At 45.6% G+C, this 288,358-nt stretch overlaps 3 protein-coding genes across 5 annotated transcripts; 1 reads left to right on the top strand and 2 right to left on the bottom strand.

The window, feature by feature from the left end:
* Positions 1-14,290: 14,290 nt before the first annotated feature.
* On the bottom strand, positions 14,291-38,926 carry LOC140719190 (dual specificity protein phosphatase 8-like). 2 transcript variants are annotated; one of them, XM_073033628.1, is made up of 7 exons: positions 38,772-38,926; positions 32,639-32,954; positions 31,145-31,265; positions 29,634-29,800; positions 27,945-28,104; positions 20,982-21,105; positions 14,291-17,790 (listed from the first exon to the last, which is right to left on the bottom strand). In XM_073033628.1, the coding sequence occupies exons 2-7, from the start codon at positions 32,885-32,887 to the stop codon at positions 16,887-16,889; spliced, it is 1,725 nt and encodes a 574-aa protein (XP_072889729.1). In that variant the 5' UTR covers positions 32,888-32,954; positions 38,772-38,926; the 3' UTR covers positions 14,291-16,886. The 2 variants fall into 2 exon arrangements, with proteins under 2 accessions (XP_072889729.1, XP_072889730.1); XM_073033629.1 differs by having other exon boundaries at positions 32,639-32,854.
* A 54,566-nt stretch (positions 38,927-93,492) lies between these two features.
* On the bottom strand, positions 93,493-123,675 carry LOC140719189 (uncharacterized). 2 transcript variants are annotated; one of them, XM_073033627.1, is made up of 7 exons: positions 122,731-123,675; positions 122,582-122,700; positions 102,456-102,526; positions 100,833-100,901; positions 97,103-97,157; positions 96,965-97,001; positions 93,493-94,691 (listed from the first exon to the last, which is right to left on the bottom strand). In XM_073033627.1, exons 1-7 carry the CDS (start codon positions 123,672-123,674, stop codon positions 94,655-94,657), a joined length of 1,332 nt encoding a protein of 443 aa, XP_072889728.1. In that variant the 5' UTR covers position 123,675; the 3' UTR covers positions 93,493-94,654. The 2 variants fall into 2 exon arrangements, with proteins under 2 accessions (XP_072889728.1, XP_072889727.1); XM_073033626.1 differs by having other exon boundaries at positions 122,582-123,675.
* A 21,983-nt stretch (positions 123,676-145,658) lies between these two features.
* Positions 145,659-269,999, top strand: LOC140719218 (transient receptor potential cation channel subfamily M member 4-like). The gene is made up of 26 exons (XM_073033660.1): positions 145,659-145,814; positions 154,154-154,221; positions 156,449-156,626; positions 171,403-171,583; positions 177,754-177,920; positions 180,105-180,282; positions 183,618-183,682; positions 184,020-184,202; positions 187,185-187,287; positions 191,344-191,462; positions 194,644-195,009; positions 196,834-196,953; positions 201,043-201,172; positions 204,153-204,298; positions 220,460-220,572; positions 220,885-220,977; positions 227,787-228,027; positions 235,890-236,008; positions 236,533-236,665; positions 243,823-243,997; positions 246,114-246,282; positions 252,248-252,429; positions 256,320-256,452; positions 258,512-258,584; positions 265,439-265,532; positions 268,867-269,999. The coding sequence occupies exons 1-26, from the start codon at positions 145,788-145,790 to the stop codon at positions 268,896-268,898; spliced, it is 3,588 nt and encodes a 1,195-aa protein (XP_072889761.1). The 5' UTR covers positions 145,659-145,787; the 3' UTR covers positions 268,899-269,999.
* The last annotated feature ends 18,359 nt before the right edge of the window (positions 270,000-288,358 follow it).

Here is a 288,358-nt window from a genome sequence, read left to right as displayed (position 1 = left end):
TGGATGTGCTCACCAGTGGGGAGGGCTTTACCCGTGATGAACTGGGCTATATCCACCACTTTTTGTAGGATTTTCCATTCAAGGGCATTGGTGTTTTCATACCAGGCAGTGATCCAATCAGTCAATATACTCTCCACTACACATCATGGAAGTTTTGTCAAATCTTCACAAACTCTAAAGGGAGTAAAAGTTCTGCCGTGCTTTTTTTGTAACAGTGCTTTTGTGCTGAGCCCAGGACAAGTCCTCTGAAATAATAACACAGAGGAATTTAAAGTTGATGACCGTCTTCATCTCTGATCCTCCAATGAGGACTGGCTCATGGACCTTTGGTTTCCTCCTTCTGAAGACTTACCTCAATGCACGGTTGTAATAAACTGTTCTATTGGACTGTATGAATGGTACTCAAGCTTTCCACTGTACCTAAGTGTTACAATAATAAACCAATTGACATGCATTTCTATGGTACCCGCCACTGCTCTCTAAATGCGCCAACACACTTTACGTTCAGCTGTCAGCTGTAATTGACAGGGATCAGGACTAGAGTCATTGCCACGGACAGCTTTTGAGGCCAAGTCATTGGGTATATTTAAAGAGGAAGTTGATAGTCTCTTAATTAGTAGGGCATTAAAGTTTACGGGAATGGAGTTGAGAGGGATAATAAATCAGCCATGATGGAATGTGGATATTCAATGTGCCAAATTTTTCTCCCATGTCCTGCTGAAGAGTTTTGGCCTGAAACATCGACTGTACTCTTTTCCGTGGATGCTGCCTGACCTGCTGAGTTCCTCCGGCATTTTGTGTGCGTTGCTCAGATTTCCAGCACCTGCAGATTTTCTCTTGTTTGTCCCATGTCTTATGGTCTTTTGGTCTTGTGTATATCCTTCTGAGTAAGCAGGAAGAGTTGTGACAGAAGTAAAAATAAAATTCTATTTACACACTTCACTGGATCTTCAAAAGGGCTTGAAGTGCCTTAATTCTGAATAGTTACCCCCTTTTTTTCTGAACTCAGGACAACCAAGACTGTGTTCCCTAACCACCAGCAAAGGATTGTTTGAATTGTAGGGGTGTAACCTGTGTAAATGGAGTATACTGTGTTTATATATCTTTTTGTGTTTTTGCTGTTTTAAATTCAGTGACTTTCAGAGTAAAGGCTGCATTGTAATGACACATTCTCACCAGAGGGTGAGCTATTTCCCAACTGGAGGGTATGACTCTGGAGGCTGTAATGAGGTGGGTAATGACACCCTGGGTACAATGGGCAACCAGAAATAAAGGGAAGATTGTACAAGCCACTGTGCTCAAAACTATACTATGATATTAGAAAAATTGAGGGCTATATAATAGAGGATTGTTGATTTTAGACGGTCTCAGCCTGAGCACACACACCTCAGCATCAGCGGCTCCACAGCGGAGAGAGTGGAAAACATCAAGTTCCTTGGGGTGCATATCTCGGACAATCTCACCTGGTCCAGGAACACCACTGGGATTGTGAAACGAGCCCAGCAGAGACTGCACTTTTTGAGGAAGCTTAAACAAGCATCACTCCCCACTAACATCTTAACTACATTCTACACAGGCGTGGTTGAGAGTGTGCTGACCTTTTGCATCACAACCTGGTACTCCAGCTGCAGTGCTGCCGACAAAAAAGCCTTGCAGAGGGTGGTTAGGGGAGCAGAGAGGTTATTGGGGTCTCCCTACCTTCTGTCCAAGACCTCTTTCAGAGTCGATGCCTCCAGAAGACACGGTACATCATTAAAGACCCCTCACATCCTCTCCATAAACTGTTTGTTCTTCTGCCATCAGGAACGTTACAGGAGCATCAAAACTAAACCCACAAGGCTACTAAACAGCTTCCTCCCACAGGCAGTCAGACTGCTAAATAGCTGCTCGACCTGACTCTGCTTTGGACACTTTTAACTTGCACTGGACACTTATAACTTGATTTTAACCGACATGTGGCTGTTGTGTTTTACTATTTATTGTTGTGTTTACTATTTGTTGCGTTTGTTATGTTATGACTGCACTTGCCCCTGGGAAACGGTGTCTCATTCTACCCTGCAGAGCTGATGTATGGTTGGAATGACAATAAAGTTTTTGAATCTTGAATCTTAAATCTATAGGTAAGCCTAGTAATTTCTAGGGTAGGAACATGTTTGGCTCAACCTTGTGGGCCGAAGGGCCTGTGTTGTGCTGTAGGTTTTCTATGTTTCTATATTGTATGTTTTTGCAAATAAAACAAAGTGAGAAGTTTTATGTTAAATGAAACCCATTATACACATCATTGAACTCCAAAGCCTAAACACAAAAATGCACTAAAAATCTTTATATGACTCGTCCTCATGTCAGACCAACCTCTCAAAGTTAATGACCCAACTTAATGTCAGTGGTTGTGAATTATGGACTGTACATTTCTCCCAATTACGTAACCCTAGACAGAGTTCAGTAAAACCTGCATTGTGAGCCTGCCTGGCCCACGTCCTCTGCTCCATGGGTGGAGAGACAGCCGGCTCGTCCCGAGGTGTGGTGACACACTCATGGTCATGTTGTGACACCAAAGGGTGATTTACCAAAATATGTTCGAGTTTACCCCTCCTATCTATGACAGAAGTCTTTTCTCCCCGTTCCAAAGTGTGGAACGGGCCATCGTAAGGGGTCCTAAGGGGATGCTGATGTGCATCGTGGCAGACAAAAACAAACGAGGCAGAACCCAAGAGTGCTGTACGCCATGATGGGAGGTGGGAATAGGTGAAAAGGAATTGAATTCACTGAGGAGGGTGGAACATTGTTGAGAGATCAAGCAGGCGGTTGTGGATTTCATCAGGAATGAAATCATCTAGCACTGTAATGGCTGCCTCTACATCAACTCTGCCAGGTCCTCTTTTGGAGCAGATCTAAGCCTCAGCGAGATCCATAGGAGACAATAATGCCAACACTGATCAGCCCTCAGAGCAGTGAAACCTCTCACATAGGTCGTTGGACTGCAGGTGATGCGCCGTGGTGTGGTATAGCTTAATGCCAAGGTTCTGGGCCAGTGCAGCCCAGAGGTATAAACTGAATTGGGGACTGCGGTCAGAGGCACTACACACAGGCTGAAACCAATTACGCATGTCCTTTCTGAGGCCGTGCTAAGCAAACTTTAATGCAACCAGTTTCTGTGAGGCCCTCCTGTCTGGATATAAGAGGCCATGTATGGAATCAAAAACAGTCTGTCACCAGTTTCTGGGCACGATGGGGTGAGGGTGACCGGCTAAGACGTCGTACAGGAGGGAACTCCTGACTTTCCCGAACTTAACGTCAGTAACTTGGTCAGCTGCTGTGCCGGCACGGTCTACCGACACACACACACACACACACACACACACACACACACACACACACACACACACACACACACACACACACACACACACACACACTCACACACACACACACACACACACACACACACACACACACACTCACACACACACACACACACACACACACACACACACACACCACACTCACACTCACACTCACACTCACACTCACACACACACACACACACACACACACACACACACACACACACACCACACTCACACACACACACACACACACACACACACACACACACACACACACACACACACACACACACACACACACACACACACACACACACACACACACACACACACACACACCATTATTTTTCCCCAATATCTTGAGTATCAGTTGTGAATTCTGATGTGTAGGCCAGATGGCATTGCTGCCTTACAGCTAAGGATCTGAAATTTTGGCCATAGGTTGCACGAGGGGTTTGTGGTCAACAAATGCTGTGAAATGGTGACACTCTAGAAGAAAAGAAAAATGGCAGACAGCCAGATAGAGACCAAGAAGCTCACAGTCAAACGTGCTGTACCTCCTTTTGGGGATGGAGCTGCTGGCTGAAGAAGGTGAGCAGCTGCCACACGCCTCCGACCAACTGTTCGTACTGACCACCCACAGTCTGAAGTGTCAGTAGTAATGGCTATGGTTAGGTAGGGCGTGTGCCAGTGTGGTCGCATTAGAAAGGGCTCATCTGGTATCATCAAAAGCCCTGCTCACATTCGCTGACCGTTAAGCACTTTATTAGGGGTATTGTCTTTAAGAGTAGCCTGCAGAATGAAGTGGTGATAGAAGTTTACCATACCTAAAAACTCTTGTAGTTTTCTGTAGTACTGGCATTTAGCAGAGTTAATAATCAACTCGTTATGGTTTAAGTGTGAGTAGATGAGATGTGTGTTTGGATATGGATGCACTGGTGACAAGTATATCATCCCAGTAAACAGAAAGAAATGTCATCTTTGAAATGTCTTCTGAGCTCACAGGCACCTGATGGTAGCCATTAACTGGATTGACTTTGGGAAAAAATTAACTTACCAGCTGAATGTGCCAAAAAGTCTTGAAATGTGTGTGACTAGGCAACAATTGATTACTGGCCTCATTAAGGCATCAGTAATCACCCATGGGCGGCAACCACCATCAGACTTTACAAGATCACAAGAACAAAGGAGCAGAAGTAGGCCATTTGGCCCATCGAGTCTGCTCCACCACTCCACCATGAGCTAAACTATTCTCCTGTCTAGTTCCAATTTCTGGCTTTTTCCCCATATCCCTTGATACCCTGACTAATTTGATACCTGTCAATCTCCTCCTTAAAAACCCTCAGTGATTGGGCCTCCACAGCTGTATGTGGCAATGAATTCCATAAATTCATGACCCTTTGGCTAAAAAAAAAAATTCTCCTCATTTCTGTTTTAAATGGGTACCCTCTAATTCTAAGACTGTGACCTCTTGTCCTGGACTCACCCACCAAGGGAAACAGCCTTTCCACATCTACTCTGTCCAACCCTTTCAACATTCAAAATGTTTCTATGAGATCCCCTTAGGGATAATACAGAGGTGAAGCCCAGAGGCTATTCAACTAGTGTACAATGTCAAGTCTTTCCATGTTGGGAAACTTAACCTTCACAGTTGCCAGCTTTTCTGAGTCCAGTCTACGTGTGCAGGGATGGACTGACAGGTCAGTTATGAGAACGTGGTATTCAACCCCATGTTTTGCAAATCGTTGTGGGGAACTTACTGGGGGAGCAGGGTAATGACATCCTCAAGCCGGCAGTTCTTAGGATCGATCGGCAGTCCCTGGGCCCACAGGAAATATGCAGAAAGCAGAGGTCTAGCCAGTTTAGCCAGGACGAAGTCCTATGTGTAGTGCCGCCCACTGAAGCAGGGTGTCACCCATCACATCTTGGATCCTGCTGCTATTGGCGACCTCCTGTAAGTTTCTATCACTCTTTGCCTTCAGATCAGTAGGCGATGCTGGCAGCACACTCACTTGAGCACCCGTGTCACACAGGAAGTGTCACCCTGAACAGTAGACAACCCTGGCAGCTGGAACCCACGGTGTTCACAGACCTCAGGTGTCCCAATGTGCTGGCACTGTCAAAGCTGCTAGGTGGTCAGTACTTCCTAGCACTCGTACCAAAGTGAGCATGGTAAAAACACAGGCCTAGCATTGTCTGTTTTGCAAATATGCTCATGTATGTATTGGGGGCCTTGCTGACCAGGCTTATTGAGGTAGAGAAAGGAGGTGGAGGAGACTATCAGCCACTTCAGCAAGTTCCCTATAGTTCTTCACAGGTGTAGTAATGAGGGCGATGTGAACTTGATCAGGGCTGTGTGAAGAGTTCTTTAAAAATTAAACAAGGGTGGTGATTTCCCAGGAGAGACAGTATGCGGTCCATTAGCTCCGAAGGCCTAGCATCACTGAGGCTGGGCAAGGAGAGCAACTGTTTGGCACACTCAGACTCTGTAAAAAGTGAATTTTCAGTGATCAGTATTTATTTCTTCAAGCAGGTGTTCAAGCAGACTCACCATTCTTGCAGCTGTGGCATTGCTGAGCGACACTAACACATAGTAGAATTTGGTGTCGTTGGCAGTGATTTCTCGCAGTGTGAATTGGGCCCCAGCTTGTACAAATCAAGCAATGGCATTTTGCTCCCAAAACTTGGGCAGTTTGAAAGTGACTGTGTTGTCTGACATATTCAATAACTCTGGAATCGTCCTAGAGCATTGGGATCACAAATAAAACAAAGTGAGGCATTTTATGTTTAATGAAACCTGCAACACATTTTAGTGAACTCCAAAACCTAAATGCAAAAAAGCACTAAAAAGTTGGGGGTTATATGGGAGGCAGGGTTTGAGGGTCGGCACAACATTGTGGGCCGAAGGGCCTGTAATGTGCTGTACTATTCTATGTTCTAAATCTTAATGTAATAATGTCATCACGTCAGATCTGCTCCTTAGATCAAAGCCCCAATTCAGTGTCAGTGGTTGTGAATTACGTACATTTCTCCCAATTACGTGACCATACACTCAATGTATTGAAGGTCTTTTATATGACTGTAGACCATCAGACATAGGAGCAGAGTTAGGCCATTTGGTCCATTGAGTCTTCTCTGCCATTTGATCATAACTGATGTGAGAGAATTCAAATCTCCACTCTCCTGCCCTATTAGTTTCAACACCTTTACTAATCAATAATGTCCACTTTGAATATACCCAATGACTTGGTCTCCAATGCTGTCCGTGGCAATGAATTCCACAGATTCACCACCCACTGGCTAAAAAAAAAAGTTCCTCCTCTTCTCTGTTCTGAAGAGACGTCCTTCTGTTCTGAGTCTGTGCCCTCTGGTCCTAGACTGGAAATACCCTCTCCACATTCTATTTAGGCCTTTCACTTTTCAACCCCTAGACCCCACAATTATTTTAAACCTCCTCTGTGTTATCCACTCTATCTAGGCCAACCCCTCAGATTAAATCACCTTCTACTTTACTGAACCGGAGAGGCTGCAGGTGGTCTACTTCTGTGAATCTCTGCGGGGCTGCTGGGAAAGTTGGGGCACAGTGCCTGCGGATCCTCAGGTCTGCTGGGAAAGTTGGGGCACAGTGCCTGCGGATCCTCAGGTCTGCTGGGAAAGTTGGGGCACAGTGCCTGCGGATCCTCAGGTCTGCTGGGAAAGTTGGGGCACAGTGCCTGCGGATCCTCAGGTCTGCTGGGAAAGTTGGGGCACAGTGCCTGCGGATCCTCAGGTCTGCTGGGAAAGTTGGGGCACAGTGCCTGCAGATCCTCAGGTCTGCTGGGAAAGTTGGGGCACAGTGCCTGCGGATCCTCAGGTCTGCTGGGAAAGTTGGGGCACAGTGCCTGCGGATCCTCAGGTCTGCTGGAGACTGGAGGTTGAAGGTGGCAGGCCGTTGGACTAGAGGATGTGTAGGGGTGGGTGGGTATGTGTGCAGGATGTCAGGGAGGAACTGGGTTTGTTTTGTTGTTCCTTTGTCACTTGTTGAACTCTGTTTTGTTGTTTTCTGTGTCGTTCTGCTAAGCATTGTGGACATGCAATGTTGGTGCTGGAATGTGTGGTGACACTTGTAGGGGTATTACTTGTTAAATACAAATGGCACATTTCACTGATTGTCTCGCTGTGCACGTGATCAATAAATCTGAATCCCGCGGGAGTGAAGGAGCTTTGAGAGAATCTAAGCAAAGGCAAGTTCAACTCGATGGAACTGCCATCACACCTCCCACGCTGTCACAGGTGGACAGCAGGGGGGTGAAGAAGGCCTTTGGCACAGTGGCACAGTGGCACTGTGGCACTGAACGTAACCTTCAGGAGGCCATGGTACAGATCGTTGGTGAGGCGGTTCAGTTTTGGTCACCCTGCTATAGGAAAGATGCTAATAAACTGGGAAGATTTACAAGGATACTGCCAGGACTTGAGGGAGGTTCGATAGACTAAGACTTTTTTCCTTAGAGTGTAGGAGACTGAGAAGTGACCTTTTAGAGGTGTGTATTATCATGAGGAGGCATAGACAGAATGAAGGCACTCTGTCTTTTCCCAGAGTTGGGAAATCAAGAACTAGAGAGCTTTGGTTTAAGGTGAGATGAAGAGATTTGATAGCAACTTGGGGGGGAAATTGTTTTTGCATGAAGTGTGGTACATATATGGAACGCGAGGAAGAGGCTGAGGCAGGTACAATGACAGCGTTTACCAGACAGTTCAGAATCAAGTTTATTATCATTGACACGCTGTATGTTGTGAACTGGCAGAAGTACAGTGTAAGACAAAAAAATCTGCTATTAATCAGAATAAAATAAATAAATAAATAAGGGTACAAAGGCAAGCTAGTGCTCATGGGTTCATGGTCTGTTCAAAAATCTGATGGCTGTTCCTAAAACGATGAGAGAGCATCTTCAAGCTCCTGTAGCTCCTTGCTGATGGTAATAATGAGAGGAAAGCACTCCTGGATGGTCAGGGTCCTTAACGATGAATGCTGCCTTCCTGAAGCACGGCCTCTTCAAGATGTCCATGATGATGGGCAGGTTTGTGCCCATGATAGAGCTGGCTGAGCCCACAACTCTCTGCAGTGATCCTGGGCAGAGAAGCCTCCAGACAAGGCAAGTACTGGGGTTGTGAAGGCTTAGAAGATGCTTACAAATGGGACTACCTTGGATAGGGCATCTTGGTTAGCATGGACCAGTTGGGCTGAAGAGCCTGGTGTCCATGCATGTGATTCTATACTGAATTTCATCTTGCAGATTATTGCAAATAGGAAAGTGAACACAGTTATTGTGAACAGGAGGAAATCTGCAGATGCTGGAAATTCAAACAACACACACAAAATGCTGGTGGAATGCAGCAGGCCAGGCAGCATCTATAGGGAGAAGCGCTGTCAACGTTTCAGGCCGAGACCCTTCGTCAGGACTAACTGAAAGGAAAGATAGTTAGAGATTTGAAAGTAGGAGGGGGAGGGGAAAATGCAAAATGATAGGAGAAGCCCGGAGGGGGTGGAGTGAAGCTAAGAGCTGGAAAGGTGATTGGCAAAAGGGATACAGAGCTGGAGAAGGGAAAGGATCATGGGATGGGAGGCCTAGGGAGAAAGAAAGGGGGAGGGGAGAACCAGAGGGAGATGGAGAACAGGCAGAGTGTTGGGCAGAGAAAGAGAAAAAAAAGGAGGGGGGAAAAATTAAATATATTAGGGATGGGGTAAGAAAGGGAGGAGGGGTATTAATGGAAGTTAGAGAAGTCAATGTTCATACCATCAGGTTGGAGGCTACCCAGCTGGTATATAAGGTGTTCCTCCAACCTGAGTGTGGCTTCATCTTGACAGTAGAGGAGGCCATGGATATTATTATTGTGAGTAGTGAGTGAACACAGTTATTGTGAGTAGGGGGTGTACACAGTTACTGTGAATAGAGAGTGAACACAGTTATTGTGAGTAGGGGGTGAACACAGTTACTGTGAATAGAGAGTGAACACAGTTATTGTGAGTAGGGAAGTGAACACAGTTACTGTGAATAGAGAGTGAACACAGTTATTGTGAGTAGGGAAGTGAACACAGTTACTGTGAATAGAGAGTGAACACAGTTATTGTGAGTAGGGGGTGAACACAGTTACTGTGAATAGAGGGTGAACACAGTTATTGTGAGTAGGGGGTGAACACAGTTATTGTGAGTAGGAGTGAACAGTTACTGTGAGTAGGGAAGTGAACACAGTTACTGTGAATAGAGGGTGAACACAGTTATTGTGAGTAGGGAAGTGAACACAGTTATTGTGAGTAGGGGGTGAACACAGTTACTGTGAATAGAAAGTGAACACAGTTATTGTGAGTAGGGGGTGAACACAGTTACTGTGAATAGAGGGTGAACACAGTTATTGTGAGTAGGGAAGTGAACACAATTGTGAGTAGGGGTGAACACAGTTATTGTGAGTAGGAGTGAACAGTTACTGTGAGTAGGGAAGTGAACACAGTTATTGTGAGTAGGGAAGTGAACACAGTTACTGTGAATAGAGGGTGAACACAGTTATTGTGAGTAGGGAAGTGAACACAATTGTGAGTAGGGGTGAACACAGTTATTGTGAGTAGGAGTGAACAGTTATTGTGAGTAGGGAAGTGAACACAGTTATTGTGAGTAGGGAGTGAACACAGTTACTGTGAATAGAGAGTGAACACAGTTATTGTGAGTAGGGGTGAACACAGTTATTGTGAGTAGGAGTGAACAGTTATTGTGAGTAGGGAAGTGAACACAGTTATTGTGAGTAGGGAAGTGAACACAGTTATTGTGAGTAGGAGTGAACACAGTTACTGTGAATAGAGAGTGAACACAGTTATTGTGAGTAGGGAGGTGAATCAGTTATTGGTTGGATTACATTTATCTTCCATTTTCTATCGTGAGAGGACAGAAAAAAATCAAGAACGTAAGAGATTCTGCAGATGCTGTAAATCTAGAGGAAGCAACATAAAATAATAGAGGAACCCTGCAGGGCCAGCATCATTTATGGAGAGGACGGTCTTGGTTTTTATAGCAACATTGATTTCCATTTCAGAAGGCTTTAAAGCCAATGTCAGCCTTTGTAGTTGTAGCCTCGAGCAACCATATCGGGGGAAATATTGTTAGGGGGATAACAATCAGAGCTGTCCAACCCCTTTTTTTTCATCATGATGTAAGGATGCCTGTAACCCAGATGTGTTTGACATTAAAAAGGAAAATTACACAACTTCAGACAAGTTCACTTTATTTGAATACTTAAATAGAAGTTAAAAAAATACTGGAGACCTTCAATACCAAATACAAAATATCAATAAGAAATCCATTCTTTGCTGACGGAATGCACCTTAATGCACTGTCAAAACCGATCACTATAGAGACAGTCTGTTAATAGTGTTTTCAATTCTTCTAGGAAAATTATTAACACGTTACTTGAAACAGGAGTTTTTCCAGATGCCTTCAAAATTGCAACTGTCAAACCGCTCACCAAACCTTAAAAGTGAGATACTACCTAACTACAGGGCTGTAGTTCCTGGGCAAGGTTCTTGAGGAAGTCATTTTCTACCAACTCAACAACTTTCTGAATGAGAACAATTTTCTAGAGAAGTTTCAGTCACAATTTTGAGCAAACCACAGCACGGAGATGGACTTTACCAAAATTGTCAGCGACCTTAGGCTCAGTGCTGATGTCAATAGAGCCTCAGTTCTAATTCTTCTAGATCTACAGTGTAAGTGCTGCCTTCAACACAATTGACCACGACTTTCTCTTAGATTGCCTTGAGAACTGAGTTGGCCTCTCTGGAAGCGCCCTTAATTGGTTTCAGTCATATGTCTTAGAGAGAATTTTCTAAGAGATACAATGTACCTTTGGTGTTGCTCAGGGAAACTGTCTTGGTCCCCATGTCTTATATATGCTTCCCTGAGGAGACATCATTACAGAGCATAAACTTATTTCCAGTTATGCAGATGACACACAATTGTACATCTCGGCTGAGCCTGATGATGATAACACCCTGTCTTCCCTGACTCTGGTGTGGCTGCAGTGAGCAAATGGATGAGCAATAATTTCCTAAAACTAAAAGAAGATAAAACTGAAATACTTCTGGTTGGTCCTAATACCAAAAGAGATAAATTTCTTGATAAATTTGGGAACTTGGCATCTCTTGTAAAGTCAGAACTAGCCTGGGTGTCATCCATGATTCCGATTTGAATTTTAAGGAAGTGACTAGAGCAGCATTTCTACACGTAAGAAATATTGCCAAGGTACATTTGTTTCTGGAACATAATGATGCTGAAAAAATGAAGTCATGTCTCTATATTCAATAGATTAGATTACTGCAATTCACTTACTGGCCTTCCAAAGCAATCTATTGACAAATTTCAACTCATTCCGCACGCCACTGCTAGACTTTTAACCAAAACCCAGATGAATGAACATATCACTCCCATTCTAGCTACTCTGATCATTTTACTCAGATCCTGTATCTTTTAGAATTGATTTTAAAGTTGTCTTACTTGTTTTTTAAAGCTCTCAGTGTTGTGGGACCAGAACTCAAGCTCTCAGGTCTTCTTCAGCTAGTCTCTTAAATTTAAACACTCTCCCTCAGAAGGCAGGTCAACTTTTTGAAACTATGCTCAAAACAGGTACTAAACCTTATAATTTTAGGTACTGTGGAATCAATCCTAAAGCTGTGAGGGATGCAGACTCAGTTGAGGCTTTTAAACACCAACTATTTATTTAACCTTGCTTTTAACTAACATCTTTTTATCTTTTATTTTCATGTTTGCACTTTATCCCACCATTGAACCACTGTGAACCACATCATCTGTATGAAAAGCACATTATAAATATGTTTATTATAGTTATTATTATTATCGGTGAAGTTTTCCTGTAGCCTTTGTCTGGAGTGAGATGCACCAAGCTTTGGACCGATTCCAAGAGAAGTCAGGAAAGAGCAGGAACTAGACAATGATGGCTTGGCAAATGCCTATAGAATCTAAAAGGGCAGTTTCATGAGAGGCAAAGCATTTCATATTTAGTACACTTGTTAAATTATTAGATCATGATACCAGTTCAAATCCTACCCTGGGGAATTCAAGTAGTTAAATATGCTGTGGTGAGAATATTAAAATGCCTGGATAATCTGTCTGGTTCACTAAGATCTCTCAGGAGAAAATGTCTACCATCCATAGTCAGACTGGTTTACATGTGATTCCAGACCCAGCAACAGAATTGTCCTGCTGAAGGGTCTCAGCCCGATATAGCGACTGTGCTTATTTTCATAGATGCTGCCTGACCTGCTGAGATCCTCCAGCATTTTGTGTGTGTTGCTTGGATTTCCAGCATCTGCAGATTTTTTTCTTGTTTGTAATAGAATTGTCCTTCAGTTGTCATCTAAAATGATCCAGCAGTTTGGGCATTAATAAGACCATAATACATAGGAGCAGAATTTAACCCATTGAGTCTGCTCCACCATTTGAATATGGCTGATTTATTATCCTTCTCAACCCCATTCTCCTCTTCTCCCGATGACCTTTGACCCCTTTAACTAATCAAGAGCTATTAACTCTGCTTTAAATAAACCCAGTGACTCGGCTTCCACAGCCATCCGTGGCAATGAATTCCACAGATTTAACATCCTCTGGCTAAAGAATCAGTTGAACTGTTGGTTTAGCAAGCAGCACTCCCTCCCGTGGATTAATATTATCACAAAATCAAGTTACCATCTGCTATGGAGGGAGCACTGCACAGGATTTGGAAAAGCTGCAGAAAGTGGCAAAATCAACTACCTCCGATATGGGCACGAGCGCCTCCCCAGGATCGAGGACATCCCTCGTAAAGGCAGCATCCATCATTAATGGAGCCCTGTCACTCTGTTCTCATCACTACCATCAGGGAGGAGGTACAGGAGCCTGAAGATATGCACAAAACATTTTAGAAACAAATACTTCCCCACCACCATCAGATTTCTGAAGGGACAATGATCCTCAGCTTTTGCTTTCTTTTTGCACTAATTTAATTATTTTATGTTAATTTATCATTTTTTTTGTTATTTTGTATAGCAATGTACTGCTGCTGCAAAGCAGCAAATATCATGAATTATGTGATTGATGTTTAACCTGAATCTGATTCTGAATTTAAACTTGGAGAGAGGTTACTCAGACAGCTCCTGGTGTTGACCTAATGAAGATAGGGAGAGCAGGTTGGATTCAGAGACTAGACAACTAGATAAGCAAAGTTGGCCGAAAAATCCCACAGGTCATAAAAAACACCACCTTTGCAGAGGGGAAACATTGAAGGATTAATTCCACAAATTACGTTGAGGAAATACAGTCAGTGGCCACTTTATTAGGTACAGGAGTGGAACCCGGTGTGTCTTTCTGCTGCTGTAGCCCATCCGCTTTAAGATTCGATGTGTTGTGCATTTAGAGATGCACTTCTGCACACCACTGTTGTAATGTGTGGTTATTTGAGTTCATGTTGCCTTCCTGTCAGCTTAAACCAGCCTGGCCATTCTCCTCTGATCTTTCTCAATAACCAGGCATTTTCACTCACAGAACTACCGCTCACTGGATGATCTTATTTTTGATTTTTGAACCATTCTCTGTAGACTCTAGAGACTGTTGTGTGTGAAAATCTCAGGAGATTTGCAGTTTCTGAGATATTCAAACCACCCTGTCAGGCAGTGACAATCAAAGTCATTCAGTTCGTATATCTTGTTCATTCTGATGTTCGGTCTGAACAACAACTGAACCTCTTGACCATGTCTGCATGCTTTTATGCATCGAGTTGCTGCCACATGATTGGCTGAGTAGATATTCGTATTAATGAGCAGGTGTACAGGTGTAGCTAGTGAAGTGGCCACTGAATGTATGTTCAGGTCCTGTTCTTCATCCCCAGAATGAAATCAAAAACAGAAAAATAAACTGACCAATACAAAACAAGAACATCTTTAATCAACATTTAAGTACAAAACCATGACAACAATCATCATGCACAAAATCTCACACAGGCTGCTCCAATGCATTGTTGGTCATTTAAATGCAGGGTAAACCTCACTCTATACTGTCCCAAAAGCGATGTCAGGGTGAAGACAACAAGACTGGATGCAAAATAAATCTCCCTCTGCACTTGCCTTGAGAATGTGCTTTCTCCTCTGTAAGAATGATAGTATATTCTTTCCAATTCCAATGTCAGACCGTTCCAGGAGCAAGGGGAGTCATTTTATTTAGAGGTACAGCTGGTAATGGGTCCTTCCAGCCTAATGTGTCTGTGCTGCCCAATTACACTCATGAGACCAATTAATTTACTAACCTGTATATCTTTGGAGTGTGGGAGGAAACCACAGCTCTTGCAGGACACCCACATGGTCATGGGGAGCGCATACAAGCCCCTTTTAAGCAGTGGCAGAAAATGGACCTGGGTTGCTGATGCTTAATTCTTTGAGGTCACCCTAATAATCTGCATCTTACTTTCTTTTCACCTCACTGAAGATAGTTTTGGCCTTTGTCTCTGTTGAGTTGAATTTTAGTTACACAAGATTTTAGCCACCCTGGTCTTCAGTTCACACCAAGCTAAAATGCTAAAAGTTAGACTCGAGATGTTACAGATGCTGGAGTACTTGACCACTGTGCACAAAATGCTCTCAACAAGTCAGGCAGCATCTGTGGAAGGGAATAAACAGTCAACATTCCAGGCTGCAGGAAAGTAGAGAAAAGTGATCATAACATTAAAATTCCAGATACCCTTCGAGACTAAAACAAGTTTCTTAAAATTAAATGCTCGGACTGTTTAACGGAGATGGTTTAAGAGACTTGCTCAGAAATGGATACAAAAGGTATTGTAAATGAAAGCTATTTCTCATAATGAAAAGGATTTATGGCGCCTGGGTCTCCCAACTTCTAGGGGTGGCATGGTAGTGTAATACTATTATATCAGCAGCAGCAGCAGCCTGGGTTCAATTCCTGCCACTACCTGCGGGGAGATTGTATCTTCTCCCTGTGAGGGCATGCGTTTCCTCCAGGTGCTCTGGTTTTCTATCACAGTCCACCTGATCTTGAGATTGGCCACTTAAGGTAGCAAGACGTCAAAATAAGTGTATATCTCCTTGATATCGTTGGACACCACAAGAAAACTCTTGTCATAGAAATCCAGCCCAACGTTGACATATTGGGCTTTTCGGTAAGTGGTGCGTTCTAGTACATGTCTTGATCCCATGGGCCACAATTCACCATTCACTCAAGGTGCAGACAAACGGGAGAGATACTGACACAGATGTGGGTAGAACTTTGTCCACAGGGTAAATCTTAGAGGAGTGTCCTTCTGCTGTCCTTCTGTGCTCTGGCCTGTGTGTGACTCTAGACCTGCCAACAGAATCGGATCTTAACTGTACCTCTGAAATAGCCCAGCAAGCCACAGGGATGCATAGCAAATGTTGGCTTTGACAGTCACTTCCACATCCCATGAACCAATACAGATAAATCAACAGGCCTCACCATAAATATTTCAGATTTGGACCTTGTCCTACCACCAGAAGAATTTGGCTGCTTAAACCTCCCCCATCAACTTTCATTTGGGAGTCGGTAAGAAAAATATGAACCCTCTTCAGACAGAGATCTATTTAACCCTTTGAGAACATGGAGCAAGAAATCTAACCTAACACTCAATCAAATAACACAACCACTCTGAACTAACACATACTGTTCATGGCTTCCTCTCGATACACAGCCCTCCACCCACCCACTTCCCCTGTATAAAGACAAAAGAATCCTACAGAGGCCATTCACCCCTTCAAAAACATGTACAAAGTAGCATTTCAGTCTCTTCACTTAGCTTCCAGAGAGAGTGCAGTGCAAATCGTGCTTCACTGTGCAATACATAATTCCACTCAATACACACACAGAGTATTGTCTAAAACTCAAAGTTTCTATCCATTTCAGTGATCCACTGCTGTCCATTTTAGTTCCAAAAATAACATCCCGTCACCTCAGCAGTGAGGGCATTGCTGCCTTTCATGCAGTATAACTAAAGTCCAGAACCCTTCACTATTAACGGCCACCAACACTGGAGGCCTGAATAGAATTGGATTACTGCGATCCAGTATCAGCATATACCCGGAAATAGTTTTAGCCTTAAGCTCTTTTTCAAAAGAGCTTTCAGCCCATTTTTTTCCCCAAGAATTTTTGACCCTAATTCCAAAAATTCTCAAATTTCAAGTTTTAAATTTGACCAACAAAAGAAATGAGGATCTCCAGCCTTCAGGCATGTTCACCGAGTTCCTGCATGTTATGGAGGTGCACACCAGCTTCTTCATGTAACTGTGCTCCAGCATAACGTTGCTTCCAGTGAGATTTGACTGAGAGTCAACTCAGAGTGGTCTGGGGAGCCTGTAACCAACAGCAAAGTCAACAAAGTGAGGCAGGTGAAAGGTCAGACGACAGCTCTTTGACCTCTTCGATCTTCCTCTTAAGAGGAGCGCACTCAGTTTGGATGGATTTCAGTATGAGTTGAATTTGTCCATTTTGTTAGGTGGCATTATGATTTCACCATGTTTTCAGTGTAGAGGGCTGCATTCCCCGTGACGTGGCCAGATTTAATGGGATCGCTGTAAGGGTGATCGAACAACGATAACTCTGTCCTCTTTGTGTGCACAGTAATTAGGCATGAGCTGCAGTTGAGAAGGGGCGAGCTTGCCTGCTTGGGAATGGGCAAGGTCAGAGGCAGTCGCCTTCTGGAAGTATCTGAACCACCATCTTTCTTGTGTACCAGGCAAGATGGCTGAGTCAGTCCTTGGTCAAGGCTGGTGGGCAGAGGAGGTGCTTGGAGACTGCCACATTTCTGCTGAGGCTTGAGCGTCTGCGTGGCTCCTTTGGGTGCGGTGACTTCTTTTCCACGGGCTTTCCTGACATTCCCGAACAGCAGAGTGAAGGGGTTGAAGGCGCCGGCCGCCAGCTTGCTCCCTAGACCGAGCAGTTTCGGGACGGTGCCTCTCTCTGGGGTCTGGAAGCAGCTGACAGGTGGGCTTGGAGGGTAGGCAGACTTCACATCCAACGAGAAGGACCGCTTCATGCAGGTCGCTTGTGCTGCGCGCTCTGGTGAGAGTCGGAGGTTGGTAAGCCCTAGGTGCAAAGCTGCCATCTTGGGGGTGCCCTCCCCAGATTTCTCGGAATGGTTGCTTGTGTCATTGTCTGGGTGAGCTGTGCCTTGGTCTGGAGCGTTTTGGGTGGAAAGCTGAGAGGCAACCATTGGACTTTCATCAGTTGGCTCCTCGCTGGTGTCAGGCTTAGGGGTTCCAATGTTTCCCGAGGCATCGCCAGGAAGGAGGACACCATTATCCACATAGGCAGAACCTTGAAGTTGGATGGTTTTCTCATACTCCACCAGCTGCCCCAAGAAGTTGAAGTTTGGAGAGATGGTGGGCCTTCGGTCCTTCACATACCTATAAGAGGCAGAATACTATCAATCTACGCAAGGCAATTATTTTATATTTTCTATTTCTTTTTCAAGGCCAATCAACCAATTAAGCTCATAGAACATGGAACATAGGACATTACAGTATAGGCCCTTTGGCCCAAAAATATTGTGCTGACCTTTTAACCTACTCTAAGATCTTAACCTAATCCTTCCCTCCTATTTTGCCCTCCACTTTCCTTTCATCCATGTGCCTATCTAAGAATTTCTTAAATGGTTCTAATGTGTCGACCTCTACCACCACTCCTGGCAGAGTGCCCGTGCACTCATCAACCTCTGTGTAAATAATTTATTTCTGACATCCCCCTTATAAGCTCCTCTAATCACTTTAAAATGATGCTCCCTTGTATTAGCCATTTACGCCCTGGAAAAAAGTCACACAAAATGCTGGTGGAACACAGCAGGCCAAGCAGCATCTATAAGGAGAAGCACTGTCGACGTTTCAGGCCGAGACCCTTCGTCAGGACTGAAACGTCAACAGTGCTTCTCCTTATAGATGCTGCCTGGCCTGCTGTGTTCCACCAGCATTTTGTGTGTGTTGTTTGAATTTCCAGAATCTGCAGATTTCCTCATGTTTGCTCTGGAAAAAGTCCCTGGGTATCCAGTTATAGGGTATAGACTTATCATCTTGTGCACCTTTACCGTCACCTCTGAAAGTTGCCTCACAGGTAGATAGGGTAGTTAAGAAAGCTTAAGTTAGCTTTCATAAGTCGAGGGATAGAGTTTAAGAGACGCGATGTAATGATGCAGCTCTATAAAACTCTAGTTAGGCCACACTTGGAGTACTGTGTCCAGTTCTAGTTGCCTCAGTATAGGAAGGATGTGGAAGCATTGGAAAGGGTACAGAGGAGATTTACCAGGATGCTGCCTGGTTTAGAGAGTATGGATTATGATCAGAGATTAAGGGAGCGAGGGCTTTACTCTTTGGAGAGGAGGAGGATGAGAGGAGACACGATAGAGGTGTACAAGATATTAAGAGGAATAGACAGAGTGGACAGCCAGCACCTCTTCCCCAGGGCACCACTGCTCAATACAAGAGGACATGGCTTTAAGGTAAGGGGAGGGAAGTTCAAGGGGGATATTAGAGGAAGGTTTTTTACTCAGAGAGCAGTTGGTGTGTGGAATGCACTGCCTGAGTCAGTGGTGGAGGCAGATACACTAGTGAAATTTAGCAGACTACTAGACAGGTATATGGAGGAATTTAAGGTGGGGGGGGGGTTATATGGCAGGCAGGGTTTAAGGGTTGGCACAACATTGTGGGCCCGAGGGCCTGTAATGTGCTGTACTATTCTATGTTCTATGTTCTATCCTTCAATCCGAAGAGAAAAGTTCTAGCTCGGTCATGCCAACCCATTGCCCCTCTTACCCATGCATGCCAATAAACATCTCCTGAATTTCCCCACCCCCCCACACCAGGGGCCAATTTACAACTGAGGAGAGCCCCATCATGATTATCCTCATCCCTGGTGCCCTGCAAGGCTGCATTCTCACCCCTCTGCTCTACCCACTGCACACCCATGAATGTGTGGCTAAATTCTGCCCAAACTCCCTCTATAAGTTGACAGATGACACCACCATAGTGGACCACTTCTCAAATAGCACCGAGATAGAGTACAGGATGGAGATAGAGAACCGAATGTCAGAAAAACTAAAGAGCTGGTTATTGACTCCCATAAGGGGTGGGGCAAATCACATGCCCCTGCCTACATCAGCTGAGGATGAGAGGGTTGAGAACTTCTCATCCCTGTGAGTGAACATCACCAGTAGCTTGTTCTGGTCCAATCATGTAGATGTCATGGCCAAAAAAGTTTACCAACCCCTCTATTTCTTCAGGACACTGAAGAAATTTGGCATCTTACCAACTTTTATGGAGGCAACATAAAAGGCAGATTATGGCTTAGTATATGTTGAGACTTATCCTAGGTCCAACATATTGATGCCATTACAAACAAGGCAAAACAGCAGCTGTATTTTATTAGGAGCCATAGAGCCATGGAAAAATACAGCACAGAAACAGAAACAGGCCCTTTGGTCCATCTAGTCCATGCTGAATCATTTAAACTGCTTGGTCGCATCGACTTGCTCCAGGATTATAGCCCTCCAAACCCCTACCTCCATGTACCTATCCAAACTGCTTAAATGTTGAAGTAGAACTGGCATGCAGCAATTATGCTGGTAGCTTGTTCCACACTCTCACCACCCTCTGAGTGAAGAAGGTTCTCCTTATGTTCCCTATAAACTTTTCAACTTTCACCCTTAACCCATGACCTCTAATTGTAGTCGCACACAACCTCAGTGGAAAAAGCCTGCTTGCATTTACCCTATCTTTCCCCTTGATGATTTGTCAAATCTCACCTCAATCTTCTACATTCCAAAATTCCTGACCTATTCAATCTTTCCTTAAAACTCAGGTCCTCCAGTCCCAGCATCATCCTTGTAAATCTTCTCTGTACTCTTTCAACCTTGTTTACATTTTCCCTGTATGTAGGTGACCAAAACTGCACACAAAACTCTAAGTTAGGCCTCACCAATGTCTTATACAGCTTCAACATAACATCCCATCTCCTGTACTCAGTACTTTGATTTATAAAGGCCAATGTACCAAAAGCTTTCTTTATGATCCTATCTACTTGTGCCACCACTTTTGATGCATTATGGACGTGTATTCCCAAATCCCTTTGTTCTACCACACTCCTCAGTTCCCTGCCACTCACCATGTAAGACCAACCATGGTCGGTCCTACTGAAATGCAACACCTCACACTTGTCTGCATTAAGTGCCATTTTTCAGCCCATTTTTCCAGCTGGCCAACTTCACCCTCAATCTTGGTGTCATCTATAAATTTGCTGATCCAGTTGACCACATTATCATCCAGATTGTTGATATAGACGACAAACAACAAGACTCAGCATGAATCCTTGTGGGACTCCAATAGTCACAGACCTCCAGTCAGACTACCAGGCAGCATCACTCTCGGGATCTCCATCCACAAGCCCCTCCACCACGACAAGGTGACGATTGTCAGAGAAGATGTGATATATGCAATCTCCTCTCTATTCCCCAGCTCTGCAGGAAGAACCTGATGCAGAATGGATTGTGTTCCTCAAGCCTGTTGGCCAATTCCCATGACCCACATAAGATGTTTCACCCTGTTCATACCTGTAGGCATCATCCAGGGAGAGGTCCATTGTCCTCATGACATAAGCGATTGCGATCGCTGCAGACCTTGAGATCCCAGCCAGGCAGTGAACCAAGACTCGGCACTGCATGGAGCGCACTGTGTCTGTGTAAAGTAAATAACACACAACAGGTCAGCAGTGAAAAATGAGGAGAAACCACAGCACCCAGAGGGAACTGTACAAACTCCTAACAGAGCACAGGAATTGAACCCCAATCATACAGCCAGTAAAGTGAGGTGATACCCACTATGCTACAGTGCATGGCAGTGGCTCCATATCATACATACCCTGGCACTTTGACTTAACAGCTGAAGGTCTGGACTATTAGTCTAGAGACGTGAGTTCAAATCCCAGAACTGTATACTCTGGCTACTTTATTATGAACCTCCTGTACCTAATAAGGTGACGACTGAGTGTATGTTTGCAGTCTTCTGCTGCTGTAATCACCTCAAGGTTTGACGTGTTGTGAGTTCAGATGCTCTTCTGTACTGTGTGTTTATTTGAGTTACTGTCGCCTTCCAGTCAGGCCATTCTCCTGCGGCCTCTGTCATTAACACGGCATTTTTGCCCACAGAACTTTCAGTGTGGTTGAATCTCAGCTGCCTCCTCGGTTCAAGGAAATTTAAGGATGGACAATGTCCATGAACAGACAAATAAAGAGCATACTTTTAGTGAGCAACACACGCAAAATGCTGGAGGATCTCAGCGGGTCAGGTTACACCCAAACCTGAAGGGGACAAATATCCTTGAGGACAGGTTCACTAGAGCTGTTGGTGTGGTGAACTACATATACCTGTCTGGACACGCCCCCCCTCTGACTGCTCCTGTGGCTCCTCCCACTGACTGTGGCTCCTCCCACGGACTCCGGTATAAAGGCGATTGGGGCCTGAGCCCCGGTCTCAGTCTCCAGGATGTAGTATGGTGGTCAATTGCTGCTTGTTCTTTCTTCCAGCCAATAAGAGCCTTTATCTCACCTCACGTCTCGGAGAGTTATTGATGGTGCATCAGTTAGGGAGGGTTTCAACTAATTTGGCAGGACTATGGGAACCAGAGTAATAGGGCTGAGGATCGAGCAGTTGGTGTACACATAGATACAGTGATTAGTAAGACTGTCAGGAAGAACAGACAGGTGATAGGGCAAAATTGTCGTTGCAGTTTAACATGGAGACAGAATTGAAAAGAGTGACAAATACAGGGCTGAAGGTGTTATAGCTGGATGCATGCAGTACACAGAATAATGTAGATGATCTTGTAGCACTGTTAGAGATTGGCAGGTACGACGTTGTTTGCATCACCGAGTTGTGGCTGAAAGAAGATCATAGTTGGAAGCTTAACATCTAAGGATACACATTGTATTGAAAAGACAGGTAGAGGGGGTAGGATGGTTCAGTTAGTAAAAAATTAAATCTATTTCTTAGAGAGAGGTGACATAGGTTTGGAAGATGTAGAATACCTACTAGATGGCTTTTTGTAAAGGAACACTTGGGAAAGAATCAGTGATATAATATAACCATATACCAACTACAGCACAGAAACAGGCCATCTCGGCCCTTCTAGTCCGTGCTGACGCTTACACTCACCTAGTCCCAGTGGCCCGCACTCAGCCCATAACCCTCCATTCCTTTCCTGTCCATATACCTATCCAATTCTGCTTTAAATGACAATACCGAACCTGCCTCTACCACTTCTACTGGAAGTTCATTCCACAAGACTTCAACCCACAATTTGAGAGGCAGAAGCTAAAGTCAGATGAATCAGTGTTACAGTGGAATAAGGGGAATTACAGAGGCACGAGAGAGGAACTGACTAAAGTTGATTGGAAGGGGACACTAGCAGGGATGACAGCAGAGCAGCAATGGTTGGAATTTCTGGGAGGGATTTGGAAGGTGCAGGACAGGGACATCTCAAAGAAAAAGGATTCTAAAGACAGGATGACATAACCAAGGCTGACAAGGGAAATCAAAGCCAACATAAAGCAAAAGAGAGGAAATACAATAGAGCAAAAATGAATGGGAAGTTAGATTGGGAAGCTTTTGAAAACCAACAAAAGCCACTAAAAAGTTATCACAAATAAAAGATATTAAACCTTTACACAATGGATTAATAGAAAGAAACAAGTCCATAGCATTGTTCTCGGGCATCTCAGGGAAGTTGGGTAATAAAGGATTAATGAATATCTTTTATTCGTGATAAATTAGTATCCTTACTAGCCCCTTTGGATACAATCAGAATGGCTTGGGAGCATGACTTAAATATCTCTTTATCTGATGAGGTTTGGGACTCGATTCTCAAGTCGGTTAACTCAACTTCTCTTTGTGCTCGCCACTGTCTTTTACAGTTTAAGATTGTTCATAGGGCTCATATGTCCAAATCTAAATTATCTCGATTTTATCCTAATATTAGTCCTCTTTGTGATAAATGCAAAAGTGGCGAGGCTTCTCTCATTCATATGTACTGGACCTGTCCTAGTCTAGAGAAATTTTGGAGGGATGTTTTCTTAACTTTATCCTGTATTCTGAATCACTACTTAGAACCTAACCCTTTAATTGCTCTTTTTGGTTTCTTGGCTGAGACAGATATACGTTTGAGTTTGACTAAACGTCGAATATTATCTTTTGCTTCTCTCCTGGCTAGACGTCTAATTCTTCTTAGATGGAGAGATGTTGCCCCACCCACGCACGCTCAATGGCTTAACGATATTATGTCCTGTTTAGATCTCGAAAAAATTCATTAATCAATTCTTAATTCGGACATAAAGTTTCATAAGGTCTGGGACCTTTTATTGAGTATTTTCATAACTTTCCTTTTGACTAAATTTCTTTTTCAGTCTCTTGCTTTCAGCTTTTTTTTGGTAGTAGGCATTATTATCTTCTGTTTTTAATTGTATTTACAGTTTTGGGGGTTTGAATGTTCTGATTTATATTTCCTACATTTTGCTCTGGTTGGTCTGGAGTTTTTTTTCTTGCGGGGGTGAGGGTGGATACTAACTTTACACGACTTCAATTTGGGTGCTTTTTCAATTATTATATTCTGTATTATATTACCATTGTATGTTTACAATGCTGCACAAATCACTCTCTCACCTAGAGGGGGTCAGTTGTGCTGTGAGGATTACATTCCTTGACTTCTCTAGTGCCTTTAACACCATCCAGCCCAAGATCTTAAGGCACAAACTAACGGAGATGGGAGTAGACTCTCACATGGTGGATTGGATAGTGGACTACTTGACAGATAGACCTCAGTATGTGCGGTTGGGAGACTGTAGGTCTGACACGGTGGTCAGCAGCACAGGGGCGCCGCAGGGAACCGTACTCTCTCCGGTCCTGTTCACCCTGTACACATCAGACTTCCAATATAACTCGGAGTCCTGCCATGTGCAGAAGTTCGCTGATGACACAGCCATAGTGGGGTGTGTCAGGAATGGACAGGAGGAGGAGTATAGGAAACTGATACAGGACTTTGTGATATGGTGCAACTCAAACTACCTGCGTCTCAATATCACCAAGACCAAGGAGATGGTGGTGGACTTTAGGAGATCTAGGCCTCATATGGAGCCAGTGATCATTAATGGAGAATGTGTGGAGCAGGTTAAGACCTACAAGTATCTGGGAGTACAGTTAGACGAGAAGCTAGACTGGACTGCCAACACAGATGCCTTGTGCAGGAAGGCACAGAGTCGACTGTACTACCTAAGAAGGTTGGCGTCATTCAATGTCTGTAGTGAGATGCTGAAGATGTTCTATAGGTCAGTTGTGGAGAGCGCCCTCTTCTTTGTGGTGGCGTGTTGGGGAGGAAGCATTAAGAAGAGGGACGCCTCACATCTTAATAAGCTGGTAAGGAAGGCGGGCTCTGTCGTGGGCAAAGTACTGGAGAGTTTAACATCGGTAGCTGAGCGAAGGGCGCTGAGTAGGCTACGGTCAATTATGGATAACTCTGAACATCCTCTACATAGCACCATCCAGAGACAGAGAAGCAGTTTCAGCGACAGGTTACTATCGACGCAATGCTCCTCAGACAGGATGAAGAGGTCAATATTCCCCAATGCCATTAGGCTTTACAATTCTACCACCAGGACTTAAGAACTTTTTAAAAGCTATTATTAATGCTTTTTGAGATAGTGATTTAGATGCATATCATATTTTTTACTGAGTTAAGTATTGTATGTAATTAGTTTTGCTACAACAAGTGTATGGGACATTGGAAAAAAAGTTGAATTTCCCCATGGGGATGAATAAAGTATCTATCTATCTATCTATCTATCTATCTATCTATCTATCTATCTATCTATCTATCTATCTTATCTTGCACTGTATTAATTTCCTATTTCGTTCTTGGGTTTTTTTTTGTAGTGTTGTAGAAAATGCATTAAAAAATCAATTAAAATTTTTTTAAAAAAAAAGTTATAAGGAGGGAAAAGATGAAATATAAAGGTCAGCTAGCCAATAATATCAAAGAGATAACCAAATGTTTTAAAAGATATATACAGAGTAAAAGAGTGGCGACAGTAGATATTGAACCAGTGGGAAATCATGCTGGAGCAGTAGTAATAAGGAACAAAGGTGAACTAAATAAATATTTTGCATCTATCTTCACCGTGCAATTACTATTACTAGGCACAAGGTGCTTGGAAGGTAGATAAGTCACCTGCACCAGATGGTGTACACCCCAGCATTCTGAAAAAGGTAGGTAAAGAGATTGCAGAGGCAGTTGTGGTGATCTTTCTAGAATCACTAGATTCTGGCATAGTTCCGAAAGAATGGAAGATTGAAAATGTCTCTCCACTCTTCATGAAGGGAGGGAGGCAGAAGAAAGGAAATTATAGGCCAGTTAGCCTGACCTCAGTGACTGGGAAGATGTTGGAGTAGATAGTTAAGAATGAGGTCTCAGGGTACTTGGAGGCTCATGATAAAATAAGCCAAAATCAGCATGGTTTCCTTAAGTGGAAGTCTTGCCTGACAAATCTGTTGGAATTCTTTGATGAAATAACAAGCAGGACAGACAAAGGAGAATCAGTGGATGTTGTGTACTTGGGTTTTCAGAAGGTCTTTGACAGGGTGCCACACATGGCGCTGCTCAACAAGCTACAAGCCCATGGAATTACAGGAAAGATACTAGTACGGATAAAGCCGAGGCTGATTGGCAGGAGGCAAAGAGTGGGAATGAAGGGAGCCTTTTCTGGTTGGCCACCAGTGACTAGTGATGTTCTACAGGGCTTGTTGTGATTGCTTTTTTTTACGTTACATGTCAATGATTTGGATGATGAAATTGATGAATTTGTGGCCATGTTTGCAGATGATATGAAGATAGGTGGAGGGGCATGGAGTGTTGAGGAAGCAGAGACACTCAGACAGATTAGGAGAATGAGCAAAAAGCTTAGATAGAATACAGTGCTGGGAAATTAATGGTCATGCACTTTGGTAGGAGGAACAAAAGCATAGCCTATTTGCTAAAAGGGCAAAGAAATTCAAAAATCTGGGGTGCAAAAGGACTTGGGAGTCCTCATGCAGAATTCCCTAAAGGTTAGCTTGCAGGTTGAGTCAGTGGTGAGGAAGGCAAATACAACATTAGCATTCATTTTGTGAGGACTAGAACAGAAAAGCAAGGACGTGATGCCTGAAGCTTTTAAGGCACTGGTGAGGTCCCACTTGGACTATTGTCAGCAGTTTTTGGCCCCTTACCTTGGAGATGCTGACATTGGAAAGGGTTCAGAGAAGGTTCACAAGAGGGAATCCAGAAATGAAAGGCTTATCGTATGAGGAACATTTGATGGCTCTGGATCTGTATTCACTGAAATTTATAAGAATGAGGGGGATCTCATTGAAACCTATCGATGTTGAAAGGCCTAGATAGAGTGAATGTGGAGAGGATGTTTCCTGTAGTGGGGGAGTCTAGGACCAGAGGACACAGATAGAGTGGATGTGGAGAGGATGCTTCCTGTAGTGGAGGAGTCTAGGACCAGAGGACACAGATAGAGTGGATGTGGAGAGGATGTTTCCTACAGTGGGGGAGTCTAGGACCAGAGGACACAGATAGAGTGGATGTGGAGAGGATGCTTCCTATAGTGGGGGAGTCCAGGACCAGAGGACACAGTCTCAGAATAGTAGGACTTCCCTTTAGAGATGCCCACCTAGAACAGAGATGAGAAGGAACTTCTGTAGCCAGAGGGTTGTGAATCTGTGGAATTTGTTGCCACAGATGGTTGTGCAGGCCAGGTCATTGGGTGTACTTAAGGCAGAGGTTGATGGGTTTTTATTAGTCAGGGCGTGAAAGGTTATTGGAAGAAGGCAGGAGAATGGAAAATGGATCAGCCATGATGAAATGGTGTAGCGGACTTGATGGGCCGCAATGCCTAACTCTGCTCCTATCTTTTATGGTCAGGCAGTGCCTATGGAGAGGAATAAACAGTCGATGTTTTGGGCTGAGATCTTTCATCAGGATTGGAAATGAAGGGGGTATAAGGCAGAATAAGAAGGCGAGGGGGAGGTGAAAGAGCACAAACTGGCAGGTAGTAGATAAGACCAGGTGAGGGAGAAGGTGGGTAAGTGAGGGAGATGGGATGAAGTAAGAAGCTGGGAGGTGACGGGTGGAGACTGAAGAAGAAGGAATCATTAGGAAAGGACTGTAGACCATGGGAGAAAGGAAAGGAGGAGGGGGACCAGAGGAAGGTGATTGGCAGCTCTTGAGGAGAAGAGAAGGGGTATGAGGGGAGCCAGAATGGGAAATGGAAAAAGAGAGAAAGAGTAGGGGGAATTACTGGAAGTTAGAGAAATGGATGTTGATGGTATCAGTTTGGAGGCTACCCAGATGGTATACTTTCTGTGAGGGAGCTCGTGAGGGTCCAGCATTTAGCAAGAATGGGAGTGACAATTCATGGTGCCATTTGCTGATGTCCTTGCTCACACACCAGTTTAACTCCCTGTGCTGATTGATGTCTTCAACCTACCTATGAACTCCACAGACTTGTTGAGCCAGGGGAGGAGGCTGTCACAGTAGCTGTCATTGACAGGGATCCTCAGGAAGTGGCTGTCAGGGATGAAGGCTGGCTTCGGGCAATTGCTGCTCACGTTCAGGATGTGAGTGATCCTGTTCTGAACCATTAAATCCTGGAAGAAAACAGTGCCACTCTAATCAAATGCCACTCACCCATTTCCTCCTCCTCCCACCTCCTCCCATAACTCCACAGAGCTGCCGCTCTATTGTAGGAGGCCTGACAGATTTCAATAACCTTCTGATCTACCTTCCGAACACATCTGCAGTTTAGAAATTCTGCTATCCTTTCCAAATTTGCCCAATACAATGGCTGTTAAATATCATCTGAAATGGCCCATCAGCCAACAGTTCAAAGGGTTGTTGGGATGGCCGATAGTATATGCCCCATATCTGTCAGTGACAGAGCACCACACACAAGATGCTGGAGGAACTGCCTGGGTAGCCTTCAACTTGATGGCTTGAGTATCGATTGTTTATTCACATCTGTAGATGCTGCCTGAATTACTGAGATTCTCCAGCATTTTGTGTGCGTTCCAGCAACTGCAGAATTTCTCGTGTTAATGAACAGTGCATTGTGGTCTCCGGAACAGTTAACTCCACTGTTGCCTTAAAGCCCAAAAAATTGCCCTTCCAAGGATCCTATACAACATAGATACATAATTCCAAAGGTTAATGAAATAAAGCAGATTCCATTCACTCCCAGGAAATCCATATTTCAAGTTTCATCCCATCCCAACTGTTCATAGCCCCCCTCCTAGATTCATTGAGAGATCTCCAATGATCAGCAGATTCCTAGTCCCCGAGTCAGAGAGTAATCCAGCAAGTAATCAGGCCTGTCAACACAATTCTCCATGCCACTCATCTAAAATAATCCCATTGCCTACATTTAAGATTAAGGTGAATTAAGATCAGCTTTGTTTGTTGGATAAGCCTTGAAATATATATAGCATGACCACAACCTCTGGCCCATATCCCTCTAAACCTTTCCTATTCATATACCTGTCCAATTGTCTTTTCAATGTTATAATTGTACTTGCCTGATTCACTTCCTCTGGCAGCTTTTTTCCATGTGTGCACCACCTTTTAAATCTTTCCCCTTTCACCTTAATCTTATATCCTCTAATTTCTGATTCACTTTCCCTGGGGAAAAGACTGTGTGCATTCACCCTATCTATGCCCCTCGTAATTTTATACTTTTTTGTCAGGTCACCCTTCCGTCTCTTAAGCTCCAAATAATAAGGTCTCAACCTCTCTTTATAACTCAGGCCTTCAAGTCCCAGCACGTAAATCTTTGCACTCCTTCTGCTTGAAGACTTTTTTTCTATAACAGTGTAAACATAACTGTACATAGTACTCCAGGTTTGGTCACACCCACATCTTGTACAACTGCAGCATAATGTCCCAATTCCTATACTCATTGCCCTGACTGATGAAGGCCATTGTTCACATGTCTTCTTCACTGCCCTGTCTACCTGAGACACCAAGATGTCCAAGGCCCCTGGACTATATTCGCCTCTTTCAAAGAATTTCACCAATCTCTTGCCAAGGTTTCAGAAGAATCCCCCAGATGCTCCAGTTTCCATTTTCATTTTCTCTCAGCTCCTGGGCCGTGGTTCTGATGTGATTTCTGTGACGTACTAACCTTGTTAAGGACGTCACTCTGTGAGCCCAGGTAGAAACACGGGAGGATCTGAGTGGGTCCCACGTCGCATGTGGACAGGCAAGGCTGCGAGAGGCTTGAACTGAGGAAGCCAGGACACCTCCCTTCACATAAGCTTGGGAAGCATGAGGAAAATTCCACAAAGCCTCCTGTGAAGGTAATCATAGTACAGAGTTACAGGCAGGGTGGTGGAAGGGGTGTCTGTGACTTTATTACAACAAAACAAGAAAATCTTTGTAAATTTTGCCTGTACTTCTTCAATCTTATTGATATCTCTCCCGTAGTTAGGTGACCAGAACTGCGCACAATACCCCAAATTTGGATTCACCAATGTCTTATACAACTTCAACACAACATCCCAATTCCTGTACTCAATACTCTGATTTACAAAGGCCAATGTGCCTCAATGCTCTCTATCTACCTATGATGCCGCTTTCCAGGTATTGTCCTCAACTACAAAGAGGAAAACCAGTGCAACAATTGTGCACAGAGCTGATCACCAAGCAGAGGTCTCCACTGGAAAATAAGTATGCCTCCTTGCTCAGATACTTCAGGCACTAAACCCTGAGCATGAAGCACACAGAGCTCAATAGCCAGCTGACCCATGCCTTCTGGAGAATGACCTTTGGACTTGTACCCAAGCTCATGTCAGATGAGAACAAGTTTAGTGGAGGCAAGTGTGAGGTGCTGCACTTTGGGAGGACAAACCAGGGTAGGAGAAAGAGTAGTGTGGTAGAACAGAGGGATCTATGAATACAGGTCCATAATTCCTTGGAAGTGGCATCACACTAGATAAGGTTGTAAAGAGAGCTTTTGGCACGTTGGCCTTCATAAATCAGAGTATTGAGTGCAGGAGTTGGGATGTTATGTTGATGTTGTATAAGACATTGGTGAGGCCAGATTTGGAGTACTGTGTGCAGTTCAGATCCCCTACCTACTGGAAAATATCAATAAGATTGAAAGATTGCAGAGAAAATTTATAAGGATGTTGCCAGGACTTGAGGACCTGAATTATAGGGAAAGGTTCAATAAGTTAGGACAGGAGCTTGGGAGAATGAGGGGAGATTTGCCTGAGGTATACAAAATTATGAAGAGTAGAGACAGGGTAAATGCAGGCAGACTTTTTCCACTGAGAACTGAGTTGTTTGGTTAAGGGTGAAAAGTGAAATGTTTAAGGGGAACATGAGGGGGAAATTCTTCACTCAGAGGGTGGTGAGAGTGTGGAATGAGCTGCCAGTGGAAATGATGAATGTGGGTTCAATTTCAAAATTTAAAAGAAATTTGGATAAATACATAGATGGGAGGGGTATGGAGGGCTGTATGATGGGACCAAGCAGAGTAATAGTTTGGCACAGACTAGATGGACCGAAGGGCCTGTTTCTCTGCTGTAGTGCTCTATGACTATACCTTTAAGTGATGAGGGGGAAATGCAGAAGATATTTCTGATAGCTTGCTTAGCAGGTAAGACCTTCCCTTGAAACCATAGCCTGTACCTTTTAGGAAATATACATTGCTGAAGTGGTCCTCCACTTCTCTGAGAAGGGTGGTGATGGACACTGGAGTCTGGGCACCTTCTGCTTCTTGGTCGTACAGCACCAGTTCCTGTCCCTCCATCTGCAGAATGGTCAATCACATGATAAAGTAAGTCTTGATTAACTTGCCCTTAATGTCTTGTTCTCAGTAGACAACCCCCACCTCTTATTTCTATATTTCAAAGTTCTAAGTATGTGTATGTCCCCATTTCATAAACAAGAGAATATTTGCAGATGCTGGAAATCGAAGCAACACACACAAAATGCTGGAGGAGCTCAGCAGCATCAGGAATGAAGAAAGGTCTCAGCCTGAAATGTCAACTGTTTATTCATTTCCATAGATGCTGCCTGACCTGCTGAGTTCCTCCAGCATTTTTGTGTGTGTTGCTCTGGATCTCCAGCTTCTGCAGAACTTCCTGTGTTTATGATTGTGGAATCAACAGGTGAATGGAAGTTATTCATGCTGTTTCATAATAGTCCTTTTGGTCTGTTGGATCTATTTTGGCTCCAGAATTATTGCCTCAATCCCTTGCCCCTCCTTAGCTCCCTTCAACTGATTGCCTCTTACTGCTTATTAATACCCCACGGACTCTCGGGCCACTCACCTACTCTATAGACCAGGCAGCCAGTTAACCTACACCTGTCTTCTGGATTGGAGAGGAAACCAGAACACACCTGCTGTCCTGGGACAAACGTGCAGACTCCACGCAGATGGGTGAGGATCAAATTGGAGCTGTGAGCTAGCAGTACTAATCATAGATAAAGTATCTATCTATCTACCACTGGGCAGATTCATGGAGGTTGGATCATATGACCTTCCCGTCTCAAATAATTGGTCCCATGTCCTCACAACTAATCAGAAAGGAGAAAGATTGTCCACTACTTTTGATTGGATTGCTCCTAACAGCAAGACGTGCATCTCCAGTTCCTTAAAACAAAGAGAACTAGCCAAGGCAAGTGGAAGAGTGTATTTTTGTGAAAATAATTTCCGCAAGTGACACTCCATGGATTATTTCTCGAGTCTTGGCACAGTGGCACAACCTCAGAGTGCCAGAGACCCGGGTTTTATGCTGACCTTGGGTGCTGTCTGAGTGGAGTTTTCATGTCCTCCCTGTGATCATGTCAGTTTCCTCCCACATCTGAGAAGTGTGTGGGTCGATGGATTAATTGGCTGCTGGAAATTGCCCCTAGTATGTGGAGAGGGGTTGAACCTTGGTGGGGGGAAGGTTTGATGAGAAAGTGGGGAAAATAGAAAAGTAGGTTAATGTGGGATTGGTCTAAATGGTGGGTGCAGACTCATTAGGCTGTCCCATTTCCCTGGCGTATTCGGTCTGACTCCAGAGTGGTTAACAACCCAGTAATCCCTTTACTCTGACCTCTCTCCTCCAGTGAGAAGGTAGCCCCTGCAGGAAGTGAGGAGAACGAGAAACGAGTTCAGCAAGAGCACATTATTACCAGTGAGTGAGGCTGCAGAAGGTCGATGAGCCACTCTCTGCCCTCTGCCATCATCGACATGCAGATATTGACGGCATTGAGCACGTGTAGGATGCTGTAGTCGGCTACAGGACGACAGTCGATGACCAGCACCTTCTCCGTCTTGCCCTCCAGCAAGGCCGCCAGCTCATCAGCTTTGATGGCCTTCACTGGCTGCTTGTCTCCTGCCATCGGATCCTGGCAAGGTACAAAGAACTCAGTTACCTTCATGTTTGTTGGCCCCTCATTTCTCCATTACCCATTCCTGAGTTGGGCTGTGGATCCATCCTAAATGGTACTGGGACACATAAACAGGGACAATGAAAAGCTTTAGCTTGTACGCCATCCACACAAAAGGACATTGAGATGGTCTAAAAGAAAAACAATAAAGGAATGCAGAAATAGAGTGTTACATTTACAGAGCAAGTGCAACACAAGGATCATGACAAGGTAGATTGCGAGATTAAGAGTTCATCTTTATTGTATAAAAGATCCATTCAAGGGGTTGATAACAGTGGGATAGAAACTGTCCTCCAGCCTGGTGGGACATGTTCTCAGGCTGATAACAGTGGGATAGAAACTGTCCTCGACCCTGGTGGGACATGTTCTCAGGCTGATAACAGTGGGATAGAAACTGTCCTCGACCCTGGTGGGACATGTTCTCAGGCTGATAACAGTGGGATAGAAACTGTCCTCGACCCTGGTGGGACATGTTCTCAGGCTGATAACAGTGGGATAGAAACTGTCCTCCAGCCTGGTGGGACATGTTCTCAGGCTGATAACAGTGGGATAGAAACTGTCCTCGACCCTGGTGGGACATGTTCTCAGGCTGATAACAGTGGGATAGAAACTGTCCTCGACCCTGGTGGGATATGTTCTCAGGCTGATAACAGTGAGATAGAAACTGTCCTCAACCCTGGTGGGACATGTTCTCAGGCTGTAGTATCTTCTGTTCAATGGGAGAGGAGAGAAGAGAGTATAACAGGGGGCACCTTTGTTTATGTTGACTGCTTTCCTAAGGCAGCAGGAAGTGTCGACAGACAGATGGCGAGGATGCTGGTTTGGGCTGTGTTCAGACCTCTCTGCAATTCCTTGCAGTCTTAGGCAGTGCGGTTACCATATTGATGTGAATATAGGTGCGAATCTAGCCAATGGATAGCCATATATTGTTAAACATTAAACTTCTGGGCCAATGAAATGACTCAAGTCTCAAGTGGGAAAAGAAAACTGAATGATTGGCACCTATAATCCCACCTCCCTGGCTCAGAGATGACCATGACCCTCAAAGAAGATCTTCTCAAGGGTAACCAACTCTGTCCCTGACTGAAAAAGAAAAGTGAAGACTATTTGACTAAGTGAAACATTGTCAGTCTTCAGTCCATAGATGTCAAGGATAGGATGGTGTAAGGTACGTTGAGTTTTGCTCATGCCTCTCTCTTCTTGTCTGCTTTCTGAACATGGAGAACCATGCCCCTGTATTTTCTGAAAGGCTACATTTGTCCCTGAAGGGGACACAGTAAAAAGTTAGTTGCTGACAATGTAGCCCGGGTACAAGAGAATCTGCAGATATGAGCAACACACACAGAATGCTGGTGGAACTCAGCATCAATGAAGAGGAATAAACAGTCCATGTTTCGGGCCAAGACCCTTCATCAGGACTGGAAAAAAAAGGGGAAGAAGCCAGAATAAAATTACTGGCCATCTTGTGCTCCTGTCCCCCATCCCCCAACCCCTTCTTATTCTGGCGAAATTAAGCACTGGGAAACTGTCGATGTGAGAGGAACAAGAAAGATTGTGGTCCAGGGTAGGATACATGAACTTCTCAACCAAGCTCTCCTTCTAGAAAAGTTAGTAAATATCTTTTAAGTAGATAGCGCTTTAAACAAACAGATGAGTATGCAGATATCATTACACCAATATGTGTTGTAATATATTCAACCTATATATTACTGTGGGCTAAAATATACCAGCCAGTGTATTATTCTGCATTATTCTACACCAGCCTGGGAATGAGGGGCCTAATATACACTCAGCTGTGTAAATCGCTTTTGAATGTACGTACTCTAGCTTTTGTGCTATGTGTGATATATAATTTGCATAGAAAATTCTGAATTAAGTATATTCCAGCCCGTGTATTATAGGTTTACTACACTCCAGTTTGCATATTTCAGAATCGGAATGATAATCAGATTTAATATCACCAGCATAAGTCGTGAAATTTGTTAACTTAGCAGCAACAATACAATACATGATTATACAGAAAAAAAAGTAAATCAATTAAAGTAAGTATATATATATATATGTATTTTAAATAGTTAAATTAAAAATAGTGCAAAAACCAGAAATAATATAAAAAAGCGAGATAGTGTTCGTGGGTTCAATGTCCCCATTTAGGAATCAGACGGCAGAGGGGGCAAAGTCACTGAGTGTGTGCGTTCAGACTCCTGTACCGCCTCCTTCCTGATGGTAACAGTGAGAAGAGGGCATGTCCTGGGTGATGGATCCCTTAACAATGGACATTGGCTTTTTGAGGCCCGTTCCTTGAAGCTGCCTTGGACACTACGGAGGCTAGTACCCAAGGTGGATCTGAATAACTTTACAATTTTCTGTAACTTCTTTTGGCCCTATAGCTCCCCATCACCCCTGTCAGAATGCTCTCCATGGTACATCTGTAGAAATTTATGAATATTTTAGGTGACAAACCAAATCTCCTCAAATTCCTGATGAAATACAGCCGTGCCTCTTTATTGGGACCAGGTTGGATCCTCAGTGATCTTGATACCCAGGAATTTGAAATTGCTCACTCTCACCACTTCCGATCCCTCTGTGAGCATTGGTTCATGTTCCCTTGACTTACCCTTTCTGAAGTTCACAAGCAGCTCTTTAGTCTTACTGATGTTGAGTGCATGGTTGTTACTGCAACACCACCAACTAGCTGCTCTGTCTTGTTCCAGTATGCCCTCTAATCTCCATCTGAGATTCTACCAACAATCAGCAAATTTATAGATGCATATTGTTCCTAAATGTGGGATATCCCAATAGCCATTCTTTGAATTCAACTTCCCATCCCTATTCTGACATGTCAGTCCATGGTTTCCTCTCCTGCAATGATGACGAGCATGAACATCAGGTTTTAATGTCCAGTAAATTCTTCCCCCTCCAGAGACTATCTGCTCAGAGCTCTGGGTTCACTCACGGCATTGCATTTCTTACAAGCCATTTGACACAGAATGGTGGAAACCCTTGGCAGCATCTAGACCATAAGACATAGAAGCAGATTTAGGCCATTCAGCCCATCAAGTCTGCTCTGCCATTCCATCATGGCTGATTTATTATCCCTCTGGACTCCATTCTCCTGCCCTTTCCCCATAACTTTTGATACCCTTATTAATCAAGTAGCTATCAACTTCCACTTTAAATATACCCAAAGACTTGGCCTCCACAGCCATCTATGACAATGAATTCCACAAATTCACCATCCTCTGGCTAAAGAAATTGCTCCTCAGAATACAAGGAGTGTCCTTGTATTCTGAGTCAATGCCCTATGGTCCCAGGTTCCCCCACTATAGGAAATATCCTCTTCACATCCACTTTAGGCCTTTCAGTATTCAATGAGACCCGCCCCCTTTCTTCTAAACTTTGTCTTTACACCAGGGCTGACATTCATTCCAGTCTGGCAGAACCATCTTTCACTAGCTCCATGTCTCACAGACTGACAGAGTCACAGATTAATGGAGAGAGAAACCAGGTTACTGATCCAGGACAATACTCCAATGGACTCCACCATGAACGGTCCCAAGCCTAGCTGTGAAGGGAGAAGGGTTGACGATGGGACTAGCAACCCCATCCTGTAAAAACCCAGACCTTCAGAAACTCCTTAAACCTAATCTCTGGGAGAGGAAGGAGTTTTGGTGGGCTACACCTGGGGGCAACTAGAAAGATTGGCCCAGGAAAGAGGACTCTTGCGAGGGGCTGTTGGTCACCAATGCTCCATTTAGGGGTGATGGGCTTAAGAAGAAGTATATTCTTTGAGGTATAATCATTGAGGGTGTTTAAAGAAGAGATTGATAGGTATCTAATTAGGGTATCAAGGGATCAAGAGATATGGGGAAAAAGCCAGAAATTGGAACTAGATGGGAGAATAGTTTAGCTCATGGTGGAGTGGCGGAGTAGACTCGATGGGCCGAATGGCCTACTTCTGCTCCTTTGTCTTGTGATCTTGTGGTACTCCATGGATGACCTGAAATGTTTATATTGCTTCCCTCTCCACAGATGCTGCCTGACCTGATGAGTGCTTGTAACCTTCGCTGTTTTAGTATCAGGGTTGTAATTGCTTGATGATCTGCAAAATGGGTTAGGCTGGACTAATGTAATTGAAGCAATTCACCATCAAACCTTAGAGCACTGTCCCAGTGAGGTGTTGTTTTGCTCTAGGATTTCCAGTTCAATCACAATTCTCTGCCCTCTCTCCAGGCCTGCTAATATTTCTCTTCTCTCCTTCCCTTGTGCATTGTAATCAATAGTTTCTTTATTCATCAAATGCAAAACATTTCGAAGTGCCTGTCACAATCCCTGCCACCGTCCAGTTACAGAACCCACATCTGAAAGGTAATCACTGTTTACAGGCAACAGTGCAGCAGGCTTACACACAGCAAACTTCCATAAAAATAGCCCTCTGACAATGACCAGAGCGTCTATTTTTGTGATATTAGCCAAGGGAGAGATATTGGCCAGGACACCAGGGAGAACATCCCTCCCCCTACCTTGCTCATCCTAGAAGAAGCTGCTGATGGAGCTTTTTTACGTTCACCTCCCAGGACAATCAGGACATCGATTTATCATCTCATTTGCACCTCCAGCACCTCAGGGAGCACCTCCAGGACATGCCCTCTTCTCAAGGAGGAGGTGGTGGAATAGGACACACATTCAAACCTTTCTGGCCAACGTCATCAGATTTCTGAATGGACAATGAACCCAGGTAGACTACTTCAATGTTGATTTTGCTCTCCTTGCAATACTTAATTAAAATGTATTTATTGATGTAATTTCTAGGTTTTTAAATTATGATGCACAGCAATGTACTGCTGCCGCTAAACAAGACATTTAACGACAAGTGCCAGTGATATTGAACCTGATTCTGATTCTGAACAATGCGCCCACATCCCCCTCTCACTGGCGAGGCTGTGCTGTTGGCATGGATGCGTGGACTTCTAATGTCTTCAAAAGACTGGTACTTGTCCTAAATTTATGCACCCTCGCGACACGTAACCCACTTACCATTTCCGAACCCTTCTGTGAATTTGAATGTCTTTTAATCTGTCCCCTTACACAGCTCTGTTCCAGGCAGTTTCCAAAACCTGGTCTCTTCTGAGAGCGTTCCTTTAGCAAGTACTCTGCGAGCTTGTTGGTACCGCAGCCTCTCGCCACAGCATCCACAACTGTCACCGTGCCGAGATGAAACCCGTGTCCCCGCTTCACCTTCAGCGATACTCGCAAATAAAAGACCCTGCGTTCGGATGCAGCGAGGGATTGCAAATATTCTGTACCGCGTCGTTCGTTTCACTACACTGCCAATCCTTCCAAACCCAGCCCTCTCCTACACCTGAGAGATGTGCAGGTTACCTGCATCATTTCATAACATCGATTAAATATTTAAAACGCTCTGACCACAAAGGCAAAACAATTTGTGAATTATGATTTAACATTGACGTAATGCACAACACCGTAATGTCCCACAGTCCCTGTAAAATGCATCCCTCCACTTTTTGTGTATTATCGGCTCCGTTTGCATGCAATAGCTACGGTAGAATTTTATGTGTGCATTTCAAGATTCGAGATTGTTTAATGTCATTTCCAGTACAGTGTGAAATAATTGTTACTCCGGATCCGATGCAGCACACAAAACAGGACCCAGAAAGATAAAGGACACAATAAATATAACTATATAAGATTGCTTTTATATATATATATATATATATATATATATATATACATAGACTGGTTGCATGCCCACAAAGTGAGACCAGCCACAACTCGGATTAATAAGGATTTTTACCGGTTAAAGAAAACCTGTCAGCGCAAAATTTTTAAAAACTCCTTTAAAGGGTGGTCTCACCTTTTGCTTTGCGTTCGGATTGCTGGTCAGATAAATATCTTGGCGGCAGCAGTGGCTTTGATGTGCGGTGTTGGTGCTGTTGAAGTGAATGTTGTTCTGTGTATGAAGGATGCTCCCTCTCTCTCTCTCTCTCTCTCTCTCGCTCCCTCTCTCTGTAACTGACACTGGTATAAAACAGCCTGCCTGCCTCTCCTCTCATCAATCCAATGAGGTAATGCTGTTAAAAATAGCCCAGGTACGGCAAATATGTCATCTCCAACCAATCACAGGCTTTCCCCTTGCGTTGTTTCTCTTCTCACTGATGTCAGGGTTTTTTTTGTGTGTGTGCCGACCCTTCTCCCTGGGATAACCGGGGCAACATGCATTCAAAACACAAGTGCATCCAAACAGCAGATGGGTGTACAGGAAAAAGCAATACATCTCACACATTTCTCCGTGCTGTTTATTAAATGTTAGCCTTCTGCTGGACTGAAGGTTGAGCTATTTTGCTATTTGCTGCACAAAATTATTGGCGATTACCGCTGTTTTGCGTTGACGGCCATCAAATGATCTGTAAACATGGCTTAGGTAATGATGTCATTCTCTTTCTCCCGCTCTGCGTGTCATCACGGGCACCCCAAAGCGCTCCAGAAACACGGAGAGCGGCCACTCTCCCGGGAGTCGGCAGGGGGGGTGGGGGGGCAGGTATGTACTCAGCAAGATCCCACAGATATTACAGGATAGCTAAAGTGGCACAGAGATGAAAGACCTTCCGTGATTTTACTGAATGGCAGGCTTGCAGCCAAGAGCCAAATAACGTTTGTATGTGCAATAACTACCAGGAAATGTGCAAAGTTCAAAGTAAAGATTATTCACAAAGTACATATCTGTCATCCGAGATTCATTTTATTGTGGGCATTCACAGCAAATATAAAGAAAGACAGAATCAGTGAAAAACCTCACATAACAAGACAACAATATGAGCAAATACTAAACACAAAAATTCAAAATAATATCAATTAAAAATTGAGAACATGAGCTGTAGAGCCTTTGAAAGCGAGTCTAGAGGTTGTGGAAACCAGTTCAGTGTTGGGGTGAGTGAATTTAGGAGTGGTGAGTGGTTCAGGAGCCTGATGGCTGAAAGGTAATAACTGTTCCTGACCCTGGTGGTGTGGGACCCTGTGCCACCTTCCCGATTTTAGCAGCAAGAAGGAAGCATGGGGGGTGGGTCATTCCTGGTGGATGCTGCTTTCCTGTGACAGCACTCATCATAGATGTACTGAATAATGGGGAGTGTCACGATTTGCTCCGGCAACGTTAACCCAAAGACAGAGGAAAGACAGGCTCCGACAAAGAGACGGTAAACAAAGTTTATTCATAAGAATTCTAACCGAACACTGGTGGTTCAGCTGAGTGAGACTGTGGGACATAACATTCTGAAAACAAGGGCTCCCTAATCGTGCACCCATTTGAATAATACAAGTAACACGGTATCTCTGATACAGAGATACAGAAGTTTATACAGAAAGCACAAGGAGAGCAGGAAATTTGCTCAGGAAAACACAGGGAACTCTAAATGAATAACGACTCTCATTAAACAACAATTAACCAGTTCAGGTGCTCTAAAATCCTCAGAGTCCAATACTCCTGGGCCTGAAGAGCTCACTACAGGGGAAGGCTTTACCTCTGATGAACCGCCACTTTTTGGATGCCTTTCTGTTCGAGGGCATTTGGTGTTTCCACACCAGGCCGTGTTGCAACCAGTCAGTATACTCGGCAGAGTCTTGGGTGACATGCCGAGTCTTTGCAAAACCCTAAGAAAGATCACCTTGAATCATTTAGCCAATAATAATACCTACTCCAGGCTGCTGTTTATTGATTACAGCTCAGTGTTCAGCACTATCATAATCTCAGTACATTCAACAAGTTCCCAAACCGGAGCTTGTACAAGCTCTGTACTTCCCTCTGTAACGGAATCCTTGACTTCCTCAGTCTGTGCGGATTGGAAATAACATCTCCTTGCCGACAATCAAGGATGCGTGCTTAAACCTCTACTCTAATCAGGGAGGCTGGAGGAGGCAATTACCAGAATTTCAAGGAATTGACGTTCATGCCATCAGGTTGGAGGCTACTCAGACAAAATGTAAGGTGTTTCTCCTCCAACCTGTGTTGGCCTCATCACGACAGTAGAGGAGACCATGGACTAACATGTCGGAATGGGAATGGGAAGTAGAATTAAAATGGGTGGCCACCAGGAGATTCTGCTTTTTCTGGCAAATGGAGCATAGGTGCTCGGTGAAGTGGTTTCCCAATCTAGGTCATGTCTCACCGATATACAAAAGGGCACACCGGGAGCACTGGATACAGTCTATGACCCCAACAGACTTGCAGGTGAAATATTGCCTGCAGGGCCCTGAATGGTAGTGAGGGAGGAGGAGTAGGGACAAGTGTGGCACTTGTTCCGCTTGTAAGGATGAGAACCAGGAGGCATATCAGTGGGGAGGGACAAGTTAAAAAGGGAGTTGCATAGGGAGTGATCCCTGCTGAAAGCAGTAAGTGGGGTGGGGGAGAGGAAAGATGTGCTTGGTAGCTGATTCCTGTTGGAGATGGCGGAAGTTTCTAAGAATTATGTGCCGGGTGTGGAGGCTAGTGGGGTGGCAGATGAGGAAACCTACCTTGGTGTGGCGGCAGGAGGATGGGGTAAGGGCAGATTTGTGCAAAATGATGCGGGCAAAAGCAGAGTCGATGGAGGAAATCTATCACTCAATGTCAGGAAGATGAAGGACTTCAGGAGAAGGAAAGCAAAGGTGCATGAGCCAGTCCTGATCAGGGATCAGAGGTAGAGAGGGTCAGCAGCTTTAAGTTCCTCTGTGCTATCAGTTCAGAGTTCCTGTCTTGGGCCCAGCACATAAGTACCACTACGGAGAAAGCACAACAGTACCTTCTTTAAAAGTTTGCAAATATTCAACATGACATCGAAGACATTAACAAACTTCTGTTTATGTGTGGTGGAGAGTATATTGACTGGCTGCATCCCAGCCTGGTGTGGAAACTCCAATGTTCTTGAATGGAAAATCCTGCAAAAAGTAGTGGAGCAGCTCAGTCCATCATGGGTAAATCCTTTCCCACTATTGAGCACATCTACACAGAGTGTTGTCACAGGAAAGCATTAGACCATAAGGCCATAAGACATAGGAGCAGAATTAGGCAATTTGGCCCATCGAGTCTACACTGCCATTTCATCAAGGCTGATCCATTTTCCCTCTCAACCCCAATTTCCTGCCTTCTCCCCATATCCCTTAATGCCCTAACCAATCAAGAATCTATCAACCTCAAATATACATACAGACTTGGTCTCCACAGTTGTCTGTGGCAATGAATTCCACAGATTTGCCACCTTCTGGCTAAAGAAATTCCTCCTTATCTCCATTCTAAAAGGACGCTCCTCTATTCCGAGGCTGCGAGCTCTGGTCTTAGACTTTCCCACCATAGGAAACATTCTCGCCACATCTACTCTATCAAGGCTTTACACCATTTGTTAGGTTTCAGTGAGGTCATCCCTCATTCTTCAGTGAATACAAGCCCAGAGCCAACAAACACTCTTTATATGACAAGCTGTTCAAACCCTAAATCCTTTTTGTGAACCTCCTTTGAACCTCTCCAGTTTCAGCACAGCCTTTTTAAGATAAGGGGCCCAAACCGGCTCTCAATACTTCAAGTGAGGCCTCACCAGAGGTTTATAAAATTTCAACAATATATCCTTACTTTTATATTCTATTCCTCTTGAAATTAATACTAAAATTGCATTTGCCTTCCTGACTACAGACTCAACCTGCAAATTAACCTTCAGGGAATCCGCAAAAGGACTCCCATAGAACTATAGAACATTAGAGCACAGTAACAGGCCTTCTGGCCCTTCTTGGCTGTGCTGAACCATTTTTCTGCCTAGATCATATCCCTCCATACACCTCTCATCCATGTACCTGTCCCAAGTTTTTCTTAAATGTTAGAAGTGAGCTCGCATTTATCTTCATCTGGCAGCTCATTCCACACTCCCACCACTCTCTGCGTGAAGAAGCCCCCCCTAATGTTCCCTTTAAACTTTTCCCCCTTCAACCTTAACCCATGTTCTTTTCTCCCCAGCCTCAGTGGAAAAAACCTGCCTGCATTCACTCTATCTAAACTCATCATAATTTTATATACCTCTATTAAGTCTCCCCTCATTCTTCTACGCTCCAGGGAATAAAGTCCTAACCTATTCAACCTTTTTCTGTAACTCAGTTTCTCAAGTCCTGGCAACATCCTTGTAAACCTTCTCTGCAATCTTTCAACCTTATTAATATCCTTCCTGTAATTTGGTGACCAAAACTGCACACAATACTCCAAATTCGACCTCACCAATGCCTTATACAACCTCACCATAACATTCCAACTCTTATACTCAATACTTTGATTTATAAGGGCCAATGTACCAAAAGCTCTCTTTACGACCCTATCTACCTGTGATGCCACTTTTAGGGAATTTTCTTTCTGTATTCCTAGATCCCTCTGTTCTACTGCACTCCTCAGTGCCCTACTATTTACCTTGTATGTTCTACCTTGGTTTTTCCTTCCAAAGTGCCATACCTCACACTTGTCTGTATTAAACTCCATCTGCCATTTTTCAGCCCATTTTTCCAGCTGATCCAAATCCCTCTGCAAGCTTTGAAAACCTTCCTCACTGTCCACTACACCTCCAATCTTTGTATCATCAGCAAATTTGCTGATCCAATTTACCACATTATCATCCAGATCATTGATATAGATGACAAATAACAATGTTCCCAGCACTGATCGCTGTGGCACACCACTCGTCACTGGCCTCCACTCAGAGAAGCAATCCTCCACTACCACTCTCTGACTACTCCCATTGAGCCAATTTACTACCTCACCATGTATACCTATCGACTGAATCTTCCTAACTAACCTCCCATTCGGGACCTTGTCAAAGGCCTTACTGAAGTGCGTGTAGACAACATCCACTGCCTTCCCTTCATCCACTTCCCTTGTAACCTCCTCAAAAAACTCTAATAGATTTGTTAAACATGACCTACCATGCACAAAGCCGTGTTGACTCTCCCTAATAAGTCCCTGTCTATCTAAATATTTGTAGATCCTATTTCTTAGTACTCCTTCCAATAATTTACCTACTATTGACGTCAAACTTACCGGCCTATAATTTTCCGGATTACTTTTAGAGCCTTTTTTAAACAACGGAACAACATGAGCTATCCTCCAATCCTCCGGCACCTCACCCGTAGATACCGACATTTTAAATATATATTTGCACCTCAGATTTTTGTATTTTCTGTCCATTTGAAAAACAGTCAACCCTTTCATTTCTTCTACCAAAGTGCATGACCATACACTTCCCAACACTGTATTCTAGCTGCCACTTCTTTGCCCATTCTCCGAATGTAAGTCTTTCTGTAGCTTCTGTACTTCCTCAAAGCTATCAGCCCCTCCACCTATCTTTGTATAACCTTCAAACTTTGCAACAAAGCCATCAATTCCATCATCCAAATTATTGACATACAATGTAAAAAGAATCGGTCCCAAGTCCGACCCCTGTGGAACTCCACCATTCACCAGCAGCCAGCTGGAAAAGGCTCCCTTTATTCCCACATTTTACCTCCTGCCAATCAGCCACAGCTTTATCCATGCTAGAATCTTCCCTGTAATACCATGGGCTTGTAGCTTGTACGGCAGCCTCATGTGTGGCACCTTGTCAAAGGCCTTCTGAAAATCAAAATACATGATGTCAATTCGTTCTCCTTTATCTATCCTGCTTGTTATTTCTTCAAAGAACAGATTTGTCAGGCAAGATTTTCATTTGAGGAAACCATGTTGACTATAGCCTAATTTATCATGTGCCCACAACCACATCCTTAAAAGTCAATTCCAACATCTTTCCAACCACTGAGGTCAGACTAACTGGTCTATAGTTTCCTTTCTTCTGCCTCTCTCCCTTCTTGAAGAGTGGAGTGACATTTGCGATTTTCCAGTCTTCCAGAAACATTCTGTAATCTAGTGGTTCTTGAAAGATCATTACTAGTGCTTCCACAATCTTTTCAACCACCTCTTTCAGAACGCTGGGGAGTACACCATCTGGTCCAGGTGACTTAACTACCTTCAGACCTCAGTTTCCTAGGAACCTTCTCCCTAGTAATGGTAATTTCACACACTTCATGACCCCTAACACCACACTGCTAGTGTCTTCCATGGTGAAGACTGATGCAAAATACTTATTCAGTCCATCTGCCATTTCCTTGTCCTCTATTACTACCTCTCCAGTATTGTTTTCCAGTGATCTAATATCCACTCTCGCCTCTCTTTTACACTCTATGTATCTGAAGAAACTTTTTGTACCTTTTTAATAATATTGGCTGGAAAACTTTCGTATTCTATCTTTACCTTTTTAATTTTTTTTAGTTCCCTTCTGTTGTTATTTGAAAGCTTCCCAATCCTCTAACTTCCCACTAATTTTGTACTATTATATGCCCTCTCCTTGGCTTTTATGTTGGCTTTGACTTCACTTGTTAGCCATGGGTGTGTCATCTTGCCTTTGGGATATTTCTTCCTCTTTGGAATGTATATATCCTGTGCCTTTCGAACTGCTTCCAGAAATTCCAGCCATTGCTGCTCTGCTGTTATCCCTTTTCCAATCAATTCTGGCCAACTTCTCTCTCGTGCCTCTATAATTCCCTTTACTCCACTGTAATATTGATATATCTGACATTAGCTTCTCCCTCTCAAAATTCAGGGTAAATTCGATCATATTATAATCACATGGCCTGAAGTGTTCTTTTACCTTAAGCTCTCTAATCAATTCTGATTTATTGCACAACACCCAATCCAGAATAGTTCATCCCCTAGTGGGCTCAACCATGAGCTACTCAAAAAAGCCATCTTATAGGCACTCTAGAAATTCCCCCTATTGGAATCCAGCACCAACCTGATTTTCCCAATGTACCTGCAGATTGAAATCCCCCATGACGATTGTAACATTGCCCTTTTGGCGTGCATTTTCTTTCTTCCATTGTAATTTGTAGACCATGTCCTTAGTACCTTTCTGGGGTCTGTATACAACTCCCATCAGGGTCTTCTTACTCTTGTAGTTTCTTGGCTCTATCCACAATGATTCAACACCTTCTGACGCCACTCACCTCTTTCTAATGATTTTATTTTATTTTTTACCAACAGAGCAACGCCACCCCCTCTGCCTTCCTGCCTGTCCTTTCAATACAAAGTGTATGATTGGATATTAGACTCCCAGCTATAATCTTCTTTCAGCCATGATTCAGTGACATCATACTAGCCAATCTGTAACTGTGCTAACAAGTTCATCTATTTTATTCTCTATACTGCGTGCATTCAAATACAACACCTTCAGTCCTGTATTCGCCTTTTTCGATTTTGTCCACCTTTTACGTTGCAACTCATCCTGTTGATTGCAGTTTTACCCCATCATCAGCCTCTCCTTGCTAGGAGTCTCACTACACATTGCTTCTGTTTGTAAACCAACTACCTCATCTTTAGCACTATTACTCCAGTTCCCATCTCCATGCCAAATTCGTTTAAACCCACCTGAGTAACTCTAGCCAGCCTGCCCGCAAGGATATTGGACTCCCTCGTGTTCTGGTGTAACCCAACCCTTTTGTACAGGTCATACCTTCCCCAGAAAAGATCCTAAAGACCCAGAAATCTGAACCCCTGTCCCCTTAACCAGTTCCTCAGCCACACATTTACCTGCAAGTCATCCTATTCTTATCTTCACTGGCATGTGGCCCAGGCAACAATCCAGAGATTACTACTCTGGAGGTCCTGTTTCTCAGCTCCCTAAAATCTCTCCTCAGGACCTCCTCACCTGACCATCTATGTCCTTGGTGCAATATGCATCGACTTCTGGCTGCTCATCATGGCCTTGAGACTGCCACAGACCTGATTCGAGACATCCCTGATCCTGGCAGCAGGGAGGCAACATACCATCTGTATGTCTCTATTGCTCCCACAGAACCTCGACTCTGTTCCTCTGACTAAGGGATCTCCTCTCAACACTGCAGTCCTCTTCACCTCTGAGCAATGGCACCAGACTCAGTGCCAGAGACCCGGTCACTGAAGCTCCCCCTGGCAGGTCATCCCCCTCAATAGTATCTAAATTTGTATCAAGTACCCCTACTGCCCAGCCACATTCTCTTCTCTCTGCTGCCATTAAGAAGAAGATACAGGATTTTCAGGACTCATACCACCAGGTTCAGGGACAGTTAATACCCTCAACCATCAGGCTCTTGAACCAGAGGGAAATCGTCACTCAGCTTCACTCACCTCATCACTGAACTGTTCCCACAACCTATGGACTTACTTTAAGGGCGCTTCGTCTCGTGTTCTTAATATTTATTGCTTATTTATTTATTTTTTGTATTTGCAGCTAGCTGTCTTTTGGTTGGTTGGGTGAGGTCTTTCATTAATTTCTATTGTGTTTCTTGTATTTACTGTGAATGCCCTCAAGAAGATGAATCTCAGGGTTGTATCTGGTGACATATATTTACAGTACCTTGAACTTTAAACTTTGGTGATTGTGGAGGAGGTGTTGTTGGCCATCTGAACTGACTGGGGTCTGCAAGATTTCATTCGTGTAGAAAGACCGACAAATAGCCCAAGTGCAAAAGACAGCAAATTGTGTGCAGATATGCTCATGGGCAAATGGCCTAATTCTGCTCATGTCTCATGGTGTCATGGGCAGCCCACAAGTGTCACCAAACTTCTGGCATACTCACAACTTCCTGACTCTAACCCTAACCATATTTTTCCATGTATCTATCTGAGAGTATTTTAAATGTCCCTGTTGCATCTACCATCATCCCTGGCAGTGCACTCCATGAACTCACCCCTCTCTGTGTAAAAAAAAACCTACTTCTGACATCTGTCTTAAAACTTTCCTCCACCTGCCATAAATGCCTGGCTATTGCCACTGTCCACTCCAACTATGCCTCTCTATAGAGAGTTATGTGCAGCGCTGGAGGAAACCCACATGCTCATTGGGAGAATGTCCTTATAGACAGCGTTGGGAACTGAACCCCGATCGGTGACCACTGCCACAGTAAAGCCATTGCATTGACCACTATGCTACCGCACTGCCCCATATTACACTATTGCCCCACGATTCACACTATCTATAGTCATTAGTTTCAACTTTCAACACAGGCGTCTCTGCACATTCAAGCCCATTGATCCTGGAAATCCCCCATGGACATTGCCTGCTCCTTCTCCAGGGATACACTAGCACAGACCCTAGAACCCTGGTAGAGGGGCATGCAGTCAGCACAGGCAGAACCCTTGACCTCCCGCTGCCTGGACCCACGAATGGCCACCTTAACTTTCCACACCCCGACCAATTAAGATCCTATCAAGCTCTGCCTTAAGTACACCCAATGACCTGGCAACAAATTCCACAGGTGCATCTCCCTCTGGATAAAGAAATTCCTCCTCATCTCCATTCTAAATGGATGTCCCTCTATTCTGAGGTTGTTCCCTCTGGTTCTAGACTCCCCCACTATAGGAAACATCCTCTCCACATCCACTCTATCTGTGTCCTCTGGTCCTAGACTCCCCCACTATAGGAAACATCCTCTCCACATCCACTCTATCTGTGTCCTCTGGTCCTAGACTTCCCCCACTGTAGGAAACATCCTCTCCACATCCACTCTATCTAGGGCTTTCAACATTTGGTAGTTTTCAATAAGATCCCCTAGTCGCCACCATTATTGGAAACATCCTTTTACTTCTAAATCTCAGTGAGTAAAGTCCCAGAGCCATCAATTGCTCCTTTCATTCCCAGAATTGTTCTCCTGATCCTCCTCTGAACCCTGTCCAATGGCAGCACATCCTTTCTTAAACGAGGGGCTCAAAACTGCTCACCAGTGAGGCCTCAGCTTTTCATCATTGTTTTTTCTATTGTAGGGGAGGGTGATGCCCCATGGGAGAAAGGCAAGGAGGAGGGGGAGGTGACAGCCAGGTGAAGAGAAGAAATGCTGTGTGTTACTCAAGATTTCTGGCAACAGTAGAGTCTCTTGCCAAGACGTCCCTTTACCTGCAAGCAGTCTCGCCCAATCAGCATTTCTGCTTAATGCCTTGAAATCAATTTCCCCTAAGTTTAGGGATTTAACTTGTACAGCCTTCTTTTCCAGTCCTGATGAAGGGCTTCGTCCTGAAATGTTGACTGTCTACTCCCCTCCATAGACACTGCCCGACTTGCTGAGTTCCTCCAGCAATCTGTGCACATTGCTCAAGATTTCCAGCATCTGCAGAATCTCCTGGGTTTAGGAGCTGCAGGGGACTGTTTAGGGAGTAATTCCTGTGTTGCTGTTGGGTAATTTACTATGAAAAGTATCCTGGTAATGCTTCACACATCTCATATCCCCGAGGTCCCAGCTCATGTGGTGCTGTGGGAGAAAACAGAGGAACTAGGTCACTGAATAAATCACCAGCTCACAATTAGCTGCGTACTCTTACAAAGTCAGGCTCCCCGACTCACACACCAAGTGATGTCAGACCCCTGCAGCTGCTCATGATCTGTGCACTCCCTCGTACGGTGAGACAAGTGGGGCAGTGCTGGGTCTCAGCAGGTTGGAGGTGAGACTGCCCGTTGGCACTGGGGAGTGTACCCTGTGTTGGAAATAAGGAATTGCCTCATCTTGGAGATGAGGAAGCTGGACGTGCGCACGGTTTGGGAATTGGGGTAAAAGTTCAGTTCTATTTTAGTTTTTATTTTGTGTAAGTAGGAGTGAGGGAAGAAATTCACCTTTGGCTGCTGACTCAGCATATTAGATTAGCTTTATTTGTCACATGTACCTTGAAACATAGAGCAAAATATACCACATGCATCAGATCGATTCTTGTGGAGATGTCCTCCAGGACCTGGCTGAGTCTACAATGCTCTTCAGCGTCTGCATTGGAGCCTCCACACCAGACAGTGGTGCAATACTCCGTATAGTACAGGTGTAGAAATATATTCTACGTGATCTTATAGATTGGATGAGTTCCTGGTGGGAAATGACTATAAAACCTTAAACAGCAGGAAACTGGCGGGGAAATTGGGACTTGTCCTTTCAACCAGCAGATTATTGTGCAGATTCCGGCTCAACAGGATACTCCCAGGCTCTGTCAAAAGGTGGCAAGTTCAAGACTCTTCAGGGACTTAAATGCAAAGGTCCAGCCCAAGTCACCCAGCCGGTACTGAGAGAGGGGCTGTCTTTGAAACATAGATCCCATTTGTCCTCTCAGGTCAATGAGCAGGGAATTCCCCTAGGACATACAGTATATTTACCCCGCACAAGTTCATTTTCAATTGCTAGTTAACCCACCTTGCCCACCCTGTCAGAGACATTCCCTTTAGTTGCCCTTCCCCACCTCTGCCGTTAAAAATGATCTTGTTTTCTCCTTGTTAGTTCTACTGCAGGTTCTCAGAGCTGATAGGTGAACTCTTTCTCAGCCGGGTGCTGCCTGACTATCCAGCATTTTCCGTATTAATCTCAAATTTACAGAATCTGTGGTTTTTAACATTTTCATTGATGCTGTGGTTGGTTCTTGTTCTGTGTATTAGTTTCTTATGTTCCTACTGCCGGCATCATTTGTTCTTTTTTCGTACATTAGCTGTTTGTTTGGCTTTGTTCTGTGGGTTTTTTGTGGATTCTACCGTGTTTCTTTGTTTGGTGACTGCCTGCAAGAAGATGAATCTTCAATTTGCACATGGTATACATTCAGTACTGTGCAAAAACCTTAGGCCTATAAATACCTAAGACTTCTTCACAGAACTGCAATAAGTTCACGTATTGTACTGCACTGACAGACAGACAGACATACTTTATTGATCCCGAGGGAAATTCGGTCTCGTTACAGCCGCACCAACCAAGAATAATGAAGAAATATAGCAATATAAAACCATAAATAATTAAATAATAATAAGTTAATCATGCCAAGTGGAAATCAGTCCAGGACCAGCCTATTGGCTCAGGGTGTCTGACACTCGGAGGGAGGAGTTGTAAAGTTTGATGGCCACAGGCAGGATTGACTTCCTATGACGCTCAGTGTTGCATCTCGGTGGAATGAGTCTCTGGCTGAATGTACTCCTGTGCCTAACCAGTACATTATGGAGTGGATGGGAGACATTGTCCAAGATGGCATGCAACTTGGACAGCATCCTCTTTTCAGACACCACTGTCAGAGAGTCCAGTACCACCCCCACAACATCACTGGCCTTACGAATGAGTTTGTTGATTCTGTTGGTGTCTGCTACCCTCAGCCTGCTGCCCCAGCACACAACAGCAGACATGATAGCACTGGCCACCACAGACCGTAGATCATCCTCAGCATCGTCCGGCAGATGTTAAAGGACCTCAGTCTCCTCAGGAAGTAGAGACGGCTCTGACCCTTCTTGTAGACAGCTTCAGTGTTCTTTGACCAGTCCAGTTTATTGTCCATTCGTATCCCCAGGTAGTTGTAATCCTCCACCATGTCCACACTGACCCCTTGGATGGAAACAGGGGCCACCGGTGCCTTAGCCCTCCTCAGGTCCACCACCAGCTCCTTAGTCTTTTTCACATTAAGCTGCAGATGATTCTGCTCGCACCATGTGACAAAGTGCTGCAGAACAAAATCATGACATATCTGTGTCACTTTCAGCAACTTCAAAACATTAAACCAATTCAAAGAAAAGCACGGGAGTCAGGAATGTGGGTCTAACTTCAATATTTCTTTACATGAGGTGTGCATTTACCATGTGGTAGCATGATGACGTATGCCATTCACATATTTTTATATATAACTCATAATGAATTATTTAAATGAGGTTTGCGGCTGTGGGACAATATCAGGTTCTGGGGCCTCCCTCGTGGTGGCTGCAGGAGTTGATCTGAGATGACAGGAAGTGGCTCTGTCAGTAGCGGCCATCTTTCTTCTTGTTCCTTTTTCTTCTAGTTTGTGCATCTTGACCTTGGGAAGGTGCATTTTGTTCACTGGAGTATCCTCTTACTAATCCTTCTTTTGCTCCCTTTATGATCTGATCTCTCCTTTTGGTTTCCTCATCCATAACATCTTCTGACAAATCATTTTAAAAATACATTGTCGCCAGTGTTATGTTTTGTAACTTCAACACGTGAAACTAATTCAAAGGAAGACTCAGCAGTCTGGGAATGTGGGTCTAACTCTGAGCTTAAAGGTGCACACCTGTCATGTGTAGGGTGATGATGAATGCAATTCATGTGTTTTCACAAATAACCCGTAACTAATTATTTAAACGGACAAGAATCAAACTATATTTATATATCTATCTATATGTGTATATATACACACACACACACACATACAAGATTACCCAAATACTTAAATATTAAATACACAGCAATGTGAGTGATAACAAACCTGATGCCGATATGGGTCTCTATTGTGGGCTGAGTGTCGGAAGGGGGCAGGGAGAGGGGAATCATGGTTGGGAAAAGGGGAATGGAGAGGGGAGGGAGTGGGAAGCATGAGAGAGACATTCCGTAATGGCACTCCTTCTCTGCCACCTGTCCCACAACCCTCCCACGGCGCTCCGCCCTCGCCAGTCCCAATGACCTTTGCTCCCGCCAGACTTACAAATTCACTCTCCACTCCACGCTGACAAATACAGTACTGCGCAGAGGTCCTGGGCATCCTAGCTATACAGTACATACGTGCCCAAGACCTTTGCACGGTACTGTACTTTGATAACATCGGGGGACTCTAGGTCTAGAGGGCACAGCCTCAGAATACTAGGGCATCCCTTTAGAACAGAAATAAAAAGGAATTTCTTTCGCTGGAGGGTGGGGAATCTGTGGAATTCATCATAATACAAAGAGCACTGCGGAGGCCAGGTCACAGAATGCACTTAAAGCAGAGATTTACAGGCTCTCAGTTAGTCAGGGTATCAAAGGCAGGAGAATGGGGTTGAGAGGGATATTAACACAGCCACGATGGAATGGTGGAACAGACCTGACGGGTCAAATAGCCTAATTCTGCTCCGATGCTTTATGGGAAATGAAGAGAGTGGTTAGGGAATTGTACCCCAGGAAACATCAATGGGCTACATGGACTCCTACTATGTTGCCATAAATTCCTGTCCAACTCCCTTTTAAAGTTAATAATGGAATCAGCCCCCTACACCTTTTCCGCATGTATTCCCTTACAATATTCCCAGACATTGCACCCATGAAGTAAAATTGATTATAAAATTATGTATACACTCAGCGAATCAGCCAATCATGTGGCAGCAACTCAATACATAAAAGCATGCAGACATGGTCAAGAGGTTCAGTTGTTGTTCAGACCGAACATCAGAATGGGGAAGAAATATGAATTAAGACTTTGACTGTGGAATGATTGTTGGTGCTAGGCGAGGTGGTTTGAGTATCTCAGAAACTGCCGATCTCCTGTGATTTTCACACACAACAGAATGGTGTGAAAAACAAAAAAAAAAATCCAGTGCGAAGCAGCTCTGTGGGCAAAAACACCTTGTTAGTAAGAGAGGTCAGAGGAGAATTCCCAGACTGGTTCAAGCTGACAGGAAGGCAACAGTAATTGGAATAACCCCATGGTACAACAGTGGTGTGCAGAAGAGCATCTCTGAACACACTTGTCAAAACTTGTAGTGGATAAGTTACAGCAGCAGAAGATTATAAACATTCACTCATACACTCAGGATTTACCTCATAAAGTGGCCACGAGTGTATTTAAAATGGAGGCTGATAGGTTCTTGATTAGTAAGGGTGTCAAAGGTTACTGGGCAATAATGGGATTTAGAGAGATAATGGTGGAGCAGATGTGATGGACTGAATGGACTAATTCTACTTCTGTGTCATATGGGAAATAAGGAGGGGAAAGGTGATTTATGCCAGAAGACATCTTGGTTCCAATGGACAGAATGATCTTCTTCCATGTTCCCATAAATTTCTGTCCAGTCCCTTTTAAAATAACACATGGAATCAGTCCCCTCCATCCTCTGCCTTTTCCAGCTGAAGTTAATTTGAATGAGGAACTCCCATTCAAACTTCCCAGGCGATGCACCCCTCAAGTGTTCGAGAAGTTGTTAAAGTCAAATTAAAATTTGTTATGTGTCGCCATGTACTACCTTGAGCTTCATTTTCTTGCAGGCAATTTACAAAAAAAAGAAATACAACGGAATTTACAAAAAGAATATACATCACAAAAGACTGACAGCCTTTGTGCAAAAGAAGTCAAATTGTGCAAATAAAAATAAATCAAGATCAAGTTTCAAGATTCAAGATTGAAGATTATTTATTGTTATTCTACAGAACACGAGTGTAAAGGAGAGTAAAATGATTGTTACTTCCGATCTGATGCGGCATTAAAACAAGCAATTAGTGTAAAGAACACAGTAAGAAAAAACCCAAAAAACACAATAAATATAAAAGCAATCCTAAACAACACAACAGCTTGGATTTCCAGCATCCGCAGGTTTTCTCCGGTGTGTATAATTTATATACGTACATAGAGTGATTGTTCCTATATAAATTGACCTGAGGTAAAGCGGTAATACTGAGAATGTGACTTACGCAGTCCTTGCACATGGGTCGGGTGATCATAGACTCTCAAGGTAGCAAATGGTGACGTATACATAGTTAATAATAACTTTACTTCGAGCTTTCCGTCAGCTCAGAGTTACACTCAGTGTTCAGTGCCTGCTGGGTCCTAGCACTGCAGGTCTCCCCACCAGGCCCTTGCGTCAGCTGCACCAAGCTTCAGCACGTCCCTCAGTATGTTCTCCTGCAGCCTGGAATGAGCCAGCCAGCAGCATTCCCTTATGGGTGTCTCCTTACATGGGAAGACCAGTCAGTTAAAGGCATGGAGTTTAGAGATTGGGACACTGCGTTGCAGTTATATAGGTCGCCTGGCGAGGCTGCACGTGGAGATTATTTACAGTTCTGGTGGTGCTCTGCCAAGTTGGAGAGATGCAGACAAGATCTCCGAGACTATTCCCTGGACTTGAAGGGAGAGTGGGCCACTCTACATCTTTATTTCCTGGAGTGTATGAGAATGAGGGGTATGAGACCTCATAGTAGTTTATAAAATCAGGAGGATTGTGGATAAGGATGACTGTCATAGTCCTTTCCCCAGGGTTTGGGCGTCCAAAACCAGATGTTCACAGAGGAGAGATCTAAAAGAAGCCTGAGAGGAGAGTTCTGGAATGAGGAAGTGGTGGAGGTGGGTACCGTTGCAACATTTAAGAGGTATTTGGCTAGGTACACGGTAGGGAGAAGGTTGAAGGTTTATGGGCTGGGGACTGTCAGGGAGAATGCTGTGGGCAGTTACGCTGATTCTGTGCCATGTCACTCGATGACGGGCAGACCTGAGAGCTCCTATCGACGGCTGCCAGGCAGCAGTTGCTTGTCTGTGTCCCCAGCAAGCAGGGGGTCACACACTTTCCTGGGTGCTGGTGCTGCACAATAAAATGAACAGCGTTGCTCCAAGTTCCTGAACTCCTTTAAGTTTTCATTGCCATAAACACTTACTGGTACTCCCAGTACAGGACATGGGTAAAGTCCCCCCACCCCCCATCATCGAGCTCATTTACACAGAGCGCAGTATCCACAATCAGGGACCCAGGCCGTGCTCGCTTCTCGCTGCTGCCATCAGGAAGAAAGTACAGGAGCCTCAGGACCCACACCACCATCAGGGACCCAGGCCGTGCTTTCTTCTTGCTGCTGCCATCAGGAAGAAAGTACAGGAGCCTCAGGACCCACACCACCATCAGGGACCCAGGCCGTGCTCGCTTCTCGCTGCTGCCATCAGGAAGAAAGTACAGGAGCCTCAGGACCCACACCACCATCAGGGACCCAGGCCGTGCTTTCTTCTTGCTGCTGCCATCAGGAAGAAAGTACAGGAGCCTCAGGACCCACACCACCATCAGGGACCCAGGCCGTGCTCGCTTCTCGCTGCTGCCATCAGGAAGAAAGTACAGGAGCCTCAGGACCCACACCACCATCAGGGACCCAGGCCGTGCTCTCTTCTTGCTGCTGCCATCAGGAAGAAAGTACAGGAGCCTCAGGAGTCACACCACCAGATTCAGGAACAGTTATTACCCCTCAATCATCAGGCTCCTGAACCAAAGGGGATAACTTCACTCAACTTCACTTGCCCCATCACTGAAATGTTCCCACAACCTATGGGCTTATTTTCAAGACTCTTCATCTCATGTTCTCGATATTATTGCTTATTTATTTATTATTATTCCTTTTTTCTTGTATATTTGCAGTTTGTTGTCTCTCGCACATTGTCTGTTTGTCTGCCCTGTTGGGTGCGGTCTTCCATTGATTCTTCTATGTTTCTTGCATTTACTGCGTATGCCCACAAGAAAACGAATCTCCGAGTTGTATATGGTGACAAAGATGCGCTTTGACAATAAACTTACTTTGAACTTTTAGTTCAATGTCCTCACTGATACATTACAAGCCACGTTGTCTTTCTAAGTAGTTTTATTTTATTACAAGATACAGCATAGTATCAGCCCGATGAGCCTGAGTTGCCTAATTAACCTACTAACCTGTGGAACGTGGGAGGAAACTGGAGCAGCTGGAGGAAGCCCACACAGTTACAGGGAGAACTTACCGACAGCAGGGGAATGAACACAGGTCACCGGCACTACTGAGTCGCCTCCAGATCAGCTGTTCAGGTGCTCAGTGGTATCGGATGTTTAGGAAAACCACTTTGATATCTACAATCCCCTTGTGAGTTTAATTGGAGACTTTGCATTTTGTGTTGCAGCTTTGACTGTCAAGAATGAATTCCTCTCCCTCTCTCCGCCTGCTCTGAGAGCTCTGAACGCGTAGCAGTATTACAGCACCAGCAACTGGGTTCAGCTCCCCCCACTCTCGTAAGGAGTTTGTACATCTCCCCCGTGTGGGTCTTCTCTGGGTGCTCCAGTTTCCTCCCATGGTCCGAAGACATTCACGTTAGTAGGCTAATTGGTCACAGGCTCACTGGGACGAAATACCCCATTACTGTGCTATACCACTAAATTAAAAGTTAATAAATAAGTATGGGTTGCAGTCACAGTGTCAAAGCTAGTAGAGCTGCTGTGTCACAGCTCCGGTGAGCCCAGCGCTGTCTGTGTGGAGTTTCCCTGGGACCATGTGGGTTTCCTCTAGGTTATCAGGCTTCCTCTCACATCCCAAAGACGTGCAGATCTTCGGGTTAAGTGGCCTTGTGTGTGTAGATGAGTGGCAGAACCTGGCAGATGAGTATGAGGGAGTAATGTAGGCTTGGTGTAAGCGTGTTTTTGACACCTGGTACAGGCTGAATGGGCTGAAGGGCCTGTTTCATGCTGTCTCTCTGTGATTTTAATTAATAGTTTGAGCCCAGGCTCTGAACAGAAGGAACACACACAAAATGCTGGAGGACTGGAAAATTGTAAATGTCACTCCTCTCTTCAAGAAGGGAGGGAGACAGAAGAAAGGAAACTATAGGCCTCCCCCCATTCCCTCCCCCCCCTTTCTGCTTTCCGCAGGGATCGCTCCCTACGCGACTCCCTTGTCCATTCGTCCCCGCCCATCCCTTCCCATCGATCTCCCTCCTGGCACTTACCCTTGTAAGCGGAACAAGTGCTACACCTGCCCTTACACTTCCTCCCTCATCACCATTCAGGGCCCCAGACAGTCCTTCCAGGTGAGGCAACACTTCACCTGTGAGTCGGTTGGTTGGTATACTGTGTCTGGTGCTCCCGGTGTGGCCTTTTATATATTGGTGAGACCTGACGCAGACTGGGAGACCGTTTCGCTGAACACCTACGCTCTGTCCGCCAGAGAAAGCAGGGTCTCCCAGTGGCCACACATTTTAATTCCGCATCCCATTCCCATTCTGTTATGTCTATCCATGGCCTCCTCTACTGTCAAAATGAAGCCACACTCAGGTTGGAGGAACAACACCTTGTATACCGGCTGGGTAGCCTTCAGCCTGATGGCATGAACATTGACTTCTCTAACTTCTATTAATGCCCCTCCTCCCCTTCTTACCCCATCCCTGATTTATTTATTTCCCCCCTCCCATTTTTGTTCTCTATCTGCCCTTCACTTTTCCTGTTCTCCATCTCCCCATGGTGCTCCCTTCCCTTAGGCCTCCCGTCCCATGATCCTTTCCCTTCTCCAGCTCTGTATCCCTTTTGCCGATCATCTTTCCAGCTCTTAGCTTCACCCCACCCCCTCCGGGCTTCTCCTATCATTTTGCATTTCCCCCTCCCCCTCCTACTTTCAAATCTCTTACTATCTTTCCTTTCAGTTAGTCCTGACGAAGGGTCTCAGCCTGAAACGTCGACAGTGCTTCTCCTATAGATGCTGCCTGGCCTGCTGTGTTCCACCAGCATTTTGTGTGTGTTGTTTGAACTTCCAGCATCTGCAGATTTCCTCATGTTTGGAAATTATAGGCCTGTTAGCCTGACCTCAGTGGTTGGGAAGATGTTGGAGTCAATTATTAAGAATGAGGTCTCAGCCTCACTGATAACATAGGCCAAAGTCAGCATAGTTTCCTTAAGGGGAAATCTTGCCTGACAAATCTACTTTGAGGAATTAACAGGCAGGATAGACAAAGGAGAATCAGTGGATGCTGTGTACTTGGATTTTCAGAAGGTCTTTGACAAGGGGCCGCACATCAGGCTGCTTAACAAGATAAGAGCCCAAAGTATTACTGGAAAGAAAGATACAAGCATGGATAGAGGATTGGTTGATCGGCATGAGGTAAAGAGTGGGAACAAAGGGAGCCTTTTCTGGTTGGCTGCCGGTGACTAGTGGTGTTCCGCAGGAGTCCGTGTTGTGACCGATTCTTTTTATGTTATATGTCAATGATTTGGATGAAGGAATTGATGGCTTTGTTGCAAAGTTTGCAGACGATGTGAAGATAGGTGGAGGGGCAGGTAGTTTTGAGGAAGTAGAGAGGCTACAGAAGGACTTAAACAGATTAAGAGAATGGGTAAAGAAGTTACAGATGGAATACAGTATTGGGAAGTGTATGGTCATGTACTTGGTAGAAGGAACAAAAGCATAGACTATTTTCTAAACGGGGACAAAATTCAAAAGTCCGAGTTGCAAGGGGACTTGGGAGTCCTCATGCAGGATTCCCTAAAGGTTAATTGAGTCAGCAGTAAGGAAGACAAATGTGATGTTAGTATTCACTTCAAGAGGACTAGAATTTAAAGCAAAGATATAATGATGCAACTTTATAAAGCACTGGTGAGGCCTCACTTGGAGTATTGTGAGCAGTTTTGGGCCCCTTATCTTAGAAAGGATGTGCAGGCACTGGAGAGGGTTTAAAAGAAGTTCCCTTTTGCCGATCATCTTTCCAGCTCTTAGCTTCATGAGAATGATTCTGGGAATGAAAGGCTTATCATATGAGGAGTGTTTGATGGCCTGTACTTGTTGGAACTTAGAAGAATGAGGGGGTGTTTCATTGAAACATCAAATGCTGAAAGGCCTAGATAGAGTAGATGTAGAGAAGATGCTTCCTATGGTGGGGCAGTCTAAGACCAGAGGGCACAGCCTCAAAATAGAGGGACGTCCATTTAGAATGGAGATGAGGAGGAAGTTCTTCAGCCAGAGGGTGGAACATCTGTGGATGTGGGAGGAAAGAAGAGCACCCACATGGTCATAGGGAGAACAAGCAAAGTGAAAGCAGACAGCACAATGTCAGGATTCAACCAGTTCCATGGAGCCTTTCCCTCTCCGTAGCAGAGCGATCCCACCAGAGATCAAAAGTCCAGTCTCCGCTCTCCGTAGCAGAGTGATCCCACCAGTCATCAAAAGTCCAGTCTCCCCTCTCCATAGCAGAGCGATCCCCCAGAGATCAAAAGTCCAGTCTCCCCTCTCCATAGCAGAGCGATCCCCCAGAGATCAAAAGTCCAGTCTCCCCTCTCCATAGCAGAGCGATCCCACCAGTGATCAAAAGGCAGTCTCCCCTCTCCGTAGCAGAGCGATCCCACCAGTGATCAAAAGGCAGTCTCCCCTCTCCATAGCAAAGCAATCCCACCAGTGACCAAAAGGCAGTCTCCCCTCTCCATAGCAGAGCGATCCCCCACTGACCAAAAGTCCAGTCTCCCCTCTCCATAACAAAGCGATCTCCCAGTGACCAAAAGGCAGTCTCCCCTCTCCATAGCAAAGCGATCTCCCAGTGACCAAAAGGCAGTCTTCCCTCTCCATAGCAAAGCGATCTCCAGGTGACCAAAAGGCAGTCTCCCCTCTCCATAGCAGAGCAATCCCACTAGTGATCAAAAGGCAGTCTCCCCTCTCCGTAGCAGAGCGATCGCACCAATGATCAAAAGGCAGTCTCCCCTCTCCGTAGCAGAGCGATCCCACCAGTGATCAAAAGGCAGTCTCCTCTCTTTGTAGCAGAGCGATCAAAAGGCAGATCGAAAGGTTTATTTGAGTATGCCCACAAAAATGAATCTGAGGGTTTTATATAATAACATATACTATGTACTTTAATAATAAAGTTACTTTGAACTTTGAATTTTGCATATGTGAGTACTGACATTGAACAATCTTTGCTCTTTGATAATAAATTTCCTTTTACTTTGATTTCCTTTGGTACTGTCTCAAAGTTAGGATGAATTGGATGACCCATATCGATGACATACAAACTAAAGAGTTTCACTGCATCTCGGTTGGTGACAATAATAAACCAATTCCAACTCCAATACAGTGCATCTGTATTCCGTGTTCTTCCCCCATCCCTTCCAGTCCTGACGAAGGATGTTGGCCCGAACTTGTTGTTCCCTTCCATAGACGATGCTGGACCTGGTGAGGTCCTCCAGCATTCTCTGTGTGTTATTCTTGATTTCTGTGTCGCCCAATGACTTCCACAGCTTTCCTGCTGCAGTTTTCCAGCTGGCCAGCAGGTGTCAGATGTAGCACATGCTGATGCTGTATTTATTACCCTCCCTAAGATGTGTCCAGCAATTGCTGGGACCTAACCTGCTTGCTTACCTACTCACTCTTGCTACCTTTTCGAAGATAGTAACAACTTAATACAAACAAATTGCCTTGACACACTGGGATTGCAGTCCCTTTGCATCAGGCAACTTGTTGAGGGGACGCTTCCCTAACCAGTCAGTTCTATTATAATTAGAAGTTCTATAACCAGGAAGTTCAAGTTCAAGTTTATAGTAATTCAACCATATATATGTATAACACCAAATCAAACACGCTCCTCCAGACCAAGGTGCTCAACAGAATACGGAGTTTAGAAAGGCCTAGACTGAGTGGGCACGGAGAAGATGTTTCCTTTCGTGTGAGCTTCTAGACCAGAGGGCACAGTCTCAGAATAGAAGGGTGTTCCTCTAGAACAGAGATGAGGAGGAATTTCTTTAGCTAGAGGGTGGTAAATCTGTGGAACTCATTGCCACAGACGGCTATGAAGGCCAGGTCATTGGGTATATTTTGGGTCTATTTTTCAAGGATGTAACCAGGAAGTTAGACGGGGGAGATCCAGTGGATGTAGTGTACCTCGATTTTCAGAAGGCAATTGATAAGGTCCCACATAGGAGATTGGTGGGTAAAATCAGAGCTCATGGCATTGGGGGAAGATATTGACATGGATAGAAAACTGGTTGGCAGATAGAAAGCAAAGGTGAATGGGTTTTTCTCGGAATGGCAGGTGGTGACTAGTGGGGTGCCACAGGGCTCGGTATTGGGACCACAGCTGTTTACGATTTACATAAACGATTTAGATGAAGGCATTGAGAATAACATCAGCAAGTTTGCTGATGATACTAAGCTGGGTGGCAGTGTGACATGTGATGAGGATGTTAGGAGAATTCAGGGTGACTTGGATAGGCTGGGTGAGTGGGCAGATACTTGGCAGATGACGTTTAATGTGAATAAGTGTGAGGTTATCCACTTTGGGAGTAAGAACAGGAAGGCAGATTATTATCTGAACAGTGTAGAGTTGGGTAAGGGAGAAATACAAAGAGATCTCGGAGTCTTTGTTCATCAGTCACTGAAGGTGAATGAGCAAGTGCAGCAGGCAGTGAAGAAGGCTAATGGAATGTTGGCCTTTATTACAAAGGGAATTGAGTACAAGAGCAAGGAAATTCTTTTGCATTTGTACAGAGCCCTGGTGAGACCACACCTGGAGTATTGTGTACAGTTTTGGTCTCCAGGGTTAAGGAAGGACATCCTGGCTATAGAGGAAGTGCAGCATAGATTCACGAGGTTAATTCCTGGGATGTCCGGACTGTCTTACGCAGAGAGGTTAGAGAGACTGGGCTTGTACGCGTTGGAATTAAGGAGATTGAGAGAGGATTTGATTGCAACATGTAAGATTATTAAGGGATTGGACAAGATAGAGGCAGAAAATATGTTCCAGATGCTGGGAGAGTCCAGTACCAGAGGGCATGGTTTGAGAATAAGGGGTAGGTCATTTAGGACAGAGTTAAGGAAAAACTTCTTCTCCCAGAGAGTTGTGGGGGTCTGGAATGCACTGCCTCGGAAGGCAGTGGAGGCCAATTCTCTGGATGCTTTCAAGAAGGAGCTAGATAGGTATCGTATGGATAGGGGAATCAAGGGATATGGGGACAAGGCAGGAACTGGGTATTGATAGTAGATGATCAGCCATGATCTCAGAATGGCTGTGCAGGCTCGAAGGGCCGAATGGTCTACTTCTGCACCTATTGTCTATATTTAAAATGGAGCTTGATGGGTTCTTGATGAGTTAGTGTGTCAGAGATTACGGGGAGAAGGCAGGAGAATGGGGTTGAGAGGGAAAATGAATCAGCCATGATGGAATGGTGGAGCAGACTCGATGCTCCTATGTCCTTATAGTCTTACTAATCTAGGATGTGATTTCATTCCCCAGCCTCATTTTCTCCAGTGTTCATTTTGTTAGTCTGTCCTTCTTTAAATCTATAGAAACTCTTAATATTTGTTTTTATAATTCTGGCTGGTTTTGTTCCAGACTCTCTCTTTGATTATCTTTTAAACATTCTTTGGTGTAATTTTAGATTTTGTTCGGTCTTCTGACCCAGCTATTTTCTTTCAGTTTGATGCCCTCATTAACGTTTCTAGTTCACAGAGGATAGTATGTTCTCTTCTGGGAAATTTTATTTCTTGTTAGGGAGTGCATGTTCAGTGGCCACTTTATTAGGTACACCTGCACAGCTGCTTATTAATACAAATAGCCGATCAGCCAATCATGTTGCAGCAGCTCAATGCAAATACAATGGATGTGGGGTCAATTTCAACATTGAAAAGAAATTTGGATAGGTACATGGGAGAAGTACAGAGGACCAGGTGCAGGTCAAAGGGACTAAGCAAATTAATGGTTTGGTAAGGAACAGGTGAGTCAAAGGGCTTGTTTCAGTGCTATGGTGTCTTAAGACTAAAAAAAACATCCAGACATAGTCAAGATGTTCAGTTGTTATTTAGTCCAGACATCAGAATGGAGAAGAAATATGATCCAAGTGTCTTTGACTGTGGAATGATTGTTGGTGCCAGACAGGGTGGTTTGAGTATCTCAGAAACTGCTGATCTCCTGGGAATTTCATGCAGTGGAGTCTCTAGAGTTTGCAGAGCATGGTGTGACAAACAAAAAACATCCAGTGGGCAGCAGTTCTGTGAGCAAAAACACCTTGGTAATGAGAGAGGTCAGAAGTGAACGGCCAGACTGATTCAAGCTGACAGGAAGGCTACAGTAACTCAAATAACCACATGTTACAACAGTGGTGTGCAGAAGAGCATCTCTGAATGCACATCACATCAAACCTTGAAGTGGATGGGCTACAGCAGCAGAAGACACTGAACATACACTCAGTGGACACTCTGTACAGGCTGTAGCTAATAAAATGGCCACTGAGTGTATTGTATGCTAGTGATTCTGATTCTGGACAAACCTATAATGAGAGACCTTGTCAAGTGCCTTACTAAAGTCCATGGAAACAACATCCTACCTTCATCAATTAACTTTGTCTCCTCCTGAAAATTCTCAACCAAGTTTGTAAGACATGACCTCCCCAGCACAAAGTCATGCGGATTGTACCTAATAAACTCATGCTTTTCCAAATGAGAGTTAATCCTAACTCTAAAAAGCTTCTCCACTAACATCCCTACCTCTGATGTGAGGCTCACTAGCCTATAATTTCCTATGTTAGTCCCAATTACTCTTCTTAAACAGCAGGACAGCTCTGGCTCTTCTCTAGTTTTGTGGCTAGAGAGGACACTCTGTCAAGGCTCCTGCCAGCTCCTCTCTTCAGAATCAGTTTCAGATTGACTTAGCACATGTCCATCAAAACATGCAGTGAAATGCATCGTGTGCATTAACAAGCAACACAGTCTGAGGATGTGCTGGGGGCAGCCTGCAAGAATCGCCATGCATTTCAACGCCAACATAGCAAGCCTACAACACAGAACACAACAAGCAACAAAACAACAACAGCAAAACAAGCCCCATTCCTCCCTCTCTCCCAACGTCACACACGGACAGGCCTCTGGGCCTTCAGTCTCCAATCATTTGCCATCAATCTTTGACTTGCCAACTCCAGTCAGCTTTTGGGCTTCAGTCTTCAGCATCAATCCCCAGGCTAGATGATGACAGGACCCTAAACCCCTGGCTCAGTCTCACCACCCTTAATCTTCCTCGTTCCTGCTCCAATCCCAAGACCCACCAACTTGGGACATCCAAAATCCAATGAATGTCCTCTTGGCCCTCTCAATAACTTGGAATAGATCCCATCAGGCCCAGGGAACTTATCCACATTAATGAAGTCCTTCAATTAGCCCAACACCTTCTCCTTCTGGATCTCCAGCATTTGCCAGCTAGATGATTAGCATACCTCACATTGATATCTCTCTCTTCCACGCCTTGGTGAATCTGGATGAGATGCACTCAATTAATAGCTCACTCACTTCCTCTGGCCCCAGGCATAAATTCCTTCATTTATCCCTAATTGGAACAACCTTCATCTTAGCTACCCTTTTGTCTCTAACCCAACTCATCAAGGACATTTCATGGACCCTTGGGCCCTCCTAAGTCTCCATTTTGAGTTTCTTTTCTCGCTTTCTTTATTTTATTTTTTAGAGACACAGCATGGTAACAGGCCCCTTCTAGCTCAACAAGCTCATCTTGCCTAATTACAACCATGTGACCAATTAACCTACTAACCCCTGTGTCTTTGGAATGTGGGTGGAAACCGGTGCTCCCAGAGGAAACCCATGCGATTATGGAGAGAACGTGTAAACTCCTCACAGGCAGTGGCAAATATTGAGCACGGTTCATTGCTGTTTGAATAGCTTTCTGCTACCATGCTGCCCAAACTTATTCTTTATGGACCTGTTCTGATTTCAACTTCCTAAGCTTACAAATACTTCCTTTATCTATTTGACTAAATCAAAGAGCCAACAGGAGTACGCTGGGCAGAATGGCCTTCCATGGTGCTATTGGAATTGGTAACCCCTGGAAGTTAGTCAGCTGTCACACTGAACCCAGGCACAGTGAGTGATGTAGATTGTTCACTGAGTGACTGTGGGAGGGAGGGGACTGGGACAATTCCATTACTGGACACCACACTGCAGTGGGGTGTCTGCAGTACAGTCTCTCCACTACTGCTTTTTACCATAGTACGAAACCAAAGGGACTTGGCTCCAGAGGAAATCAACACCTCACAGAAGGCTCCCGTCTGCCAGTCTGTGCCTTGTGGCACATGAGGTCAGACGAAATCTAGAAGCAGCCAACTGTCAGCCTCTTTCACCCCCTTGTGGCCACTGCTCACCATCACTCGGCATTGGAAGGTTCTCCATGGTGACTAGCAGCAGTGGTAATGTGATCAGACCTCCAGTATGATGTTCTCCTAAAGGGTTGTCTATTGGAGGGTTCTCAGGTGAATCTGGGATCCACATATTCTGATGCAGTCTGGGGCAAGAGGAAGTTGTGACTGTGGTTAGTGGTTGGATCTTCTGGTTGTTCAGCCTCCCCTTTCACAGATGACACTTGTACAGCGGTGGTCGATCTTGTAGCGCAGCTCCCTCTTGCAATGTCTTCCCAGTTTTTAGATGTCCCTTTGAATTTCTTCATGTCATCCCTTTGAAGCATTTCCCTTGCTGGCTGACCTTCCTTAACTGGGAGTAAACGATCTGTTTGGGGAAACGTGAGTTAGATACCCAGACGACACGAGCTATCCATTGGAGTTGGTGTTGCTTTATCATGGTGGAAATGCTGTTCATGTTGGTCTCCTCCAGTACACTGGTGTTAGAGTGTGCGTGTGTGCACGCCCTTAACTCTTAACTGGAGTCGTTGGGGTGCCGTCATGACAAGCTTTTAGCACCGATCTTTTTGGTGATTGCTCACCGTACGATCATATGGCATGTCTTGAGGATTTTTTTGGAGCCGGCTGGATTTGAACTCTGGAACCTTCATTCTGAAGTCCAGCGCTGATGCCACTACACCACCTGCTGGTGTTAGTGTGCCTGACCAGTAATTGCAGGTACAGATGCAGATTATAATTAAAAAGGAACAGTATCTCATATTCCATCTGGGTAGTTTACAACCCTACTGTATGAATATTGATTTCTCCAGTTTCAGGTAAACTACTCCCCTCTCTGTTCCTTTTCTCTCTCCTCCTGATCTACCCAGTTCCTACTATACCCAGTGTGAAAGGAGCTGCTCCTAAAATGTTGAGTGTGTGTCTTCAGGCTCCTGTCCCTCCTCTTTGATGGTAAAAATGAGAAGAGGACATACCCTGGGTTATGGGGTCCTTAATGATGGATGCCACCTTTTTGAGGCATCGTCTTTTGAAGATGTCCTTGATGCTAGGGAAGCTAGTGTCCTTGATGGAGCTGGTTGAGTTTGCAACTCTGCAGCTTTTACCGATCCCATGGAGTGACCCCTCCATACAGATGGTGATACAACCAGTAGAATGCTCTCCACAGTCTAGAAAAAAAAAATTGTGAGCAATTTTCTGAAATGTTAAATATCCTCTGGAGTCACTACCACAGGTGTGGTGGGACAGATACACTTGTAATGTTCAGACAGGAGCTGGGACAGTCCAAAGATAAAGACTACAAACAAGCTAGATGAACTCAGCAGGTTGGGCAGCATCCGTTGAAATGAGCAGTCAACGTCCTGATGAAGGGTTTCGGCCCAAAATGTTGACTGCTCATTTCAACAGATGCTGCCCGACCTGCTGAGTTCCTCCAGCTTGTTTGTACGTGTTGATTTGACTACAGCATCTGTAGTATACTTTGTGTTTAAAGATAAAGACTGCAAGGAGTGGGGAAGAAGTATTTCTCCTACATTGAGCAGGCAAAGATTTGCAAGGTGGAATGCGCTTCTTCCTTTTGTGATACTTTCTCTAATTCTTCCAAACTCAAATCCCCTCACCTGCTCTCCTGTTCTGTCACCCTGGCTGACCGTTTTCCCTGAAAGAAAATCCCACAGATGCTGAGACCATAAGACATAGGAGCAGAGTTAGGCCATTCGGCCCATCGAGTCTGCTCTGCCATTTCATCGTGGCTGATCCATTTCCCTCTCAACCCTATTCTTGCCTTCTCCCCATAACCTTTCATGCCTTGAATTATTAAGAACCTGTCAACCTTTACCTTAAATACACCAAATTACTTGGCTCCACAGTTGTGTGGCAACAAATTCCACAGATTCACTACTCTCTGGATAAAGAAATTCCTCCTCATCTGTTCTAAATTGACATCCCTCTATTCTGAGTCTGTGCCCTCTGGTCTTGGACTCCAACACCATAGGAAACATCCTCTCCACATCCACTCTGTCTCGGCCTTTCAACATTCGATAGGTTTCAATGAGATCACCTATCATTCTTCTAAATCTCAGTGAGTACATCAACCTTTCATTCCTGGGATCATTTTTGTGAACCTCCTCTGAACCCTCTCCAATGTCAACACATTCTTTCTTAAATAAGGGGACCAAAGCAGTTCACAGTTCTCCGTGAGGCCTCACCAGTGCTTTATAAAGTCTCAACAGTACATCTTTGCTTTATGTTCTAGTCCTCTTGAAATGAATGCTAACATCACATTTACTTTCCTCACCATCAACTCAGTCTGCAAATTAACCATCAGAGAATCCTACATGATGACTCCCAAGTCCCTTTGCCCATTGGATTTTTGAATTTTCTCCATTTAAAAAATAGTCTATACTTTTGTTCCTTCTTCCAAAGTACATGGCCGTACACTTCCTGACACTAGATTTCAGCTGCCACTTCTTTGCCAATTCTCTTAATCTGTCTAAGTCCTTATACAGCTCCCTTCCTCCACAATACTACCTATCCCTCCACCCATCATTGTATCATTCACAAACCTGGTCACAAAATCTCCAATTCCATCGTCCAAATCATTGACATATAATGCAAAAAGAAGTGCTCACAACACTGACCTCTTGGAAACACCACTAGTCACCAGCAGCCAACCACTCTTTGTCCCCTGCTGATCAGCCAAGGTTCCAGCCATTCTAGTACCTTTCCAGTAATACCACTGACTCTTATCTTATTAAGTAGCCTCAAATATGGCACCTTGTTAAAGGCCTTCTGAAAATCCTGTCATATGGGGACCGTTGAGACTGGACCCAAGTGCAGGGCTCAGACACTGAAGTACTAGTAACCAGACGGGACAGGTTGCAGACAGGGCTGGGGAAGCACGACCGGGACGAGGGACTGGGAACAAGGAGCCTGGGGTGGAATCTGAGCTCAAGACTGGACACGGACCCAGAGCCTGGGCCTTGACTTGGGCTCGGACCCTCAAAACAGGCGAAGATGTGACAAGGCCTGGGTTCTAGGATTTGGAGACTTGGAGGCCATGGAGTTCATGGAGTCCTTGGGAGCTAGCCTCCCGGGTGGGCCGCAGGACACAACCTGACGGAGGTAAGGAACAGGAAGGGACAGAACCAACCACAGGGTAACAGCAACCAGCCTGGCTTACCCGACAGAGGGAAGGGACAGGAAAGGAGAGAACCAACCACAGGGTAACAGCAATCCGGCCTGGCTTACCCAACAGAGGGAAGGGACAGGAAAGGACAGAACCAACCACAGGGTAACAGCAATCCGGCCTGGCTTACCCGACAGAGGGAAGGGACAGAACCAACCACAGGGTAACTGCAATCCGGCCTGGCTTGCCCAACAGAGGCAAGGGACAGGAAAGGACAGAACCAACCACAGGATAACAGCAATCCAGCCTGGCTTACCCGACAGAGGGAAGGGAGCTCGGTCTGGGGTGGCTCCAAGACTCGAGGTGGCCAGTAACCTCAGCAGGCTACAGAACCACCAAATCCATAACTCACAGAATGAACTAGCCTTCCAACAGTGGGTTACTCCAAACAGGAACTGGCAAAAAATTTTGACAAGACAACCCCCAACCACACTCAATCCCAGAGCCACTTATATTCCCAGCCAACAAGATGAGCATCAGGTGCAAATGCTTGAGTCTAACTGTAAACAAGGGTCAGTCAGAGGACCCGGAGTCTGGAGTCCACGGACCGGAACGTGAACCAGAATGTGGACTTCGGATCGGACCATGACAAATCCAAGTACACAACAACCACTGATTCCACTTTGTCTATCTTGCTTGTTATTTCCTCAAAGAATTGAACAGATTTGTCAGGCAAGGATTTCTCTTAAAGAAACCGTGCTGACTTCGGCCTATTTTATCGCACCTGCAAGTACCCTGAAACCACATCCTTAACAGCAGTCTCCAACATCTTCCCAACCACTGAGGTAAGGCTAACTGGGCTATAAGTTCCTTTCTTCTGCTTCCCTCCCTTCTTGAAGAGTAGAGTGACAGTTGCAATTTTCCAGTCCTCTGGAACCATGCCAGAATCTAGTGATTCGTGCAAGATCATTTTCAATGCCTCCACAATCTCTTCAGCTACCTCTGTCAGAACCCTGGGGTATAGTCCATCTGGTCCTGGTGACTTATCTACATTCAGACCTTTCTGTTGCCTAACACCTTCTCCATAATAATGGCAGCTGTACTCATTCTGCCCCCTGACACCTGGAACTTCTAGCACACTGCTAGTGTCTTCTACAGTGAAGACTGATGCAAAACATGTATTCAGTCCATCTGCCATTTCTTTGGCCCCATTACTTCCTCCCTAGCATCATTTTCTAATGGTCCGATATCCACTCTCACCTCTCTTTTAGTATTTATATATCTGAATAATCTTTTTTTATAAAAAAAATTTATTAGTTTTTCAAAACATTTTGCAAAATTAAAAACCCCAAATCCCAATGAGGAGCATTAATTCAGAGCAAGATTAAGCATACAATAACAATATGCTACAAAGGAAGAGAATTTAACAAAAAAGCACCTAAATTAAAGACAAGTGAGCTTAGTGTCCTCCCCAAGCCCCACAACACAAGAAAAAAACAACAACAACTCCAGACCAACCACCACACAATATAGAGAGTATAAGTCCGGACAGTCAAACTCCCAGACTGTAAATACACTTAGCAACAGAGGATAATAATGCCTACTACCAGAAAAAAAAAGGGAGCTGAAAGCAAGGGACTGAAAAGAAAAAAAACCCCTAGTCAAGAGGAAGGTTATGAAAGTACTCGATAAAAGGTCCCCAGACCTTATGGAACTTTAAATCCGAATTGAGAACTGAATAATGAATTTTTTCGAGGTCCAAGCAGGCCATAATGTCGTTAAGCCATTGCGCATGAGTGGGCGGGGCAACATCTCTCCATCTAAGGAGGATCAAGCGTCTCGCCAGGAGAGAGGCAAAGGATAGTATTCGGCATTTGGTCGGACCCAGACATAAATCTGTCTCGCCCCAAAAACCGAACAGAGCAATTAAGGGGTTAGGTTCTAGGTGCTGATTCAGAATACCCGATAATGTAGTGAAGACATCTTTCCAGAATTTCTCCAAGCTAGGACAGAGCCAGTATATATGGATGAGAGAGGCCATGCCCCTCTTGCATTTATCTGAATAATCTTTTAGTATCCTCTTTGATATTGTTGGCTAGTTTTCCTTCATATTCATCTTTTCCCCCCTTGTGACTTTTTTAATTGCCTCCAATTGGTTTTTAAAAGTTTCCCAATCCTCTAACTTCTCACTAATCTTTGCTGTATTTTATGTTCTCTCTTTTGGTTTTATGTTGGCTTTGACTTCCATTGTCAGTCATGGTTGCATCATCCTGCCTTTAAAATACTAATTCTTCTTTGGGATGTATCTATTCTGCACCTTCTGAATTACTCTTATAAAGTGTAGCCATGCTGCTCTGCCATCATCCCTGCTAGTGTTCCCTTCCAATCAACTTTGGCCGGTTCCTCTATCATGTTTCTGTAATTCCCTTTACTCCAGTGTAATGTTGTTGCTTCTGACTTTAACTTCTCCCTCTCAAATTGCAGGATGAATTCTATCATAATCACTGTCTCCTAAAACTTTCTTTATCTTAAGCTCCCAAATCAAATCCAGTCATTACACGATGCCCAGTCCGGAACAGCTGATCCCCTAGTGGGCTCAACCACAAGCGGCTCTAAAAAGCCATTTATAGACATTCTACAAATTCCCCCTCTTGGGACCCAGCACCAACCTGATTTTCCCAATCAAACTGCATATCGAAATCCCCCATTATTATCAAAACATTGCTCTTTTGACATGCATTTTCTATCTCCCTTTGTTACTTATAGCCCACATCCTGGCTACTGTTTGGATGCCTCAACAATCACCTGCTGACAGTAAACTGCATCCACGTACATTCTTCTCCAGGCAGAGAGAAACTATAACATTGGCAATTGGGAACTATTAGCAGTTAGGTTGGCACTGGAGGAATGGCGTCACTTGGCTTGAGGAGGCCAAGAACCCTTTTATTGTTCGGATAGACCACACAAACCCAGCTTATATTCAGAAGGCCTAGAGACTGAATTCGAGGCAGGCAAGTGGTCTCCTTTTTTTCCACCATTTTAACTTTGTCCTGACCTTTTGACTGGGGTCAAAAATTGAAAACCAGAGGCTTTGTCTTGTCAGAGGAGGGGAGCAACTTACTACCCAAGCAAATCCGTTGGAGAATTGACAAGCTTGTTTGCAAGGCCCAAGCACAAGGGGAGACTCCTAAGGATGGTCCTCTGGTCAACTGTTTGTCCCAAACTCTGTCTGGTCACAGGTACTCCAATGGGGAATGACCACTCTCCCAGGGATTGCCAGGACCCTCGAGTTCCTCAAGAGAAGGAATTGGTGGACCGGAGCGGTGAAGGAGGTTCAATAATACATGCAGACATGTGGGGTGTGTTCATGGAACAAGGAGCCCAGACCCAACCTCAAGGGCTCCTCCATTCTGGACAGACATCTCCATGGACTTTGTCACAGGTCTTCCACCTTCCAGGAAAAATTCCGTCACAATGGTTGTCGATCAATTTTCCAAGACCTGCAGATCTGCCTTGGAGACAGCCAAAATTGTCCTGGAGCAGGTCTTCAAAGTCCATGGTTTTCTGGTGGATATTGTCTCAGATCGTGGTCCACAACTCATGGCATCTTTCTGGGGGGTGGGGGGGGGGTGTTCTGTAAGCTGATCGGGGCAACGACAAGCCTTTCCTCAGAGTTTCATCCACAGCCAGATGGAGTGGATCAAACAAGATACACCGAGATGTCTGGCCTCAGAAAGACCTGATGAGTGGTGTGACCATTTGATGTGGGCAGGGGTCACCCACAACACCTCGCAGCATTCAGCTGCTTCAGTGCCAGTTTGGTTATCCTCCACCGCCCTTTCTGGAACAGGAGACTGAGGTTGGGGTCCCTGTAGCCAAATATTTCATCCAATGCTGCAAGCAAAAATGGATTAGGGCAAGATAGATTTAGCTGGAGTCCACTCAGAAGCTGGAGATTAAGGCGAACTGAAGGGGAAGACAGGGATCAGCTTTACTGCCTCGGCACAGGTCTGGCTGTCCACTCAAGATTTGCCTCTCTAGGTGGAATGTAGAAAGTTGACACTCAAGTTAATTGGACTTTTCAAAGTCCTGAGGAAAGTAAACCCTGTGGCTTGCAGCTCCCCAAGACCCTAAAGATCAAACCCGCCTTCCACATCTCTAAATTCAAGCCTGCCTGCACCAGCTCCTCAGCCCCACTGCCACCCAGGTACATCGATGGGGAACAGGCCTTCACGGTGAGAAGACCTTCTGTACTCAGGTATTGTTCGGCAACACCTTGTGCACTGGGAAGGCTTCAGACCTGAGAGCAGAGCCTGACAGTGACATCTTTCATCCGTGACTACCATCACCACCTCTCTGAGCAGCCAGGGCTGTCAGGAGTCGGCCATAGGGGAGGGGACCTGTTATGATATGCTCCCAAACATGCCGGCTTCCAGGATTTAGACAGACTAACCCTCTGGAATCTGGATAGCTGGTGTGGCCCGTTTAAGGGTTCAGGACAGTCCCGCGAATTGACAATCATGATTTGGGTGCCAAGTATTATATTTAAGGAGCACCTGAACTGAGGTTTGGTGTTCAATCCTAAGCCTAACTAGAGATTTCACCTAGTGTGTTGTTTTTACTCTGCTCTCATTCCAGCTTGATATGGTGTCTCGGTTCCAGCCTCAGGTACTCCAGCACTCAAGTCCAAACCATTCTGAAAGAGACGTCAGGGTCTCTCGGCACAGGATGTCCCATTACAGGGAGGATGTGGAGGCTTGGGAGAGGGTGCAGGAGAGGTTTACTGGGATGCTGCCCCGATTACAGGGCATGAGGAGTATGTATGAGCTATAACTTGGGCTGTTTTCTCCGGAGCATGGGAGACTGAGTGGAGTCCTGATAGAATTTTATAAAAGTATGAGAGGTATAGACAGGCTAGATTGAGAACATGGTAGCTAGAGAACATAGCTTTAAGGTGAGAGGAAGAAAATTTAAAGGAGATGCACAGGGCAAGTTATTTTAATGAAGGTTCACTTGTTATGTGCCATGTCATATGACGTGGGCGATCATGGTCTTTCCATGGCCATGATTGTTCTTGGCAAATTTTTCTATGGAAGTGGCTTGGCATTGCCTTCTTCTAGGTAGTGTCTTCACAAGAACGGGTGATCCCAGCATCATCAATACTCTTCAGAGATTGTCTACCTGGCGTCAGTGGTCACATAACTAGGACTTGTGATATACACCAGCAGCTCAAATGACCATCCACCACCTTCTACCATGGCTTCATATGACCCTGATCGGGGGGACTAAGCAGGTGCTACACCTTGCCCAAGGATGACCTGGAGGGAAGGAGCACATTACACTTCCTTTGATGGAGACGTACCCAACAGGCAGAAGGTACTAGTTTAATTTAGCATTATGTTTGGTACGGACATCGTGGACAGAAGGGCCTGTACTATTTTATGTTCTAAGGAATTTCAAAGGGAACTGGAGGAAAGTTGTGTAGGTAAAGGGGTTCTTCCACAGCACGGGAAGGATGAGTTGAGTCACTGAGTGGGTAGCAGTAAGGGTGAGCTCCCTGTGTGTCAACATCTCTGAGGATCTATCCTGGGCCAGCACATAACGTAGCTCTGAAGCCAGTACCTCTACCTTCTTAGACATTTGGGGAGATTCCACATAATATCAACGTCTGTAACAAACTTCTACGAGAAATTATCTAGATGCTGGAAATCCAGAGCAGCACACACAAAACACTGGAGGAACTCAACAGGTCAGGCTGCATCTGTGGAAATGAATAAACAGTTGACGTTTTGGGCTGAGACCCTTCATCAGGACTTCTACAGATTGTGATGAAAAGCATTCCAACTGGTTGTATTAGAGTCTTGGTACAGGAACTCTATGCATAGGAATGGAAGAGGCTACAGAGAGTGGTGGACTTACCTAGTTCCATCATGGGAACAGCTCTCTCCACCATTAAGGACGTCTACATTAGATGACATCTCAGGAAGGTAACATACATTGTTAGTGACCCCCAGCACCAGGGCCATGTCATCTTCTCGAGCCTGAAGACCCACACCTCAAGGATCAGCATTAGCTTCCTCCTCCCCACTGCCATCAGATTCTTGAACCAACTTGAAAACCCAAAACAGATGAGATTCTGCAGATCCTGGAAGTCCAGAGCAACACACACAAAAGGCTGGGGGAACTCAGCAGTCCAGACAGCATTGATGGACATGATTAAAGAGTTGATGTTTCAGGCTGAGACGCTTTATCAGGACTAGAAAGTAAGGGGGAAATAACAGAATAAGGTGAAGTGAGGGGAAGAAGGAAAAGCTAGAAAGTGATAGGCAAAGCCAGGTGGGTTGGGAGGGCTGAGGAAGTACAAAGCTGAGAGGTGATAGGTGGAAAATATAAAGGGCTGGAGAAGACAGAATCTGATAGGAGAGGAGAGTGGACTATGGGAGAAAAGGAAGGAGGAGGGGCACCAGGAAGAGGTGATGGGAAGGTGAAGTGTTAAGAGGCCAGAACGGGGAATGAAAAAGAGGGAAGGGGGAGGGGAAATATTACTGGAAGTTGTAGAAATCGATGTTCATCCCATCAGGGTGGAGGATACCTAGACAGAATATGTGGTGTTGCTCCTCCAACCTGAGAGCGGCCTTATCATGACAGAAGGGTGGTCACAGACTGACATGTCAGAACGAGAATGGGGATAGGAATTAAAAAGGTCGTCCACCAGGAGATTGATGGAGTAGGGGTGCTCAACAAAGCAGTCCCCCAATCTATGTCAGGTCTTATCCATGTTGTATCGGGAGCATTAGGTACAATATACAACCTCAGCATATTCACAGGTGAAGTGTTGCATCACTTGGAATGACTGTTCGGGGGCCTGAATGGAGCTGAGGGAGGAGGTGAATGGGCAGGTGTGCTTTCAGGGGTAAGTGCCACGAGTGAGATTAGTGGGGTGGGAATCATGGAGGAAGTGGAGAGTGGGGGTGTGTGGGATGGTAAGGTCCTGTTGAAGATGGCAGAAACCAAAGAGAATGGTGTGTTGGATGTGAAAGCTCATGGTGTGGTAGGTGAGAACAAGACAACAGAAAGGTGGGGTGAGTGTGGATGACTGGGAACTGGAGGAGATGTGGGTGAGGGCAGTGTTAACGTGGAGGAAGGGAGCCCCTGTATTTGAAGAAGGAGGACATCTCTGAAATCCTCATCCTGGGAACAGATGAAGCAGAGATGAAGGAACCGAGAAAAGGGAATGAAAAACCCTAATTGTACCCGACAGTCTATTTCCTTTAACTTGCACTAATGTCATTATATCTAATTTTGTTCAATTTCAGTGTAAGTTATGTACGTATAATTTATGTTTGTCATGTTTGTAAATAAGAAATTGCTTCTGCAAAAAAGCTAATTATAATGGGATGTACACTCAGTGGCCACTTTATTAGGTGCCTATTGTCCCTAATTAAGTGGCCTCTGAGTGTATGTTCATGGTCTCCTACTACTGTAGTCCATCCACCTCAAGGTTTGATGCATAGTTCATTCAGAGATGTTCCTCTGCACACCACTGTTGTGTGGTTATCTGAGTTACTGTCGCCCTCCTGTCAGCTTGAACCAGTCTGGCCATTCTCCTCTGACCTCTCTCATTAACAAGGCATTTTCACCCACAAATTGTCGCTCACTGGATTTTTTAGTTTTCACACCATTCTCTGTAAACACTAGAGTCTGTTGTGTGTGTGAAAATCCCGGGAGATCAGCAGTTGCTGAGATACTCAAACCACCCCATCTGGCACCAACAATCATTCCACAGTCAAAGTCACTTAGATTACATTTCTTCTCCATTCTGAAGGACAACAGAACCTGTTGACCATGTCTTTTTTTTATGCAGAGAGGAAAATGCCCTCCGCCTCCATTGGGCACATCTACACGGAGAGCTGTCGCAAGAAAGCAGCATCCATTATCAAGGACCCCCACCACCCTGGCCATGCTCTCTTCACTCTGCTGTGGATTTCCCGGTCCCATTTTGACAAATTGGTCCATGGCCTTCCCAACTGCCATGATGGGTGGAGGTGCAACACCTTGTATTCCGTCTGGGTAGTCTCGAATCTTACTACTGATTTCTCCAACTTCTGGTAAATGTTCTCCCTCCCCCTTCTCTTTTCTGCAGTTTCCCCATTCTGCCTCCCTTACCTCTTCTCTCCTCCTTCCCTTTCTCCCATGGTCCATTCTCCTCTCCTATCTGCGTCCCTCCGCTCCAGCCCTTTACGTTTTTGACCTATCACCTTCTAGCTTGTACTCCTTTCCCTCCCACACCTTCTAATTCTGGCCTCCTCCCCTTCCCTTTCCAGTCCTGATGAAGGTCTCGGCTCGAAACACTGACTGTTTATTCATTTCCATGGATCCTGCCAGATCTGCTGAGTTCCTCTGGCATTTTGTGTGTGTTGTGTAGCTGATTAGAGATTTGCATTAACAAGCAGGTGTACCTAATAAATTGGCCACTGAGCGTATGTTTGCCGCGGTTGTAACGCACTGTGCTGCGCTGCACAAAGCAAATTTCTGTGGTATCTATACCCTGGCTCTGTTTGCACACACCAATAAATTTGAACTTGAGAGAGGCCTCCTCACACTCTGTGCCATTTAATAAAAAAGCTACAAGCTCCTTCTCCACTTCAGAAAACTCAGTTCTGTCCTTCAGTATTTCTCACATCCCACAAGTATCCTTTGAGTTATTTCTTTAACCTGTTATTGGGGATCTGGACAACAAGCTGAAGGCCGATGGTTGAGGTCCTGGGACGATGAGTGCACAGGGGAAGTCAGAGGCCCAATGCCTGTAAGTGTTTGAGGCCCAGAGGCCTAGCCTGGAGGCCCAGAGGCCTGGCCTGGGGTTGAAGGACTGCCTCTGTGCGTGTGAGTGGGAGTGAAGAAAAGGGTTGTTCTGCTGTTGTAGTTTTTTGGCTTGTAGTGTTCTGTTTAGTTGTGTTATAGAACATAGAACAGTACAGCACAGGAACAGGCGATTCAACCCACAATGTTGTGCTGAACCATCTAAAACGAAAATCAAAAAACCCCAAAATGAATCCCTCCTACCAACACAACGTCCTCACATTCATGTGCCTATCAAAATATTTCTTAAAAGCCCAAAAGATACTGTTGGTGGGGATGACCTACCAGGAACAAGTTGCAGTGGTCCTGTCTCTGGCACTGAGGTTGGACCCTCGACTAGGAAGGGGAGGAGGGAAGGAGTTGAATGACTTCAGACCTGTTGCCTTGACGTCGCACGTTATGAAGACCATGGAGCAGCTGATAATACAGAATCTGAGGCCACAAACCAGGCACGCCCAGGATCCTCTTCAGTTTGCGTATAAGGAGAAGGTGGGAGTGGAGGATGCTATCACGTATTTGCTGCACAAATCACTCTCTCACCTAGAGGGGGTCAGTTGTGCTGTGAGGATTACATTCCTTGACTTCTCTAGTGCCTTTAACACCATCCAGCCCAAGATCTTAAGGCACAAACTAACGGAGATGGGAGAAGACTCTCACATGGTGGATTGGATAGAGGACTACTTGACAGATAGACCTCAGTATGTGTGGTTGGGAGACTGTAGGTCTGACACGGTGGTCAGCAGCACAGGGGCGCCGCAGGGAACCGTACTCTCTCCGGTCCTGTTCACCCTGTACACATCAGACTTCCAATATAACTCGGAGTCCTGCCATGTGCAGAAGTTCGCTGATGACACGGCCATAGTGGGGTGTGTCAGAAATGGACAGGAGGAGGAGTATAGGAAACTGATACAGGACTTTGTGATATGGTGCAACTCAAACTACCTGCGTCTCAATATCACCAAGACCAAGGAGATGGTGGTGGACTTTAGGAGATCTAGGCCTCATATGGAGCCAGTGATCATTAATGGAGAATGTGTGGAGCAGGTTAAGACCTACAAGTATCTGGGAGTACAGTTAGACGAGAAGCTAGACTGGACTGCCAACACAGATGCCTTGTGCAGGAAGGCACAGAGTCGACTGTACTTCCTAAGAAGGTTGGCGTCATTCAATGTCTGTAGTGAGATGCTGAAGATGTTCTATAGGTCAGTTGTGGAGAGCGCCCTCTTCTTTGTGGTGGCGTGTTGGGGAGGAAGCATTAAGAAGAGGGTCGCCTCACGTCTTAATAAGCTGGTAAGGAAGGCGGGCTCTGTCGTGGGCAAAGTACTGGAGAGTTTAACATCGGTAGCTGAGCGAAGGGCGCTGAGTAGGCTACGGTCAATTATGGATAACTCTGAACATCCTCTACATAGCACCATCCAGAGACAGAGAAGCAGTTTCAGCAACAGGTTACTATCGATGCAATACTCCTCAGACAGGATGAAGAGGTCAATACTCCCCAATGCCATTAGGCTTTACAATTCTACCGCCAGGACTTAAGAACTTTTTAAAAGCTATTATTAATGCTTTTTGAGATGGTGATTTAGATGCATATCATATTTTTTTACTGAGCTAAGTATTGTATGTAATTAGTTTTGCTACAACAAGTGTATGGGACATTGGAAAAAAGTTGAATTTCCCCATGGGGATGAATAAAGTATCTATCTATCTATCTATCTATCTATCTATAGGGGATTCTATAGTCAGGGGGGCGGATAGGAAATTTTGTGGGGAAGATCGAGAGTCTCGGATGGTATGTTGTTTCCCCGGTGCCGGGGTCCGAGACATCTCAGATCGGGTGCAGGTTATTCTCGAGAGGGAGGGCAAGAATCCAGATGTTGTGGTCCATGTAGGGACCAATGACGTGGGTAGGATAAGTGAGGGGGTCCTGCGTGGGGAGTTCAGGGAGTTAGGTGCAAAGCTGAAGAGCAGGACCTCGAGGGAAACAATCTCAGGATTGCTACCTGTGCCACGTGCGAGTGAGGCAAGGAACAGAAAGATTATACAGATTAATACGTGGCTGAGAGGATGGTGCAGGAGGGACGGCTTCAGGTTTGTAGATAATTGGGCTTTGTTCCAAGGAAGGTGGGATCTGTTCCAAAGGGACGGTTTACACCTGAACTGGAGCAGTACTAACATTCTTGCAGGGAAGTTTGCTAGTGCTTCTTGGGGGGGTTTAAACTAAATTTGCAGGGGGCGGGAATCCAGAATGTGAGAGAGGATAGCGAGAGGAAGAATAAAGGACAGGTGGGGACTACACGGTTCCGGAATATTAAGTGTGTAGTAGAGAAAGGTGGGGCGGAACAAGTGATAAGGAGGACACATGTACAGAGGGATGGTCTGATGGAACATGGAGTTAAATGTGCAGAAAGAATAAGTAAATTTAGGAAGGACAACAAAATTCTAGGGGCGTATAGCCCGATGGGAGTTCGGGGAGCTGGGTTAAGCACAATAGGCAGTGATTCAAACAGAGAGAGGAGAAATGGGTTAAAAATTCTATATCTGAATGCACGAAGTGTCAGAAATAAGGCGGATGAGCTTGAAGCTCAGGTGCGAATGGGTAACTATGATGTTGTTGGGATAACGGAGACATGGCTGCAGGGAGATCAGACCTGGGAAATGAATATACACGGGTATACGTGCTATCGTAGGGACAGAAATGTGGGCAGAGGGGGTGGGGTGGCCCTGTTGGTGAGGAATGAGATTCAGTCCTTTGCAAGGGGGGACATAGGGTCAGGAGAAGTAGAGTCTGTGTGGATAGAACTGAGGAACAGTAAGGGCAAAAGGACCCAAATGGGTGTTGTCTACAGGCCACCAAACAGTAGCATGGATATTGGGTGCAAGTTGAATAGGGAGTTGACATTGGCATGTGGCAAAGGTAACGTCGCAGTAGTTATGGGGGATTTCAACATGCAGGTGAACTAGGAGAATCAGGTTGGTGCTGGACCACAGGATAGGGAGTTTGTAGAGTGCCTACTGGATGCATTCTTGGAACAGCTTGTACGAGAGCTGACCAGGGACAAGACTATTCTGGATTTAGTGTTATGTAATGAACAGGATTTGATAAGCGATCTTGCAGTAAAGGAGCCATTAGGAGGTAGTGATCACAATATGATAAGCTTTTATCTGCAATTTGAGAAGGATAAGGGCAGCTCGGAGGTGTCAGTGTTGCAGTTGAACAGGGGAAACTATGGAGCCATGAGGGAGGAGCTGGCCAAAGTTAACTGGACGGATAGCCTAGCAGAAAAGACAGTGGAACAGCAATGGCAGGTATTCTTGGGAAAAATGCATAAGGTGCAAAATCAGTTCATCCCCCAGAGAAGGAAGGATTCAAAGGGGGGAAAGGGGCCACAGTGGTTGACAAAGGAAGTCAGAGATTGCATAGCAATAAAAAAAAGGAAATATGACAGAGCTAAGGTGAGTGGGAGGACAGATGATTGGGAAGTTTTTAAGGAACAACAGAACTTAACTAAAAAGGCAATACGGGGAGAAAAAATGAGGTACAAACGCAAGCTAGCCAGGAATATAAAGGAAGATAGCAAAAGCTTTTTTAGGTATGTGAAGGGAAAGAAGATATTTAAGAACAATGTTGGGCCCTTGAAGAATGAATTGGGTGAAATGGTTATGGGAAACAGAGAAATGGCAGAGGAATTTAATGAGTACTTTAGATCTGTTTTCACTAAGGAAGACACAAGCAATCTCCCAGATGTATGGATGGGCCAAGGACATAGGGTAACAGAGGAAATGAAACAGATTGACATTAGGAAGGAAACTGATGGGACTGAAGGCTGACAAATCCCCAGATCCAGATGGTCTGCATCCTAGGGTACTAAAGGAGGTGGCCCTGGAAATTGCGGATGCATTGGTAATCATTTTCCAATGTTCCTTAGATTCAGGATCAGTTCCTGAGGATTGGAGAATGGCTAATGTTATCCCACTTTTTAAGAAAGGAGGGAGGGAGAAAACAGAGAACTATCGACCTGTCAGCCTGACATCGGTGGTGGGGAAGATGCTAGAGTCCATTATTGAGGATGAAATAGTGGCATATCTAGATAGCAGTGATAGGATTGGGCCGAGCCAGCATGGATTTACCAAGGGTAAATCATGCTTGACTAATCTGTTGGAGTTTTTCGAGGATGTAACCAGGAAGTTAGACGGGGGAGATCCAGTGGATGTAGTGTACCTCGATTTTCAAAAGTCATTTGATAAGGTCCCACATAGGTGATTGGTGGGTTAAATCAAAGCTCATGGCATTGGGGGGAAGACATTGACATGGATAGAAAACTGGTTGGCAGATAGAAAGCAAAGGGTAGCGGTGAATGGGTGTTTCTCGGAATGGTAGGTGGTGACTAGTGGGGTGCCACAGGGCTCGGTATTGGGACCACAGCTGTTTACAATTTACGTCAAGGATTTAGATGAAGGCATTGAGAATAACATCAGCAAATTTGCTGATGATACTAAGCTGGGTGGCAGTGTGACATGTGATGAGGATGTTAGGAGAATTCAGGGTGACTTGGATAGGCTGGGTGAGTGGGCAGATACTTGGCAGATGACGTTTAATGTGAATAAGTGTGAGGTTATCCACTTTGGGAATAGGAACAGGAAGGCAGATTATTATCTGAACGGTGTAGAGAAGTAAGGTGTAAGGGAGAAATACAAAGAGATCTAGGAGTCCTTGTTCATCAGTCACTGAAGGTGAATGAGCAAGTGCAGCAGGCAGTGAAGAAGGCTAATGGAATGTTGGCCTTTATTACAAAGGGAATTGAGTACAAGAGCAAGGAAATCCTCTTGCATTTGTACAGAGCCCTGGTGAGACCACACCTGGAGTATTGTGTACAGTTTTGGTCTCCAGGGTTAAGGAAGGGCATCCTGGCTGTAGAGGAAGTGCAGCGTAGATTCATGAGGTTAATTCCTGGGATGTCTGGACTGTCTTACGCAGAGAGGTTAGAGAGACTGGGCTTGTACATGCTGGAATTAAGGAGATTGAGAGGGAATCTGATTGAAACATGTAAGATTATTAAGGGATTGGACAAGATAGAGGCAGGAAATATGTTCCAGATGCTGGGAGAGTCCAGTACCAGAGGGCATGGTTTGAGAATAAGGGGTAAGTCATTGAGGACAGAGTTAAGGAAAAACTTCTTCACCCAGAGAGTTGTGGGGGTCTGGAATGCACTGCCTCAGAAGGTAGTGGAGGCCAATTCTCTGGATGCTTTCAAGAAGGAGCTAGATAGGTATCTTATGGATAGGGGAATCAAGGGATATGGGGACAAGGCAGGAACCGGGTATTGATAGTAGATGATCAGCCATGATCTCAAAATGGCGGTGCAGGCTCGAAGGGCCGAATGGTCTACTTCTGCACCTATTGTCTATTGTCTAAAATGTATTTGCTGCTCCCACCGTACCAGGCAGGGCATTCCAGGAACCTTACTCACCCCTCACATCCCCTTTGAACCTATGCCCTCTCACCTTCCAAGCATGCCCTCTGGTATTAGGCATGCCCAGACAGACACTCTCTGTCCATTCTACGCCTCTCATAATTTTATGAACCTCTATCAGATCTTCCCTCAGCCTCGGCCATTCCGGAAAACAGACCAAGTTCGTCCATTTCCGTGTTGTTCCGCTGAACATTGTGGGCAGGCCGTGTTGGCGCTGGAATGTGTGGCGATGCTTGCGGGCTGCCCCCAGCACATTCACAGGCCGTGTTGGTTGTTAACGGAAATGACACATTTCACTGTGAGTTGTGATAAATGGATGAATTGGAATAAACACTGGTTTATTCACTGAGGTGGCAGGCATTTATTGCCCATCCCTAATTGTCCCTGCAAAGGTGGGGGTGAGACACCTCTTGAAGCAATATGGTTCTTCTGGGGAAGGTGCTTCCATGGTTCTGTTGGGGGAGGGAGTTCCAGGATTTAGACCCAGTGCCAATGAAGGAACAGTAACATGTTTCCAGGCCTGGAAGGAGGAACCTGTGGGTGGTGGCGCTCCCCCTGCGCCTGCTTCCTTTCTTGCCCTGGGCGGGAGAGGCGGTATGTTTGGGCGGTGGTGTCTAGTAGCCTGGACGAGTCTCTGTGGTGTGTTTTGTAGATGGAGCACACTGCAGCCACTGTGTGCCAGTGGTGGTGGTGGGGTGGGGGTGAATGTTTGTGGAAGGGGTGAGTGGATGGGGGGAGGCCAATCAAGCAGGCTGTTTTATCCTGTGTGCTGTCAAACTTATCGAGGGTTGCACTCATCCATGAAAGAGGAGAACATCCATCATACCTGCGCCATGTGGGAAATGAAACGGCCTTTAGGTGTCAGAAGGTGAGTACTGACCACAAAACCCTTAGCCTCGGATCTGCCCTTGTAAGCAGAGTCTGACCGGTACAGAGAACTGTCAGTGGTGTTGATGGTGGGAGATTCTGGGCTGGTAAAGCTGTCGAACATTTGGGGTTCTCCAGTTCCCTCCCCCATATTTGCACAATGGTTATTTGTCAATCTTTGTTTATGTATAGTTTTTCATAACTTCTACTGTTCCTTTATCTTCCTGTGAATTCCTGCATGAGGCTGAATCTCAAGGCAGTTTATATGGTGACATATAAACACGAACTTTGCTAATAAATTTACTTTGATTTGATGCATGGGTCAGCAGGTTAATTAGTCACAATGGTGCAATTGGGTAGCTCAGGCTTGTTGGGCCGGAGCTGTTTCTCTAAATAAAGTAGATCAAAACATTTGGGATTGGTGGTCAGTCTCTCTTGTCAGAGATGGTTATTGGCTGTTTAAGTTGCACCATGCAGCCAATATTTACTGGGCTAGCTATGAAGGTGAAGCCACAGGCAGAGATTTGGAGATACAAATTCACAAGTGGGAGCTGGGCGATGGTACTACTGTTGACCGTCGGGGGTAGGTGGTTGGAGATGGGCACTGCCTGGCACTTCCAGGCCAGAATCTTACCCACCATGTCAGCCCATACCGCAACGTCATCTGGGAGATTATTGCTGACACACCTACTGGGAGCTGTGAATGGAACTGAACTCTATTCAATCATCAGAGAACACCTCTACGTCTGACTCATGATGGAAGACAGGTTGTGGATGAAACAAACAGTAAAAAGGACTTGCATTTCTATAGTGCCTTCCAGACCATCCCATTTGCCAATGAAGACCTCACACCTCCTGCACGAGGCCCACTCCCACTCTGGGGACCCATGGCTGAGTATGGGTAAACACTGGTCTCAATCTTTCCAAACAGAACATAGAAGAGCACAGTGTCGGAACAGGCCACTTGACCCACGGTGTTGTGCTGAATCTTTACACTTGTCTGTTTGTATTTGCTGGAAGTGTGGTGACTCTTGCCCAGCACAATCCTCTCTGATTTGATTTGATGCAAAAACGACATTTTTCACTGTATATTTTGATGTATGTGTGACAAATAAAGTCAATCTTTTTCTTTAAATTATCTTTAAAGATAATTCTTTATCTTTAAATTGGAGTGAGCTGCCAGAGGACATGGTTGAGGCAGGTGGAATAACAATATTTAAAAGGTACTTGGACAGGAAAGCTTTAGAGAGAAACTGGCCAAATGCAGACAAATGGGGCAAGATAGATAGGAACCTTGGTCAGGATGGAGCAGTTGAGCTGAAGGGCCTTACACTCTGTGAAAGGAAGCATATGAGAGTAATTTGGCCCCCACACCCATCTACGATTCAATAATGTTGTGGTTGACCTGTCATCACATCAACGCTCTCTCCCATAAATCCCATATTCCCTTCATCGCTCAACCTCTGTCTGGAATATCCACGGCATCCTGGAAGTGACTGGGAATTAGGGGTTGTTCCATCTGAGGGATGAATCTGTGGGATTTGTATCCCACAGATGAAGGGGTATCAGGGTGCCCCACCAGCACTGACGCTACGGGGAGGGAGATCTTGATCTCAGGTGGCTGGGAGGTAGACGTGATCAGAGCGCCAGGGGCAGATTGTGAGGGAAGGAAGGAAGAGGTGGGTAAAGAATGTGAGAGAGGGAAGGAAGAGGTGGGGAAAGAATGTGAGAGAGGGAAGGAAGAGGTGGGGAAAGAATGTGAGAGAGGGAAGGAAGAGGTGGGTAAAGAATGTGAGAGAGGGAAGGAAGAGGTGGGGAAAGAATGTGAGAGAGGGAAGGAAGAGGTGGGGAAAGAATGTGAGAGAAGGAAGGAAGAGGTGGGGAAAGAATGTGAGAGAGGGAAGGAAGGAAGAGGTGAGTAAAGAATGTGAGAGAGGGAAGGAAGAGGTGGGTAAAGAATGTGAGAGAGGGAAGGAAGAGGTGGGGAAAGAATGAGAGGGAAGGAAGGAAGAGGTGGGTAAAGAATGAGAGAGAGGGAAGGAAGAGGTGGGGAAAGAATGTGAGAGAAGGAAGGAAGAGGTGGGGAAAGAATGTGAGAGAAGGAAGGAAGAGGTGGGGAAAGAATGTGAGAGGGAAGGAAGGAAGAGGTGGGGAAAGAATGTGAGAGAGGGAAGGAAGGAAGAGGTGGGGAAAGAATGTGAGAGAGGGAAGGAAGGAAGAGGTGGGGAAAGAATGTGAGAGAGGGAAGGAAGAGGTGGGTAAAGAATGTGAGAGAGGGAAGGAAGGAAGAGGTGGGGAAAGAATGTGAGAGAGGGAAGGAAGAGGTGGGGAAAGAATGTGAGAGAAGGAAGGAAGAGGTGGGGAAAGAATGTGAGAGAGGGAAGGAAGAGGTGGGGAAAGAATGTGAGAGAGGGAAGGAAGGAAGAGGTGGGGAAAGAATGTGAGAGAGGGAAGGAAGAGGTGGGGAAAGAATGTGAGAGAGGGAAGGAAGGAAGAGGTGGGGAAAGAATGTGAGAGAGGGAAGGAAGAGGTGGGGAAAAATGTGAGAGAGGGAAGGAAGAGGTGGGGAAAGAATGTGAGAGAGGGAAGGAAGAGGTGGGGAAAGAATGTGAGAGAGGGAAGGAAGAGGTGGGGAAAAATGTGAGAGAGGGAAGGAAGAGGTGGGGAAAGAATGTGAGAGAGGGAAGGAAGGAAGAGGTGGGGAAAGAATGTGAGAGAGGGAAGGAAGAGGTGGGGAAAGAATGTGAGAGAGGGAAGGAAGAGGTGGGGAAAGAATGTGAGAGAAGGAAGGAAGAGGTGGGGAAAGAATGTGAGAGAAGGAAGGAAGAGGTGGGGAAAGAATGTGAGAGAGGGAAGGAAGAGGTGGGGAAAGAATGTGAGAGAGGGAAGGAAGGAAGAGGTGGGGAAAGAATGTGAGAGAGGGAAGGAAGAGGTGGGGAAAGAATGTGAGAGAGGGAAGGAAGGAAGAGGTGGGGAAAGAATGTGAGAGAGGGAAGGAAGAGGTGGGGAAAGAATGTGAGAGAAGGAAGGAAGAGGTGGGGAAAGAATGTGAGAGAGGGAAGGAAGAGGTGGGGAAAGAATGTGAGAGAGGGAAGGAAGAGGTGGGGAAAGAATGTGAGAGAAGGAAGGAAGAGGTGGGGAAAGAATGTGAGAGAGGGAAGGAAGGAAGAGGTGGGTAAAGAATGTGAGAGAGGGAAGGAAGGAAGAGGTGGGTAAAGAATGTGAGAGAGGGAAGGAAGAGGTGGGGAAAGAATGTGAGAGAGGGAAGGAAGAGGTGGGGAAAGAATGTGAGAGAGGGAAGGAAGGAGGTGGGGAAAGAATGTGAGAGAGGGAAGGAAGGAAGAGGTGGGGAAAGAATGTGAGAGAGGGAAGGAAGGAAGAGGTGGGGAAAGAATGTGAGAGAGGGAAGGAAGGAAGAGGTGGGGAAAGAATGTGAGAGAGGGAAGGAAGAGGTGGGGAAAGAATGTGAGAGAGGGAAGGAAGGAAGAGGTGGGGAAAGAATGTGAGAGAGGGAAGGAAGAGGTGGGGAAAGAATGTGAGAGAGGGAAGGAAGGAAGAGGTGGGGAAAGAATGTGAGAGAGGGAAGGAAGAGGTGGGGAAAGAATGTGAGAGAGGGAAGGAAGAGGTGGGGAAAGAATGTGAGAGAGGGAAGGAAGGAAGAGGTGGGGAAAGAATGTGAGAGAGGGAAGGAAGAGGTGGGGAAAGAATGTGAGAGAAGGAAGGAAGAGGTGGGGAAAGAATGTGAGAGAAGGAAGGAAGAGGTGGGGAAAGAATGTGAGAGAGGGAAGGAAGAGGTGGGGAAAGAATGTGAGAGAGGGAAGGAAGGAAGAGGTGGGGAAAGAATGTGAGAGAGGGAAGGAAGAGGTGGGGAAAGAATGTGAGAGAAGGAAGGAAGAGGTGGGGAAAGAATGTGAGAGAAGGAAGGAAGAGGTGGGGAAAGAATGTGAGAGAGGGAAGGAAGGAAGAGGTGGGTAAAGAATGTGAGAGAGGGAAGGAAGGAAGAGGTGGGTAAAGAATGTGAGAGAGGGAAGGAAGAGGTGGGGAAAGAATGTGAGAGAGGGAAGGAAGAGGTGGGGAAAGAATGTGAGAGAGGGAAGGAAGGAGGTGGGGAAAGAATGTGAGAGAGGGAAGGAAGGAAGAGGTGGGGAAAGAATGTGAGAGAGGGAAGGAAGGAAGAGGTGGGGAAAGAATGTGAGAGAGGGAAGGAAGGAAGAGGTGGGGAAAGAATGTGAGAGAGGGAAGGAAGAGGTGGGGAAAGAATGTGAGAGAGGGAAGGAAGGAAGAGGTGGGGAAAGAATGTGAGAGAGGGAAGGAAGAGGTGGGGAAAGAATGTGAGAGAGGGAAGGAAGGAAGAGGTGGGGAAAGAATGTGAGAGAGGGAAGGAAGAGGTGGGGAAAGAATGTGAGAGAGGGAAGGAAGGAAGAGGTGGGGAAAGAATGTGAGAGAGGGAAGGAAGGAAGAGGTGGGGAAAGAATGTGAGAGAGGGAAGGAAGGAAGAGGTGGGGAAAGAATGTGAGAGAGGGAAGGAAGGAAGAGGTGGAGAAAGAATGTGAGAGAGGGAAGGAAGGAAGAGGTGGGGAAAGAATGTGAGAGAGGGAAGGAAGAGGTGGGGAAAGAATGTGAGAGGGAAGGAAGGAAGAGGTGGGTAAAGAATGTGAGAGAGGGAAGGAAGAGGTGGGGAAAGAATGTGAGAGAGGGAAGGAAGGAAGAGGTGGGGAAAGAATGTGAGAGAGGGAAGGAAGAGGTGGGGAAAGAATGTGAGAGAGGGAAGGAAGGAAGAGGTGGGGAAAGAATGTGAGAGAGGGAAGGAAGAGGTGGGGAAAGAATGTGAGAGAGGGAAGGAAGGAAGAGGTGGGGAAAGAATGTGAGAGAGGGAAGGAAGAGGTGGGGAAAGAATGTGAGAGGGAAGGAAGGAAGAGGTGGGGAAAGAATGTGAGAGAGGGAAGGAAGAGGTGGGGAAAGAATGTGAGAGAGGGAAGGAAGGAAGAGGTGGGGAAAGAATGTGAGAGAGGGAAGGAAGGAAGAGGTGGGGAAAGAATGTGAGAGAGGGAAGGAAGAGGTGGGGAAAGAATGTGAGAGAGGGAAGGAAGGAAGAGGTGGGGAAAGAATGTGAGAGAGGGAAGGAAGGAAGAGGTGGGGAATGAATGTGAGAGGGGGAAGGAAGAGGTGGGGAAAGAATGTGAGAGAGGGAAGGAAGAGGTGGGGAAAGAATGTGAGAGAGGGAAGGAAGGAGGACAGTGGATGGTAGAGAGGTGAACAGCTTCACAGATGAGTTTCTTTGCACAGTCAGCAGCTGAGGGGAGGAGGGTGTCTGTTACTCCAACACTGCAGAGGTCTAAGTATCTGTTATTAGATACTCAGACCTCTATTAATAGCTGGGGGTGGATTAGTACGGTTTCGGGTGACCGTGCTGATCACAGGACCTGGCCGATGAGAAGCAGCCACCTGCACACAAGCCTAAAATAGTCCCAGCCTGCCACGTCCTCACGCTTGGGCAACAACTCCTGAAATCTCCTGCCCGCGGCCTGTTCCCCCACAGGGGGGCCTGGGACTGAGTGAGGGCAAACCCTGGTCCCAATCTTTCCTCAGTTCTGTGTCTGTTTCTCACCCACTCTGACTCACACTCCTACACTCACACACATTCACACACACTCACACACATTCACACTCTCTCTCACACACATACACACTCCTACACACATTCACACACACTCATACTCTTACACACATTCACACTCTCTCACACACACATTCACACTCTTACACACATTCACACACACTCACACACACTCATACTCTTACACACATTCACACACACTCCTACACTCACACACATTCACACACACTCACACACATTCACACTCTCTCACACACACATTCACACTCTTACACACATTCACACACATTCACACACACTCATACTCTTACACACATTCACACACTCATACTCTTACACATATTCACACTCTCTCACACACACATACACACTCTTACACACATTCACACACACTCATACACCCTCTCACACATACCTACACACATATGCACACTCATACACATACTCACACACTGCCACACACTCCCAATTTACACAAACCATTATTTCACACTCAAGCACTGCCACGCTCTCTCACACTATCACACACAGACTCATTCACTTCATTTACTTGCACAATTACACACAAAGGCATTCAACAAAGACAAATTCACATGCACACACACACACACACACACACACACGCACACACACTCACTCTCTCACACTTACTCACAGACACACACACACTAGCCACACACTCAGTAAACGAGTCCTCATTAGTGATTGCTGCTTTAGCTGGTGGTGAACTCGGACTGAACCTTTGTCCTTTCCTGTGAGAGCTGAGCATTCCCAGGGTCTGTCTGGCTCAGACGCTCCGAGGAGCCGCCCTCTCCTAGTGATCGAGACTCAGCCCCTCTCTCCTCTGAATGGGAGAGTCAGGGATAGAGGTTTCATCCGGCTCCACGGACGGTGCCCGACCTGCTGAGTTCCTCCAGCGTGTTGTGCATGTTGCTTTGACCACAGCATCTGCAGAGTATTTTGTGTTTGAGGTTTCATCCTGTACCTTCAATGCCAAAATTGAACAGACAAATAGAAAAGAAGGGGCATACATTTAGGTAGCACCCTCGAGGCCAGGAGCAGAACCAGAGGAGGTTTGAGGTGCTTGAGGTGTCGCTTTCCAGGACTAACACCAAAACAGGGTCCCATCTGCTCTCTCAGATGGATGTACAGTTAAGACAATGTGGTACTGTTTGATCTGGACCTCGGGTGTTGTCTGCTTGGAGTTTAAAGGACCTCCCCGTAACCACCTCTGTTTCCTGTTTCCTGTTTCCAGCTTCCTCCCATTTTCACAAGGTAAATAGACAGTGGAAATTGCCCCAGTGTGGATGGGTGGTAGGGGAAGCCAGGGTATTAAGGAATGGTGAATGGGAAATCAGAGAATTAGGGAATGGTATAGGGAAGCCAGGGTATTAAGGAATGGTGAATGGGAAACCGGAGAATTAGGGAATGGTATAGGGAAGCCAGGATATTAGGGAATGGTGAATGAGAAACCAGGGAATTAGGGAATGGTATAGGGAAGCCAGGATATTAGGGAATGGTGTCGGGGAAACCAGGGAATTAGGGAATGGTGTATCGGAAATGGAATAGGTTGTTGGGAAGTAAATTGAAGGAGTTAGAAACATAGAAACATAGAAAGCCTACAGCACAATACAGGCCCTTTAGCCCACAAGGTTGTGCCGGACATGTCCCTACCCTAGAAATGATTAGGCTTACCTATCGCCCTCTATGTTTCTAAGTTCCATGTACCTATCCAGAAGTCTCCTAAAAGACCCTATCGTATCCGCCTCCACCACTGTTGCTGGCAGCCCATTCCATGCACTCACCACTCTCTGAGTAAAAAACTCACCCCTGACATCTCCTCTGTACCTACTCCCCAGCACCTTAAACTTGTGTCCTCTTCTGGCAACCATTTCAGCCCTGGGAAAAAGCCTCTTACTATCTACATGATCAATGCCTCTCAACATCTTATACACCTCTATCAGGTCACCTCTCATCCTCCGTCACTCCGAGGAGAAAAGGCTGAATTCACTCAACCTATTCTCATAAGGCATGCTCCCCAATCCAGGCAACATCCTTGTAAATCTCCTCTGCACCCTTTCTATGGCTTCCACATCCTTCCTGTAGTGAGGCAACCAAAACTGAGCACAGTACTCCAAATGGGGTCTGACCAGGGTCCTATACAGCTGCAACATTACCTCTCGGCTCCTAAATTCAATTCACGATTGATGAAGGCCAATACACCATATGCCTTCTTAACCACAGAGTCAACCTGCGCAGCTGCTTTGAGCATCCTATGGACTCGGACCCCAAGATCCCTCTGATCCTCCACACTGTCAAGAGTCTTACCATTAATACTACATTTTGCCATCATATTTGACCCACCAAAATGAACCACCTCACACTTATCTGGGTTGAACTCCATCTGCCACTTCTCAGCCCAGTTTTGTATCCTATCAATGTCCCACTGTAACCTCTGACAGCCCTCCACACTATCCACAACACCCCCAACCTGTGTGTCATAAGCAAACTTACTAACCCATCCCTCCACTTCCTCATCCAGGTCATTTATAAAAATCATGAAGAGTAAGGGTCCCAGAACAGATCCCTGAGGCACCCCACTGGTGACCGACCTCCATGCAGAATATGACCCATCTACAACCACTCTTTGCCTTCTGTGGGCAAGCCAGTTCTGGATCCTCAAAGCAATGTCCCCTTGGATCCCATGCTTCCTTACTTTCTCAATAAGCCTTGCATGGGGAACCCTGTCAAACACCTTGCTGAAATCCATATACACTACATCTACTGCTCTTCCTTCATCAATTGTTTAGTCACATCCTCAAAAAATTCAATCAGGCTCATAAGGCAGGACCTGCCCTTCCTTGAGAAAGCCATTGAAGTTTGATGCTGTTGCTCTGAGAGCTGACATGGAATCAATGGGCTAACTGGCCTCCAAGACAAATGAAAATGGCATTGTTTTGAGAAAGGATTGAGGAGTTCTCCCTGGGGTACAGGCAGTATTTATTCCTGAGAGAACACAAAACAAAATACAAGTTCGCTTAATCGTGCCTAGTGGGATCTTTCTGTGTAGAATGGCTTACCTCTTTTCTACAAGGCTGTTCTACGAGTCTGTGGTGGCCAGTGCTATCATGTTTGCTGTTGTGTGCTGGGGCAGCAGGCTGAGGGTAGCAGACACCAACAGAATCAACAAACTCATTCGTAAGGCCAGTGATGTTGTGGGGGTGGAACTGGACTCTCTGATGGTGGTGTCTGAAAAGAGGATGCTGTCCAAGTTGCATGCCATCTTGGACAATGTCTCCCATCCACTCCATAATGTACTGGTTAGGCACAGGAGTACATTCAGCCAGAGACTCATTCCACCGAGATGTAACACTGAGCATCATAGGAAGTCATTTCTACCTGTGACCATCAAACTTTACAACTCCTCCCTCGGAGTGTCAGACACCCTGAGCCAGTAGGCTGGTCCTGGACTGATTTCCACTTGGCATGATTAACTTATTATTATTTAATTATTTATGGTTTTATATAGCAATATTTCTACACTATTCTTGGTTGGTGCGGCTGTAACGAAACCCAGTTTCCCTCGGGAGCAATAAAGTATGTCTGTCTGTCTGTACTGGTATAGGAGAAAGATTAAAAGGATCTGAGGAGAAACTTCTTCACAGAGAGTCGTACATATACCAACAAGCTGCCAGAGGAAGTGGTTGAGGCAGCTTCAATAATCACATTTAAAGGTCATTTGGACAGGTAGATGGATAGGAAAGATTTAGATTCTAAATAGGACTGTGAATCCTATGTAGCCTGTGAACAGGACGGCTGAGATGGGTATCTGAGGTATTGACCAGCATGGACCAGTTGGGCCAAATGGCCTGTTTCATGCTATGACCACCCCTATATTTTCTCCATGTTGGAAAGCATGGTTGACTGGAAATCATGAAAGGTTCCAAGCCTTTTTTTTCGGAAGTGGTGAAAGAAATCACTAAAGACGAGAGGACAACGAGAAGGGAGCAAGCCCCCACTTTAATCAGGAGGGGAGCAGAACTCCCTTCCCCACACACCCCACAGACACAAGACGTGAACCCTCACAGAAAGGGGGTAAGAGCATCTTTTAAATAAATACCAGAGTGAGGACAGGAACAAGCAATCAGCACTGGGGGGCAAGGGAGGGTGCACTTAGCCAGATAGCTTCATCCTTAGAGCCTTAGTAAGGGGCCCATTCCCTGTAATGCAGGAGAACCGAAAAGAGGGTAAAGGTGAGGGTTAGGAGGGGAAGATAGGATTGTTGTGGAGAATGCAAGGTGGGGGCGGGGAGGCAAATTCCTAAAGGCCAGGCCATTCTGGTGGCTTCAGCATTGACCTTTCATCCTCTTTTTTAACAGATTATTAACTAATTTGAGGCAAAAGGTGCATCCTGACAGGAGGCTTGGTTTGCAAGGAGATTATTGCCCACTTGTGAGGTAAGGTTGCCTCACAAGAGGCCCAGGTTGCTGTGGAACAGGTGGAGATGAGAGAGAGTCTGGCTCTCGGACAGGCCTGAAGCCGAGGAGTGAGTTCTCACTTCACCATTCCTGTACATTCCAAGACAAGTCATCAATAATTCAAGCCGTCCTGGATTCACATCCCAGGAAGGGCTACAGATCCAGTGGTGAGGGAGAAGGGAGATGGGTCAGCCAGGCCTTGCCCAGGACCACGTTCTACAGTGAGTCACACACCAGCTTGCCCTCCCCAAGGCCTTGACAAGACAGAGGGGGTCTGGAGGAAGGGTCTGATAAACAGATATCAGTTGCAGGGTCGTGCCCTGGACCTGCAGAGGGGAGCCAACCAATGAGCTACACCTTGGGCCTCTCAATCCAACCAATCAGAGAGACGTAGGAGGGAGGCGGTAGGAAGGGAGAGCAGTCAGTGAAGAGGGCAGAGAAGGCCAGAGACAAAGAGGTGTTCAGGGAACCAAGCCTTGACCTTGCAAAGAATCCTGGGACGCAGTGAGGCTGAATTGCGTCAATTCCTAAGGGCAGGGGACACAGGAGTTTATAAAATAGGAACAACAGACTATCGTTGACACAAAGCTTCAAACACGCGGTTGCCAGTGAGGTGCCTTCTGTCTCCGGGTGTTGGGGACCAGCTCTTCGACACCCCAACCACACGTCATCACGTCTAATGCTCCGGTTGATCGAAGACGTTTGCGATGGATCTGAAAGAGAGAAACGAGAAACGGAGCTCACAAAACGACACAAGGATTCGCAAGCAAAGGAAACCCAGGGACCAGTGAGTCTAACTCAGAGAGATTCCAGGTAGGGTCCTTGGAGTTTCTACTACTTCATCATAACCTCTCCTCACACATTACTCCTCCCCCACTCACCTCTGCACATTTCTGGTCACCCCTTGAAAGGAAGGATATGGAGGCTTTGGAGGGGCTGCTGAAGAGGACTAGCAGGATGCTGCCTAGATAGAGGGCATGAGCTGTAAGGAGAGGCTGGATAAATGAGTTGTTTTCCCTGGAGCATCGGAGGCTGAAAGGAGACCTGATTAAAGATTATAAAACTATGAGACATTGATAGGATGCAGGTGGGCTGAGAAGTGGCAGATGGAGTTCAACCCGGAGAAGTGTGAGGTGGTACACTTTGGAAGGACAAACTCCAAGGCAGAGTACAAAGTAAATGGCAGGATACTTGGTAGTGTGGAGGAGCAGAGGGGTCTGGGGGTACATGTCCACAGATCCCTGAAAGTTGCCTCACAGGTAGATAGGGTAGTTAAGAAAGCTTATGGGGTGTTAGCTTTCATAAGTCGAGGGATAGAGTTTAAGAGACGCGATGTAATGATGCAGCTCTATAAAACTCTAGTTAGGCCACACTTGGAGTACTGTGTCCAGTTCTAGTTGCCTCAGTATAGGAAGGATATGGAAGCATTGGAAAGGGTACAGAGGAGATTTACCAGGATGCTGCCTGGTTTAGAGAGCATGGATTATGATCAGAGATTAAGGGAGCTAGGGCTTTACTCTTTGGAGAGAAGGAGGATGAGAGGAGACATGATAGAGGTGTACAAGATATTAAGAGGAATAGACAGAGTGGACAGCCAGCGCCTCTTCCCCAGGGCACCACTGCTCAGTACAAGAGGACATGGCTTTAAGGTAAGGGGAGGGAAGTTCAAGGGGGATATTAGAGGAAGGTTTTTCACTCAGAGAGTGGTTGGTGTGTGGAATGCACTGCCTGAGTCAGTGGTGAAGGCAAATACACTAGTGAAGTTTAAGAGACTACTAGACAGGTATATGGAGGAATTTAAGGTGGGGGGTTATATTGGAGGCAGGGTTTGAGGGTCAGCACAACATTGTGGGCCAAAGGGCCTGTAATGTGCTGTACTATTCTATGTTTTATGAGGGCATTGATAGGGCAGGGAGTCAGAATCTTTGTCCAAATGTAGAACTACCAAATACTAGACAACATGCATTTAAGTCGAGGGGAAGAATATCAGACTTTAAAACCAAACCACATAGGAGCAGATTAGGCCCTTTGGCCTATCAAGTCTGCCCTGCCATTCAATCATGGCTGATTTGTTATTCCTCTCAATTCTATTCTCCTACCATCTCTCCGTAACCTTTGACACCCTGACTAACCAGATATAGTGGGGCATGATTTTTACACTGAGCGCCGTGAGTGCCAGGGTTAGTAGTGCAAGCAGATAAGATAATAGCTTTTTAAAAAAAAATTATTGAGATACAACATGGAATAAATCCTCCCGGCCTTTTGAACCACGCCGCCCAGCAGTCCGCAAATTTAATCCAAGCCTAATGACAGGACCAATTAACCTAACTACAGGTACGTCTTTAGACTGTGGGAGGAAACCCACGGGGTCGCAGGGAGAATGTACGACCTCCTTTCAGACAGGTCACTGGGACTGTAAATTGTTGCGCTAACCGCGGCCCCTTTAAAGGGCGTGAATTTGAAGGAAATGGAGCGATATAGTTCATGTGCAGACAGAAGAGGTTTTAGTTTAATTTGGCATCATGTTCAGCACAGACATCATGGGTCAAAGGTCATGTTCTGGTGCTGTACTGTTCTATATTCTGTTCACTTTTGTGAATTGAACTGTAATCAGTGGCAACCAATGATTAGTCAACAAGGGAGAGGCTTTTTGTTAATTTATTAAATGTGTTGAGCATTTACAGCACAGAACCAGGAGCCGGTATCAGTCACAGGACCCTTCACCACTCCTCCACTGAGGAGGATCACTACAGATCTGATTTTGGCCTCAGCTTCACATTACAGTCGTAATGCTGTGGCCCAAAGTTAGAGCACTGGGGAAGTTTAGGAAAACGATAGCAAAGCTTTGAGGCAGGCAGCAGAATTAAGCACTGGGCTTGCATTTAAGCCAAGAGGAGATGAATAGGGGACATTGAGTAAAGCAATTGAAGCATTTTCCTCATCATTGTCTGGAAAGGTCACCTTTTAATAAGGAAGTTTTACTCACTGATATATTGTTGATGAGAATTCATCTAGGTAGCTCCCTGAGTGCAAGAGAAAGAGTGAGATTTAGTTGTTGAAATGCCAAGCTGATAAATTAAACAGCTCTTGGATGGGTGCAGGACTACACGTCGCTCCCCCTTACCTGGTTTGCAAACAGTTTCACATATTACAGGGCAGACGTAGCAGAACTGACAGTACTGTGGGGAAGAAAAAGGAAAGGATGATTGTTTGAGAAACAGACTCAAAGCGTTGACTTTTAATATTGGTGACAATCAATGGGGAAAGGAGAATTGTGTTTCCTGGTGTGGCTCCTGATGAAAGACCCACAAGTTAGCGCAGCCTTAGGGATTGACCCACATGCCTCGGGGAGCCAGCAAGCTTGACTGTGCTGACTGAGGTGAGGATGAACACAAGCATTGATGGAGACCACAGTCACAGCATCCCTGGCACACCAACATATCGTCTGCTGTCAATGGGCCACGAGAGCCGTGGAACAACATTTGACCACGCTAAGCGAAGAAAATCCTGGCATGAGAGGAGGGGGCAAGAGTTTCTGAGCAATAGTGTTTAGGCTGAAGGAACAAACGACACTGGGGACAGGTGGAGGAAAATGGATGGATTGTGGGATCAGTGTTCAGGAAGATAATTCAGCCTGTTGCCTGTTAATGAGCTGAAGCTTTATCACAGATGAACTGAAAGTTCGCTCTGTGAGTCCCTTCCCATGATGGTTTAAGATGTACGTTGAGGGTAATTTGTAAGTTAAGACCCGACATAAACCGGAGGACCATTTCATGGAGCACTTTCGCTTTGTCCATCACAGAAGGAGAAACTTCACCGCGGCCACCCATTGCGATTCAGCTTCCCGTTCCTCCGCTGTCACGATGAGGTTACATTCAGGGTGGAGAAGCAAACCCTCATATTCCTTCTGGGTAGCCTCTAACCTGATGGCATCTCTCAAACGTACTGTAAAGTCTACCCCTCTCTTCTCTCTCTACATTCCCCCTTCTCTTCACCTGCCCATCACTTCTCTCTGGTGCCCCTCCTCCTTGCCTTTCTCCCATGGTCCATTCCTATCAGATTCATTTTTCTTCAGCCTTCTTATTTCATCTCGCCCTCTCCCAACTACCCACCCTCCCTCTCATCTGTCACCTGCCAGCTTGTATGCTTCCCTGTCCCCCACCTTCTTATTCTACCTTCTGCCCCTTCCTTTCCAGTCCTGATGAAGGGTCTCGGCCCAAAACATCGACTCTTTATTCATGTCCATAGACCTGCTGAGTTCCTCCAGTGTTTTGTGTATGTTGCTTTAGGGATAACAGCTTGAGCTTAAGTTATAGGGATAGACTGAAGCCTACTTCTAGAGTTAATGTCTGCCAAAATATTATCAGATACTTGTATTCTCTTTGGACAGCACCAGGTTCAGGGACAGTTATTACCCCTCAACCATCAGACTCCTGAACCAAGGGGGATAACTTCACTCAACTTCACTTGCCCCATCGTTGAAATGTTCCCTCAACTTACGGACTCACTTTCAAGGACTCTTTATCTCCTGTTCTCAACATTTGTTGCTTATTTATTTATTTATCTATCTATTTATTTATTTATGCATTTATTATTTCTTTCTGTTTTGTGTTTGCACAGTTTGTTGTCTTTTACACACCGGTTGAATGCCCAGGTTGGTGAGGTCTTTCACTGATTTACTCCTGTTACGTACCCGTGACACGTGACAGTGGTACCCTTGTCACGTGACTGGGGTTGAAGTTATACTGGACATGAGGTAATGGTTTTGTGATGGTGGAGTGATGTCATTTTCCCGCCAGTAGAGGTCATGTGACAGGTTTTTTCTACAGGGTATAAAAGGAAGACCCACCCTGTCAGGTGGGGCAGTTCGTGGCGGAATTTGCTAAGATGACTTCATGTCACTGCGTGATTTAATGTGATGACGCAGTTTAGTTAAAAATGAAGTTCTACATAATGCCTAAAGTTTAAAAGGTCACTGCCAACGGTTTCTTTGCTGATGGAGAGTGAACAAAAGTTTGGAAGGTAAAGATCGAGGAGAATCGATTTTCGAAGGTGGAAAAATTCGACCTTGTTTGATCCTCATTCGGAAGGATTTCGTTGACTATTCTCGTTGTTAATCCCTGGGTTGACCAGAAAGGATTGAGAATAGTGTGGGAAGAAAGGTCAGTACTTTTGAGCCATTATATTTTATAAAATTCTTCGTGGGAAAGTTCGACGCCGGGGAATCGAAGGACATCGACGTGGAAGAGAATTTACATCGCTTTAAAAAGTCTCTCCTCTTAAAAGTACTGTGAGCTTTTGAACTTTTGGCATATCGCTCTAAAGAACTGTTTTCTTTCGGCATACCGCTTTAAAGAACTGTTTTTTTTTCAATACCGTTTTAAAGACTGTTTGGGACTGCAAAGCTATTAAGAACTGTGAATGTGTCGCACAGCAGCTGTTTTCCGGTTACGTTTGGGTTTGTTTACTTTTGAGGGGGTTTGTTTCAGTGTTAATAAACGTGTTATTTGTTGTTAAACCCTTGCCTAGCTCATCTATATTTATTGTTGCCTGAATACGTAACACTCCGTATCCCCACAAGACATATGTGTACCTGGACAATGAAATCAGTTTGAGCTTTGAACTTTGGAGACTCGGTAGTGCTGTGCTGGAATGTGGAGCATTAAACAATCAGCTGGAGGATCTCAGTGCCTCGAGCAACATCTGCGGTGGGGAAGGAAGAGCCGATGTTTTGAGTTTAAACCCTGGTTTAGGGCTGAGAGTGGAGAGGGGAGATAACCAGTATAGAGACAAGAGGGGGAGTGGTGAGGCAGGGGCTGGTAGGTGGTTTTATTTTATTTATTGAGATTGGTGGATCGAGGAAGGTGGAAGGATGATGGGCATGTGGAGGGGAATGGTGAAGGTGGAGACTGATATTGGGAAGAGTATGAGGGGGGAAAGTTCATTATTGGGGAAGGAGTGGTGCAGTGAAGCGCAGAAGTAGGAACATCGATTTTTTATTTATTTATTCAGATACAGCACAGAATAGGCCCTTTCGAACGTCGAGTCATGCCTCCCAGCAATCCCTGGATTTAATGCTGACCTAATCACAGGACAATCTACAATGACCAATTAATGTACCAACTGGTACGTCATTGAACTGTGAGCAGAAACTGGAGAACATACAAACTTCTTCCAGGCAGCAGCAGGAATTGAACCCAGGTCGCTGGTGCTGTAAAGCGTTGTGCTAATCACTATGCTACCACATAAAATGCTGGAGGAACAGGAGGGGAATAAATAGTCGATGCTTCAGGCTGAGACCCTTCATCAGGACTGGATAGGTAGATGTCAGAATAAGTAGGTGGAGGGAGGAGAAGGTGAAGGGAATGGAGGGAGGAAGGAATGACAAGCTGATAGGTGATGCCTAGTGGGTGGGGTTGGCGGCTGAAGTAAGAAGCTGAGAGATGATAGGTGGAAAAGATAAAGGGCATAGAAGAAGGAATCTGACAGGAGAGGAGGGTAACCATAGGAGAAAGGGAAGGAGGAGCTATGTTAAGAGGCTATCATGAGCACAATAGGTACAATGGCTTGCTCCTTCACTTAAGATTTGAGTGGTAGATTAGGGAGGGTGTGTAGAAGATTGGGAAAATGGAACAGGTACACATGAAGGGGTGGTAGGTCCGCAGGTAATGCTGGAATAAATGGAGGGTGGGCCACTCTAAACCTTGGCACTGGTCCGATCAGTCTCCTCCTGGTGTGATTGTGGCCAAAACATGATCCTGATTTTTCCACACTGATGGGAATCCTGGACAGCACAGACATGGTTCTCAGAGAGTCCACCCCTGCAGTGGCAGGAGGCAGGTCACGTTTCTTACCTTGCAGTCTTCACAGTGCTTACTCTTGTCTCCTTCTTCACAGGGGCACTTATCACATTCTCCACAATGCTGCGGGAAGAGGAGATGACAGTTACCCTTAGTGATGTAAGCGTCAGAAACGAAGGAGTCTCCCTGAGCCCAGAAAACCACACGCAGGGATGGGGGATTCACAACGCACAGTGCTGCAGTACAATGGAACTGTAGTTAAAATGTGGCCAATTAACGTGTAACCTGATTGCAGCATGAATACTGTCGACGTGTGTCTGAGACTCTGGGTGTGCGAGTTTGTTGTTCTTAGAAATGGTGTGGTGACTCATTGTTTTTAACTACATAGTGACAAAGGTAAGGTCACTGTAAACAGACGACAGATGTGCGTGTGAGCTCACTGGCTATACAGAGGAGGGGCTGTGGGCTTTATTAGCGGTTGAGTAATCGGCTATTTCTCTACTTTTTTTAGGGATGGTAGGAGAATGAGGGGATAATTCATCGAGGAATACAAAACCATATAGAGAGGGTAAATGAAAGCAGGTTTTTATCACTGAGGTTGGGTGAGACTACAACTGGAGATCATGGGTTAAGGTGAAAGGTGAAATGTTTGAGGGGAACATGAGGGGAAATTTCTTCACTCAGAGGGGGGTGAGAGTGTGGAACGAGCTGCCAGTGGAAGTGGTGGATGCAGGTTCAATTTCAATATTGAGGAGAAGTTTGGATAGGTTTATGGACAGGTGGGTATGGAAGGCCATGGTCTGAGTGCAGGCTGATGAGACGGCAGATTAATAGTTCAGCAGGTGAGCTGAAGTTTCAGTGCTGAAAAACTCTATGCAACAGGAGAGGGAACCTCCAGGAATCTGGATAGGGATAAAAAAAACAGTGAGCTAAAGAATGTGATCTGAAATTTCTATAGACAGTTAAGACCAAAAGCCCATAAGACATTGGAGCAGAATTAGGCCATTCAGCCCATCTGCAATTTGGTCATAGCTGATCCATTTGTCTCTCATCCCCATTCTCTGCCTCTCCCCGGAACCTCTCCCCTGACCTACCAAGAATCTATCAATCTCTGCTTTAAATACACCCAGTGACCTGGTGTCCACAGCAACAAATTCCATAGATTGACCAAGCTCTGGTTAAAGAAATTCTTCCACATCTCCATTCTAAGTAGATAGCCCTCTATTCTGAGGTTGTACCCTCTGGTCTTAGACTCCCCACTATAGGGAACATTCTCTCCACATCCACTCTATCTAGGCCTTTCAACTTTTGATAGGTTTCAATGAGCTGCCCCATTTATGCTTCTAAATTCCAGCAAGTATAGGCCCAGAGCCAGCAATGATCCACATATGTTAAGCTTTTCAATCCCAAAATCATTTTCATGAACGTCCTTTGAACCCTCTCCAATGTCAGAATGAGAAAGTATAATGTCCACAATTCAGTCTTGAGGTAATGTGTTAAAGTTTCTGCACTGGGGGGTGGGGGGGGGTTTACCAAAGCAGAGCTCAACGTAAGTGAGAATGAGGCAGTTCCTATAATGTCTGAATCACAATCCTTCCAGGCTGAGGATGGCCTCTCATCTGTGCATCAGAAATGCCATGACAGTGGTCTACCAGTGAGCTGGCAGAAGTCTCTCACCTCACAGAAAGCGCAGTAACTGCAGATACTGCCATCCTTGTATTCCTCTTCATCTTCTTCACCTTCCTCGCCTGCCAAGGAACAGAGGGAAAAGGATTGGAGCAATGCATAAAACATAAAGGTTTTCATGTCCTGGTAGGGCAGCTGCTTTGCCCAAGGTCTCTAGAAACTGTAGAGTTGTGGACACAGCTCAGCTCACCACAGAAACCACCAACCCCTCCATGGATTCAGTCTACACTTCCCGTTGCCTCGGTAAAGCAGTCCACCCCTGACGTTCTCTCTTCTCCTCTCTCCCACTGGACAAGAGATAGAAAAGCCTGAAATCACATCCCACCTGGCTCAGGGAGGATAGATTCTATGTAAGTTCTGAGTAGCCCCAGTACAATATAGTGAACTGCTGGCCTCCCAGTCTACCTCATCAAGGCCTTAAACCTTATTGTCTAGCTTGCACCGTCTCTCTAAATGGAACTCTACACTCAGTGAACACTTTATTAGGTACACCTGCTCGTTAATGCAAATATCTAATCAGCCAATCATGTGGCAGCAACTCAAAGCATAAAAGCATGCAGACATGGTCAAGAGGTTCAGTTGTTGTTCAGGCCAAACATCAGAATGGGGAAAAAACGTGATCCAAGTGACTTTGACCATGGAAAGATCGTTGGTGCCAGATGGGGTGGTCTGAGTATCTCAGAAACTGCTGATCTCCTGGGATTTTTTATTGCACAACAGTCTCTAAAGTGGGGGTTCATGGTGTAATAAAGGTGGGGAACTCCTGCTCTGGAGTTTATAGGTAATGGTGCAGGGGAAACAATACAGCGAGCAGCAGTTCTGTGAACTAAAACACCTTGTTAATAAAATATGGGCTACAGCAGTAGAAGACTATGACCTTACACTCAGTGGCCACTTTATATATTCTGCATGTGTTACTGCTTTTCCCTTGTGTCACCCCAATGCGTCACTGTCCTGAACCGATCTGTATGGACGAGTTCTTAAACAAAGTTCTTCATTGTAACTTAGTACAAACACTGAGAGTAAAGGAATTCACCAACTTCATTGGGACTGAATCCCGGAACTCCTTTCCCTGCACTGCTGAAATTCCGTCAGCAGACGGACTGCAGTGGCTTAGAAAGGCAGCTCTCCACCGTTTCCTCACGGGCAATAAATGCTGGACCAGTCAAGCAGGTTCTGATTAAAGTGAATAAAAGGAACTAGGACTAACAAGTAGCCACATGCAAACCCAAAAACTCAATTCGCGAAGATCCAAGACATGAATTATCTTACCTAGTTCTTATCAGTGGATTGTTGGCAGTGTTTATTACTAAATGGACATTGAACCCTTGGACACTCACTCACTTTTTAAATATATATTATTTCTGTTTTTTGCATGATTTTTAATCTATTCAATATACGTATACTGTAAATGAGTTATTTGTTTATTTATTATTATTATTATTATTTTATTTTGTTTTTTTTCTTCTATGTTATGTATTGCATTGAACTGCTGTTGCTAAGTTAACAAATTTCACGACACATGCCGGTGATAATAAACCTGATTCTGATTCCGATTCGCTGCTGAGTTCAGTGTCAAAGATTTTTAACTCTTATGAACCAGGGTTCATTTGACAAGAACAAGGTATTTGCAGATGGTAGAAATCCGAAGTGCTGGAAGAACTCAGCAGGCCAGGCAGCAGCTATGGAGAGGAATGAAGAGTCGACATTTCAGGCTGTGACCCCTCATTAGGACTAATTTTCCAAACTCAGTATTGTGTGTGGGGTCAAAAAGTAATTTCTGCCATTGCTTTCAGGATTGTTGAAGTGTCATACACTCACTGGCCATTTTATGGAGGTTTCCAAGATGGCGGTGCGACGCAGCGCGCAGCGGCCACTCCAGGAATGAATATCTGTTATCTGTAAGTAGGGGCCGTGTACAATCCTGATTTGATGGAGACGGACGTGTGAAGCACGGAGGAACATCTGGTGAAACTTTTGAAATGCCTGTTTCGCTGCTGCTGCTACTGTGCGATCAGAAAAATCTCCGGGAGGAAGGCCCCGAATCCTCGGCTTTGCCTGTTGCTTGGCAGCTGGGGCAGGGGTCGAAGCGCTCGGCAGAGATGGTGCTCGGTGCTCGGTGTCGGAGGGCTGGTCGGAGGCTCGAAGTTTTCGGACAGACACGGAGTTGGCTGTGGTCGGAGCTCCCAAAGTGCTGTATCGGCAAGCTGCGGCGCTGGAGATTCATGGCAGGAAGAGTTTTTCTTCCTTCTACCGTCTGCATGAGATGATGGGCTGTCGGGACTTCGAGATTTACTTTTAAACCGTGCCATGGACTGCTCTTTATCAGATTACGGTGTTGCTTTGCACTGTTGAAACTATGTGTTATAATTATGTGGTCTTTGTCAGTTAGTCTTTTATCAATTATGGTATTGTCTGCACTGTTGAAACTATATGTTAACTACAACTATATGTAACTATGTGGTTTTGTGTAGGTCTTGTAGCTTTAGGTTTGTCTGTTGGGTTTGTAGTTCCTTTCCGGGGAACGTGCTAAGACGGTAGCGCGATATCGATACGCAGCAGCCTCTCTGGACTCTGGATTGGGGATTACCAAACGTAATGTGGTTTTTCTTGTGTGGTCTGTTTTGTGCTTTTTCGTGATATCATTCCGGAGAACGTTGTCTCATTTTTAACTTCATTGTATTTGTGGTTTATAAATGACAATAAACTGAATCTGAATTAGGTGCCAAGGGGTGTATGTTAGGGGTAGCCCATCCACTTCGAGGTTCGACATGTTGCATGTTCAGCACACCACTTTTGCACCCCACTGTTGTAACACGTGGTGATTTGAGTTTCTATCACCTTCCTGTCAGCTTGAACCAGTCTGGCCATTCTCCTCTGACCTCTCTCATTAACCAGAAGTTTTCACCCTTAGAACTGCCGCTCACTGGAATGTTTTTTGTTTTTCACATCATTCTCTGTAAACTCTAGAGACTGTTGCGTGCGAACTTGAGATACTCAAGCCACCCTGTCTGGCACCAACAATCATTCCATGGTCAAAGTCACTTAGGTCACATTTCTTCCCCATTCTGATGTTTGGCCTGAACAACAACTGAACCTCTTGACCATGTCTGCGTGCATTCATGCACTGAGCTGCTGTTATATGATTGGCTGATTAGATATTTGCATTAATGAGTAGGAGTACAGGTGTACCCTGTGTCAAAACGGTTGTTGTAATGCATCTAGTGTGATAGTGTAGTGGATAGTGCTTGTCGCTCCCACTTCCAGCTTCCACCACTGGCTAGCAGTCTTGTGAAAAGGAGAGCTGAATGTGTAAGTCTCCCCTTGCCAGTACACAGCCTCTCCAACAGCAAGTTTCACGCAGTGCCTCCTTACTGGCCACACACAGAAGCTGAACTCCTTTCGGACTCAGGCTGAACTACCGAGGATGGGGAGGAGGTCTGGCCCCTGAACATGTAGCGTGCAGGCCCTGGTGCTCATGAACCAGATCCCCAGCCCCACTGCCTTGTGGGCAGCCTTGGGAAAGATAAAGGCTACGGGAGTAAATGGAGACAGAAAGTCCAGAGTGAAGCCCCTAAGGGGACTGGACGTCATTGAACATCAGCAACTGCAGGCAAGCTTGAGCCAAATGTATTGCATCATAAGCTTTCCTTCAGAATACACTGGTGAGGCCAAGAGGAGGATCTTAATGACTAGGCACCTCAGGATCTCCATATCTTCCACCCAGGCTTGTGATGATGATCATCACCCATTGTCCTTCGAGGCAGACCGATGCCAATGAACCCACTGAGTGTAGGTATCATCATGCCTTCTCCTGGTGAGAAAGTATGCCCTCTGTAAACTGGCTTACAGCACATTCAACCACTGAATAAGCGATATCGAGCAGAAACAGTGTGTTAATAGCAGCTTCAAACATTACTAATCTTTTTTCAAATGCCTAAAGCTCCAATGCTACAGCCCTCGTCAATACCGATTGAGAAAATATTGGTCATCAAATGAGCAATAACTGCGTAATTGTATGTTACAGAATAGTCTCACAGTTTCCAACAGAGTTGCATTGTTATACACCTGAGTCTGGGAATCTGAGGACAGGGGCAGGAGGCCCGGATACAGCCTGTCCTGTCTGGTCCGAGTGTGGGACTGGGTGGGTTGATAGAGAGATGGGACAGGGGCTTGTTTTTTTTTTGTTTTTGTCTTGTTTTGTTTTGTTGTTGTTTCTGCTTATGTTGTTTACTGGACATTGCTATGTTGATGCCAGAGTGTGTGGTGACACTTGCAAACTGCCCTCAGCACATTGATTATTAAAGCCAGCGACGCATTTCTCTGTATGTTTCAATGTACATGTGATTAATAAATGTGAATCTGAATATATTCAAACTAACAACCAAAGTAAAAATGTACCCATTTCCTCCACCCAATAATATCTATACACTACTAAAATTCTGTTTGTTTCTTTGTGACCTCCAATTAGTCCAAACGGTACATTACAGCAGCACTTTGTTTTAAACTAAATCAACTTAAAATGCGCTAACTTACAGAATGCATGCCAAGTTCAGGGTTATCTACTCGTATAAAATTGCTCACTCGTCAATCAACAGGCCCCGCCTTCCACAACCCCAGCCGATTCCACCTTTCATGGAAACCGCGACGCCACACCACGACACACGGCCAGCCTCAGCAGCGTCTCACGATGCTCACTGAGTGATTCCACCTTTCATGGAAACCGCGACACCACGACACACGACACACGACCAGCCTCAGCCGCGTCTCACGATGCTCACTGAGTGATTCCACCTTTCATGGAAACCGCGACACCACGACACACGACACACGACCAGCCTCAGCCGCGTCTCACGATGCTCACTGAGTGATTCCACCTTTCATGGAAACCGCGACGCCACACCATGACACACGGCCAGCCTCAGCAGCGTCTCACGATGCTCATAGAGCGATTCCACCTTTCATGGAAACTGCGACGCCACACCACGACACACGCACATGGCCAGCCTCAGCAGCGTCTCACGATGCTCACTGAGTGATTCCACCTTTCATGGAAACCGCGACGCCACACCACGACACACGCACATGGCCAGCCTCAGCAGCGTCTCACGATGCTCATAGAGCGATTCCACCTTTCATGGAAACTGCGACGCCACACCACGACACATGCACATGGCCAGCCTCAGCAGCGTCTCACGATGCTCACTGAGTGATTCCACCCGGAGCAAAAGGCCAGGGCATCTCTATTTCGAGTGGTCACATTCTGTTAATCACCATCAACATGTGCAGGATTGGGACAGATCAAACTGTAACCCATCAATAAGAGATAATTAAATCTAATTGTAATGACGTACTTCGAAACACCCATCAAACCCTTTGCTGCAGTCAGAGGACAGCAGTGACTATATCAGGTCCATTTAGGAGAGCGCCAACCACATCATCAAGAAAAATCAGCATCCTGGAGGCTTTGGTGTTACTGCTTCATAACTTCTAACCAGCATTAAAGTAAAAAAATATGATTAGCCTAATTATGCCGCATGGAAAGAGAAGGGGACATTGTAGTCAAGAGATGACGCCAAACGTTGTCGGGAAGTGGCAAGGAGAGGGAGAGAACAAGAATCGGATGAGGCCAGGATCAGAGACAAAGAACAAACAGCAGAAGAGATGAAGAGACGGTGGATGAGAGGGCTGCACGTCTCCAGAATGACAATGAAAGGCACAGAAGGAGGAAAGAGGAAGAGACAAAAGAGCTGAGAAATGCACGTCTCCAGGATCAGAGACAAAGAACAAACAGCAGAAGAGATGAAGAGGCGGTGGATGAGAGGGCTGCACGTCTCCAGAATGACAAAGAAAGGCACAAGGGTGGCAAATCAACCGGAAATGTTGTCATCAAAAGTGTCCTTCATTAAACGAAGAGGAGCTATATTTGCTTTGCTACGCACCTTTCTTCTTTAATAAACTGAGTTTTTCTTCTTTAATTTCCAAAGCACATCACACCAGACTGCACCACCTTTCTCCCAAAGGGTGCCTCAACGGCTCACCCGGTTGTCTAGTATATTCTAAAACTGGAGAACTGGAAAAGAGATTCTTCAGTGTGTTACTAATCCCAGAGTTCACTTTAAATACACAGACTCCACTGAATATTGTCACATACATTGTGTTGCCCCAGAGCACACAAATTCTACCACTGTCTGCTATAATACAAATGTTTACACTATTCATTATAATATACCACATAATCTGCTGTAATATATAATAACATGAATATTAACAATATATAATAATAATCTAAAATTAATATTACACCTTATCTGCTATAATATAAGCAAATTGTACTATTTATTCTAATAGAAATAGATTCTACTGTACACTATACCCTACACAGATTCTATTTTCACAAAATTTAGTGTCCACTGTCTCTCTTTCTCACACACTACACACACACTATAAATATACATACACACATACATACATACAGGTCCTGTAGTCTGTTATAATACACGCTTCCAAAAATCTACACCGATTCCATGGTTTTCTTTAAATGCACAGATATTACTCTACACAGTGATCCTATTGCCCATTGTAATATCTATGGATTCTTCAGAATGCCGTAATAGACACAAGTTTTTCTGCTTGTTATAATATCAACAGCTGCCACTGACCACTGTGTGAGATTAACTTCGACTCTGCCGTAATATGCAAAGACGTACTGTCTGTAATAATAAATACCAGTTTTAGTACCTGCCGTAATAGACATGAATTTTGCCATTCACTGGAATATGTACAGATTGCATCTCTCTAGACAGATTTTACTGTAATCTATAACTGGTTGGATAGTTTGCTGTCATGTTCATAGGCTCTGCCTTTGCTATAACATACACAGGTGACTGGCAGCCGCAATACGTGTACATCATCATCATCATTTCCATATTGTATGACGTCTATCTGTGTGGGTGATCTGTTAGTTTTTTATGTGTGAGAGGGGTTGGGGGCTTTATGCTATTATCTTTGTTCTTCTTTGTGAGGAAAGGGTTGGCGGTTTGATATTATTGTCGCTATTTCTTGAACAGGAGGGATTTATGGTTTTTGATATTCTAGCTGCCTATGTCTGTTAGTTTTTATGCAAAGGAGGGGGCTGGGGGTTCTAGCTACTGTTTTCCAGGTGGACGATCTGTTAGTTTTTTGTGTGAAGGAAGGGGTGGGAGGGGGGGTTTGGGGTTTACGAGTTTTGTTTCTTTATGTTTTCCTTTTTCTTTTTTGTGCAGGGGTGGGGTTTCTTTCAACACCTCCCATGGTTTTTCTGTATTTAATGACTATCCGGAGAAGACGAATACCAGAGTTATATTGTGTATGCATACATTGACAATCAAATGAATCTTTGAACCTTTGAAATACATAAGAGGGGTGATTGATAAGTTCGTGGCCTAAGGTAGAAGGAGTCAATTTTAGAAAACCTAGCACATTTATTTTTCAACACAGTCCCCTCCAACATTTACACACTTAGTCTGGTGGTCGTGGAGCATACGGATCTTGGTCCTCCAGAAAGTGTCCACAGATGGGTGATCGATGAGTTCGTGGTCTAAGGTAGAAGGAGATGCGTTATACAGCTCTCGTTACATGCACGTGCAGGTCAACTCTTTGAGTGATTATGCAGAAAGTTTGAAGTTAATAACATCTCCTTCTACCTTAGGCCGTAAACTTATCAATCATCCCAATGCGTTATTAACTGAAGAGTTTTTAACTTCAAACTTTCTGCATAATCACTCAAAGAGTTGACCTGCATGTGCCTGTAACGAGAGCTGTATAACTCATCTCCTTCTACCTTAGGCCACAAACTTATCAATCACCCATCCGTGGACACTTTCTGGAGGACCAAGATCCGTATGCTCCACGACCACCAGACTAAGTGTGTAAATGTTGGAGGGGACTGTGTTGAAAAATAAATGTGCTAGGTTTTCTAAAATTGACTCCTTCTACCTTAGGCCACAAACTTATCAATCACCCTTCGTATATACAAATTCTAATGAAATATATCTTGTTGCTATACACAGTTCTTAGATCTTCCTGAATCATCTGGTAAATAGACCAGCTAAACAGTTTTGACATGTGCAACAGTACACACTCTGTGGCCACTTTATTAGGTACAGGACATGCTTAATAAAAGTGGTCACTGAGTGTATCAAGGATCTGCCACACAATATATGAACCGATTATCCAAGCCCCCCAATATTACAGCGCTGATGGAGTCACTCTCACATCGAACATCCTGGCTGGTCACTCTTAACTTGGCACAAAGGAATTTTTAAAACAGCTCAACAAAGCTGACAGTTCCAGAAATATCCTAAAACAATCTGCAATATGCACTGATGTGCAAAAAAGTAAGGTATATTATTTCCCATTTGTTCCATTATCTTGACTGAGGAGAGCAGTGGCCTATCCCAGCTTATCAGTTTCTTACTGACAATCCTGCAGACTGCTCCTCAGCATTGTAGACCAAAGCTCCCAGATCCGAAAGGAAAGTCAGGGGGATGTTAAGCCCCTTGGTCCCAAATTCCTGGCCGGGATTTTCTCGGCAATCATGAACACAGGAGAATCTGCAGGTGCTGGAAATCCAAAGCAGCACACACAAAGTGATGGAGGAACTCAGCAGGTCAGGCAGCGTTTACGGAGGAGAATAAACGGTCGACATTTCGGGCTGAGACCCTTCATCAGGACTGGAAAGAAAGGGGACAGGTGCAAGAATAAGAAAGCAGCATGAGGAGAGGCAGTATGAGCTAGCAGGTGATAAGTGAAGCCAAGTGAGGTGAGGGCGGAAGGTGGGTGGATGAGGGAGGTGGTGTGAGAAAATGGGAGGGGTTATGTGGAAAAGATAAAGGGTTGAAGAAGAAGGAATCTAATGGGAGAGGAGAGGGGCCGTGGGAGAAAGGGAAGGAGGACGTATGGAGAAGAGAGGGGCTGAGAGGAAAGTCAGGGGGGATAAGATGATAAGCAACAGAACACTATAACATACTGTTCCAGCATACACAATCCTACCACAATTCTATACATCACACTCCAAAATTGCTATAACATAAGCAGATTGTATTTGTTATAATAGATACAGATTATACTCTACACTACACAAATTCTATTTTTACAATAATATACAGAAATTTTAATGCAGTCTGTCTCATACACAGACACACAGGTCCTACAGTCCTGCCAAAATACACACCATTACATCCACCTGCAAAAATATATACAGATTTTACTGGACAGTAGATTACCCCCTTATCCCCATTCTGGCTCCCCTCTCACCACCTCTCGTCTCCTCACCTGCCTATCACATCCCCTTGACAATCCTCCTCCTTCCCATAATCCTCTCTCCTCTCCTATCACATTCCATCTGCTTCAGCCCTTTACCTTTTCTACCTATCTCCTCCCAGCTTCTCACTTCATTCCCCCTCTCCCCACCCAACCACCTGTTCCCCCTCACCTGGCTTCACCTACCTCCTGCCAGCTTGCACTCTTTTCCCTCCTCTCACCCCATTACTCTGACTTCTCCTCACTTCCTTTCCAGTCCTGATGAACGGTCGTATCCGGAAACATCCACTGTTCATTCCCCTCGATTGATGCTGTCTGATCTGTCGGGTCCTCCAGTAGTTTGTATGAGAATTGCTATTCTCTGCATTCACAGCCAGAATTTGTGTGTTACGACACAAGTGGAGGCCATTCATCCCATCTGAACAATCCCAGTATTCATTCCTTCTCTCTGTTTCTCATTTCCATACCTGTCATCGCATTCCTTTTCTCACCCTCCACTCTGGGCCAATGTGTGATTTGGAGGGAACATGCAGGTAGTGATGATAGTGGGTGTCATGTTAATGTAGCTGTTAGCATAACACTTTTACAGCCCAATGCGTCCAGAGTTCAATTCCGGCACTCAACGCAATGCGTGGGTTTTCCCGGGTGCCCTGGTTTCCTCCCACAGTCCAAAGGTTAACTAGTCATTGTAAATTGTCCTGTGATCAGGTTCGAGTAAACCAGGGTTGTGGGGTTGCTGGGTGGTCTGGCTCAGAGGACCAGAAGGGCCAACACCGCACTGTATCACTGAATGAAATAATATCCCAGCCCTGGCGATAGACGTCAAGGGTTTGAGGGGTTGTCAGCGTTGCCTTGGCGAGGAACCACTGGGCCAGTGCAATGTTAGCAATCATTTCCAGCGGACTAGAATATGAAAGTGAGGATGTAATGCCGAGGTTTTGTAACGCACTGGTCTGACCGCACTTGGAATATTGTGAGCAGTTTTGGGCCTCAGGATGTGCTGGCACTCGAGGAGGTCCAGAGGAATTCACAAGAATGATTTCCGGAATTAAAGGTTAATGTAGGAGGAGTGTTTGATGGCTCTGGGCCTGTACTCACTGGGATTTAGAAGAATGGAGTCAGGGGAATCTCATTCAAAACTATTGAAAGGCCTAGATTCAATGGATCTGGAGTGGATGTTTTCTGTAGTGAGGGAGTCTAGAACCCGAGAGCACAGCCTCAGAATTGAGGGACGTCCATGAGGAGGAATTTCTTTAGCTAGCGGGTGATTAACCGGTGGAGTTCACTGCCACGGATGGCTATGGAGGCCAAGTCATGAGGTATACTTAAAGTGGAGGATGTCAAAGATTATGGGGAGAATCTTTCAGATTAGGGTTCCTATTTACTAAACAGCTCTGCCAAGGGAAATGAACCTCACCTGTTGTCCCAACCTCTTCCCTGTTGAGCATCCCCTCCCCTACTTTCTTCTGAACTCCAAGCAATTCAAGGCCCAAATGATGTGGTAGGACAGCTTTGTCACCTTAGTGAATCGCCTTTGTTCTGTCTCCAGTATTACTCTGTCATGTTTTTACTGCTCTCTGTATTCCAGACGAGGCTTCACTGACACCCCCTCCCAACTGCATCAACCACGCACGTGTGTACAGCTAAATCAAACATAGCTCTTCTGATGCCAGGGTGCAAATCACAGGACATCTAGTCAAACACAGCACGTACACAAGTAAACTCTTCTCCGGCTTCCAATTGGATTTTACCCAACGTTTCACTGTCAAACTCTGCCACTTTTATCAGGGATGATGGCAGAGTTTGTCACTGAAACATCGGTAAAAACTGATACCCGTACCCGGCTGGAAGCCCAAGAAGAGTTAATTTGTTATATACGCCGGGAAAGCACTAAGTCCTTTTTCACGGTACGTATAATCCAGCACAACTGTATTAGTACAAGTCCCTGAGTGGAACAGCCTGAAGATTGACAGGTCGACATGAAGTGTGAGGTGCATCTATCTGTAAGACAGTATGATGTTACTGGCACCATTATAATACAACAAGCAGTTGCAGAAATATAGGAAACTTTAAAGCCTATCGGGTATGTAGGCTTTAGCCTCAAATATGTGAAGTATTAAAGCCTCCCTAATTTTTTTATTCTCAGTTTTTTACACCTCAGTTAAATCTCCCTTCTGCCTCCTTTGTTGCAAAGACAGCCGCTGTTCATAATGGGTCCCCATTCCTGGCAGTGTTCACACAAACACCCCTGCCATCTTCTCCAGTGCGTCTCTCCTGAAATGAGCAGAACTGCACTCATTAGTGTGGCATTCTGCTGCGTTCTAGAATAACCTCCCGGCTCTAACTTTCCATGCCTTGGTCAATAGTATCCCACGTGGTTCCTAAGTCAACTCATCTGTCTGTCTTGCTACCTTCAGGGATTTGTGAACTTCATTCCAAGTTCACTCTTTTCATTCTGGGTGAATGATTTTATTGAACTTTAGTAGTCAGGTCTTGGCAAACTGGGTATCACACAACTTACAACATAGGAACATGCCGTTCATTGTGCCAACCTACTTAACTTAGTAACCAAGTGTTCAACTGAAGTAAAGATTTAAAGATCTAAAGATTAGCTTTACTTTCACATGTACATCGAAACATTCAGTGAAATGAGTCGTTTGCGGCAAATCAAATCAGCAAAGATTATGCTGGAGGAGCCTGCAAGTGTCGCTATGTTTCCGGCACCAACATAGCTTGCCCAGAACTTATTAATCCTCACTCTACCCCTAACTGTACGTCTTTGGGATATAGGAGGAAACCAGAGCATTCAGAGGAAACCCACGCAGTTTTGCAGAGAATGTACCAACTCCTTACAGATAGTGGTGGGAATCGAACCCTGATCAATGATCGTTACACTGCTGTGTTACCCTCTTCCAATCCATCGTGCCAGATAGTGTCCATAACTTTTCATTTCCTGCACTTTTATGGGCCTGTACGAGTCTCTCCACCATCACCACAGGCTGTCCATTCCAGGCATCCACCATTCTGTGTGTAAAGAACTTGCCCTGCACATCTCCCCTGAATTTACCCATCCTCACCTTAAATGCATGCCCTCTCGTACTACCCCTGGGGAAAATATAATGTCTGCCTACACTCTCTATACCTCTCATAATCTCATACACCTCTATCAGATCTCCCCTCAACTTCCACTGCTCTAGAGTTTCTTAAATGTCCCTAAGGTATCTGTGTCTACCACCACCCCTGGCAGTGTGTTCCACACACCACTACTCTCTGTGTGAGAGAACTACCTCTGACATACTTACCTCCCAACATTTATGAAATCCACCTGAAATTTATGACCCCTCGTATAGCCATTTACACCCTGGGAAAAGGTCCCCGCTGTCCATTGGATCTGTTCCCCTTATCATCTTGTACACCTCTAACAAGTCTTCTCTCATCCTCCTTCACTCCAAAGAGAAAAGTCCTAGCTTGCTCAACCTGTCCTTATAAGGCACGCTCTCTAATCCAGGCAGCATCCTGGTGAATCTCCTCTGCACCCTCTCTAATCCAGACAGCGTCCTGGTGAATCTCCTCTGCACCCTCTCTAATCCAGGCAGCGTCCTGGTGAATCTCCTCTGCACCCTCTCTAATCCAGGCAGCATCCTGGTGAAACTCCTCTGCACCCTCTCTAATCCAGGCAGCATCCTGGTCAATCTCCTCTGCACCCTCTCTAATCCAGGCAGCATCCTGGTGAATCTCCTCTGCACCCTCTCTAATCCAGGCAGCGTCCTGGTGAATCTCCTCTGCACCCTCTCTAATCCAGGCAGCATCCTGGTGAAACTCCTCTGCACCCTCTCTAATCCAGGCAGCATCCTGGTGAATCTCCTCTGCACCCTCTCTAATCCAGGCAGCATCCTGGTGAAACTCCTCTGCACCCTCTCTAATCCAGGCAGCATCCTGGTCAATCTCCTCTGCACCCTCTCTAATCCAGGCAGCATCCTGGTCAATCTCCTCTGCACCCTCTCTAATCCAGGCAGCATCCTGGTAAATCTCCTCTGCACCCTCTCTAATCCAGGCAGTATCCTGGTGAAACTCCTCTGCACCCTCTCTAATCCAGGCAGCATCCTGGTAAAACTCCTCTGCACCCTCTCTAATCCAGGCAGCATCCTGGTAAATCTCCTCTGCACCCTCTCTAATCCAGGCAGCATCCTGGTGAATCTCCTCTGCAACCTCTAATCCAGACAGTATCCTGGTAAATCTCCTCTGCACCCTCTCTAATCCAGGCAGCATCCTAGTGAAACTCCTCTGCACCCTCTCTAATCCAGGCAGCATCCTGGTAAATCTCCTCTGCACCCTCTCTAATCCAGACAGTATCCTGGTAAATCTCCTCTGCACCCTCTCTAATCCAGGCAGCATCCTGGTAAATCTCCTCTGCACACTCTAATCCAGACAGCGTCCTGGTGAATCTCCTCTGCACCCTCTCTAATCCAGGCAGCATCCTGGTGAATCTCCTCTACACCCTCTCTAACCCAGGCAGCATCCTGGTAAATCTCCTCTGCACCATCTCTAATCCAGGCAGCATCCTGGTAAATCTCCTCTGCACCCTCTCTAATCCAGGCAGCATCCTGGTGAATCTCCTCTGCACCCTCTCTAATCCAGGCAGCATCCTGGTAAATCTCCTCTGCACCCTCTCTAATCCAGGCAGCATCCTGGTAAATCTCCTCTGCACCCTCTCTAATCCAGGCAGCATCCTGGTGAATCTCCTCTGCACCCTCTCTAATCCAGGCAGCATCCTGGTGAATCTCCTCTGCACCCTCTCTAATCCAGGCAGCATCCTGGTAAATCTCCTCTGCACCCTCTCTAATCCAGGCAGCATCCTGGTAAATCTCCTCTGCACCCTCTCTAATCCAGGCAGCATCCTGGTGAATCTCCTCTGCACCCTCTCTAATCCAGGCAGCATCCTGGTGAATCTCCTCTGCACCCACTCTAATCCAGGCAGCATCCTGGTAAATCTCCTCTGCACCCTCTCTAATCCAGGCAGCATCCTGGTAAATCTCCTCTGCACCCTCTCTAATCCAGGCAGCATCCTGGTGAATCTCCTCTGCACCCTCTCTAATCCAGGCAGCATCCTGGTAAATCTCCTCTGCACCCTCTCTAATCCAGGCAGCATCCTGGTAAATCTCCTCTGCACCCTCTCTAATCCAGGCAGCATCCTGGTGAATCTCCTCTGCACCCTCTCTAATCCAGGGAGCATCCTGGTGAATCTCCTCTGCTCCCTCTCTAATCCAGGGAGCATCCTGGTAAATCTCCTCTGCACCCTCTCTAATCCAGGGAGCATCCTGGTGAATCTCCTCTGCACCCTCTCTAATCCAGACAGCATCCTGGTGAATCTCCTCTGCACCCTCTCTAATCCAGGGAGCATCCTGGTGAATCTCCTCTGCACCCTCTCTAATCCAGGGAGCATCCTGGTGAATCTCCTCTGCACCCTCTCTAATCCAGACAGCATCCTGGTGAATCTCCTCTGCACCCTCTCTAATCCAGACAGCGTCCTGGTGAATCTCCTCTGCACACTCTCTAATCCAGGCAGCGTCCTGGTGAATCTCCTCTGCACCCTCTCTAATCCAGGCAGCATCCTGGTGAATCTCCTCTGCACCCTCTCTAATCCAGGGAGCATCCTGGTGAATCTCCTCTGCACCCCCTCTAATCCAGGCAGCATCCTGGTAAATCTCCTCTGCACCCTCTCTAATCCAGGCAGCATCCTGGTGAATCTCCTCTGCACACTCTCTAATCCAGGCAGCGTCCTGGTGAATCTCCTCTGCACCCTCTCTAATCCAGGCAGCATCCTGGTGAATCTCCTCTGCACCCTCTCTAATCCAGGCAGCATCCTGGTGAATCTCCTCTGCACCCTCTCTAATCCAGGGAGCATCCTGGTGAATCTCCTCTGCACCCCCTCTAATCCAGGCAGCATCCTGGTAAATCTCCTCTGCACCCTCTCTAATCCAGGCAGCATCCTGGTGAATCTCCTCTGCACCCTCTCTAATCCAGGCAGTATCCTGGTAAATCTCCTCTGCACCCTCTCTAATCCAGGCAGCATCCTGGTGAATCTCCTCTGCACCCTCTCTAATCCAGGCAGCATCCTGGTAAATCTCCTCTACACCCTGTCTAATCCAGGCAGCATCCTAGTGAATCTCCTCTGCGACCTCTCTAATCCAGGCAGTATCCTGGTGAATCTCCTCTGCACCCTCTCCAATCCAGAGAGCATTCTGGTGAATCTCCTCTGCACCCTCTCTAATCCAGGCAGTATCCTGGTGAATCTCCTCTGCACCCTCTCCAATCCAGGGAGCATTTTGGTGAATCTCCTCTGCACCCTCTCTAATCCAGGCAGCATCCTGGTGAATCTCCTCTGCACCCTCTCTAATCCAGGCAGCATCCTGGTGAATCTCCTCTGCACCCTTTCTAATCCAGACAGCATCCTGGTAAATCTCCTCTGCACCCTCTCTAAAACTTCCACAGGAGGCCAGAACTGAACACAATAATGGAGATATATATCAGAAAATTCATCACTCTGAAAGAGTAGCTCCAGTTCCAGCCCAGTAGGTGCTACCTGACCAGCTGAGTATCTCAAGCACTCTTTTTTAAATATGGGCTACTGTTTGTGCGTCTGCTAATTTAGACAAATGTGTCAAAGTATGAAACCTTCCCAATAACTGAGAATGTGTACTTTTGCAATGACTGTCTTGTCTGCTCTTTATGAGAAATAATGGCAGTTAATCAGGAAGGTCTCACCAACACAATGAAATAATTAAGCAGGCAGTGTTGATGGAAAGTCATTGGGAATTCTATTTTTGTTCTCATGTGGATCTGCCTGCGAGGTCCTGGGATTAACTCATCTGAGCAGTGTCGGTCTCCCTCAGGACTGTCTGACCTACCTGGAGGCTACTCAACCCGTTGTGTTCATGCCAACTAATTCAAGTTATAGAACGTCCCTGGAGATATTGAAGGGTTTTATTCCGATATCTGCTGACAACCACTGTGAGAATGAATCATCGTGGTTAATATGAAATATAATTTTGTTTCTGGGCAATGAATTCTGTAATTTATTATCCACCTACCCGTTGATTTATTGAGATACGGCAGCCATTAGGCCCTTCCAGCCATTTGAGGCACAGCAAATCACCAATTTAACCCTAGCCTAATCAAGGGACCAATTAACCTACCAACCCGTATGCCTTTGGACTGTCAGAGGTCATGGGGAGAACATACAAACTCCTTACAGATGGGAATTGAATGCAGGTCGCTGGTACTGTAAAGTGCTTGGCTGACCGCTATGCCACCGTAAAATAAGTTATTAGTCTATGTGATGGCTTAAAATTTCAATTCAATTACTTGAACCAATCATGTTGTGGAGAAGCTCAGTGTGATTCTCTGTGCACTTGTTCTAGTCACTGGAGTGCCTCTTGAACCCATAACCATCTGACTCAGACTAGTAACCACTGGAGAAAGCCAGACTCTCTGGAAGATTTCCTCCACACCTCAGTACAAACTCTCATCCCATTCATTCAACGCCAAGACAACTGAACCCCTTCAGTGGTTTCAAACCTATGATCTGCTACTTCAGAGACCAAAGTACATCCACTGAGCTACTGGGCCAGGTTGTGAACCACCACCTAGAAATAACGATATAGATTAGTTGTATTTGTCACGTGTGTATCAAAACGTGCAGTGAAATTCAAAGTCTTGCATCAAATCAAATCAGCAAGGATTGTACAAATGTTGCCACGTTTCCATTGCCAACATAGCCTGCCCACAACTCACTAACCCTAACATACGTCCCTGAGACGTGGGAGCAAACCAGAGCAAACCTGGACGAAGCTCACATGGTCACAGAAATTCCTTACAGACAGGGGCAGGGATCGAACCCCGGTCAGTGATCGCTGGTGCCATAAAGCGATTGCACTAAGTGCTGTGTCACTCCATTCTGATCGCTTCTGTCCACTTCCTTCCACTCGTATTCGAGACCCCTGAATGCCCCCCGTCACACTTTCCTCTGCCACCACTCCAGGCACCTGCCCCTCTCTGTGTAAAGTACGTGCCCTGCACGTTTCTCTGACCCTACCCACTCTCACCTCCATAAACTGAAGTAAATGAGTGGAGTTATTGATTCAGAGAGTGATACCTCACAGAAACAAGTTCTGTACCACCATTTACACCAGTGCTACCTCGACCCATTTTATTCTCCCAGCTTTCTCACCAACATTATGCGCTAAATGCGCAAATAATTACAACCATAAGATCATAAGGATAGGAGTAGAATTAAGCCTCCTGTCCCACCGCGTGTTCTCCACTATTCGATCATATCTGATTTCTCCCTCTCAACACTACTTTGCCTTTTGTCCGTATCGTTTGTCACCCTCACTGATCAAGAACCTTTCCACTTTAAATCTGCCCAATGTCTTGGCTTTCACAGCCATCTGTGACAATGAATCCCACAGATCTGCCATACTCTGGCTAATGAAATTCCTCTCTTCTCTGTTCTAAAGGGAGGTCCTTCTGTTCTGAGGCTGTGTCCTCTGATCCCAGACTCCCACTATAGGAAACATCCTCTCCATGTCCATTCTATCTAAGCCTCTCAATATTCAATCGGTTTCAATGAGATCCCCCTCATTTTTATAAATTCCAGTGAGTACAGGCCTAGAATTGTCAAACGCTCCTTATCAGTTAACCCTTTCATTTCCAGAATCATTTTCATAATCCTCCTCTGGACCCCTCCTATGCCATCAGTCCTTTTTTAGATATGAGCCTCGTAATTGCTCCAATACCTTATCAGGCCTCAGCATTACACCTGGCTTTTATAGTCTCGTCCTCTTGAAATGAATGTTAATACTGCATTTACCTTCCTCACTACTGACTCTACCTGCAAGTTAACCTTTGGGGAATCCTGCACAAAGACTCCCAAGACCTCTTGCACTTCTGAAGTAAAAGTGAACTGATTGATAAGTGTTACTCACCTTCTTATACACCTATTAATCCTCGAGCCCAGAATCCCCACTGATACTAAAGGAATCAGTAATCCTGTTCCAGATCAGGCCTGGTGTAGGAACTGGGCAGTGTTTCCCCAGTTCAATCCCAGCAGGACTGGAATCCACTGCCGGTTTTCTGAAAAAGTTTAGCTGCCGGTGATTGCCAACTTCAGTTCAAGGTCGGGCATCGGAGGGGCACAGCACGTAATGCTGCTGTCTCACAGCCCCTGGGACCGGGTTCGATTCTGACCTTGGGTAATGTCTCAGTGGAGTTTGCACTTTTCCTAGGGTTCCCTGGGTGCTCCCACATCTCAAACACAGCGATTAAATGGCTACTCTATTTTATCCTTAGTGCAGGTGTGTGGTGGAAGAATCAGGGACAAGATAATGGGATTATGAGATAGAATAATTATAGGGAGATACATTTCGAAAGCATAGAGGTGAGCTTTCTAAACAGAGTGTGGCGGGTACGTGGAGGGTTCGTGGTAGAGGCCGATACATTAGGGACATTTTGAGGCTCCTAGATGAAATAAAAATGGAAGGCAATGTGGAAGGGAAGGGTTAGGTTGATCTTCGAGAAGGTTAAAAGGTTGGAACGACATCGTGGGCTGAAGGTTCTGTACTGTTTAATGTTCTATGCCCATAAATGGGGGGGGGGGGGTGAGGCTGTTGTGTTTGCCCTGAAGGCTGTCATAGATTCAATGGGCTGAAGGAAGGATGAGGAGTGAAAGAACAAAGCACAGGGAGGAATTAAATATAGTAAAAGTAGTGCCATACTGGGAAGATTTAGCAGTGTGTACATTCCAATGTCTCACCCCTGTCACTGATTACCTCCCAGTATCCAGCCACAATCACGGCAGGTAAAGTTTCCAAACTCCAGGACTGCCAAGGGAGGTGGATGGTTGGATTTGAGAGTTAATATATTGAAACCCTTCCCCAGCACACTCAGCAAGCACCATGTGTCAGAGGCCACCCTCAAGCCAGCACAGGGCATTACATTGGGAGAGACATAGAGTATGGCAAATCTATGTTGTCTTTCTTAAAGGGGAACTCCAGCAGGAGGAGCAACCTTTGTCAGGATATAGCACCCCTCCCTCCTTCCCTTTTCAAACTGCTTCTATTGATTTAAGTCCAAAGCAAATCTGCTGCAAGATTTTCTTCTGACATCAGTTAAGAATATTGATAATAATTTTGATATAAAACAGATTTTCTATCCTCTATTCCATTCCCAGCACATTAAAAATATCACTCTCCTTCCAATTCATCACCACACTTTTCATTTTGAACTATTTTTGCTTCTTTCACATGTGTATAAAGTGAATCACACCAGCACTTTCAACCCCCCTAACACGATCCAGCTTGCAGTACACCCTAATAACATGCAAGGAAATAAATTGGAGTGACCACTTGCATAAATTATAATTTGGTTTTATTGCAAGATGTTTGATTAAAAAAAAGGTTTCAATGATTTTGCAATGATCAAGGAGCAGACAGACCAATTTTAGTTGATTTCAATGTTTCAGTGTTCGAAAGCCCAATTAATTGAGCTGACTTTAAAAAAAAGACTTGCTACCCCAGATTTCATCCAATTCAGAAGGTGGTACAATGTCACACAGTTCCACAAGGCTCCATGCAATAGATGTTAAAGTCACTCCGTTATTTTCCATTGGTGTTGCTAGAGTAATGCTTCTATTCCTTATGGGAGAGGGTTAATAAAATGTCTGCCAGCTGAATGATGGCCTTTAAGGAAGTAACTTAGTAATGATCGCTAGTTCAGTACACATGTGCTTTGCTTTCTTATTTACTTATTGTTACCTTCCTCATCTTCCTTCTTGTCATCATCATCATCGTCATCATCGTTACCGTTGTCATCATTATGTTTATGCCCCTTATGATGGTCATCGTCATCATCATCATCATCATCATCATCATCACCATCATCATCATTATCATCATCATCATCATCATCATCATCGTTGTCATCATCATTGTCATCTTCATCATCATCATCCTTTTTAACTATTTGATCATCATCGTCGTCGTCATCATCATCATCATCATCATCGTCATCATCGTCGTCGTCATCATCATCGTCGTCATCATCATCTTTGTCCTTGTCATCATCATCATCATCATCGTCATCATTATCCTTGTCCTCGTCGTCGTCATCATCACCATCATCATCGTCATCATCCTTGTCCTTGTCATCATCATCATCATCGTCATCATCATCATTGTCGTCGTCATCATCATCTTTATCATCATTGTCATCGTCATCGTCCTTATCATCATCATCATCATCATCATCATCATCATCATCATCATCATCGTCGTCCTTATCATCATCATCCTCATCATCATCGTCCTTATCATCATCCTCATCATCATCATCATCATCATCATCCTCATCATTGTCTTTATCCTCATCATCATCATCATCGTCATCATCATCATCCTTATTATCATCATTGTTGTCTTTATCATCATCGTCGTCATCGTCATCGTCATCATCTTTCCCTGCTCCTACATCTTTCGAATCTTTGTGACCTTCCTCATTGCTGTCATCATCATCTACTGCAGCAGCTCCAGTGAAGCCAGTGATGACGTTGACGTGTAAGGAACACACAAAAGTTAGCAGCAGGCAGAGAAGCCAAACTCTTTGGGAAGTCATGCTGGTGTCAGATTGACTCAGTTCAGCAAATAAATCCACTAGGAATTCCCTTGAGAGAAGTGTGGCGTGCAGAACACGGAGGTAGGTCCAAAACAGCAGAAAGTATTGAGGAACACCGACCTCAGGACTGTAGTCCACAAAATGGTGTGTATGCTTGATTGATAACACCGGGTGGTGTGTTGTCTTGCAACACTTCCTCTCCAGTAGCAGAAGCAAATGAATCTCTTGTTGAGTCATGGGGCTTCTAATATAGCAGCCGTGATAAGGCTCTGGCATCACATTGCCATATTTGAGCGCACACACAAGCCATAGGTCATTCACAGAGGCTCCATCTCCTCGAATGGGAGTTGTGGTGTCTTGTCATTGGCTGAGTATTTAAAGATCTTTTTATTTTGCATTTACCAAGCTGGTCTGTGTGTCAGTCACTAGAAAACACCTCCTTCACCGTCAAACCTCGCAGTCAGTTCTAACAATAGCAGGGCTTTTGTGTCAGGGAAAGTAGTTGGCTGTAAATCGTTTCTCAACCTGGACCTAGCACCCATAAATGATTTCAGGACAGAGCTGTGAGTCAGGAAAGGGATGCATTACAGAACAATGCAAACTTGTTATCGAAGAATTCTATTGGTGGGCAACAATCCTCAGCTTTCTGTGAGTTTTCACCGCTGTCGATGCAGACGTACTTGGTTTGTCAACAAGTAGCAATTATTATTTAAGAAGTCTGAAGTTTGAGTCAGGTGGGTGTTAGAGCTCAATTCAACCTGTTTTCAGCAAAGCTGTCTTTTATTGTCTTTGTCATTCAGTAGCAAATTGTGATGGCTGTCTCTTCCTGGAATTTGATAGCCCTGGAGGGAAGTAATTGTTCAGCTGTTTTGAAAAGTTGAAGAGATATGAGCCAAACATGGCCAAATGGAACTACCTTTAATGGATACCTGCTGGAATTTAGAAGAATAAGGGAAGGGTCTCATTTAAAACTAATAAATATTGAAAGTCATAGAGTGGACGTGCAGAGGATGTTTCCGATAGTGGAGAAGTCTAGGACCAGAGGGCACAACAACATTGAAAAACCAGGGCAGATGGGACTAACACATTCAGCATGGAGAAGTTGGCCCAAAGGGTTTGTTCCCATGTGTGATTCGATGTCCATAGTGTGGGATCTTTCTCTACTAGACACTGAAGGACACGGCGTGGCGGGAAGCCCCTCAAGCAATGGAGAGGGGGTAATACCCCATCGGGGTACTCTGCTACGTATAAAAAATGTGTTCTAAAACTACTAAGAGAGTAAAGAGTTCTGTACTCTTGTATTTACTGTATATTCTTATTATGAATAATGTTTATTTTTGAAAATTTCAGAACTACTTCCATAGGAAGAAATTTCACACCAAGCCATTAGAACAGAAGGTAAAAGGGGTCACGATAAACTGTGCAAGAAACCAGGATCAAAGGAGCAAGGGGATCTCGGACGTTAATAATCTTGGACCTAGGACAGGGGCAAGAATCCAGGGGTGCTTGATGAGAAATAGAAGCACTAACTGCCCTCGCTGTATCAATGTGCCCAGTGTAGGGAAGAGGACTCTTTATTTGCTCATACAAGGGGGCATAATTTTAGGGTTCCATCCGCAAAATCATTACTTCCTGGTGGCCAAACATTTTAATTCCCATTCCAACATGGCCTTCTCTTGTGCCAGGCTGGAGGAGCAACACCTTAGATTCCATCTGGGTAGCCTCCAACCTGATGGCATGAATTCGATTTCTCCTGGTAAAAAAAATTCCCTCCCCCTTCCCCTCTTCTTCTATTCCCCACTCTTGCCTCTTACCTCTTCTCACCTGCTTATCACCTCCCTCTGGGCCCTCTCCTCCTTCCCTTTCTCCTTTGGTCCACTCTCCTCTCCCTTCGTCTTCAGCCATTTACCTTCCCCACCCACTTGACTTCACCTTTCACCTTCTAGCTGCCCTCCTACCCTTCACCCCACCTTTTTATTCTGTCATCTTCCCCTCTGCTTTTCAGTCCTGACAAAAGGCCTTGGCCTGAAATATTGACTGTTTATTCATTCCACACATGCTGCCTGACTTGTGTTCCTCCAGCATTTTGTGAGCGTTGCTTTGGATTTTCAGAATTTCTTGTGTTTATCATTTTAAGGAGCTTGGAGGAAGGTATAGGGGGATGTCAGATAAATGTAATTTTTACACAGAGTGGTGGGTGTGTAGAACATGCTACCTGAGGCGGTGGTAGACACAGATACATTAGGGACATTTAAGAGACTCTTAGACAGGCACATGCATGATAGAAAAATGGAGGGTTACTAGGAGAAAAGTGTTAGATTCATCTTGTAGAAGGACGGCACAGCATCATGGGCTGTAATGTTCTATGTTCAATGTCCTCACGTTGGCATTCTTGACACATTGTGAAAATAACTGCCCGTTAATATAGTAAATTAGCAACAAATAAATTCTAAACCTCACCCTTGCTGAATTTTGACTTAAAACAATGTGCTGATGCTGTGGTGCGATTTATATTCTTGTGTGTGTATGGATTTCCAAGCTGCCAGCTTCTTGCTGATGAGGAATTGCTGGGACTTAGAAACCTGATCCAAATGGTTCATGGGCCAGGAAGATTCCAGATTCCAACGGGCTGACGCCAGCCTTCTGTGATTGGACAACACTGCAACTCTGATGACTCTTCATTCCCAGTTATTCCAGAGTGTCATTATCTGTTGAGCTCACAGGTTCCGCTCCTGATATAACATTTAATGATTTGGGTGCAGATTTTTGCCAATACTGAAGCTCAGAGAAAATCACAGAATCACTGACAGTGGAAAAGGAAGCCATTCAGTCCATCTTAACCACACTAACTCTTGACTTCAGGCGCTCAGTGTTACAGTTTCTCAAGTGGATACAAGGGACTGCAGATGCTGGAAAATGGAGGAACACATAAGCTGCTGGAGGAACTCAGCTGGTCGGGCACCATCTGTGAGACTGATACGAGAATCTATGAGAATGAGGCATAACATTGGCACGTTCCTTTCCTCCCACAGATGTACTGTAAGGAGTTTGTCTGTTCTCCCTGTGACCCACGTGGGTTTTCTCCAGGTGCTCCAGTCTCCTCCCATAGTCCAAAGACATACTGGATGGTAGGTTAATTGATCAGCGTAAATTGTCCTGTGATTAAGCTAGGGTTAAATCAGGGGTTGCTGGGCAGGTTGGCTCGAAGGGCCCAAAGGGCCTTTTCTGCGCTGTTTTCTCAATAAAAACAAGCAAACAAGTAAATGAAGAGATGCTGCTTGACATGCTGAGTTCCTCCAGCAGATTTCTGCTGCACTGAGTTCCAGATCCCCTGTATACAACTTGTTTTTCTCAACCTCCCTCAAGTCTGCATGATGAACATTCCACCCACTGCTCTAACCGTTCATTACCGCCAACACGGACAGTGTGTACCAACTCTAGTTTGCCGTTACCTGCCGAGGCTGCTCAGAATCAGAAACAGGTTTATTATCACTGATATTTCATAAATGTGTTGTTTTTGCAGCAGCGGTACAGTGAAATATTCTATACATTACAGTACGTAAACCGTGCGCGAAGTTACAATAAGAGGCCTTCGTCGGCCAGGGTCGACCATGGATATTGCGTCCTAGCTGTCTAACTATGCAAGACTGGACAGTACAATATGGAGAGCAAGCTGTTGCCCAGGTAGCAAGCTCCACTCATCTGATGAACCCAAAGGAACGGCAGAGACCGATACAGTTTGGTACCAATGTTGAAGTCAGCATTGAACTCAATGTACAGCCTTAGGAATTCCAGCTCCAGACTTTTCCCTCGGGGTTAACTCCCAAAGCCTTCCTCTCAAGGCAGCAGAGATTTGAGATCAGAGTTTTTCTTCCCCTAGATCATAAGACCATAAGACATAGGAGCAGAATTAGGCCATTCAGCCCATCGAGTCTGCCCCACCATTCCATTGTGGCTGATCCCGGATCCCACTCAACCCCACACGCCTTCTCGTCATATCGTTTGATGCCCTGACCGATCAGGAAATAATCAACTTCCGCCTGAAATATACGCACGGACTTGGCCTCCACCACAGTCTGTGGCAGAGCATTCCACAGATTCACTACTCTCTGGAATTAAAAAAAAATTCCTCCTTACCTCTGTTCAAAAAGGTCACCCTCAGTTTTGAGTCTGTGCCCTCTATTTCTGGATACCCCCACCATAGGAAACATCCTCTCCTCATCTACCCTATCTAGTCCTTTCAACATTCAGCAGCTTTCAATGAGATCCCCCATTCCACCCCCCCCCCCGATCTACCCAAAGCAACTAGATTTACAGTGCCAGTAATCCAACTTTACCCCCTCTCCTGTCACTAGAAATGGATCTGCTGGGCTCAGAGGCAAAGCTACTGTAGCCAGGTTTGGTTGTCAGAGGCTATTTGAAGCGCACGCCATTGGGAGCATTTAATAGGTAGTGGGAGCTTATCCCCATTCCCATCCCCGGCTATAACGATTTTAAGGCATCAAATTACAATAAGAAATACCTAACAAAAATAAATAAGTGCAAAAAGAGACTAAAAAGCGTTTGTGGGTTCATTGAGTGTGCTTCTTCAGGCTCCCGTACCTCTTCTCTGATAGTGAGACGAGAGCATGTTCTGGGTGGTGGGGTGGCTTGTGGCAATGATGGAACTGGCTGAATTTACAGCCCTCTTCAGCTTTTTCTGATCCCATGCATTGGCCCCTTCATTGATACACCAATTTTTAATATTTATTCTTATTTAGAGATTACAGCATGGTGACAGGGCCTTCCAGCCCTGAGACTCCGAATGAAAAATGCTTTCTTTGTAATTGCATCAGTATGCTGGGCCCAGGATAGATCCTCAGAGATGCTGACATGCAGGAATTCGAAGCTGCAGATCTTTGATGAAAACTGGTGCACGTTGTCCAAACTTCAGCAATCTAAAATCCACAATCAATTCCTTGGTCTTACTGAGTGCAAGGTTCAAGTTCAAATTTAATTGTCATTCAGCCATACATCAAAACCCATGAATGCAGCCAAACAAAACAGCACATATAAGATGTCAGTAAACTACAGTCACACAAAACAAAATATGGTCCAAGAATATTGGAGAAATCTGGAGTCTAATACAATACAGCTTGTCTTCTTCCCAGTGAACACCAGGGGGCAGCACCATCTGCAGCTTGGGCACTGTACCACACCACCTCCGACGCCTCTCTCCCGGGCAGCTATAAACAGCTGGCACCACGGCTTGAGGGCAGGCCCTCACTACGACCGAGGCCACCTAACTCCCCTACTGTCCGCCAATAAATCAGAGAATTGGACTTGTGTCGTGGTTCCCTGAAATAACCAGGAGACGCAGAAGATTCTTCGAGAAGTTTAAGCCTTTATTTGCAAACAAAAGCTGAAACAATTAATGAGCGTGTCACTAATTGTCCGCCGAGCCTAGTTCACAGTATTCTTTATAGTAATTTCTTATCTTGGTTTCATTGGCATATACTTGTTCTAGTGCCTTGACTGGTTCTCACACCATCACACCATCGCACGACCCCGTCTAGTCTACTCCTTGGAACACGTGTCCCCCTTCCCGGCCTTGACTGGTCCCCACACCATCACACCATCGCACGATCCCGTCTAGTCTACTCCTTGGAACACGTGTCCCCCTTTCCGGCCTTGACTGGTTCCCACACCATCACACCACTCCACGACCCCGTCTAGTCTACTCCTTGGAACACGTGTCCCCTTTACCGGCCTTGACTGGTTCCCACACCATCACACCACTCCACGACCCCGTCTAGTCTACTCCTTGGAACACGTGTCCCCTTTACCGGCCTTGACTGGTTCCCAGACCATCACACCACTCCACGACCCCGTCTAGTCTACTCCTTGGAACACGTGTCCCCCTTCTCGGCCTTGACTGGTTCCCATACCATCACACCACTCCACGACCCCGTCTAGTCTACTCCTTGGAACACGTGTCCCCCTTCCCGGCCTTGACTGGTCCCCACACCATCACACCACTCCACGACCCCGTCTAGTCTACTCCTTGGAACACGTGTCCCCCTTCCCGGCCTTGACTGGTCCCCACACCATCACACCACTCCACGACCCCGTCTAGTCTACTCCTTGGAACACGTGTCCCCCTTCCCGACCTTGACTGGTCCCCATACCATCACACCACTCCACGACCCCGTCTAGTCTACTCCTTGGAACACGTGTCCCCCTTCCCGGCCTTGACTGGTCCCCACACCATCACACCACTCCACGACCCCGTCTAGTCTACTCCTTGGAACACGTGTCCCCCTTCCCGGCCTTGACTGGTCCCCACACCATCACACCACTCCACGACCCCGTCTAGTCTACTCCTTGGAACACGTGTCCCCCTTCCCGGCTTTGACTGGTCCCCATACCATCACACCACTCCACCACCCCGTCTAGTCTACTCCTTGGAACACGTGTCCCCCTTCCCGGCCTTGACTGGTCCCCATACCATCACACCACTCCATGACCCCGTCTAGTCTACTCCTTGGAACACGTGTCCCCCTTCCCGGCTTTGACTGGTCCCCATACCATCACACCACTCCATGACCCCGTCTAGTCTACTCCTTGGAACACGTGTCCCCCTTCCCGGCTTTCACTGGTTCCCAGACCATCACACCACTCCACGACCCCGTCTAGTCTACTCCTTGGAACACGTGTCCCCCTTCCCGGCCTTGACTGGTCCCCATACCATCACACCACTCCATGACCTGGTCTAGTCTACTCCTTGGAACACGTGTCCCCCTTCCCGGCCTTGACTGGTCCCCAGACCATCACACCACTCCACGACCCCGTCTAGTCTACTCCTTGGAACACGTGTCCCCCTTCCCGGCCTTGACTGGTCCCCACACCATCACACCACTCCACGACCCCGTCTAGTCTACTCCTTGGAACACGTGTCCCCCTTCCCGGCCTTGACTGGTCCCCACACCATCACACCATCGCACGACCCCGTCTAGTCTACTCCTTGGAACGCGTGTCCCCCTTCCCGGCCTTGACTGGTTCCCACACCATCACACCACTCCACCACCCCGTCTAGTCTACTCCTTGGAACACGTGTCCCCCTTCCCGGCCTTGACTGGTCCCCACACCATCACACCACTCCACGACCCCGTCTAGTCTACTCCTTGGAACACGTGTCCCCCTTCCCGGCTTTGACTGGTTCCCAGACCATCACACCACTCCACGACCCCGTCTAGTCTACTCCTTGGAACACGTGTCCCCCTTCCCGGCCTTGACTGGTTCCCATACCATCACACCATCGCACGACCCCGTCTAGTCTACTCCTTGGAACACGTGTCCCCCTTCCCGGCCTTGACTGGTCCCCACACCATCACACCACTCCACGACCCCGTCTAGTCTACTCCTTGGAACACGTGTCCCCCTTCCCGGCCTTGACTGGTCCCCATACCATCACACCACTCCACGATCCCGTCTACCACCGTTATCTCTACATGCTTACTTTCACTGTTAGCTACATTCTCAAGGCACTGATGCGTTCAATAGTACAGAGACAATACAGAGATTACATTCTGGCTAATAAATTGGATACATAGTAAATAGCAAACACAAGGGTGTCACATAGTTCTGGCCACACAGCAAACGTTGCATCTTTATTCTCCAATACTTGCAGCATTCCACATTTGTAATGTCCAAAATGGTGGTGATCAGAAGGAAAGCGACTAAGGCAAACAATCACTGTTAGACTGCACACCGCCTTCATTCATCGACTCCTCCAACGCCTCTCTGACGCAGGTAGCGACAGGATCCACAGCAACTCCAGCTCCCTCAGTTTCTCCGCCAATGAGCAACTCGCTGATGGGGTAGCTCTTAACGTCCGGCGGGGTTTTGCGATTCTAAAGAATACAATAACAGCTTTGGGGTTGACAACGTAGAAGTCACTGCAATCCATCTTCTGAAAGGTTGTTGTTGCAGCTGATCTACCTCACTCCAACAAGCTGCTCTCGAATCGCTGAGGTCTAATACCCAGGCTGTCAGAAACAGGAAGCACATTCACCGCCCCAGCAGCAACACTGGCTAGGGATCCTGGAATTTCCCACACAGCAGCACTGAGGGAAGACTTCACCACTGGACCGCGCTGGTTCCTGTCACAGTACGGCTCACCACCATCCTGTTAAAGGACCGCACCCCTTCCCAAGGTACACACACAAAGTGCTGGAGCAACTGAACCTCGTGACCAACGGCCTATGTGGGACCTTATCAAATGCCTTGCTAAAGTCCATGCCTTGCCTTCATTACGAATTGTCTTTAACAGGACGTTGCCTTCCTGGCCAGTTCCTCGAAAAGCTCTGTAATATTGGGTTAGAGGTGACCTACCATGCTGACTATTCCTAATCTGTCCATGTCTAACCAAATACTCGTGCATCCGGTCCCTTAGAATACCTTCCAACAACTTTTCCACTGCTAACGTCAGACCCCCTGGCCTATAATGTCCTGGTTTATGTTTAGAGCCTTTCTTAAACAACAGAGTAACATTGGCTGTCCTCCAGTCCTCGGGTACCTCTCCTGTCACTAAGGGTGATTTAAATATCTCTGCTAGGGCCCTGGCAATTTCTGCAATTGCGTCCTGTGGGGTCCAAGGGACACATTGTCAGGCCCTGGGGATTTATCCACCCTGATTTGCCTCAGGTCAGCAAACACCTGCTCCTCTGTAAACTGTACAGGGTCCTTGAAGTGGCTGCTGCTTTGCTTCATTTCCATGGACTCTGTGTCTTTCTCCTGAGTAAATACGGATACAAAGAAATTATTTAAGATCTCCTCCCTCTATTTTGGTTCCATGCATGGATTACCATTCTAATCTTCCAGAGGGCCAATTTTGTCCCTGAGGATTCTCCTTCACTTTGCCTGCTAGAGCAACCTCACGCCTTCTGTTAGCCCTCCTGATTTCTTTAATAAGCGTTCTCCTGCATTTCTTACACTCCTCAAGTTCCTCATTTGTTCCTACCTGCGCTGCACCTCATTTTCTTAACCAGGGTCTCAATATCTCTGGAAAACCACGGTTCCCTCCACTCATTATCTTTACCTTTTATTCTGACAAGCACATACAAACTTAGTATTCTCAAAATCTCACTTTTGAAGGCATCCCATTTGCCAGAAAACAGCCTGTCCCAATCCACACTTGCCAGATCCTTTCTGATATCATCAAAATTGGCCTCTCTCCAATTTAGAATCTCAACCCATGGACCAGACCTATCTCTTTGCATATTTACTTTGAGCCTAGTGGCATTGTGATCATTAGGTGCAAAGTGTTCCCCTACACAAACTTCTGTCACCTGCCCTGTCTCATTGCCTAATAGCAGATCCAGTGCCACACGCTCTCTCATTGGGACTTCTACACATTGATGAAGGAAACTTTCAAGTCAAGTCAAGTCAACTTTTATTGTCATTTCGACCATAACTGCTGGTACAGTGCATAGTAAAAATGAGACAACGTTTTTCAGGACCATGGTGTTACATGACACAGTACAAAAACTAGACTGAACTACATAATAAAAGCAACACAGAGAAAGCTACACTAGACTACAGACCTACACTGGACTGCATAAAGTACACAAAGACAGTGCAGGCATTACAATAAATAATAAACAGGACAGTAGGGCAAGGTGTCAGTCCAGGCTTCGGGTATTGAAGAGTCTGATAGAAGAAACTGTTACATAGTCTGGTCGTGAGAGCCCAAATGCTTCGGATCCTTTTCCCAGACGGCAGGAGGGAGAAGAGTTTGTGTGAGGGGTGCGTGAGGTCCTTCATAATGCTGTTTCCTTTGCGGATGCAGCGTGTAGTGTAAATATCCAAGATGGTGCAATTTCCAAACCAGGCAGTGATGCAGCTGCTCAGGATGCTCTCAATACAACCCCTGTAGAATGTGATGAGGATGGGGGGGTGGGAGATGGACTTTCCTCAGCCTTCACAGAAAGTAGAGACGCTGCTGGGCTTTCTTTGCTATGGAACTGGTGTTGAGGGACCAGGTGAGATTCTCCATCAGGTGAACACCAAGAAATTTGGTGATCTTTACGAACTCTACCGAGGAGCCATCGATGTTCAGCGGGGAGTGGTCGCTCCGTGCCCTCCTGAAGTCAACAACCATCTCTTTTGTTTTTTTCACATTAAGAGACAGGTTGTTGGCTCTGCACCAGTCTGTTAACCACTGCTCCTCCTCTCTGTAAGCTGACTTGTCGTTCTTGCTGATGAGACCCACCACGGTTGTGTCATTGGTGAACTTGATGATATGGTTCGAGCTGTGTGTTGCAGCACAGTTGTGGGTCAGCAGAGTGAACAACAGTGGACTGAGAACACAGCCCTGGGGAGCCCCCTTGCTCAGTGTGATGGTGTTGGAGATGCTGCTCCCGATCCGGACTGACTGAGGTCTCCCAGTCAGGAAGTCTAGGATCCAGTTGCAGAGGGAGGTGTTCAGGCCCAGTAGGCTCAGCTTTCCAATCAGTTTCTGAGGGATGATTGTGTTGAATGCTGAACTGAAGCCTATGAACAGCATCCGAACGTATGTGTCTTCTTTGTCCAGGTGGGTTAGGGCCAGGTGGAGGGTGGTGGCAATGGCGTCATCTGTTGAGCGGTTGGGACGGTACGCAAACTGCAGGGGGTCCAGTGAGAGGGGCAGCAGGGTCTTGATATGCCTCATGACAAGCCTCTCGAAACACTTCATGATGATGGATGTAAGTGCAACGGGACGGTAGTCATTTAGGCAGGACACTGAAGACTTCGGCACGGGGACGATGGTGGCGGAACGGTGGCGCTGCTCAGGGAGATGTTGAAGATGTCAGTGAGAACATCTGCTAGCTGGTCTGCACATCCTCTGAGCACTCTACCAGGGATGTTGTCTGGTCCGGCAGCCTTCCGTGGGTTGACCCTGCACAGGGTTCTTCTCACGTCGGCCACGGAGAGACACAGCACCTGGTCATTTGTAGGAGGGGTGGACTTCCTCGCCGCCACGTCATTTCCTGCCTCAAACCGGGCGTAGAAGTTATTCAGTGCATTTGGGATGGAGGCATCACCTGCACAGTCAGGTGATGTTGTCCTGTAGTTGGTGATGTCCTGAATGCCCTTTCACATGCGTCGCATGTCACTGCTGTCCTGGAAGTGGCTGCGGATTAGCTGGGCGTGTGCACGCATTGCCCCTCTGATGGCTCGGGACAGTTTGGCCTTTGCTGTTGTTAGAGCAGCCTTGTCGCCTGCTCTGAAGGCAGAGTCGCGGGTCCTCAGCAACACACGCACCTCTGCAGTCATCCATGGCTTCTGATTGGCACGTATAGTGATGATCTTGGACAGAGTAACATCATCAATGCACTTGCTGATGTAGCTGGTCACTGATGCTGTGTACTCCTCTGAGTTGGTAGAGTCGCCATCAGTTGCAGCGTCCCTGAACATGGGCCAGTCAGTGTGCTCAAAGCAGTCTTGAAGAGCAGAGATGACTCCTGCTGGCCAGGTTTTCACCTGCTTCTGAACTGGTCTGGAGCGCCTGACGAGAGGTCTGTATGCTGGGATTAGCATAACAGAGATGTGGTCTGAATAACCGAGGTGGGGGCGGGGCTCTGCCCGCTACACGTCGGGGATGTTTGTGTAAACAAGGTCCAACGCGTTCTCCCCTCTCATTGCAAAGTCCACATACTGATGGAATTTGGGGAGCACTGACTTAAGGTTCGCGTGGTTAAAATCACCGGCGACAATAAACAGACCATCAGGGTGTGCGTTCTGCAGTTCGCTAATAGCCCCATACAGTTCACAGAGCGCCTCCTTAGCATTAGCACTGGGGGGAATGTAGACACCGAATATAAGGACAGAGGTGAATTCCCGTGGCAAATAAAATGGTCTGCATCGAAATGCCACAAACTCCACTAGCGATGCGCAGTGTCTGGAAACCAGCACAGGGTTCTTACACCATTCCGTGTCGATGTAAACACAGACACTGTGGTGAACTACATATACGTGTCTGGACTGCTCCTGTGGCTCCTCCCACAGACCCCTGTATAAAGGCGATTGAGGCCTGAGCCCGGCCTCATTCTCCAGGATGTAGTGTTGTTCATTCTTCCAGTCAATAAAAGCCGATACCTCACTTCCTACGTCTCAGAGTGAGTTATTGATGGTGCATCAGACACCGCCACCGCGGACCTTACTGGAGACAGCTGCATCTCTGTCCAAACGAAACAAAGCTAGCCCGTCTAGCTGGATGGCAGCGTCCGAAATCCCATCAGTGAGCCAACGCGGAGCAAACTCTGTACTCCCGCCGAGTATTACGTTGGAGTCGGATGTAGTCCATTTTATTGTCCAGGGAGCGGACATTGGAGAGCAGAATGGACGGGAGAGCCAGCCGGCTAGGGTTTGCTTTTAGCCTGGCACGGACCCCTTCCCACTTGCCTCACTTCTGCTTCCTCGCACATCGCTTTCGACGTCTCCATCTCCAGCTCCCAACATCAGGCAAGTCCGAGGATTGTAGGCCCGTCCCCCTCAGCAAGCCGACATTGCGTAATTCAGCCAGCAGATCTTTGTGGAGGTTTGTTTCTGGTCGATCTCTGTATTGTAGTGGTATCTGGCGATGGTAGATAGCCGCTCTGTTATCCATGTGCCCTAATCGAAAATTGTGTATCAAACTTAAAATAGAAAATTAAATTAAAGTAACACCAGGTCTGAAAGGCTGCTGCTGCCTTACCGTGCCACCTCATGGGATCCAATTCCTGAACACATTTGACAAACTCTATCCCATCTAGTCCTTTTACAGTATGGAGTTCCCAGTCAATATGTGGAAAGTTAAGAACACCAACTATAATAACCTTATAGTTCTTGCAACAGTCTGTGATCTCTCCACAAAGTTGTTCCTCTAAGTCTCTTGGACAGTTGGGTGCTCTGGAATATTGCCCCATTCATGTGGTCATACCTTTCATATTTCTCAGTTCCACCTACAATGCCTCACTATCGAGTTCTCCAGTCTGTCCTGACTGAACACTGCAATGACATTGTCCCTGACTCATAGTGCCACCTCTCCTCCTTTAATCCCTCCCTCTCTATTGCCTCTAAAACATCGGAACCCGGGAACACTGACCTGCCAGTCCTACCCCTCCTGCAACCAGGTCTCGCTATGTCTACCATTTCATGATGCCAGGAGCTGATCATGCCCTGAGCTCACTCGGCTTCCCTACAATACTTCTTGCACTGAAATTAGTCTCACTGTACTCAAACATTTGATTCCTGACTTTTCTCCACAACCTCTCCACCAGCTGTTCTGGCACCCTGGTTCCCATTCCCCACAACTCCAGTTTAAAGGCCACTGTGTAGCACCAGCAAACCTTCCCACTAGGATATTAGTCCCTTCCAGTTCAATTGCAAACCGTCCCTTCTGTACAGATCCCACCTTCCCTTGGGAAGAGAGCACCAATGATCCAAACACCTTATTCCCTCCCTCCTACATCAACTCCTTAGCCATGTATTAAACTGTATAACCTTCCTATTTTTGGCTTCACCACGGGTAGCAATTCTGAGATCACAACCCTGGAGGTTCTGCCCTTTAACTTAGCATCTAACTCCCTGAACTCCTTTTGCAGAAGCCCATCATCCTTCCTATTGCTGCAACGAAACGGGGCGAACCCAAACGCAGGACACAGACACAGAGGTAGAGTAATCTAAAAATGTTTATTAATGGTTACGGGGAAGGCCGGGGAGCGAGGATTAGGCAGAGGAAAGCTGAGGAGCGAGGAAGGGTTGACCAGGGATCGAACCCGGGTCGCTACGGTGGAAACGTGGCGTTTAACCACCGAGCCAACGGAGAGTGTAGGCAGGCGGCGGAACGAGGCAGAACCTGGCTCGAGGAGAACTGCGGGCAGGATGCCATGCTCCTGTTAACACGGAGAGACAGAGCTAACACAAGGAAATCGCGGAACCAAAATTTAGGATACACCCTTCTAAGCGGCCGAGAGACAGAGTTAAAACATGCAAGCAGCGTGGGAACAGAACGAAGAATACACAATTCTTAGCAGCTGAGAGACAGGGTTAACATGGGAACAGAACGAAGAATACACAATTCTTAGCGGCTGAGAGACAGGGTTAACATGGGAACAAAATTTAGAATGCACATTTCTTAGCGGCTGAGAGACAGGGAAACAGGCAAACAGCGCTGATGAACGGAAGAGCAGAAGACAGACAAAGTTTTCTTGACAAAGGGTGTTACTGGAACTGAACAGCAAATGGGGGAACAGGCGGCAGGCAACACTTATCTTGACATGGAGTGTTAAAAGAAAACGCAAATGGCAAGCAATCCTTTTCCTGATACAGGGCGTTGCGGGAACTGAATGATAAACAGGATACAGGTGGCAGGCAAGGCTTATCTTGACATGGAGTGTAGAAAGAGAAATGGCAGGCAATCCTTTTCTTAACGCGGAGTGACAGAGTATCACTGGTAAACCTCAGTACCGAATTAAAACTTAGAATACTTATCTTGACAAGGAGAGACGGAGTTATACAGGGGGAACCTCGGTACTGAAGTTAAACTCAGAATTCAGCATTCTAAGCGGCTGGGAATGTGAATTACAGCATTAGCTGGATCAATGGTCTGGCAACGAGTGGATGCAAAGCTGGGCTTTTATGCTGCAGGTTTAGAAGAGAATCAGGTGTTGCAATCAAGGAGCCTAGGAGAACACAGGGGAAAGGGAATTAGGATAATAAGAGGAATTCAGGGACCGTGACACTTATCTATGTCATTGGTACCTACGTTGTGGTGAACTACATATACCTGTCTGGACACGCCCCCTGCTGACTGCTCCTGTGGCCCCTCCCACTGACCATGGCTCCTCCCACAGACCCCGGTATAAAGGCGATTGAGGCCTGAGCCCGGCCCTCAGTCTCCAGGATGTAGTATGGTGGTCAACTACTGCTTGTTCTTTCTTCCAGTCAATAAAAGCCGATATCTCGCCTTCACGTCTCAGAGAGTTATTGATGGTGCATCATACGTGGACCATGATCTTTGGCTATTCACTCTCCCTCCCACTTAAGAATGCTGAGGACCTGATCCGAGATATCCTGGACCCTGGCACCCAGGAGACAACATATCATCTCCCAGCAACTCTGAGGAAAGCTCTCAGCCTGAAATGTTGACTGCTTATTCCTCTTTGTAGATGCTGCCTGACCTGCTGAGTTCCTCCACCATTTTGTATGAAGAATTTCTAGAATACCCATGAGATGGCATTTTAGAGCAGCTCATGGTTGAGCCCACGATGGGATCTGGATGGGCTGTTGTGTAATGAACTGGAATTGATTACAGAGCTTAAGATAAAGGAACCCTTATGGGCCAGTGATCATAATATGATCAAATTCACTCTGAATTTTGAGAAGGAGAAGCTAAAGTCAGATGTGTCAGTATTACAGTGGAGAAAAGGGAATTACTGAGGCATGAGAGAGGAGCTGGCAGAATTGTTTGGAAAAGAACACTGGCAGGGATGACGGCAAAGCAGCAATGGCTGGGATTTCTGGAAGCAATTCAGAAGGCACAGGATAAATACATCCCAAAGAGGAAGAAGTATTCTAAAGGCAAGACAACACAACCATGACTAACAAGGGAAGTCAAAGCCGACGTAAAAGCCAAAGGGAGAGCATATAATTGAGCAAAGAGTAATGGGAAGTTACAGGAATGGGAAGCTTTTAAAAACCAACAGAAGGCAACTAAAAAAGTCATTATGAAGGAAATTATGAAGTATGAAAGTAAGCTAGCCAATAATATTAAAGAGGATACCAAAAGTTTCTTAAGATACGTAAAGTGTAAAACAGAGGTGAGTGTATATCGGACCACTGGAAAACGATGCAGTATGGTGAGAGTTCCAAGTGTCAGGGGTCATGGCATTTGTGAAGTTACCATTACTAGGGAGAAGATTCTTGGGAAACTGGAAGGTCTGAAGGTAGATAAGACACCTGGACCAGCTGGTGTACACCCCAGTGTTCTGAAAGAGGTGGCTGAAGAGATCATGGAGGCATTAGTAATGATCTTTCAAGAATCACTAGATTTTGGAATGTTTCTGAAAGACTGGAAAATTGCAAATGTCACTCCACTCTTCAAGAAGGGAGAGAGGCAGATGAAATGAAATTACAGGCCTCAATGATTGGGAAGATGTTGGAGTCGATTGCTAAGGATATGGTTTCAGTGTATCTAGAGGTACATGATAAAATAGGCCACAGTCAGCATGGTTTCCTCAAGGGAAAAACTTGCCTGAAAACTGTTGCAAGTCTTTGAAAAAAAAGCAGGATAGATAAAGGAGAATCGGTTGATGTTGTATTCTTGGATTTTCAGAAAGTTTTTGACAAGGTACCACACACGAGGCTGCTTGACAAGCTACAGTTCCATGGTTTTACAAGAAAGATTCTAGCATGGATAAAGCAGTGGCAGATTGGTGGGATGCAAAGAGTGGGAGTGAAGAGAACCTTTTCTGGTTGTCTGTCAGTGTCTAGTGGTGTTCCACAGGGGTCTGTGCTGGGACCGATTCTTTTTATGTTATATGTCAATGATTTGGAAGATGGAATTGATGGCTTTGTTGCAAAGATAGGTGGAGGGGCAGGTAGTTTTGAGGAAGTAGAGAGGCTACAGAAGAACTTAGATAGATTAGGAGAATGGGCAAAGAAGTGGCAAATGGAATACAGTGTTGGGAAGTGTTTGGTCATGCACTCAGGAGCACGAGAATATAAAAGTAAGGATGTAATGTTGAAACTTTTTCAAGCACTGGTACCTCAGTAGGCATATTGTGAGCAGTTTTGGGCCCCTTATTGTGCTGAAACTGAAGAAGGTTCAAAGGAGGTTCACGAAAATGATTCGAGGTTTGAATGGCTTGTCATATGAAGAGTGTCGATGGCTCTAGGCCTGTATTCACTGGAATTCAGAAGAATGAGGGGTGACGGATTTGAAGCCTATTGAATGGTGAAAGGCCTTGATAGAGTGGATATGAAGAAGATCTTTCCTATGGTGGGAGAGTCTAAGACCAGAGGACACAGTCTCAGAATGAAGGGTTGTCCTTTTAAACCGGAGATGAAGAGGAATTTCTTTAGCCTGAGAGTGGTGAATCTGTGGAATTCTTTGCCACAGACGGCTGTGGAGGCCAAGTCTGTATGTATGTTTAAGGCAGAGGTTGATAGATTCTTGATTGGTCAGAGCATGAAGGGATATGGGGGGAAGGTAGGAGATTGGGGCTGAGGTCGATGGGCCAAATGGCCTAATTCTGCTTCTATATCTTATGGCCTTGTGGTCTTAAATACTTTTCATACATTAACCCTTTCATTGGTATGATTATTCTTGTGAACCTCCACAATGCTAGCAAATCCTGTCTTAGATAAGGCGCTCACAAAATTCCCAGTGTAGTCTGACCAAAGTCTCACAAAGCCTCAGTATTACATCACTGGAAGAGAGAAGGGAGGAGGTTGAGAGAGGGGCGAGGGAGTGAACTTGATGGTGGAGGAAGATTTGAGGGTGATAGAAATAATGGGGAGAGAATTCAGAGGTGGACAACGGATGGATGTGAAAAGGAGCCAAGGAAAGTGAGTGAGAGTGATTTCAAAATAAGTGCACAAGAAGCAGGAGTTTCAATGGGCCATTCGCCCATCAAGTCTGTTCTGCTCTTCTGCAGGATAATGTGACTTTGGCTTTGGCTCTTCCAGTACCTTCTCCATAACCCCCGACTGCTCCCTGGACAAAACATCATGCCACAAAAACAGGTCATAGTCTGCAACCCAGTGGCATAAACATTCAACATAGGACCTAGAACCTAGCACAGGATCAGGCCATTCAGCCCACAATCCCTGTGCCAGGAATGATGTCTAAAATAATCCCTTCGTCCTCCACATAATAATTTCCGTCCATTCTCTGCACTTTCTCGTTTCTATCCAAAAGCCTGTTGAATGCCACTATTGTACCTGCCTCCTACATCAATCCTGTCAGTGCATTCCAGAACCTACAGCACAAAGTAGCATCTTACCCCAAACATCCCCTTGGAATCTTTATCCTCTCACCAGAAAGATATGCCCTTTAGTATTTGGGATTTCAATCCTGGAAAAAAAGACTGACTAGCTGTCTGTGCCTTTCATAATTTTATAAACTTTTATCGGGTCTCCCCCCGACCTCTGACTGTTCACAGAAAACAACACAAGACCGTCCAATCTCTCCTTATCAGCTCATACAGTTATAACATTTCCCAGTTTTAGTAATCCCTCCCCTTTGGTGTATTTTCCACATTTTTTACCACCAATTCTCCTCCAGTCCTCTCATTTCTGTCCGATTTCCTATTCCCCAGTCAAACCCACCCCCCATCACTGTCTGGTCTGGTAATTCCCCATCTTGCTATTACCTCCTTAATTGGGCCTTAATCCCCTCGTCTGATTTCCAGTCATTCCCAGTTCCACTAATTACACACACCTGGTTCCCATTAGAAAACATAGGATAAAACCATGCTCTGCCAGTTTGTTTGTTGATTCCAGTGTGAGTAAACTTTATTCCTTGTGACTGTCAGTTCTAAGCTCCGCGGCATTTCCTGGGTATTCTATGTAAACCTTGTCTCCGTGTAAAGACTCTCCTGGATACTGTCACCCTGTTCGTGGCAGTGCTAACGCCTCACGACTCTGCCTCCATGCCTGCGTCCTGCACTTGGGTTCATCCTCAGCCCTGTCGTTGCAACACCCCATCATCTGGCCTTTCAACCCGCTCCCCTTCCTTCACACATAGGTCTGGTACTGATACCCTCTGCCATACACCTCTCCCATTCTCAGCTCCCTCATTTACCACTTGTCCAGCACTTGTAGCCCTTTGTGTTGCTGCTTATCTCCCTCCAGCAGCTGCCTCCACCCTCACCCTCCTCTCCCCGAAATAAAGGTTCCATCTGCCTTTCCTCTTTCTCTCTCTCTCACTTCCTTCTGTCTCCCATTCCTCCCCTCCCTGGCTCCGTCTGCCCGTCGTATTTCACCCATCCTCAATCCACCAGTCATGCCAGACTTCTATCTCATCACACCCCTCTCCTCTTCACTTTGGCCATCTCCCACTCAGTCCTGATGCAGACCCGAAACATCAGGAATTCCTCCCCCCCCCCCCCCACAGGTGCTGCTTGAACTGCTGAGCTCCTCCAACAGATTGGTTTTCGCGTGTCTCTACCTCAATTGAGGCAGCACTATAGCGGTTAGTGTAATGCCACTACAGCACCAGTGATCAGAACGTCAGGGTTCAATTCCCGCTGCTGTCTGGAAGGACTTGGTACATTCTCCCCGTGACTGCGTGGGCTCCCTTCCCCATTCCTAAGACATCGAGGTTAGGATCAGTAAGTTGTGGGCATGCTATGTTGGTGTTGGAAGCATGGTGACACTTGTGGGCTGCCCCCAGCACATCCTTGGATTATGTTAGTCAATAAAGCAAATGAAACTTTTCATCATATGTCTCGATGTTTTGATGTCCGTGTGACAAATAAAGCTAATCTTCTTTATAGATAGATAGATACTTTATTCATCCCCATGGGGAAATTCAACATTTTTTCCAATGTCCCATACACTTGTTGTAGCAAAAACTCATTACATACAATACTTAACTCAGTAATAATATGATATGCATCTAAATCACTAACTCAAAAAGCATTAATAATAGCTTTAAAAAAAAAAGTTCTTAAGTCCTGGCAGTTGAATTGTAAAGCCTAATGGCATTGGGGAGTATTGACCTCTTCATCCTGTCTGAGGAGCATTGCATCGACAGTAACCTGTCGCTGAAACTGCTTCTCTGTCTCTGGATGGTGCTATGTAGAGGATGTTCAGGGTTTTCCATAATTGACCGTAGCCTACTCAGCGCCCTTCGCTCAGCTACCGATGTTAAACTCTCCAGTACTTTGCCCACGACAGAGCCCGCCTTCCTTATCAGCTTATTAAGACGTGAGGCGTCCTTCTTCTTAATGCTTCCTCCCCAACACGCCACCACAAAGAAGAGGGCGCTCTCAACAACTGACCTATAGAACATCTTCAGCATCTCACTACAGACATTGAATGACGCCAACCTTCTAAGGAAGTACAGTCGACTCTGTGCCTTCCTGCACAAGGCATCTGTGTTGGCAGATGTTTATCTGTCTATGTTTGTCTTCACTAATGGCTAAGGGATGTTTCCCCTTATCTTCGGGTGTCTAAGACAAGTGGGCAGTTTCAGGATAAGGAGCTGCCTAGTTAGGAAGGAGATGAGGAGCAATTTCTTCTCCCAATGTGAATTTTTGAAAATCTTCTCCAAAGATCCAGTAAATTAAAATTAAATGAATCAAATCCTTCAGCAGGCAAGTGAAAAACTAGGAGGCAATGAGTTAAGTAACCTTTCAGATTTATGAAGAGTAAAAGAGAGGTGAGAGTGGATTTGGGACTGTGGAAAACGACATTGGAGAGGTAGTAATGGCAGACAAGTATCCTGCCTCTGTTCTCACTGTGGAAGACCAGCAGTATGCCAGACATTCAGGAGTGTCAGGGGGCAGGAACAAGTGTAGTTCCTTTTACTGAGGAGAAGGTTCCTGGGAAACTGCAGCGTCTGAAGGAAGATTCTATCAGGTATGTGGACTACACACCAGGGTTCTGAGGGAGGTCGATGAAGAGATTGTAGAGGCATTAGGAGTGATCTTTCAAGAATCACTAGAATCTGGAATGGTTTCAGACAACTGGAAAATTGAAAGTGTCACTCCACTCTTTACAAACAAGAGAAAACCTGCAGATGCTGGAAATCCAAGTAACACACACAAAATGCTGGAGGAACTCAGCAGGTCAGGCAGCACATATGGAAAAAAGGACAGTCGAATTTTGGGCTGAAACCCTCTGGCCACTTCCCTCCATTCTTTAAGAAGGCAGGGAGGCAGACGAAGGGAAATTATTGGTTGGGAAGTTGTTGGAGTCTAGTCTTAAGGATGAGGTTCCAGGGAACTTGGAGGCACATGACAAAATAGGCCAAAGTCAGCATGGTTTCCTTAAGGCAAAACCTTGCCTGACAAATCTGAGGAAATAACAGGAAGGATAGACAAAGAAGAGTCAGTGGATGTTGTTTATTTGGATTTTCAGAGGGCTTTTAACAAGGTGCTGCACAGGAGGTTGCTTGGCAAGATAAAAGCCCATGATATTACATGAAAGATACTAGCATAGATAGAAGATTGGCTGACTGGTTAGAGACAAAGAGTGGGAATATAGGGGGTGTTTTCTGGTTGGGTGCCAGTGACTAGTGATGTTCTACGGGGGTTTGTGATAGACCGCCCCCTTTCACGTTGAAAGTCGATGAAGGAGCTGATGGCTTTGTGGCCAAGTTTGCAGATGATATGAAGATAGATGGAGGGGCAGGTAGTGTTAAGGAAACAGGGAGACTGCAGAAGGACTTAGACAGAATGGACAAAGAGATGGCAGATAGAATATAGGAAAAAAATCATACACTTTTGTAGAAGAAATAAATGCATAGACTATTTTCTGGATGGGGGATAATATCCACAATCGTAGGTTCAAAGAGAGTTTGGAGTCTTTGGGCAGAGTTCCAAAAAGGTTAACTTGCAGGATGAGCCCATGGTAGGGAAGGCAAAAGCAATGTTTGCATTTTGAGAGGACTAGAATATAAAAACAAGGATATAATGCTGAGGGTTTATAAGGCCTGGTGAGGCCTCATTTGTAGTATTGTAAGTAGTTTTGGTCTTCCTATTTAAGAAAGGATGTACTGACATTGGAGAGGGTGCAGAGGAGGTTAATGAAAATGATTCCAGGAATGAAAGGGTTAACACGTGAGGAGTGTTTAATAGCTGGCATTTAGCAGAATGAGAGGGGATCTCATTAAAACCTATCGAATGTTGAAAGACCTAGGTAGAGTAGATGTGGAGAGGATGTTTTCAATAGTGGGTGAGTCTGGGACCAGAGAGCGCAGCTTTAGAATAGAGGGGCATCCATTTATAACAGTGTGTGCCTGATTTCCCCCACCACCACCACCACCACCGAGCGCCACCACTAAATCCACCCCCCATTGCTCCTTCAATCAGGTAATTCAGATCACTGTGTGGAGGGGCATTTCTCCACAAGAATCCTTAACTCTTTCCTTCAGTGCCTTGGACCTTTGAGTATTCGTGTATTATGTCGCCCCTCTGCTAAGCTGATCCTCCCTTCAGATAAGCACTTTGCCTCCTCGCAGCACGGTAGGTTGTAACTCAGCTTAGGCGAGGTCAGTGTCAATCGTGAGCACACACCCCAGCTGCATTCCTGTGTAGCCAAGGGCTTTCCTCCTTCAACAATCAGGAAGAGGGCGACCGGTCTACAGGACGAGTCCGTGTCGAGAAGCTCGTGAAAACTATGATCAACAATCTGCAGCGGGACCAGGTATGTTTCCTGAAGTTGGATTTATATAACATGAAGTATAAGGATTTGTTTCTACATGTTGTGGTTTTGGATATCTGATCGGGAGGCAAACAACAAAACGAATAAAGTCTAAATTTTGTTCTGATTTTTTAGTAATAGTCTTTCGCTGTTTTCCCCTCGTCTTTTTTTTTTATCTCCCTGAATGAAATTTTGTTCTCAATGTTTTGTTTGCAGTGTAGAGGAAATTAAAATAGATTTTAAACAACTTCATAAGCATCACTTATCAGCTGCTAACATCCAGAAAGCCTCCGCCGGAGATCAGCTAATGGTGGCATTCGTATTTATTCTTCATGTGTTATTGCCAGCATTATGTGCGGTGTCCTACGACATGGGCGATCATGCTCCCATGGCTTCAAGTGACCCTGATCCGGGGGCTAAGCGGGTGCTACACTGTGCCCGAGGGTCAGGGTCTCGCCCTGACATGTTGACTGTTTATTCTCCATCATAGATTCGCCCTGCCTCGCTAAGTCCCTTTAGCATTTTGTGCGTGTTGCGCTAGTCTTCACGGACCCTGGGAATGGCGGAGTGTTGGCCACCATGAGGGGTTCTTCCTGCTGTGTTGGTCAGAGATAGGCAGGAGCCTGTGGTCTTTCACATGTACCTTGAATTACTGATGCATTCACTGGAGGAGGCTATTTACTTATCATTTGTTAACAATTTGGCTTGGCTGTCACAGCTCTGACTGTTGACACAGTGAACATTTCTAAAGGTTTATGCTTGCATTCAAGCTCCCTCCTTAAAGTGACTCCTCATCGGAAAGGCGTGGCTAACCTTTCTCCACAGTGACTCACGTCTCTGGGGAACCACCTAATTCCTCCTCTGATCCCTTATCTCCTCTCCTGAGGCCTCCAGCACCTCTCAGAAACCTACCAAGTCCTGTCATACCACTGGCTGACTAGATATGGTTTCTGGCACGGCCAGAGAGGGTTTGGACCTTCAACCGATTCTCTGACCCCCCCCCCCCCCCAACCTCATCTCAAAGTTCAGAGTAAATTTATTATCGAGGTGTGAGGTGCTACATTTTGGTAGGAATAATCCAAATAGGACATACATGGTAAATGGTAGGGCATTGTACAAGGCATTGGTAAGGCCAAATTTGGAATATTGTGTACAGCTCTGTTCACCGAATTATAGGAAAGATATCAATAAATTAGAGAGAGTGCAGAGACGATTTACTAGGATGTTACCTGGGTTTCAGCACTTAAGTTACAGAGAAAGGTTGAACAAGTTAGGTCTCTATTCATTGGAGCATAGAAGGTTGAGGGGGGATTTGATCGAGGTATTTAAAATTTTGAGAGGGATAGATAGAGTTGACGTGAATAGGCTGATTCCATTGAAAGTAGGGGAGATTCAAACGAGAGGACATGATTTGAGAGTTAGGGGGCAAAAGTTTAAGGGAAACAAGAGGGGGTATTTCTTTACTCAGAGAGTGATAGCTGTGTGGAATGAGCTTCCTGTAGAAGTAGTAGAGGCCAGTTCAGTTGTGTCATTTATGGTAAAATTGGATAGGTATATGGACAGGAAAGGAGTGGAGGGTTATGGGCTGAGTGCGGGTAGGTGGGACTAGGTGAGATTAAGAGTTCGGCATGGACTAGGAGGGCCGGAATGGCCTGTTTCCGTGCTGTGATTGTTATATGGTTATATGGTTATTGAAGAATGCAGTAGAACAGAGTGATCTAGGAATAATGGTGCATAGTTCCCTGAAGGTGGAATCTCATGTGGATAGGGTGGTGAAGAAAGCTTTTGATATGTTGGCCTTTATAAATCAGAGCATTGAGTATAGGAGTTAGGATGTAATATCAAAATTATACAAGGCATTGGTGAGGCCAAATTTGGAGTATTGTGTACAGTTCTGGTCACCGAATTATAGGAAAGATGTCAACAAAATAGAGAGAGTACAGAGGAGATTTACTAGAATGTTACCTGGGTTTCAGCATCTAAGTTACAGAGAAAGGTTGAACAAGTTAGGTCTTTATTCTTTGGAGTGTAGAAGGTTGAGGGGGGACGATAGAGGTATTTAAAATTCATTTTCTTGCACACAATCACAGTATAACCATATACTAAAGAATATAGAGTATAATAAAGAAATACAATAGAATCAATGAAAAACTATACAGAAACACAAACTAACTTGCAAAAGAAGACAAACTGCAAATACAAAATGTTAAGAATAATAATTAATTTCTTTCTCAGCTCAAGCTAGTGCGGGCATACCCAAGCACACTCACTTCTCAATTGCTAGGACCTTTCTAGTGGTGTTTATTATTATTATGTTCAAACAGGGTGACGCACAATCAAGAAGCAAGCTGCATTAGGGAGGAAAAAGGACTCTCACAGTTGGGAGAAATGTCCATAATTCACAATCATCAGATTTAAATTGGGTTTAGCTTGAAGAGGCTGGTGTGACGTAATTATGTAAAAGGTTCTTAGCGTATGTTTGTTGTGTAGGTTTAGGAGTTTCATTAAACATAAAACGCCTCACTCTGCTTTATTTGAGGAAACTTACAAAGCAATTGAAGAAACGAAAATACCTAAAGTTACAATGGAAATGCTAAAAGTGGTTATAAAAATACCCACAACTGGAAAAATACCAGCAGTGATAGTATTCATAATTATTAGTATTAAAGATTACTTGCCTTCATCTGTACCTATTAATATATATCAACAATTTTATTAAAAATCCTGAAAAAGTGCCTGAATTTTTGACAGAAAGTAATTCATATCTCTTACCTAAAGGAGAAGTCACAAATGAACCATCAAAATATTGTCCTATTACTTGTTTACAAACGATATATAAAATTGTAACATCATGTATCTCACAACTAATCAGCACTCACTTAGATACCCACAATGTCCTTCCAGAAGAGCAGAAAGGGTGTGTAAGGGTATGAAAGGATGTCTTAAAGAACGACTGATAATAGAATCTGTAATTCTAAATCAAGCCCGGCGGAAAAGCAGAAATCTTTCATGTTGTTATACTGACTACCAAAAAGCATTTGTTTCTGTTCCACAGTTATGGTTAATAGAAATTCTTAATATATGTAAAATGCACCCAATACTTATGTAATTCCTACAACATCTGATGAAACAGAAAAGAACAACCAGTGTTATTAAAATAAACCGAGGCACTTTAAATTGTAGAAGAGAATGACGAGCACAGAAAGATGATTTATTAACCCGTTTAAGAATTTTATTCCATCTATCATCAGAAATCTGACAATTTAGGTCATCCTCCCAAGCTTTTTTTATTTTATCTAAAACGTCTTGTCTAGATTCAATCAACAAGTTATAGATACCGGTAATAGAACCATTAACAAAAGGTTTTAAATTTAAAAGATCGTCCAGTAAATTCTTATCAGGACCTATAGGAAAAGTAGTTAATTGGAAACGTAAGAAATCTCTAATTTGAAGGTATCTGTAAAAATGTGTTTTTGGGAGTGCAAATTTAGTTGACAATTGGTCAAATGAAGCAAGAGATCCTGAGATAACCAGGCCCCAAAAGCACTTAATACCTAGTTCATCCAAATCCTTAAAGACTTTGTCAGTCATGGAAGGGACAAAAAAATAATTAAGGAGAATGGGAGATGATAATGAAAAATTCACTAAACCAAAAAATTTCCTAAATTGAGACCAAATCCTTAAAGTTTGCTTAACAATTATGTTATCTGTTATTTTATTTGCTGAAAAAGAAGAATATGATCCAAGAAGAGAGACAATAGAGGAATAGAGGAATAGGTTCATAGAGCTTACATTTCTAAACAGAAGCTGTCCAGTTTTTATACGAATGTTTCTCCACTTTGTAATAAATGCGACTCTGCTGATGCCACTTTAATTCATATGTTTTGGTTTTGCCCTAAAATTGAAAAGTTTTGCCTTGTTTGGTATTATTGCAAATGAAGATATAACTTTAAATACTCCTAACCTACAGGTTTTAGTTTTTACCTCTCTTTTAGCAAGAAGAGCAATCTTGCTTAAATGGAAGGAGTCTACCCCTCCTACACATCTTCAATGGCTACGTGATATTATGTCTTATTTAAATTTAGAAAAGATCCGCTGCTCAGTCTTAAATTTGAAACAATCTTTTTATGATATCTGGGGACCTTTCCTAAATTACTTTTCCAATTTATAAAGTTTAACAGTGCACAGACTTTTATGTATATTTTTATCTTCTCTTTTTAAGTGAATATGTTTTTTTTCTAATTATCCATTATCATCCATCAACTTTTTTCTTTGGTAGTTGGTAAGGGGTTGACTTTTTTATATAAAAAATTTCTTTTATGATGTATGACCTATCTTTAAATTTTTGATTACAAGAGTGGTATACCTTTATGTGTTATGCTATAACATTTTGATCAATTTTATTACAATATATGAATGTACACAAGTTATGTTGAGATGTATCTATGTGTTGCACTCTGTAAATCTTGTTTTTTTTCTTCTGAATAAAAATATTGTAAAAAGAAAGAAAATAAACCAAGGCATTTTCCAGTGCAAATCTCTAAGGCCACTATGGTTTTGTCTAGCTTTAAACCCATTCTCTAATTTACTGAATCAGACAGAAATTGGGTATCAAATTAGAAACAATGAAATGAACTATACCTCAACCCACCTTTGAAATCATACACTCTTTCATCAGTTAAGCTGAAGAAATTAATTCAAACAATAAAACTATTTTCGAAGATATAAACATGAACTCTGGACTGGATAAATGCAGATCATTAAACATAAATAAAGGGGCAAGAGAGTTAACAGAATACAGAATACAGCAGGATACAATACAACCGATGAATATGAAATAAGCTGTGTAAGTCTCCGGAATACCAACAAACAAAGAAAACAGATCATATTGTGATAAAGGGAAAACTTTCAACAGAATTAACGTCAAGGCTTAAGAAAATCTGCCAAACAGAGCTCAACAGTAAAAATTTAACAAAGGAGATAAACACTTTCACTGTACCCAGATTAACACATTGTTTTGGCATAATATCTTGGTCCGAAACCAATCTGGAAAAGTTACGAAGAAAAATAAGAACTGAAATAACACATTTTAGAAAACACTGTGTACACTGAAAAGCACGACCTAGGACAGAAGGAGGAAGAGGAATGACAGACATAAAAAATTTACACAACTCTCAGATAAAGCTTCTAAGGATATTCTTTCATCAACAAAAACAGGACTCCATGTGAGCCTGTGCAATTCTGATAAGAAACACACGCCACTAAATCTAAATGAAAGCACAAGCCAGAAAAATGAAGACATAATCACTACAGAAAAAAAATAAACCAAAGGAAGAACATGACCCTCCATGGAAGAACCTCCATCTCCAAGTTCTGAGCAGACTCGATGTCGACAAGGAACCTTCGAACGCCTGGCTCAAAGTTGGAGACCTCTTCCCAGAAGCAGAAGGGTTCCTTGTGGCATCACAGGACCAGGTGGCTCAGACAAAAAATGATCAAAAATGCATAATTCAAGATGATAAATGCAGAAAATGCCACGAGAAACCAGAAACAATCCTGCACAGTACAGGACCCTGCAGCAGTTTAACTCCACCTGATTACTGACACAGGCACAATCAAGTGACAAACATTATTGATTAATTAATACATACTGAGAACTTGTCGAGTTGTTGAAAGTGAGACAATACTTTATGGAATCAGTTCCCTATTGAGCTGAGCTCTGTACAATAAACTCTAGTAATTGTTGAGAGACTCTTTACAACCCGTTCTCAGTATTATTTCTTATTTGTACAATTTGTCTTCTTTTGCACATTGGTTGTTTGTCAGTCTTGGTTTATATTTTTTCCTAAATTGTATCATATTTCTTTATTTTCCTATATGCAAGAAAATGAATCTCAAGGTAGACCTTGACTTTGATCCCAATGGCCCATGATCTGTCACAGCCACAGACATTTAATCTCACTGAGGCTCTTTTACTACACTGTTTAAACACACTGAGGAACATTTCACGTGCATTCTTTAACCTCACATAATTCACTGAAAAAATTATTGCATTGTGTAGTAAATATCTGAAAAGAAGAGAATAAACTCTTCTCAGGCTTACAGAGATTAATTATGACCAATGTTTTAATGACAATCTCTGCCATCCTCATCAGAGGTGATGCCTGGGCACATCTAGTCCAGTGGTATTTACACCCCAGTAGTCTGTTCCAACTGATTAGTTAGTCCTCATCCAATCAGGTTTTGCTCCCCCACCTTGTTTGGAATCAAATTCCAGTTCTTATTTAGAGTGAGACCTTCATCAAGGAGCACAGGAGATGCATCCGTGTGGGCTACCCGAAGAAATTGGCGGTAGCAGAACATTGCATTCGGAATGGCCGTAGGATTGACGTTGATGGCACAGAACCACCCAAGAAAAAAAGCTGAGGAGTAGATTTAAAAGGGGGAGTAGGGGAGAGAGGAACACAACGTAAGAGGTGAAACCGGGAGGGAGGGGAGGGATGAAGTTAAGAGCTGGGAAGTTGATTGGTGAAAGAGATACAGGCGGGAGAAGAGAGAGTTTGATACGACAGCTATTTTTCTCCAGTCCTGCCGAAGGGTCTCAGCCCAAAATGTCGACTGTACTTTTTTCCATAGATGCTGTCTGGCCTGCTGACTTCCTCCAGCATACTGTGGGTGTTGATTAACATTGCTATCACATGTCGTGAATGTTGTTTTGTGGCAGCAGTACATTACAATGCATAATAATAATAATTAAAACTATAAATTACAATAGGTATGGAAACAGTAAAAAAAACTATTGAGGAAGTGTTCATGGGTTCTTTGTCCATTCTGAAATCTGATGGTGGAGTTGTCTCAGAAAAGTTGTCTTCAGACCCATGTACTGTGTCCTTGATCGTAGCAATGAGAAGAGAGTATGTCCTGGGCAATGGGGGCTTTAATGATGGATACTCCTGCCTTGGGGCATTGCCTTTTTTATGGTGTCCTGGATGCTGGGGAGGCTAGTGTCCATGATGGAACTGGCTGTGTTTACAACTTCCTTCAGCTTTTTCTGATCATTTGCAGTGGCCCCTCCATATCAGATGGTGATGCAACTCATTAGAATGTTCTTCACGGTAGAAATTTGCAAGTGTCTTTGGTGACATACCGATTCTCCTTAAATTCCTTATGAAATATAGCCACAGCCATGCCTTCTCCGTAATTGCGTCAATATGTTCAGATCAGGATAGATCCTCAGAGATGTTGACTCCCAGGAACCTTACTTGACACTGCTCACCCTTTCCACTGCTGCTCTCTCGATGAGGACTGGTGTGTGTTCCCTCGATTTATTCTTCCTGAAGTCCACTATCTATTCCTTAGTCTTACTGACGTTGAGGGCAAGGCTTTTGCTGAGGCACCACTCAAACCACTGATCTATCTCACTCTTGTACGCCTCCTTGTCACCATCTGAAATTCTGCCTACAACGGTTGTGAAATTTGCAAGTTTATGGATGCTACTTGAGCTGTTCCTAGCCACACAGTCATGGATGTAAAGAGAGTGGAGCAGTGGCCCAAGCACACATCCTTAAATTGCACCAATATTGATTGTCAGTGAGGAGGAGATTTTATTTCCAATCCGTACAGATTGTGGTCAGCCGGTGAGGAAGTCAAGGATCCAGTTGCAGAAGCCCAGGTATCAGAGCTTTTTGATTAGAACGGTGTTGAACACCGAGCTGTAGGTAACAAACAGCAGCCTGATGTAAGTATTGTTACTTGTGCCTGGGTGGTCCACAGCCAAATTGAGAGCCTGTCAGATTGCATGCACTGTAGACCTATTGCAGTGAATGCAGCAGGTCCAGCTCCTTGCTGACACGGGAGTTGACTCTAGCCAGAACAAACCTCCCAAAGCACTTCATCACAGTGGATGTGAATGCCACTGGGTGATAGCAGTGAAAGCAGCTTACCCTGATCTTCTTGGGCACTCGTATGATTGCCACGATTTGAGGCAAATTAGGCCAGATAAATCCCCAGGGCCTGGTAAGGTGTTCCCTTGGACCTTGTGGGAGGCTAGCGCAGGCATTGCAGAGATGATTAAAATGTCCGTAGTCACAGGTGAGGTGCTGGAGTACTGGAGGATGGCTAATGTGGTAAGAAAACCCCCAAGAATAAGTTTACTGCCTCATTGGGACAACGTACTCACTGCGTCTCATCACGAGTCCAGAGGTGGCATGTTCATATCAGACTTTTTCTTTATCGATCATTTTGGGGCCACAGTGTTACTAGGTCATCTCGAGTTGTTCATTGCCCAGAATACTCCACAAGGCACCAAACTCCACTGATATCTACGTGTTTTCATCCAACAGAGCTGGATACCCAAGGTGATTAAAAAGAAAACATGCTCCACCTTCCTTGAGGACACAAGTGGCCAAAGGTAAAGTACTGTGTGCGCTCAGGCAGGTTAAAGGGACGTGGTTGGTGGTCCAGAGGAGATACAACCGTTGGGGCATGGAGGATACTCTGGGAAATGGAGGGATACACAGGAGGGATATTTTGGGAAAATGTCGAGAGTCACCAGGCACATGAGGTGTAGAGGGAATACACAAGGGGAGAGTGTGGCATAGAAGCAGAGGGATGTTTGTATTGGTTTACTATGTAACAAGATACAGTGAAAAGATCGTCTTTCATACTGTTCATATAGATCAATGAATGTACATTACATTGTGGTAAACAAGGTAAAACAATACTGACATGGAATAAAGTGGAACAGCCACTGAAAGGGTGTAGTGCAGGTAAACAATGACATGTAAGAACATATCAAGGTGTGTTGTCTTATAGAACGTAGAATAGTACAGCACATTACAGACCCTTCAGCCCACAATGTTGTGCCGACCCTCAAACCCTGCCTCCCGTATAACCCCCCCACCTTAAATTCCTCCATATACCTGTCTAGTAGTCTCTTAAACTTCACTAGTGTATCTGCCTCCACCACTGACTCAGGCAGTGCATTCCACGCACCAACCACTCTCTGAGTGAAAAACCTTCCTCTAATATCCCCCTTGAACTTCCTGCCCCTTACCTTAAAGCCATGTCCTCTAGTACTGAGCAGTGGTGCCTTGGGGAAGAGGCGCTGGCTGTCCACTCTGTCTATTCCTCTTAATATCTTGTACACCTCTATCATGTCTCCTCTCATCCTCCTTCTCTCCAAAGAAGACAAGATGTCCATTCAAGAGTCTGAAAACGGTGGGATAGAAGCTCTACGAGCCTGGAGGGTATTGCATCTTTTGCCCCATGAGAGAGGAAGAAGAGAGAATGTCTGGGATGGGAGAGGTCTTTGACCATCATGGCTGCTTTACTGAGGCAGCAAGAGGTAAAGGCAGAGTCCATTGAAGGGAGGCTGGTTCCTGTGATGTGCTGAGCTGTGTCCACAAACAACTTTCTCCTGTTTTTTGTGGTCACGTGCAGAGCAGTTACCATGCCAAGCTGTGATGCATCTAGACAGAATGGTTTCTATGGTGCATCAATAAAAATTGGTATGGGTCACCAGGGATATGCCAAATCTCTTTAGCTCCCCCCCCCCCCCCCAAAGAAATAAAGGAGTTGGTGAGCTTTCTTGACCACGACACCCAGGTAGTTGGACCAGGACATGCTATCGATAATATTCACACCTAGGAACTTGAAGTTCTCAACCACAGCACAGCTCGGCCCAAAATGCCAGGCTGACCAATCTAAATAGACTCACAAACAATCTAACCCTCCCCTCCTGCACGGCCCATAACCATCAAGTTTTCTTACACCCATGTACCAATCTAAGAGACTCTAAATTGTTCTTATTATAAGAGCAGGAGTCATGCCTACAACTTCAAAAGCTGTTGGGTAGGCCACAGCTGCAGTATAGGATGACGTTCTGGCTGCCACATTATCAAAAGGATGAGATTGCACTGGGGAGGGTGCAGAGGAGATTCACTTACAAGGAGACATAGGATTGATGGGTTGGTTTCCCTCCTGTGGAGGAGGCCAAGGGAGGACCTGAGTACATGCAAGATGATCAGGGGCATAGATGGGGTAGATAGTGAGAAACATCTCTCCTTAGGGGAGGCATCTGTGACCAGAGGGCATAGACTGAAGGCAAAGAATAGAGATTTAGATGGAATCTGAAGATACTCAAATTTGCAACACACTGTCCCTCCTTCTGTACCTCCCCCCTCTCTCCCTCCTCTCTCTCTGTTTCTCTGTTCCTCTCTCCCTCTCTCTGTTCCTCTCTCTCCCTTTTCTCTCTCTCTGTTTCTCTCTCCCTCTCTCTGTTCCTCTGTTTCTCTCTCTCTCTCTCTCTCTCTCTCTCTCTCTCTCTCTCTCTCTCTCTGCCCCCCCCCCCCCACTCTGTCTGTCTCCTTCTCTCTCTCACTCACTCTCTTTCTCCACCTCTGGTCGGGAAACTGTTGTTTTTGCACGTGGCCTCCCCACTGCCAGGGTAAGTCAGTGGTCAGTTCAGCCATCGATGACCTCCTCTATCATCCTCCCTCCCTCTCACTGTCTCTCCCATCCATCCATCTCCTCCTGCCTCCTCTATAATTTCCTTTCTCTCCACCCCACCCTGCTCCTCACATCACTGGTGTCCATCTCCATAGCCCAGCCAACTCATCTCCCATTTCCCTGCCCAGCAAGCAGCAGATCTGCCAATGTGGTTACCCGAAGGAGCAGCACCGTGCCGTGGCAACGGAGGACAACTTTGGAGCGGCCGTCATCAGCAGGTGGAACACAGCTGAGCACACAACAGAGGAGCCAACAGATGCCTTCGGGGATGTGGAGTTCTTTGGGAAAGGCCGGAGACACGGGAAGGTAGGGGATATCCACCCCCACCCCACTGTGACTGTGTGCAGGACAAAAAGAGCTAACCATGAACCCTACAGCTCAAACCAGGCTCTCTGGGTTTGCTCCTCTAAGGAAAGTATCTAACTGGTCTCAGCAATCAGAAACAGCCGGGAGTGAAAATGAAACAATTTCACCAGTTCAACAAGTTAGTAACTACAAAGCATTTGAAGGCATTGACAATTACAGGTTTCACCCCGCTATTCAAAGGTAGAACGTTCCTATGAAACTGTTTGTAAGTTGAAATGTCGTAAAGTGAAGAAGCAATTGCCATTAATTTATATGGGAAAAATTTTTGAGCATTCCCAGACCCAAAAAATAACCTACCAAATCAAACCAAATAACACATAAAACCTAAAATAACACAAACATATAGTAAAAACAGGATTGATATGATAAATATACAACCTATATAAAGTAGAAATATTGTATGCACGGTGTAGTTTCACTTTTCAGAATCGGAAAGTGCAAGCCAAAATCGATTTGAAGAAAAAAAATCGGCACGTAGACACGTGTGCACGCACACGCAACTGCCCACACAAGGTTTCACGGTCATTGTAGTTTTTCTCAGGGTAAACACACGTATAAAGCAGGTGCTTTTTTTTCGTAAAAGGAAAAATCCTGTTTGGTTAGCGAAAACAGGTACTAATGTAGGTCTTTCATAACAGCGAGCTGTCGTAAAGCGAACGTTTGAAAAACGGGGGCTAGCTGTATCTTGAATGGTACAATGAAACTGAAGACTTGGAGGATGCAGTCATTGCATGGAGACAGTCCATTATCTGCACTGATTTTGTTCATTTGCAGTTTTTCAAAAGAACATTGTACTGTACACTGGATGAATTCCTCCGTCAATAACTATTAAGAACTAATACATAGTTTTATGGTACTGTATTAGTAGTGTTCTAATTTGTTCTGTATTTTATTTACATACATCATTTACTCAGTTAAGCAGTAATATGCCTTTTTTAATACCTTTTTAACTACAAACGTATTACCATGAAACTTTTGCTAACTGGAGCAGCCACTTAATTGGGCCAAAATGTACTGGTCCTGATGTATCCCGGTTGACCAGAATCCGCTGTGTATTTGAGTTAGAACCATGGACTGCTTGGTTAATGGTAGGGGTCCATGCATGAAAAAGGTTGGGAACCCCTGATTTAGAGATACAGCTGGTGACAGGCACTTCTGGCCCAGCAAGCCCACTCTGCCCAATTGAACCCACGTGACCAACCCAAACAAGAAAATCTGCAGATGGGGGCACTCAGAGAAAGTCCACATGGTCATGGAGCGAATGTACAAACTCCTTACAAAGAGCAGTGGAATTGAACCCAGGTCACTGGGTGCAGTTTGCTGTAATGCAAACTGTCGCACTGCTATGCCACCCTGATTTTCCCTCGATAAATGCTGTAAACTTTCTATTTTACAGAAAGGCAGGGAGAGTCACAGTTTAAATGTTACCCCCAAAAGAGAGCACTGTGTCCTCTCAGTACTGCATGGAGGTGTTTCTCTTATACAAACATCTCTAGAGTGGGATTTGAACCTTTTCTCCCTAACCTGGTAATCTGTGGATACTCACTGATGTGTATTTGACCAGAACTGGTGCCTGCACTGCTGTAAAGATTTTTTTTTTAAAAACTACACATCCTGAAATGAAGATTCAAGCAGTCAGCAGGACAGGCAGGGTCAATGCTTAATGTTTCAGGTCAATGGACCTTTTTCAGAACCAGAGGAATGAGAAATCACAACACACTTCATAGTCAACTCATGCAGTTACATGTACATTGTGTCTGATTGTACCACTTTTCTGTTTATTTTGTGTTCTTTATGCTTATTGTGTATTTTTAATGCTGCATCAGATCCACAGTAACAACCATTTTGTTCTCCTGTCCACATGTGTATTGAAGAATGACAATAAACAATCCTGAATCTTGAATTTGAAGTTGCAGAGAGGAGGAAGGGATGAGAGAGCAGGGAGCGGTGTTTCTGATAGGGTTGCCTAGATGATGTAGTGTTTTGGCTGCTGCAAGCAATCTGCGTGAGAGAGAAACACAAGAGGACATGTTGGAACAGTGAGATGCAGAACACAACATGGCAGTCTGAACCAAAAGGAAATACTGATGAAAATCTGGTGACTTCCTAGCAGGCCTGGCCACTTCAGACGTACACAGGAAAGGCTGGGTATTTGAAATTGTTGAATTCAGGATCGAGTCCCAAAGGCTGGAATGTGTCCAGACGGAGACCTGCTTCGCAAATGTGCCTTGTGATTTTAGGTGGTCGAAGACTAAGGAGCAGGGTGTGTGGAACATCCGGAGGCAAGCTGTGTGAAATGCTTCAAGTAATGGTGTCAGTTTTGTTCTCCCTTCTCACCCAGTTCCAAGGCAGCGAGTGACAGACGGTCAGTGTTGGCTCTTTAGGTAATTCCTGGATCCTTAAGAAAAGAAAAACAGCCTCAGCACAGTCAGCTGTCAGCTAAGGGCTGCCTGAGCATGCCACCAGGCCTTTTCTTGAATGAACAAGCTGGTGATAGCATAATGAGGAAACAGGGAACAGTTCAGTTATACCCCAAAAGTGTGTGTGATTCACCTGCCTAACAACAGCAGGAAGTTGCCTCTGGTTAAGGGGAGGGCCACGGAGACTTTGTGATTAAAGCTCTGGTGGTCGAGTTCAAACCCTGCCACAGCCACCAGGGGAAATAAAACTGGAATCACTTTCACAGAATCAGCTTCAGATGTCCGACCAGTGGAGAGACAATTGCCTGACCTTACACTCATTAGCTATGGCTTAGCTCAATTTGTCACAGGTATACCAAAACATCCAAGCAAACAGTGAAATACGGCGTTTGTGTCCTGCGCAGGGGGCAGCCCACAAGCGTCACCATGTTTTCAGTGCCAGTACAGCACGCCCACAACTTACTAACTCTAACCTGTATGTCTTCACAATGTGGGAGGCCATTCAGCCCATTAGGCCATGCTGACTCCCATCGTTCCTATCCCTACTATCATCGCTCTGCACCCCTGCAAATTTATTTTCTCTCACAGCACTCACAAAAAAATCTTTGATCCTTTAAACACTGATGCACCATCAATAACTCTCTGAGACGGGAGGCGAGATATCGGCTTTTATTGACTGGAAGAAAGAACAAGCAGAAATTGACCACCATACTACATCCTGGAGACTGAGGGCAGGGCTCAGGCCTCAATCGCCTTTATACCGGGGTCAGTGGGAGGAGCCACAGGAGCAGTCAGCAGGGGGCGTGTCCAGACAGGTATATGTAGTTCACTACAAACACGTACAAAACTAATTTACAGAGGCCAATTAGCCTCAAGGCACATCTTTGGAATGTGGGATGAAACCGGATGAAATCCACAGGGAGATCGTGAAAACTTCACACAGACAGTGCCCAAGTTCAGAATTGAACCCAGGTCTGTAGCTAGAAAACAGCAGCACTGCCTGCTGAGCCTTCCTGCTCCCCCATTGTTTAATTTTCAGACCAATAAATTAATCAACTACCAGATCTAGTTCAGTAAAACCTTTGGTGAAGGACTTTGCAGATATGTAAGCAACTCCAGACCCAGAGGCGGGCTCTCGAAAGTAGTCCAGTAACTCACAGTTCAAGCACAATTGGGATGGGAATTGATGCTGGCTGCAAGTGTAGTCTGTGAAAAGTTAATACCAAAACTTTGACAGATCAAAGATTATTCTGTCCAACCCATGTGGGCTAGCCCTATGAACATGTTCGCCAATTTAACCCATTGCCCCCACGCTTTCTCAATGGGCCAATTGAAACTTCCCTCCAAGTCTCTGCTGATTCCTATAAGATGGACACGTGGATCAGGAGCTGGAGAAGGCCTTGAGCCTGCTCTGCAATCTGATAAGATGATAGCTGACCTGCTTCTCCAGGCCCTGGGCGGGTATGGTGGTAAGTTCGAAGTTCTTGGTCAGCTCCCTCCATGAGAGGCAAAAGCTGAGAGAAGATTTATTGATTAGCTTTTATTTGTCACATACAGTGAGATCCATCAGCAACACACAAAAAATGCGGAGGAACTCAGCAGGTCAGGCAGCATCTATGGAAATGAATAAACAGTTCAAGCTGAGTCTTAGCCCAAAACATCAGTGGTTTGTTCAGTTCCATCAATGCTGCTGATCTGCTGAGTTCCTCCAGCATTTTGTGTGTGTTACTCTGTCCATAGACACTGTCTGACCTGCTGAGTTCCTCCAGCATTTTGTGTGTGTTACTCTGTCCATAGACACTGTCCGACCTGCTGAGTTCCTCCAGCATTTTGTGTGTGTTACTCTGTCCATAGACACTGTCCGACCTGCTGAGTTCCTCCAGCATTTTGTGTGTGTTACTCTGTCCATAGACACTGTCCGACCTGCTGAGTTCCTCCAGCATTTTGTGTGTGTTACTCTGTCCATAGACACTGTCTGACCTGCTGAGTTCCTCCAGTATTTTGTGTGTGTTACTCTGTTCATAGACACTGTCTGACCTGCTGAGTTCCTCCAGCATTTTGTGTGTGTTACTCTGTCCATAGACACTGTCCGACCTGCTGAGTTCCTCCAGCATTTTGTGTGTGTTACTCTGTCCATAGACACTGTCTGACCTGCTGAGTTCCTCCAGCATTTTGTGTGTGTTACTCTGTCCATAGACACTGTCCGACCTGCTGAGTTCCTCCAGCATTTTGTGTGTGTTACTCTGTCCATAGACACTGTCCGACCTGCTGAGTTCCTCCGGCATTTTGTGTGTGTTACTCTGTCCATAGACACTGTCCGACCTGCTGAGTTCCTCCAGCATTTTGTGTGTGTTACTCTGTCCATAGACACTGTCTGACCTGCTGAGTTCCTCCAGCATTTTGTGTGTGTTACTCTGTCCATAGACACTGTCCGACCTGCTGAGTTCCTCCGGCATTTTGTGTGTGTTACTCTGTCCATAGACACTGTCCGACCTGCTGAGTTCCTCCAGCATTTTGTGTGTGTTACTCTGTCCATAGACACTGTCTGACCTGCTGAGTTCCTCCAGTATTTTGTGTGTGTTACTCTGTCCATAGACACTGTCCGACCTGCTGAGTTCCTCCAGCATTTTGTGTGTGTTACTCTGTCCATAGACACTGTCTGACCTGCTGAGTTCCTCCAGTATTTTGTGTGTGTTACTCTGACCATAGACACTGTCCGACCTGCTGAGTTCCTCCAGCATTTTGTGTGTGTTACTCTGTCCATAGACGCTGTCCGACCTGCTGAGTTCCTCCAGCATTTTGTGTGTGTTACTCTGTCCATAGACGCTGTCTGACCTGCTGAGTTCCTCCAGCATTTTGTGTGTGTTACTCTGTCCATAGACGCTGTCTGACCTGCTGAGTTCCTCCAGCATTTTGTGTGTGTTACTCTGTCCATAGACACTGTCCGACCTGCTGAGTTCCTCCAGCATTTTGTGTGTGTTGGTTTGTAGGATTTCCAGCATCTGCCGGATTTCTTGGGATAGTGAAATACATCCTTTGCATTAAATCAAATCAGCCAAGATTTTGCAGGATATTTGCAAGTGTTGGCTACACTTCAGGTTCCAACGTTGCATGCCCAAATCTCATTAACCCTATATTAACCACGTGCCTTTGGAATGTGGGAGGAAACTGGAGCACCCAGAGGAAACCCACACAAACACAGGGAGAACGTACAAGCTCCTTACGGACAGTGAACCCCGAAGTTACAGCTGGCTGCTGTAAAGCAATTGCGCTAACCATTACAGTTCTGTACTGTGGACACAGAGGAGGGAAGCAACTGCCACAGCGTAAGGATGGAGGTATCCGCATTGAGGAATCTCTGTTACAGTTGCAATCTCATCTCCCAGCTAGGAAATTCCTGATTCATCTTGGACACCAGACAACTCCACACCAAAAACCTGGTGGGCTGAGAGAGATCTGCATCCTGAGAGGTATTATATTCTGGAGGAACCAAGAGAGCCTGTTCTCTCCAGTGGGAGGAAGTAATATCATGTAGCACCAAGTTGTAGAGTCATAGAGAGACAGCAGGAAAGCGGCCCTTCAGCCTATCAAGTCCATGCTCCTATTAACTACTAATCCTACTTTACTATTTGCATCAATCCTACTTACTGGGGTGGCACAGTAACGTCGTGGTTAGTGTAACACTATTACAGCACCAGCCACACACATTCATTTCTGCCGCTGTCTGTACAGAGTTTGCATGTTCTCCCTGTGATGTGTTCCTTTCCTCTGGGTGCTCTGGTGTCCTCCCATATTCCAAAGACAGACGAGTTAGTATGTCAATTGGTCAACAGCTATGTAATACCCTGGTTAAGAACGTGTTTTATTATATTACTACAGTCATGCTGTTGGGTATTTTATTATCCACAACTTTTCTGTAAAACGTAGTGTGTTCTGATAATCAAACTTTACAGTCTAGTATTTTGGTTTCTGTTAACATAAGGAGTCACTTGAACCGCTTAGGAATGTTGTGTCAGCCAGTCAGGTTTGTCTTGATAATATTCTGGCCAATGGGATGCCATGAGACATTCGAGAGAGATTGGCGGCATCAAATTTCTAGGAGAACATGGGTTGGTTTAGGGTCTCTCTGCAGGAGTTGGGGGAGAAATGAGGAGCGGAGAAGAGCACAACAGAGTACGCTCGCAGAACCCTGCCCAAAGGACAGGCACCGTTGGAAGAAGTTCTTTGTGCAGACAAATGGTTCCATTGAGGAAGTGCAATACTTCTAGGCTTCCCACTTAGAGGGAAGTTCAAACTGTGGCTGGTGTTTTTAATGCAGAACGTGGGTTCAGCGCCGTGAGTAATTAAAGCGAAGCACCCGACTACCCAGCAATGAGCTCCAATGTTCATGTGCACATTATAGACAGGTTTAACCATAATGGGTCCTTTTTCTGTTAACTCTTTGTTAAAATTGAAAAGTTTGTAAATATACTTCCACTTTAAGTTTATGTCAGTGTGAGTTCCATTATTTCCTGGTGAACAATAATTTGTGTATGGAGCAGTATCTATACAGCATTCACCATAACCTTCATTCTCTCAATGTAATATTCCAACTGTTCTGTTTGGTTGAACCAGAATCACACCGACCATAGACTGTGTTGTTTGTTGGAGATGGCAGTCTCACCATTACTCACACATTGCTGAGTCACGTGGCTGTTAGCTAGAGATAGCTAACAAAGTTAAATTGTTATGAGCCACAGTGAGAGGGTTACATTTTTGGGGGCTCATCTGGGATGAAATTATGTATGAATGCTGTATTAAGATTGGTGAAATGGTTTATTTTGTTTAAGCCTATGTTTAAATTGGTGTTTTAAGTGCATCATAATTAAGGTATTCTAATACAGGTGCCATGAAAATTAAGGTCTGGTGCAACAAGAAGGGGTTATCCACTCAAAATAGTTGTGTTCTGAGTGAGGTTTCTGCTAGAATTATTGATGACATGTTATATGGAATGGTGAATTCTGTAAAGTATTGGGGAAAGTTACACTGATTGATTGACATTTAGATGAATCAGTTGTAAAAGTGCCATGCTAGTTCACACCACCAGTGACATGACTGAGTTCACACTGCCTGATAGCATAGGGGTAGCTGGAGAGGCAGCCATGGCCAGTTCATATCTTTAGAGTTGCCGAGAACGTAACTGAGCGTGGTGAATATGCTGAAGGTGAAGATTTTAAAAACAAGTTCTTTTTTCTGTGGAGTGAGGGGAAGACTTAGTCTGATGTCCTTCAGTTGTTGATTTAAATTTTGAACTGGTCCATCCTCACCCTCCTCCATCTTTTACTCAGTTACTTTGAGAGCAAGAGAGGAGGAAAATAGAGGAACAGAATAATTCCAACAGTCAGGCAATGTCTTCAGTTGTGGCCCTTGCTGCTAAAGCGACCCCTGATACATAAGGGAGCCCACTGTTGCAAGATGGCGGTGCGACGCATCGCGCAGCGGCCACTTTGGAATGAATATCTGTAATCTGTCAAGTAGGGGCTGTGTACAATCCTGATTTGATGGAGACGGATGTGTGAAGCACGGAGGAACATCTGTTGAAACTTTTGAAATGCCTGTTTCGCTGTCGCTGCTACTGTGCGATCGGAAAAATCTCCGGGAGGAAGGCCCCGAATCCTCGGCTTTGCCTGTTGCTTGGCAGCTGGGGCCGGGGTCGAAGCGCTCGGCAGAGATGGTGCTCGGTGCTCGGTGTCGGAGGGCTGGTCGGAGGCTCGAAGTTTTCGGACGGACACGGAGTTGGCTGTGGTCGGAGCTCCCAAAGTGCTGTATCGGCAAGCTGCGGCGCTGGAGATTCATGGCAGGAAGAGTTTTTCTTCCTTCTACCGTCTGCATGAGATGATGGGCTGTCGGGACTTTGAGACTTTCTTTTAAACCATGCATGGACTGCTCTTTATCAGATTACGGTGTTGCTTTGCACTGTTGAAACTATGTGTTATAATTCTGTGGTCTTTGTCAGTTAGTCTTTTATCACGGTTGAAACTATATGTTAAATATAACTATATGTAACTGTGGTTTTGTGTAGGTCTTGTAGCTTTAGTTTTGTCTGATGGGTTTGTAGTTCCTTTCCGGGGAACGTGCTAAGACGGTAGCGCGATATCGATATGCAGCAGCCTCTCTGGACTCTGGATTGGGGATTACCAAACGTTATGTGGTTTTTCTTGTGTGGTCTGTTTTGTGCTTTTTCGTGATATCATTCCGGAGAACGTTGTCTCATTTTTTAACTGCATTGTATTTGTGGTTTATAAATGACAATAAACTGAATCTGAATCTGAATCTGATACCACACAGGTAGAGGTTTTGCAAAATGAAGTGAAAACATGCAAAACTAGGTATCTTGGTTGATATCTGCTAATACTGCAGATAAACGTGACAAGTCCACTGGCAAACCCAGCCCACCTGTAGGACTTACTAAGCAGAGGAACGCTGCTGAAACAGTCTTTTTTATCAGGAGATGATCAATATTTTCTGTAACAACTGTGGAGCAGATAGACGTTTCAAGTGAAACTGTGAGTGACAGGAAAATCTTTGAAAAGTAAATCAGTGGTTAATCAATCAGGGAAAACTACAGAGGGACCCAGTAACGGAATGGCACAATGTCCTGGAGCAAACAAGGTCCAATCAGTGTATCACCACAAGTACTAAAGTGCAAAACACTACTCCTATAGGCTTACAAACTCTGATGTATCCATATACAGATTGAAGATGATTGTGCTAGAGCCTTACATGATACAGGTTCTCAGTTACTTTACTCTACAGATCCTTTTACAACTGGTATTTGACACATTTACCATTGACGCCTCTCAGTGCCCTTGAGATTTGGAGCTTAGTGCTGATGAGTACCCATATGATGGTTACTTCTTGTTGAAACTGGAGTTTTGGAAGCAGATGTTGGAGTAGCTGAAACTATCGATTCATTAGTGTTGGTCTGCCCAGATCCGGTCAAAAAAAGGTGAAGCTTCCATTCTTGTGAGAACAAATCATTGAGAAGTCTCATGGGAGCATGCAAGGAGAGAAATGGAGAGAAGTTTTTGAAAACCTTGTTCATTCATCCTGTGGTCAGAGCTGCTTCTGAGAAGTACAAAGCAGGAAGATGGGCATAAATGAGAAACTAGGTGGAATACCCAGTATAAACTTGTCATGTACATTCTGGAGGAGTAGCTAGAGTGACAGGAACCCCCAAATCTGCTGCAATGCCCAACACCTTGGTCTTCCTGGTGAAATCCCTGGATGATCAGGAAGAAGAGTCAAGCTTACCTGCAGAGTGCTGGTGAGAGCTGAACTGCAGAGATCTTCGGCTGTCTATGTAAACAAGATTACAGTGATTGTCAGGAGTATCTCAGGAAGAGATATTACTCTCTGACGTGGGATGCAAATTGCCTTTCCGAGAGAGGGCTCAGTGCTTAGCACCAGCAAAGGTTAAGCACCTGCTTAAACTGAAGGAAGTTGGAATTACCACTCAGTTGAGGAGTCCCCATGAATCACCCATAGTTTCTGTGAGGAAAAAGAATGGGAAGGTGCTGTACAAATGTGTGCTGATTATCAAACACTGAATAGACGTACAGTCCCAGACCAATATGCTGTTTCATGGATTGAGAATGCTCTGGCCTACTTAAGTGAAAGCAAATGGTTCAGTGTGTGGATCTAAAAAGTGGGTATTATCAAAAACCCGTGAGAGAAGAAGAAAAGATGGCATTCATATGTCTGCCTGGATTCTTTCAGTATGAAAGGACATCTCAGGGCATATCAGGAGCACCTGCTACTATCCAACATGTCATGGAACAGACTGTTGGAGACATGAAATATTTGAGGTACTGATGTACTTGGATGATCTCACAGTGTTCGGGTCAACTCTTGAGGAGAATGAGACAAGACTACTGAAGGTGTTAGTCTGTCTGAAAGCTAAAGGTTAGAATTGTCATTGGACAAGTGTCAGTTCCGTAAGATGTTGGTCAACTATATAGTCTCTCAGGATGGAGTGGCTATGGATCCATCTAAGATAGAGGCAGGAGCCACATGGTCAAGGTCCAAGAATGTAAGTCCCCTATGTTCATTCCTTGGATTTTGTGGGTACTACTGGAGATTTGTGAAGGACTACTCCAGAGTAAGCCACCCTTCGAGTCATCTCCTGTGTGGTTACTCTCCCTCAGCGAAGAAAGGGAGAAGAAGCCAAGGTTTATCTTAGCCTTCAGAGTCTTTCGGGGAAAGATGGGATGCAAAGTGTGAAGAGGCTTTTCAGATGCTGAAAGAGTTATTGCCTAAAGCACCTGTGCTTGCCTTTGCAAACCCCCCAGTTGCTGTAAATACTACATACAGACTGTAGCCGTGAAGGATTAGGTGGCGTTTTATATCAGGATCAAGGTAACGGGTTGAAACCTGTTTGTCACCATCCAAATGGAACTACCCTGTGCACAAATTGGAGTTTCTGGCATTGAAATGGGCCGTGGTAGACAACTTAAGTGACTATCTGCTGTATATGTTGTCAAGTTCAAGGTGAGGACCGACAGCAATCCACTAACTTATATTATGATCTTGGCAAAATTAGATGCCACAGGTCATCGCTGGTTGGCAGCATTGTCTGTTTACGATTTTAGTCTTAAATACTGGCTGGGAAGCCAGAACATTGATATGGATGCATTGTCACGATGCTCTCATGAGATGCCAGCAGCAAACAGAAAGTGGGAGGACAATCCTGCCTTTGGTGTTAAGGTAATGTGTCAGCTTTGCACAGTTGAAAAATCAGAGCAAAACCTTTGGCCTGATGAAGCTGTTGATCATTTGGGAGCTTCTAGCCATGCATATTGGAAGCTGACTGTGCTGAACATGAAGCAGTTGCCAGCCTTGATCCTACTGAATTGGCAGCAACAGAGTGAGATGACCCTTGTATCTGGTCATCTGTTGTCAAAGGGGATATGGCCCAAGTTGAGAAGACAAAGCAACCTAACATACCCCTACTGATAAGGGAATGGAGTTGAGGAACAAAGTTCTAATAAGGGTTACATCTCCTCCAAACAGAACTCAATGTTCCCAGATGGTTTTGCCTGAGAAGTACCGGAAGATAGTACTGAGGTCACTTCATAATGACTCAGGGCATTTGGGGTTTGACAAGACCTATGGATTGGCCTGAGATCGGTTCCATTGGCCACAAATGAAGCCTGAAGTTGAAGATTACTGTAAGTTGTGTTTCCGTTGTATTCAGAGAAAGACGCTACCTAAAAGAGTTGCTCCCTTGTCTCATCTACAAAGCATGGGACCACTTGATTTAGTGTATATGGATTTCCTTTCCATAGAGCCTCATTCTAGTAATACTGTGAATGTCTTGGTCATCACTGACCACTACACCAGATGTGCTCAAGCCTTCCCACAAAGGATCAGAGAGCACCCACGTTTGAAAAAGTGTTATGGGAGAAATATTTTATTTGTTATGTCCTCCTGAGAAGGATACACATTGATCAGGGAAGGGATTTTGAGAGTTGGCTCATACATCAGTTATTGAGCATGCTTGGAGCTGAGAAGTCAAGGACTACGTCATATCACCCACATGGTGATCCTCAGCCTGAGAGATTCAACAGGAACTCTGGATGCAAACAAAAAGAGCAAGTGGGGCCAGCATATTGGACGATTGATATATAACTGCACTCAGAGTGAAGCCACTGGCTACTCGTCATACTATTTGATGTTCTTAGACGAAATGAGATTACCTGTGGAGCTTTGCTTTGGAAACAGTGGAAGAACTTGTATCTCAAGCATGTGTCTGACATGAGGAAAGAACTGCAAAAAGCTTATCAGCTAGCAGTAGTTTTGGCTACCAAACGAAACCAAGGAAAGAAGAGATATGATAAAATGATCAAGTTCTCTCAACTGATACCTGGAGATAGAATTCTAACAAGAAATTTGGGACCACAGGGGAAGCATAAATTGGCCGACCACTGGGTCTCTACGCCATATGTAGTGGAGAGCCAGATGCCAAATTTGTCAGAGTTCCGGTTGAAGCCGGAAGATAGGAATGGCCCTGTCAAAATTCTCCATCAGTATCACTTTTTACCCCTAGGGCAGGGAGTGCACATGACCCAGAGTCTGACATGGAACCTACATCTAGTGAAAGAACTCTGCAAAGGAGAAGCAGAAAAGAAAGGCAAGAAGCTGAGGATAAGCCAGAAAATAGTGTGATTTCAGTGGAGAGATCTGAAAAGAAACCAAGTGAACCCACTGACGCCTGTACAGACTCAGAGGATGAAGAAATGGGAATGTGGTACGCCCTACCTTATGTAAACTTCCCAAAAGTTGATGAAGGGACATCTGACTCTTCCAGTCCGGACCTGGATCTAGTGGGGGGGGGGGGGGGGTGGAGGAGACAGCCGGGCATGATATTAGACAGTGAAGGGCAACTGGGCTCAAATATAATTGGATTAGAAGCTGAATTCAGTCAGGGGTTGGGAGGAACTGAGCTGCAGGAAGGTACGAGTGACAGACAGGGTGAGGCATCTCCAAGTTAAGAGGAACAGTCACACGGAGCGGCTGAGACTGAAGAAGCTGAAATTGAGATAAGAAGCTTTCAGAGAGTCAGGAAACCTCCAAATGGGCTGACATGTAATACGTCTGTGTTATTCCCAATGGTGAGGTATGTTACTTCCATTTACAAATGGATTGGAGGTCCTGTAATCACAACATTCATTTGAATACTATGTTATTAATAATGGTGTAATAAGTTTCAAAGTCATGAGAACATGACTATTTTTGTTGGGGGGGGGGGGTGAAGTTAATACCCTGGTTAAGAACATGTTTTATTGTATTACTGCAGTTATGCTGTTGGGTATTTTACTTTTTGCAACTTTTCTGTAAAACGCAGTGTGTTCTGTTAATCAAACTTTACTGTCCTGTATTTTGGTTTCTGTTAAGATAAGGAGTCATTTGACCCACTTAGGAATGTTGTGTCATCCAGTCAGGTTTGTCTTGATAACATTCTGGTCAATGGGATGCCATGAAACATTCAGAAGTTGTTGGCAGCGTCAAATTTCTAGGAGAACGTGGGTTGGTTTTGGGTCTTTCTGCAGGAGTTGGGGGAGAAGTGAAGAGTGGAGAAGAGCACAAGATGCTTGCAGAACCCAGCATAGAGGACAGACAGCGCTGGAAGAAGATTTTTGTGCAGACAGATGGCTCCAAGGAGGAAATGCCAATACTTCTGAATCAGCCAGCTAGTTTGTAACAAAATTCAAGGGAAGTTCAGACTGTGGCGGGTGATTTTAAAGCAGAACGTGGGTTCAGCGGCGTGAGTAATTAAAGCGAAGCACCCGACTACCCAGCAATGAGCTCCAACATTTATGTGCATGTTATAGACAGGTTTAACCCTAATGGGCCCTTTTCCTGTTAACTCTTTGTTAAAGCTGAAAAATTTGTAAATACACTTCCACTTTAATTTTATGCCATTGTGAATTCTGTTATTTCCTGGTGAACAATAACTTTTGCATGGGGCAGTATCTATACAGCATTCACCATAACTTTAGTTCTCTCATCGGAGCATTCCAGTTTTCCTGTTGGTGTTGAACCTGAATCACACTGACCCTAAGCGTGTGTTGTTTATTGGAGATGGCTGTCTCACCATTACCCATGCATTGCTGAGTTTATGCGGCTGTAACTCAACGGAAGCTAACAAGTCTAATTCGTTGCGAGCCAAGGTGAGAAGGTTACAGATGTAGGCTCATTGGGTGAAGGGCCTGTTACTGTTACTATAAAATAAATACTTTAATCCCATATCTTATCCTTCCCACATTCCTATTCAATCCCTCTAGAATTTGTCACTCACCTACACACTAAGGTCAATTTACAGTGGCCAATTAACCCCACGAACTCAGATATCTGAGGGGTATAGAAAGCATACTTATCCATAGGCAAAACGTGCAAACTCCACACAGACAGTGGCAGAGGTCAGGTTTGAGCCCAGGTTTCTGGCACTATGAGGCAGCAGCTCTACCTGCTGTGCCATTGTGCCAACCCTTAATTAAATAGGGACATCTTGAAGAGAAGTCTTGTAGATTTGGACCCAGATTCAGATTCACCCTTCACTTGCATGAACTTGAAGTCTACCTGGTTAAGATTACCACACTGTCTGTGGGAGCTTGCTGTGCATGTATCTGGCTGTCATACTTCCTGCTCTTTGACAGTGACCGTAGTTGAGAAGAACAGCATTGGTCTGAGGCATCCAGAGATGAGAACGGTGCTACAAACATGTAAACATTATTAATTTCCTGTCTCATTCACAGTTTGTACGACTTTCTTCGGACACAGATCCGGCCATTATCTACAACCTGATCACACAGTCCTGGAAGTTCACCCCTCCCAACCTGGTCGTCTCTGTGGTGGGTGGAGACACGGAGCTGAAGATGAAGGCCTGGTTGAAGGACATTCTTCGTCAGGGCCTAGTCAAGGCTGCACAAAGCACAGGTGAGGCCACTTCTTACTGCTGGTTCCTTCTGGGGTTGACGCTCTTCAAAGTGCAACTCAATAAACAGTTCACCGCCACGAAAATGGGCAAAATTTGGTGTGACGTCATCGTCTCAGGAGAAGGCAGACAATTAGCTTTCTATAGAATCATACAGGCTGGAAAGAGGCTGTACAGCCCAACTGATCCATGGTGACCAGCATTCCCATCTAACCTCGTCCCACTGCCTGCTGTTGACCAATATTCCTCTAAACCTCTCCAAGAGCCTGTAAATGTTAGTAATGTGCCTGCTCTGGCAGCTCCTTCCACATCTGGACCACTCGCTGGGTGAAAATGTTGTTCAGGTTCCTATTAAATCTCTCCCCTCTCACCTTAAACCCGTGTCGTTTGGTTCTTGATTCCCCAGGCCTGGGGTAAAGACTTTGTGCATCCACCCTACCTCTGCTCCTCTGTAAAGTCACCCCTCATTTTCCTATGCTCTACTGAATAAAGTCCAACCCCCTCAACCTCTCTCCATAACTCAGTCCCTCCAGTCCCAGCGACTTCCTTGTACATCTCGTCTGCACTCTTTTCACCTTCTTGGCAGCTTTCCCGCAGCAGACTGTCCAAAATTGCACTTAATATTCCAAAAGTGGCCTCGCTAACTTTTGTACAATTGCAACGTAACATCCCTGTTTCCAGCTCATTGTGATAATTGGTCTCCTGCTGCCATTGAAACACCCCAGCTGCAGGGTGTGCACTGTTCACTCAGGCTGCCGTACGAGCTTGCTGTACCGTATTAGCTGCCATCGTTCCTGCACCGCACAGGCAACACTTCACAAGTTGTTTATTGACTAAAAAAAAAACGAAAGGTTGTTGACTGAATTTCCAGACAATTGTATATTTCACATTTTGTTAGATGTTACATGGCGCTTTAATAAGTTTTCCAGGAATCCGAGTAAGTGGTTCAGGTAGAGTTGAGGAAGCAAGGAGTCTACGGAAGGACTTAGACAGATCAGGAGAATGGGCAAAGAAGAAGCAGATGGAACACAGTGCAGGGAAATGTCTGGTCGTCCAGTGAGTAGAAAGAATACAGGTGCAAGTCAAAATGGGATGCAGATGCAGAAATCAAAGGTGCGAAAGGATTTGGGTCCTAGTGCAGGATTCCCAAAAATCAAAGGTGCGAAAGGACTTGGGTCCTAGTGCAGGATTCCCAAAAATCAGAGGTGCAAAGGGATTTGGGTCCTAGTGCAGGATTCCCAAAAATCAGAGGTGCAAAGGGATTTGGGTCCTAGTGCAGGATTCCCAAAAATCAGAGGTGCAAAGGGATTTGGGTCCTAGTGCAGGATTCCCAAAAATCAAAGGTGCGAAAGGACTTGGGTCCTAGTGCAGGATTCCCAAAAATCAGAGGTGCGAAAGGACTTGGGTCCTAGTGCAGGATTCCCAAAAATCAGAGGTGCAAAGGGATTTGGGTCCTAGTGCAGGATTCCCAAAAATCAGAGGTGCAAAGGGATTTGGGTCCTAGTGCAGGATTCCCAAAAATCAAAGGTGCGAAAGGACTTGGGTCCTAGTGCAGGATTCCCAAAAATCAGAGGTGCAAAGGGATTTGGGTCCTAGTGCAGGATTCCCAAAAATCAGAGGTGCAAAGGGATTTGGGTCCTAGTGCAGGATTCCCAAAAATCAGAGGTGCAAAGGGATTTGGGTCCTAGTGCAGGATTCCCAACAATCAGAGGTGCAAAGGGATTTGGGTCCTAGTGCAGGATTCCCAACAATCAGAGGTGCAAAGGGATTTGGGTCCTAGTGCAGGATTCCCAACAATCAGAGGTGCGAAAGGACTTGGGTCCTAGTGCAGGATTCCCAAAAATCAGAGGTGCAAAGGGATTTGGGTCCTAGTGCAGGATTCCCAAAAATCAAAGGTGCGAAAGGACTTGGGTCCTAGTGCAGGATTCCCAAAAATCAGAGGTGCAAAGGGATTTGGGTCCTAGTGCAGGATTCCCAAAAATCAGAGGTGCAAAGGGATTTGGGTCCTAGTGCAGGATTCCCAAAAATCAAAGGTGCGAAAGGACTTGGGTCCTAGTGCAGGATTCCCAAAAATCAGAGGTGCGAAAGGACTTGGGTCCTAGTGCAGGATTCCCAAAAATCAGAGGTGCAAAGGGATTTGGGTCCTAGTGCAGGATTCCCAAAAATCAGAGGTGCAAAGGGATTTGGGTCCTAGTGCAGGATTCCCAAAAATCAAAGGTGCGAAAGGACTTGGGTCCTAGTGCAGGATTCCCAAAAATCAGAGGTGCAAAGGGATTTGGGTCCTAGTGCAGGATTCCCAAAAATCAGAGGTGCAAAGGGATTTGGGTCCTAGTGCAGGATTCCCAAAAATCAGAGGTGCAAAGGGATTTGGGTCCTAGTGCAGGATTCCCAACAATCAGAGGTGCAAAGGGATTTGGGTCCTAGTGCAGGATTCCCAACAATCAGAGGTGCAAAGGGATTTGGGTCCTAGTGCAGGATTCCCAACAATCAGAGGTGCGAAAGGACTTGGGTCCTAGTGCAGGATTCCCAAAAATCAGAGGTGCAAAGGGATTTGGGTCCTAGTGCAGGATTCCCAAAAATCAAAGGTGCGAAAGGACTTGGGTCCTAGTGCAGGATTCCCAAAAATCAGAGGTGCAAAGGGATTTGGGTCCTAGTGCAGGATTCCCAAAAATCAGAGGTGCAAAGGGATTTGGGTCCTAGTGCAGGATTCCCAAAAATCAGAGGTGCAAAGGGACTTGGGTTCTAGTGCAGGATTCCCAAAAATCAGAGGTGCGAAAGGGACTTGGGTCCTAGTGCAGGATTCCCAAAAATCAGAGGTGCAAAGGGATTTGGGTCCTAGTGCAGGATTCCCAAAAATCAAAGGTGCGAAAGGACTTGGGTCCTAGTGCAGGATTCCCAAAAATCAGAGGTGCAAAGGGATTTGGGTCCTAGTGCAGGATTCCCAAAAATCAGAGGTGCAAAGGGATTTGGGTCCTAGTGCAGGATTCCCAAAAATCAAAGGTGCGAAAGGACTTGGGTCCTAGTGCAGGATTCCCAAAAATCAGAGGTGCGAAAGGACTTGGGTCCTAGTGCAGGATTCCCAAAAATCAGAGGTGCAAAGGGATTTGGGTCCTAGTGCAGGATTCCCAAAAATCAGAGGTGCAAAGGGATTTGGGTCCTAGTGCAGGATTCCCAAAAATCAAAGGTGCGAAAGGACTTGGGTCCTAGTGCAGGATTCCCAAAAATCAGAGGTGCAAAGGGATTTGGGTCCTAGTGCAGGATTCCCAAAAATCAGAGGTGCAAAGGGATTTGGGTCCTAGTGCAGGATTCCCAAAAATCAGAGGTGCAAAGGGATTTGGGTCCTAGTGCAGGATTCCCAACAATCAGAGGTGCAAAGGGATTTGGGTCCTAGTGCAGGATTCCCAACAATCAGAGGTGCAAAGGGATTTGGGTCCTAGTGCAGGATTCCCAACAATCAGAGGTGCGAAAGGACTTGGGTCCTAGTGCAGGATTCCCAAAAATCAGAGGTGCAAAGGGATTTGGGTCCTAGTGCAGGATTCCCAAAAATCAAAGGTGCGAAAGGACTTGGGTCCTAGTGCAGGATTCCCAAAAATCAGAGGTGCAAAGGGATTTGGGTCCTAGTGCAGGATTCCCAAAAATCAGAGGTGCAAAGGGATTTGGGTCCTAGTGCAGGATTCCCAAAAATCAGAGGTGCAAAGGGACTTGGGTCCTAGTGCAGGATTCCCAAAAATCAGAGGTGCGAAAGGGACTTGGGTCCTAGTGCAGGATTCCCAAAAATCAGAGGTGCAAAGGGATTTGGGTCCTAGTGCAGGATTCCCAAAAATCAGAGGTGCAAAGGGACTTGGGTCCTAGTGCAGGATTCCCAAAAATCAGAGGTGCGAAAGGACTTGGGTCCTAGTGCAGGATTCCCAAAAATCAGAGGTGCAAAGGGACTTGGGTCCTAGTGCAGGATTCCCAAAAATCAGAGGTGCGAAAGGACTTGGGTCCTAGTGCAGGATTCCCAAAAATCAGAGGTGCGAAAGGACTTGGGTCCTAGTGCAGGATTCCCAAAAATCAAAGGTGCAAAGGGACTTGGGTCCTAGTGCAGGATTCCCAAAAATCAAAGGTGCAAAGGGACTTGGGTCCTAGTGCAGGATTCCCAAAAATCAAAGGTGCGAAAGGACTTGGATCCTAGTGCAGGATTCCCAAAAATCAAAGGTGCAAAGGGACTTGGGTCCTAGTGCAGGATTCCCAAAAATCAGAGGTGCGAAAGGGATTTGGGTCCTAGTGCAGGATTCCCAACAATCAGAGGTGCAAAGGGATTTGGGTCCTAGTGCAGGATTCCCAAAAATCAGAGGTGCGAAAGGACTTGGGTCCTAGTGCAGGATTCCCAAAAATCAGAGGTGCAAAGGGATTTGGGTCCTAGTGCAGGATTCCCAAAAATCAAAGGTGCGAAAGGACTTGGGTCCTAGTGCAGGATTCCCAACAATCAGAGGTGCAAAGGGATTTGGGTCCTAGTGCAGGATTCCCAAAAATCAAAGGTGCAAAGGGATTTGGGTCCTAGTGCAGGATTCCCAACAATCAGAGGTGCAAAGGGATTTGGGTCCTAGTGCAGGATTCCCAAAAATCAGAGGTGCAAAGGGATTTGGGTCCTAGTGCAGGATTCCCAAAAATCAGAGGTGCGAAAGGACTTGGGTCCTAGTGCAGGATTCCCAAAAATCAAAGGTGCGAAAGGACTTGGGTCCTAGTGCAGGATTCCCAAAAATCAGAGGTGCAAAGGGATTTGGGTCCTAGTGCAGGATTCCCAAAAATCAAAGGTGCGAAAGGACTTGGGTCCTAGTGCAGGATTCCCAAAAATCAGAGGTGCAAAGGGACTTGGGTCCTAGTGCAGGATTCCCAAAAATCAGAGGTGCAAAGGGATTTGGGTCCTAGTGCAGGATTCCCAACAATCAGAGGTGCAAAGGGATTTGGGTCCTAGTGCAGGATTCCCAAAAATCAGAGGTGCAAAGGGATTTGGGTCCTAGTGCAGGATTCCCAAAAATCAGAGGTGCAAAGGGATTTGGGTCCTAGTGCAGGATTCCCAAAAATCAGAGGTGCAAAGGGACTTGGGTCCTAGTGCAGGATTCCCAAAAATCAGAGGTGCAAAGGGATTTGGGTCCTAGTGCAGGATTCCCAAAAATCAGAGGTGCAAAGGGATTTGGATTCTAGTGCAGGATTCCCAAAAATCAGGTTCAAAGGGACTTGGGAGCCCCTGTGCAGGATTCCCTAAAGACTAACTTGCCGGACGAGTAGATAATAAGGAAGATGTAATGTTGGCATTGATTTTGAGAGGACTGAAATATAAAAGCAAGGATGTAATGCTGAAGCTTTGTAAGACATTGGTCAGACTTCACTTGGAGTATTGTGAACAATTTTTGGCCCCTTATCTAAAAAAAGGACGTGCTGACATTGGAGTGGGTCCAGAGCAGGTTTATGAGAATGGTCCCAGGAATGAAAGGGTTAACATATGAGGCATATTTGAGGTCTCTTGGCCTGTACTCACTAGAACTTTGAAGAATGAGGTGAGATCTCATTGAACCCTATTGACTATTGAACGATGGAGAGGATGTTTTCAATAGTGGCAGCATCTAGGACCAGAGAGCAGAGCCCCATAATGGAAGGACGTCCCTTTAGAATAGAGATGAGGAATTTTTTAGCCAGAGGGTGGTAAATCTGTGAATTCATTGTCACAGCTGGCTGTGGATGACAAATCATTGGGTATATTTAAACCAGAGGTTGATAGGTTCTTGTCCAGTAAAGGTGTCAATGTTACAGGGAGAAGGCAAGGCAATGGAAATAATTCAGCTATGACTTTATCACCGAGCAGACTCGATAAGCCAAATGGCCTAATTCTGCTCCTATGTCATAAGGTCTTATGGAATTTAAAGTGAATTTTGGAAGTGCCTCAGAGATTTTAAAAGGTGTTTAAGGGCAGCATGGAAAGGGGACAAATAAATTCGATGCTGAACTGTCAGTACATTCAAATGATGAGGGAGCAGTTTATTGGAGGTTGCTATGAAGGGTTTTGGAACGAACGGTGCAAGGTACAGTAAACGGAACTGATCGTCTCTGTCGTTGGCTGTGGGTTGTTGCACTTCGCTGCAGTCGGACTCTGTCACTCATTCTCGTCTCCTGGTTGTGCCCTGTCTGGCAGGAGCCTGGATCATGACGAGTGGGCTCCAGATGGGGATCGGCAAATACGTTGGCGAGGCAGTGCGTGATCACGCCACCGCAAGCACCCACACAGCCACCAAGGTGGTTGCCATGGGAATCGCACCATGGGGAATAGTGTACAATAAGAATTGTCTCGTGAACCCCAAGGTAACATTAGCACAGTAAATGTGTGTGTGGGTGTGTACGTGTCTGTGAAAATGGGATTGTGTGTGAGTATAGGAATGGGAGAATGAGTGAGAATGGGAATGTGAGCGTGTGTGGGAAAGGGAGTGCGAGTGAGAAGGTAAGTGTAAGTATGTGTGAAAGGGAGTGAGTGTGGGAGAAATGATAGTGTCAGTGAGTATGAGCAAGAATGGGTGGGACTGAATGGGGAAATAGGACTGCAAGTGTGAGTGTGAACATGAGTGTGAATATGTGTTAAAGGGATGTAGTGTGAATGAGTGTGTGTGAGTGTGAATGTGAGTGGGGCTGAGTATGGGAATAGGAGTGTGAGAGTGTGAGAAATGGAGTGTGAATATGTGTGAAATGGAGTGAATGTGAGAATGGGAGTGTGAATATGTATGAATGGAGTGAGTGAATGGGTGTGTGTGTGTGAGATCCACAAACTAGACTGTCCGAGTAGGTCTATTGTCTCTGCTACTCCAGCCCTACTGAACTTATGTGCCCATATCTCAATTCCATTCCATCCCCCTTGGTTCAGTCCCTTCCCACCTACATCCGTAACACTTCTCATGTCCAATCTTCTCAGTAACTTTCAATTCTCTGGCCCTGACTGCCTCATCTTCACCATGGACGTCCGGTCCCTATATAGTTCTATCCCCCATCATGCAGGCCTCAGAGCTCTCTGTTTCTTTCTTGACAAAAGAACCAATCAATCCCCCTCCACTACCACAAAATGGTCCTCAGCCTGAACAATGTTTCCTTTGGCTCCTCACACTTTCTCCAGACTCAAGGAGTAGCCATGGGCCCAGCCATGCCTGTCTCTTCGTTGGCTATGTAGATCAGTCTGTGTTCCCTGGTTATACTCCCCAACTCTTCCTTCACTACATTAAAAACTGTGTTGGTGCTGCTTCATGCACCTATGCTGAGCTTGTCAATTTTATCAACTTTGCCTCTAACTTCCACCCCATCCTTAAATTCCCATGATTCCCACAGTTATCTCTTCCCACCCTATTTCCTGTAAACAAGCTGTTTGTTTTCCTCAAATTCTTTGCCTCCGCTGAATGTGTTCCCAGGACGTGACTTTCCATTCCAGGAAGTTAGAGATGTCCTCCTTCTTTAAAGAAAGGGAATTCCCTCCCTCTACTATTAATGCTGCCCTCCCTCACATCTCCTCCACTTCCCAAACATCTGCACCAGCTCCATTTTCCCATTCCCTTAATAGCAATAGAGACTGTCTTGTCCTTACCTAGCACTCCATCAGCCTTTGCATCCAACACATTATCCTCCGCAACTTCTGCCATCTCCAAAGGGATCCTACCACTAAACATATCTTTACCTTCCCCCCTCGCTTTCAGGGATCATTCCCTCCATGATTCCCTTGTCCATTCCTCCCTCCTGGCACTTATCCCTGCAACTGGCCAAAGTGCTACACCTACCCATTCACCTGCTCCCTCACCTCCATTCAGGGCTCCAAACAGTCCTTCCAGATGAGAAAACACTTCACCTGTGAATCTGCTGGGGTCATCAATTGTGCCCGGTGCTCTGGGTGCAGCCTCCTCCCACTGGTGAGACCCGTCGTAAATCGGGTGACCACTTCGTCGAGCACCTCCGCACCATCTGCCAGAAGTGGGATTTCCCGGTGGCCAAACATTTTAATTCCCATTCCTGTTCTGACGTGATGAGTAAGAGTGAAAGGGTGATTCCTTGGGTTTTGTTTATTATTCGCCTTGGCACAAGAGGAGACCACCCTCACGGTGCTGGAGCAACACCTTCTATTCCGTCTGGGTACCTCCAACCTGATGGCCTGAACATCAGTTTATCATTCCAGTAAACAAATCCGACTCCTTCCCACTGGCCTCACCATCATCTTCCAGCTAGTCTCTTCCCCCCCCCCCCCCCCCAAGCTTTTTTATTCTGGCATCTACCCCTTTCCTTCTCAGTCCTGAAGAAGGGTCTCGGCCCTACACGTCGACTGTTTACTCTTTCCCATAGATGCCGCCTGGCCTGCTGAGTTCCTCCAGCGTTTTGTGTGTGTTGCTCTGGATTCCCAGCATCTGCAGACGTTCTCATGTTTATGATTGTGAGTTGGAATGGGAGTGAGTGTGAATGTGGGAGTCAATGTGTTTGGCAGTGTATCTCCAAGGCCAGGACTGGCTCTCACCTGCCCAGGGCTCCTTTCCTGTGAGGTACACGGTGACCAACGACACGGAGGCGCAGTACGTCCTGGATGACAACTACTCTGCCTTCCTTCTGGTGGACAACGGCACCAACAATCAGATGGGCGGCGAGATCCAATTCCAAGCTCGTCTGGAGAAACACATACTGACCCAGAGGACAGGAATTGGCGGTATGTATTCTCATGATGAAGCAATTTGTTTCGCTCCCCTTGACCGCTGGGACAGGCCATTTCCTTCTTGTTCTCTCCAAGTCTTTCTCCATTTTCAACATCACCATAAATTGCCTCACCATTCAAGGGATAATAGACAAAACTCTAGGAATCACCTTCCCTCACTCTCACTCGTCACCCTCCGGAGATTCCGGGATTTCTTGGTGCTTCACAGGCATTCACTTCGCGAAGGTGCGTGGCTGTCACGCAGGAACTCTGACACTGCCAACCCTCGTGGTGAGACGGAAGCATGTACCCCCAGAGTACTTCTCACACAGGGCATTCCAAACGAGACATCACACCCTAAAAAAAAAAGCATCAGCTATATTCATCAACACACACAGTCAAATGCATCTTTTGCATCATTATTTGTGATGTTCTGCGGGCAGCCACGCTTCGGGCCCACAACTCAGTAACTCTAACCCGTACATCTTTGGAACGTGGGGGGGAAACTGGAGCACCTGGAGGAAATCTATACTGTTGCAGGTTTTGAACCCCGATCAGTAATCTCTGGTGCTGTAAAACGATCGTGCTAGCTGGTCATCAGAATACGCACAAATTCACGGTTTGCACACGTGGTAAAAAGAGGCGCATTCCAGACGGAATCTGCTCCTTTTACCAACACCTTCGGCAAGACAATTCTGAATCCACACAGCCAGGTTTTCCTGGATCCCATGCCTCCTGATTTTCTGAATGTGCCTACCTTGGGTAACCTCAGCAAAGTGTGCAAGGTCAGATCTACGATCACAGATAGGCATAGATTGGGTGGACAGCTAGAGACATCATTCCCAGAGTGGAGAAAAAGTCTCATCAATCCTCAGCCAGCACCGAGATCTCGTCACTAGGACTGGAAGCTGTGTTCCTGCACTGCGCACTACATGTACTTTAAATGATATTTTATTAACTTACTTATGGTAATATCTTGGTTTATGTGTCGAGTGTGATGTATGTCTTGTTGGTGCACTCTGTTCTGGAGGAATGTTGCTTCATTTGGATGTATGACAACAAACTTGAACTAAAATGAGTGAGCATAATTTTTGGTGGAAAATGGGGGGGGGATGTCACAGGTAGGGTTTTTACAGAGAGAGTGGTGGGTCCATGGGGTGGTGGTAGAGGCAGATACATTAGGGACATTTAAATTCTCTTCACTAAGCAAATGGATGAAAGAAAAATAGAGGACTATAGGAAGGGTTAGATTGATCTGAGAGCAGATTGAAAGGTCAGCACAACATCAGGAGCTGAAAGGCCGGTACTTTTCCATACATTGCAGGCTGATAACACAGTTGGGTATTATGCAACTGTGTGCGCGCGCGCACACACACACGCGCGCGCGCACACACACACACACACACACACACACACACACACACACACACACACACACACACACACACACACACACACACACACACACACACACACACACACACACACACACACACACACACACACACACACACACACACACACACACACACACACACACACACCCCCCCCTAATTGATGTCGTGCTTTGATGGGACACACCAGGTCTCAAAGACTTCAAACACCAAATGTTCCTCACTGAACACCACATTGCCGATCAGACATTACACACTAGCAGTAGTAGAAGTGTAATCACTCAAGTCGACTATGATGTTCTCCTAAGGAGTTGCCAGTTGGTAGGTACACAGGTAGCTGTGGAGGCTGATCCGGGATCTAGGTATTCTGATGCAAGAATAAGTGGTGACTCTAGTTAGTTGTTGGGTCTTTTGGTTGTTCAGTCTCTCCTTTCACAGCTGCCGCTTGTCCTCTGCGGTACAGCGGAGGTCGATCTCGTAGCGCTGCTCCCTGTTGAACAGATTTCCTCCAGGTGGGTCTATCGAGTGCAATGTCTTCCCAGTTTTTAGATGTCCCTTTGCATTTCTTCAGGCTGATTACACTCTGCACATTTCGCATTACAGGCCTGATGTTACAAATCAGATGACAAACATGACACGACACCAAATACATATCAGATTGAGATCCCGATTCACTTATTTATCACCTGTGCATTGAAACAAACAGGGAAATGCATCACTTGTGTTAACAACCAACACAACCTAAGGATGTACCGTGCTACACCCATAATGCAAAAAACTGACTTCATCCACAGAACAGATCAGAACGGCAACACTTCAGAATTAAATAGAAGCCAGTGCAGGATTGGTGTAAACTGCTGTTTGATGGCCCACTCAGTCAGTCTCAGCCAACGAGAAATGTGCAGTGTGACCCTGTGACTCTATTCCAAGGGCATTATTAATCTGGAGCAATGTCACTGTGACTGGAGGGCGTGAGTTAGAAGAGAGTGGATAGGCTAAGGATCTGAATTTATGAGAATGAGGGATGAACCTACAGGAAATCAAAGGGGGATTGATAAGCTAAATGGTCAGAGTCTTTTAACCAGAATAGGAGGGTCTAAAACTAACGGGCACGGACTTAAGGCAGGGAAGGGAAAGATTTAAAGTAGAGCAGTTTTTTCACACAGAGGGCAGTGGGTGTTCAGAATAATCGCCAGAGGAAGTGCTAAAGTCAGGCACAATTACAATGTTCACAAGACATTTGGACGAGTACATGGGCAGAAAAGGTTTTGAGGGATATGGTCAGATGGCAGTAGCTCAGGTTGGGACAAAGGGCCTGGTGTCATGCTGCCTAACTCCATAACTCTGTGACCCAACGGCCTGAAAGAGTCAGCCAAGGTTAAAGATTAGCTTTATTTGTCACATGCGCTTTGAAACATGCAGTGAAATACATCATTTGTGTCAAATTAAAAGGTTTCTGACAGACAGCTCATAAGTGAGTCATGTTTCCAGCAACAACATAGCATGCCCATGACTCAGCAACCTTAACTTGTTTGTCTTTGGGACATGGCACCCAAAGAAACACAGGCTATCACGAGGAGAACGTACAAGCTCCTTACAGACAGTGGTGAGAATTGAACCCTGATTTTATAGCTGGCTCTGTAAAGCATGATGCTATGCCAGCTATGCCACCACGCTGCCCAGAATCTCATGTCAGTTGCCAGTCTTCACTCTGGGCATTATTATCCATGGCAACCTCACAGGACGTGCGCTGACCATGATCGACAGGGACACAGGTGGCAAACATTAAAGAGAAAACCGGGTGACGATACCTTGGCACTTTTCCCAGAGTGCAAACACTTTAATCCACAAATGTGGTCCACAACCATCTCCCGAACAATGACATCCAGCATGCCAACCATTAACCCCTTGTGTATGTAAGAGCTTTGTGCTGTATCTGTCTATGTTTCTCCTCAGGGAGAGGGAGCATTGAGATCCCAGTGCTGTGCATGCTGATTCAAGGAGGGACCAACATGCTGGAGGTGAGATGGAATCCATTCTGTTTCTCTGAAGGGGTTTCCGGGGGTGAGATCAGCAGGGCAGGACTGGGAGGGTGAATTTGGTTTGGAGGACTGAGTCGGGAGAATAACAATGGATGGAAGTGACTTTCAGAGAAGACGAAAGGGATATGCCTTGGGCTACTAAGGGATATGCCATAGATGCTGCATTAGCCACCGTCTTCACTTCAAGTTGGTTGACCATTGGCTAATGTCAAAAGAGTGCATGTACTGGGTGAAAGTGTTTGTGAGTAAAGGAACAGCTGGGTCTGTGCATTGAGCAGTTGTGTCTTATCTGACTAATATTCCCTGGTTGTACTAGAGAATATATGAAGCCACAAAGAACAACATTCCTTGGCTCATCCTGGCAGGTTCGGGAGGGATTGCAAGTTTCTTGGCTGAGGTCATAGAGGAGTCGTTCACAGTGGAAGCTTTGAGATGCCACGCGGAAGAGTGGTTGCAAAAGCTTGCTGCTCCTGAAGATGTCCCTGGCCTGGTGAAGCTGGTAAGACCGCGGCGAGGATGGCTGGGGAGGGTGAGACAGGGAGCAAGTTCATGGGTAGGAGCCATAAAAATATAAGCTGTAGGAGCAGAATTAGGCCGTTCAGCCCAACAAGTCTGCACCACGACTGATTTATTATCCCTCTCAACCCCAGTTGTCCAGCCTTCTCCCCATAACCCTTGACAGCCTTACTAATTCAGAACCCATCAGCCTCTGCTTTAAATAGGCCCAATGACTTGGCCTCCACAACCATCTGTGGAAATAAATTCAATAGTTGCACAACCTTCTGGCTAAAGAAATTCCTCATCATTTCTGTTCAAAAGGGACATCCTTGTATTCTGAGGCTGTGCCCTGCTGTCCTAGACTCCCCCACTATAGGGAACATTTCCTCCAGCCTCTCTAACTTCAATATTCAATTCGCTTTCAATGAGATTCCCCCTCATTCCTTGAAACACCAACGAGTACAGGCCCAGAACCATCAAATGTTCCTTGTGTTAATCTTTCATTCCCAGGATAATTCGTGTAAACCTCCTCTGAACCCTCTCCAATGTTAGCACATCACTTCTTAGATAAGGTAGCTACAACTGTCTCACAATACTCCAAGTGTAGTCTGACCATTGCCTTATGGAGCCTCTGTTTTACCTCATTTTAATTTTCTAGTTTGCTTGAAATGAATACTAATATTGCATTTTCCTACCTTACTTCTGACCCAACCTGCAAGTTAACCTTCAGGGAATGCTGCAGCAGAACTCCTTAGACCTCCTGCATCTCCGATTTCTGAATTTGTACCTTGTTTAGAAAATGATCTATGTATTTATTCCTTCTACCAAGTGCACTCTAGCTAGGCCTTTCAATATTCAAGCCGTCAGCTGGGGCTTAGCCGTATCAGTGGGTACAACACCAAGTTAGGCAGAGTTCATTGTCATGTGCACAGGTAGAATGAAGAACTGGCTTTCAGCAGCATCATGTGAAGGTAGGATAGAAATTACACCCAAATTATACACGCCAGTGAAGAGAACAGAAAAGTGCCTCCTTCTTTCCTGTGCACCTACCAGGGCATGAAACAACCAATCAGGATATTTTCAACAGGGCATTTGTTTATTCAGATTTATTTATCGTATGTACATCAAAACGTACCGCGAAATATGTGTTAACAACCAAAACACCCAAAAAATACACAGCAAGTGCTGGAGCAGGTCAGGCAGCAACGATGGAAATGAATGAACAGTAGACCTTCTGGGCTGAGACCCTTCATCAGGACTGGAAAGGAAGGGCGAAGAAGCCAGAATGAGAAGATGGGGACCGGGGGAAGGAGGACAAGCAGAAGGCGATAGGTGAGGGCATGTGGGTGAGAAAGGTGAAAGGCTGCAAAAGAAGGAATCTGATAGGAGAGGAGAGTGGACCGTGGCAGAAAGCAAAGGAGGGTCACCAGGGGAAGGTGATAGGCAGGTGAGAAGAGGTAAGGGGCCAGAGTGTGGGGGGGAATAGAAGAAAAGGGAGGTGGGAGGGGGAAAAGAAAAGAAAATTACTGGAAGGAGAAATCGATGTTTGTGGGGTGGAAACTACCCAGACAGAACATGAGGTGTGGCTGCTCTGCCCTGAGGGTGGCATTAATGTGGCAGAAGAGGACCAATGTGTCGGAATGCGAATAGGGATAACAATTAAAATGGCTGGCCACTGTAAAATCCGCTTTTGGCGGATGGAGCGGAGATGCTCGACAGAGCGGCCCCCGCGTTTGCGTTAGGTCTCACCAGTGTACATCAGCAGCACCGAGTACAATTGACGACCCCAACAGCTTCACAGGCGAAGTGCTGCCTCACCGGGCAGGATCGTCTGAGGCCCCGAATGGAGGTGAGGAATGTGTCGCATTTCTGCCCAGAGGGAGAATTAGTGGGAGGGGTGAATTTACAAGGAAACTACGGAGGGAGCAATCCCGGTGGAAAGTGGAGAGTTGTGGGGGTGGGGGAGGAAGTAACGCTGTTTTGTTGGTAGGATCCCGTTGAAGATGGCGGAAGCTGCGGAGAACAATGCGTTGGATGTGGAGGCTCGTGGGGTGGGTGGTAGGTGAGGACAAAAGGAACTCTAACTCTGTTAAGGTGGTGGAAAGATGGTATGAACACGGATGTCTTGGAAATGGGAAAGATTCAGGTGAGGGCAGCATCAATGGTAGGATGTGCTGTGCCATCTTAGATGTTAAACAATCAGCTCACCAGGGTAGGCTCAAAGGATTTCATCGTTTGTGACAAAGGAGAGATGGTCTCTGTTCTATTTTCTTCTCCTTCCTTCTTTATCTTTTTCTTTTCTCTATTTTTTTCTCCATCCTATTTTGTTCCCCATACTCTCTTCGCCCATTTTCCTATATCACCCCTGGGTGCAGAATAGCATCACAGAATTAGGCTTCTCACCCACCACATTCATGCTGGGATCAGAGGGGCCAGTTTGTCATACAGAGGGTGGTGGGTATAAGGACCAAACTGCCAGAGGAGGTGGTAGAGGTGAGTACAATTATAGCATTTAAAGGGCGTTTGGACAAGAAAGGAGATGGTTACAGGCCTAATAGACAGACATCGTGGTCAGCATGGACAGGTTGGGCTGAAGCATGCACTTCTCTACTGTACATCCTGCTGAGTCTAAGGGCATTAAGTTTCATGTGTACTAAACCAATTTATCAGCACTTGGTTCATCGTCCTCTGCTCCTCAACAATTAAATTGCTTGACTTTCTTAGTCTCTCTCTTTCCTTCTCCAGTTGAGCATATTTGGGTTGTGTGTTTCACCCATCAGCCTCACACTAAATGAACAAGGCTCTTCCTTAGCTAGGATTGAGAAGGCCATAACACTCTTGGCTGGTGATGCCATCAGGGGTTCAAGGTGTCACCATGGAGCTGACTGCTACAAGGCATGATGGGATCTTGGAGGACTCTGAATGGATAAAAAACATAATCTGAGGGGTCCTGGATAAGTTAAAGATGTATTCTAACTCATAGGTGGAGAAGATTGTTAAAAACAAGCATTTGATGACAGTCTACAATGCAGACCAGGAGGGAGTGGAGGAGTTTGACACAATTATTTTGCAAGCATTGTTCAAAGGTAATATTTACTTTATTTCTTTTGTTTAGAGATATAGTGTGGAACAGGTCCCTCTGGCCCAATCCCAAAGCTTTCTGTTTATTTTCATTTTCTGGACAATTTGTGGGCAAGGAGAGTGGAAGAGGACAGTTGTAAAGTTCATTAGGCTGGGTAACAGCTTCTTCCCCAGGTTGTGAGACTTCTGAACACTCTGTTACCACCCGATACACAATATTTATGACTGCGGCAGTACTGTTACGCTGTTTATTATTTAACTATATGTCGTATATGCTCTTTATGTCAACTTGTACATCTATAGAATATTTTTATCATGTTAATATTATTGAGTTGATATATTTGATAAGTGATATATGTACTGTGACTTACACCATGGGCCAAGAGGAAAGTTGTTTCATTTATCTGTATACATATATATGTTTGAATGACAATGAATGTAAACATAGTTTCACTAATCAAACTATTTTTTCCAGACCTCGATATCCCACAGTACGGTAACACCCTCACTCTGGCCCTTGCTGTTCCTCAGCCACTCACTGTACTGCACTTCCCGTCCCCGGTCTGTGAACCAGCACCGGGGGTGTGAATGCTGAGAGGGGGCTTCTCACTCAGATCCCTCCTGTACAGAAGAAATCCCACCAGCAGTGTACATTGTGGTTGGGCCGGCTGTGGTGGGGTAGTGATAGTCACCCACCCACCCACCTCTTTGCAGAGCGGCACAGTAGCGAAGCTTTAAATCGCCTGAGATCGTGGTTCATTTGCCACTGCTGACTAAGAAGTTTGAACATCCTCCCTCTGACCAAGTGGGTTTCCTCAGGATGCTCCAGTTTCCTCCCACATCCCAAAGATGTAGGGTTAGGGTTAGTAAGTGAGGGCATGTCATGTTGGCACCAGAAGCATGGCGATGCCAACAGAACATCCTTGAACTGTGCTGATTGTCGACACAAATAGCACATTTCACTGTATGTTTTGATGTACATATGACAATTAAAGCTAATCTTTAATCTTTACTTTAGAAATTGTTGTAGACGGCAGATTTGCGAATAGGGTGTGGCAACAGATGCAAGTCCACAACCAACGTACAAAAGACAAACGGCAAATACAAAAGAAAAAAGTCTGGCATGAAAGGTTAGGGGAGAAGACAAGGGAATGGTGTTGAGAGGAAAATAACTGAGCCACAATCAAATGGGCTAATTCTGCTCCAATGTTTTATGGTCTTGTGGACTTATGAAAGTGTGTCCATAGACAGTGACGGGCTGAGTGAAATGATCCCCTCAGGTTCAAGAGCCTGATGGTTGAGTAGTAACTGTTCCTGAATTAGTGGTGTGAGGAGGATCATGTACCTTCATCCTGTTGGCAGCAGTGAGGAGAGAGAGAACATGGCCTGGATGGTGGATGTAGTTTCCTGTAACAGCGCTCTGTAGATGTGCTCAATGGTGGGGTGGGGTTTACCTGTGCTGGACTGGGCCGTATCCAGTAGTTTTTGTAGGATTTTCCATTCAGGGGCATTGGTGTTTCCATACTAGGCTGTGATGTGCTCTCCACTACACCTCTACAGAAGTCTGTCAAAGTTTTAGATGAAATGACAAATCTTTGCAAGCTTCTAGTAAAGTGAAGGTGGTGCTGTGCTTTCTTTGCAATGGCATTTACATGTGTACTGGGCCCAGAACAGATCCTCTGAAATGCTAACACCAAGGAATTTAAAGTTTCTGACCCTCTCTGCCTCTAATCCCCTGGTGAAGACTGGTCTATGGACCTCTGGTTTCCTTCTCCTCAAGTCAATAATCAGCTCCTTGGTTTTGCTGACTTTGAGTGAGAGGTCGTTGTTGTGGCACCACTCAGCTAGACTTTCAGTCTCCCTCCTGAATGCTGATTTATTACCACCTTAGATTTAGCCAACAGTGGTATCACCAGCAAACTTAAATATGCTGTTGGAACTGTGCTTAGCCTCGCAGTCATAAGTATAAAGTGTTCCCAGTACACCCTGTTCTACACTGAGGGCCGATGCAGACTGGGGGGACCACTTTGTCAAGAACTCTCGTTTGTCCTTCACAGAAATCAGGATCTCCTGGTGGCTACCCATTTCAATTTGACTTCATATTCCCATTCCAAAAAAGCTGATCAGGGCCCCATCCAATGCCATCATGAGGCCAAACACAGGTGGGAGGAACAACACCTCATGTTCCATCTGGGTAGTTTTCAGCCTAATGGCATAATCTCCTATGTCTCTAGCTTCCAATGACTTTTCTCCTCTCCCCTTTACTCTTTTTCCATTTCCCATTCTGGTTACCCTCTTGCCTGTTCTCTTCACCTCATCTGCCCATCACAGACCTCTGGTTCCCCGCCCCCCACCACTTCCCTTTCTCCCATTGCCCATCTTCCTCTCCTATTCAATTCCTTCTTCCTCAGCCATTTACCTCTTTCATTTATCACTTCCCAGCTTCTTACTTCATTCCCCCACCCACCCACCCACCTCCCCCTTCACCTGGTCTCACCTAACACCTGCCAGCTGGTACTCCTTCCCCTCACCCCCACCTTCTTACTCTGCCTTCTGTCCCCTTCCTCTCCAATCCTGACAAAGGGTCTCAGCCCAAAACATCGACAGTTCATTACCTTCAGAGATGCTGCCTGGCCCGCTGTGTTCCTCCAGCATTTTCAGGTATCTGCAGGACTCCTTGTGTGTACATTCTGGGCCGGCTGGTGGCGTAGTGTCATCAGCTCTGGACTTCAAGGCAGATGGTCCTGAGTTCAAGCCCAGCCAGGTCCCAACCTGGGCAGCAGCAGTATCCGTGCTGAAGGAACCTACCTCCGTGTCTCACCGTGTCGTCCATGGGTCATGAAGAGTCGGACTCTACAACAAATGTACATTCTTATTATGGGCAATTTTTATTTCTGAAATCAGAAAGTTGCTCCATCCTAGGCCACTCTGGCCCCACCCTTTCCTTTGTTTCGCGTTGTTCTCTCCATCCTTCCCCACCCTCTCTGCAGCTTAAAATCTAATTATTGTCTTTCTGTCCCAGTTGTAATGAAGTTTCTTCAAGATGAGCCATTAAACCTGTTTCTTCTCCCTGCCCAGATGTGACCTGGTCTGCTGAGTGTTTCCAGCATTTTCTATTTTTAAGCATCATTGTTTTTTGATGGTCACTTTATCCTTTCCTCCTATTTACTCCATTTAAGTGTCACCGACATCAATAATCCAATGTCCTACCTCCATGGGGAAATGTGAAACCTCCGTTAATAACAGATCCTCGGTAGTCAGTCTAACAACAAGCTCCCACCTGCATGAATCCTGTCATTCCCAATCCCTGAACATTCCCAGCTCCCAACTCCTGTAGCCATGGCATCTAAAGCTTTGACAAACTTCTATGGGTATGTAGAGGAGAGTATATTGACTGACTGCATCACAGCCTGGTATGGAAACACCAATGCCCTTGAACAGAAAATCCTACAAAATGTAGAAATTACAGCCCAGTCCATCATGGGTAAAGCCCTCCCAAACATTAAGCACCCTACACGAAGCATTGTTACAGGAAAGCAGCATCCATCATCAGAGACCCCCTCACAACACCCAGGTGTCATCAGGAAGAAGGTACAAGAACTTCAAGACTCTCACTACCAGGCTCAGGAACAGTTGTTACCCCTCAAACATCAGGCTCCTGAACCAAAGGGGATAGCTTCACTCAACTTCAATTGCCCCATCATTGAAACGGACTCACTTTCAAGGACTCTTCACCTCATGTTCTCAATATTTATTGCTATTTTATTTATTATTATCAATTCTTTCTTTTTGTATTTGCACAGTTTGTTCTCTTTTGCACACTGGTTGAACGCCCCAGTTGGCACAGTCTTTCATTGATTCTATTATGGGAATTATTTTATTATGGATTTATTGAAAATGCTCACAAGAAAATAAATCTGAGAGTTGTATATGGTGACATATATATACTTGGATAGTAAATTTAATTTAAACTTTAAAATTTGAACTTTGGTGGGGGTTTGCTTTGCGCAGTTCTAGATTGTGCTCACTCCCTGCTTCTGCCAACCATGCCCCCCCTACAGTCTGTAAGAAGAAGAGTAGCAACGCTCTGGCATACTTGGACGAGCTGAAATTGGCAGTAGCGTGGAGCCGAGTTGACATTGCCAAGAGACAATTATTTAATGGAGAAATCCTGTGGAAGGCAAGTGTTTCTGTGTGTGTGTGTGTGTGTGTGTGTGTGTGTGTGTGTGTGTGTGTGTGTGTGTGTGTGTGTGTGTGTGTGTGTGTGTGTGTGTGTGTGTGTGTGTGTGTGTGTGTGTGTGTGTGTGTGTGTGTGTGTGTGTGTGAGAGAGAGAGAGTATGTATGCCTATGTGTGTATGTATTTGTGTTTGTGTCTGTGCACACATGTGGGACCCAAATTGCAGGTCTTCCAATAAGTTTTATGAGCATTATATGGAGGTCATCATAACCTCCAGGCTTTCAGACTCATAGGTTAACAAAGTCACCCAGCACAGAAACAGCCCCACCCAATCACACCGATTCTATGCTCACACACTCCCACCAACAAGCCTAGATTCTTGAGGGCACATCCGCAGAATACAAGGACGTCCTTTTAGAATAGAGATGAAGAGTCATTTATTTAGCCAGAGGGTGGTGAATCTGTGGAATTCATTGCCACAGACAGCTGTGGAAGCCAAGTCATTGAGTATATTTAAAGCAGAGGTGGATAGGCAGGGTGTCAACATTCACAGGCAAGAGACACGAGAATGGGGTTGAGAGGGTTAATAACCTCAGCCATAATAGAATGGCAGACTCGATGGTGATTTAGATGCATATCATATTTTTTTTACTGAGTTAAGTATTGTATGTAATTAGTTTTGCTACAACAAGTGTATGGGACATTGGAAAAAAGTTGAATTTCCCCATGGGGATGAATAAAGTATCTATCTATCTATCTATCTATCTAATTCTGCTCCTACGTCTTATTGCCTTATTTTACCACTCCCACACGCAGAGGGGGTAAATTACAGCAGCCATTGATGAGCATATCTTTGAGGTGTGTGTCAGTCACAGGGAAAGCACGGAAACTCGGCACAGGTCACATTTGACCCTTTCTCACCGGAGTCATATGTGCACCTCATCCAGTGACAGCACACCCTTTTAATGTTCCTGATTTTACTGTGGCTTGTCTGTAGAGACTGGGTTAAAGGAAGGAGCCCCGTTGTAAACTCTTGCCCTGTTGATCCAGAGTCTTTGGCTTGGAAGAAAACAGTGTGTAAGTTACTGGAAGAGAAACCTGGCCTTAGGAACGAATGGCACTGTCAGACAAGCTGAGGCCAAGGGTGATGGCTCTTGAGTGGCGCAGCCTTTACCGTAACAATATTACAGCGCCAGGAACCCGGGTTAGAACATAGAATAGTACAGTGCATTACAGGCCCTTCGGCCCACAATGTTCTGCCGACCCTCAAACCCTGCCTCCCATATAACCCCCCCACCTTAATTCCACCGGTGGGTTCAATTCCACCCACTGCCTATAAGGAATGTGTATATTCTCCCCATGACCACATGGGCTTCCATAAAATTATAAGGCGTAAGAGCAGAATTAGGCCACTCAGCACATCAAATCTCCTCCATCATGGGTGATTTATTAATCCACTCATTCTCCAGTCTTCTTCCTGTAACCTTTGACCCCTGACTAATCAAGAACCTATCAATCTCCACTTTAAATAGACCCAATGACTTTGCTTCCACAAGCATCTTGTGCCAATGAGCTCCATAGATTCACCACCCCTGGCGAAAGAACTTTCTCCTCATCTATGTTCTGTGGCTGTGTCCTCTGGTCCTAGACTCCCCCACTTTAGGAAACATCCTCTCCATGTTCACTCTATCTGTGTCCTCTGGTCCTAGACTCCCCCACTATAGGAAACATCCTCTCCATGTTCACTCTATCTGTGTCCTCTGGTCCTAGACTCCCCCACTATAGGAAACATCCTCTCCATGTTCACTCTATCTGTGTCCTCTTGTCCTAGACTTCCCCACTACAGGAAACATCCTCTCCATGTTCACTCTATCTGTGTCCTCTTGTCCTAGACTTCCCCACTATAGGAAACATCCTCTCCATGTTCACTCTTTCAGTATTTGATAGGTTTCCAAGCAATCCCCCTTCATTCTTCTAAACTCCAGTGAGTATAGACCTAGAGCCAACAAACCATATAACAATTACAGCACGGAAACAGGCCATCTCGGCCCTTCTAGTCCGTGTCGAACGCTTACTCTCACCTAGTCCCACCGACCTGCACTCAGCCCATAACCCTCCATTCCTTTCCTGTCCATATACCTATCCAATTTTACTTTAAATGACAATTTTGAACCTGCCACTACCACTTCTACTGGAAGCTCATTCTACACAGCTACCACTCTCTGAGTAAAGAAATTCCCCCTCATGTTACCCTTAAATTTTGCCCCCTAACTCTCAACTCATGTCCTCTTGTTTGAATCTCCCCTACTCTCAATGGAAAAAGCCTATTCACGTCAACTCGATCTATCCCCCTGATAATTTTAAATATCTCTATCAAGTCCCCCCTCAACTTTCTACGCTCCAAAGAATAAAGACCTAACTTGTTCAACCTTTCTCTGTAACTTAGGTGCTGAAACCCAGGTAACATTCTAGTAAATCTCCTCTGTACTCTCTCTATTTTGTTGACTTCTTTCCTACAATTCGGTGACCAGAACTGTATACAATACTCCGAATTTGGCCTCACCAATGCCTTGTACAATTTTAACATTACATCCCAACTCCTATACTCAATGCTCTGATTTCTAAAGGCCAGCATACCAAAAGCTTTCTTCACCACCCTATCCACAAGAGATTCCACCTTCAGGGAACTATGCACCATTATTCCTAGCTCACTCTGTCTACTGCATTCCTCAATGCCCTACCATTTACCATGTATGTCCTCTGTTAACTCTCCTCATGTTAACCCCTTCTTTTCTAGCATAATTCACGTGATCCTCCACTGGACCCTCCCCAATGCCAACACATCCTTTCTTAGTTATGGGGCCCAAATCTGCTCACAATAGTCCATGTGGTCTGACTAATGCCTTATAAAGCCTCAGCATTACATCCTTTCTCCAGTTCCGTCCCCTATTCCAGAGATGAATGCTTAGTAGGTTAATAGGTCACATGGGCATAATTGAGCAGATCATGAGGCCAGAAGGGCCTGTTACAGTGCGTATCTCTGAATAAAATAAGATAAATGTCATTGACACAAGAAGGTCTGCAGATGCTGGAAATCCAAAGCAATACACGCAGAATGATGAGGCAGTGTCTAGATTTATAGGTCATTCTGGTCATAGATTTCTCTTGTTGTTTCCCCGCCAGACCTGTCACTTGGAAGATCCCATGACAGCAGCTCTTGTCAACAACAAACCAGAATTTGTCAAGCTCTTCATCGACAATGGCACCAACATGGTGGAGTACCTCTCCTATGGGCGGCTGGAGGAACTCTACAGTTCGGTGGCCGAGAACTGCCTCCTCAAGACCCTGCTCCGCAAGAAGCATGAGGAGAGGTGGTTCTCCCAGGGGAGGGGGTCAAAGCCTCCCCTAGGGAGCACGGACCCGTGTGAGGATCGGCGGAGTTACACGCTCTGTGAGGTGCTGAAAGTGCTAAATGATCTGTTGGGAGATGTTTGTGATCCACTCTACAGTGAACTCTTCCAGATGTCCGGCTCCTGGAAAGTGAAATCGGTAAGAACTACATTGAGTTTTGGCTTTTAGAATTACGTAGTTCTATCATTTTATTGGAAACTGGGATTTCTCTTCTGTAGGTTCGTAAGGAGCTCAGATCAGTCGATGAACACAAGGCCATTTGGTCCCTCAAGTCCAATGGCTGTTCACCTCAATCATGGCCGATCTGAAACCTCTATAGTTCCCCAGGGGCTCTGGGGATGTGTGCATTGTCAATGATACTCAGATCCCTTTAACATATAGAAATGTCAAACTAAAGCAGGTACAACCTCTCTTGTGAACTCTGGTCCTTTCTGTTCTGCCTAACCTGCAGACCCTCAGAGACTGGTAAATGTTTCCAGCGAGGCAGAGCTCAGGTCTGAGTTGCAACTCTCTAGCCGAGGTGCAACCTGAAATCTACTTAGAACGTAGACCATTGAACTCTGCAGCACAGTACAGGCCCTCTGGCCCACAATATTGTACCAACCCTTCAACTTACTCTAAGATCAATCTAACCCTTTTCTCCCACATATGTAGCCCTCTTCTTCTTACATCCAGATGCCCAAGAGTCTCTTAAATGTCTCCAAAGTCTCAATGACAGTTTCTGTATCACTCCCCTGACAATGTAGTCCACACACTCACCACTTTCTGATGTAAAAACCTTATCTCTGACATCTCCTATCCCTCCAATCCTGGTATTAGCCAATTCCACTCTGGGGAAAATGTCTCTGGCTGTTGCTCGATCCATGCCTCTCATCATATTGTACAACGCTATCAAGTCACCTCTCATCCTCCTTTGTTGCCAAGAGGAAAGCCCTAGTTTGCTCAACCTTTGCTCAAACGGCATGCTCTCCAATCCAGATTGATCCAGTGGTAACAGGTGACTCCACCATTCATTCCGTAGGGAAGTGCCTGGTCTTTCCCTCATTAGTGAGAAACAAGAAGAGTAAGCAGCTTTACCATCACCTAGCCTTCCCTGGCTTTGCGTTTAAATGTGTAGTCGTTGCCTGTGGGGACAAATTATGCACTGGAAGCACCTTCACTCCACCTACCACAACTAGTGGGATTTCCCAGTGACTGCCAATTTCAATTTGACTTCCCATTCCTCTTCCATATCTCAGTCCTTGGCCCCCTGTCCTGCCACCATGAGGTCTCTGTCGGGTTGGATATTTCACTTGGATAGCACCCAACCTAATGGTCTGAGTATTGATTTCTCTAACTTCCAGTAATTTCTCCTTCCTCCCCCTTCTATTTTTCCCATTCTTCATTCTGACTCCCCTTTCAACCTTTCTCTTGTCCTCTCCTGCCCATCACCTCCCTCCTCATTCCGTTCCTCCCATGATTCCACTCTCCTCTCCTATCAGATTCCTTCTCTTTCATCCCTTTACCTGTTCCACCTATCACTTTCCAGCTTTTCATTTTATTCCTCCCCCCACCTTCTCATTCTGGTTTCTTCCCCCTTTCTGATGAAGGGTCACGGCCCGAAATGAGAACTCTTTATTCCTTTCGGTAGATACTGCCTGACCTGCTGGGTTCCTCCAGCATTTTGTGCATGGTGCCCTGGGTGATCCCTTGCTGATGGGACACTTAAATTGTGGAGTTGGGTGAGAGGAAGGAGTTTCCCAGAACCTGTAGGATTCCACGAGTTCCCTTTCCTTTTGCTGCTGGATCTTTGGCATCCAATCGAACAGCAAGATTAGTATCCTGGCCATGCAAACACCAGCACCTTCAGCTATGCCACACTTCCACAATGTCAAGGGCAGACTCATTCTCCTGCTGTATCTTTCCGTCTCAAAGGGGTGAGTGCCAGACTGACCGCCTGACCCAATTATGTCTCTGTTTCAGTTATCGAATCCCCAGGAGGATTCCTATCGAAAGAAGAAAGCTGCAAACCCATGGGCTGACCTGTTCATCTGGGCTGTGCTTCAAAAGCGCAGCAAGATGGCCACCTACTTCTGGGAAATGGTGAGTTTTTTTTCAGAAGAAGGTTACGTTTGTTTGCCCAAGTTGGACACTCCTTCTCCTTGCTGTTAGAAGAAAGAAAGAGATTACTGTAGCTTTATTTGTTACATGTATATTGAAACAGTCAGTGAAGTGTGTCGTTTACGTCAACGACCAACACAGGTGAGGATGTGCTGGGGGCAGCCCACTAGTTTTCCCTGCCATGTATTTTCCTGATGAAGGGTTTCAGCCCAAAACATCACCGTTAAATTCCATCCATAGCTGCTGCCTGACCCACTGAATTCCTCCAGCATTTTGTGTGTGTTGCTCCAGATTGCCATCATCTGCAGAAACTCTTGTGTCTATGTATTCTCCCTACCTTCCCATTCCCATCAATTACCCCCACCCCCCCATTCTGCCACTCACCTAGACATGTAGGGCTATTTGCAGAGACCAGTTAGCCTACCAATGTGCACAAAGCTGGAGATGTGGGAAGAAACCAGCGCAGCCAGAGGAAACCGTTAACCCAGCTTCAATTCCCGCTGTAAGGACGTTGCAGCTTGTTCGTCTCATTGGAGTCAGCCACTCAGGTCCAGCACTTCCAAGGCTTGTCATTAGAGTCAGTATCTGGTTCAGGTTCGTTATCACTGACATATGTCAGTAAGTTCATAAAATATAGAACCATAGAACATTACAGCACAGAAACAGGCCTTTTGACCCTTCTTGGCTGTGCCGAACCATTTTTCTGCCTAGTCCCACTGACCTGCACCTGGACCATATCCCTCCATACCCCTCTCATCCATGTACCTGTCCAAGTTTTTCTTAAATGTTAAAAGTGAGCCCACATTTACAACTTCATCTGGCAGCTCATTCCACACTCCCACCACTCTCTGTGTGAAGAAGTCCCCCCTAATGTTCCCTTTAAACTTTTCCCCCTTCACCCTTAACCCATATCCTCTGGTTTTTTTCCTCCCCTAGCCTCAGTGGAAAAAGCCTGCTTGCGTTCTAGAATACCCACTCTAGAATAGTTGATCCCCTAGTGGGCTCAACCAGAAGCTGCTCTAAAAAACCATCTCGTAGGCAGTCTAGAAATTGCCCCTCCAGTAATCCAGCACCAACCTGATTTTTCCAATTTACCTGCATATTGAAGTTCCCTCGACTATTTTAACAATGCCCTTTTGGCACGCGTGATTCAGTGATGCCTATAACATCATACCCGCTAATCTGCAACAGTGCTGCAAGTTCATCTACCTTATTTTGTATTCTGTGTGCATTCAGATACCACACCTTTAGTCCCTTTTCGATTTTGTCCATCTTTTACCTTGCAGCTCATCCTGTTGACTGCAATTTTGCCCTATCAATAGCCTCTCCTCACTGCACATTGCCTCTGTTTGTAAACCAGCTACCTCAACCTCAGCACAATTATCTGTCTTTCCTGTGACACTTCTCGCATTGAAATTCAGGCAACATCGGACACTAGTCACACCAAGCTCAACCTTTTGATTCCTAACTTTGTCTGAGATCTTACCAACATCTGCCGCTACAACCTCTCCACTAACTGTTCTGGCATCCCCACCATGCAGCACCAACAGACCTTCCCACTAGGATTTTAGTCTGCCTCCGGTTCAGGTGCAAACCGTTCCTTCTGATTCGGCTTCCCTTCCCTGGAAGAGAACCCAGTGATCGAAAAATCATGCCATCCCTCCTACCCCCAACTCCTCAGGCACGTATTAAACGATATAGTCTTCCTAGTTCTGGCCTCACTAGCACAGCACAAGTAGCAATTCTGAGATCACTGTCCTGGAGGTCCTGCCCTTTAGTTTAGCACCAAACTCCCGAAACTCTCTATGCAGAACCCCATCACTCATCCTACCCACGTCATTTGTACCTACATGGATAGCAACTTTGGGCCATTCCCATCTCACATAAGAATGCTGAGGACTCAGTTCAGGATATCCCAGACCCTGGCACCCAGGAGGCAACATACCATCCAAGAATCTCGTTCTCACCCACAGAACCTTATGTCTGCTCCCCTAACGAACGAATCTCCTATCACCACAGCGTCTCTTTACCCCCTTCCCATCGGAGTCTCAGAGGCAGACTCAGTGCCAGAGACCTGACTACAGTGGCTCTCCTCTGTTAGGTTATTCCCCCCCACCTCTCAGTATCCAAAGTAATATACCTGTGGTTGAAGGGGATGCCCACAGGGGTACTCTGCACAGGCTCCTTAACCTCTTTCCCCTTCCTGACTGTCACCCAAGTTTCCTCTGTCCTGCCCCTTGGATGTAACTACCTCTCTATTCGTCCTATCTACCACCCCTTCAGCCTTCCAAATGATCTGGAGTTCATCCAGTTCCAGCCCAACTCCTTAACGTGGTTTGTTGGAAGCTGCAGTTGTAGTCATCAGGGACACAGCCTTCCCACATCCTGCAAGAGGAGCATTTCACTCTCCTGTCTGCCATCCCTACTGTCCCTAGATGAGCAGATATAAAGAGAACTAAAAAACCTGAGCTTTTCTTTCCTTTGCTTCCTCTAAATGAAGCTTCTCCTCGCAGGAGTCTCGAAGAGCTAAAGCCTCTTTGGTAGAATAAATGAAAGGGTTGACTATTTCCTAAATGGAGAGAAAATACAAAAAACTAAGGTGCAAAGCTTGTGCAGGATTCCCTAAAGGTTAATTTGCAGGTTGATTCTGTGGTGAGAAAGGCCAATGCAACGTTAGCATTCATTTCAAGACGACTAGAATATAAAAGCAAGGATGTAAACCACTGGTGGGGCCTCACTTGGAGTGTTATGAGCAGTTTTGGAATCCTTACCTTAGAAGTGATGTGCTGAAACTGGAGAGGGTTCAAAGGAGGTTTGTGAAAATGATTCCAGGCTTGACATATGAAGGGCGTCTGATGGATCTGGGCCTGAATTCATGAGAATTCAGAAGAATGAGGGGTGACCCCCCAGACACCCGTTGAATGGTAAAAGGCTTGATAGAGTGGATGTGGAGAGGTGGGAGAGTCTAACACCAGAGGACAGAATAGAGGGACATCCCTTCAGAATGGAGAAAAGGAGGAATATCTTCAGCCACAGAGCGGTGAATCCGTGGAATTATTCGCCACAGGCGGCTGTGGAGATCGTCTTTATGTAGATTTCAGGCAGAGGTTGGTAGATCCCCGATTGGTCAGGACATGAAGGGATACAGTGAGAAGGCAAGAGAGTGGGGCCGAGAGGAAAACTGGATCAGCCATGATGAAATGGCGGAGCCAACTCAATGGACCAAATGGCCCAATTGTGCTCCCATATCCTATGGTCTTAACTTGGAGGTTGAGTTGGTGGTAAGGAAAACAAATGCAATGTTAGCATTTCAGGAGTGAGAAATACACATTATATACCTCAGTGTATGTATGCACATACATACAGCTATATAATATTGTACTTTATAGTATATCTTATGTATTGCACTGAACTTCGTGAAGGAATTGGGCCATTTGGCCCATTGAGTCTGCTCCACAGTTCCATCATGACTGTCTGTGGCAATGAGTTCCATAGATTCATTACCCTCAAGCTAAAGAATTTCCTCCTCATCTCAGTTCTAGAGAGACATTCTTCTATCCTGTGGCTGTGCCCACTGTTCCAGACTCTCCTACTATTGGAAACATCTCTCCAAATCCACTCTATCAGGGTATTTCAGTATTAGGTAGGTTTCAATGAGATTCCCCCCTCATTCTTCTAAACTCCAGTGGGTACAGGCCCAGAGCCACCAAACACTCCTCATATGTTAACCCTCTCATTCCCAGGATTATTCTCATAAAACATCTCTGGACACTCTCCAATGCTAGCTCATCTTTCTTAGCTAAGGGGCCCAATAGTGCTAACGATACTCCAGGTATGTTCTGACCAGTGCCGTATAAAGCCTCATCATTACATTCTTGCATTTATATTCTAGTCCTCTTGAAATAAACACTAACATTGCATTTGCCTTATTCCTGCAAGTTAATCTTTAGAGAGTCCTGCACTGGGACTCCAAAATCCGTTTGCACCTCTGATTTCTAACTAAGTCAAGCAGTGGGGATGAGACAAAAAGAAAGGAGTTTTTCACCTTCTCTTTATTTTCTTCCTTCCCAGGGCGGAGAGTCAGTTTCCTCGGGTCTCGGTGCCTGCCTGCTCCTCAGGGGAATGTCCCGCCTGGAAACAGAAGCCGAAGGAGCCCAGGTTATAAAGGAAATGGCTTCCACATTTCAGCAACTGGCCGTAGGTACAGAACCCACTGAGTAGGCAGGAGAAATACTGGAGATCTGGGTTCGATGGGGGTTGGGGACAGCCATTATTATTCAGTAGGGCGGTAAACCTTGACTGAACCTCTTCAATATCCCAGTACGAATCCACAAGCAGGTTCTCAACCCAAAACGTTGACCAGCCCACTGCTTCCTCAGTCACTGCTCAACTTGCTAAGTTCATTCGCTCCATATCCCAGAATCTGCAGTCTTATGAATCTCCCGAGTAATCTTTGCAAACTATTGTTACCTATCTGTCAAAAGTTAACACTAGTCTCTCTGAGAGGGACTCCATGTTAGGCAGGGCCTGTCTGGTGATTTTGATCTTGAAGGACTGTACCGTCTAAGTTGGCACTAAATTCTCTGAAGAAGGGTTTGGGCCTGAAATGTCGACTGTTTACTCTTTGCCTGACCTGCTGAGTTTCTCCAGCATTTTGTATGCATTGCACTAAATCTTCCAGAGCTATGTCAGTGCCGGTCAGAACGTTAAACTCTTTGAAAAAGTCTTCATATTTACAATACCTGCATATTCTAAATGTGATATTTTTGATTTTTTTTTAGAACTCACCCTAATGCCCCACTCAGCCTTAACCATTACCACCATTCAACCTGGGCCAATATCCCAATCCCTTTTCCAATACCCGACCCATCATCCAACTACTCGAAGCAATACTCACCCCACTCAACGTAACCTAACCTCCACTGCCATCACAACTAATCCATCCCTAGTCTTACTTACCCACTCACAGAGTCAGAGTCTTGTAGTAAGGAAACAGGCACTTTGGCCTAACTTATCCATGGCAATGCAGTTGCCCAGTGAGCTAGTCCTTTCTGTCACATTTGGTTCTCTAAACCTCTTGTATCCATAAGTTCAAGTTTAATTGTTATTCACCCATATAGGAATACCCACACATACAGCCAAACGATGCAGCGTTACTCCGGGAACTAAGGTGCAATACACAGTGCCAAGAGTCACACAACACAAGGCACTTCAGCACGTGGAAGATATCAGTAAAATACAGTCACACACACAAAAAAAAGTCCAGGACTCCGAGTCCATGACTGTCGCAGTAGTCTGCAGTTGAAACACAATACAGCTCACCTTCTGCTGAGCGAACACTGCGGGCAGCACCGGCCACATGTACTTATTTAGACCGTCTTTAAATGTTGCTGGTGTCCCCGTTCTAACAACCAATTCCCGGCACAGCTCAGTCAGAATATGCACCATCCTTTGTGTGAAGAAGCTGCCCCGATGTCCCTTTAAAATCTCCCTGAGAAAAAGATAACATGACATAGGAGCAGAATTAGGCCATTCAGCCCATCGAGTTTGCAGCACCATTCCATCATGGCTGATTTACTATCCCTCTCAACCCCATTCTCCTGCATTCTCCCTATAACCTTTGACACCCTTACCAGTCAACCTCCACTTTAAAAACACTACTGATTTGGCCTCTGAAAGATTATGGGTTTTCGCCCACTCTTTGCCCCTCATATTCTTTTTTAAAAAAAATTTAATTGAATTTTCAAATAGGTTACAGAATAGAAAGAAATAATATCAGCCCTCCCCCTCCCCTTAACTCCCCCCCTAACATGTCCCTATATATATGAAAAAGAGAAAAAAAGGAAAAAAAGAAAGAAGAAAAGAAGAAAGAAAGAAAGAAAGAGTACCTGGATATCGGAAGATCCCCACATGCTCCATGGAGTTCAAAATAGCTTTAATATATATATTTATTTCTTTCCCCAGATGACCAACAATTTTATCTTCGGAGCACCTATATATTTAATCCTATCTTTTGTAAATAAGGGTGCCAAATTTTCAGAAATATATCATATTTATTTCTTAAATTATAAGTAATTTTTCAAGTGGAATGCAGCTAAAAATTTCATTCTTCCAACAATCTATACTTAAGTATAAATCCGATTTCCAAGTAACTGCAATAGCCTTTTTGGCTACTGCCAATGCAATTTTTATGAATTCTTTCTGATACTTGTTCAATTTGGGTTTCGGTTTTATCCCTTCAATACGACCTAGTAAAAATAATATTGGGTTGTGTGGAAGTTGTGTTCCGATAATCTGTTCCAGTAAAACTCTTAAATTTGTCCAAAAAGATTGAATTTTAAAACAAGACCAAGCAGAGTGTAAAAAAGTACCAATTCCTTGATTACATCAAAAACATTGATCAGATAAATTTGGGTTTAATCTATTTATTTTTTGTGGTGTAATATATAATTGATGTAAAAAATTATATTGTACTAATCTTAGTCAGACATTTGTTGTATTTGTCATACTGTCAAGACATAGTCTTGATCAACTTGTTTCATCAATTTTAGTATTCAAATCAGTTTCCCATTTTTATGCCCCTCATATTCTTGATAGGTGTTAGGTCACCCATCAATATGCATCATCCAAGGGAACAAATTATTGACTTTATACAGGCCCTTCTGGTCCAATGAGCCCCCACCGCCCCATTGCACCCATGTAAGCAATTAACCTGCAAGGAATCTGGATACCCGGAGAAAACCCATGCACTCACAGGGAAAGTATACATGCTCTTGGCCGATACCAGGTAGCTAACACTGTAATAGGGCAATGATAATCACTACACCACCGTACTGCCCCAAATTCTACTCGTCTCCCTCCACACTCCCTACTGTTTCCCCAAATCGGCTGGCTTGTATCCTCACGGACATCTGTTTCACGTACGTGAGAGAAATTAGTAGCACGGGCTTTGAGAGATGAGTGGCCTTTCCTGGATCAACTGTTCCATGAGCTGTGAGCGCTGAACGTTTAGCAGCCGTTCTGACCAAAAGGCGTGCAGTCACACTTCGTGGGTGGTAACTCCACATCTCCTGCTCCTCAGCCAAGCAGGTGCATCGTTGGTGGGGCTGGGTAGTAGTCTGGCAGTGGGGGTTGGCAGCTTGCCCGCATTGACCTGACACTTACTCCCCTTGTGACTGCAGACGTTTTCAACGAGTGTTACCGGCACAGCGAGAAGCGGGCCTTTCAGCTGCTGGTGCACCAATGCCCCGTGTGGGGCCGAGCCACCTGCCTCCAGCTCGCCACCGAGGCTGACGCGCGCAACTTCCTCGCTCACGACGGAGTCCAGGTCAGTGGGAAATGCTTGCTACCTTCTGGAGTTGCTTGGAGGCACCCCAGTAACCAACCCTAGCCATGGTGGTAGGAATTTCCTGGGTACCCTCGAGGTAGAGTGCCAGAGGGGGAGCCTTTGCTGTCCATTATTAAGGATGATGTTTCAGGGTAGTCTGAGGCACATGATAAAATAGGCCAAAGTGGGCATGGTTACTCTTATTCTTGCCTGACAAATCCCTTGGAATTCTTTGAGGAAATAACAAGCAGGTAAGATAGACAAGGGAAATTCTGTTGTTTACTTGGAGTTTCAGAAGGCATTTGACAAGGGGCTGCTTAATAAGATAAGAACCCATGGTAGTACAGGGAAAGATACCAGCATGGGTAGAGGATTGACTGACTGGCAGGAGGCAGAGTGGGAGTAAAGCATACCTTTACCGGCTGGCTGCCGGTGACCAGTGGTGTTCCACTGGGGGGTCAGTGTTAGGACCGCTTTTCACATAATATGTCAATGATTTGGATGATGCAATTGATATCTTTGTGGTTAAATTACAGGAGATATGGAGACAGGTGGAGGAGCAGGTAATGTGAAGTCTGCAGGAGGACTTCAGACAGATTGGGAGAATGTGTGAAGAAGTGGCAGATGGAATATAATGCAGGGAAGTGTATGGTCACGCACTTTGATAGAAGGAATAAAGGTGTAGAATATTTTCTAAACAGGGAGAACATTCAAAAATCGGATGTGCAAAGGGACTTGGGAGTCCTTGTGCAGGGTTCCTGCAGGGTTAACTTGCAGGTTGAGTCTGTGGTAAGGAAGGGAAAAGCAAAGTTGGAATTCATTTCGAGAGAGCTGGAATATAAAATCAAGAATGTTAGGCGAGGCTTTAATAGGCATTGGCCAGACTGAACTTGAAGTATTGTGAGCATTTTGGGACACTTATCTAAGAAAAGGTGTGCTGGCATTGGATTGCCGAGAGTGATTCTGGGAACAACTAAGTAATACTATGTACCTTTTGATGTTGCTCAGGGAAGCTGTCTTGGTCGCCTGTTCTTCTTATACACGCTCCCCTTAGGAGGCATCGTTAGGGAAATTAAACTCGATTTCCACAGTAATGCTGGTGACACACAATTGTATATCTCGGTTGAGCCTGATGCTGTTAACACCCTATCATCTCTGGCTGCAATAATTTCCTAAATCTAAATGAAGATAAAACCAAAATATTTTTGGTTGGTTCCAAAGCCAAAAGGTGTTATCCTTGATCCAGATTTGAATTTTAAAGCCCACGTGAAGAAAGTGACCAGAGAAGCATTTCTACACTTAAGAAATATTGCAGAAGAATATTAATTTCTGTCACATATTGATGCTGAAAAACTAATTCACGCCTTTATATCGAATAGACTGGATTACTGCATTGGACTTTCTATTGGCCTTCCAAAGCAATCTATTGACAAACTACAACCCATTCAGAGCCCGATTGCTAGACTTTTAACCAAAAACAAGATTGGGAAACATATTTACTTGTTTTTAAAGCTTTTAATGGTTTGGTACCAGACTACATCACAGAATTATTGTAATTTAACAATCCTGATCGAGCTCTCAGGTCTTCCTCTGCCTGTCTCTTTAAACAATCTCTCTCAAAAGATAATGGGCATGTCTTTTACTTTCACGGATCTTTAAATTTTTTTTATTTTACAGGGTATTTTCATGTTTGCACCTTGAACCACATCCTCTGTGTGAAAGGTGCTCTATAAATAAGCTATTATTATAATTTACATATGAGGAGCCTGCACTTGCTGGAGTTTAGAAGAATGGGGGGGGGGAGGAATTTCATTGAAATGTTTTGAATTTGGGACCAACGACATAGGCAGGAAGAGGGATGAGGTCCTGAAGTGTGAGTTTCGGGAACTAGGCAGAAGGCTGAAGAACAGGACCTCAAGGGTGGTGTTCTCAGGATTGCTGCCGGTACTACGTGATAGTGATGGTAAGAATTGGCGAAGATGGCAGTTGAATGCGTGGCTGAGGAGTTGATACAGGGGGCAGGGTTTTAGATTTTTGGACCATTGGGATCTCTTCTGGGGAAGGTGGGACCTGTACAGATTGGATGGGTTGCACCTGAACTCAAGGGGGGAGCAATATCCTTGCTGGCAGGTTTGCTAGCATGGTTCGGGAGGGTTTAAACTAATTTGCAAGGGGGATGGGACCCGGAGCGATAGAGCAGTGAAAGAAGTGCATGGAGTAAAGCCAGATCTAACATATAAAGGGGCTTTGAGGAAAGAGCAGCAGAATAAAGGGTATAAAGGTAGTAAGGTAGAAGGGCTAAAGTGTGTGTACTTCAATGCAAGAAGCATCAGGAACAAGGGTGATGAATTGAGAGCTTGGATACATACGTGGAATTATGATGTAGTGGCCATTACGGAGACTTGGCTGGCACCAGGGCAGGAATGGATTCTCAATATTCCTGGATTTCAGTGCTTTAAAAGGGATAGGGAGGGGAAAAGGGGAGGAGGGGTAGCATTACTGGTCAGGGATACTATTACAGCTGCAGAAAGGGTGGGTAATGTAGCAGGATCCTCTTTTGAGTCAGTATGGGTGGAAGTCAGGAACAGGAAGGGAGCAGTTACTCTACTGGGGGTATTCTATAGGCCCACTGGTAGCAGCAGAGATACAGAGGAGCAGATTGGGAGGCAGATTTTAGAAAGGTGCAAAAATAACAGGGTTGTTATCATGGGTGACTTTAACTTCCCTAATATTGATTGGCACTTGATTAGTTCCAAGGGTTCAGATGGGGCAGAGTTTGTTAAGTGTGTCCAAGATGGATTCCTGTCACAGTATGTTGATAGGCCAACTAGGGGGAATGCCATACTAGATCTAGTATTAGGTAACGAACCGGGTCAGGTCACAGATCTGTCAGTGGGTGAGCATCTGGGGGACAGTGATCACCGCTCCCTGACCTTTAGCATTATCATGGAAAGGGATAGAATCAGAGAGGACAGGAACATTTTTAATTGGAGAAGGGCAAATTATGAGATTATGAGGCTATAAGGCTAGAACTTGCGGGTGTGAATTGGAATGATGCTTTTTCAGGGAAATGTACTATGGACATGTGGTTGATGTTTAGGGATATCTTGCAGGATGTTAGGGATAAATTTGTCCCGGTGAGGAAGATAAAGAATGGTAGGGTGAAGGAACCATGGGTGACAAGTGAAATGGAAAATCTAGTCAGGTGGAAGAAGACAGCATACATGAGGTTTAGGAAGCAAGGATCAGATGGGTCTATTGAGGAATATAGGGTAGCAAGAAAGGAGCTTAAGAAGGGGCTGAGAAGAGCAAGAAGGGGTCATGAGAAGGCCTTGGTGAGTAGGGTAAAGGAATCAAGGCATTCTTCAATTATGTGAAGAACAAAAGGATGACAGGAGTAAAGGTAGGACCGATTAGAGATTAAAGTGGGAAGATGTGCCTGGAGGCTGTGGAAGTGAGCGAGGTCCTTAATGAATACTTCTCTTCGGTATTCACCAATGAGAGGGAACTTGATAGCGGTGAGGACAATATGAGTGAGGTTGATGTTCTGGAACATGTTGATATTAAGGGAGAGGAGGTTTTGGAGTTGTTAAAATACATTAGGATGGATAAGTCCCTGGGGCCTGATGGAATATTCCCCAGGCTGCTCCACAAGGCGAGGGAAGAGATTGCTGAGCCTCTGGCTAGGATCTTTATGTCCTCGTTGTCCACAGGAATGGTACCGGAGGATTGGAGGGAGTCGAATGCTGTCCCCTTGTTCAAAAAAGGTAGCAGGGATAGTCCAGGTAATTATAGACCAGTGAGCCTTACGTATGTGGTGGGAAAGCTGTTGGAAAAGATTCTTAGAGATAGGATCTATGGGCATTTAGAGAATCCTGGTCTGATCAGGAACAGTCAGCATGGCTTTGTGAAGGGCAGATCGTGCTTAACAAGCCTGATAGAGTTCTTTGAGGAGGTGACCAGGCATATAGATGAGGGTAGTGCAGTGGATGTGATCTGCATGGATTTTAGTAGGGCATTTGACAAAGTTCCACATGGTAAGCTTATTCAGAAAGTCAGAAGGCATGGGATCCAGGGAAGTTTGGCCAGGTGGATTCAGAATTGGCTTGCCTGCAGAAGGAAGAAGGTTGTGGTGGAGGGAATACATTCAGATTGGAGAGTTGTGACTAGTGGTGTCCCACAAGGATCTGTTCTGGGACCTCTACTTTTCGTGATTTTTATTAACGACCTGGATATGGGGGTAGAAGGGTGGGTTGGCAAGTTTGCAGACGACACAAAGGTTGGTGATGTTGTAGATAGTAAAGAGGATTGTCAAAGATTGCAGAGAGATATTGATAGGATGCAGAAGTGGGCTGAGCAGTGGCAGACGGAGTTCAACCCGGAGAAGTGTGAGGTGGTACACTTTGGAAGGACAAACTCCAAGGCAGAGTACAAAGTAAATGGCAGGATACTTGGTAGTGTGGAGGAGCAGAGGGATCTGGGGGTACATGTCCACAGATCCCTGAAAGTTGCCTCACAGGTAGATAGGGTAGTTAAGAAAGCTTATGGGGTGTTAGCTTTCTTAAGTCGAAGGACAGAGTTTAAGAGATGCGATGTAATGATGCAGCTCTATAAAACTCTAGTTAGGCCACACTTGGAGTACTGTGTCCAGTTCTGGTCGCCTCAATATAGGAAGGATGTGGAAGCATTGGAAAGGGTACAGAGGAGATTTACCAGGATGCTGCCTGGTTCAGAGAGTATGGATTATGATCAGAGATTAAGGGAGCTAGGGCTTTACTCTTTGGAGAGGAGGAGGATGAGAGGAGACATGATAGAGGTCTACAAGATATTAAGAGGAATAGACAGAGTGGACAGCCAGCGCCTCTTCCCCAGGGCACCACTGCTCAGTACAAGAGGACATGGCTTTAAAGTAAGGGAGGGAAGTTCAAGGGGGATATTAGAGGATGGTTTTTCACTCAGAGAGTGGTTGGTGTGTGGAATGCACTGCCTGAGTCAGTGGTGGAGGCAGATACACTAATGAAGTTTAAGAGACTACTAGACAAGTATATGGAGGAATTTAAGGTGGGGGGGTTATATGTGAGGCAGGTTTTGAGGGTCGGCACAACATTGTGGGCTGAAGGGCCTGTAATGTGCTGTACTATCAATGTTCTATGAATAATGAATGGTGTAGATAGAGTGGATGTGGAGAGGATGTTTTCTACAGTGAGGGAGTCTAGAACCAGAGGGCACAGCCTCAGAATTGAGAAATATCCATTTAGAACAGAGATTAGGAGGAGCTTTTCAGCCAGAAGGTGATGAATCTGTGGAATATGTTGCAACAGACAGCTGTTACGACCATAAGACTATAAGACCATAAGATATAGGAGCAGAATTAGGCCATTTGGCCCATCATCTGCTCCGCCATTCCACCATGGCTGATTCAATTTTCCTCTCAGCTCCAATGTCCTGCCCTCTCCCCGTATTCCTTCATGCCCTGACCAATAAAGAATCTATCGACCTCTGCTTTAATTATGCGTAAAGACTTGGCCTCCACAGCTGCCCTGGCTAAAAAATTCCTCCTCATCTCCATTCTAAATGAATGTCCCTCTATTCTGAGGCTGCGTCCTCTAGCCTGAGGCTCCCCCACCACAGGAAACATCCTCTCCACATCCACTCTATCTGTGTCCTCTGGTCTTAGACTCCCCCACCACAGGAAACATCCTCTCCACATGCACTCTATTTGTGTCCTCTGGTCTTAGACTCCCTCACTATAGGAAACATCCTCTCCACATCCACTCTATTTGTGTCCTCTGGTCCTAGACTCCCCCACCACAGGAAACATCCTCTCCACATGCACTCTGTCTGTGTCCTCTGGTCTTAGGCTCCCCCACCACAGGAAACATCCTCTCCACACCCACTCTATCTGTGCCCTCTGGTCCTAGACTCCCCACTGTAGGAAACATCCTCTCCACATGCACTGGATCAAGGCCTTTCACCATTCGAGAGTTTTCAATTAGGTCAGCCCACATTCTTCTGATTTCCAGCGAATACAGGCCCAGAACCATCAAACGATCTTCATACAACAAGCCATTTAATCCTGGAATCTTTTTTGTGAACCTCCTTTGAACCCTCTCTAGTTTCAGCACATCCTTTCTAAGATAACAGGCCCAAAACTGTTCACAGTACTCCAAGTGAGGCCTCACCAGTGCTTTATAAAATCTCAATATTACATCTTTCCTTTTATACTCTAGTCCTTTTGACGGCCAAGTAATTCGGTGTATTTAAAGCGGAGCTTGATATGCTCTTGATTAGTCAGGATGCCAAAGGTTATGGGGAGAATCCAGGAGAATGGGGTGAGAGGGATAATAAATCAGCCATGATGGAATGGTAGAGCAGACGTGATGGGCCAAATGGCCTAATTCTGCTCCAGAGTCTTATGGTCTTCTTGTGATCATATCTTAAACATCCTTCAGAAGATGAATTGAGACACCTTCTTGATCCACTGCTGTGTATGCGGTGAAAAGGCTCCCTCTGCTGTTCGATCCTCGACCTTGACAAAGGATCAGTGATAATCTCTCAAAGTCCACGTGATGTTAAAGATCAGAATCGGGTTTACTACCATTGACGTTCTTGTGAAAGTTGTTGTTTTGCGGCAGCCATAAAGTGCAATTTATAAAATTACTATGAATTACAGTAGGAATGTATAAAAATATTGCAAAAGCAAACATAATACTGAAGGTGTGTTCATGGGTTCATGGACCGTTCAGAAATCTGATCAATTGGCTGGTTACGTTTGCAGAGAGCTGGTGAAAATGCAGAGAGAATAAAGATGTGATTGTTTTAGGAACAGTGTTGTCAGGAACTCGGTGGATAAAAGGCCTGTTTAGAACATAGAACATAGAATAGTACAGCACATTACAGGCCCTTCGGCCCACAATGTTGTGCCGACCCTCAAACCCTGCCTCCCATATAACCCCCCACCTTAAATTCCTCCATATACTTGTCTAGTAGTCTCTTAAACTTCACTAGTGTATCTGCCTCCACCACTGACTCAGACAGTGCATTCCACGCACCAACCAATCTCTGAGTGAAAAACCTTCCTCTAATATCCCCCTTGAACTTCCCTCCCCTTACCTTAAAGCCATGTCCTCTTGTATTGAGCAGAGGTGCCCTGGGGAAGAGGCACTGGCTGTCTACTCTATCTATTCCTCTTAATATCTTGTATACCTCTATCATGTCTCCTCTCATCCTCCTTCTCTCCAAACAGTAAAGCCCTAGCTCCCTTAATCTCTGATCATAATCCATACTCTCTAAACCAGGCAGCATCCTGGTAAATCTCCTCTGTATCCTTTCCAATGCTTCCACATCCTTCCTATACTGAGGCGACCAGAACTGGACACAGTACTCCAAGTGTGGCCTAACTAGAGTTTTATAGAGCTGCATCATTACATCGCATCTCTTAAACTCTGTCCTTCGACTTAAGAAAGCTAACACCCCATAAGCTTTCTTAACTACCCTATCTACCTGTGAGGCAACTTTCAGGGATCTGTGGACATGTACCCCCAGATCCCTCTGCTCCTCCACACTACTAAGTATCCTGCCATTTACTTTGTACTCTGCCTTGGAGTTTGTCCTTCCAAAGTGTACCACCTCACACTTCTCTGGGTTGAACTCCATCTGCCACTTCTCAGCCCACTTCTGCATCCTATCAATGCAGAAGTGTACATCTGCATAACCCCAAAACTAGCCGATTGTAAACCATGCATAGCATTCATAAATGTACCTTTGGGAGAGCATTGTCTCACTCTGGCCTGAAAATGCCTGATTTACGCTTGGCGATCACATTATTAGGTACCTCCTAAAGTGGCCACTGAGTGTCTGTTTGTGGTCTTCTGTTGCTGTGGCCCATCCACTTCGAGGTTCCAGGTGCTGTACGCTCCTCTACACACCACTGTTGTAACACTCGGTTATTTGAGTTACTGTCACCTTAATGCCAACTTGAACCAGACTGGACATCTCCCTTGACCTCTCTCATTAACAAGGCATTTCCTCCCACAGAACCACCACTCACTTTGTTTCTCACACCGTTCTCAATAAATTCTAGAGACTGTTGTGTGTGAAGATCCCCGGAGGTCAACAATTTCGGAGATATTCAAGCCACCCCGTCTGGCACCATCAATTATTCCACAGTCAAAGTCACTTAGATCACATTTCTTCCCCATTCTGATGTTTGGTCAAACAGGCTTCGTTGAAGAAATCTCTGTTCAGTTATCATCAGCCTATCACCTGCAGCACCAGGGACCCCGACACACTCGACCACTGTTGCACTATGATCAGGAACACTGACTGTTCCATGCCTAGACCACACTTCAGGAAATCTGATTACTTGGCTGTCTTCCTCTTAACTGCATACAGTCAGAGGCTGAAGAGTGAAGGCTCCGGAGGTAAGGACAACAAGGAGGAGTTTTCAGGAGGCAGAGGATCAGCTGCAGGAATGCTTCAGGTCAGTAGACTGGGCCGTGTTCAAGGACTCATCAGAGGATCTGAACGAATACACCACAATAGTTACAGGCGTTATATGAACAGTTGCAGACGAATGTGTCTCCACAAGATCATTCAGTCTTCCCCAACCAGAAGCCCTGGATGAACCATGAGGTCCACAATCTGCTGAGTGTATAAATACATTAGGGAGTTTAGAGGTCAAGGAGGAGGAAGCTTTCGGCCTTCTAATAAGTATTAAGGTGGATAAGTCCCCTTGTTACCCCAGGTTATTAAAGGAGGCAAGAGTCAAGATTTCTGGGCCCTTGACCAGCATCTTCGTATCCTCCCTAGCCACAGACAGGTCCCAAAGGACAGGCGAGTAGCTAATGTTGTATCTCTGTTTAAGAAGGGAACATCCTGGGAACTATAGACCGGTGAGTCTCACGTCAGTTGTAGAGAAATTGGCTGGAGAAAATTCTTAGGGATAAGATATATGAGCTTTTGAAAACCCATGGCCTAATTAGGGAAAGCAAGTCTGGCTTTGTACGGGGCAGGTCATGTCTTACCAACTTGATTGAGTTTTTTGACAAGGTGATGAGAGAGATTGATGAGGGTAGGGCAGTGGATGTTGTCTACGTGGATTTTAATAAAGCATTTGACGAAGTCCCTGATGGGAGGTTAGGATGCACGTGGTTTGCGACAAATTACCTGTTTGGATTCAGAACTGGCTTGTGCATAGAAGACAGGGTGTAGTGGTTGAAGGGACTTATTCGAGCTGTAGGTCTGTATTCAGTGATATTCAGCAGGGATCTCTGTGCTGTTCGTAATGTATACAAATGACCTGGATGAAAATATAGATGGGTGGGTTAGAAAATTTGCGGATGGTACCAAGATTTGTGCAGTTGTGGATAGTATAGAATACTGGCAAAGAACACAGCATGATATAGATTAGTTGCAGATATGGACTGGGAAATGGCAGATGGAGTTTAACCCAGACAAATGTGATGTGTTGCACCTCGGTAGAGCAAATGCAAGGAGACAGTACAATGCAAGGGCCTTAACAGTTCTGGTCGCCCCACTACAGGAAGGATGCTGAGGATTTGGAAATGGTACGGAAGAGGTTTACCAGGATGCTGCCTGGTTTAGAGGGCTTGTGCTCTCATGAGAGGCTGGATACACTGGGGTTGCTCTCTCTGGAGCGTGGGAGGCTGAGGGGAGATCTGATAGAGGTTTACAAGATTATGAGAGGCTTAGTGGACAGAGAATATCTGTTCCTCGGGGCTGAAATGTCTAATACCAGAGGGCATGCATTGAAGGTGAGAGGGGGTAGGTTCAAGGGGGATGTGAGGGGTAATTTTTTTACTCAGAGTGGTGGACTGCACTGCTGTGACTCAATGTAGAGGCAAATACATTGGAGGCTTTTAAGAGACATTTGGATAGGCACATGGATGTAAGTGAGATGGAGGGACATGGTGTAGGTAGGAGGGATTAGTGTTTGGGTGTTTTTGATTTGCTTTTTAATCTGGTTCTCCGCAACAATGCAGGTTAAATGACCTGTTCCTCAGCTGTTCTACGTTCTATCTGCAGTCTGCTGAGGGCCAGATCAGTGGCATTCAGATCTGGTGACCGAGAATGCTACAAAAAGTCCGGATATGACCTCAGGTGAGCCATCTTAGATACAAAATGGCTATTTCAAACCAAACTTGAATCACTGAAGAGTGTTCAACAGTGGTGGCAGGGCTTGAATGCTATTACCTCTTCCTTGTGAAACCAAACAACATAGGTGACAACAAGGCCTGATTCCCAGATGAGCTTAATGGCCTCTTATGCTTGCTTTGACTGTCAAAACATGGAGGAACCTTCACAAAACTCCCACAGGCCCCGCTGACTTTGTGATTTCAGTCTCTGAGACCAGTGACCTTCTTCAGGAGGGTGAACCCACCGAAAGATGAGGTCCAGACGGGGTCGCTGACTGAGACTGACTTGCTGTGTTCACCACTATCTTTGACCCCTCGCTTTGCTTCAAGCAGGCTTCAATTACACTGGGGCCTAAGGACGCGGTAACCTGCCTCATGGATTATCATTCAGTAGCATTTACACCCACTGTGATGAAGTGCTTTTGAGAGGTTGGTGATGAAACATTTCATCTCCTGCCTGAGAAGTGACTTGGATCTGCTCCAGTTTGCCTATCATCACAACAGGTCACAGCAGATGCCATTTCACTCCACCCCGGAACATCTGCTCAGCGAAGGTACATTCTGTTATGTTCTGTAACTCCAAGCAGAAAATTAACCCAAGGGAAAACAAGGGAGCCGAGAGATGGCATGACTTTAAATGAGGTGCGCTCCTGATGTATGGAATTCACATATTTTTACATATAGCACGTAATGAAGTATTTAAGTGAACAAAAATTCTCAATCAAACAATATATTTACAATATTACTCTAATACCACTGAAATACTAAATACACAAAACTCCTCCCTGTTTAGCTATAAATTCTAACTCAATAGAGAATGCATCTCAACTATATACACAATATCATACAACTACTATATACAGACATCCAAGCACAGTACATTTTCAAATTGTCCCATTCAGGCCTAAAGATTTAATCACTGTGGAGGATTCCTTATTCTTCTCAGATTATATGTTACAATACGTGGGTTTTGACCAAAGAAATAAATGGCTGCAGTTAACTAGCACATTTGTGCAATGGTGTTTATTTGGTGCATCAAAAAATGAAGCATACAAAAATTACCAAAAATAGTTAAAACTTCTACTATTTGTGAAAAGATATCTACCAGAGAGTACAACAAACAGCTCCTCACTATTTCCAGTGTGAACTCTCTCCCACTCCCAGGAAGATCAATCTAAGGTGCAGCGAGAGTGGCGAATTTGGGAATGAACTTGCGATACCGCCCTACCAGACCCAGAAAAGACTTCACTTCCTCCTTGGTGCAAGGTCAATGATTTTTGCAATTGCTTCCGCTTTGTCCACCTACACTCTAACCTCTTCCTGTCCCAGCTGGTAGCCAAGGTATTGGTTTCCCTTGATGTCCACTCACATTTTTGTAGACCAGCAACATGAATACACCTCAGGATCTTGTGCAGATAGTCCACCAACTTGGTACTCGGACCATGCCGGGCTGTAGACAACCACGTCATCGAGGTAGGCTGCACTGCCGTCCTCACAGCCTTGCAGCACTCGGTCCGTCAGCTCCTTGAGACCGAAGAGCATCACTGTGAATTGATCCAGCCTCAGGGCTGTATGGAAGCCAGTGAGGGGTTTTGATTGGTCATCGGGGAACCTGTCAGTAGCCTTTAAAAAGGTCCAGTGTAGTAATGTCATTTGCCCATTCAGTCCTTTCTAGTAGGTCTTCAATGTGGGGCATTGGATGAGCATCAAGAAAAGAAATGACATTCAACCTATGGAAATCAATACACACCCTCAGGATAGCATCCTTCCGGAGGACGGGAATGATAGGACTGCTCCACTGCCTATTTGAAGGCTCAGTGACTCCCAGCTCCAGTACAGTCCAAATCTCATCCTTCAGGGCTCCCACAAGTCACTCTGGTACTTTGCCCTACTGAACCCTGGTCAGCTCTGACCTGATGGAATGTTTGAGGAAATCTTTTAGCCCTGGTCTCTGCTGAAACAGCTGTGGAAAGTCTGAAAACACACCCTGCAGCTCCACCGGATGGTGGCCATCAAGATGGGGGAGATCAACCATCCCAGACCCCTTCCAGACCTCCACAAGCCCTACCAAGTCATCATCGATGGGTACATCATCTGCTACGAATATCAACAGAAGCAGGTGAACCAGCATATTTCCCATGATGCCATTGGTAGCATGACTTGCTAAGCCTTTTGGTTCCTTCCTCACACAGATTAGCATTCAGGTCAGGGTGAGACAGTAACCTGAGCATTGCTTCGGTTCTAGCACGATCATGCCAAAATAGGAAACAGCACTCTCTACTCCTGGATTAACAGATGGATGTGATTGGCTATTTCCCCTCCTCAGTATCTCATGTAACACTGGCAAATCTCTGCCCAGAATCTTGTCAACAGATAGTTTCTCCAGCATCCTCACGTTCATCAAATACTTGTAGTTATCCCGCTCAACTGTGAGTTCTGTGAGAGGCTCGGACTTCCAGTCACCATGGACACATTAGGTAAGTGTTTGGTGACTGTAGCTAACACCAAAGGCAGGGGCATGACTTTTTTTTTAATATATGAAAGTAAGCTACAGAATCTAAGGCTTCATCCACACTAGACCAGATCATTTTGAAAACGTCGGTTTTGCGTAAAAAGAATAAGCGTCCACACCAGTCGTTTTTGAAAATACCTCCATCCACATTAAAATGGGTATTTGGGTGAATCTCCTCCTAGTGGATATGTGCAGGACACATGTGAAAGACTTGGAGCGCGTTTGTCCAGTTACAGACTAGAAAAACTTAAAAGGAAATTTCCAAACGACAGACAGCTGCTGGCTCTCTTGCAGGAGGACTTATAACTAAACAAACAAATACTGGAGCATACAGAGGCAACCGGCATTTTCCTTTATGGCCTTGACATTTTCACGTCTATGCCAAACATAAGCTACTACTTAAAAATGACATTTTGGAAGTAGTGACAATTGCATCTATTGAATGTTTGCACAAGCAATACATTAATAAAGCACTTTGTTAAATGTATAAAACATGTCTGTATCAGTATTATCTTGTTACATTAGGCTGTTACATATATATTGTCAGAGCAGTACTTGCATAAATAGGTAAACCACCTTCATACGAGCAAGGACAAAAAACAGGGCAAAGTCAGTATACTTATTTATTCAGTAAGTTATGGGTCAAAGTATTTGGTGTGTACATTTCTAACTCTTCTGGCTTCAGTCTCATTGCCGTCTGTTCTGAAATTGTTAGGTTGTGTGGGGGGTTGGAATTCTCTGTCATACTGCAAAGCTGCAGTAACATTCTGCTCGGGGACAGTCTCCTGAAGCCATCCGCCATTGTTGTTGTGGTGTTGGAGGTTGCGTTCCAGAAAACAATGAAATGCCGCGCTGCCACTACCATCTGTCTGGCACGTCATGACAGCTTTTTGAAAAAGCTTCAGTTACCCCGTACACACTACACCGGCCAATCGGCGTTTTCAGATTTAAACACTCTGGAGAGCATTTTAGAAAAGCTCCATTTTCGGGGGTGGAAAACGCCGGTTCAGTGTGAACGGAGGATCAAAACGAAGAGAAAAAGCTTCAGTTACGATTTTATGCAGTCTAGTATGGACGTAGCCTAAAAGAGCTTTAATAGATTTCCATTAACTTTGACTATTATAAACATGGGCTCTTTCTCCTCACAGTCTGCTTGTTTTCCAATCCTCATTATCATTACAGTCATTATCAGCATCTTCACATTCCCCCTGCCTTGGTACACAACACATATCTGACAACTTGGGCCTCTTGGGCGGACACACAGAGGACTTATAACCGGGCTGCTGACAATGGTAACAAATAAACCACCCTCGTTTATTTGCCCTCGTTTCTCCCACTCCCCAATTCCACAGCATTACCCTGAGAATTCCTCGGAGTGTTAGAGTCTCTGTTGCTTCGGAATAATTGCAGTGATGACAGCATTGATGTTCTGCAGGGCAAGCAGTGAGTCACCTGCTGGCTTGCGCTCCTGGACCCATATTCTGGTGTCTGGAGGAAGAACCTGCTCCTAAACTATGGCCTCAGCAGTCTCCACCTTGGACTTCTGCTCTGGTCAAATCCATCACTGGAGACCCTTCAGCTGATGGTGTGTCTCAGGGGGTGACTCCCCTGGTGGGACAGTGCAGGAATGGAAGCATTGACGATAGGTTTCTGAAAAGATATCAGACTTGACCAGCAGTGTAGTCAGGATAGTTGCTGGACCTTTCTTCATCCATTGTAGGCTTTGAGAGCTTTACCCATCAGTGGTGGCACTAGCTGGCAGGCCATTCCCTCTCTGGCCATTGCCATATCCGGGCCATCCTCGCGAACCTGAGGAGATAGTTCAAAATATTGTCACCTTGTTGAGCAGATGGCCTTCTGGGACCCTTCTGCAGGCTTTGGAATTTCTTCATAGAAGCCCCATCTCTCCTCTGCTGGGCCATCAAAAAGTGTTAGAACAGGTTTTCCAGTGAAGGTTCAGAGAATTTAGCTCTGGGCTGAAATTCTTCCTCCTCTACGGACTCCACTGACTCCCAGACATCTGCTTCTCTTTTAGCCTCGGGGTTTCCTGACATAAAACCGCAGTTCTGTGTTTGTTAGTGTGTGTGTGTGTGCGTGAGAGAGACTCCGTGTGTGTTTGCATATGTGTATGTATGTGCGTGAGTGTGTGTGTGTACATGTGACTGTGTTTAAATGGGCATGTGTACAGAGTTCAGTTACTGACCGCTGTCCATCACAGTCTCCTCATCCTCAACAACATCTGACAAATCCTCTGTTTTCGAATCTCCATTGGCTCCTTTGTTTCTTTTTGGCCTTCCATTCATCCAGCTGGGCTTTGGTCTTTGCATCTACCTTTACCAGCGGCTTTTTGTCTCCCACTTGATGTTCATGCAATAATCCTAATGCACATAGAGTAGATTCTGACTCTTTATACTCACTGAAGCTGAAAATGCTTGAACTCTCTTCCAGCTTGAAAACAAGCCACATTTCACAAATCACTACCTGATTAGCCTATCAGAAGCTTTCTCAGATATGTTCATTCAAAAATTCTTGGAGTCAGACCACTGCTTTCGTCACTTTCCCGATTACTGGTACAATATGCATTCCAACGAGGTTGGCACCAACACCTGTTTGTCCTCTGTTAGGCAATGATTCATGGTGTTCGGCATGGAGACAATTGTAGCATCATCCAGTACCTTTCTTAATTTGCTTTCAGTTGACTCTATTGCAGAGGATGTGGCATGCAAATGGTGGATGGATCTCCAAACAAGATGTAGTTGCCTCAGCTAATCACGTCCCAAAAATGTTGGCCCTCCTGTTTTCTCTACATACAAGCCCAATGTTTATTTCACTGTTACAGATGTCATTCCCACAGAAGATAACTTTTCTCCAGTATAAGTTCTCAGTTGGATATTTGCAGGCTTCAGTTTACTAACTTTGAAATGCTGTTCAAACTTGAGTTGTTCAAAGCGTGGGCTAAATGGCTGAAGATGCTACTAAGCTGAGGATACTTCAACAGCGCCATCTTAAACTCCCGGTTTAAGATGGCGCTAGTGAAACACAGTGATGACAAATAAAACTACTAATTGCTTTATTAATGACACTTTTTCCTCGAAAATGATCACTGTAATCATTAGCCTGTAATTCCCCTTTCGGAGTTCAGCTTTAGAACTGCCTGGACAACCTGCCGTTTTCTGCGGTGTGAATTGAAGTCCTGAAGGTGCAGGACTGCTGCAGCGTGACACGTACAGACCAATCTGAGGCAGCGAGGCCCAGGCCTGAGAGTGGGGAACATAACTGGTTGATTGGATCTTTGCATTAATGAGCAGGTGTATCGGTGTACCTAATAAGTGTATATCCATTGCTTTCTATCCACCAACCAGATGTGAATGTTTGGGGTCTAAGAAGGCAATAAACTGAACGATGGTCCAAGCCACACTTTGGTGATTTTCTCAGTGTGGTGCTGGGTGAACTAATCTCCATCTCCCCCTTACTCCCTCCTTTCTTCAACAGGCCTTCCTGAGTCAGATCTGGTGGGGCGAGATGGACAGAAACACTGAGATCTGGAGGCTAATGCTCGCTTTCTTCTGCCCACCTTTCATATACAGCAACCTCATCAAGTTCAGGTAAAAGGATGACCTTAATTCCCTCTCCACAGAGGCTTCCTGACCAAGTAGTTAGCTTAGGTGACAGCTGTTCCTCTTGTTTGGCAGCGTTGGCTGGGAAGTGTAACTCTCACCCACGCTCCTGTGGCCACGGCCACTTCCCTCTTGCCCAATCTTCTCATTCCACCATCCCCGTCGGGGAGCCGTGGGCTGTATTAGCTTGTTTGATGAGGCCATTCTCTCAGGTTTTGGTATTAGTTACATCGAGGCTCTTAGGTTTAGTTATACAGATATATTTAAAAATTTGCCACTGACATTCTGTTTTGTATACAGGAGTAACACAGAAGACCAGGTGACAGGATGCTCAGCTTCTGAGCTGGAATCTAACGAGAATGACATGTTGCTTGAGGCTTTGGAGGGCTCTCGGTGAGTGACATTTTTTGTACTTGCTTGCTCCTTACTTCACGCTCCGTATACCTCCACCTGACCCCTCCACAAGCACTGGGCACTGGCCTGGACTGTAACAACCTGTGATGGATATTCACTGTTTCTAATAAAACAGCAGACACTTCCAGACATCAAAGAATTGTTTTTGAGTAAGTTAAACTCCCAACCAATATTCTTTGCTCAGCTTCCTGTTGTAAACAAGAACCAGTTTTCAGTTCAGCAACCAATAATCAGGCTGAAGTTAAAAGGACAGCTTTACAAACAAACAAGACGTAGCACAGAATGCTGTCCCAAAGCGTGGGGCTGGCTGCTGAGGAGACATACTGCAAAACAGTTAATTGTCCAGCACCAAACCAGACAACTCTAAGTTATTTAGTTCAAGGAAGCTTTTTGACCAGACTGATAGTATCACTTAGCACATGAAAATTCTATCAATAACTTAGAGATTTGTCTACTCAGAGAGTCAGCCCTCACAATGTTAACTTTGGATGTCTGGGATCTCTGTCCCCAGAAGCTTTTAGACCATTTGTGTGAAAAGGTACCTGAAAAATATCACATGTATGAAGTCAGCAAGTAGCAAAGCCCAGTATCAGTGTAAGGGAGCAGTCAGGCTTATTAAGAATGATGAAGGAAAGACAAGACCGTCCTCTGCCTTCGACATCTGCGATGGACAACTTGTTCACCACCTGCTCATTGGTATGTTATTTTAGCTGATAGGAATTGTACCTATGCTTTGCGTTTTAGAAATCGTTAGTAATTTGGAAAACTTTTTATAAGATAGAAATCCTCTGTGGGTTTTAAATGAGTGTTAAGAATTTTATCTAAGTTTAAGTGTGTATTACGACATATAAATGGACTGTTTTAAACAACTTGGTTGGCTGGAAGTATTTCCTTGACGGGGATGGGAGCCTGACTACTCAGACAGTGGGTATTAACAGCTAAACACTGTGGAGGTAGCAATCTAGCCATTCAAGAGTAGGTAACTACTGTATAACCTCCCTTTAGCGAAGGTACCCATGGCTGCCTATATCGGACGGGATTTAACACCTTTGAGTTCAGAACTTCCTGGACAGCAAACCTCCTACCATCACAAATCAATTACCCTTTTTGCCCCACAATGGATGGTGATGAAGTGCCTAACTGAGCCGCTACTGTCCGTGTGGTGAGGGTATAACTGGAGAGGGAGTTCCAGGATAGTCATTCATCAAATGACAAGTCCACATTAGGATTTGTCATGCCTTGTTCAGGAAGCTGGAAGTGCTCCCATAGAAGTGGAGAGGGTGAGTCATTTCAAGTTCCTGGATGTTAAGATCTCTATGGATCTAACCTGGTCCCACATATTAATGCAGCAGTGAAGAAGGCAAGGCATCAGCTATATTTCATTAGGAGTTTGGAGAGATTTGGTCTGTCATCTGGAACACCTGAAAATTCCTATAGGTGTAGTGTGGAGAGCATTCTGACAGGCTGCGTCACTGTCTGGTATGGGGGGGCTACTGCATTCTGACAGGCTGCATCACTGTCTGGTGGGGGGCGAAAGGATTCTGACAGGCTGCATCACTGTCTGGTGGGGGGCGAAAGGATTCTGACAGGCTGCATCACTGTCTGCTGCACAGGACTGAAAGAAGCTGCATCAAGTTGTGAAATTAGTCAGCTCCATCTTCAGTACTAGCTCCAAGTCATCTTCATCTTCATAAAGGACCCCCATCACCCAGAACATGCCCTCTTCTCATAGCTACCACAGGAAGGAGGTACAGAAGCCTAAAGGCACACACTCAGCAATTCAGGAACAGCTGCTTCCCCTCTGCCATCCGATTCCTAAATGTTCATTGAACCCATGAACACTACCTCACTTTTATAAAATATATATAATTTCTGTTTCTGCACTATTTTAATCTATTTATATATATATATTTGCTGTAATTGATTTACTTTTTTTTTTGCTTTTTATATTGTCATGTATTGAATTGAACTGCGGCTGCCAAGTTAGCAGATTTCACAACGTGTGTTGGTGATAATAAACCGATTCTGATTCTTGGATAGATAAAGATGAAAGATTAGCTTTGTTTGTCACATGCTCATTGAAACTCAATAAAATATATCAATAAGATGAATCTTAGGGTTGTACATGATGACATAGACGTACTTTGATAATACATTTAATTTGATCTTTGAAGCATACAATGAAATGTGTCATTTGTGTCGATGAGCAACACAGTCCGAAGATGTGCTGGGGAAGCCCACAAGTGTAGCCACACTTCTAGCATCAACAGGGCAGCCCCACGGCTTGCTAACCTTAACCTGTACATTTTGGAATATGTGAGGAAAGCTGAGCACCAGGAGGAAACCCATACATTCATGGGGAGAACATACAAACTCCTTACAGATAGCAGCAGAATTGAACTCTGGGTGTCTGGCACTTTAATACCATTAAGCTAACCGCTCCACTAACGTACCACCTCATGTGCTTTGCAAAAGGACATTCAGCCCATCAGAACACTGCTGGCTCTCTGTAGAGCACTGTACCCTGTAACCTGCAACATTATTTCCGTCATGTTTATTTTCCAGCTCTGGATTGTACTGATTGTAGCCATGGTGCAGCAAGTTCGACCCTGGATTCTGCTGTTCCCTGTTTGGAGTTTGCAAGTTCCCTCTAAGACCAGATTCTCCAATTATCCCCCACATCCTAAAGAGGTGTAGGTTGGGAGATTAATTAGCTGCTGTAAATTATCTACAGTATATATTGGTAGTAAGAAAATTGGTGGGCGTCTGAGAAAGGATAGGTTACAGGGAATTTAAACTGGATGGTGGTGGGCTGGAGATACAGTATATCTGTACCAAAGGAGATGCAAGGTGCTCCTTCCCTCTGCTCGCCTGCAGGTCATCCTTGGGCCCGGTGTGGCACCAGATCAGACCCCGATTAGGGTCATGTGAAGCCATGGGAGTAGGTGGTGAATGGTCTATGAGCAGCTGGTGCATATCATGTCCTGGTTATGCCACCACTGATAAGGCAGATGATCTTTAAAGAGTATTGATAATGGCGAGGGTCACCTGCTTTATAAAGACACTGCCCAGAATAAGGACATGGAAAACTACTTCAGTAGAAAAATCAGGGTCATGAGACCATGATCACCCAATGACGATGATGCTGGTGATGGGGAAATGGGATTGACAAATTGGTTTTATGCACTGAGGTGCAGTGAAAAACTTTGTTTTGCATGCTATCCATACAGCTTACTTCATCACATCGGGACATTAAGAGAGTACAAGCGAAAACAATAACAGAATACAGAATAAAATGTTTCACTTACAGAGAAAGTGCAGTTTAGGTACAAGGCCATAATGAGGTAGGTCACGATGTCAAGATTCCATCTTATCATTCCAGGGAACAGTTTAATAGTGTTGTAACAGTTTGGTAGAACCTGTCCTCGAGTGTCATGGTGTGCGATTTCAGGCTTTTGTATCTTCTACCTGATGGAAGGGGGAGGAAGAGAGAATGATTATTCTGACTGCTTTACCAAAGCAATGAGAGGTATTGACAGAGGTCATCGAGAGTTCTCTGTAGTTTCTTGTGGTGATGGGCAGAGCAGTTGCCATACCAAGTGGTGATGAATCCGGGTAGGATGGTACATCGATAAAAGTTGGTGAAGGTCAAAGAGGAAATGCCAAATTTCATTAGCCTCCTGAGGTAGTAGAGGTGCTGTATGACTCCATGACCTTCAGGTTCTTACCAAATACTAGTAACTTCCAGACCCAGTTTTCTAGTTGTGGCCTCATAAAAGTTCAGCATAATCTCTCTCCTTTTGTACATATCTTTGTGATTTTTCTTGGTCATGTCTTCTACATAGTTGGACCAGGATAGGCTATTGGTAATATGCATTCCTAGAAACTTCAAGCTCTTTCTGAGAGTTGGCGTGGACCTCAGTAGTTTCTTTAATGTCATGAGGAAGTGTGAAAAGCATGAAATCTGAGCATGCATCATTCTGATGGGCAGGAAATTCTGTGGAGATCCCGGTCATTATCACTCACTGCACAAAACAGCGAGTCAGAATCAGAAATTGGGTTTAATATCACTGGCATACACGGTGAAATTTGTTGTTATGCAGCAGCAGTATATTGCTATACATAATAATGAACACTGTGAATTTCATTTTATAGATGTATATAGTTAAATAAGTAGTCCAAAGAGAGGGAAAGAAAATAGTGAGGTGTTGTTCATGGGTTCAATGTCCATTCAGAAATCGGATGGCAGAGGGGACGAAGCTGTGCCTGAATCACTGAGTGTGTGTCTTCAGGCTTCTGTACCTCCTCCCTGATGGTAGCAATGAGGACAGGACATGTCCTGGGTAATAGGGGTCCTTAATGATGGATGCCACCATTTTGAGGCATTGCTTCTTGGATGCTGGGGAGGCTGGTGCCCATGATAGAGCTGATTGAGTTTACTACTTTCTGCAGCTTATTTCAATCCTGTGCAGTGTTCCTCTACCCCCTATACCTCACGGTGATGCAACCAATTAGAATGCTCTACATGGTATACTTGTAGAAACTTGCAAGTGTATTTGGTGACATGCCAAATCTCCTCAAACTCTTAATGAAATGTAGCCATTGTCATTCCTTCTTTGTAACTGCATCAACATGTTGGGCCCAGGATAGATCCTCAGAGATGTTGATACCCAGAAACTTAAAATTGCTCACCCTTTCCACTTCGGATCCCTCTCTGAGTACTGTCGTGTGTTCCCTCTTCTTACCCTTTCTGAGGTCCACAATCAATTCTTTGGGCTTACTGACATTGAATGTAAGGTTGTTGCTGCAGCACCACACAACTAGCTGATGTATCTCGCTCCTCTATGCCCTCCTGTCACCATCTGTAATTCTGCTAACAATAGTTGTGTTGTCAGCAGACTTATAGATGGCCTTTGTGCTGTGCCTGGCCACATAGTCATGGATGTAGAGAGAGTCGAGCAGAGGGATAAGCACACATCCTTGAGGTGCACTAGTGTTGATTACCAGCGAGGTAGAAATGTTGTTTCCAATCCTCACAAACTGTGGTCTTCCAGTGAGGAACTCGAGGATCCAGTTGCTGAGGGAGGTATAGAGGCCCAGGTTTTGGAGCTTTTTTTGATCAGACCTGTAGGATGATTATGTCAAATGCTGAGCTGTAGTCAATAAAGAGCAGCCTGACATAAGTATTAGTATTGCCCAGGTGATCCAAGGCCTCATGAGGAGCCAACGAGATCACATCCACTGTAGACCAACTGTGGCAATAGGCAAATTGCAGTGGGCCTATGTCCTTGCTGAGGCAACAGTTGATTCATAACAAACCTCTCAAAACACTTCATCACCATAGATGGAGTGCTACTGGACTTGCTCTTCCTGGGCACTGGTAAGGTGGGGACTCCTAACTACAGCAATGAGAGATTGACAATACCTTCTCACAGTGATTACTCTGCATCTCTTGCCAACTCCTTCAATCTGTCTACCCTTAGAACCATCATCTAATGGACACAGATCTACTTTGTCTCCCCTATTGACCCTTTTATCCATTCTCCTCCCAGTTCTGCTTCCCTCTCCAGTTGATCCCTTCATCATGGGAACTGTTCCAGTAAACACCCCTGCCACCACCCAATGACAACAGAGAGTCTCTCACAACATTTAAATAGTATTTCAATCATCAGCGCAGAGAAGGCAACAGACCAAATTAAAGGGATTAGGACAGAAGGATATTTATTGGACATCGTTACCTGCAGGACCTGTTTCCTGACCTTCAGATCTGTACCAAGCAATGGGAACTACTGAACCCAGTTTTCTGGTTGTGGCCTCATAAAAGTTCAACATAATCTACCCCTTTTTGCATTTAATATATCTGATCATTATCTACTGTGTGAATTATTCCTTCAATATGTCCTGCAAAACCATAGAAGAACCATAGAACATTACAGCACAGAAACAGGCCTCTTGGCCCTTCTTGGCTGTGCCGAACCATTTTTCTGCCTAGTCCCACTGACCTGCACCTGGCCCATATCCCTCCATACATCTCTCATCCATGTACCTGTCCAAGTTTTTCTTAAATGTTAAAAGTGAGCCCGCATTCACCACTTCATCTGGCAGCTCATTCCACACTCCCACCACTCTCTGTATGAAGAAGCCCCCCCTAATGTTACCTTTAAACTTTTCCCCCTTCACCCTTAACCCATGTCCTCTGGGTTTTTTCTCCCCTAGCCTCAGTGGAAAAAGTACAAACTATGTACAGAAATCCTCATTTCCACAAGAGACTCTGCAGATGCTGGAAATAGTAAGCAGCATGCACAAAATGCTGAAGGAACTCAGCAAGTCAGGTAGCATCTACAGAGGGATAGATTCTAACTTCCTTTCCATAACTGATGAAGGGTCTAGGGCTGAAAAATTGACTGTTCTCCCCTCCATAGATGCTGCCTGATATGAGTCAGGCTTTACTGGAACTGCATACAGATTTTCTCTAGTTAACAATAGCAGATTGTTGCTATTAAGAGTTTCCGCAGCATTCTAAAGGGGGAATGTGAACAGTTAGATGCTGTGGTACATACTGGTGCCGATGACATGGGTGGGAAAAGGGGGAGGTCCTGAAGAGAGAATATAGGGAGTTGGGCGGAAAGCTGCAAAGCAGGGTCGCCAGGGTAGTAATTGCTGCCTGTGTCACACGCCAGTGAGGGTAAGAGTAGGATGATTTGGCAGATGAATGTGTGGCAGAAAGATTGGTTGGCTGGGTATCACTTAGGCACCAAATGTTACCATGTTCCTTCTTTCTGTGGCAGAGACAATGAGGCGGACGTCAAAACAAAATCCGGAAATAGGAGGCCATTTTGTATGATCCGGTGGAAGCAGTTCTGGGGGACCCCAGTGGCCTCGTTCTTTGGGAACGTCATCATGTATTTCGCCTTCCTGTTCCTCTTTGCTTATATCTTAATCGTGGACTTATTTCCCGTGGGCCCGTCCAACATGGAACTCATTCTGTACATCTGGGTCCTCACAATCGTGTTTGAGGAGATTCGACAGGTAAGGCCAAGATGCTTGGGGTTTGTGGGGACCAAGATTTATGGGAGGGACACTTTTTGCAGCCTTCTAAAATGTCCTCCTGAAATGGAGAAGAGGTTCACAAAAATGATTCTGGGATGAAAGGCCAGTCATATGAGAAGCGTTTGATACTCTGGGCCTCTACTCACTGGAATTCACACGAATGAGGGGTGAAGGAAAATCCCAAGGGATTCTACAGATATGTTAAGAGCAAAAATATAACAAGGGACAAAACTGATCCCCTGGAAGATCAGAATGGTAATTCGCATGTGGAGTCAAAATACATGGGGGAGATCTTAAGTAAACTTTTTGCATCCGTATTTACTCAGGAGCAGGGTGCAGAGTCTATAGAAGTGAGGCAAAGCAGCATCCACTTCATGGACCCTGTACAGATTACAGAGGAGGAGTTGTTTGCTGTCCTGGGGCAAGTTGGGGTGGAAAAATCCCCGGGGCCTGACAAGGTGTTTCCTCGGACCCTATGGGAGGCAAGCGCAGAAATTGCCAGGGCCCTAGCAGAGATGTTTAAATCATCGTCGACAATAGGTGAGCTACCAGTGGTTTGGAGGATAGCTAATGTTGTTCCACTTTTCAAGAAAGGCTCTAAAAATAAACCAGGAAATTATAGGCCAGTGAGCCTGACATCAGCGGTGGGAAAGTTATGGGAAGGTATTCTAAAGGTTCTGCTATACGAGTATTTGGATAGACATGGTCTGATTAAGGATCGTCAGCATGGATTTGTGTGTGGTAAATCATGTCTAACCAATCTTGTAGAGATTGTTGAGGAAGTTACCAGGAAAGTTGATGAAGGCAAGGCAGTGGAGGTTGTCCACATGGACTTTAGCAGGGCATTTGATAAGGTCCCACATGGGAGGTTGGTCAAGAAGGTTCAGTCGCTCGACATTCAGCATTATGTAGTAAATTGGATCAGTCACTGGCTTTGTGGGAGAAGCCAGAGAGTGGTAGTAGATAAATGCAGTGGAGGCCTGTGACTAGTGGAGTACTACAGGGATCGATGCTGGGTCTGTTGTTTGTCAACTGTATCAACGATCGGGATGATAATATGGTTAACTGGATCAGCAAATTTGTGGATGACACTAAGATTTGGGGTGTACTGGATAGCAAGGAAGGCTATCATGGCTTGCAACAGGATTGGACCAGCTAAAATGGACTAAAAAAATGGCAAATGGAGTTTAATGCAGGCAAGTGTGAGGAATTGCAGTTTGGTAGGACCAGCCAGGGTAGGTCTTACCCAGTGAACGGTCGGATACTGAGAAATGTGGTAGAACAAAAGGATACCCCAATATTCATTAAAAATGATGTTACATGTGGATAGGGTCGTATAGAAAGATTTTGGCATATTGGCCTTTATAAATCGAAGAATTGAATACAGGTGTTGGGATGTTATGTTGAAGTTGTATAAGACGTGGGTGAGGCCTAATTTGGAGTTCTGTGTGCAGTTTCAGTCACCTACCTACAGGAAAGTTGTAAACAAGGTTGAAAGAGTACGGAGAAAATTTACTGGGATATTGCTGGGTTTGGAGGACAGGAGTTATAAGGAAAGATTGAATAGGTTAGGACTTTATTCCTTAGAATGTTGAAGATCGAGAGGAGATTTGATATAGGTATACAAAATTATGTGTAAAGATAGGGTAAATGCAAGCAGGCTTTTACAACTGAGGTTGGTGGGACTACAACCAAAGGTCATGGGTTAAGGGTGAAAAGTGAAAAGTTTAAGGGGAACATGAGGGGAACCTTCACTCAGAGGGTTGTGAGAATGTGCAACAAGCTGCCAGCACAAGTGGTGCATGTGAGCCTCTTCCTCATCTCTGTTCAAAATGGACACCTACCTATTCAGAGTCTCCGCTCACTGGTCCGAGAGTCCCTCACTGTAGGAAACATGAAACTGACCCACTGACATGTACGTCTTTGGGATGTGGTACATCACTGGAACATCTGGAGGAAACCCATACAAACTCCTTACAGACAATACAGGAACTGAACCCAGATCACTGGCGTTGTAATAACGTTACACTTACCGCTACACTGCCTTGCTACTTCTATACTGATACCGATATTGGTTGAGGGGTAGACATCTCTTTTCTCTTCTTTGAAAGCATGCATCTTGCACCTTCACCTGAGACAATGGGACAAGGTTTGATCACCTCTGAGAAGCCAGCTCTCTCTGCCTTAGGTAGTGGACTGAATCTAAGCTCATCCATCTCAATCATGGGCACTAGCCTCAACGAGGACATCTTCAAACAGTGATGCCTCAAGAAGCCATTATCTATTATTAAGGACCTTCACCATCCAGGACATGCCCTCTTCTCATAACTGCTATCAGAGAAGAGGAACAGGAGCCTGAAAACATGCATTCAACATTTTAGGAACAGCTTCTCCCCTCTGAAAACAATCAGATTTCTGAATGGTCCGTGAATCCATGAATATTACCTTCACATTTTGCTCTCTCTTTGTCCTACTTATTTATGTTTATATTTCTTATTGTAAGTTGTAGTTTTTTATATATTGCACCGTACCTTTGCCACAGTGACAATAAACTCGATTCTAATTCAGATTTTGATGCCTCAGGAAGGTGGCATCCGTCATTAAGGACCCTCATCATCCACAACATGCTTTCTTCTCATTACTATCATCAGGGAGGAGGTACAGGAGCCTAAGGAATTGACTATATTTCTTACAAACTTCACATACATGAGGAGTAAAAATCTTTACATTACGTCTCCGTCTAAATGTACAATGTACAATCATAGTAATTTATAATAATTTATAATAAATAGAACAGTCAATGTAACACAGAAATACATTCAAATCAGCATGAGTTAATCAGTCTGATGACCCGGTGGAAGAAGCTGTCCCGGAGCCTGTTGGTCCTGGCTTTTATGCTGTGGTACCATTTCCTGGGTGGCCACAGCTGGAACAGTTTGTGGTTGGGGTGACTCGGGTCCCAATGATCCTTTGGCCCTTTTTTCATACTTGTCTTTATAAATGTCCAGAATCATGGGAAGTTCACAGCTACAGATGCTCAGGGCTGTCCGCACCACTCTCTGCGAGTCCTGCGATTAAGGGAGGTACAGTTCCCACACCAGGCAGTGATGCAGCCAGTCAGGATGCTCTCAATAGTGCCCCTGTAGAAAGTTCTTAGGATTAGGGGCCCCATATCAAACTTCTTCAACAGTCTGAGGTGAAAGAGGCGCTGTTGTGCCAGTTTCACCACACAGCTGGTGTGTTCAGACCACATGAGGTCCTCGGTGATGTGGATGCCGAGGAACTTGAAGCTGTTTGCCCTCTCAACCCCAGATCCATTGATGTCAATAGGAGTTAGCCGTCTCCATTCCTCCTGTAATCCACAACCAGCTCCTTTGTTTTTGCAACATTGAGGGAGAGGTTGTTTTCTTGACACCACTGTGTCAGAGAGATGACTTCTTTCCTGTAGGCCACCTTGTTAGTGTATGAGATAAGGCCAATCAATGTAATATTGTTGGCAAATTTAATTAGCAGATTAGAGCTGTGGGTGGCGACACAGTCATGGGTATACAGGGAGTAAAGGAAGGGACTTAGTACACAGCCCTGAGGGGCACCTGTGTTGAGAGTCAGAGGGTTGGAGGTGTGGGACCTCACACTTCCCACCTGCCGGCGATCTGACAGGAAGTCCAGGATCCAGCTGCACAGGCAGGGTCAAGGCCGAGGTCTCTGAGCTTCTTGTCGAGCCTGGATGGACTTATGGTGTTGAATGCTGAACTGTAGTCCAAGAACAGCATTCTCACATAAACATCCCTCTTCTCCAGATGTGTAAGGACACACACTCAATATTTTAGGAGCATTCTGATTTTAAGGGGGGTGGGGTGACTCACAACTTCTCCACCAGCAAACCAGCCGGCGGATCCTCTGAGTGAGGAATTCAGTTTGCATTCTGCCTCCATACTCAATGGGAACTGGACTGGCTTTTGTTAAATCCACTTCAGTCAGAATCCTCAGCAGCAACCAGACGCTACAATTTTAGTGTGATTTGGTGCTTCCGGTGCAGAAAGAGGCTCATTAGCCCATCACCAAAACTGTACACAATGCCCAGTTGGAATGTCACACTCGTAGCAAGATTTTCCTATCCGTGTACTGCAGGCCCTTGGCATTAGAATCTAGCCACTACAAATACGATTCAGCAATAGAACCTATTTGCTTTTCTGATTGCTTGTGTCGCCACGCCAACTTGGTATTTCATGTGCAAGAACACAAAGACCTTCTTGTACCAAAACACCTTGTTGAGTTCGGTATTGTGCTTTTTGTTCCTGCCGCCATTTTCTTTTTAACTATCCTACACCTGCCCGATGTCGAGTATTGTGGGCACTGGAATCTGTGGCGACACTTGTGGCTTGTCCCCTGCATGCCCTGTATGTGTCGATGTATCCGTGAGAAATAAATGAATCTCAATCTTCCGCATGATAGCTCCCCATGAAAGAATCACCAGTCTTATTCCTCCGCTCTTCCATAAGACCATCGGACATAGGAGCAGGATTAGGCAATTCGGCCCATCGAGTCTGCTCTGCTGTTCTATCATGGCTCATTGTCCTGCCTTCTCCCCTTAACCTTTGGCATCCTTACTAATCAAAAACCTCTGCTTTAAATGTGCCCAGTGTCTTGGTCTGCTCAGCCACCTGTGGAAACAAGTTCCACAGATTCATCACTCTGGCTACAGAAATTCCTCCTGTTCTAAAGGGATGTCCTTGTATACTGGGGCTCTGTCTTCTGGTTCTAAACTACTGGATGCGTCCTTCCCAAGTCCACTCTATCTAGACCTTTCAACATTCGATGGGTTTTGATAAGATTCCCCCCTTCCCCCATTTTTATAAACTCTAGCAAGCACAGGCCCAGAGCCATCAAACGCTCTTCATATTGTGAAGCTCTGGGGGAGAACATGGTCTGTTCTTGTGTTAAAATGCTTCTGTAGGATTATGGTGGGAAGTTCCAGTTCACCCATTGTTGCAGTTTGGCTTGGGGAGTATTTGTGGGTCTCCTCCCCTGTCTGTATGAGACTGAGTGGTTCTTTTCTCTGGGTCACGGTGCCCGGTCTATTTTATAACAATAAAACTGTGATTGAGTTTAACGAGCTTACTCATCTGTTATTATGGACCAACTGCTTGCCACAGTATGTTAACTCTTTCATTTACATAATCACTCTCGTGACCCTCCCCAATGCAAGCACATCTTTTCCCCTGAGCTCTGCAAATTATTCCTCGCCAGCTTCCTTTTGGAAACCTTTTACAGTGAGTTCCAGACTACCCCACGTAGGTGCATTTAAAGCTAATACAGTTATGGACATGAGAAAGACTCACAGGTGGTGGGATAAAATAAGAAAACAATATTCACGGTAGTGGATCGGCCACAAAGACAACTGAGGACCAGGACAGGAGTAGAGACATTGAGCTACTTGTCTAGATCATGACTGGTCAAAATCAAATGCAGAATCAGGTTTATTATCACCTTGTATGACACAAAATTTGTTTTGTAGCAACAGTATAGTGCAAAAACATAGAATTGCCATAGATACGAGACAAAATAAATAATGGAAAATATAGGAACAATGAGCTAGAGTTCACAGGTTCATGGGCCATTCAGAAATCTGATGTCAGAGGGGAAGAAACTGTTTCTGAATAGCTGAGTGTGGGTTCAGGCTCCTGTACCTCCTCTCTGAAGCAGTACTGAGGAGAGGGTATGTCACAGAGGGTGAGGGTCGCCTCCCTCTTGAGGCAATGCCAGTTGAAGGTGTCCTTGCTAGTGGAGTGGGCTGTTGTGTGTTGGAGCCTCCACTCCAGGCTGAGAATGCTCTCCATTGTACACTTGTACGGATTTGTTTATTATTCTTGTAAAACTGTGTAAAACTAATCAGTGACGTAACAACTCCTAATAAACTCAACCTCATTATTCCCATATCCTTTCATTCCCTGTACATCCGGAATCCTACTGGCCTCTGAAGTCAGTGGCTAAATCAGCACATTTCTTCAGAGCAGAGAATTTCAGCTTCCTCGATCTCTGAGTGAAGAAATTTCTCCTCATCTCCGTCTTCTAGTCTAAGACGTTGATCCCTCAGCTGGAGAAGGCATCCTCCCCAAATGTACCCTATCCAGCACTCAGAGAGAGCTTCCATTATGCTGTACGTCGAGACACTTTGGCGAGGTGTTGAGGAACAGGGCTGGCGAAGACCCACACTCAACGATGCAGAAACACTTTCTTCTCCTCTGACATTAGATTTCTGGACGGTCCATCAGCCCAGGAATACCACCTCATTATTTTGTATATTGACTTAGTCTTGTAATCGTAGCAGGGCTGCTGAAGCGGCATTGAATGTTTGACAGTGTCACCATCACTAAAGACAAAAATTCCAGTTCAGCAGGACCTACATCTAGATAGTGTCTTTCACTGTTTCAGAATGGCCCACTTCATAAGTGTCCTCACACATTCCAAAGATGTCCATTTAAGGTTAGTAAGTAAGTTGTTATGTCACATATTCAGACAGTGTTTGTTGTCTAAGCAAACAACATATTTCACTGCATATTTCGATGTACATGTGACAAATAAGGCTATTTTCTAAAACTTTAAGAACAAGTTTCTGGAGATGCTGGAAATCCAGAGCAACACACACAAAATGTGTTGAAAAGCCTAGACAGAGTGGATGTGGAGAGGATGTTTCTTATGGTAGGGGGGGTCTGGGACCCCCTCGGGATAAAGGGATGTCACTTTAGAACGGAGATGAGAAATTTCTTTAGCCAGAGGGTGGTGAATCTGTGGAATTCATTGCCTCAGGTGTCTCTGGAGGCCAAGTAATTGGGTGTATTTAAGGCGGAGGTTAATAGATTTTTGGTTAGTCAGAGCGTGAAAGGTTACAGGGCAGGAGAATGGGGTTGAGAGAGAAATAGATCAGCCATGATGGAATGGTGGAGAAGACTCAGTGGGTCGAATGGCCTAATTCTGCTGCTATGTCTTATGATCTTAAGATACTGGAAGAACTCAGCAGGTCAGGTATTCTATATGGAAATGAATAAACAGTCAATGTTTCAGGCTGAAACCCTTTGTCAGGATTTATTTGAAGTGTAATCAGGTGATTGTTTTAACACAGCAACAAGTAAATAAAGGTCAGAGAGAGCGAGCTACTCTGTCTGCCTGTATGTGATTCCAAACCCACCAGTTAAACCCCTGCCAGGGGCTGGCCGCCTGCGGTGTTTTGGGGTGAGCTGTTTTAAACCCCTGCCCGGTTCAGGAGCTGGTCGTCTGCGGTGTTTTGGGGTGAGCTGTTTTAAACCCCTGCCCCGTTCAGGAGCTGGTCGTCTGCGGTGTTTTGGGGTGAGCTGTTTTAAACCCCTGCCCGGTTCAGGGGCTGGCCGCCTGCGGTGTTTTGGGGTGAGCTGTTTTAAACCCCTGCCCGGTTCAGGGGCTGGCCGCCTGCGGTGTTTTGGGGTGAGCTGTTTTAAACCCCTGCCCGGTTCAGGGGCTGGCCGCCTGCGGTATTTTGGGGTGAGCTGTTTTAAACCCCTGCCCGGTTCAGGGGCTGGCCGTCTGCGGTGTTTTGGGGTGAGCTGTTTTAAACCCCTGCCCGGTTCAGGGGCTGGCCGCCTGCGGTGTTTTGGGGTGAGCTGTTTTAAACCCCTGCCCGGTTCAGGGGCTGGCCGCCTGCGGTGTTTTGGGGTGAGCTGTTTTAAACCCCTGCCCGGTTCAGGGGCTGGCCGCCTGCGGTGTTTTGGGGTGAGCTGTTTTAAACCCCTGCCCGGTTCAGGGGCTGGCCGCCTGCGGTATTTTGGGGTAATATTCTGGACCTGAAGCCTGTACTCTCCGCCTAGACGTTCTTTGTCAGCATGGACGTCCCGGTGCAGAAGAAGGTGAAGCTCTACTTCCAGGACATGTGGAACATTTGTGATGTGCTAGCCATTGGCCTCTTCATCCTTGGGGTCTCCGCAAGGTGAGTTATCACGTTGTTGGTTATTGACCTCCAATGTCCCTTCACTCCCCTTCTCTCTCACCCGCCTCTCCCTCTACGTGTCCTTTTTATCTCGACCCTCCTGCCCCATCTGCATCCCACCCACCTGCCTGCCTAATCTCCCACTCTTGTCCCCACCCTCTCTACAAACGCCACTCTCCTTTTCCATCCTCCATCCTCTCTTTCCTTCATCCTCTTACTCACTCTCCATCCCAACCTCTCTCTCCCCCCTCGCCCTCTTGACTCTCATTCTCTCAACTCTCTCTGCCCACTCTCTTTCTCCCTTTGCAATCCAACCTCTCTCCCTCATCTCTCCCCAGTCCTCTCCCCCCATTTCTCCACAACCTTCTCCCTCCCGTGCATCTCTGTCTTCCCTCCCCACCCTTTCTTCTCTGTCTACTGCTGTCAGGCTGAAACCGGCTCATAGGGTCAGCATGTCAGACCTTTGAACGTTCTGGCATTGCCAGTGAGGGGCTGTCTCTGAATTTTGCCTTTTCCTGTCGCAGGATGTTCAGGGGCTGGTACGAAACAGGCCGGGTGGTCCTCTGCCTGGACTTCATGGTCTTCTGTTTCCGCCTGGTCCATATCTTCGCTGTTCACAAACAGCTGGGACCGAAAATCATCATTGTGGGGAAAATGGTGAGTGCAAGAGTTGTGGGAAGACCTGAGTGGGCAAGAGGATCAGGGAGAAGATGGGGGAAGAGGAATATCAGTGTTTCTCGGGGGGTGGGGGAGAAAGGTGCATACAATATCAGTGTTATAAGATCATAAGATATAGGTGCAGAATTAGGCCATTTGGCCCATCGAGCCTGCTCCACCATTCCATTGTGGCTGATCCATTTTCAGTCTCAGCCCCAATCTCCTGTTTTCTCTCCATATCCCTTCATTCCCTGGCCAATCAAGAATCTAGCAACCTCTACGTTAAATATACACAAAGACTTGGCCTCCACAGCTGCCTGTGGCAACAAATTCCACAGATTCACCACTCTCTGGCTAAAGAAATTCCTCTTCATCTCCATTCTAAAAGGACACCCCTCTATACTGAGGCTGTGTCCTCTGGTCTTAGATTCTCCCACAATAAGAAATATTCCTCTCCACATCCACTCTACCAAGGCCTTTCACCATTCGATAGGTTTCAATGAGGTCACCCCTCATTCTTCTGAATTCCAGTGAATACCGGCCCAGGGCCATTGAATGTTCTTCATATGACAAACCGTTCAATCCTGGAAATTATATTCATGAACCTCCTTTGAACCCTCTCCAGTGTCAGCCCATCATTTCTGCGATGAGGGGCCCAAGACTGCTCACAATACTCTAAGTGAGGCATCGCTAGCGCTTTGTAAAGTCTCAACATTACATCCTTGCTTTTATATTCTAGTCCTCTTGAAATGAATGTTTACATCTTATTGGCATTCCTCACCACAGACTCAATCTGCAAATGAACCTTTAGGGAATCCTGCACAAGACTTCCCAGTCCCTTTGCATCTCAAAGGGAGGAGAGTGTGTGTATCCATGTTACCATGATGTAGGAGGAGACGTATCCCCATTACACAGAGAGAGGATGGGATATATTAGTGTTGCACAGGGGGTACTCAAGAGTATTACTGTTCTGTTTTGTATTTCTGAAACTAAATGAAAGAAAACACAGCAGCTGGGGGATACAGGTCTACTCTTGTTTAACTTTAGTGAGGCACTCACATATGATGTGGTGGCATAATGACATGTGTCATTCACATACTTCTTACATATAACCCATACAAATTGATTAAGTAAACAATGTTTAATCAAACTGTATATTTACAATATTACTCAGATATGATATTACTGAAATATTAAATACACCACAGATTACAGGGTTTGGCAGCACGGTAGTCAGCACTGCTGCCTCTCAGTTCCCCGACCCAGGTACGGTGTGGTGTTCCCACGTTCCCACTGTTGCCATGTGACTTCCCCAGGGTGCTCCAGCATCTTCCCACATCCATGAAAAGGTTCAGTGACCGCTGTAAACAACCCATTAGTGCAAGTGGAAGGTGGGAAAACAAGGAAGCGAGGACAGTTACGGGAGAGTGAAGAGGGAATGGGCCTAGTAGGACTGCTCTGAAATCCAGCATGGACGCCAAGGGTTAAAGCGTCTCTTCCATTGTTGTAAGAAAATTAAGAATCTAGAAATGTGTGAGACAACACCTGTGTCTAATATTGTGGAGTTTCGACGATAGAGAAGACTGTTGGGAATCTGGATAAACTCAGAGGGTTAAGCAGCAACAACACACACAAGATGCTGGAGGAACACAGCAGGACAGGCAGCATCTATAGGGAGAAGTTCTGTCGACGTTTCAGGCTGAGAGCCTTCGTCAGGACCCTTCTTCCCATAGATGCTTCCTGGCCTGCTGTGTTCCACCAGCATTTTGTGTGTGTTGTTGTTTGAATTTCCAGCATCTGCAGATTTCCTCGTGTTTGGGTTGAGCAGCATCTGCAGATTTCCCCGTGTTTGAATTTCCAGCATCTGCAGATTTCCCCGTGTTTGGGTTGAGCAGCATCTGCAGATTTCCTCGTGTTTGGGTTGAGCAGCATCTGCAGATTTCCCCGTGTTTGGGTTGAGCAGCATCTGCAGATTTCCTCGTGTTTGGGTTCAGCAGCATCTGCAGATTTCCCCGTGTTTGGGTTGAGCAGCATCTGCAGATTTCCTCGTGTTTGGGTTGAGCAGCATCTGCAGATTTCCCCGTGTTTGGGTTGAGCAGCATCTGCAGATTTCCCCGTGTTTGGGTTGAGCAGCATCTGCAGATTTCCTCGTGTTTGGGTTGAGCAGCATCTGCAGATTTCCTCGTGTTTGGGTTGAGCAGCATCTGCAGATTTCCCCGTGTTTGGGTTGAGCAGCATCTGCAGATTTCCCCGTGCTTGGGTTGAGCAGCATCTGCAGATTTCCCCGTGTTTGGGTTGAGCAGCATCTGCAGATTATCTCGTGTTTGGGTTGAGCAGCATCTGCAGATTTCCTCGTGTTTGGGTTGAGCAGCATCTGCAGATTTCCCCGTGTTTGGGTTGAGCAGCATCTGCAGATTTCCTCGTGTTTGGGTTGAGCAGCATCTGCAGATTTCCTCGTGTTTGGGTTGAGCAGCATCTGCAGATTTCCCCGTGTTTGAATTTCCAGCATCTGCAGATTTCCCCGTGTTTGGGTTGAGCAGCATCTGCAGATTTCCTCGTGTTTGGGTTGAGCAGCATCTGCAGATTTCCCCGTGTTTGGGTTGAGCAGCATCTGCAGATTTCCTCGTGTTTGGGTTGAGCAGCATCTGCAGATTTCCTCGTGTTTGGGTTCAGCAGCATCTGCAGATTTCCTCGTGTTTGGGTTCAGCAGCATCTGCAGATTTCCTCGTGTTTGGGTTGAGCAGCATCTGCAGATTTCCCCGTGTTTGGGTTGAGCAGCATCTGCAGATTTCCTCGTGTTTGGGTTGAGCAGCATCTGCAGATTTCCTCGTGTTTGGGTTCAGCAGCATCTGCAGATTTCCTCGTGTTTGGGTTCAGCAGCATCTGCAGATTTCCTCGTGTTTGGGTTGAGCAGCATCTGCAGATTTCCCCGTGTTTGGGTTCAGCAGCATCTGCAGATTTCCCCGTGTTTGGGTTGAGCAGCATCTGCAGATTTCCCCGTGTTTGGGTTGAGCAGCATCTGCAGATTTCCTCGTGTTTGGGTTGAGCAGCATCTGCAGATTTCCTCGTGTTTGGGTTGAGCAGCATCTGCAGATTTCCTCGTGTTTGGGTTGAGCAGCATCTGCAGATTTCCCCGTGTTTGGGTTGAGCAGCATCTGCAGATTTCCCCGTGCTTGGGTTGAGCAGCATCTGCAGATTTCCCCGTGTTTGGGTTGAGCAGCATCTGCAGATTATCTCGTGTTTGGGTTGAGCAGCATCTGCAGATTTCCTCGTGTTTGGGTTGAGCAGCATCTGCAGATTTCCCCGTGTTTGGGTTGAGCAGCATCTGCAGATTTCCTCGTGTTTGGGTTGAGCAGCATCTGCAGATTTCCCCGTGTTTGAATTTCCAGCATCTGCAGATTTCCCCGTGTTTGGGTTGAGCAGCATCTGCAGATTTCCTCGTGTTTGGGTTGAGCAGCATCTGCAGATTTCCCCGTGTTTGGGTTGAGCAGCATCTGCAGATTTCCTCGTGTTTGGGTTCAGCAGCATCTGCAGATTTCCCCGTGTTTGGGTTGAGCAGCATCTGCAGATTTCCTCGTGTTTGGGTTGAGCAGCATCTGCAGATTTCCTCGTGTTTGGGTTCAGCAGCATCTGCAGATTTCCTCGTGTTTGGGTTCAGCAGCATCTGCAGATTTCCTCGTGTTTGGGTTGAGCAGCATCTGCAGATTTCCCCGTGTTTGGGTTGAGCAGCATCTGCAGATTTCCTCGTGTTTGGGTTCAGCAGCATCTGCAGATTTCCTCGTGTTTGGGTTGAGCAGCATCTGCAGATTTCCCCGTGTTTGGGTTGAGCAGCATCTGCAGATTTCCTCGTGTTTGGGTTGAGCAGCATCTGCAGATTTCCTCGTGTTTGGGTTCAGCAGCATCTGCAGATTTCCCCGTGTTTGGGTTCAGCAGCATCTGCAGATTTCCCCGTGTTTGGGTTCAGCAGCATCTGCAGATTTCCCCGTGTTTGGGTTGAGCAGCATCTGCAGATTTCCCCGTGTTTGGGTTGAGCAGCATCTGCAGATTTCCCCGTGTTTGGGTTGAGCAGCATCTGCAGATTTCCCCGTGTTTGGGTTGAGCAGCATCTGCAGATTTCCCCGTGTTTGGGTTGAGCAGCATCTGCAGATTTCCCCGTGTTTGGGTTGAGCAGCATCTGCAGATTTCCTCGTGTTTGGGTTGAGCAGCATCTGCAGATTTCCTCGTGTTTCGGTTGAGCAGCATCTGCAGATTTCCTCGTGTTTGGGTTGAGCAGCATCTGCAGATTTCCTCGTGTTTGGGTTGAGCAGCATCTGCACATTTCCCCGTGTTTGGGTTGAGCAGCATCTGCAGATTTCCCCGTGTTTGGGTTGAGCAGTATCTGCAGATTTCCTCGTGTTTGGGTTGAGCAGTATCTGCAGATTTCCTGTTGTTTGGGTTGAGCAGCATCTGCAGATTTCCCCGTGTTTGGGTTGAGCAGCATCTGCAGATTTCCCCGTGTTTGGGTTGAGCAGCATCTGCAGATTTCCCCGTGTTTGGGTTGAGCAGCATCTGCAGATTTCCTCGTGTTTGGGTTGAGCAGCATCTGCAGATTTCCCCGTGTTTGGGTTGAGCAGCATCTGCAGATTTCCTCGTGTTTGGGTTGAGCAGCATCTGCAGATTTCCTCGTGTTTGGGTTGAGCAGCATCTGCAGATTTCCTCGTGTTTGGGTTGAGCAGCATCTGCAGATTTCCCCGTGTTTGGGTTGAGCAGCATCTGCAGATTTCCCCGTGTTTGGGTTGAGCAGCATCTGCAGATTTCCCCGTGTTTGGGTTGAGCAGCATCTGCAGATTTCCCCGTGTTTGGGTTGAGCAGCATCTGCAGATTATCTCGTGTTTGGGTTGAGCAGCATCTGCAGATTTCCTCGTGTTTGGGTTGAGCAGCATCTGCAGATTTCCCCGTGTTTGGGTTGAGCAGCATCTGCAGATTTCCTCGTGTTTGGGTTGAGCAGCATCTGCAGATTTCCCCGTGTTTGAATTTCCAGCATCTGCAGATTTCCCCGTGTTTGGGTTGAGCAGCATCTGCAGATTTCCTCGTGTTTGGGTTGAGCAGCATCTGCAGATTTCCCCGTGTTTGGGTTGAGCAGCATCTGCAGATTTCCTCGTGTTTGGGTTCAGCAGCATCTGCAGATTTCCCCGTGTTTGGGTTGAGCAGCATCTGCAGATTTCCTCGTGTTTGGGTTGAGCAGCATCTGCAGATTTCATCGTGTTTGGGTTCAGCAGCATCTGCAGATTTCCTCGTGTTTGGGTTCAGCAGCATCTGCAGATTTCCTCGTGTTTGGGTTCAGCAGCATCTGCAGATTTCCCCGTGTTTGGGTTGAGCAGCATCTGCAGATTTCCTCGTGTTTGGGTTGAGCAGCATCTGCAGATTTCCTCGTGTTTGGGTTCAGCAGCATCTGCAGATTTCCTCGTGTTTGGGTTCAGCAGCATCTGCAGATTTCCTCGTGTTTGGGTTGAGCAGCATCTGCAGATTTCCCCGTGTTTGGGTTGAGCAGCATCTGCAGATTTCCTCGTGTTTGGGTTGAGCAGCATCTGCAGATTTCCTCGTGTTTGGGTTCAGCAGCATCTGCAGATTTCCTCGTGTTTGGGTTCAGCAGCATCTGCAGATTTCCTCGTGTTTGGGTTGAGCAGCATCTGCAGATTTCCCCGTGTTTGGGTTGAGCAGCATCTGCAGATTTCCCCGTGTTTGGGTTGAGCAGCATCTGCAGATTTCCCCGTGTTTGGGTTGAGCAGCATCTGCAGATTTCCCCGTGTTTGGGTTGAGCAGCATCTGCAGATTTCCCCGTGTTTGGGTTGAGCAGCATCTGCAGATTTCCTCGTGTTTGGGTTCAGCAGCATCTGCAGATTTCCTCGTGTTTGGGTTCAGCAGCATCTGCAGATTTCCCCGTGTTTGGGTTGAGCAGCATCTGCAGATTTCCCCGTGTTTGGGTTGAGCAGCATCTGCAGATTTCCTCGTGTTTGGGTTGAGCAGCATCTGCAGATTTCCCCGTGTTTGGGTTGAGCAGCATCTGCAGATTTCCCCGTGCTTGGGTTGAGCAGCATCTGCAGATTTCCCCGTGTTTGGGTTGAGCAGCATCTGCAGATTATCTCGTGTTTGGGTTGAGCAGCATCTGCAGATTTCCTCGTGTTTGGGTTGAGCAGCATCTGCAGATTTCCCCGTGTTTGGGTTGAGCAGCATCTGCAGATTTCCTCGTGTTTGGGTTGAGCAGCATCTGCAGATTTCCCCGTGTTTGAATTTCCAGCATCTGCAGATTTCCCCGTGTTTGGGTTGAGCAGCATCTGCAGATTTCCTCGTGTTTGGGTTGAGCAGCATCTGCAGATTTCCCCGTGTTTGGGTTGAGCAGCATCTGCAGATTTCCCCGTGTTTGGGTTGAGCAGCATCTGCAGATTTCCCCGTGTTTGGGTTGAGCAGCATCTGCAGATTATCTCGTGTTTGGGTTGAGCAGCATCTGCAGATTTCCCCGTGTTTGGGTTGAGCAGCATCTGCAGATTTCCCCGTGTTTGGGTTGAGCAGCATCTGCAGATTTCCCCGTGTTTGGGTTGAGCAGCATCTGCAGATTTCCCCGTGTTTGGGTTGAGCAGCATCTGCAGATTTCCCCGTGTTTGGGTTGAGCAGCATCTGCAGATTTCCTCGTGTGTGGGTTGAGCAGCATCTGCAGATTTCCCCGTGTTTGGGTTGAGCAGCATCTGCAGATTTCCCCGTGTTTGGGTTGAGCAGCATCTGCTGATTATCTCGTGTTTGGGTTGAGCAGCATCTGCAGATTTCCCCGTGTTTGGGTTGAGCAGCATCTGCAGATTTCCCCGTGTTTGGGTTGAGCAGCATCTGCAGATTTCCCCGTGTTTGGGTTGAGCAGCATCTGCAGATTTCCCCGTGTTTGGGTTGAGCAGCATCTGCAGATTATCTCGTGTTTGGGTTGAGCAGCATCTGCAGATTTCCCCGTGTTTGGGTTGAGCAGCATCTGCAGATTTCCTCGTGTTTGGGTTGAGCAGCATCTGTGATTTCCAGCAGGTGTATGTCCGTTGCGCTGCGTTGCTCCAGCAGAATGTTTGTTGGAACAGTGAGGGGTTGGGAAAGCTGGGACACTTCCCAGTACTCATAACAATCCACCATATCCCTTCTAGATCAAGGATGTCTTCTTCTTCCTGTTTTTCCTGGGCGTCTGGCTCATGGCCTACGGAGTGACCACCCAGGGGCTGCTGCACCACACAGAGACCCGGATCAGCTGGATCTTCCGCAGGGTCTTCTACAGACCCTACCTCCAGATCTTTGGGCAGATCCCACTCAACGAGCTCGATGGTGAGATCAGCTCCTCCACTAAATGAATCTACCCATGCAAGAGCGTGCGTGCGTGCGTGCGTGCGCGTGCGTGTGCGTGCGTGCGTGTGTGTGTGTGTGTGTGTGTGTGTGTGCATCTGCCTCATTGGTCGTTTAGCCTCTCCAGCCTACCCCTGCCATTCAATAGCAGCTCAGCCAATTGGATTATTGGCCTCAGTGCCATTTTCTATCTGTTCTCCATAACCCTCTCCTCCCTATAGTCCAATGAAAGTCTGTGTTGACCCTGAATATATTCAATGTCTCCATCTCCACAGGTCACTCTCTGATCTAAGGACTTCTCTGCCTTAATTGGGTGACCCATTTATGAGAACAAAATACGTTGGAGCAGAATTAGGCCATTCATCCTTTCAGGCCTGCTCCACCATTTGATCATGGCTGATTTATTATCCCTCACAACCCGTGCTCCTGCCTTCTCCCTGTAATCTTTGATACCCTTATTAATCAAGAATCTGTCAATCTGCACTTCAAGTATACCCAATGACTTGGCCTCCAAAACCATTTGTGGCAATGAATTGCATGTTGGCTCTGGCTAAAGAAATTCCTCCTCATCTCTGTCTAAAAGGAAATCCCTCTCTGCTGAGGCTGTGTCCTCTGGTCCTAGACCCTCTCACTTTAGGAAGCATTCTCTCCACATCTACTCTACCTAGGCCTTTCAATACTTGGCAAGATTCAATGGGATCCCTCCTCATTCTTCTAAAATCCAGAACCCTAAATGCCCAGATCCATCAAATGCTCCTCACGTATTAAATCTTTCATTCCTGAGATCGTTCCTGTAAACACCTTCCGGAACCCCTCCAGTGCCAGCATGTTCCTTTCTTAGGTAAGGGTGCCAACACTGCTCACAGTACACTGGATGCGGTCTGACCAACACTTATAAATCCTTTATCTTACTCTGTGTAGGCTGGAGTTGAGTGTAGTGTAGAATGACCCTAATGGCATTGGAATAGGGTGTGAGGATGGGTATCCTGGATAAGCCTCCTATTTGGGAAAGATTTCAGATGACTAAAGAGCTTGGCAGGGCAGATGGAAGACGCTGGTGATGAGGGTTGGGTTGCAGGACTGGGGGGGGGGGGGGGGGGGGGTGGGGGGTGGAGATGTGAGGGATGTTGCCCTGAAATTTGTGCTGAAGCCAGAAAGATCTTTAATGCACGGAGGACGGTGAGAAATTCTAGAACATTCTTAACCAAAGAAACCGGTGGTCAAATGAAGAAGTCAAACATACTAGCTGGTTAAGTAAAGGATCTGAAGAGCAGTGGGAAGTTGAAGCCAAGAGGTGGAAAAGGCTTTACATCGCCAGCGATCACTGATCAGTCAGAACGGGAAACCATTTCCTCCCCCAGGCCATATAATATACCAAGTGTCACTGGTTAGTCTGTTCTGTACCTTACAATATTTAATATTAATGCACTTTAGTTTGTTATTTATCTGTGAATCATCCGTAGATTTTATCCTTACCTTCATAAGTTATAGTGTGTTGTGTGATGTGTGTGTTACTGTGCCTTACACCCTGGTTCAGAGAAACGTTGCCTTGTTTCTATATACATGTATATAGTTAAATGACAATAAACTTGACTTGAGTTGATGTCCACCATAGTCTGTGAGGAATTTATACATTTTCCCTGTGACAGTCTGGGTTTCCTCCCACGTCCCACAGATGTACGGGTTAGAGTCAGTAAGTTGTAGGCATGCTATGTTGATGCCGAAAACATGGTTACACTTGCAGGCAGTCCACAGCAAACCTTGGGACTGTACAGGTCGCTAACGCAGAACGGCACAGGTTTCGATGTACTGTACGTACCAAGTTAAACCACAGCCCACCTGTTGTCTCTGCAAGGGATAGAAGATCCCGTTCACCTATTCTGTGGAGATTTCCAGGTGTCTTAGCCAAAATGTATCCTCCAACTAACATGAGATCAGATCATCCAATTGTTGTCAGGTTGCAGGCTGTGGGATCTTGCTGTGGTGTCCACATTATAATTATGGCTGTGATTCAAACAGCTTTCATTGGCTGCAAAAATGATTTGGAGTGACGTGAAAGGTGCTATCTAAATGTTGTGTCCTTGTCTGTTTCTGTTAGCCGCTCAGCTCCCAAACTCCAACTGCACGGATGACCCGGTAGCTATCTTCATGGAGGAGCTGCCCCCCTGCACCAACACATACGCCAACTGGCTGGTCATCCTGCTGCTGACCATCTTCCTGCTGGTGGCCAACATTCTGCTGGTCAATCTGCTAATCGCCATGTTCAGGTAACAGGGTCTGCCAAGCACTCATCAATTAGACTCACGGGGAGGCCATTTGACCCATCGTATCAGTGCCTGCTCTTTACAGAGCAACTCAGTCAGTGGGAGGAGACTGCTGAGCCTCTGGCAATAATCTTTGCATCATGAATAGGGATGGGAGAAGTACGAGAGGATTGGAAGTTGGCAAATGTTGTTTCCTTGTTCAACAAAGGGAGTCGAGATAAGCCAAGAAATTATAAGCCAGATGCTCTAACTTCAGTGGGGCAAGTTGTTAGAGCAGATCCTGAGAGGCGGGATTTATGAGCATTTGGAGAGACAGAATCTGATTAGGGATAGTCAGCATGGCTTTGTCAAAAGCAGGTTGTGCCTTACGAGCCTGATTGAATTCCTTGAGGATGTAACAAAACACATTGATGAGCTAGAGCAGTGGATGTAGTGTGCATGGATTTCATCAAGGGATCTGATAAGGTTCCAGATGCCAGGCTCATTCAGAAAGTAAAGAGGCATGGGATCCAAGAAGACCTTACTTTGTGGATCCAGAATTAGCTTGACCACAGAAAACAAAGGGCGGTTGTGGTTAGTTCATATTCTGAATGGAGGACGGTGACAGTGGTGTTCCACAGGGATCTGTTCTGGGACCCCCTCCTCTTTGTGATTTTTACAAATGACCTGGATGAGGAAGTGGAGGGTGGGTTAGTAAGTTTGCTGATGATAAAAAAAGTTGGTGGTGTTGTGGATAGTTTGGAGGGTTATCAGAGGTTACAGCGGGACATCGATAGGATGCAGAACTTGGCTGAGAAGTGGCAGATGGTGCCAGATAAGTGTGATTTTGGAAGGTCAAATTTGAAGACAGAATACAACATTAATGGTAGGACTCTTAGCAGTGTGGAGGACAAGCAAGGTGTTGGAGTCCACGTCCATGGGACACTCAAAGCTGCTCCGCAGGTTGACAGTGTTGTTAAGAAGCCATATGGTGTGTTGGTCTTCACCAACTGTGGGATTGAGTTCAAGAGCCGTGAGGTAATGTTTCAGCTATACAAGGCCTTGGTTAGACCCCACTTGCAGTACTGTGTTCAGTTCTGGTCACCTCATTACAGGAAGGATGTGAATACTATGGAAAGAGTGCAGAGAAGATTTACAAGGATGTTGCCTGGATTGGAGAATATGTTGAGTGAACTTGGCCTTTTCTCCTTGGAGTGACAGAGGATGAGAGGTGACCTGATAGAGGTGTATAAGATGATGAGAGGCATTGATTGTGTGGCTAGTCAGAGGCTTTTCCCCAGTGCTGAAATGGTTAACATGAGAGGGCACAGTCTTAAGATGCTTGGAAGTAGGTACAGAGGAGATGTCAGGGGTAAGTGCGTGGAGAGTGGTGAGAGTGAAGGTGGTAGAGTTGGATACAACAGGGTCTTTAAATAGACTCTTAGATAGGTACATGGAGCTTAGTAAAATGGGGGGCTATGTAATTCTAGGCAGCTTCTAGAGTAAGTTACATGGTGGGCACAGTATTGTAGGCTGAAGGACCTGTAATGTACTATAGATTTTCTATGTTCCTGTTTCCCTGTCTCTTTGCAGATCACATGCCGGTTTATTTCTCTGTAAATCACTGCAGGTAGATTATCTCACTCTGTGTAATGGTTAGGGTTAGGGTTATCTCACTCTGTGTAATGGTTAGGGTTAGGGTTAGGGTTATCTCACTCTGTGTAATGGTTAGGGTTAGGGTTAGGGTTATCTCACTCTGTGTAATGAAACATCTTTTCCATTCCCTTTCTGGCACAGCCACCTCAATTGTCACAATGCTGTCACACCTCCGGTCGGAGAAGCAACAGCTTAGATTATGTCTGGGAAGCCTCCAACTTGATGGAATGTACATTGAATTCTCTAATTTCTTCCCCAACAACTTCTCTCTTTTTTTTATTCCATTTCTGGCTCCACTCTTCATCATCTCCCTCAGGTTCCTCTCCTCCCTCTTCCCTTCCTTCCATGGTGCACAGTCTTCTTTCAGATTACTTCTTCTTTAGCCTTTTCTATCTGTCACCTCACCTTCCAGCTTCTTAATTCACCCCCCACTCCCACACCTATCCACCTTCCCCCTCACCTATCACCTTCCAGCTTCTTAATTCACCCCCACCCATCCACCTTCCCCCTCACCTATCACCTTCCAGCTTCTTAATTCACCCCCACTCCCACACCCATCCCACCTTCCCCCTCACCTATCACCTTCCAGCTTCTTAATTCACCCCCACCCATCCACCTTCCCCCTCACCTATCACCTTCCAGCTTCTTAATTCACCCCCACTCCCACACACACCCACCTTCCCCCTCACCTATCAACTTCCAGCTTCTTAATTCACCCCCCCACCCATCCACCTTCCCCCTCACCTATCACCTTCCAGCTTCTTAATTCACCCTCACTCCCACACCCATCCACCTTCCCCCTCACCTATCACCTTCCAGCTTCTTAATTCACCCTCACTCCCACACCCATCCACCTTCCCCCTCACCTATCACCTTCCAGCTTCTTAATTCACCCCCACTCCCACACCCATCCACCTTCCCCCTCACCTATCACCTTCCAGCTTCTTAATTCACCCCCACTCCCACACCCATCCACCTTCCCCCTCACCTATCACCTTCCAGCTTCTTAATTCACCCTCACTCCCACACCCATCCACCTTCCCCCTCACCTATCACCTTCCAGCTTCTTAATTCACCCCCACTCCCACACCCATCCACCTTCCCCCTCACCTATCACCTTCCAGCTTCTTAATTCACCCCCACCCATCCACCTTCCCCCTCACCTATCACCTTCCAGCTTCTTAATTCACCCCCACTCCCACACCCATCCACCTTCCCCCTCACCTATCACCTTCCAGTTTCTTAATTCACCCCCACCCATCCACCTTCCCCCTCACCTATCACCTTCCAGCTTCTTAATTCACCCCCACCTCCCACACCCATCCACCTTCCCCCTCACCTATCACCTTCCAGCTTCTTAATTCACCCCTCACTCCCACACCCATCCACCTTCCCCCTCACCTATCACCTTCCAGCTTCTTAATTCACCCCCACTCCCACACCCATCCACCTTCCCCCTCACCTATCACCTTCCAGCTTCTTAATTCACCCCCACTCCCACACACACCCACCTTCCCCTCACCTATCACCTTCCAGCTTCTTAATTCACCCCCACTCCCACACCCATCCACCTTCCCCCTCACCTATCACCTTCCAGCTTCTTAATTCACCCCCCACCCATCCACCTTCCCCCTCACCTATCACCTTCCAGCTTCTTAATTCACCCTCACTCCCACACCCATCCACCTTCCCCCTCACCTATCACCTTCCAGCTTCTTAATTCACCCCCACTCCAACACCCATCCACCTTCCCCCTCACCTATCACCTTCCAGCTTCTTAATTCACCCCCACTCCCACACACACCCACCTTCCCCTCACCTATCACCTTCCAGCTTCTTAATTCACCCCCACTCCCACACCCATCCACCTCCCCCTCACCTATCACCTTCCAGCTTCTTAATTCACCCCCACTCATCCACCTTCCCCCTCACCTATCACCTTCCAGCTTCTTAATTCACCCACCACCCATCCACCTTCCCCCTCACCTATCACCTTCCAGCTTCTTAATTCACCCACACCCATCCACCTTCCCCCTCACCTATCACCTTCCAGCTTCTTAATTCACCCCCACTCATCCACCTTCCCCCTCACCTATCACCTTCCAGCTTCTTAATTCACCCTCACTCCCACACCCATCCACCTTCCCCCTCACCTATCACCTTCCAGCTTCTTAATTCACCCCCACTCCAACACCCATCCACCTTCCCCCTCACCTATCACCTTCCAGCTTCTTAATTCACCCCCACTCCCACACACACCCACCTTCCCCCTCACCTATCACCTTCCAGCTTCTTAATTCACCCCCACTCCCACACCCATCCACCTTCCCCCTCACCTATCACCTACCAGCTTCTTAATTCACCACCACTCCCCACACCCATCCACCTTCCCCCTCACCTATCACCTTCCAGCTTCTTAATTCACCCCCACTCCCACACCCATCCACCTTCCCCCTCACCTATCACCTTCCAGCTTCTTAATTCACCCCCACTCATCCACCTTCCCCCTCACCTATCACCTTCCAGCTTCTTAATTCACCCCCACCCATCCACCTTCCCCCTCACCTATCACCTTCCAGCTTCTTAATTCACCCCCCACTCCCACACACACCCACCTTCCCCCTCACCTATCACCTTCCAGCTTCTTAATTCACCCCCACTCCCACACCCATCCACCTTCCCCCTCACCTATCACCTTCCAGCTTCTTAATTCACCCCCACTCCCACACACACCCCACCTTCCCCCTCACCTATCACCTTCCAGCTTCTTAATTCACCCCCCAACTCCCACACCCATCCACCTTCCCCCTCACCTATCACCTTCCAGCTTCTTAATTCACCCCCACTCATCCACCTTCCCCCTCACCTATCACCTTCCAGCTTCTTAATTCACCCTCACTCCCCACACCCATCCACCTTCCCCCTCACCTATCACCTTCCAGCTTCTTTATTCACCCCCACTCCCACACCCATCCACCTTCCCCCTCACCTATCACCTTCCAGCTTCTTAATTCACCCCCACTCCCACACCCATCCACCTTCCCCTTCACCTATCACCTTCCAGCTTCTTAATTCACCCACACCCATCCACCTTCCCCCTCACCTATCACCTTCCAGCTTCTTAATTCACCCCCACTCATCCACCTTCTCCCTCACCTATCACCTTCCAGCTTCTTAATTCACCCTCACTCCCACTCCCATCCACCTTCTCCCTCACCTATCACCTTCCAGCTTCTTAATTCACCCCCACTCCCACACACACCCACCTTCCCCCTCACCTATCACCTTCCAGCTTCTTAATTCACCCCCACTCCAACACCCATCCACCTTCCCCCTCACCTATCACCTTCCAGCTTCTTAATTCACCCCCTCTCCCACACCCATCCACCTTCCCCCCTCACCTATCACCTTCCAGCTTCTTAATTCACCCTCACTCCCACACCCATCCACCTTCCCCCTCACCTATCACCTTCCAGCTTCTTAATTCACCCTCACTCCCACACCCATCCACCTTCCCCCTCACCTATCACCTTCCAGCTTCTTAATTCACCCCCACTCCCACACACACCCACCTTCCCCCTCACCTATCACCTTCCAGCTTCTTAATTCACCCCCACTCCCACACCCATCCACCTTCCCCCTCACCTATCACCTTCCAGCTTCTTAATTCACCCCCACTCCAACACCCATCCACCTTCCCCCTCACCTATCACCTTCCAGCTTCTTAATTCACCCCCACTCCCACACCCATCCACCTTCCCCCTCACCTATCACCTTCCAGCTTCTTAATTCACCCTCACTCCCACACCCATCCACCTTCCCCCTCACCTATCACCTTCCAGCTTCTTAATTCACCCCCACTCCCACACCCATCCACCTTCCCCCTCACCTATCACCTTCCAGCTTCTTAATTCACCCCCACTCCCACACCCATCCACCTTCCCCCTCACCTATCACCTGCTCTCATCTGTCACCTGCCAGCTTGTACTCCTTCCCCTCCTGCCGCCTTTTAATTTTGGCTTCTGCCCTCTTCCTTTCCCATTCTGATGAAGGGTCTCAGCCCGAAACCTTGACTGTTTATTCCCCTCCATTGATGCTGCCTGAGGTGCTGAGCTCCTCCAGCATTTTGTGTGTGTTCCTCTTGCCTGGTTGAAATTTCAAATACTGAAGACAGCAAATTCAGCCTCAATTAGCCTAAATTTTATCCAGAAGATGTAACTTCTTTTTTTTTTTGGTAAACACTGAAAGATTGCAGCCCAAAGCAGAGCATGAAAGTAGTGGCCGATGTTTTGTGCAGGCTGTGCCTCACCCTCCTCTTCATTGCTCTTTCCAGTTACACGTTCAATAAGGTTCAGGAGAACAGTGACATCTATTGGAAGTTCCAACGCTACAAGCTGATCGTGGAATACCACAAGCGGCCTGCATTGCCCCCGCCCTTCATCGTCTTCAGTCACCTCAACATTTTCATCAAGAGGAATATCAGGAGAGTCCCGTCAGTGAAGAGCAAGGTCTTTGGTGAGGCACTCTTCAGAATCAGATTTGATATCACTGGCATATATCGCAAAATTTGTTATGCTGCAACAGTACGTTACAATACTTAATAATAAAAACACTAAATTGCAGTATGTATATACTTTTTAAAGTTAAATTTAATAAGCAGTGCAAAAAAAAAGTAGTGAGGTCGTGTTCACGGGTCCAATGTTCATTCAGAAATCTGATGGCAGAGGGGAAGAAGCTGTTCCTGACTTGGTGAGTGTGTGTCTTCAGGCTTCTGTACCTCCTCCCTGATGGTAACAATGAGAAGAGGGCATGTCCTGGGTGATGGGCATCCTTAATGATGGATGCCACCTTTTTTGTTTGAGGCATCGCTCCTTGAACAGTGAACGCATAGGCAATGGTGGAAACACTGATGCTTTAGAAGTTACAATTTAATTATCATGCAACCAGACAAACAAAACAGCATCCAAGGTGCAAATACGTTGCCCACAGCACACAGCACACAGCACACTGCACACTGCACTCATGGTTATGATTTCAGAAAAACATACAGTTACAAAAAGAGAAAACATAATATAGCCCAAGTCTCTGAGTGGCATGATGGCAGCTCTGGAGCAGTTTGTTCTTCCGCCAAGCGAATGCTGGGGGAGCAGCACCGAGCTTTAAGGCACTGGTCAGACTGCTCTTAGAGGACTGTGGGGCCCTTATCTAAGATAGGATGTGCTGGCATTGGAGAGGGCCCAGAGGAGATTCCCAAGAATGATCCTGGGAACAAGAGGCTGAATATTTGAGCATTTGATGGCTCTTGTCTGGTGTTGATGGAGTTTAGAAAAATAAGTAGGGGGGGGGAATTCTCTTTTGAAACCTATTGAATAGGACAGCTTTGGGCCCCTTGCCTTAGAAGGGAGGTGCTGAAACTGGAGAGGGTTCAAAGGAGGTTCACAAAAATAATTCCAGGATTGAATGGATTGTAATATGAGGATGCTTAATGGCTCTAGACCTGTATTCACTAGAATTCAGAAGAATGAGAGGGTGACCTCACTGAAACCTATCAAATGGTGTAAGGCCTTGATAGAGTGGATGAGGAGAGGATGTTTCCTATGGTGGGAAAGCCTAAATTCAGTGGATACAGCCTGAGAGTAGAGGGGCATCCTTTTAGAACAGGTAATGAGGAATTTCTTTAGCTGGAGAGTGGTGAATTTGTGGAACTGCTCACAATGCTCTCAGTTGGATCTCACCAGTGCTTTATAAAACCTCAACATTACATCCTTGCTTTTGTATGAGTGAGTGCTAACGTCACATTTGCCTTCTTCGCAACCTGCAAATTAACCTTTAGGGAATCCTGTATGACTCCAAAGTCACCTTTGACCCCAGATCTTTGTATTTTCTCTCCTTAAAGAAGATAGTCTACACTTGTATTTTCAACCAAAGTGCCTGTCTATACACTTCCCAACACTCTATTCCATCTGTCAATTCCTTGCCCATTGTCCTAATCTGTCTAAGTCCTTCAGTCTCCTTTCTGCTTCCTCAACACCACCTGCCCCTCAACCTATGCTCGCATCATCCGCAACTTGGCCACAAAGCCATCAATTCCATCATCCAAATCATTGACATATAACATAGAAATGAGCAACCCCAACACAGACTCCTGAGGAACACCACTAGTCATCGGCAGCCAACCAGAAAGGGCTCTTATTATTCCCTTCTCTTTGCCTCCTGCCAATCAGCCAATGCTCTATCCGTGCTATTATCTTTCTATTATCTTTTTTAAGGGGCTCTTAACTTGTAAAGCAGTGTCACGTGTGGCACCTTGTCAAAGGCCTTCTGAAAATCTAAAACATCCACCAATTCTCCTTTGTCTATCCTGCTTATTATTTCTTCAAAGAATTCCAATATATTTGTGAGGGAAGATTTTTCCCTTAAGGAAAACATGCTGACTACAGTCTTTTTATCATATGCTTACAAATACCCCAAAACCACAACCTTAACAATCAACTCCAATGTCCTCACAACCACTGAGGTCAGACTAACTGGCCTATAATTTCCTTTCTTCTGCCTCTCTTCCTTCTTGAGAGTGGAGTGACATTTGCAATTTCCCAGTCCACTGGAACCATACTAGAGCTTATTGGTTCTTGAAAGATCATTACCAATGCCTCCTTAACTTCTTCAGTCTTCTTCAGAACCCTAGGGTGAGGACTATCTGGTCCAGGTGACTTATCTACTTTCAGACCTTTCAGTTCCCCAAGAAACTTCTCCCTAGTAATAACTTCATACACTACTGACCCCTAACCACCTCAAACTTCAGACATACTGCTAGTGTCTTCCACAGTGAAACTTGATGCAAAATACTTATTTAGTTCATTTGCCATTTCCTTGTCCCCCTTTACTACCTCCCCAGCATCATTTTCCAGTGGTATATTTGAAGAAACTTTTTGGTATCCTGTTTAATGTTATTGGCTAGCTTACTTTCATATTCAATCATTTCCTTCTTTATGACTTTTTTAGTTGCCTTCTGTTGATTCCTAAAAGCTTCCAAGTCCTCTAACTTCCACTAATTTTTGCTCCATTATATGCCCTCTCTTTGGCTTTTATATTGGCTTTGACTTCTCTTGTTAGCCATGGTTGCATCATCCTGCTTTTAGAATGCTTATGTATCTTGTGCCTTCTGAATTGTTTCTAGAAATTTCAGCCATTGTTGCTCTGCTGTCATCCCTGCCAGTGTTCCCTTCCAATCAATTTTGGCCAACTCCTCTCTCTTGCCTCTGTAATTCCCTTTATTCCACATAATACTAATACATCTGACTTCAGCTTCTGCTTCTTAAATTGCTGAATGAATTGTGGCATATTATGAATACTTACCCCTAAGGGTTCCTTTACCTTGAGCTCTCTAATCAATTCTGATTCATTGCACAACATCAGAACAGCTGATCCCCCAGTGGGCTCAACCATGAGCTGCTCTAAAAAGCCACCCCATAGGCATTCTAGAAATGCCCCATTTTTGAATTCAGCACCATCATGATTTTTCCAATCTACCTGCATATTTAAATCCCCCATGACTACCATAACTTTGCCCTTTTGAGATTCATTTTCTATCTTCCATTGTAATTTGTAAACCACATCTTTACTATTGTTTGAGGGTCTGTATATACCTCCCATCAGGGTCGTTTTACCCTTGCAGTTTCTTAGCTCTACCCATAACAATTCTACACCTTCCAACCCTATATTCCTTTTTTCGAATGACTCAATTTCATTTTTTACCAGCAGAGCCACCCCACCTACCTACCTGCCTTTTCTTTCAATACAACGTGTATCCTTGGACATTAAGCTCCCAGCTATAATCTTTTCAGCCATGATTCAATGATGCCCACAATCTGTAACAGTGCTACAAGCTCATCTACCTTATTCCATATACTGCCTGCATTCAAATATATCATCTTCATTCCTTTATTCACCCTTTTCAATTTTGTCCACCTTTTAAATTGCAACTTGTTGACTGCAATTTGCCCTATCATCAGCTTCTCCTTGCTAACAGTCTCAGTACACACAGCCTCTGTTTGCAAGCCAACTACCCCTTCCTCAGCACTATCACTCCAGTTCCCATCCTCCTGAACAGCTCTAGTAAACCTGCCCATTGGCTGTTGACATGAATGGCCTGTTTATGTAGAACTTTATTCATCGACAAAAGGATAGAAGGAGACAGAAATAAAAACCCTCTAGTTTACCTCATAATGGCTGACGTTTCCCTGTCTGTTGTTCACAGAAGTGACCAGGAACTTGCCCTTAAGTTCTCAGTGACTCCAGGAGAACATGGAAATCCAGGCCTAACTACTTGATTGGACGTTTCGTCCTCATCCGCTACTTTTCCAGGACTTGTACCGAGAGCTCTGACAGTCTCCTTTACATTGCAGTGATGAACTTCCCAGAATCGGTGACCAGCAAGCTGATGACGTGGGAGGCAGTGCGGAAAGAAAACTATCTCGTGTGCCGCAACAGGGCCAAGAGAGAGAGCAACGTGGAGCAGCTCAAGAAGATGGTGCAGAAGTGAGGACACACTCATCCCTGTTCTCACTTCAGGGAAGCCTCGAACACAGGAACAGCTGCAGGAAGAAGCTGTTCAATCCTCTTATCATGTTCCACTCTCCCATGACATTGAGAATAATCTGTGCTCTTGCTCCTTTCCCAGTATCAGTTTAGTTAGCAAAAAAGACATTAATCTCAGATTTAAGACCAATACGAACATGATAACTGCACCAGAATTGTCTCCAACAGCAGTTAGATCACAGACTGAACTCTAAGTGCAGTCTGGTCATTCCGTTATAGAAGAGAGATGACTGGACCAGTGAGGGTACTGAAGAGATTTATAACAAGTCCCAGGACTAGCTCAGAGGAAAGATCGGACAGCTTGTGGTCATTTTCTTTGGAACTAAGGAAACTGAGGAGAACCTTAAGGGCTGAGATAGATAAATAGAATGGACATGTTTTCTGTAGCAGGATGATAGAGTGATAGAGGACAGGGATAGGTCCTTTGGCCTACTGATTCATGCCAACCAAGCTAGTTCAATATGCCCACATTTGGTCCATAACCTGTCCTATCCATGTACCAGTCCAAGTGTACTTCAAATGTTCTTATTGTATCTGTCTGAACCACTTCCTCTGGCAGTTAATTCCACACACAGAGTACCTTCCATGTAAAAAATAAAGTTACCCCTTAAGTTGTTCCTACTAAATTTCTCCCGTCACCTTAAACACTTTAGTACCTGATTCCACAGTCCTGGGAAAAAGCCGGAGTCCATTCACGCTATCTATGTCCCTCATGATTTTACACGTCTCTATAAGATCATCGTTCTGTCCCTTTTACTTCTGTCCTAGCCTGTCCAATCTCTCCCATGAATCCTGGTAACATCCTTGTAAATCTGCTTGGCACTCTTTCCAACTTAATGACATCTTTCCAATAGCAAGGTGACCAAAACTAAACAGAATACTCCACGTGTGGCCCCACCAACGCCTTGTACAACCACCAAACTTCGATATTCTGACCAATGTACAAAAGGTTTTCCTCACCACCCTGTCTACCTGAAACTCCACCTCCAGGGAACTATATTATAACCATATAATAGTTATATAACAATCACAGCACGGAAACAGGCCATCTCGGCCCTCCTAGTCCGTGCCGAACTCTTAATCTCACCTAGTCCCACCTACCCGCACTCAGCCCATAACCCTCCACTCCTTTCCTGTCCATATACCTATCCAATTTTACCTTAAATGACACAACTGAACTGGCCTCTACTACTTCTACAGGAAGCTCATTCCACACAGCTATCACTCTCTGAGTAAAGAAATACCCCCTCGTGTTTCCCTTAAACTTTTGCCCCCTAACTCTCAAATCATGTCCTCTCGTTTGAATCTCCCCTACTCTCAATGGAAACAGCCATTATAGTTTATTTTATTTGGAGATAGAGGCTGAACAAGTCCTTCTGCCTCTTCAAGATGTACCACCCAACCACCCACCAATTTAACCCTAGCTTAATCACATGACAGTTAACAAACTTGCGCCTTTGGACTGTGGGAGGAAACCAGAGCACCCGGAGGAAACCCATGTACACACAGGAAGGAGCTTACAAACATGCTTACAGAAGACACCAGAACTGAACTCTGAACTCTACTGCCCCGAGCCATCGCGCTCTGAGCTGTAATAGCACCATGCTAATTGCTGCACCAACATGGTGCCCAGGAAGATTGCCTAAGCTCCTTGGTCCCTTTGTTCTATAACAGAGTCCAACTGTGAACATCCCATCTTGATTTGACTTTCCAAGTTGCGACACTCACACTTATCTGAAGACCCAGGGGAATTAAACCCTCAGCACTCCCCTCAACCTCACCTCCCTGGGTGTGTTTTGAACACATCCCTGGATGCGAACCATTCGGAATTCTGGCTGTTAGCCCGGGAAAAATCACCCACTATCCCATTCATGCAACATGAAAGCTGGAGTTGCCAGAGCAGGCAGGAAGGGGTGGAATGTTGGAGGGACAGCTGTAGGTCTCATTGAAACAGATCTTGGGACCCCCAGGTGATGTGGTGTCTCCTCTTGTCTTCCAGGGTGGACAGCGTTCTGAATTGCATAGCCAACATCAGAGAGCACGACAGACGCCTGAGAGCTCTTGAAAAACAGGTAAGGTTGCTGTCACAAACTGTGACCAAACAACATGGTCAGCAGTCACACCGAGACACACGGCGGTTGTCCACCTCCGGCAAAGCCGCCTGAGGGTGCTGGGCTACTCCGCTTGCTGAACCGAGAACACATCTGAGAACGTTCCTGTGTACTGCACCATCACCAACAGTTACTTCTCAAGGAAAATGGAAATTCACCCCCCATCTTTCAAGTTTATCTCTGTATGCACATATCTGTGCACACGGGAGTGGTATGCACACACGTGTTAGTGTCATGGGTGTGAGAATTTTAGAGGTCATTTGTGTGGCCATCTGTGTATGATTATGTGTGTGTGTCTATATGTTTGTATACATGCATGTGTTTGTGTATGTGTGTGTATATTATGCATATTTGTGGTGTGTCTGTACACTGCTTATAATTATACATGTATCTGTGTATACAGTATATACACAGGTACATCACACAATACATAAATATCGTTATATATATTCTTAATAAAGACAAGCTTGGCGTGGGTTTATATCAGAATATTTTATTACTAAACTGCTACTCAACCCCATCACTTCTGCAGCTTCCGGTTCCGGGTGCCACTGGGAACTGAAACATCTTCCCCTTTGAAAGAAAAGCAAACACAATACTATGTTCTCATAAACCTGCAAGGAACAGCAATCCTTTCCAACAGAGATCTACATTCCGTGGTCCGTCTCTTTATCTTTTTTCAAATTTTCGACTGTTCTTTTCAGCTTCAATTGTAGTGAGCAACGACAGTCCCTTATCCACTTAGCAACTTTCAACTGCCTGAGTTGGTTTAATGGTCCTTTTTGGTCTGATATTTGCATTTGCCTCATTGATATTTGTTTCTTTCTGAGAACACTGCTCAACGTGTTCGTTTTTTACACATGCTGGCCCCTTTGGTGTACTGACAGGTGCGTTACAGCTATGGGTTGGAGCTTTTGGTCGTAGATTCACACGGTTCCTTCTCAGAAATGTCCCTCGCTCCATCTGGATCTGCTAGGAATGTGGCGTTACTTCCTCTTCCACATGTCCTTGCATGAACCACGTGCCAGAATCGTGATTCCAGATTTCCACTTGATCTCCAGGCTTCAGGCCTGGTAGGCTTTTCACAGTCTTGTTGTGATACTGTTTCTGTTTTCCTTCCCCTTTCACCTTAGCCAATGTAACCTCGTGTGCTCCTGCAGGTGTCCACGGGTTTTCATGAACAGGAAGGTTAGTGAGAATGCATTGGCCCATCAGCATTCTGCCGTAGCACACTTCTGTAAATCATTAAACTTTTGTGGAAACCGTCTTGTCCATCTTGTGCTTTCTTCATGAAGCCCTTCACTACCTTGACTAAATTCCCTGCTAGGCCATTAGAGTTTGGATGTTGTGGGCTTGAAGTTAAATGTTGAAATCCCCGAACACTGGTAAAGGACTCAAATTCACAGCTGGAAAAGTGTGGGTCGTTGTCTGATACCACTTCACATGGAAATCCATGCCTTGCAAACACAGTTTTCAGGAAGGTGGTGACCGTTTTGCTGGATGTTGATTGCAGTGTTGCAACTTCTGGGTAACTGGAACAACAATATGACTCTTCCCATTCAAACCAAACAAATCCACTCCAACCTGGAAGCACAGCCTGGTAGAGGATGTAAGAGGTTCTGCTTGGTGCTTTGGTCTGTAGGTGAGGCATATTTCACATGGAACAGTGGTCTGGCTGATATTTTGGTTCACTCTTGGCCAGTACATCACTTCACAAGCTCTGTGTTTACTTTTTTCCTCACCAAGAGGCCCTTTGTGTATCTTCCAGACCATTTCCCTGCCCGGCGACACTGGAATCACAAATGTTCCCTTTGAAGTCCATATCTTTCACTACTGAAAGTTCAGCTCTGCATGCCCAATAATCACGAATACACATTGGACAGTCATTCTTAGCTGCTGGCCATTCTTTCCGTAAGGTATCTTGGAGTTCTTCCACTGTTTCATCTGACCCTGCTGCTTTCCAGATCTGCTCTGTTCTATCAGGAGATACTGGGAGGGAAGTGACAAGCATGTCAACATAGGCCTGTATATCTACATTAATCTCTTGACCACTCTTTTCTTTCTTGTTGGTTGCTCGAGACAGAGCACCATCAGCAAACATGTATTTTCCCAGTATGCAGATCATCTTCACATCATATCTTTCTTTGTTCAGCCAAGGTGGCATGCAGAAGGTGAGAAACATTGTCCAAAATGGCTAGGATTTTCCGTAGGGTCCTTTGTTCTACTATAACCTCCAGCGTGTCCAGTTTGACTCCTATAACAGAACCAGCCTTTCTAATCAGTTTATTGAGCCTGTTGGCATCACCCGTGTTGATGCCATTGCCCCAGTACACCACCACTGCATAGAAGATTGTACTGGCAACAACAGACTGGTAGGACACGTGAAGGAGAGGCCCACACACTCCAAAGGATCTCAGTCTCCTCAGGAAGTAGAGGTGACTCTGGTCCTTCTTGTCCACAGTCTCTGTGTTGGTGCTCCACTCAAGTCTGTCATCCAGGTGCATCCCCAGGAACTTGTAGGTCCTCACCACATCCACGTCCTCACCATCAATAGTAACAGGCAGCAGTGTAGGCTTAGTCTTCCTGAAGTCTATCATCATCTCCTTTGTCGTAGATGTTGAGCTGCAGATGATTCAGCTCACACCATTTGATGAAGTCCTCCACCAGGGCCCTCCTGTGCACCCATTATGCACCCAAATATTGCTGAGTCATCAGAGCATTTCTGCAGACGACATGACTCAGTGTTGCATCAACATGCATTGCATCCTCACAGATAGTTGTTCAGTGGTTTGGACATAAATGAGATCAGTGGTTTATGGTCTGTTTCCACTTTGAAAGCTTGTCCATTGATGTAGCGATGGAACATGTTGCATGCATATGAGCTGGCGAGAGCTCTTTCTCTATCTGTGCATAGATGTCATCTGCACTTGTTAAAGCCCTTGATGCTTAGGCCACAGGATGCAGCAGCTGCAGTAGTACTGCTCCAAGATCACACCGGGACACAGCAGATGAGATCCTAGTACACCTTTCCAATCATAAAACTTCAGCACAGGCTCTTCAGTTAGGACTCTTTTTAACATCTGGAAACACTCTTCATGCTTGTGAGACCAAATCCACTCACTTTGCTGCTCAGGGAGAGACCTATATAGTACCGACCCAGTAGACAGTCGAGGGATGATCTTAGCCAGGTAAGTCACCATCCCTAAGAAATGACACACCTCCTGTTTGTTTTGGAGCCTCTCCATGTTTTCAATGGCTAACATCTTTCTTGGGTCAGGCTTTACTCCCTTTTCAGATGTAACATCTCCTACAAACGTCGGTGTTTTAACACAAAACTCACATTTCCGTCTATTTAATTTCCATTTGCCATTCCGTGTCACGCCAAGCACTTGTCTCAGTTGTGTATCATGGCCATCCTTAGGTTGACCCCAGATGATGATGTCTCGACACCAGATATGCCCTCAAACATAATGTGGATGGTTTTATGGTAGATTTCTGGTGCAGAAAGAATCCTATATGGTAGCCGAGGAAAGAGATATCTTCCCTGTGGTGTGTTAAAAGTACACAATATTGAACTTGTCTCATCAAGCTTCATCTGCCAAAACCCAGGTGACACATCGAGTTTGCTAAACCACTTGGCACCTGCAAACTGGGACATGATCTCCACCCACGTTGGCATTTTAAAATGCTCTGTCTTGATGGCTTTATTGAGATCTCCTGGGTCTAGACATACCCACAATGCTCCATTTCTCTTTTGCGCAATGACCATTGAGCTCATCCAGTCTGCAGGTTTGTCAATTTTCTGTATGACATTCGTTCGCTCCATGCATGCTAGTTCTTGTTTCAGTCTGTCTCTAAGTGGAAACAAAACTTTCCTGTATGTATGGACAACAGGAGTCACCACATCATCTATATGAATTTTGTGTACACCAGCTAAGCAACCAAAACCCTCAAAAGCATCTGCGTACTCTTCCCAGAGTATTGTGTGGTCATCTCTGCTCGGTGAAGACACAATGAAAACTCTTTTCACCAGTTTGAGCTTTTCACATGCCCTCATACCTAATATTGGCTGTCTTCACTTTTCTACAATCAGTAGCTGTGATTTCAGCTGCTGCCCCTTGTGCTTGAAGCTCATTATACAGCCTCCTTTTCCTGGAACGTTCTCTCCAGTGTAGCCTGTCACTTTTAACTTCTCTGGGTAAATCTTGCTCTTAACTTTGTGAGTCTTGTACTCATCCATAGATAACAGATTCATCTGGGCTCTGGTGTCAAGCTCAAATGGAGTTACTGTCTCATTCACAATCAGTGGAACAACCCATTCCAATTTACCAGCACTAGCAGCCTGTAGAGAATCCACAAAGACTTCCTCCATTTCCTCAGCAACCGTGTGCACCTTTCACTTGGTGGCCCCAGCTTTGCAGCATTTTGTGAAATAATTCTTCTTCCCACAATTATTGTAGGACTTTCCATAAGCAGGATACACCGTTGGAAGGTGACAACCTCCATATTTGCTGCATTTGCTGTTTGAGCCTTCCTGTTTGCTTTGCTGTTCCTCTGGAAAACGCATTGTACGCTGCTCCTCGTTTTCACATTAGGCACTGTTGTGTCTGCCCTGAGCAGCTCCTTAGCTTGTGCTTGTGTGGTCTCTGCTGTCCTAAACGTACCCACAGCCTTTTCCAATGTCAAATCTTTTTCACACAGTAGTCTTCCTTCTGAGTTCATTATCTAGAATTCCACAAACTATTCTGTCTCTAACTAGTGAGTCTCTCAAATCTCCAAATTCACAGGATTTACTCTGTGTGTGAAGCTCGGGTCACTGGAAAAAAACTTATATGTGATGTTTTTACTTGGAACCAAACACTCCTCAAATGTTGTCATCAGAGTGTCCAACCTAAAAGCTGTCTCATCAATTTGAAAGCTGTCATAGATGTCCGGAGTGTCTTCGCCCATTACAGGCAGAAAAATAGACACTTTCAACTTTTCATCTGTCCCTCCCACTCCTCTAACAGCTAAACATACATTGAGTCGCTGTTTGAAGCTTTTCCGTTATAAGTTAGATTGCCGGTAAACTGCATAGGTGCAGTTAGCTTATCCACGATGGGAACTCCCAGCTTCTCATCTGAATCTCTCCTGGTGAATCCAGTGATTGCTGAACTTTGGAAATAATGTGCTCTGTCCATTGTCGCCTCACTTGTTCCTGGCACCTTTCATACTAATGCATTCCCTTTCTCAGTCATGCACAGTATTCATTTACTCTGTGTTTAGACCTCACACCATCCTCTGACACCATGTTATGTTTGTTTTTAAAGACTAACTTGGTGTGGGTTCACATTAGAGCATTTTGTTATTGAACTGCTGCTCAACCCTGCTCGCTCACAACCAAGTCGCCATCGTAGCTTCCGGTTCAGGGTGAACCCCTTGCATTGCCCTCTGGGAATTGAAGCTCTTTATTATGCACACATAATAACACAGGTATGTGTGATCTGTAAATACTGTGGTGTGTCTCCATGTGCGCATGTGTGTTGGCATGTATGTGTGTGTGGGTGTGTGTGTGTGTGTGTGTGTTGGCATGTGTGTGTGGGTGTGTGTGTGTGTATTGTGTGTCTTGTCCATGCCCCTGAGCCTGTCTGTCCATTGCTCTATATTAATTCCTGAGAATGCATTGGTTTTCACCTTTAGTCATTGTCTGTGAGGCCCCAGCATTTCTTTGTCCCCCCAGGAGATGAAATGGAGCCTTAGTTCAATTCCTCCCGGCAGAAATCAGTGGCATTTACTCTCTCAATATTACACTGGAGTCCCCTCAAACCTCCTTGTTCATGCCCTACACTGATGCTCCTTGACTGTACTGATTTTGAGGGGACTGCAGTGGTGATGGGGCTCACTGCTGTGAAGGTCTTGTTTACTTATTTATTTAGTTTATTTAGAAAAACAGCACGGTAACAAGCTCTTCTGGCCCAACGAGCTGTGACACCCATGTGACCTATTAACCTACTAGCCTGTACGTTGCTGGAATTTGGGAGGAAACCCACGCAGTCATAGGGAGAACGAACAAATTGCTTACAGACAGAGGCAGAGCTGAACCCTAGTTGCTGTTGTAATAGTGTTATGTTGACCACTATGCTATTGTACCACCTCTAACTTTGTGTTGTCTTTAACTGCAACGCCAAACTTACCAAAAGAGGTACAGACCGTTAAATGGCTCAGATGCCTGATGTTCCAATCTTGTCTTTCCTGGAAGGTTTCTGGTGGGTCTCCCAATTCCCAGCGACCACCATAAATAAGGACAGTGCTCCAGTTCTCCAGAGTTCCCTCACAGGGATACACGTTGGTGAGAAATCTGGAGGAGGGTGGAAGGAGGTCAGACTGCCGAGGACTGGTGTGAGAGATCTCATGGTACTATCTCGGAGCGTAGGAGCGTCCCACAAAGTCTCGGTCAATAATTAGCCCTCCACCAATAACACTAAAAACACCAAAATTATCTTGAATAAAAACACAAAATGCTGGCAGAACTCAGCAGGCCAGACAGCATCTATGGGAGGAGGTAGTGATGACATTTCGGGCCTGCTGAGTTCCGCCAGCATTTTGTGTTTTTATTTATTTCCAGCATCTGCAGATTCACTCGTGTTGCCTTAAAATTATCTTGATATTGTTTGTGGGAATTTCCTGTGCACAATTTGGCTGCTCTATGCTACATTTCAACAGTGACTGTACATCAATATTATTTTGTTGCCTGTAAAGCCCTTTGGGATATCGGGAGGTTGTAGGTATGTTTTACTAAATTAACGGCACTACCTAAATGCACATTCTGTTTGCAGGTGGATTACTGCACTGAAGCCTTAACGTGGTTAGTGGAATCCTTAATGCAAAGTGACCTCGTAAAGAATGCCAAGGCTCCACCCACATTTACAGGTACAGAATTCACACCTCTTCCCACCCGATCCTATCTCAGTTAGACGGGGACACTGCACGCAAGAGTTCAACCACAGTTCGGGGCATCACATTGCAAGAGAGATGTGACCAGAGGAGGTACAGATGAGGTTTACCAGGATGGGAAATGAGGAAATATTGGACTGCCTGGGGCTCTTTACTTCAGAAAAGTCGTGGATGAGAGGAGACTTAATTTAGCAGTATAAAATTACAACCTGCTGACAATTATTACATAAGGAATGGCCCATTTCCTTTAGCAAATGGGTCAAAAACTGGGGTGGGGACAGGTTTACCTGTAGCTGATAGAAGGATCAGAGAGAAAATTGGGGGAAAATTCTTCTCCAAGAGTCGGGAATTCATTGCCTGAAAGGCTGATAAAGGCAGAGATCTTCATTGCATTTAAACAGTGTCTAGGTTCAGACCTGTAAGGCTACAGACACAGTGCCGGCCGGTGGGATTAGGCTGGGGAGCTCCTTCTCAACCAGCACAGGCAGGTGGGCTGAATGGCCTCATCCCATGTCTGAAGGACAAAGCCTCTCGGTCCGCTTGTCCTGAGGTCAGAGGCCCGATGTCTGCGTCTGGGCCAAGGACTGGTGGTCCAGAGGTGGCCTGTCCTGGGGTTAGAGGCCTGTATGTGCTTGTTTTTGTGTGTGTATGTGTGTTGGTTGGGAAAGGGGCTTGTTTTGCTGCTGTTGTCTATTTTGTTTTGCTGTTGTCTGTTTTGTTTTGCTGATGTTGTCTATTTGTTTTGCTGTTGCTTATTTGTTTTGCTGTTGTCTGTTTTGTTTTGCTGTTGTTGTCTATTTGTTTTGCTGTTGCTTATTTGTTTTGCTGTTGTTGATGTTGTTGTTGTTCTACTGAAAACTGTGAGCATCCTATGTTGGCACTAGTGACACTTGCCGGCTGTCCCCAGCACATCCTTGGTTGATCATGATTGTAATGCAAATAACAGATTTCATTGTGCGTTTCCATGTACATGTGATAAATAAATCGTAATGTGAAATTCCCCAATGTTCTTCGATTGACTTTGTTAATTCTTATTCGATCAGTGGCTTCCCTCCAGTGCTGAAGATAAGTTGGAAAACTTTTGATTATTATTTATATTCTGAATGTGTATTACTAGCAAGACCAGCATTATTACCTGTCCCTAAGACCCTTGAGAAGGAGGTGGTGAGCTGCCTTCTTGAAGCACTGCTGTCCTTTTGGTAAAGATGCTCCCACTGTGTCCATTCAGGAGAGAGCTCCAGGATCTAGACCCAGTGGTGATGAAGGAACAACAAGGAATATATCTCCATTTCAGGGCAGTGGATGACTCAAAGAGGAAACTGCAGGTGGTGGATGACTTGTCCTTCAGCCCATTTTTCTAGCTGATACAAATTCCCCTGCAAACATCGAGAGCCTTCCTCGCTGTCCACTACATCCCCAATATTGATGTCATCCACAAATTTGCTGATCTAGTTAACCATGTTAACATCCAGATCATTGACATAGTTGACAAACAGGTGGCAGAGAAGGAATGCCAGGGGTGGCACAGGAGCAGACACACCCAGCACTGCGACTCCAGGCATGACCATTTGATTCTGAACAAAGGTTGGGGTTGTTGTGGATAGTGTGGAGGGCTGTCAGAGGTTACAACGGGACACCGATAGGATGCAGAACTGGGCTGAGAAGTGGCAGATGGAGTTCAACCCAGATAAGTGTGAGGTGGTTCATTTTGGTAGGTCAAATATGATGGCAGAATATAGTATTAATGGTAAGACTCTTGGCAGTGTGGAGGATCAGAGGGATCTTGGGGTCCAAGTCCATAGGACACTCAAAGCTGCTGCGTACGGTGTGTTGGCCTTCATTAATCATGGGATTGAATTTAGGAGCCGAGAGGTAATGTTGCAGCTATATAGGACCCTGGTCAGACCCCATTTGGAGTACTGTGATCAGTTCTGGTCGTCTCACTACAAGAAGGATGTGGAAGCCATAGAAAGGGTGCAGAGGCGATTTATAAGGATGTTGCCTGGATTGGGGAGCATGCCTTATGAGAATAGGTTGAGTGAACTCAGCCTTTTCTCCTTGGAGTGACGGAGGATGAGAGGTGACCTGGTGTACAAGAGGCATTGATCATGTGGATAGTCAGAGGCTTTTCCCAAGGTTGAAATGACTAGCATGAAAGGGCATAGTTTTAAGGTGCTTGGAAGTAGTTACAGAGGAGATGTCAGGGGTAGGCTTTTTATGCAGAGAGTGGTGAGTACGTAGAATGGGCTGCTGGCAGCGGTGGTGGTCTTTTAAGAGACACCTGGATAGTTACATGGAGCTTAGGAAAATAGAAGGATATGGGTAACCCTAGGTTGTTCTAAGGTAAGGACATGTTCGGCACAGCTTTGTGGGCCAAATGGCCTGTATTGTGCTGTAGTTTTCTATGTTCTTTGTTCTTAATCGGTTTATTTATCATTACAGAATGTCTCTCTCTCCCACTCCCTCCCCTCTCCCTTCCCCTTTTCCCAACCAAGATTCCCTTCTCCCTGCCTCCTTCCCACTCTCAGTCCACAATAGAGACCCACATCAGAATCAGATTTATCATCACTCACATATGTCATGATTTTTTGTAGCAGCAGTACATAATCTTACTACAGTACTGTACAAATGTCTTAAACACCCTAGCTATATAAATGTCCCTAAGACTTTTGAACAGTATTGTATGAACAGGGAAAAGAGGCTATCCATGGAGAAATGGACTGACTAAGGCAGGGGTGGATTTACCAGGGGAAAGGTCTTATTGAGGGTGAGGTGGTCTACCTGGGAGCAGGTGGTCTACACATTGCATTGTACATTGATGGTACTACATCTCACCACAGTAAGGGTCTTATTGAGGGTGAGGTGGTCTACACATTGCATTGTACATTGAAAGTGGTACCTATATCTCACAATGATGATCAGACTTCTTTCTAATGACCTTCATCAAAGTGAACTCACAGGGCAACACACACTAAATGCTGGTGGAATCCAGCAACCCTAGGGAGCTTCTAGGGAGGAGAATAAACACTTGATGTGTGGACCCTGATGAAGGGGCTTGGCCCAAAATCCTGACTGTTTATTCTCCTCTATGGAAGCTTCCTGACTTGCTGAGGTCCTCCGGTGTCTTATGTATGTGTTGTTCTAGATTTCCAGCATCTACAGAATCTCTTGTGTTATTGAACTCATAGGAACTACAGGATGTTAACCCACATTAACTATCTCATAACTCTACCTAATTTCTTTGGTTCAACAGCTCTTTCCCAAAAGGTTCCTATTGATCTTTAGTAATACTGATTATCTCTCTCAACAGATTCAGCACATAAAATGGACTCAAAGCCATAATTACCAGAAAGAAAGAACTGCCTCACCAGTATTAATCACGTCCTGGATGAAGATGCACTCTACAAGCTAAGATCCTGGCCTGCACCCTGTCACCACAAAGCCTGTACTTAGATCCAGCCTGAAGCCGATCTCTGTTATACTTCTCGTCCCATAAAGACGCACACAATGGCAACTGCTGCTCTGTTTTCATCATGTTTTGTGTGTGAGGAGAACACAGAGCAGCAGGAATTATTCCGAATCCGACTGGCAAAAGGGCAAAGTGTACAAAGCGAGCAGGTTATCCCGTGCCCCTGCAGGCCCACCCAGATAGAAAGTGGTTTCCCTTCTTAATTCGATTTTGTCTATAAATCAGAAAATACGCAAAAATCACTCGATCTGGTAGGTGTTGTAATGAGTGGCAGCAAAAGACTGATAAGAAAGAGATATAAGTGGAGAGAGAGAGGAAACCAGTTCTGCCATTTGTAAGAACAAACGTATATACAGTATGTGTGTCAGACTTTTAAAATCAATGACATTATGGGAGCTTGTTCTCCGTTAAGTTGAGCATTGGTAAGCTCTGATACATTGATCTGAGCACCTTGACTAAGTTACAGTCTAAACCAACAGCAAGTTTAATAAAGTCTGCTCCTTTGCACGTGCACTCAGAACCCCGTCTGAATATGGATAAATCCATCCAGACTCAGTCCCAGCTCGTGGATGCAGTGGAGTTGTAAACCAACAGCAAGTTTAATAAAGTTATGGTTCCCTGCTCAGTCTGCTCCTTTGCACGTGCGCTCAGAACCCCGTCTGAATACGGATAAATCCATCCAGACTCAGTCCCAGCTCGTGGATGCAGTGGAGTTGTAAACCAACAGCAAGTTTAATAAAGTTCTGGTTCCCTGCTCAGTCTGCTCCTTTGCACGTGCGCTCAGAACCCCGTCTGAATACGGATAAATCCATCCAGACTCAGTCCCAGCTCGTGGATGCAGTGGAGTTGTAAACCAACAGCAAGTTTAATAAAGTTCTGGTTCCCTGCTCAGTCTGCTCCTTTGCACGTGCGCTTAGAACCCCGTCTGAATACGGATAAATCCATCCAGACTCAGTCCCAGCTCGTGGATGCAGTGGAGTTGTATTGCGAATTCTGACTAGAAAACGAATTACCAAAAACAAGGAAGACAGTTTGAGTTTTATCCTGGGGAAGGCTTTTGGGATTTGCACTGGAGGTTAGAATAAATTTCCAAGTACTCACTTCCTGAGAAGATGGTGGAGGCAATCACAGTCATAACATGCAGGAAAATGGGATCAGTATGGATGAGCTGAAGGGCCTGTTTCTGTGCTGTGTGAATTCAGGTGTATAGAGCATCTTACTACATGTGGTTGACATAGTGTTAGAGCCTATAAACAAAGATAGTTCTCACCACATCCAGGAATGAATTCTAGATAAGTTCTCTCCCCAGAAATATACAACCTGATGGGAAAACTCAGTGGGTCAAGCAGCATCTGTGGGAGGGGAAATCAAGATGACAATCTAATTCCTTCCCCTCCCAGATAGTACTTGACCCTCAGAGTTCCTCCATAAGGCTGTTATTTAGCTCCAGATTCTATATTTGCAGCCTGGTGCATCTTTCCCCAGAAGCTGATTGGAACAAGGGGACACCCCCACGGGCAACAGCTAAGAGCACCACAGAGTTGGAGTCGGGGTAAGGGGGGGGCAATGGGAATTGAAGGACAATGGGGTTGGATGGAAAGCGATGGGAGGAGAATGGGGTGCAGTGTGAAGCAAGAACACTGAACTTAACTGTTTGATTCAAGATTGTTTAATGTCATTTGCAAAACACAATTGTAAAGGAGAACAAAATAATTGTTACTCCAGATCTGATGCAGCACAAACAAAACAGCAAAAAAGAACACAGTAATGAAAAATACAACAACTATAAATACATCAGATTATATACACACACACATAGATTGATTGTATGTCCATAAAGTGATGCAGGAGTCTCTGAAGATAGGTTCCTTCCATTTAGATCAGGGGTTCCCACTTTTCATATGCCATTGGCCCCTACCGTTAAAGAGGGGTCCATGGACTCTTGGTTGGGAACCTCTGGTATTGATGAATAATCCTCCATCTGTAGATTTGAGATTTGATGCTGTAAATTCTCACTGTTATATTTAGCAATTTAATAGCATATTCAAATAGTAGCAAAATTCACCTCTTGAACTTGTTCAGCTGGAGTGGGCAACCTAACCAAAGGGAAGGCAAGGACTTGGCTATGAGTTATCTTGTCTCAGATGGGATTGTGATGGGTCTGATTCCATTGGACTCAGATGGGATTGTGATGGGTCTGATTCGACTGGACTCAGATGGGATTGTGGTGGGTCTGATTCGACTGGACTCAGATGGGATTGTGGTGGGTCTATTCCATTGGACTCAGATGGGATTGTGATGGGTCTGATTCAACTGGACTCAGATGGGATTGTGATGGGTCTGATTCCATTGGATTCAGATGGGATTGTGATGGGTCTGATTCAACTGGACTCAGATGGGATTGTGATGGGTTTGATTTGACTGGACTCAGATGGGATTGTGATGGGTTTGATTCAACTGGACTCAGATGGGATTGTGATGGGTCTGATTCAACTGGACTCAGATGGGATTGTGATTGGTCTGATTCGACTGGACTCAGATGGGATTGTGATGGGTCTGATTCGACTGGACTCAGATGGGATTGTGATGGGTCTGATTCAACTGGACTCAGATGGGATTGTGATGGGTCTGATTCAACTGGACTCAGATGGGATTGTGATGGGTCTGATTCGACTGGACTTAGATGGGATTGTGATGGGTCTGATTCGACTGGACTCAGATGGGATTGTGATGGGTCTGATTCAACTGGACTCAGATGGGATTGTGATGGGTCTGATTCGACTGGACTTAGATGGGATTGTGATGGGTCTGATTCAACTGGACTCAGATGGGATTGTGATGGGTCTGATTCCATTGGACTCAGATGGGATTGTGATGGGTCTGATTCAACTGGACTCAGATGGGATTGTGATGGGTCTGATTCAACTGGACTCAGATGGGATTGTGATGGGTCTGATTCAACTGGACTCAGATGGGATTGTGATGGGTTTGATTCGACTGGACTCAGATGGGATTGTGATGGGTCTATTCCATTGGACTCAGATGGGATTGTGATGGGTCTGATTCAACTGGACTCAGATGGGATTATGATGGGTCTGATTCCATTGGACTCAGATGGGATTGTGATGGGTCTGATTCGACTGGACTCAGATGGGATTGTGATGGGTCTGATTCCATTGGACTCAGATGGGATTGTGATGGGTCTGATTCAACTGGATTCAGATGGGATTGTGATGGGTCTGATTCAACTGGACTCAGATGGGATTGTGATGGGTCTGATTCCATTGGACTCAGATGGGATTGTGATGGGTCTGATTCGACTGGACTCAGATGGGATTGTGGTGGGTCTGATTCGACTGGACTCAGATGGGATTGTGATGGGTTTGATTTGACTGGACTCAGATGGGATTGTGATGGGTTTGATTCAACTGGACTCAGATGGGATTGTGATGGGTCTGATTCAACTGGACTCAGATGGGATTGAGATGGGTCTGATTCCATTGGACTCAGATGGGATTGTGATGGGTCTGATTCAACTGGACTCAGATGGGATTGTGATGGGTCTGATTCAACTGGACTCAGATGGGATTGTGATGGGTCTGATTCAACTGGACTCAGATGGGATTGTGATGGGTTTGATTCGACTGGACTCAGATGGGATTGTGATGGGTCTATTCCATTGGACTCAGATGGGATTGTGATGGGTCTGATTCAACTGGACTCAGATGGGATTATGATGGGTCTGATTCCATTGGACTCAGATGGGATTGTGATGGGTCTGATTCGACTGGACTCAGATGGGATTGTGATGGGTCTGATTCCATTGGACTCAGATGGGATTGTGATGGGTCTGATTCAACTGGATTCAGATGGGATTGTGATGGGTCTGATTCAACTGGACTCAGATGGGATTGTGATGGGTCTGATTCCATTGGACTCAGATGGGATTGTGATGGGTCTGATTCGACTGGACTCAGATGGGATTGTGGTGGGTCTGATTCGACTGGACTCAGATGGGATTGTGATGGGTTTGATTTGACTGGACTCAGATGGGATTGTGATGGGTTTGATTCAACTGGACTCAGATGGGATTGTGATGGGTCTGATTCAACTGGACTCAGATGGGATTGAGATGGGTCTGATTCCATTGGACTCAGATGGGATTGTGATGGGTCTGATTCAACTGGACTCAGATGGGATTGTGATGGGTCTGATTCAACTGGACTCAGATGGGATTGTGATGGGTCTGATTCAATTGGACTCAGATGGGATTGTGATGGGTCTGATTCCATTGGACTCAGATGGGATTGTGATGGGTCTGATTCAACTGGACTCAGATGGGATTGTGATGGGTCTGATTCAACTGGATTCAGATGGGATTGTGATGGGTCTGATTCAACTGGACTCAGATGGGATTGTGATGGGTCTGATTCAACTGGACTCAGATGGGATTGTGATGGGTCTGATTCCATTGGACTCAGATGGGATTGTGATGGGTCTGATTCGACTGGACTCAGATGGGATTGTGGTGGGTCTGATTCGACTGGACTCAGATGGGATTGTGATGGGTTTGATTTGACTGGACTCAGATGGGATTGTGATGGGTTTGATTCAACTGGACTCAGATGGGATTGTGATGGGTCTGATTCAACTGGACTCAGATGGGATTGTGATGGGTCTGATTTGACTGGACTCAGATGGGATTGTGATGGGTCTGATTCAACTGGACTCAGATGGGATTGTGATGGGTCTGATTCCATTGGACTCAGATGGGATTGTGATGGGTCTGATTCAACTGGACTCAGATGGGATTGTGATGGGTCTGATTCAACTGGACTCAGATGGGATTGTGATGGGTCTGATTCAATTGGACTCAGATGGGATTGTGATGGGTCTGATTCCATTGGACTCAGATGGGATTGTGATGGGTCTGATTCAACTGGATTCAGATGGGATTGTGATGGGTCTGATTCAACTGGACTCAGATGGGATTGTGATGGGTCTGATTCCATTGGACTCAGATGGGATTGTGATGGGTCTGATTCGACTGGACTCAGATGGGATTGTGGTGGGTCTGATTCGACTGGACTCAGATGGGATTGTGATGGGTTTGATTTGACTGGACTCAGATGGGATTGTGATGGGTTTGATTCAACTGGACTCAGATGGGATTGTGATGGGTCTGATTCAACTGGACTCAGATGGGATTGTGATGGGTCTGATTCAACTGGACTCAGATGGGATTGTGATGGGTCTGATTCAACTGGACTCAGATGGGATTGTGATGGGTCTGATTCCATTGGACTCAGATGGGATTGTGATGGGTCTGATTCGACTGGACTCAGATGGGATTGTGGTGGGTCTGATTCGACTGGACTCAGATGGGATTGTGATGGGTTTGATTTGACTGGACTCAGATGGGATTGCGATGGGTTTGATTCAACTGGACTCAGATGGGATTGTGATGGGTCTGATTCAACTGGACTCAGATGGGATTGTGATGGGTCTGATTTGACTGGACTCAGATGGGATTGTGATGGGTCTGATTCAACTGGACTCAGATGGGATAGTGATGGGTCTGATTCCATTGGACTCAGATGGGATTGTGATGGGTCTGATTCAACTGGACTCAGATGGGATTGTGATGGGTCTGATTCAACTGGACTCAGATGGGATTGTGATGGGTCTGATTCAACTGGATTCAGATGGGATTGTGATGGGTCTGATTCCATTGGACTCAGATGGGATTGTGATGGGTCTGATTCGACTGGACTCAGATGGGATTGTGGTGGGTCTGATTCGACTGGACTCAGATGGGATTGTGATGGGTTTGATTTGACTGGACTCAGATGGGATTGTGATGGGTTTGATTCAACTGGACTCAGATGGGATTGTGATGGGTCTGATTCAACTGGACTCAGATGGGATTGTGATGGGTCTGATTTGACTGGACTCAGATGGGATTGTGATGGGTCTGATTCAACTGGACTCAGATGGGATTGTGATGGGTCTGATTCCATTGGACTCAGATGGGATTGTGATGGGTCTGATTTAACTGGACTCAGATGGGATTGTGATGGGTCTGATTCAACTGGACTCAGATGGGATTGTGATGGGTCTGATTCAATTGGACTCAGATGGGATTGTGATGGGTCTGATTCCATTGGACTCAGATGGGATTGTGATGGGTCTGATTCAACTGGACTCAGATGGGATTGTGATGGGTCTGATTCAACTGGATTCAGATGGGATTGTGATGGGTCTGATTCAACTGGACTCAGATGGGATTGTGATGGGTCTGATTAGACTGGACTTAGATGGGATTGTGATGGGTCTGATTCAACTGGACTCAGATGGGATTGTGATGGGTCTGATTCAACTGGACTCAGATGGGATTGTGATGGGTCTGATTCCATTGGACTCAGATGGGATTGTGATGGGTCTGATTCGACTGGACTCAGATGGGATTGTGGTGGGTCTGATTCGACTGGACTCAGATGGGATTGTGATGGGTTTGATTTGACTGGACTCAGATGGGATTGTGATGGGTTTGATTCAACTGGACTCAGATGGGATTGTGATGGGTCTGATTCAACTGGACTCAGATGGGATTGTGATGGGTCTGATTTGACTGGACTCAGATGGGATTGTGATGGGTCTGATTCAACTGGACTCAGATGGGATTGTGATGGGTCTGATTCCATTGGACTCAGATGGGATTGTGATGGGTCTGATTCAACTGGACTCAGATGGGATTGTGATGGTTCTGATTCAACTGGACTCAGATGGGATTGTGATGGGTCTGATTCAATTGGACTCAGATGGGATTGTGATGGTTCTGATTCCATTGGACTCAGATGGGATTGTGATGGGTCTGATTCAACTGGACTCAGATGGGATTGTGATGGGTTTGATTTGACTGGACCTAGATGGGATTGTGATGGGTTTGATTCAACTGGACTCAGATGGGATTGTGATGGGTCTGATTTGACTGGACTCAGATGGGATTGTGATGGGTCTGATTCAACTGGACTCAGATGGGATTGTGATGGGTCTGATTCAATTGGACTCAGTTGGGATTGTGATGGGTCTGATTCCATTGGACTCAGATGGGATTGTGATGGGTCTGATTCAACTGGACTCAGATGGGGTTGTGATGGGTCTGATTCCATTGGACTCAGATGGGATTGTGATGGGTCTGATTCAACTGGACTCAGATGGGATTGTGATGGGTCTGATTCAACTGGACTCAGATGGGATTGTGATGGGTCTGATTCAATTGGACTCAGATGGGATTGTGATGGGTCTGATTCCATTGGACTCAGATGGGATTGTGATGGGTCTGATTCAACTGGACTCAGATGGGATTGTGATGGGTCTGATTCAACTGGACTCAGATGGGATTGTGATGGGTCTGATTCAACTGGACTCAGATGGGATTGTGATGGGTCTGATTCGACTGGACTTAGATGGGATTGTGATGGGTCTGATTCAACTGGACTCAGATGGGATTGTGATGGGTCTGATTCAACTGGACTCAGATGGGATTGTGATGGGTCTGATTCGACTGGACGTAGATGGGATTGTGATGGGTCTGATTCGACTGGACTCAGATGGGATTGTGATGGGTCTGATTCCATTGGACTCAGATGGGATTGTGATGGGTCTGATTCAACTGGACTCAGATGGGATTGTGATGGGTCTGATTCAACTGGACTCAGATGGGATTGTGATGGGTCTGATTCAACTGGACTCAGATGGGATTGTGATGGGTTTGATTCGACTGGACTCAGATGGGATTGTGATGGATCTATTCCATTGGACTCAGATGGGATTGTGATGGGACTGATTCGACTGGACTCAGATGGGATTGTGGTGGGTCTGATTCGACTGGACTCAGATGGGATTGTGGTGGGTCTATTCCATTGGACTCAGATGGGATTGTGATGGGTCTGATTCCATTGGACTCAGATGGGATTGTGATGGGTCTGATTCGACTGGACTCAGATGGGATTGTGGTGGGTCTGATTCGACTGGACTCAGATGGGATTGTGGTGGGTCTATTCCATTGGACTCAGATGGGATTGTGATGGGTCTGATTCAACTGGACTCAGATGGGATTGTGATGGGTCTGATTCCATTGGATTCAGATGGGATTGTGATGGGTCTGATTCAACTGGACTCAGATGGGATTGTGATGGGTTTGATTTGACTGGACTCAGATGGGATTGTGATGGGTTTGATTCAACTGGACTCAGATGGGATTGTGATGGGTCTGATTCAACTGGACTCAGATGGGATTGTGATTGGTCTGATTCGACTGGACTCAGATGGGATTGTGATGGGTCTGATTCGACTGGACTCAGATGGGATTGTGATGGGTCTGATTCAACTGGACTCAGATGGGATTGTGATGGGTCTGATTCAACTGGACTCAGATGGGATTGTGATGGGTCTGATTCGACTGGACTTAGATGGGATTGTGATGGGTCTGATTCGACTGGACTCAGATGGGATTGTGATGGGTCTGATTCAACTGGACTCAGATGGGATTGTGATGGGTCTGATTCGACTGGACTTAGATGGGATTGTGATGGGTCTGATTCAACTGGACTCAGATGGGATTGTGATGGGTCTGATTCCATTGGACTCAGATGGGATTGTGATGGGTCTGATTCAACTGGACTCAGATGGGATTGTGATGGGTCTGATTCAACTGGACTCAGATGGGATTGTGATGGGTCTGATTCAACTGGACTCAGATGGGATTGTGATGGGTTTGATTCGACTGGACTCAGATGGGATTGTGATGGGTCTATTCCATTGGACTCAGATGGGATTGTGATGGGTCTGATTCAACTGGACTCAGATGGGATTATGATGGGTCTGATTCCATTGGACTCAGATGGGATTGTGATGGGTTTGATTCGACTGGACTCAGATGGGATTGTGATGGGTCTGATTCCATTGGACTCAGATGGGATTGTGATGGGTCTGATTCAACTGGATTCAGATGGGATTGTGATGGGTCTGATTCAACTGGACTCAGATGGGATTGTGATGGGTCTGATTCCATTGGACTCAGATGGGATTGTGATGGGTCTGATTCGACTGGACTCAGATAGGATTGTGGTGGGTCTGATTCGACTGGACTCAGATGGGATTGTGATGGGTTTGATTTGACTGGACTCAGATGGGATTGTGATGGGTTTGATTCAACTGGACTCAGATGGGATTGTGATGGGTCTGATTCAACTGGACTCAGATGGGATTGAGATGGGTCTGATTCCATTGGACTCAGATGGGATTGTGATGGGTCTGATTCAACTGGACTCAGATGGGATTGTGATGGGTCTGATTCAACTGGACTCAGATGGGATTGTGATGGGTCTGATTCAACTGGACTCAGATGGGATTGTGATGGGTTTGATTCGACTGGACTCAGATGGGATTGTGATGGGTCTATTCCATTGGACTCAGATGGGATTGTGATGGGTCTGATTCAACTGGACTCAGATGGGATTATGATGGGTCTGATTCCATTGGACTCAGATGGGATTGTGATGGGTCTGATTCGACTGGACTCAGATGGGATTGTGATGGGTCTGATTCCATTGGACTCAGATGGGATTGTGATGGGTCTGATTCAACTGGATTCAGATGGGATTGTGATGGGTCTGATTCAACTGGACTCAGATGGGATTGTGATGGGTCTGATTCCATTGGACTCAGATGGGATTGTGATGGGTCTGATTCGACTGGACTCAGATGGGATTGTGGTGGGTCTGATTCGACTGGACTCAGATGGGATTGTGATGGGTTTGATTTGACTGGACTCAGATGGGATTGTGATGGGTTTGATTCAACTGGACTCAGATGGGATTGTGATGGGTCTGATTCAACTGGACTCAGATGGGATTGAGATGGGTCTGATTCCATTGGACTCAGATGGGATTGTGATGGGTCTGATTCAACTGGACTCAGATGGGATTGTGATGGGTCTGATTCAACTGGACTCAGATGGGATTGTGATGGGTCTGATTCAATTGGACTCAGATGGGATTGTGATGGGTCTGATTCCATTGGACTCAGATGGGATTGTGATGGGTCTGATTCAACTGGACTCAGATGGGATTGTGATGGGTCTGATTCAACTGGATTCAGATGGGATTGTGATGGGTCTGATTCAACTGGACTCAGATGGGATTGTGATGGGTCTGATTCAACTGGACTCAGATGGGATTGTGATGGGTCTGATTCCATTGGACTCAGATGGGATTGTGATGGGTCTGATTCGACTGGACTCAGATGGGATTGTGGTGGGTCTGATTCGACTGGACTCAGATGGGATTGTGATGGGTTTGATTTGACTGGACTCAGATGGGATTGTGATGGGTTTGATTCAACTGGACTCAGATGGGATTGTGATGGGTCTGATTCAACTGGACTCAGATGGGATTGTGATGGGTCTGATTTGACTGGACTCAGATGGGATTGTGATGGGTCTGATTCAACTGGACTCAGATGGGATTGTGATGGGTCTGATTCCATTGGACTCAGATGGGATTGTGATGGGTCTGATTCAACTGGACTCAGATGGGATTGTGATGGGTCTGATTCAACTGGACTCAGATGGGATTGTGATGGGTCTGATTCAATTGGACTCAGATGGGATTGTGATGGGTCTGATTCCATTGGACTCAGATGGGATTGTGATGGGTCTGATTCAACTGGATTCAGATGGGATTGTGATGGGTCTGATTCAACTGGACTCAGATGGGATTGTGATGGGTCTGATTCCATTGGACTCAGATGGGATTGTGATGGGTCTGATTCGACTGGACTCAGATGGGATTGTGGTGGGTCTGATTCGACTGGACTCAGATGGGATTGTGATGGGTTTGATTTGACTGGACTCAGATGGGATTGTGATGGGTTTGATTCAACTGGACTCAGATGGGATTGTGATGGGTCTGATTCAACTGGACTCAGATGGGATTGTGATGGGTCTGATTCAACTGGACTCAGATGGGATTGTGATGGGTCTGATTCAACTGGACTCAGATGGGATTGTGATGGGTCTGATTCCATTGGACTCAGATGGGATTGTGATGGGTCTGATTCGACTGGACTCAGATGGGATTGTGGTGGGTCTGATTCGACTGGACTCAGATGGGATTGTGATGGGTTTGATTTGACTGGACTCAGATGGGATTGCGATGGGTTTGATTCAACTGGACTCAGATGGGATTGTGATGGGTCTGATTCAACTGGACTCAGATGGGATTGTGATGGGTCTGATTTGACTGGACTCAGATGGGATTGTGATGGGTCTGATTCAACTGGACTCAGATGGGATAGTGATGGGTCTGATTCCATTGGACTCAGATGGGATTGTGATGGGTCTGATTCAACTGGACTCAGATGGGATTGTGATGGGTCTGATTCAACTGGACTCAGATGGGATTGTGATGGGTCTGATTCAACTGGATTCAGATGGGATTGTGATGGGTCTGATTCCATTGGACTCAGATGGGATTGTGATGGGTCTGATTCGACTGGACTCAGATGGGATTGTGGTGGGTCTGATTCGACTGGACTCAGATGGGATTGTGATGGGTTTGATTTGACTGGACTCAGATGGGATTGTGATGGGTTTGATTCAACTGGACTCAGATGGGATTGTGATGGGTCTGATTCAACTGGACTCAGATGGGATTGTGATGGGTCTGATTTGACTGGACTCAGATGGGATTGTGATGGGTCTGATTCAACTGGACTCAGATGGGATTGTGATGGGTCTGATTCCATTGGACTCAGATGGGATTGTGATGGGTCTGATTCAACTGGACTCAGATGGGATTGTGATGGGTCTGATTCAACTGGACTCAGATGGGATTGTGATGGGTCTGATTCAATTGGACTCAGATGGGATTGTGATGGGTCTGATTCCATTGGACTCAGATGGGATTGTGATGGGTCTGATTCAACTGGACTCAGATGGGATTGTGATGGGTCTGATTCAACTGGATTCAGATGGGATTGTGATGGGTCTGATTCAACTGGACTCAGATGGGATTGAGATGGGTCTGATTAGACTGGACTTAGATGGGATTGTGATGGGTCTGATTCAACTGGACTCAGATGGGATTGTGATGGGTCTGATTCAACTGGACTCAGATGGGATTGTGATGGGTCTGATTCCATTGGACTCAGATGGGATTGTGATGGGTCTGATTCGACTGGACTCAGATGGGATTGTGGTGGGTCTGATTCGACTGGACTCAGATGGGATTGTGATGGGTTTGATTTGACTGGACTCAGATGGGATTGTGATGGGTTTGATTCAACTGGACTCAGATGGGATTGTGATGGGTCTGATTCAACTGGACTCAGATGGGATTGTGATGGGTCTGATTTGACTGGACTCAGATGGGATTGTGATGGGTCTGATTCAACTGGACTCAGATGGGATTGTGATGGGTCTGATTCCATTGGACTCAGATGGGATTGTGATGGGTCTGATTCAACTGGACTCAGATGGGATTGTGATGGTTCTGATTCAACTGGACTCAGATGGGATTGTGATGGGTCTGATTCAATTGGACTCAGATGGGATTGTGATGGTTCTGATTCCATTGGACTCAGATGGGATTGTGATGGGTCTGATTCAACTGGACTCAGATGGGATTGTGATGGGTTTGATTTGACTGGACCTAGATGGGATTGTGATGGGTTTGATTCAACTGGACTCAGATGGGATTGTGATGGGTCTGATTTGACTGGACTCAGATGGGATTGTGATGGGTCTGATTCAACTGGACTCAGATGGGATTGTGATGGGTCTGATTCAATTGGACTCAGTTGGGATTGTGATGGGTCTGATTCCATTGGACTCAGATGGGATTGTGATGGGTCTGATTCAACTGGACTCAGATGGGGTTGTGATGGGTCTGATTCCATTGGACTCAGATGGGATTGTGATGGGTCTGATTCAACTGGACTCAGATGGGATTGTGATGGGTCTGATTCAACTGGACTCAGATGGGATTGTGATGGGTCTGATTCAATTGGACTCAGATGGGATTGTGATGGGTCTGATTCCATTGGACTCAGATGGGATTGTGATGGGTCTGATTCAACTGGACTCAGATGGGATTGTGATGGGTCTGATTCAACTGGACTCAGATGGGATTGTGATGGGTCTGATTCAACTGGACTCAGATGGGATTGTGATGGGTCTGATTCGACTGGACTTAGATGGGATTGTGATGGGTCTGATTCAACTGGACTCAGATGGGATTGTGATGGGTCTGATTCAACTGGACTCAGATGGGATTGTGATGGGTCTGATTCGACTGGACGTAGATGGGATTGTGATGGGTCTGATTCGACTGGACTCAGATGGGATTGTGATGGGTCTGATTCCATTGGACTCAGATGGGATTGTGATGGGTCTGATTCAACTGGACTCAGATGGGATTGTGATGGGTCTGATTCAACTGGACTCAGATGGGATTGTGATGGGTCTGATTCAACTGGACTCAGATGGGATTGTGATGGGTTTGATTCGACTGGACTCAGATGGGATTGTGATGGATCTATTCCATTGGACTCAGATGGGATTGTGATGGGACTGATTCGACTGGACTCAGATGGGATTGTGGTGGGTCTGATTCGACTGGACTCAGATGGGATTGTGGTGGGTCTATTCCATTGGACTCAGATGGGATTGTGATGGGTCTGATTCAACTGGACTCAGATGGGATTGTGATGGGTCTGATTCAACTGGACTCAGATGGGATTGTGATGGGTCTGATTCAACTGGACTCAGATGGGATTGTGATGGGTCTGATTCGACTGGACTTAGATGGGATTGTGATGGGTCTGATTCAACTGGACTCAGATGGGATTGTGATGGGTCTGATTCAACTGGACTCAGATGGGATTGTGATGGGTCTGATTCGACTGGACGTAGATGGGATTGTGATGGGTCTGATTCAACTGGACTCAGATGGGATTGTGATGGGTCTGATTCCATTGGACTCAGATGGGATTGTGATGGGTCTGATTCAACTGGACTCAGATGGGATTGTGATGGGTCTGATTCAACTGGACTCAGATGGGATTGTGATGGGTCTGATTCAACTGGACTCAGATGGGATTGTGATGGGTTTGATTCGACTGGACTCAGATGGGATTGTGATGGATCTATTCCATTGGACTCAGATGGGATTGTGATGGGACTGATTCGACTGGACTCAGATGGGATTGTGGTGGGTCTGATTCGACTGGACTCAGATGGGATTGTGGTGGGTCTATTCCATTGGACTCAGATGGGATTGTGATGGGTCTGATTCAACTGGACTCAGATGGGATTGTGATGGGTCTGATTCCATTGGACTCAGATGGGATTGTGATGGGTCTGATTCAACTGGATTCAGATGGGATTGTGATGGGTCTGATTCAACTGGACTCAGATGGGATTGTGATGGGTCTGATTCCATTGGACTCAGATGGGATTGTGATGGGTTTGATTCAACTGGACTCAGATGGGATTGTGATGGGTCTGATTCAACTGGACTCAGATGGGATTGTGATGGGTCTGATTTGACTGGACTCAGATGGGATTGTGATGGGTCTGATTCAACTGGACTCAGATGGGATTGTGATGGGTCTGATTCCATTGGACAGATGGGATTGTGATGGGTCTGATTCAACTGGACTCAGATGGGATTGTGATGGGTCTGATTCAACTGGACTCAGATGGGATTGTGATGGGTCTGATTCAATTGGACTCAGATGGGATTGTGATGGGTCTCATTCCATTGGACTCAGATGGGATTGTGATGGGTCTGATTCAACTGGACTCAGATGGGATTGTGATGGGTCTGATTCAACTGGACTCAGATGGGATTGTGATGGGTCTGATTCAACTGGACTCAGATGGGATTGTGATGGGTCTGATTCGACTGGACTGAGATGGGATTGTGATGGGTCTGATTCAACTGGACTCAGATGGGATTGTGATGGGTCTGATTCAACTGGACTCAGATGGGATTGTGATGGGTCTGATTCGACTGGACTCAGATGGGATTGTGATGGGTCAGATTCGACTGGACTTAGATGGGATTGTGATGGGTCTGATTCAACTGGACTCAGATGGGATTGTGATGGGTCTGATTCCATTGGACTCAGATGGGATTGTGATGGGTCTGATTCAACTGGACTCAGATGGGATTGTGATGGGTCTGATTCAACTGGATTCAGATGGGATTGTGATGGGTCTGATTCAACTGGACTCAGATGGGATTGTGATGGGTCTGATTCCATTGGACTCAGTTGGGATTGTGATGGGTCTGATTCGACTGGACTCAGATGGGATTGTGGTTGGTCTGATTCGACTGGACTCAGATGGGATTGTGATGGGTTTGATTTGACTGGACTCAGAAGGGATTGTGATGGGTTTGATTCAACTGGACTCAGATGGGATTGTGATGGGTCTGATTCAACTGGACTCAGATGGGATTGTGATGGGTCTGATTTGACTGGACTCAGATGGGATTGTGATGGGTCTGATTCAACTGGACTCAGATGGGATTGTGATGGGTCTGATTCAACTGGACTCAGATGGGATTGTGATGGGTCTGATTCAACTGGACTCAGATGGGATTGTGATGGGTCTGATTCGGCTGGACTCAGATGGGATTGTGATGGGTCTGATTCAACTGGACTCAGATGGGATTGTGATGGTTCTGATTCGACTTGACTTAGATGGGATTGTGATGGGTCTGATTCAACTGGACTCAGATGGGAATGTGATGGGTCTGATTCCATTGGACTCAGATGGGATTGTGATGGGTCTGATTCAACTGGACTCAGATGGGATTGTGATGGGTCTGATTCGACTGGACTGAGATGGGATTGTGATGGGTCTGATTCAACTGGACTCAAATGGGATTGTGATGGGTCTGATTCAACTGGACTCAGATGGGATTGTGATGGGTCTGATTCGACTGGACTCAGATGGGATTGTGATGGGTCTGATTCGACTGGACTTAGATGGGATTGTGATGGGTCTGATTCAACTGGACTCAGATGGGATTGTGATGGGTCTGATTCCATTGGACTCAGATGGGATTGTGATGGGTCTGATTCAACTGGACTCAGATGGGATTGTGATGGGTCTGATTCAACTGGACTCAGATGGGATTGTGATGGGTCTGATTCAACTGGATTCAGATGGGATTGTGATGGGTCTGATTCAACTGGACTCAGATGGGATTGTGATGGGTCTGATTCCATTGGACTCAGATGGGATTGTGATGGGTCTGATTCGACTGGACTCAGATGGGATTGTGGTTGGTCTGATTCGACTGGACACAGATGGGATTGTGATGGGTTTGATTTGACTGGACTCAGATGGGATTGTGATGGGTTTGATTCAACTGGACTCAGATGGGATTGTGATGGGTCTGATTCAACTGGACTCAGATGGGATTGTGATGGGTCTGATTTGACTGGACTCAGATGGGATTGTGATGGGTCTGATTCAACTGGACTCAGATGGGATTGTGATGGGTCTGATTCCATTGGACTCAGATGGGATTGTGATGGGTCTGATTCAACTGGACTCAGATGGGATTGTGATGGGTCTGATTCAACTGGACTCAGATGGGATTGTGATGGGTCTGATTCAACTGGACTCAGATGGGATTGTGATGGGTCTGATTCCATTGGACTCAGATGGGATTGTGATGGGTCTGATTCGACTGGACTCAGATGGGATTGTGGTGGGTCTGATTCGACTGGACTCAGATGGGATTGTGATGGGTTTGATTCGACTGGACTCAGATGGGATTGTGATGGGTTTGATTCAACTGGACTCAGATGGGATTGTGATGGGTCTGATTCAACTGGACTCAGATGGGATTGTGATGGGTCTGATTTGACTGGACTCAGATGGGATTGTGATGGGTCTGATTCAACTGGACTCAGATGGGATTGTGATGGGTCTGATTCCATTGGACGCAGATGGGATTGTGATGGGTCTGATTCAACTGGACTCAGATGGGATTGTGATGGGTCTGATTCAACTGGACTCAGATGGGATTGTGATGGGTCTGATTCAACTGGACTCAGATGGGATTGTGATGGGTCTGATTCGACTGGACTTAGATGGGATTGTGATGGGTCTGATTCAACTGGACTCAGATGGGATTGTGATGGGTCTGATTCAACTGGACTCAGATGGGATTGTGATGGGTCTGATTCGACTGGATTTAGATGGGATTGTGATGGGTCTGATTCAACTGGACTCAGATGGGATTGTGATGGGTCTGATTCCATTGGACTCAGATGGGATTGTGATGGGTCTGATTCAACTGGACTCAGATGGGATTGTGATGGGTCTGATTCAACTGGACTCAGATGGGATTGTGATGGGTTTGATTCGACTGGACTCAGATGGGATTGTGATGGGTCTATTCCATTGGACTCAGATGGGATTGTGATGGGTCTGATTCAACTGGACTCAGATGGGATTATGATGGGTCTGATTCCATTGGACTCAGATGGGATTGTGATGGGTCTGATTCAACTGGACTCAGATGGGATTGTGATGGGTCTGATTCAACTGGACTCAGATGGGACTGTGATGGGTCTGATTCCATTGGACTCAGATGGGATTGTGATGGGTCTGATTCAACTGGATTCAGATGGGATTGTGATGGGTCTGATTCAACTGGACTCAGATGGGATTGTGATGGGTCTGATTCAACTGGACTCAGATGGGATTGTGATGGGTCTGATTCCATTGGACTCAGATGGGATTGTGATGGGTCTGATTCAACTGGACTCAGATGGGATTGTGATGGGTCTGATTCAACTGGACTCAGATGGGATTGTGATGGGTCTATTCCATTGGACTCAGATGGGATTGTGATGGGTCTGATTCAACTGGACTCAGATGGGATTATGATGGGTCTGATTCCATTGGACTCAGATGGGATTGTGATGGGTCTGATTCGACTGGACTCAGATGGGATTGTGATGGGTCTGATTCAACTGGACTCAGATGGGATTGTGATGGGTCTGATTCAACTGGACTCAGATGGGACTGTGATGGGTCTGATTCCATTTGACTCAGATGGGATTGTGATGGGTCTGATTCAACTGGATTCAGATGGGATTGTGATGGGTCTGATTCAACTGGACTCAGATGGGATTGTGATGGGTCTGATTCCATTGGACTCAGATGGGATTGTGATGGGTCTGATTCGACTGGACTCAGATGGGATTGTGGTGGGTCTGATTCGACTGGACTCAGATGGGATTGTGATGGGTTTGATTCCACTGGACTCAGATGGGATTGTGATGGGTCTGATTCAACTGGACTCAGATGGGATTGTGATGGGTCTGATTCAACTGGACTCAGATGGGATTGTGATGGGTCTGATTCAACTGGACTCAGATGGGATTGTGATGGGTCTGATTCAACTGGACTCAGATGGGATTGTGATGGGTCTGATTCCATTGGACTCAGATGGGATTGTGATGGGTTTGATTCAACTGGACTCAGATGGGATTGTGATGGGTCTGATTCAACTGGACTCAGATGGGATTGTGATGGGTCTGATTCAATTGGACTCAGATGGGATTGTGATGGGTCTGATTCCATTGGACTCAGATGGGATTGTGATGGGTCTGATTCAACTGGACTCAGATGGGATTGTGATGGGTCTGATTCAACTGGACTTAGATGGGATTGTGATGGGTCTGATTCAACTGGACTCAGATGGGATTGTGATGGGTCTGATTCAACTGGACTCAGATGGGATTGTGATGGGTCTGATTCGACTGGACTTAGATGGGATTGTGATGGGTCTGATTCAACTGGACTCAGATGGGATTGTGATGGGTCTGATTCCATTGGACTCAGATGGGATTGTGATGGGTCTGATTCAACTGGACTCAGATGGGATTGTGATGGGTCTGATTCAACTGGACTCAGATGGGATTGTGATGGGTCTGATTCAACTGGACTCAGATGGGATTGTGATGGGTCTGATTCGACTGGACTTAGATGGGATTGTGATGGGTCTGATTCAACTGGACTCAGATGGGATTGTGATGGGTCTGATTCAACTGGACTCAGATGGGATTGTGATGGGTCTGATTCGACTGGATTTAGATGGGATTGTGATGGGTCTGATTCAACTGGACTCAGATGGGATTGTGATGGGTCTGATTCCATTGGACTCAGATGGGATTGTGATGGGTCTGATTCAACTGGACTCAGATGGGATTGTGATGGGTCTGATTCAACTGGACT

Source organism: Hemitrygon akajei, chromosome 31 (genome assembly GCF_048418815.1).
Source record: "Hemitrygon akajei chromosome 31, sHemAka1.3, whole genome shotgun sequence".
Classification (NCBI taxonomy): domain Eukaryota; kingdom Metazoa; phylum Chordata; class Chondrichthyes; order Myliobatiformes; family Dasyatidae; genus Hemitrygon; species Hemitrygon akajei.
This window is presented reverse-complemented; position numbering and strand designations above follow the sequence as displayed.

Coding starts and splice junctions, on each gene's coding strand:
- LOC140719190 (XM_073033628.1), bottom strand. CDS start 32,887: ATGAAGGTAACTGAGTTCTTTGTACCTTGCCAGGATCCGATGGCAGGA. Junction 31,266..32,638: donor TTCTGCAGCCTCACTCACTG/GTAATAATGTGC, acceptor ACCATTCTGCAG/ATGGAGGGACAGGAACTGGT. Junction 28,105..29,633: donor AGAGTGACGTCCTTAACAAG/GTTAGTACGTCA, acceptor GTTTTCTTCCAG/GATTTAATGGTTCAGAACAG.
- LOC140719189 (XM_073033626.1), bottom strand. CDS start 123,674: ATGACTCAACAAGAGATTCATTTGCTTCTGCTACTGGAGAGGAAGTGT. Junction 100,902..102,455: donor GTTACTGCGCTTTCTGTGAG/GTGAGAGACTTC, acceptor CTCTTCCCGCAG/CATTGTGGAGAATGTGATAA. Junction 97,158..100,832: donor AGCACTGTGAAGACTGCAAG/GTAAGAAACGTG, acceptor TCTTCCCCACAG/TACTGTCAGTTCTGCTACGT.
- LOC140719218 (XM_073033660.1), top strand. CDS start 145,788: ATGATCAACAATCTGCAGCGGGACCAG. Junction 177,921..180,104: donor ATTGTCTCGTGAACCCCAAG/GTAACATTAGCA, acceptor TCACCTGCCCAG/GGCTCCTTTCCTGTGAGGTA. Junction 236,666..243,822: donor TCATCATTGTGGGGAAAATG/GTGAGTGCAAGA, acceptor TATCCCTTCTAG/ATCAAGGATGTCTTCTTCTT.